The 288,358-nt window shown below is 42.3% G+C and overlaps 2 protein-coding genes across 2 annotated transcripts; both read left to right on the top strand.

Annotated features, from left to right (window-relative positions):
• Positions 1–62,043: 62,043 nt before the first annotated feature.
• PTGFRN (prostaglandin F2 receptor inhibitor) lies at positions 62,044–174,713 on the top strand. Its single transcript, XM_016189308.2, has 9 exons — positions 62,044–62,521; positions 112,150–112,518; positions 117,145–117,558; positions 124,985–125,365; positions 140,356–140,781; positions 145,925–146,344; positions 162,854–162,961; positions 168,789–169,094; positions 171,192–174,713. Exons 1-9 carry the CDS (start codon positions 62,473–62,475, stop codon positions 171,356–171,358), a joined length of 2,640 nt encoding a protein of 879 aa, XP_016044794.1. The 5' UTR covers positions 62,044–62,472; the 3' UTR covers positions 171,359–174,713.
• An 11,837-nt stretch (positions 174,714–186,550) lies between these two features.
• CD101 (CD101 molecule) lies at positions 186,551–255,505 on the top strand. The gene is made up of 9 exons (XM_060201817.1): positions 186,551–186,657; positions 199,607–199,987; positions 203,346–203,762; positions 207,440–207,826; positions 215,074–215,457; positions 216,514–216,918; positions 223,502–223,912; positions 228,017–228,403; positions 254,227–255,505. The coding sequence occupies exons 1-9, from the start codon at positions 186,615–186,617 to the stop codon at positions 254,460–254,462; spliced, it is 3,051 nt and encodes a 1,016-aa protein (XP_060057800.1). The 5' UTR covers positions 186,551–186,614; the 3' UTR covers positions 254,463–255,505.
• The last annotated feature ends 32,853 nt before the right edge of the window (positions 255,506–288,358 follow it).

Raw genomic sequence — 288,358 nt, 5'->3', positions numbered from 1 at the left:
TCCCTTCCCTTCCCTTCCCTTCCCTTCCATTTCCTTTCATTTTCTTTTTCTCTTCCTATAATGTTATTAGCTTCTCTATAGCCAAGGATGGAACATTGTTTTAAAGTTTATCTGCCTTGTTCCATGAAGAATTTCATAAAAGCCATCTCATACTTAGTTGCATAAACATAACAGTGCTGGATTCATTGTTCTGTAAAAGGGCAACTCAACACTAAAGCAGAGAGTCCTTGCTCAGTGACAAGTCACATAAATGTATGACAAGTAGGACTTTGTCCTGGGAATAGGTGTTAGGAACTGTTTCCTCCTCTCCTCTCCTCCTCCTATTCGTCGTCTTCCTCCTTGTCCTCTTCCTAATGTTCCTCTTCTTTCTCTTCTTCCATGTCTCAGTCTTTTCCTATTCCTCAGTAAAATCCTTCCTTCCTCATTCTTTCATATGTGGATTTAGAAGTGAAAGACTTGCTGAAGGGATTAAGGTTCAAGTCCCTGATCCCTGAGGTTCAAAATTAGGTCAATATTGCATGATGGCATGATGCAAGGGGTAAGTAGTTAAGTTCCCATGAAACTAGATGGCTACTGGCTAGCAAGTATTATCAGTGGGTGGGCCCTCATTACATAGATGGGTCAACCAGGTGGCCAAGGCTGGTGCCAGTGCTGAGCCCAGGAAGTCAGACCAGTCTGACATCAGCCTAGTGTCAATGTGCATGTAAACAAAAGTCTTGCCTGCTAGGAGCTGTCAACCAGAGGTGTTCTAAAACTAGCTTATGCTAGTTTCCAAGATCTGACTGGTAACTTCACAAGCCAGTGACTAAGTATAGCTAGTATTAAATCATGTCAGCTTTTGATTAAATTATGATATTCAAAACAAAGGTGGGCTGGAGAGATAGCATAATGGTTAAGCAAAAGACTCTCATTCCTAAGGATCTGAGGTCCCCAGGTTCAATCCCCAGAACCACCATAACTTAGAGCTGATCAGTGCTCTGGTCTCTCTCTGTATCTTTCCACATCTCTCATTAAATTTAAATAAATAAAATACATGTAAAAATTAAAAATAAAAGCAAAGGTACTCAAAGCTCATTAGTTACTGCTTTACAATATTTTACTTTTAATTAACAGTAAATACATAATTCATGAATTATATATTGAATATCTGTTGTAGCTATACAGTGAAATGTTATATTTAATGGTGAGTTACTCTGCATCTTTAACTCTGCCTTCACAATGATGAGGACCATCCCTTCTTCTGAGCCATGCCAATTGGCTGAGGATACCCATCACTATTTGAGATGCTGGCAATTGGGCTGGGAAGCTACTACTCCAAAGCAAGGCATGCTTTCTCAGTATAAGCAGCTACTATAAGAGGAGAATGCATTGTACAACTTCCACATTTTTAAAAATTATTATTATTATTATTATTATTATTATTCTTTTACCACAGCACTGCTCAGCTCTGGCTTATAGTAAACCTGGGACCTCCATCTTCAGGCATGAGAGTCTGTTTGCATATCCATGATGCTTTCTCCCCCACCATCTCCAACTTCCACATTTTACACACAACTCTTATTGGACAAGTTCTTACCACTAGCCAGCATCTCTCTGCCTAGTGAGCACATTGAGAGGGTCAAGTGACTCTGGACACTTGGACACACTGGGGAACCCCTGGACATAAAATGGCAACTCTAGATTTGGAGCCAGGAAGGCTGGCTTCCCTCTGGGCTTCTTTGGACCACTATATGGGTCCTGAGTGATTAATTCTGGGAATTAATTGGACATATTATCATCAATTTAGACCGGGTAGAAAGACATTCCTTTGGAAGGAAAGAAGGAAGGAAGGAAGGAAGGAAGGAAGGAAGGAAGGAAAGAAGGAAGGAAAGAAGGAAGGAAGGGAGGGAGGGAGGGAGGGAGGGAGGGAGGGAGGAAGGAAGGAAAGAAGGAAGGAAGGAAGGAAGGAAGGAAGGAAGGAAGGAAGGAAGGAAGGAAGGAAGGACACATATTAGTAAATTAGGAAGAAGTACCAAACATCTTTCCCCAGACTTTCACAGGGTTCTCTGCCTCTCTGACTAGAGTCTTCATTTCCCAGTGCCTCAGATTTTCTGGCATCTTTGATTCCTCTCTTTCCCAACCTAAATAAAGTACACTGTCATCTATGTGTTCTTGTTATTGCCGTAGCTGGGATTTCACTACTCATAGTCTGCTTTTATTCAGATAGAGAGACAAAGACAGATAGAGAAAAAGAAAGACAATACAGTGTCTAAGCTTCTTCCAGTGTGGTGGGGACAGGTTTGAACCTGGCTCATTCTTATATACAACAAAACAGATGCCCTATCCAGGTGAGCCCTCTTGCTAGTTCTATCACCTATACTTTCTTTTTTCTTTTCTCTTCTTATTCATCTTCTTCTTCCTTTCCTCCTCCTCCCCCCTCCCCCCCTCTGCCCCCTTCTTCCTCCTGCTCTTCCTTCTTCTTTGCCATATTTAATTTGTGATTTATAGTGGTTTTACAAGATCATAAGGACAGCTTCACATTACACCCACCACCAAAGTTCTGTGTCTCCCACCCTCACCCTCACACACACCCACACTCACCTACACTTTCTAAATAAATCCAGAATGGCAGATGGGAAAATAGCTTTATTGGTAGAGCACAGGACTTACTTACCAGAGGAACTCCTTTTGGTCCCCAACACCACCACATATATTGGAGTAGTGGGATGGCCTCTCTCTCTCTCTCTCTCTCTCTCTCTCTCTCTCTCTCTCTCTTTCAAAGTAAATTTTAAAAACTTTTACTAAGTTGAAAAGACACCAAATTCCACCTCTTCCTCCCCAACCCCCATGCCCCCACTGTGGCTGAAGCTGCTATCACCTTTCTCCTGGGCTTTCCACAAAAGCTCCTGGCAGATTCCTACTTCTGCTTCTGTTGCCACTGCTGTTTGCAACACAGCAGCCAAAGGGATTGTGATATCTTATCATTCCTCAGTTCAAAGTCTCCCAGAGGCTTCCATCTCCTCCAGGATAAAGAGCAAAGTCCTTCTTCTACCTTGTAACATCTGCAGGCAACACCTTCCTCCTCTTGCCTGTTGTCAGTGGCTTTGTTTTCATTGAGTTACTCTTGCCCTTGCTAATCTTTCTCACTATCTTCCCTGAGCCTTGCCCAAGTACAATTTCAGCACTCCAAGCTTCTTTTTTTATTAAGGTACAGAGACATTGCTGTAGCACTAGAGCTCTCTCTAGTGCCATAACATCTTCTATGTAGTATCAGGACTCAAACCTAAGGCATTTACTCTACCCGTGAGCTATCTCTCAGACCCATGCTTCTGCTGTTCCTGACTTGTCCATTCCAGCTCCTGTTTCAGGGCTTTGCAGTGACATTTTGCACCCCTGGGACTCTCTCCTCTGGTACCCATATAACTTATACCCCACTGTTCTTTGTGCTAACTCAAACATCATGTCAGTGAGTCTCCCCTGGTCACCAAAACTTCCCCAACCCCCCTCCCCCCACAATCATCTTTCATACTCCCTTGTTCTGCTTTATTCTCTCTCCTTGGCTCTCGTTAACATGTGTATTTGTCACTTTCTTTTTAATGTTTTATTTATTTTAACAAGAGTTACAAAAGAAAAGATACAGAAAGGAAGACCAGAGTACTGCTCAGCTCTGGCTGAAAGTGGTGTTGAGGACTGAACCTATAATCTTAGAGCCTCAGATGAAATGAAAGTCTTTTTGCATAACCATTATGCTAACTCCTCAGCCCTATATTTTTCCCCTTCTTCTTCTTCTTCTTCTACTCCTCCTTCTCCTTCTTCTCCTTCTCCTTCTCCTTCTCCTCCTCCTCCTCCTCCTCCTCCTCCTCCTCCTCCTCCTCCTCCTCCTCCTCCTCCTCCTTCTTCTTCTTCTTCTTCTTCTTCTTCTCCTTCTTTTTGTTATTTCTGTCTATCTCTCCACCATCATGGAAGTCCATGAGGGGATACAGACTTCTACCTGTTGCATTCATCCTAGGACAGCCTGGCTTACAGTAAATGTTTGTCTCAAGTGTCTATTGTGGCATCATATGTCATGTAAAAATATAACAACTTAAAGCAACACTTCACTATATGCTCACAATCTTGTGATTTGACGGGACTTAGGTGGTTCTTCATTAGGTAACTTTCAGTTTTTTAGTATTTTATTTTATTTTATTTTATTTTATTTTATTTTATTTTATTTATTACAGACTGAGAGAAATTGAGAGAGAAGGGATAGAGCTGGAGAGAGAGATACCTGAAACACTGCCTCATCACTGGTGAAGCTTCCCCCTTGCAAGTGGGGATCAGGGCTTGAACTCAGGTCCTTGCACTCAAGCAGGTGCACCATTGCCCAGCCCTATTAAGTATCTCTCATGTGGCTGCAGTCTAATGGCAGCTGGGGCCAGAATCACAGCAGGATGTGACAGTTGCACTGTTCTGGTTCCTGGCCGGTCTTACTGGGTTCATGATCTGAAACGCTTGCCTGTGATCTTTCCAAGTTTATTGGCAAATGCCATCTTTGGGTATTAGCCACTGCAGGATTCAAATAGTATTTGTGGATGAAAGAAAGGCAGGAAGGGAGGAGAGGGGATGGGAAGGGGGGCTTGGACAAATCAGAAAAGAAAATTTTAGGGAGGAAAGGGAGGATTAAGAGAGCATTGGAACTCAATGTCCACTCTGCATATGAGAGTAGTATGACAGTCCTGGAATAAAAACCACCCTTTTCCTGCCTACCTCTCCTCCCTTCAAGTTGCACAACAACCTGGCTTGGAAGTTGAAATTCATCTCAGCCTGCATATCAGAACTGCAGGACATTTGGCAGAATCTTTGACAATTTATACCCCAAGTTCAAATTTGAGCCAGGGAATATTTCCAAGGGAAGAACAACACAGCACTTTATCTTGATGGAGCCCTTTCCCTTTTTGTCATTTCAAAGCAGTTTTATAAACAAGTGTTATCATTGTCCAAGAGAGGAAACGGAAGGGAACTAGTAATATTTAGGTAACCCATCACAAAATCATGGGACCAGTGCTAGGCTGAGGTGAATACGTAATAGTGTGGAATATGAGTGGTAGGCTTCAGCTGCATCAAATGAATAAAATATAATCTTGAAGAAACAAGGCTGAGAAATTTACACAGGAAAACTGTGGGCACTGGGATTATCATGAGTTAAAAAGTAAAAATAGACTTACATCAAACCAGATGGAACAAAATTTAAACGGTTGTTAGTATATTAAGGACGGATCCACTTTTAAAACAGTTTGGAAGAGTTTAGTCATTTTCCAGAGCAACAGATTCTGTGCCATTTGAGCAACTTTTCCAAAACCAACCTGGCAGACAGTTGTCTAATGAGGGGGCTTGCAGACAAACTCCTTGGCTAGTGCCCAGAGAATTGAGGTTTCCGAAGTGTCTCAATACAGAAAGATCAATGTTGATGGTTTCTGGAGAGACTGGCAATGATATATACTGTGGTCTAACACAAAGTCAACCCCCTGACCCTGAACTTCTCCTCTGACTGTCATAGGAACAGATGACATCATAGTTGGTTCAATCTATGATCTCTCTGAATGACTTGTGGTCTTCGGTCTCCAAAATAAGCTCACTTTAGGGAAATTGGGATAACTCTAGAAAGTAGGTTCTTGTGTATTAGGATTGGGTTTAACAGTAGGAGGTTGAATTCACTTTACCCCTTTGGTGTATGTTGGGCTAGGGATCAAACTTGGGACCTCAGGCACTTTACCTGCTATTCTATCTCCCAGGCTGCCCATTTTTCTTGCTTTTACACCTTGCATGGTCTCCAGTTCCCAAATCACCTCATGGTCCAAAATGACTGCATTAGCTACAGCCAAGAAGAATAAAAATATATAAATAAAATAGAGCCCCTGTCCCTTTAAGAAGATTCACTAGAAATTATACTACTAGTTCATACTACTAGTTATATCAATTTAACCATACCTTACTCAAGCAACCTTACTGAGTATATGGAAGGAATCAATCAGACTAGGAAGTGGAGTCCTTTCAGCAGCATATAACTGACTTACTATTAAGATGTTAATGCTATCAAGAGGGAAACGCATATCTTGGAACAGTTAAACAGTTTTATCCCCTTGATATCCTCAAAACAAATGTGCACCCTCCTTTCTTGTACAGGAGGTATGATTTTCCCAAAGGAAGAAGCCCCGACATCTTATTAAGAGACTACCTCCAGTTCACAATTAAAATCTGGGGTCCAGCAAAATAGCTCACCCAGATTGTGCACCTGTTTTGTCATGCACACGACCCAAGTTGGGGCCCAGTCCCTACGACATTGAAAGCATCTCTGTTGCTATGGTATCTTTCCCTCTCTCCCTCTGTCACTGTATTTCTATCTGGAAAAAAAATCATCCCAGAGTAGTGAAGCCCTAGTGATGACAAGGACAGAAAAGAAAAGAAGAGGAGAAAAGAAAGGAAAAGCAAAAAGAAAAGGGGGCCAGGCAGTGGCACTCCTGGTTAAGTGCACATAGTACTAAGCACAAGAACCTGCACAAGGATCTGGGTTCCAGCTCCTTGCTCCTCACCTGCAAGGAGGACCCTTCACAGGTGGTGACGTGGATCTGCAGGTATCTTTCTCCCTCCCTCCCTATCTCCCCTGCCTCTCTCAGTATCTCTCTGTTCTATCCAATCAAATGGGAAAAAGAGATGGCCACCAGGAGCAATGGATGTATGGTTCCAGCACTGAGCCCAGTGATAACTCTTCGAGAGAGAGAGAGAGAGAGAGACTTGAGACTTGAGTGGTGTTTGTTCACCCTATCCAAGTTTAGATGCAGTGTTACCAGAACTTGCAGATCACAAACTGAAAGAGTAGTAGAAGGCATCCTACCCTGTAACACACACAGTGATGGCATAAGAGCAGATAAACCACAATTAAATGGATGATTTGGACAATTGGAACCACTCCTCCAAAGTCTATCTATTATTCAATTATTCAATACCCCCACCCCTGAGCAGGAATGGAGGAAACTATCTTCTCAAAAGAAGTCAGCCAACTGACTCTGTGTCCCCCATCCTCTATGGCCAGGAATGGAATGGGGTGCAGGCATTTGCCCTTTGGGGGGGCTGCAGTGTCACCACCCATTTCCTACTGATGTGTGTTGGGAGGCATCAAGGTTGCTTTTGACATGAAATAGACACAGATTTTGAAAGTTAGGCATCTGATTTCTTTGGTAATCCAATTTCTTCAAAAACTTGTGCCTTTTCTTAATTTCATTCACAAGTAACAAGTCTACAAATAGCTTTTCAATGTGAAGAATGTGTGTGTGTGAGGTCACTTAGAGACCTTTGTCCTGTGGCCACCTCTCCCTCAGCAATTTATTTAATGACAACTAGTTGAAACTCTGAAACAATAAATCTTGCAAGAAGACAATGTCTTTTTGTAGCTATCAGCAGCTACACTGTCACCCATTGTCTATCAGAGAGCTTTTAATGGCACTGCCATTAAAGTGAACGGAATTTATTGCAGCCTTTGGGCCACTGCCTATAAATTGATCTTTTGGAAGGTTGGAACAGTGTCTTTTTCACTTTCCAGTTCCCCTGTTGCCCAGCTACTAGTTGATTTAGACAAGTCAGAAGCAAAGAGCCTATTCTCTACTTTCTTAACATCCTAAAAACTAGTTGGGTTTGGTTTTAGTTTCCCACTCTTATTGCTGCCCAGAAATTGCAGGAGTTTGTTATAATAACCACCTACCCACCAAATCCTAGTACCAATTAATGCTTTAGCTAAAATATGCAAAATTGCTACCCAAAAAGCCCTATTCTAAACTCTGACATCTTCCCAGGCAATATTTTTAGTCCACCTGCATGTTAACTATCTGACTCAGGCAAAAATTATTAAAGTCATGGGTCCCTTTGAACATATCTAAAATAGATTTACAAGGTTCTCCCCACCCGAAGACCCTTAATTTCATCAGCTCTATTCCTACCTTTGAGTTCCTGCTTAGTAACCAATTTGTCCTACCTTACTGTCTTTCAGCCACCAAGTTGCAGACATACTATGATTCCATCCTGACTTCCCTGGGCAGATGACCTCACCAGTTAGTCCAGAAATCTCACCTCCCCAGAGACCTAACCCACTACAGAAAGAAATTGGGGGTGGGTGGGTGGTAAATGCACATAGTACAAAGCAAAAGAACCCATGCAAGGATCCTTACCTGCCAGGGGTTGCTTCACAAGTGATGAAGCAGGTCTACAGGTGTCTTTCTCTCTCCCTCTCTGTCTCCCCTCCTCTTTCAATTTCTCTCTGTCCTATCCAATAAAATGGAAAAAAAATAGCCACCAGGAGCAGTGGATTTGTAGTGAAGGCACTGACAGCGATAACCCTGGTGATCAAAAAAAAAAAAAAAAAAAAGATAGAAATGGGCTGGGAGTATGGATCAACCTGCCAATGCTCATGTCCAGCAGAGAAACTATTACAGAAGCCAGAACTCCCACCTCCTGTACCCAAGAAAGATTTTTGGTCTATACTCCCAGAGAGGGATTAAAAAAAAGGGGGAAGGGGAGTTTCCAATGGAGGAGATGAGATACAGAACTCTGGTGATGAGAGCTATATATAGGAATTGTACTCCTATAACTTACAATTTTGCTAATCATTATTAAATCACTAATAAAAATTTTGAAACAAAAAAACATTGAACAATTCTATCACATCTATGGAAATAAATGTTTTTTTTTTTTCTTTCTACCTAGATTAGCTGTTCCAGACACTCAGGGGGCCAGGCCCACTGGGGTAAAGTATTAAAAAACAAAGCCTTCATCCTAATGATTAGCCTAACTAAGGGTCTCTATACTAGATGTTGCCTTTGAAGAGGTATTGATGGCAATTACCAGCACTCTACCCAACAAAGTTAATCTCACTAGGTACTCAAAACTCAGAATTTTCAACTACCAGAGTTGTAAGTATGCAAATGTGTATGTGGGGGGGGGGTATAGGTATAATAAGGCAGCTGTACTAGAAAATGTCTATTTTCTGAGGAAGAAGTTGGTTTTCTTCAAACCCCTTAAGCCCCCTAGTCTGAGTGGCAGCCACAGTAGCTGCCAAACCTGGATCCAAAGATTCCCTACTCCTGTTATTTACTTATTTACTACCTATGTGACCTTAGGTAAAATACTTAACCTTTCTGAACCTCAGTCTTCATATTTACAGAATACAGATTAAAGAACAAGCATTCCTATGTGAAGATATCATATGTATACATCTCTGGACAGGCAGATGTGGCAGTATTTGGCATTTTTGTATGTATTAAATAAATGGCTCCAATTATTAGAGAAGCATGTGGCCAGAAAGCTAGAGCTTAGGTCTTAATTAAGACAGACCTGTGTTTAATCCTCATTCTGCTCCTCACCTGTTGTGTGAACAAGGCCAGCTTTCTCTTTGTCAGTTTCTTCATTAGTTAAAAAAGAATAATATTCTCAACCAAATCAATGCAACCAATGCCACCTAGACATGTTTCACTTCTTAGGGGCCAGGCGGTGGCATATCTGCTTAAGTGCGTACACTACAACATGTTTCACTTCAGACTGTGTCCAGAGACACCAGGCCTGGGATGTCAACTTGCCAGCTCCTTTACTCTGTCTCCAAGTTGCAAATGCTACCATGACACCAGCCTGACTTCCCTGGACAGATGACCTCACCAGTGTGTCCTGGAGCACCACCTCCCCAGAGCCCTGTTCCACTAGGGAAAGGTAGGAACAAATTGGGGATATGAATTGACCCGTCACCAGCCATGTCCGGTGGAGAAGCAATTACAGAAGCCAAACCTTCCACCTTCTGCACCCTATAAAAATCTTCGGTCCATACTCCCAGAGGGATAAAGAATAGGGAAACTTCCAGTGAAGGGGATGGAACAGAACTCTGCTTGTGGGAATTATACCCCTCTTATCCCACATTTATATGAAAAATAGTTAATAATTATCTTGTAGATCATTATTAAATCACTAGTAAGAAAAATAAAAAAGGGATCATGCATACTATCAGAGTGTGAACTATATACAAATAGGACAATAACACAGAATACTCACTCAATATGGGGTTTTTCATTTTATTTTATTTTAACTTGATATTCAACTAAGTTTGGAAAACACACACACAAAAAAAATAATAGTGAGAAAGGAGAAAATGAAACATAAGCTGAGCTCCCACTATCCAGGGCTGCACTATCAGTGTTCTGTCTCAGTGACTTCATCTTGATCTTCCTTGTTCTATTAGGCTGTAATTTTTAAGGCTGTGAAGCAAGGTGTAGGCTTTGATTCTACACACAGGCATCGCCCCACTCTGGGTTATGAAAGGGAAGCCAGAAGTCTTTATCAGTACAAAAAGAACCCCCAAGTTTGAAACAAAAAGACCCACTTAGTATGTACCTAGTTTCAAGGGAAGAGAGGCTAAGCACTCTGAAATGAGTCTAGACCCCCCCCCAAAAAAAACAGGAGACACTGGGATGATCCAGGGAGTGAAAAGAGTCTGGGACTCAGGAACTGGCTAGGCCAATGAAGAATTTTGCCTCTAGCAAGTTCTGCAGAGCTAAGTCCAGTGCTCACTGCAGTCAATAGGGTATTCTATTCACAGAGAGCCAGTGAGAATTGGCCAAGAGCACAAAGCAAGGCTCGCAGACTGAGACACTTAAAAAGGCCAACTCCGTGCAGGGCAGAAATAAAACCCCCCAAGTCTAGATTCACATATTCTGACATAGCCTGTGGAACAAAGATCATAAATTTAAATTGGACAGCTAATAGGACTAATTTCTTCCCCAGTGGGCTGTGTAAAATTGGTACTTGGGGACTATTTTTATAATAATCAGTAATCATCTGATAACAGAGTAACAGGCCAGTTTGTCATTTTTAATTTCTTTTTAAAAATTTTTTATTGTAAAAAAATTTTATTGTAGTTATTATTGTTGTTATTGATGTCATTGTTGGATAGGACAGAGAGAAATGGAGAGAGGAGGAGATGATAGAGAGGGGGAGAGAAAGATAGACACCTGCAGACCTGCTTCATTGCTTGTGAAGCGATTCTACTGCAGGGGGGGGTTCGGGGGCTCTAACTGGCATCCATATGCCAGTCCTTGTGCTTTGCGCCACCTGCTCTTAACCGGCTGTGTTACTGCCTGACTCCCATCATTTTTAATTTCTACACCTCCCCTTACTGTGATCACTGTCTCGATATTCTGCATTCGTCTTTAAAATGTAAATGTACCTGCAGCTATTCATTCTGCCTGTTCTAATGCCTGTCAAATCAAGATGAAAGAAAACTGTATTGAGGCGAGCCTGAGATCTTTCGTCTCAATCAGTACAATCTTCCTTGGAACCTTGCACTACTCAAGCAAGGCAGATCTGAGCTCTTGATAGGGCCAGGAAATGTGACCTACTTTAAAACCCAGCAGTGTGCATGTGTGTCTGTGTGATGAAATGAAAGTGAATTGTTTTGCTGAAATCTGACACTAAAAATAGGGCACTGGATCCTTCCCCTGCTGGAAAAGAAGAGAGAGAGAGAGAGAGAGAGAGAGAGAGAGAGAGAGAGAGAGAGAGAGAGAGAGAGAGAGAGAGAGGAGCATTAAAATGAGTGTGTGTCTGTATGTCTGGGAATATGTCTCCATGGCAACCATTGTCCCACCTCCCTGATCAACAGCATTACCCCTCGCTACAGAAAGAGGTCATATGAACGCCTTTCCCAGCACCCTCCCAATCCGTTACTCCATGAAATCTAATTAAAGAGTGAAATGAATTTTAGTAATGGTTCTAGAGACTGAGAGAAGCCCAAGGTTGAAGATAGGGTGGAGAGGCAATTCAGACTGGAGGAAGATGTTTGGGGTTGGGGGGGTAGGCTGGAGGGGGGGCACAGGGACTTCCCCTTCCACATTGGAAATGCAGCTGGAAACTGTTCTCAGTTAAAAAAAAAAAAAAAAAAAGAGCCAGAGCTCCCAGCTGAGGAGCTGCAAGGGAGTGATAAACCCGCCATGCAGCGCTGTTATTACTTTAATGGATACCGGACTGGTGAAGCACTTTATTTCCACCAGGACTTTTTACATTGTAGCATCTTTCCTTTACACAGCATCCAGTTTTCCTCCACCCCTGCCCCTCCCAACCTCCTCTCTTTATTAAGGAGTCTTGTCCCTATTTCTGATCTCACTCCTGTGAGAAGAAATTACTTGAGATAATAGGCCTGTCTCTAGAATGAGGTGTGGTGAGATAGTCACTCTTCTGAACCCCCACCCCCAACCCAACCCAAACACCCTTTTCCCCCCCATAGAGATTGGAGAAGAGAAAGAAAGGGGTTGGGGATGGGACTGTGAGGGGAGGGTGAGGAGGCTGAAGGAGAGTTTCTAGGAGAGGTTCAAGCTGATTTGTACAAATTTGAAAGTCAGGTTTTGGACTGACTTTTTTTTTTTTCAATCTGTTGGGATCCTGCCTTCTTTTTCACAGCTGTCTCCCCCCTCCCCCCCCCCCGCTCTCTCCACCAACGGTGTCCAGTCAGCAGCTGCCATAGGCAGCCCCCTCCCTCCATTCTGTCCACTCCTCCCATACACACCCCTCCCCAGACTGTGTGGGCATCTGGTCCTCATGACAAGAGCTGGTCTAATTGGTTGGGTCTTGCACTGCATGGGGTCCTTCTGCAGCAGATTTGTCCTCACGTGAGGATCTAGTCAGATCTGGGCTGGTCCCACTGAGCTGTGGGAGGCAAATGGCAAGAAGGCCCATGGAACCTTCTAGAAAAGTTTTAGTCACACAGTTTTTAACTTGAACACTGGCTCAGAGGTGAGAAGAAGGACAACACAACTCCTAATGAATGGGAGCAGACAGCACACCTGTGACAAGTGAAAGCGGGGCTGTCCCCAGGACAGGGTACAGGTGGGCATGGACTTTGGACATGTGACACTGGACATCCACATGAGATGGCACTCATTTTGGCATCTGTAGCAGTTACCAGCTCCACTGCCAGCAGTGCAGCTCAGTAGTAGATGCCCCTGTCGTTGGAAGGGTTAAATAGCTTCTCCATTGTGGGCAGGGAACCAGCTGTCTTAAACTGTAACCAGTCTTTTTAAATATTGTATTTATTTAGTGTAGTGAGAGCAAAAGAGAGGAATAAAAGGAAGGAGAGAGAGAGAGAGAGAGAATACCAGAGCACTGCTCAGCTCTTGCTTATGGTGGTATGATGGGGATTGAACCAGGGACCTTAGAAATGCATTCTCAGCTCAGCCATGTGTTTCTGGTCATCTGTTACCTGCCCGTGAAGCCAGCCCAGAGAAAACGACACTTAGGCATGAGAGTCTTTTTGCATAAGCTTTGTGCTAGCTCTGCAGCTCCCGTATCCAGTTTTATTTGAGTCTTTCCATAAGTAATCACTATATCTCAGGCAGAACATGGGCAGAGAACAGTTAACAGTATATAACAACTCTCAGATTCTCCACCAGCATAGACAAGTCAGAGAGCCACTGTAGAACCCAGAGCAATCTTCACCTCATGCTCTGGACAGGCAGGGCCCAGAGCAAGGCTGACATTTCCCAGTTAGCATGTTGTTTAAATAGCTTTCAGAAGCCAATCCCTGACATCCAGGAAATGAACTGAATATGAGGGAACCATCCACCAGAAGACACCTCTACACACACACACAAACACACACGCGCACACACACACGCACACACATGCACACATTCATAGGCTTTTGAGAGCAGTGGGCAGCCATCTCAGTAGTAACATGGGCACTCCATATCACTTGACACTCTGTTTGCAGCTGAGCAGACCTCTAGGCTAAAGGGAGTCAAGTCTATGCTGGTGGTGGGGAAGGAGAAGAGGACCTGAGGACTAAGTGTAACTTTTTCACACCAGAATGCATCTATAGTGGCTGGTTTGTGTCCACTTCAAGGCACCCCAGCTTCTGAGAGCTAAGGGGAAAGCACTCAGAGCTAGAGGAGAATGGTGCTTTCCCAGGAAAACCCAGAGATGCTATATAATGATATGTATCCTTCCCCAAATCACAGCACTAAGGTCTGTGTGCTAACAACATAATTTAAAGAAGGTAAAATGGGATGGAAATAGTTTGTCCTGTAGAATGCACACTCTACCATGCATGAAGATTTCAGAGTTAACAACTTCTTTTATTGCTACCGGCATTACTACTGGGGTTTGGTGCCAGCACTACAAATCCATTGCTCCTGGTGGCATTTTTTTTTTCTGTTTTATCAAGTAGGACAGAGAGAAATTGAGGGAGGGAGAGAAAGATAGACACCTGCTTTGTCACTCATGAAACATTCCCTCTCCAGGTGGAGAGCAAGAGCTTCAAGCTGACTCTTTGTGCATGGTTAATGGATGCTCAACAGGTATGACACCACTTGGTGTCCATGTTAACAACTTAAAGCTCTTCTTGGCCACATACATATGGTTACAGACTCTATTCTCTTGCAAAAAGTACATAATCATCAGTCCTCGTGATTAGAATGACTGAGCAATTGTATGCTTGATGGTTTCTTAAAACATTTGCCTTTAGCCCTGTTCATAAGGTCCTGGCCCCATTTATATAAGAAAGATAGTGTAGTCTCTATTACCTGTTTCCATTCGAATCATCACTGCACTTATACAAACTTTTTCACACCCAATTCCCCTGAAACCCTGTGGAATAACTTAGGGAATCCGTGAAAGAATGGCTCACTGTCAAACCAGAGAGATTTCTAGGACCAGGCTTTTGTCCAGGCTAATGAAACTGCAACCAGGTTTCATCTATGTCATAATCACAAAAACTAATACTTGCTGAGTGTTCCCTCTGACCAGCAATTTTTCTGAGCATTAAATATATCCCTTGGATTTGCAATCACTTATTAAATAGATTCCATTATTCAAAATATGGAGCGCTTTGTGAATTGGTGTTTCATTCTTGCATGGTGGCTGTGGTGGGGGCATGCTAATATTCTCTGGCTTATGCACATGATTTTAGTAGGTGGGCTGCCAAAGCCAGCACGAGATCCCATTCTTAATCTCGCTGGACACATTAGATAAGAATGTGCTCAAGGTCATGTAACTTGAAAATGGCAGAGTCAGGGTCTCAACTGGAGGATTAGCCACCACAGTCTTTCAGTGAGAGTTGCATATTCACCAGACAACACACACCACCATTCTCATTGGATCATCCTCACTGACATCTGAGAGCTCAGGAATTCTTTGAACACCAAAATCATTATATAAATAGCATGATTAAAATCATGTTTGCAGAGAGAAACAAAAGAAATTGTGGATTTCAACACCCAGTGCAACCAATTTTATGTATGTGTGTTTCCCTGTACAATCACATTTCACAATAGTGTACATTTAATTTAGCATTTATGGTGTCTTTTAGTGTAACAAATGATGCTATTGAATATTTTCTGAAGCCCGTTTTTTTATTTATTTACTTTAATTGCTGTACAGGCTGTCAAGTTCATGTAGAATAATTGACTTAGCTAGATCCTGATTTTATACATTCAGGTTGTTGTGAGTTTGCCACCATTTTTTTTTTTTTAAAAGACTCCACAAATGTCTTTTCCCCCTTTACTTCACTTTTCTTTCTTTCTTTTTTTTTTTTCTTGTTTTGCTTTGCTTCAGTTCGGTTTTGTTTTGTTTTGTTTTGTTTTGTTTTGTTTTGTTTTGTTGTTACCACCAGGATTACTGCTGGAGCTTGATGCCTGCACTATGAATCCACCACTTCTGGTGGCATTTCTTTCTTTTTTATTTATTAGGAAAGAGAGCTATTGAGATGGTAAGTAGAGACATAGAGAGAGAGGTAACTGCAGCAATGCTTCATCACTTGTGAAACCTCCCCCCTCCAGGAGGGGATCGGGAAGTTGAACTCAGGTCTTTGAGTATGGTAATGCATGTGCTCTGCCAGGTGCACCACCTTCTGGCCTGTCTTTTTTCTCTTTTTTCTTTTTTTTAGCCTCCAGGATTATTGCTGGGGCTGAGTGCCTACACCATGAATCCACTGTTCCTGGAGACCATCCTTTCCTCCCATTTTGTTGCCCTTCTTGTTGTAGCCTTTTTGTGTTTATTATTGTTGTTGTTGTTCTCGTTAGTTGTTGGATAGGACAGAGAGAAATGGAGAGAGGAGGGGAAGACAGAGAGGGGGAGAGAAAGAAAGACACCTGCAGACCTGCTTCACCGCCTGTGAAGCCACTCCCCTACAGGTGGGGAGCCAGGGGCTCGAACCAAGATCCTTCCTTCAGCCCTTGTACTTAGTGCCACGTGCGCTTAACCCACTGCGCTACCGCCTGACCCCCATTTTTTCCCTTTTATTGCATGCTTCAACTGTGCCCAGACAGAGACAAACTGTTTAACCTGTGCAATTGGAACTATTTTGATAACCTTTGGCCTACACTCAGGGTTTACTTAATAGCCAAGTATGAGAGCTGCAAGAATTTCATTAGGTGATGTTTTATATTGGAAAAACTTGGAAGGAATGAAAGTGTAAGTGGAATTATACTCAAAACATTTCTGCCAGCCTGCTAGAAATGGTGTGTGTGACAGACGCAGAGCAGGCTGAGCAGGAGAGGTAACATTTTTAACTTGGTAACAGATGGTGACTAGTCAGAATTCAAAAGGCCAGGGCTCCTGAAACCAACAGGGCACAGGCATATGCTTCAAATTCTTCCTTGAGAGTAAGAACTGCCACTGTCCACTTGTCAGGTGGATATGTAAGAAACAGGATTGAATCCTTCTCCCTAGCTTCTACTATTTCATTTTCTTTCTTTTTTTTTTTTTAATTGCTTCTAGGGTTATTGCTGGGGCTCAGTGCCTGCACTATGAGTCCACGGCTCCTGGAGGCTATTTTTCCCATTTTGTTGCCCTTGTTACTGTTTTACTGTTGTTGTTATTATTGTTGTTGTTGGATAGGACAGAGAGAAATGGTGAGAGGAGGGGAAGACAGGGGGTAGGGGTAGGATATAGGCACCTGCAGAACTGCTTCACCACTTGTGAAGTGACCCCCCCACACCTCCGCCCAGGTAGGGAGCCAGGGGCTAGAACGGGGGATCCTTACTCTGTTCCTTTCACTTCACCCCATGTGTGCTTAACTCACCCTACAGATTTACCGCCCAACCCCCTGCTATTTCATTTTCTAATGCTCCTTTAGAGATTTCCCAAACTCAAGTGGGGGTAGATGACATAGTGGTTATGCAAACAGATTCTGATGCCCGAGGCTCTGAAGTCCCAAATTCAATCCCTTGCACCACTATAAACCAGAGCTAATCAGTGTTCTTCCAAAACTCTTAGGTCATCTGCATTTCCATCTTTTTCTGTGCTCAGACCCTCTGGACTAACTGAAAACTCTTATAATATGGTGTATGCTTAGAGGATGGGGTGTAGCTTAATACCTAGTAAAAAAAAAAAAAAAGGCCCATCTTAAGCCATCTGGGAAGGGACCTGTTTTGTCCTGTGCAAGATTCATGTTCAAGCCTCCAACCCCCATAGCCCTGGGGAACCCAGATTCTCATGAGTAGCAGATAAAAACACAAGCAGACAAAAACCAGCAACATTGACTAAAAGAGAACAGTGATGGAAGGAAACCAGCTGCCAGCCTTTCCATGAGTTTGAAAAAGTAAACGCTTCTTCTCCAGCCCAAATTCATTGATGAACAAGGAACTCAGATCCCCTAAACCATAATCAGGGCACATACAGTCCTGGCACTTGGGTTCTCACACCCATTGAGAGGATTAACATTTAACAGCTGTGCCTTTTCACATTGTTGACTGCCTATCATACAATCACACAATGGTATCAGACATCCTCCCCACTCAGAGCAGCAATGTTGACCCACTTGGTGATTCACAAGGTTCCAACACAAGCCACCAGAGAAAGAGAGCTATGGAAATTCTGCTCTTGAGAGAAACTGTAGCACATATATTAACAAAAGAACATGGTCTGAAGAGCTTTTCCAGCTGGATCAAGAGAAACCTCTGACAGAATGAGACATGGTTTACTTTTATTTGAAGTGATGCTGGTCTACAGATCTTGGAGCAATTTGTTGAGCAAGTGGAACAGTGCAACAAGCACTCCCATCCTGCAAAGCTGGGAAAGGAGGGAGATGGGAAAATCAAGAGGTGGGGGAGACAGGTGAGTTCAAGCTTAAAGAATAGATTCTCATGGTAACAAAAGCAAAGGGAGGGCTCAGCCAGTCCAGGTCTGGAGATAATAAGTATCTCTTTCTTGACTCTCCATCAGCCTATTTTTCTACATGACTGTTGTGAGAACAAGACTCTTCAAAGTCATCCTACTGTTTGAATCAGTGCCCTTCAGCATGGGGTAGATGTGTGCAGAAAACAAAATAGAATTATATATAGTTAATTTTTTTTAATTTCTTTACTGTGGGATTAATGTTTTAGTAAATACGATAGTTTGTACATACATAACATTTCTCAGTTTTCCACATAACAATACAATTACCACTAGGTCCTCTGTCATCCTTTTTGGACCTGTACTCTAAAAATTATTATGTGTATTTATATTTATATAATTAATATGTATATTTAATTTTTTATCAGTGGTTTAGTCTCCCCATCCTCCTCCAGCAGAAACTGCCATAGTTCAAGTTCATATACATGGTTTGAAGTATAAATATATATATATATATATATATATATATATATAATTTTTTTACCCATTTTGTTTACTTCTATATCCCTGCCTTCACTTCCTCTCTAAGTCATACCTACACCTATTACTACTTCCAAGTGTCCTGTCTTTTTCCTCTCCACTCTCAGATAAACAAAACAGTGCCTGACTTCTGGTGATTAGCAGATTCCTTCCAGTTATGGTATAAAAATTAAATTGTGGGTGACAAATGTTTTGGGTTTTAGTGGAATTGGGGTGCAGATCCCTCTGGTCATCTTCTGTTAACATTCCCCCACCCTCAAACCAAGATTATGGACCAAAAAAATTTTGTGGTGCAAAAGGCTAAATAGAAAAAAAAAAAAAAGGAAATGGGGGGAGTAGATAACATAATAGTTATGCAAACAAACTCTTGAAACTCCTGAAGCTTGAAAGTCCTAGGATCATTCTCCCATACCACCATAAGCCAGAGCTGCTCTGGTAAAAATAAATAAATAAATTAGAGAATGGAAAGACATATGTAGCATGACTGCCATTAATAAAGCTTTCCATCTAAAGGTAAGGACTAGGGGCTTGAACCCAGGTCCACACACATGGCAATATGTGCGTTCTACCAGGTGAGCCACCACATGATCCCTCTTGAATAAGTTTTGCTTATCTATTCATATATTAAACATCATACATTAGAACAGTCAGGAAAGGACTGGATTAAGTAAGAAGATGAAACTCTTAGCTTGATATTCAAAGTCCACTACAATTCACCTATTGACCTCTCTTCCACTGGTTCATTTTTCAGACCATCTGCTGGGGTCATATAGATCAAGTCAACCAGACTCCTGGGTGGCCTTTGTTTTGTTTCCTTCTACACTTTGCTTTCTCTGGGTCTTCACTGCTAGAAGACCAGCCAATGAACTTTTGTTGAGCTGCATGAAATGGCGAGCTTTCTGCCACTTAATGAGCTGGAATTCTGGGAACTTCTTCTTAAAGAAGTTGTCCAAAAGGAATAACAGGGCTTACACTTCTCAGTGATTTACTGCTTTTTTCTGGGGGAAGTATGACTTGATGGGCAAATACAGCAACCATGCCCTGTTCTCCTAACAGCTGCCCCATTGATTGGTGGGCCAGGAACCATCGGCATCAATGGAATTTGGACAAACTATGAACCTAGCTATACCAGCCTTAATAAGGAGACCCTGACAATGCAAGATAAATAACTCACTTGAATGATGTGTGACGCTGCCATGTGTGTGTGACTTAGGTTCAATATCAACTCCCACTATGTTGAAAGAAGATTCAGTGCCCCTCTGCCTTCTCTGTCTCTATCAAAAACAAAAAAATATCCAGGAGGCAATGAGTGTGTGGGCATCTAGAAAACATTTTTCCTTCCACTTGTAATTTACTGGGTCAGAGGTCTCCCCAAAGCATAACCAGCAGCATATTTGAAAGTTTGCATCCAGCAGCAACCAAACAGGCAACAAGTCATGTCTTCTGTTCGTTCACTACTTTGTCCTAAAACACCTCCAGGCAGTTTGACTCTGTCAAACATGGTAGCCACAATATCTGCCATCCCTCATTCTCTTCTAGTAGTGTGAAAGTGCCACTCTTCCCAGCAATGGTGAAGCCAAAGTCCCTCCCATCAGGGTGTTGCATGCATGATGGTGTGGAATTTCTGGGACTAGGCCATAGAAATGTTATGCACTGCTATAGAGATCTCTCCTAGTACTTCATTATCTGTGGCATCTACCAGAGCATGTGCCCCATAAACTACGTGACCAGTGGACAAATGACACAAGTCATTGTACCCTTCATGTCCTCCTCCACAGAATGGTGCTAAAACTAATGTCTGCCTCATGAGGATTTAATAGAGCAGTGTAAACAAGTGCTGAATTCCATGGCTGGCATACTGTAAACGGTCTGGTAGTAATTATTATTATCACTATGTGGCATATGTTAACTAACCAATTAATAATTGTCCATTGATTAATCAAATTGTGCTGCATACAGATTGAAATGAAGATGAAGTTTCAATCCAAAAATACTAAAGGCTGTGGACCAGGAAGTGGTGCAGTGGATAAAACATCGGACTCTGAAGCATGAGGTCCTGAGTTTAATCCCTGGCAGCACATGTACCAGAGTGATGTCTGGTTCTTTCTCTCTCTCCTCCTATCTTTCTCATAAATAAATAAATAAATTCCTTTAAAAAAAATACTGAAGGCTTTCTGTGTCCTAGCTCCATTAATGTCTTCAGTTTCACTTTTTTTGTATGAGCTCCCCTATGCAAACCACCATATGGTCTCTCCAACTCTACACCCCCTTCCCCATCTTCTTTGCATTTCTCCCTAGACTTCCTATGCTATCTTTGTGAAAAGTTTTATTTAATTTCTTATTCCTCTTTCAACTATTTTTTGTGGATACTTCAGTTCCCAACCTCAGGGACATCACTCTAAAATTTTTATTTGACCTCAAAAGTAAATAAATTGGTGGAGGAGAGAGAGAGAGAGAGAGAGAGAGAGAGAGAACTCACTAGATAGGGTCCATGTCTTATCAAGCATGTGGCCCAGATTCAAGCCCTGGCACCACATTACAATGACACTTGGAGATGCTCTGGTGCTATAGTCTTCTTCTCCCTCTGTCTTTCTTCTGATAAAAGTCAGCCTGAGAGCTGTGAAATCTCATGTACAAGGTCCCACAAATTCCAGCTCAATAAAAATAACAAACTAAAAGAGTGCTGAGTTGGTATAGTGGCTCTGCCTATGGATTCTGAAGAGGCAGACAGGGCTTCAGTTTCAAAGCCTGTCCTCCCATGAAGCCGGTGGTTAACATTGGATTGGGGAAGAAAAAAAAAAGAAGAAAGAAAAGACTTTTGGGAGTTGGGTGGTAGTGCAGCGGGTTACGCACACATGGCTCAAAGCGTAAGGACCAGCATAAGGATCCCAGTTCGAGCCCCCGGCTCCCCACCTGCAGGCGAGTCGCTTCACAGGCGGTGAAGCAGGTCTGCAGGTATCTGTCTTTCTCTCCCCCTCTCTGTCTTCCCCTCCTCTCTCTCATTTCTCTCTGTCCTATCCAACAACGATGACATCAATAACAACAATAACTACAACAAGGGAACCAAAGGGAATAAAGAAACATATAAATAAATAAATAAATAAATAAATAACTCCTTTCTGATTACTCTAGCAAGGTAGCTATTCACCTTATGTCAATTGTATGCTAAATGTTCTGTCTTCCCCATCATCCAAAAGCTCTTGGAGGACTAGACTGAGCTAAGATTTACCACTGTATTCCGAGTAGCTAGAAGTATCTAACCAATAATATTTATGAATACACACTTGCTGAACAAAAGGTTACAAATGAACAGTAACCCCAAAACAGGAAAGGGATGTTATATAAATATATATAAAGTTCAGCACCACAGCTTTAAGAAGAGTTGTGTTCAACCTTTTAAAGATATTTCCACTATAACAGATTCAAATAAAATTTTGGCACTTAATGGAGTTAGCTTCAGTTATCTGAAAAAATACTTTGTTTTCGATGCTTTAATAGAAAATGTTAAACAAATGAGAAAGTTCTCTAATTTTTTTTATTTGGCTTTCAAAGAGAGGCTCTAGGGAGGACAGAGATGAGAAGAAGAGACCATGAAACCCACAGCTCCCTGGATAGAACTTTGAATGCTTAGTTGTATGATGAATATTTGATGACAGACTAGAAATTGAGAGCTGAAAGGGACCTTGATGACTGACTGAAAGCTGATTGAAAACGGAACCAATTTGCACCACGGGGAGTGAATGACAAAGCAGCTGTCACTGACCTGGAAGAGGGAATATTCTTGTTGCTTTGAGGAGCTGGCTCCAGGTGACTATGCTGAATGACTTTCCAGGAACCCCAGTCATCCCTGCCAAGATTGCCTTCTCTGGCCAACTGCTTGGCTTTTCTGTGTGCAAAACAAATGTGTACAATTCTTTGTTTCCAAAGGTGATTTAGTGCTGCATTCCTTCCCAAGGAAAAGATACTCTGACTAGAATGGGGAAATGCCCCAAATTTCCACTGTGATAGGTCCCACCAGGCTGAGACTAATTGTGATTTCTAGCTCAATCGAGGTCACTGTCATTTTCTACCACCCATGGCTCCACTTGGGTTTATGTGGTCAGAGCCTGTTGGGGCACTGCATGCTGTAACCTGTGCTTCAGTGCCTGTCATCTACTATCAAAAGACATAATAACCTTCAGAACACTGCAAGAGTCTCCTCTCTGCTTGGGAAAGTTCTCCTGGAGACAGGATGTGACATGCTACTCCTGGAAGAATGTGGGTTTCTTTTTTTCTGCCACACCTAGAGTAACATGGTAGCTCTGTCTGCTCTCAGACTGTGCCCTGTGTTTCTAAATCTTCCTCATGTTCTTTCCCTGTTAGTGAAGTCTAGCACTGGTCTCCAAATGCGCAATCAAATTTCAATACAATCTCAAAGAGTTTAGGGGCCATAAAAGCCTGAGCTCTGCTGGTGCCCAGCTCTAAGACATACAACCTAGTGTTGGCTTCTCACATCATTTCTTAGTTCTTTTGGCACAAAAATTAAGTCTCTTATATTGAGCTCTTGGGCTTTGACCTTGGGAGTTGACATTTATTCTGGTTGATAATACCTTGCTTCCTTTATAGGAAGTAAAATGCTTTGAAGTACTGTATCTCATGATACTATATCTCATGAGGAAACCAAGATGCAGCCAAGCATTTGGTCCAGTGGGAAACAAAACAAAACAAAAACAAAAAATAGGGATTGGGTGGTGGTATACCTGGTTGAATACACACTTCACTATGCATAAGGGTTTAGGTTCAAGGCCCTTGCCCACACCTGCAGGTTTGTGAAATGGTGCTGCATGTGTCTCTCTCCCTCTGTCCCTCTCTGGCTCCCTTTTCTCTCTCAACGTCTCTGTTTCTCTCTCTTTTTTTCTCCTAACAGCAGGTTTACTGTTATTTCACCAGAATAAATGGTCTCTAGGATAATCATAGAATTATCCTAATAGTGCTACTGCTGGCTCTCTGATCAGCCTGATATCTCTGCTACTTGTTTTTAGGTTTCTCAGCACTCTATAGTGAAAAAAGAATGAGAGACAGCCAGGAACCCACTAGCTCCCACTGTTCTCCCAGAGCATCTGTATAGGGGTACCACTTTATCATGGGGTTACTGAGACATGTAGATGGGCCTGACACTTGGCAATAGCTGTTTTTCTCATTAGTTGACTTCTTCTGTCATGATCCTTGGCTCTTCAAGCATATGGTCTCTTGCTGGTCTGTCCCTTCAATCCTCTACCTATCTAGATGCAAGTGGCTTTTCAGTCAGAGGTTCACTAAGAAGATTTAGTCCATTAACTACCCAGGCTAACCAAATGTCACTATTAAACAGTGGAATAATTGCCACTTAAAGGAGGTTCCTCCCCAAGTTATGGAATATTATTTTCTCTTCCTAAAACATACGGCACCTAAAAGTGATAAACTTTAAAAGGGCACTGCCAGATCAAGGTTCAAGGCCTGGATTACAGTCATATGTGCAATATACATTTTCATGATATAGCCATACCTGAAGCCAGAAGTCACAACTGGGTGAATTCTGAGACTTGAGATTACTTACTAAGTCAGAATAATCTCTTTGCATTTAAACTCTTTCATATTCCTCTCATGAAATTGTCTTGTTTAGAGAATTGTAAAATAAAAACTGAAGTGAGAACAAGAACATCAGAAAAGAGGAAAAATATTTTGCCAAGCTTTTTGGGTCCCCAGACTCTGTTTTGGCCAGTGGGTGTAAATTAACTGAGAATCTGTTTCTGTATGCAAATTTTATTAATGGACAATTAGTTATTCCTGGAGCCACTAAATAAATGCTGGATGATGACTGCAAACAGATCAGCTCACAGGGACAGCAATTCACTAGACTGTCAGGTGCTCACTGTAGTTTGACCTGACTTTGGGGGCAGATTAGCTCAGGTTTCTACAAACTTGCTTGGTTTTGGATTTGCCCTGTTGCAAAACAAAGGGATGAAAGTAGAAGCTTAATAAATGTTTGTTAACTGCATACTTTTAAAACCGTCAGAATCTTTGAAGTTCTTCCTTGAAAGAAGTAGACAGTCGGGAGTTGGGCAGTAGCGCAGCGGGTTAAGTGCACGTGGCACGAAGTGCAAGGACAGGTGTAAGGATCCCGGTTCTTCTTCTTCTAGCATTTGCCCTTCTTCCATAGCCAGTCAACAGCATCAGGTTGAGCCTGATGTAAAGTTTCGAGACCTCCTTTGAATATGGAGAGGTGGCAGTCGTTGACTATGTGGGTCAGTCTGTCTGTAGCCGCAGGGGCAGTTCGGGTTGTCTCTGGCTCCCCAGCGATGGGACATAGCGGCACACCGGCCATGGCCTGTTCGATAGCGATTGAGGAGGGCTCAATCATAACGTGCTAGATCAAAGTCGGGTTGACGCTTGCAGGGGTCTGTGATGAGGTGTTTGTTCTTTACCTCAGCTGACTGCCAACTCTGTTTCCAAGAGTCTGGAACAGAGAAGTTCAGTGTAGGTGTAGGGGACCAGATTGGGTGACGAGACGTCAAGTGTTGAACTGGGTGGGCGAAGATATCCGCGTATATTGGCAGGTCCGGTCGAGCATAGACGTGGGAAATGAACTTAGATGATGCCACATCCCGATGAATATCTGGCGGGGCGATGTTGCTAAGAACTGGCAGCCATGGAACCGGGGTGGAACGGATGGTTCCAGAAATTATCCTCATGGAGGAATATAATTTGGAATCGACCAAGTGGACATGGGGGCTATGGAACCATACTGGGGCACAGTATTCTGCAGTGGAATAGCATAATGCCAGAGATGATGATCGTAGTGTGGAAGCGCTCGTGCCCCATGAGGAGCTGGCCAGTCTTGCAATGATGTTATTCCTCGCACCCACCTTTGCTGCAGTTTTTATGAGATGTTCGTGAAATGACAGAGTGATCGAGAGTAACACCAAGATAGACTGGCTGGGCTTCATGCCGGATTCTCGTATCGCCAAGCTGCACATTAAGCTCACGCAAGGCCGAGGCATGGTGTAGATGGAAAACAGATGATACCGTTTTTTGCAGTGCTAGGGATTAGTCGCCATTTTTTACAGTAATCAGATATCAGAGACATGTCTTTCATGAGTGTTTCCTCGAGGATGTCGAACTTGGATGCCTGAGTTGCACAGCAGATGTCATCGGCGTAGATGAACTTCCTTGAAGAAGTTTCTGGGAGGTCATTGATGTAAATATTAAATAGCATAGGAGCCAGAACAGAGCCCTGGGGGAGGCCACTTGAGACAAGTCTCCATCTTCTAGACTTGTCACCCAGATGTACCCGGAATCTTCTGTTTTGGAGAAGAAACGATATAGTGTTGGCCACCCATGGAGGCAGGCATCTTGAGATCTTGACTAGGAGACCACGGTGCCAGACCGTGTCATAGGCTGCTGTGAGATCAACAAAGACAGCACCCATCTTTAAATTCTTCTGGAATCCATTTTCAATGTAAGTTGAGAGGGCCAGGGCTTGTTCGCAGGTAGATCTTCCTGGGCGGAAACCAGCCTGGGCGGGTGATAGGAATTCCTCTGTAAGACGAGAAATACGTGACAGAAGCAGCCTCTCAAGGAGTTTGTAACACACGGAGAGGAGAGAGATTGGTCTATAGCTGGCGGCCAGTGCTGGGTCTTTCTTTGTTTTCAAAACTGCTATAATCTTCACACGACTCCAAACTTTGGGCATAGACTCAGATTCCAAGATGTGGGACAGGAATGAAGTGAGCCACTTCTTTGCCGCGGGACCCAGGTTAAGAATGAGTTCTGGGGTGATGTTATCATAGCCAGCAGCTGTTCCCGGTTTAACCCTCTTCAAAGCGTCTTCAAGTTCAGTGTAAAGGAAGAGATTTTTGGAGATGGACAAGATAACCGGAAGTGGGATGACCACTCATGGGAAATTTCTCTTTTCCAGACTGGGTTGATCTTAGCACGTCCAACTTGAGTTAGGTGACTGGCCACTGAATTTGGAGATACGGGAGGATGGGAGACGGGAGGGGGTTGGCTACCGGCACCCAGTCTGTGAAGAAGCTTCCAGGTCTTCCTACTTGAGTGGGTGAAGTTCAGACTTTCCGTGAGTTGTTGCCAGTGGGCTTGGCGTGCTGCATCCAGGGAGGCAATGAGATGGTCAGCCACATCTGGGTCGCCCGACTCATCATACTGCTTTAGTAGTTGCTCGCATTCAGCATCAAGTCAAGGCGTATAGTTAGCACGTCTCCCACGATGAATGGCTTGGGAAGCTGCTTTGAAGATGGCTTGGCGGAAGCGCCTGTAGGAATCTTCAGAGGGGATAGAGTTAATTGGAATTGCAGGAATAGATTTGTTGGTAAGATCACTGAACAGACACCAGTTTGCTTTCCGAAAGTTCCATCTTAGTTTCTCCGAGCACAGAATCAGTGGGAGCTGGAGACCAATGTGGATGATAGCTGGGCGGTGATGACTTGCGGGAAGATCTTGAGAACTTGTCTCATAGCAGGAAAGGCTTGGCCGTTGACTGTGCTAATCCAGCACAGGTGGGGTGACGAGTCTTTATTCCATCTAGCACTGTGAAAAGAGCCTGGCTGTTTGGGATCGTATAATAGGGAGAGGTCATTTGCTGAAGCCCAGTCGGCTAAGATAGAGCCGTCAGCACAAGTGAAGGAATATCCCCAGTCTTGGTGATGACTATTAAAGTCTCCAACGTAAACGACTGGGTGATTCGGGCTAGGCAGGACCTCATTATCCCATGAGGCACTGGGAGGTTTATATACGTTGACGAGCTGAATAGTTCCAATAGTAATGGAGTCATAGAAGGTCGAAGAGGCTGTATGGTAAACATCTGCAAGACACGATTTGACGTAGATGGCTCGGCCATGTTTAGGATGGAGATTATAACATATTAAATCGAATCCACTGATGGTGAATCGAGCAGCTTCATCGACTGCTATATGTGTTTCTTGTAGGCAGATAACATCTGCCTGATGCTGAATCGCCAATTGACCAATAAGAATGCGTTTGGCAAAGGACAGCCCCTCAACATTAAGTTGGAGGACTTGAAGAGCAGGACCAACAGCTTGAAAGCTGTCAGGAGCTGCTTGTTGCTGGCTTTGAAAGTGACTGGGATCCATGTGGATTCAGTCGGCTAGGAAGGATCGTCAGTTTCCCCAATGAATGGGTACTCACGAGATGCACCACGGGAAGGTCGATCCAATGCATCCAATGGATCCCGATTAGATCCCCCCAGCTCCCACCTGCAGGGGAGTCACTTCACAGGCAGTGAAGCAGGTCTGCAGGTGTCTATTTTTCTCTCTCCCCTCTGTCTTCCACTCCTCTCTCTATTTCTTTCTGTCCTATCTAACAATGATAATATCAATAACAACAATAATAACTATAACAACAATGAAAATAAGGGCAACAAAAGGGAAAATAAATTTTAAAAAAAAAGTAGACAGTCAGCTGGAGTTTAGAGATGTTCACTGCACAGAGGACTTTGCCATTCCCCTTTTGCTGTGGTAATAGATTTCTCCAGGGAAGGAGCAATAGTTCCAGTGCACTGAAGGGAGTTTCACCTGGCTAGAAGCCTCACTATAACAGCTCATTTTCCTCTCTACTTCCTTTTAAAACTTTCTTTCAATGTTTTTTTAATTTGGGTACTTATTTTGAAAAGAGACAGAGAGAAATTGAAAGGAAAGGAAGAGAAAAAGTGGGAGAGAGAGAGAGAGACCTGCAGCACTGTTTCATTGTTTGTGATGCTTCCCCCTTACAGGTGAGCACTGGGGACTTGGACCCAGGTCCTTGAGCTTGGTAAAGTGTGTATTCCACCAGGTAAACCACCACATAGTCCTCTCTCTACCACTTTTTAACTTTTATTTATAGATTTATTTTGGTCATTACTGGGGTTTCACCTTTCTGGGCTGATTTTTTTTTTCCAGATAGAACAAAAGAGAGAGACAGAGAAAGAGAAGGAAAGATAACAAAACACTACAGCTTTCTCTAACACAGTAAAGTCCAGGTTCAAACCTGGTTTGTGCACATGACAAAGTAGACACACTATCTTGTCTGCTCTCTGTCTATTTCTTATATAAGCCTTATTTAATTATCACTGTGGAGCAAAGTTACAGGCACCACTAGTTCCAGGTTGAAGAGTCAGAGGGGATGCATTTAGAATCTCGCTATTAAGGTTCCTTCTACAAGTACATCTAACCCCCATAAAAAGGTGTGTGTGAATCTACACACATATACCTGCTATCCACCTATATGTGCCTGCAACTCAAGGCTCCTCAAATTGGAACATGAGTCCAAATCCCTTGGGAAGCCCTGAAAAGGCAAATTGTGATGAAACAGATCCAGGTTGGAGTCTGAGAATCTGTATTACTAACCAGCTTCCAGATAACACTGGTTTGCCAGTCCGTGGGCCACACTTTGAATAGTAAAGCTCTTGCACCACATCTCTCACACAAACCCATTATCATGAAACACTAGAGCCTAAGGATAGGGGTGACTTAGGAAGGCTAGAGTCTACAAGACAAGAGAAACATACAGGCCAGCAACTGCATTATAATTTCATTTGCTAATAAATGTGCGCATAAATGGATATAAGCAGAGGGGGAGTAATGGACTAAGTAGAGGGGATCAATACTTGAAAAAGTTAAAAATGACCCCAGCAGTAATACACGGATTTCAGTCTATGGATTCACTTGACAGAGTTTCTGAAGGAAATGAGATTAGTTGAGTGAGATTGCATTTAGCTCCTGAATCAGGACCTTCTTGGGTGCTCTAATATTTTCCATTCACTTTTGTATTCAGTGGCATTTTGTGTTTACCATTGTTATACAACCAACACCAGTATCCAGCTCCAAAATGTTTTCATCTTCCCAAACAGATGGCATTCAGTAATAATTCCCTGCTGCCCCTCTCTCCAATCTACCTTCAACCACCTTTTACTCTGGTTGTTCTATGAAACTAGTGTCTCTTACTTTGGTGTGATACGCCAATTCCATTTCAGGTTCTACTTCTGTTTTCTTTTCTGATTTGTTTTTCAACTTCTGCCTGAGAGTGAGATCATCCCATATTCATCCTTCTGTTTCTGACTTATTTCACTCAACATGATTTTTTCAAGATCCATCCAAGATCAGCTGAAAACAGTGAAGTCACCATTTTTTATAGCTGAGTAGTATTCGATTGTGTATATATACCACAACTTGCTCAGCCACTCATCTGTTGTTGGACACCTGTGTTGCTTCCAGGTTTTGGCTATTACAAAATGTACTGCCAATAAAAAAAGGGGGGGAACAAAAGGGAATAAATAAATAAATATTGCTCATGGATTGGAAGAATAAATATCATCAAAATGAATATTCTCCCCAGAGCCATATACAAATTTAATGCAATACCCATCAAAGTTTCACCAAGCTTCTTTAAGAGAATAGAACAAACACTACAATCATTTATCTGGAACCTAAAAACACCTAGAATTGCCAAAACCATCTTGAGGAAAAGAAACAGAAATGGAGGCATCACACTCCCAGACCTTAAACTATATTATAAAGTCATCATCATCAAAACAGCATGGTACTGGAACAAAAATAGGCACACAGACCAGTGGAACAGAATTGAAAGCCCAGAAATAAATCCCCACACCTATGGACATCTAATCTTTGATAAGGGGCCAAAGGATTAAATGGAAAAAGGAGGCTCTCTTCAATAAATGGTGCTGGGAAAACTGGGTTGAAACATACAGAAGAATGAAATTGAACCACCTTATCTCACCAGAAACAAAAATCAACTCCAAATGGATCAAAGACCTAGATGTCAGAACAGAAACAATCAAATACATAGAGGAAAACATTGGTAAAACACTTTCCCACCTACACCTCAAGGACATCTTTGATGAATCAAACCCAATTGCAAGGAAGACTAAAGCAGAAACAAACCAATGGGACTACATCAAATTGAAAAGCTTCTGCACATCCAAAGAAACTATTAAACAAACAGAGAGACCCCTCACAGAATGGGAGAAGATCTTCACATACCATACATCAGACAAGAAACTAATCACCAAAATATATAAAGAGCTCAGCAAACTTAGCACCAAAAAAGCAAATGACCCCATCCAAAAATGGGCAGAGGATATGAACAAAACATTCACTACAGAGGAGATCCAAAAGGCTAAGAAACATATGAAAAACTGCTCTAGGTCACTGATTGTCAGAGAAATGCAAATTAAGACAACACTAAGATACCACCTCTCTCCTATAAGAATGGCATACATCAAAAAGGACAGCAGCAACAAATGCTGGAGAGGATGTGGGGACAGAGGAACCCTTTTACATTGCTGGTGGGAATGTAAATTGGTACAGCCTCTGTGGAGAGCAGTCTGGAAAACTCTCAGTAGGCTAGACATGGACCTTCCATATGATCCAGTAATTCCTCTCCTGGGGTTATACCCCAAGGACTCCATAACACCCAACCAAAAAGAGGTATGTACTCCTATGTTCATAGCAGCACAATTCATAATAGCTAAAACCTGGAAGCAACCCAGGTGCCCAACAACAGATGAGTGGCTGAGAAAGCTGTGGTATATATACACAATGGAATACTATGCAGCTATCAAGAACAATGAACCTACCTTCTCTGACCCATCTTGGACAGAGCTAGAAGGAATTATGTTAAGTGAACTAAGTCAGAAAGATAAAGATGAGTATGGGATGATCCCACTCATCAACAGAAGTTGAGTAAGAAGATCTGAAAGGGAAACTAAAAGCAGGACCTGATCAAATTGTAAGTAGGGCACCAAAGTAAAAACCCTGTGGTGAGGGGTAGACATGCAGCTTCCTGGGCCAGTGGGGGGTGGGAGTGGGTGGGAGGTATGGGTCACAGTCTTTTTGTGGTGGGAATGGTGTTTATGTACACTCCTAGTAAAATGTAGACATATAAATCACTAGTTAATTTATATGAGGGGGAAAATAGATTGTCTGTCTCAAAGTTTTTCAAAACACAAACTGAATCTTTTTAATATATAGGCTGTGTATTTGATATGCAGACTCTCTCAAAAGCCTAGACCAAGTAGATTAGAAGCATCCAATAGCACAGCTATATACAAGATACTGGGTACTGTACAGCAAACCATAACAAAAGGACTTTCAAAGTTAACCCAATTACCAAATAATGTGATGATAACATTAACTATTGATTGTCTTTTTGAACCCTAAAACAGCAGGAACCTCACATCTCCACTATAGAGCCCCTACTTCCCCCAGTCCTGGAACCCTTGGATAGGGCCCACTTTCCCGTATGCGTCTCCCAATCCATACCAAATAATATTGCATCCGCCGATCACAACCTAACCAACGCAATGATTGCCACCTCAACATGCTTCACCTCAGACTGTGTCCAGAGACTTCACGTGTGGAATGACAACCCTTCAGCTTCATTACTCGGGTGAGACCTTTCCTTTCATAGTACACTCTAATTTCATCTCAGGTGGTTCACTTTCTAACAAAGTCCCAAAACCTAGATATACACCAGTTTCTGTGAGAGAGAGCTTATGTTCACATGTATCCATAAACTACTGCAAAATATATACCTGAAAGCAGAAGTACACTAGAGTTTGCAGTGAGTACCCCCCTAACACTTCCTCTCCACTATTCCAAGCTTTGGGTCCATGATTGCTCAACAATTTGTTTGGCTTCGTATGTTAACTCTCTTTTCAATCACCAGGTTCCAGATGCCACCAGGATGCTGACCAGGATTCCCTGGATTGAAGACCCCACCAATGTGTACTGGAGCTCAGTTTCCCCAGAGACACACCTTACTAGGGAAAGAGAGAGGCAGACTGGGAATATGGACCAACCAGTCAATGCCCATGTTCAGCGGGGAAGCAATTACAGAAGCCAGACCTTCTACCTTCTGCAACCCTCAATGACCCTGGGTCCATGCTCCCAGAGGGATAGAGAATGGGAAAGCTATCAGGGGAGGGAGTAGGATATGGAGATTGGGTGGTGGGAATTGTGTGGAGTTGTACTCCTCCTACCCTATGGTTTTGTTAATTAATCCTTAAATTAAAAAAATGTTTAAAAAAAGGGCAACAAAAGGGAATACATAAATAATTTTTTTTTAAAAAAAAGAAACTAGTGTTTCTAGGTGCCACCTTAACATAGAAACATGCAATATTTGTCATTTTGTGTCTGGCTTATGTCACTGAGCATAATGCCTTTAAAATTTATGCATGTAATAGCCTGTGTCAAAGTTTCCTTTCCCTTCCTCCTAAAAGATTAATTGACAAATCAGTAATTAGTCTACACACACATACATACTTACACACATGCCATATTCTGTCTACCCATCTACTAGTGGATGAATATGTGGGTTGTATTCATCTTTTGGTTATTGTGAATAGTGTTTCTGTGAGAGTGGGTGTACAAATAGCTGTGTGAATATCTGAATATCTGAATATCTGCTTTCAATTATTTGGAATTGCTTGATTCTATGGTAATTTTGCTTAATTTTTGTGGGACCCTCATACCATTTCATTTATACTATTATTATTACTATTTTAAATTAAAACTTAGATGGTTGATAGAGGAGACAAACTAGGTTCTCCTTGTTGGGGGAAAAAAGTGTGTGTGTGGGATGTCCTTCCAATCTGGTGTTTTATAAAGTGCTTTTCCTTGCTGAACCATCAGAGGCCATGAAGGAGGACCTGAGAGGTGAGCTAAATGGCCATTGTTCTACCCATGCTGCTGGCAAAGGAATTGACACATGCTTAACCAACCCACCTAAGCCTATGGCTAAAGAGAAGAGAGGGAACCCCCAAATATGTACTGTCTGGCTTTCCTCCCACAGGGAGGCTGGGGGAAGTGAAGGCGGTAAGATCCCCTGTGCCAAAGGCTGGATGGTTTCTGCAAATGGTTGAGACTGGTAGGAAGATTTTCCAGGGAGCTGAAATAAGGCAGAGGCAGCCAAGTCCAGAGGAGGACACGGACAGGAGGGTGTGTCGGAAGGCTAGAGCTAGGGAGGGGCTGGGCCAGCAGCTGGAGGCCATTAAAATGGGGCAGAGACTCTCTCCTTTGTACTCAGCATCAACTCAAGTGTTACCAGCCCTTGAGGGCAGGGAGTTAGGCTCCTGAAACAGAAGACTCAGGATTGTCTCAACAGGATCCTGAGTCTCAAACTCAGGATGTCAGATTCAAAAGGTTTTTACTGAAGTAACAGACTTCTAAAGAAAAAAAAAAATCATTCACAATCCCACCCTCTTGCTCCCAGCAAATTCACTGTTTTCATTTTTTTAAATGTTATTGTCCATAGAAAATGGTATTTTTATTGCTTTTTATTATTATTATTTGATCTGTCATGGCTAGATTCCTCCTGTCTCCTCCCTCCTTCTGACGTCTCCTCCTAACTTCCACAAATTATTGTCATTTGCAGGTTTCTGGGGTTGGTGAGAGAAGAGTGGACTCCTTCCTTCTCTGTGTTTCTTGTCCTATTTCTTTTCTCCAAACAGCACACACACACACACACACATACACACACACACACACACACACACACACACACACACACTATTTCTTCTCATATGCCTTACTTTCTGCTTTGCATTGTGTTTGCTTTGGTGTTTATCACCCAACTTTGATGACAAAGACACCAGTTAGAAACAGAAAGGAGCATTTTTCACAGCATCCCCAAAGTAGCATAGCCTGCTTCTTGTCCTGACCCTGGGTTCTCCTTTTCTCCCTTTCTACAATTACAACACTCAGAAATATCACCTGAGCAGCTAAGGGAAGAGTTTCCTAAAGGATTTATAGTGTTCACATGCTTCCATGACACATTTCATTTTTCACATCTCTCTAAGTCTTAAAACTCTGGTTTTGGTATTTCTAGTAGAAACAGTAAGATTTAGCTATGTGTCTCTTTGTGGACTGTTTAACCCAGAACTACTCAGTCTCTTTCCCAAAGCAGGACCCTGAAGCAGACATGGGTCTGTCCCCAACAGCTTTTGTATGTTATCTCCCATGTTCTGTTACTAGAGACAAAAGTAGAGTAAGATATGGACATTACAGACACTACATTACATTACATTATATTACATTACATTACATTACATTACATTACATTACATTACATACACTTGGACTTTTGTTTCTTTGATCCTGACTCTGACAAGGAAGAAAAAGGATGGACACCAAAGGAAGCAGTAATTATTACTTTTTAAATTTTTATTTATAATTGGATAGAGACAGAGAAATAGATTGGGAAAGGTAGAGAGGGAGGTTGAGAGGAGTCACCTGTAGTACTGCTTCACCACTTATGAATCTTCCTCCAGTAGATAGGGATCAGGGTCTTGAACCATGTGCACCACTGCCTGTCCCCTCTGGAAGTAGTACTTATTATGGGAAAGATGTAAGCATGGCTAAAAGAGCCCAGCTTTGTCAGCTTTTCACCATTTTGTCCAAATGACCTGATTATGTATATATGTGTGTTTTTGTTTTCCTAAATTAAGCATGCCATGCCTGATCATGTCCCTCAATTCTTTCTGGAGCATACCATGACTGACCAGACAGTATGGGGGAGACACTTAGGTCTCTGGCCTCCTGCAACATTGGATCACACTTGGAAACTTCCATCAGCTCATATGTTTGAGATTGCTCCCTGGACGCTAGTTTCAACCTTGTTACGCATCATCCAAACCCCTTGCTTCTGGGACACCCAACTCTAATACCCAGTTACTCACCTGTGACTTTCTGTGCAGTTTGCCTAGTTGTCATGGAAGTTAAATATTGGCCCAGCATCATAATAAACCAAATATTGTCACACCAGTTTTGCTGGTTTTGTGTGTGTGTGTGTGTGTGTGTGTGTGTCTGTGTGTGTGTGTATTTGTTTGTTTGTCTTTTAATGAGGAAGGTAGAGAGAGTGAAAGAGACTACACCAAAGTTTCCTCCAGTATGGTGAAATCCAGGGAAAATAATTTATAGCCATTTAAACATACATGTAAGCTGGTAGAATGCTTACATCTGTCTCTGTACTTTTCCTTTGAGGGGACGTTTCTCTAAGTTAAGGCAGTGGCGGTGGGGTCTCAGTGGCAAAAGGAAGGAGTCAGAAGCCATCAGATCTTCCCACCTCCTGGATTAGGATGGGCCACCCCTCAAACTCCTTCCTAGAAGGAAGAATAGGTCATAAATTACTCTGTTATTCTAAAAGAGCAGGGGAGCCTGAATAGAGTGGGGTATGTGAGTTGCAGACTTTGTCCTTTTGTTTTCCAAATTCAGATTTAACTCATTAACTGCTCACAGAGCACTGGCAATTATCATCTTAAGTTGGGGCATAATTTGTCAATTTCAGTACAGTTCTTCCCATGAGGGCCAAATCAGAAGACCCTGTCCTTTGGGGAGAGGAGGTCATAGTTTCATTATGATTTTGAGGGGAAATACAGAAAGTTTAATCTTCATCAGTGGGCAAGCTGGACAACTGAGTTGGTGAAATGAAAAATCCACAGACCAAAAAAATGGAGAGAAAATCGCTGCAAGTGGTGTGCTCTCACTTCTGCATCCCAGTGTCCCGAGTGGAAACCTTGATGGACTCTGTTGGCAATCTGCTATCACCATTTGATGCTGTCAGCACCTTGGTAGACTCTATTTGTAACCAATCAGCTTGTGTAGTGCCCAGCTTGAAAAAGATAAAAGGTTGGGTGCTGAGAAAGAAAGTTGATCAGATCTGGAAGCAATCTACCTGAAATCCATTAATGATAAAAAAAAAAAAAAAAAAAACAAACAAACAAACAAAAAACTCCCTGCCCTCCATATAGCCTCGGTCTTGTTCTTTGGCTTCATTTGAGCTGTAGCACTGGAGAGCTGAAACATGAAATTTTTCCATAACAATGGCAAGGCAGAAATTAGAACTTTCTTTTTCCCCTCTTAAGTTAGGGCTAACATTTGGTAGCCTAGATCCCCATCTGGAAAGGTCCTTTTCCCTCACTGATAGATTTTTTTCCTTATTAGTGGCAAGAATGATGGTCGAGAATAAATCAAAGACCTTGGAAATAATATTAGGAAGACAAATTATAGTGTAACTTCGAAGTCAGAGAGGTCTGGGACTGGTTCGTGCCAGTGCCATGGATTAAACTTAATAAACTTGAAGAATATGCTATTGTCTCAGCCTCAAGTTCTGTATCTATAACATAGGGTTAGTACCAAGCACCTCCTAGAAGGTTTTATATGATGTGAAGTAAGATAGTGTACATAAAATTCTCAACACACAATGCTCTATAAATATATTTTTTAACTTTTATTTATTGGATATATAGAGAGAGGAACCAAGGAGGTGGGGGACATATAGAAGGAGTGAGAAAGAGAGACACCTACAGCACTGCTTCACTACTTTCTAAACTTTTGTCCTGCAAGTCGAGTCTGGCGGCTTGAACCAAAGTCCTTGCACATGGTAACATGTGCACTCAACCAGGTTCATCACTGCCTGACCCCTATAGTTGTATCTTTTTAAATCACTTATTGATGGGGTGGCAAGATGGCCAGCCTGAGAAAGTGCCTATTTGGCCATGGATGTGACCCAGGTTTGAGCCTAGCCCCTATTGCACTGGGGGAAGCTTCAATGCTTTGGTATCTCTCCTCTCTCTGTCTCTCTATCTCTGTTTCTCTGGTCCTATCTGAAAAAGTTGGCCCAGAGAGTAAAACTCGAATTATGAGAAAAAGAAAAAAAAGACAATTATTGAACATTTACTATTTTTTATTATAAGATTATAAATTAATAGGAGTATTAACATCATTTCCACCACCTATGGTCTGTGTCCCTATCCCCAACCCCCTCTAGTGAAGCTGAAATTCTACCCGCCCACCCCAAAGTTTTTTTACTTTGGTGCCAATACTCCAAACTCAGTCAAATTCTGCTTTGCATTTCCCTTTCTCGAACATTTATTATTTTATAAATACATAAGTCTGTGTTAGAATGCTCATGATGACAAAATGACAAAAACCCCAACCTAACTGATTTAAAACTTAAGGAAGAAAAATTGCCACACAATAAATCTCTAAACTGAGGGACTCTAGAATTGATCAGTTCAGTAAATCAATAATGTCACCCAAGGACCTCTGTAGTCCCATCCTTGTTCGATGCCATCCATGTCACATTGGTTTTGTCTGCAGTCCAGCTCTCTATATGCCTATAATTTGATTTACATTCAACTAGCATCATAACCAGGTACAGTAGCATCCAAAAAAGAATAGACTGTGCATATGTATAATATTTTGTTTGTTTTGCTTGCATCTGCATCTAAGATAAGAGACTATTTCATTTCTGGCCATAAAGCCACAGTGACCTTGGAATTGCCTTGCTACAATAGGCATCTACAAAGTAGCATAAAATATGTGGAGGGAAAAGTGGTTTTCACAGATTTTTCCCCCCTCATAGATATTATACACAGGCAGGGCAGGGTGACCCCTGAAAGAGGGGGGAGTTTTAGAGGAGCCCTACAATTACCCTGGCTTTCTTCCCAGAGACATTTCTACATCAGAGATAGGGAGGGACCCCAAGAAGAGTGGGGCAACATCTGTGAGCTTGTGAGCAAGGATGGGAGCTTGGAGACACAGAGTTCAAATGGTGAACAGAGCACTGGATGAATGCTTGAACACTCGGAGGTGACTCCAGAAAATGCATACTTTAGTAAAGGCTGTCTGTCTTAACAAAGGCTAAACAGTTCCTCAAATGAATTAAGTTGGAGTTGTTATTAAGTCTCATGGAATGTTTAGGATATACCTGTAGTTAAAAAGAAACATACGTCTTGTCTGAAGTTTATGCTTAAGTGGATGTTCTGTACTTGGTGTTTCTATTTGCTAAGTGTGTCAATTCTAGATACATGTACTCTGGTTCCAGAAGATATTAGTGTCAAAAGAAGCTAGGCAAATTATATATGCTGCAACTCTTCTATAAATCTACAGTCACTTCAAATTTTTTTAAAAAATAGAATTTAGAGCTGGAGAAATATAATGGTTATCCAAAATGGCTTTCATGCCTGAGGCTCTGAGGTCCCAGCACACTATGCCACAGAGCTCAGCCACAGAAAGGAAGGAACTACTGATGCAAATAACATGGATGAATCTTGGAAGCAGTGCTCTGGCAAACAAACAAAACAAGAAGAAAAAAAAAGGATTTCAAGTACATTTAGTTTTATTTGTTTGTTTTTGACCACCAGGATTGTTGTTGGGGCTTGGTGCCAGCACTAGGAATCCACTGCTTCTGGTGGTCTTTTTTTTTTTTAACCCTTATTTTTATTGGATAGGACAGAAAAAAAAAATAGAGAGGAAAGGAAGGAAGAGAGGGAGAGAGAAAGAGAGACACCTGCAGACTTGCTTTGCCACTCATGAAATGTCCCCTCTGTGATGGGGGGGGGAAGGGGTGAGGGGGGCTTGAACCCAGATCCTTAAGCATGGTGATATGTGCACTTAACCAGTTGTGCCAGCACACAACCCCAAAATTCAATTACATTTATAAAGAGTTTTTAATGGCATAAAGAAATGTTACAGGGGTCAGGCAGTAGTGCACCTGGTTAATCACTGACATTACAGTGTGCAAGGACTCAGGTTCAAGCTTCTTTTCCCCACAAGTTCAGGAGTTTGTAATCCTCCCCAAAGAGTAAAAATTATATAATAATGAAAGTAAAATATTAACAATAGCTATCACTGGGTGATTTTATTCTGAGTTGTCTTGTTTTCTTACTAACACTTTTGAGATTTTCTTTTATAAAACAAGCATATATTTCTTCTAATAAAAAGGCATTTTAAGTAGTTTTTGAAAAACAAGATTATTTGCAGGTAACTTAATTGCATGCTTATGAAAAACTTAACTGTATGTCTTTAAAGGAAAATAACAAAATCCAGATACTCAACATGTAATATTCACAGTGCTTTGCATCCAGTAAAGTTACCAGCTATACAAAGAAGAGAAATGTAACCCTTGTACAATAGAAAAACTGGCCCGTAGAAGCAAACTTCAGTGTGACAATCATGGTAGGTCTTTCTTTCTTCATTATAATTTTTTAATTAAAAGATTATAAAATAATAAAGGTATTGTTCCACACCACTATCAAATTTCTGTGCCCCTACCACCCAAGAATAGCCACTATAATTCTCCCAAGGTCTTTTTTCTTTTTCTTTTTTTAAAATTCATTTAATAATGGTCAACAAGAACATAGGATAAGAGGGGTACAATTCCACACAATTTCCACCTCCAGAGTTCCACGTCCTATCCCCTCTATTGGAAGCTTTCCCATTCCTTATCCCTCTGGGAGCATAGACCCAGGATCATTATGAAGAAGAAGTGGAAGGTCTGGCTTCTGTAATTGCTTCTCCATTGGACATGGGTGTTGATGGGTCGATCCATACTCCCAGCCTGTTTCTATCTTTCCCTAGTGGGGCAGGGGTCTGGAGAGGTGGGTTCCAGGACACATTGGTGAGGTTGTCTGCCCAGGTAATTCAGGTTGGCATCATGGTAACATCTGCAACTTGGTGTCTGAAAAGCATTATGATAAAAAGCAGAACAAATAGTTTAATAATCAGGAACCTAAAGTTTCCTGTAAAAATACAGCAAATGAAATTTAGGGTCTCCATTTTGGAAAAAGCTAGTAGGTCTATTTTAGGTATATTCTAGGGGGCCCATGACTTTATTAACTTTTGCATGAGTCTGACAGCTAACATGTGGGCTAAAGGTATAGTCTGGGGAGATGGTGTCAGGGATGGAAGTAGTACTAGAAAGCTAGATCAGGACAGAGAGTAGCTCCCAGATATGGGAAAGGTATATAAATATTGTTAACTATGCATCCCATCGATCTGATTTGGGACCCACATTTAGCACAGGAGTCTCTGTAACCTCTGCATCCCCATAGGTCTGAACTCACATTCTGTGGTCACAATTAGGAACATTCTAGGATGCACTCATTTCATGACTGTCTTCCTTGAGTGGCAGAGTATGTTGACCCAACCTCCCTTCAGAGAATGGGGCAGTTTCTACCATTATTGACTCACAGGTCAGCATCACTAAAAGGGAATTTAAACAGCTAGTGTAAATATGTCCAAGAATGTCATTTTGCACTGTGGAAAAGAGAGAGAGGAGGTCCAGAGCGAATAGGGAACACAAATCTTTATTTGCTCTGGCACCTCAGAGTTGGGTGCTAGAGAAGCAGGTTGGGCCACGTGGAGGTAGCGAAACTGGCTGCCTCACACAGTAACCTTTCCTGTGTCTGAACACTGAAGTGAAGCACTGGCAAGAGAGAGAGTTGCGGGAGAAGAAGGACTTTTATAGGAGTAGATTTCGTGAGAATGGGAAGGGGGAGGAGTAACCATAGCACTCCAGGATAGGATAATAACTCTCGTGAGAATGGGAAGGGGGAGGAGTAACCAAAGCACTTCAACTATGGCAGGGAAATAGACAATGCCCTGAGGGCACAACATGGTGGAACAGGCGCTCTGAGAATGTCCCAACTCTTGCGGGAACTAGCAATAGCCCAGGGGAACAACATGGCAGATGTGACTGCACAATTTCCCAGCACAAGAACTCAAGGCAAAACTGGAAAATAAAGATGGCATCACTGTGAAGCATAAAAATAATAAAATAGTGCTTCTGGAGCTGAAATTCAATATCTGAGATGAAAACAAAACAAAACAGTCACTGAATGGCTTCCATGCATAATCAACAGTGTTGAAAGAAAAATCAATAAATTTTGAAAGTGGAGAAATACAAGCTATAAAAAGTGGAACACAGAAAAATATATTGTCAAACAGTAGTATATTGAAAAGTATATTGTCAAAACTGATCTGATGATAACAAAGTGACTAAAATACATATAATGGAGATCAGACAGAGAACCTGTATGTATATATGAAGAAGCAGCGGCCACATTTTTTGAAATTTGAGGAAAGGTATGAACCACAAGTCTTGAAATTTTAATAAACACAGCATATTCATATACAATGTAAGATTTTATTAATATAATTAATAAAACAAGATGAATATATAAAAGTAACCACAGCAAAAACACATAATAAAATTACTGAAAATTACTTACAAAGAGAAAATTTTAAAAGTAGCGAGAGAAAGAGATGCATGGTATATAGAAAAACCAAGATAAGGACAATGATAGTCTTTTTGCCAAAATCAGTGCAATCCAGAAGACAGTGAAGGGACATCTTTACAGTTCTGTGACATGACAAAACCTTACAACCAAAAAATCTATACCAAGGGTAAACTAGTCTTTAAAAATAAAGACATTTACAGGCAAACAAAAGCTGAGATAATTTATCACCAACAGTTCTACATTATGAGAAATGTTAAAGAAGTTTCAAGTAGAAGGAAAACAATACCAGATGGAATTAGGGAACCACAAAAAAAAAATGTGCTCTGGAAATCTCATCATGTGGACAAATATGAGGATTTTTATTTTTAAATTTCTTTAAAATAAAATTGTCTGAAGCAACAATAGCAACAATGTAGCCTTATATTTATAACATACAAAAACCACTAATGAAAACAATAGTTCAAAGGAGGGATTTAAAAATCTGGAAGTAGAATTTTTTAAAGTTCTTATGCATGTGAGAGACAAGACACAGATCATAAACACAGAAACCCTTCTTAAAAGAATAGCAAGATGGTATCATTAAAAGCTAAAATTAAAAATTTGCATTAAAAATGAAATAAAGTTCAATCCAAACAAAGGTAGAAAAAGAGGAATAGATAAAACAAACAGAAAACAGTTATCAGCATAACTGGATTAAACTCAAGCATACTTGCACTACATGCTAATTTTCCAGACATCTCAATTTTGTCAAAATAAATAAAAAAGAAAAATTCGGTAATGGTAGGGACTACCTCACTCTTCAAAAGGAGGCTGGGTCATCCTGTCCTGCCTTTTGAGGACTGGTCATGAAATGAGTGCAGCCTGGAATGTTCTTAACTGTGACCATTGACTGTAACCTCAGACTGTCAGGGACTCAGAAGTTACACAGGCTCCTGTGATAAATATGAATAGATATGGGCCCTAGGTCTGATCAATGGGGTTTACAGTTTATAGTATTTACATAATTTCCTCATATGTACGGAATTTTAGAAAAGGCAAAATTACAATGATGAAAGCATACACATGACTGCCAGGTTTCCTTTAACTTTTATTCTAGATTGTCTGAAAAAAAAAAAAAAAAACATGACCATCTCTTAGTTCAGTGTTTGACTTTTAAGACTTCTGCCTCAAGTGAGTGTCAGAGAGTACATATGCAAGAATAAGCCAGCCACCAGTTGGGGGCTAGGTGGTGGTTCACCTGGTTGAGCGCACATGCCACTGTGCACAAAGACTGGGATTCAAGTCCACAATCTCCACATGCAGGGCGGAAGTTTTATGAATGGTGAGGCCATGCTACAGGTGTCTTCTATTCCTTTACCCCTCTGTCTTGCCTCTTTTCCCCTTGATTTCTCCCTGCCTCTATAGAAAAGTAGTAACATTATTAAAAAAAAAAAAAAAGCCGCAAAGAGTTCCACCTCAGCATGCTTCACTTCAAACTGTATCCAGAGACTTCAGGTGTGGAATGTCAGCCCTTCAGCTTTATTACTCGGGTGAGACCTTTCCTTTCATAGGATTCTCTAATTCCATTCCAGGTGGTTCACTTCCTAACAAAGTCCCAAAACCTAGATATAGACCAGGTCCCATGAGATAAAGCATATGTTCACATGTATCCATAAACTAGGGCAAAATATATACCTGGAAGCAAAAGTACACGACAGTCTGCAGTGAGTCAGTATAAAGTTCTGAATGAAATAATATCTAATTAGACTTAGATACCCTCCTCACCTACTTCCTATTACAGTTCTCTCACTCACTCCAAAGCTGACCTTAGCAAAGCAAGGACTGCAAAAGCTGAATAAGGGTAAGAGACTGGCATACTTTAATGATGACTCTTTAGTCACTATCAGGCCGCCCCATTAGCTGGGGCCCTATTAGGGGAGTCCTGAGATTCCCAAACAGACATGATGGGCCTAGACCTAGAATAAATCCCTCTCTCCATTGTTACTGGTCACCTCTATCAGGAACAACAAAATAGACCCCTTTGTGGGCCCCCCATAGGACCTTGCCCTCAACTTGGATCAACAACAGTAAAGAATGTTTCATCCTCCAAAGGGAGGATGGACAACATACTCTATGCTATCCCTGAGGAAGATGGATCCTGAAATTGGGGCAGCTTGGAATGTTCCTACTTATGACCACAGAATGTGAGCTCAGATCTACAGGGATGCAAAGGTCACACAGGCTCCTAAGCTGAATATGGGCCCCAAACCAAATCAAATCAGTGGGGTATGTATCAATATGTATATCAATATGTATACCTCTCTACCATATTTGGGAGCTACTTTCTTCCCTGATCCAGATTTCTGTCCCTTTTCCAGCCATGACATCATCTCCCCAATAACTTGGATCCACCTGCATATCAGATTTCAGGCTCAAGGGAAAAAAAAAAACTAGTATAGCCACAAGCCCTTTGGAATATAACTAAAATATGCCTACTAGCTATCTACAAAATGGAGGACCCCCCCCCCCAACTCTTCATCTGTGCTATTCCAGTTTTTGGGTCCATGATTGTTCAACAATTTTGTTTGGCTTTGTATGTTAACTCTCTTTTCAGCTGCCAGGTTCCAGATGCTAGCATGATGCCAACCAGGCTTCCCTAGACAGACTACCCCACAAATGTGTCCTGGATCTCTGCTTCCCCAGAGATCCACCCTACAAGGGAAAGAGAGAGGCAGGCTGGGAGTATGGATCGACCAGTCCAGCAGGGTAGCAATTATAAAATCCAGACCTTCCACCTTCTGCATCCCACAATGACCTTGGGTCCATACTCCCAGAGGGATAAAGAATAGGAAAGCTATCAGGGGAGTTTATGGGATACGGAGATCTGGTGGTGGGAATTGTGTGGAGCTGTACCCCTCTTATCCTATGGTTTTGTCAATGTCTCCTTTTTAAAAAGAAAGAAAGAAAGAAAGAAAGAAAGAAAGAAAGAAAGAAAGAAAGAAAGAAAGAGAGAGAAAAAAAGGAAGGAAGGAAGGAAGGAAGGAAGGAAGGAAGGAAGGAAGGAAGGAAGGAAGGAAGGAAGGAAGGAAGGCAGGCAAGCAAGCAAGCACTAAAAGGGCCAGGAGGTGGCACACCCAGTTGAGCACATTTATTACCTGCATGAGAACATTGGTTTGAGGCCCTGCACCCCATCTGCAAGGGAGGACGCTTCACAAGTGGTGAAGCAGATCTGCAGGTGTCTACCTTTTTCTCTCCCTCTCTATCACTCTCTTGTCTCTCACTTTTTCTCTGTCCAATCTAATAAAATACAAAGAAAAAAAAAGGGACAGCCCCTAGGTAGATTCATAGTGTTGGCACTGAGCGCCAGTAGGCACCAAGCCCTAATGGCAATAATGTAAATAAATAAATAGATAAATAAATAATAATAAAACACACCTCAGAGCCACCAAGTTCTATTTTTTATTGGTATCCTGGACCACAGAATTGCTATACCCACTTCTCTCTCCTAGAGTAATGTTGACCCACGTCTGGACAAACAAGAAAAGTTCAGTACAAGTTTGTCTGTTCAAATAAATGCCACCTGTCTCATTTGGCAGGAAAAACCAGTTCCCAGGACTCACATTACTGCCCCCCCCCATACCAGTAAAGAATTTTTAGTTCATTTTTTTATGTTGGTGTGCAATGAGATTCAGTACCTTTTTTTTTTTTTTTTTAAATAAAGTCGAGAGGAAAGGGAAAAGGCAGAAAGGAGAGACACTGACAGCACTGTGACACTGCTTATGAATCTTCCCCTTTGAGGGTGGGGACTGAGGATTTGAACCTGGGTTATCTCAGGTGGTAATGCACAACGTGTTCCACTGAGAAAGTGGTTACTTGGCCCAGGGAAGGAGTACAACCTTGCTTTTTATTTAGTTTCCATCACAATCCTTGGCTACCCCTAGCATTCTTAAAAAAAAAATCTGGGGCGTCAGTGGGTATAAGCGCAGGTGGCACAAAGCACATGGACCAGTGTAAGGATCCTAGCCCCCGGCTTCCTACCTCAGGGGAGTTGCTTCACAGGTGGTGAAGCAGGTCTGGAGGTGTCTTTCTCTTCTCCTTTCTTTCTTTCCCTCCTCTCTCCATTTCTCCCTGTCCTATCCAAGAACAACGACATCAATAATAACTACACTAATAAAACAACAAGGGCAACAAAAGAGAATAAATAAATATTAAAAAAAAAACAAAAAACAACCACCAGGACCAAGTGGTGATGCACTTGGTTAAGAGCACACACTACAGTGCCTAAGTACCTTGGTTCAAGCCCCTGATCCCCACCCACAGGGAGAAAGCTTTACGGGTGGTGAAACTGGGCTACAGGTGTCCCTCTGTCTCTTTCTTTCTCTATTCCCCCCTTCCTCTCAATTTCTGGATGTCTCTATCCAAAATATTAAAATTAAGATAATAAAATATAAAAAGAAATCCACCAGTGGTCAGGTGGTAGCGCAGTGGGTTAAGCACACATGGCGCAAAGTGCAAGGACTGGAGTAAGAATTCCGGTTTGAGCCCCAGGCTCCCCACCTACAGGGGGCTAGCTTCGAAAGCAATGAAGCAGGCCTGCAGGTGTCTATCTTTCTCTATCCCCCCTCTGTCTTCCCTTTCTCTCTCGATTTCTCTCTGTCCTATCCAACAACAATGACAGCAGCAACAACAACGATAAACAACAAAGACAACAAAAGGGAAAAAATAGCCTCCAGGAGCAGTGGGTTCGTAGTGCAGGCATGGAGCCCCAGCAATAACCTTGGAGGCAAAAAGAAAAAAAAGAAATCCACAAAAAATAATTTTTTATGGATTTACTAAAGAAGAAGAACCAGAAAATCATTCTGATATGTGCAATGCCAGGGAGCAAACTCAGGACCTCATGCTTCCATTTTGGGTACTCTACCCATTGCACCTTCTCCCACACTGCATCCTTGAGGCACTCTCTCACACATGTGCCCAAGACCATAGCAGAAAAGAATTGTAGAGGTAGAAAGGAACCACAGAAAAGTGTGTGGGTGGGGAGTGTTGGGGGTAAGAGGCAGAGAGTATAAGGTAGTAAGTAATATCATTCATCATTCATTTTTCATTTGTTATTATAATAAAAAGTATCACTCTCCCAGGCTGCTAAATGAGTTAATTCCGATTCAAAGCCCTTGGCATATGACTTCAAAATGTGTTTACAGAGGATGGATTCTTCCGAAAAGAGAGAACTTCAATCAAGCCATTCACCTTTGTAATCAGTGCACTGATTATTTTACTACAATTTTCTGCTAGAAATCCAGCACAGAGGTGGTCATACTTTCCAAAGAAATGTTAACAAATCATGTTTTGACTTCAGTTGGCTCCCTTGTCTGCATCAGGTATCCTTTCTGGAATCATTCTAATGTTCCACAATCACCTTAGTATGCTGTGTAGTAGTGGGCCAGTTACTTAGGAGCTCTGTATCTCAGATACCCCATAGGGAAAATGAGAGAACTGAAGTTAATGAATTGTTTTTGGATAACTTTTTAAAATAACTTTTATTAATAATTTAATAATGATTAACAAGATTGTAAGATAATAGGGGTACAATTCCACACAGTTCCCACCACTAGAGTTTCATGTTCCATCCCTTCCAATCCAAGGTTCTCTACTCTTTATCTCTCTGGGAGTATGGACCAAAACTTCTTTAGAGGATGCAGAAGGTGGAAGATCTGGTTTTTGTAATTGCTTCTCTGCTGGACATGGATGTTGCCAGGACTATCCAATACCCCCAGCCTGTTTCTTCTTTTATTTTTTTAATTGCAATATGTTTTAAAATTTTATTTATAAAATGGAGATATACTGACAAGACCATAGGATAAGAAGGGTACGATTCCACACAATTTCCACCACCAGAACTCCCTATACCTTCCTCCCCCAAAAAAGCATTCCTATTCTTATCCTTCTGGGAATATGGACCCAGGATCATTATGGGGTGCAGAAAGTGGAAGGTCTGGCTTCTGAAATTGCTTCCCCTCTGAACATGAGCATTGGCAGGTCCATCTATACTCCCAGCCTATCTCTTTCTTTCCCTAGTGGGGCAGGGCTCTGGGGAGGCGGGGTTCCAGGACATATTGGTGGAGTCGTCTGCCCAGGGAAGTCAGGTTGGCATCATAGTAGCATCTGGTACCTGTTGGCTGAAAAAGAGGTAAGATATAAAGCAGAAATTGTTGACTAATCATGAACCTGAAAGCAAGAATATTGCAGATGAAGATTGTGTGTCTCTGTTTTAGAAAAAAGTTAGTAGATCTATTTGGGTATATTCCAAGGCACCCGTGGCTTTACTAGTTTTTGTCTGAGGCTGACAGTTAATATGCAGGTGAACCCAAGGTATTGTCCCCCAGCCTGTTTCTATCTTTCCTTAATGGGGCTCTGGAGTGGTATGGTTCCAGGACACACTGGTGAGATCCTCTGCCTGGGGAGGTCAGGAAGTTGTCATGGTAGTTTCTGTGACTTGGTGGCTAAAAGGCACTAAGACATAAAGAAAATTGTTTAACAAACAGGAACTCAAAGGTAGGAATTGAGCAAATGAAACTAGGGTTCTTCATGTGGGAAGAAGCTATGAAGTCTATTTTAGGTATGTTTCATGCATCCCATGGTTTTAGTAATTTTTGCCTGAGCCTAATAGCTAATATGCAGGTGGAATAAAAGTATTGTCTGGGAAGATGGTGTCAGAATTGAGAATAAGGCTAGAAAGCTGGATTAGGGCTGAGAGTAGCTCCCAAATATAAGGAAAGTATATAAATACCACTAACTGCTAACCCCTTTGGATTTTTTGGACTATTTTTTTAAACTTTCTTTTTTTTAACTTTATTTATTGGATAAGGACAGCCAGAAATAAATAGGGAATGGGGGTGATAGAGAGGGAGAGAGACAGGGAGACATCTGCAGCACTGCTTCACCACTAGCAAAGCTTCCCCCCTGCAGGTGGGGACTGGAGGCTCAAACCTGCATCCTTGCACATTGTAATACATGCACTCAATCAGGTGCACCACCACCCGGCCCCTTTTTAGACTATTTTTTCCTCAATATATATTTTTCTTTTTACCAACAGTGTTACCACTGGGGTTTGTCACCTGCCTGAATCCTCTGCTCCTGGCAGATATTTTTTGTCTTTTTTAAGATTGTACAGTCCCTTTCTTTCTTTCTTCTTTTCTTTCTTTCTTTCTTTCTTTCTTTCTTCCTTTTTCCATTTCTTTTGTCAGAGACAAAATGGGGAAAAAAGAAAGAGAAAGTGTGAGAGAGAATGAGAGAGAGAGAAAGAGAAGAGACATCAGAGTATAGCATCACCACTCCTGAAACTTTCCCCCTGACTGGGTTTCCATATGATGGCCAGAGACACAAAACCCAGGTCTATGAGCATAGTTAAGTGTGTACTCTCCCTCCCAAGCTCTCAAATAAAATTGTATGTGATATTTCACTATATAAGAAAGTTAAACCTGTACTCCTTGACAGCCTGGAAGATGGCACAGAAATATTAGACTCTCAAGCATGGAGTCCAAGTTTGATCCCTGCCTCTCATGTGCTAGAGTGATGCTCTGGTCCTCTCTTCCAAATACATAAATAAGTAAATCTTTAAAAAATCTATTTACAAACTGCACTAGTCAGAACTGTAGCATTGATTGGGTAGACCTACCACATACAGGGTGCATTCTGTGCTGTGTGTTGACATGCAAAGCTGAGTGGAATACAGCCTCTACTTTCGTTCTAGTAAGGGGGAGGGAGAGGCACTTAAATGGAGAATTTCATAGTCACATGGCTCCCACTAAACACAGAGCTAAAGAAATACTGAGCACAAGAAGTCACCACAACCTTTGGAGTGAAAAGCAGCTGTAGCAGGTGCATTGAGTTGCATTACTTGGTTCTTCCTTCCCAGGACTTTAATGCCACAGTGGGAATAGCTCAGTACATGCTACCAACGACAAACTTGCAACATACCTGAATCTTGTCATTTGTTTGCATCAGGGCTGTGGGATTACAGGTGCAGGTCAGGGGTAGAGGAGGTGATGTGGCTGAGACCAACCTCAGCTCAGAGAGTAGATGCACTGCTGCACATTCTTTAAGGTTGACCCATAACACTTCTTTAAGGTTGACCCCCTCTTCTCCATAACATGTGCTTGTTTCAATGCTCAGCTCTGGTTTATGGTGGTGCTGAGGATTGACTGAACTGGAACCTTAGAACCTTCAGCATGAAGGTCATTTCCATGGCTATTATGCTGTCTCTCCAGCCTTTTCACAGCACACGCTTAATTCATTAACAATTCTCTCTCTTCCCTGACTTGCTTCCCTTGACTACTTATCTCTGCATTCTGAAATCTCTTTCTAAAGAAATGATTCATACCCATGTTGGCATGTCAAGTTTTGTTCTACTGGAAACCCAATCTGAAGGTGCAATCAAGTGAAAAAATGTAAAAGACATGTCAGAGTTCAGCAAGATAACTCTGTTGGATTATGCACATGCCATGCTGTGCACAAAACCCAGGTTCAAGTCTAGCGTCCACCACACTAGGAAGCTTTAGTGTTGTAGTGTGCTATTTCTGTCTTTCTATCTGAAAACGTTAGTCTAGAGGGATGAAGCCCCAGTGACATAATAATAATAATAAATAATAATAATGATAAAATAATAATAATGACAATACAATTACAATACAATACAAGATAAAAGGAAAGACATCTCAGAAAGGACCCACGGAAAGAGCCAATGCCCCAAAGTGAAAAGTAGCAGAGATATCTGGTGCTGGATGGAATTTACCACTGAGCTATTGACTGCAAAGAATATGAGGGAAATTACCATCCAGTCACCCAGGCATTCTCAGATCACTCCATCCTTCCAACCATTGTGTGCTTAGAGAAAGCAAAGTAATTCTAATATTTGCTAAGCCAGTGCAGACTGATGAGAAGTGCACTTTTCTAGGGTTTGGGGAGGGGAGGAGAGGCAGCTGCCTGCTGCTCTTGGAAAACTATGTCCTTTCTCAAGAGCACCTGTGACTCTGAGGGGCTGCACTGCCTTCCCTACCATCACACCAGCCTCAGGCTCAAGGGCAGCTGACACCACCTAATCACATTCCAGTCTTTCCCGGGGAAGCAGAGTTCACTCTGATCATTACCTCATTGTATTTAATCTGCAAATGAGGAGTTTGAATTTAAAATGGCTCTTGAAGGGCAGGAGGTGTGAAATAGAATTATACAGTAGGGAGGAGAGGAAAATGGTCCCTACATTATGCAACTTCATGAATGGAATACAGCAAGAAATAAAATAAAATAAAGTAAAGTAAAATAAAGAACCAACTAGAAATTAGGTTATTCAGAATGCACTTTTAAAAAATAATTTTAGGAGTGGGGGAGATAGTGTAATGTTTATGCGAACAGACTCTTATGCCTGAGATTCCCCAGGTCATAAACACAATCACCTGTACCACCATAAAAGCTAGAGCTGAGCAGTGCCCTGACTAAAATAAATAAATAAATAAATAAATAAATAAATAAATAAATAAATATTCATTAGTGAAAGATTAAGAGGGAACCAGAGAGATACTAGAGAAATGGTACTGGGACTCAAGATCAGGGCTTCATGTTTGCAAGTCCTGTACTCTTATGCTGCACAAAACCTAGGTTTTTAAATACAATTCATTTGCTGGCACAAAGATTGAACCATAAGTTTTTTAACCAGTACCATGAAAAGCAGTGTGCCACTAGTTATACTTCTAGTGTCCATAATGTAAAAAATAAAGCCACTAAGGAAAAGAGTGACTATTTGTGGTGCTGAGACAAGGTGAATATTCTCCACAGAACCTGAATGGAAAGGCTGCAACCCAACATAATGAAGCATATCTGTAAAGCTGTCCTTCTAGAAAGCACCATGGCAGCATGTGTATGTGCATGAGGCTGCTTTGTAGCCATCATCTAATTGGTGCTTATTTCAGGTGCTAGGTAAGAACTAGAATGTCTGTTCTAAAAGCCCTTCGGTGGTAGCCTCTTGTGACCATCCTAGAGTCACAACAGCAGACTGTCCCTTTCCAGAAGTAGATCAACCACCACCACCCCCAGCTTTTCTGAGCAGAGTACACATGATTGTCCTCCCAGAATGTAGCTTGGCACTCACTCTTCCTAACTCAGAGGTAAATGAGAACAGAGGATCAAGACCCCCACAAGCTCCATGTCACAAAAAGCAGATACAAAAAGCAGATACAATATTCAGCTCTCTCACTCTCTCTCTCTCTCTCTCTGTGTGTGTGTGTGTGTGTGTGTGTGTGTGTGTGTGTGTGTGTGTGTGCAGGTGCAATAGACCATTGTCCACCATCAGGGAAGAAAAGTCATTCAACAAAGTATCTGCATAGTGACTGACTGGCAAAATGCCACTTCCTGTGCTCATCTGAAGATAAACAACACTGTGAAACCTTCCCTCTGCTAAGTGACTTGCTGAGAGGAATTATGAAGTCTGTCTATCCCAAATAATGATTTGGTTTTAGAATAATCATCTGTAATTCCTCTCTAGTAGAGAGTAGGGAGGTGTCTGGAGTTTTTCATACACTTCACAAAAGTTTTTCACTCTATAGACCAACCAATTAGACTAAAACAGCTGAAGTTTGCTCTACAGGTTGATATCACTCACAGATGGGATGTCAGAAACAAAGCAGTGGGCAATACAGGGAGAAACCTCAATAGACTGTGGTCCATCACGGCAGTTCTGTGGACTCACAAGTTGGAAGCACTAATGGTAAACTGGGGATCTAATTCCCTAAGGAAGAGCAAGATGACAATTCGGTGGAGAGTGAGATGTCTTGTCACCTATCTTGGAAGAAGTGTGGAAATGTACCCTCATGACAATAGTCCTATAAATCAACATTTCCTCAATATTCATACTGAAGTTGAAAAAAAAAAGATTTAATTCTGGAAGTGGGGCTATGAGAGAGTAGGTTAGATTTAGAAACGTTAGATAAACTTTAAAAAAAATCTATTTTATTTTGGATAGAGACAAAGAGATACTGAGAGGAAAGGGGGATATATCTGTCTATCTACCTACCTACCTATCTATCTATCTATCTATCTATAGAAAGATAGATATAGAGCGATGCAACAGTTTTACCACTTATGAACCTGTGTCTTCAAATATTATAATGTTGTGCTCAACCAGGTGTACCTGACTCCCAGACAATCTTTAGGTTAGAGAGGATTTCCTTCAAGTTCAATTTGTCCAGGACTTGACCTTCTGAAGTTTCCTATATGGGTCCCTTTCCAGGTAGTTTTTAACCCCTTGCTGAGTGTTTTATAGAGAGGAGAGAATACCACCCAATTCCTTTTATCATTGCATGAACTAACTCTGGTAATGATAATCTAGGCCAATTCTGTCATTTGATAATTTTTATATAGCTATTCAACATAATAGCTTGAATTTGGCCTACTCATCCTCTGAAATGCAAAAGTTTTAAATAATCTGAAATAAACTACCTAGAGCTTCCTGTCACCTTCTCTAAGCATCTTGGAAGGCAGCTATGCTCGCCACTATACCACCAACACACTCTCTAATCAATTTTGAAAAATCTACTTCAATAAAAAATAATTCCTCTTTGGAGGAGTGTTGTCAGATACCTTAAAAAACATTTAAAAATTTTTTTTCATTGAAGTAACATTGCAGTGCACATTATGTTTAAAGTGTACATCACTATAAATCAATGAATATGGTTGAGGAAATCTCATGGTGGTTATGCAAAGAAACTCTCATGCCTGAGACTCCAAAGTCTCAGGTTCAACCCCTTACACCATCATAAGCCAGAGGTGATCAGTGCTCTGGTAAAAATAAAATAAAATAAAATAAAATGAAATAAATAAAATAAAATAATGGGCCCTGACCTCTAACAGGTCCCTCTCTCCACAATCACTGGTCATCTCCATCAGGAACAACATTATAAATCCTCTTGTGGGCCTCTACAAGACCTTGCCTTCAATGAAGAATGACAGTGGTAGAAACTGTCCCATTCTCCGAAGAAAGGCTAGGTGAACATACTCTGCCACTCGAGGTAGACTGGTCCTGAAATGAGTGCAGCCTAGAATGTTCCTCACTATGACCATGGAGCGAGAGTCCAAACTGACAGGGATGGAGAGGTTACACAGACTCCTGTGCTAAATATGAACAGACATAGGCCTTAGGTCAGATTGATAGGGCTTACACTTAATGGCATTTATATACTTTTCCTATATTTGGGAGCTACTCTCTGCCCTGATTCCCTTTTCTAGTTCTATTCTCAACTCTGACACCATCTTCACAAACAATACTTTGATGCAAAAATTAGTAAAGTTTTGGACCCCTTGGAATATACCTTAAGTAGACTTCCTAGCTTTGTCCAACATGAAGGCCCCAAATTTCATCTGCTGTACTTTTACCTTTAGGTTCCCGATTATTAAACAAATTGTTATGCTTTATATAATTGTTTAATTATTTTATTTATTATATGATAGAGACAGAAAGAACTCTAGAGGAAAGGAGAGATAGATAGGTAGAGAGAGAGAGAGAGGGAGAGAGAGAGAGAGAGAGATAGATAGACAGAGACACCTGTAGCCCTGATCCACCATTGGTGAAGCTTTCCCCCGACAGGTGGGGACTGGGGGCTGGAACATGGGTCCTTGAGCATTGTAATGTATGCATTTAATCAGGTGCACCACCACACAGACCCCTTGCCTTATATCTTAATGTTTTTCAGCTACCATAATGCCAACCTGACTTCCCTGGGCAGAAGACCTCATCAATGTATCCTGGAACCCCGCCTCCTCAGAGTCCTACACCACTAGAGAAAGATAAAAAAGGCTGGGGGTATGGCTACATCTCTCAATGCCCATGTTCAGTGGAGAAGTTATTACAGAAGCCAGACCTCCCAACTTCTGCTCCTCATAAAAATCTTTGGTCCATACTTCCAGAGGAATAAAGAATAGGGAAACTTCCAATAGAGGGGAGGGAATGTGGAACTCTGGTGGTGGAAATTGCATGGAATTGTACCCCTCTTATCCCACAATCTTATCAGTCATTATTAAATCACTAATAAAATTTAAAAAATTTTAAAAATCTGTATATACTATAAATTTAATTCTATCCTTCAGTATACAACTGACCTCTCTAATTCAGTTGATCCCTCCCTCCCTATCTCCCCCCATCCTCCATGCTCCTTTCCTTTTGGTGGCCACTAATTTGTTCTAAGAATCTGAAATTTCATTTTCTTTTTTAAATTAAAAATAATTATCTTTATTTACTTACTGAATAGAGACAGCCTAAAATTGAGAGGGAAGGGGGTGATAGGGAAAAAGACAGAGAGACACCGCAACACTGCTTCACTACCTGCAAAGCTTTCCCCCCTGCAGGTGGGGACTGGGGGCTCGAAACCAAGTCCTTGTGCATTGTAACATGTGCACTCAACCATGTGTGCCACCATCTGGCTTCTGAAAATTGATTTTCATCTTATTTTGATCATTTGTTTAGTTTTTCTATATGCTACATAGAAGTGAAATTATACAGTATTTATTTCCCTGTCTTTTTTCACTTGGCATAATACTCTGGATCCATATATGCTGTTGTAAGCAGTAGGATTTTTATCTCTTTATATAGCTGAGTAGTATTCCATTGTATATATATATATATATCCCAGAAATATATATATATATATATATATATATATATATATATATATATCCCAGAAAAAAAAAGGAAACTGTATCTATTGAGCCCACCTACTTGTATAGAAGCATACAAAGAACAAAATAGCTCCCTAGTTAAACATGCCCATATAGCAGTGATGTTTTCATATTCATAGTGAGAAGCTAATGATCTTGACACAACACAAATGTGTGTGCCATCCCATGGGTGAGTCCTTATAAACCCAACTTGATTTATCTTCAGTATCTCTTCTTGGCCCTGTACCTGATCTTATTGTTGGTTTTATTTTTCATCTGAAGTAATTGAGAATAGGATAGGTCTGCATTTGTTTCTTGGCCAGGGAACACTTGATCCTAAAATTCTTGTGAGAAGATGTTGAGGGGAAAATGGGTAAATAGCACATAACAGATAACAGAGGAAAAGAAGCATATACCACATGCTTATCCAGTCATTTGTGGCAATGGGTACAGTGACTATGCTCAGTTCTTGGCTATTGTAATCATGTTGCAGAGGGGTGTCAGATTTCACAAATATAAATTTAGTATACTTAGTTGTTCAAACATCTGATAAATAAGGAATCTTTTTTTTTAAGTATAAGTGTGTTCCATGTGACATTTGGAACATACTCAATAAGTATTCCTTATTTTATCTGAAATTTAAATTTAACCGGGCAGCCTGGATTTGAGCAAGCCAACTCGATGCATTTTTCTTTTGCAAATGTTATGCTTAGAATTTAATACTCCAAGTGAGCCTAGGAGTGGAGCTCAAATAGGGTGAGAAAGGCCTGTTAGGCAGGTGGAAGGAAGAGGATAACATTTTATTATTTTCACAGCCCCATGCAGTTGTGTGAAGATAAGGGTGAAGTGTCTTCTTTCAAACACCAGTTCTGGCAGGATGGGGAACCTTTTGGTGTCACTCCACCACAGTATTTCTAATCTCTGTGATCTCACAACTCTTCTTTCTCATATCACTCTTCTGCCCCTGTTTATTGTCAAGAGTATGTTCAACCCAAGTAATGGGAGATCTACAAAATTCTATACACAATGGTTCCTGACTTTCTTATCTACTTAACAATCTCCTTTACTCTTGGAGTACCAAGCTTCTCCCCCTTCCTTTGAAGGTCATAGTTCTTTTGAGACATTAACCAAGATTATAAATTCCTCAAGGAAGAACCTTGAATACTCTTAATAGTAATAATGTCTCACTCTCATGGAGAGTTTTTTTTTTTTTTCCTCCAGAAATTTTAACTCACTATTTTCTTATTTCCTGGTCACTCTGTTCCCTTGCAGGAGGATATTTCTAGTCTGGTTATAGTGAAATAGGGGCAGCTCTAGTCATTTCAGGACACTTTCTCCAGTTTAACCTTCCATTTCAGTCTTTTAGACCTGAGGTCATTTTATACAGCCCAGTGAGGCCACTCACTGTTTTTGAAACTTGTCAGGTCAGCATTCCACAACCAGCACTAAATGACTCCCACTTTATCAGGAAATAAAGGCTTCTTCTCCCCCACCCCTCCGTTTTTAACTCTTAATTTTATTCTCTAATGAATGAAATAAATTCTTCAAGTTCTTCTTGATTGGTAATTTCTTGCTTAACTTTAATAGGGGAAATGTAGACCTGGAAACAAAGCAAATGATTTTAATGAAAAATGATTAGTGGAACAAAATGTCATAGAACACACTCCCTCCCCTCTCCCCCGCCATGTTGCTGCAGTAGGACTGGGGTAATTTGGAGTGGTAGTGGGAGGGGGAAGGACTGTAGAGTGGGGAAGTTGGTGGAGGTAACCTGATGCCTAATCTGGATGGATTTTAAAGCAACCAACAAATTTATTCATTGCAATCTTTTTCTTTTCTCTCCCCAGAATGAACCTGGGATCTTTTAGGCATGGAAGTCTTTTTGCATAACCATTACGCTATCTATTCAGCTTCAATGAAATCTTTTTAACATTTCCTTTCTCAACTTGAGATAGTAAGGTAATTTTATAGACCTCAACAATAAAACCAGTTTGGAGAATATGAAGACACTTGTGGAATTTTGAGAGACAAGAGATACATATTCAAGATGTAAAAAAAAAAAAAACCAAAACAAAAAACCTGCCTCTTGTGACAAGAGACTGAGTGTCACTAGGATAGCAAAGGAAAGCCAGGACAGGATTCATCTGCTGTGTGTTAGGTGTGGGCCCAGATTTCTGATCCAGGCAAGCCCTTAGACTGAGTACAACTGGGACAAAAGCTTTACCTATATCTGTGGTTAGTCACTTCCACCAAATAAATAGCTTTCATAACAGAAGTAGCTTCAGATTCAGACCTTGCATGTTTGCTGAGGGTGCTGTGTCTCTTTAGAAATGCATGTTCCCTTGGGGTAGTTAGGGGGCCAGGGGTGTGGTGGTTCTGACCAAATGGAGTTATGAATTGATGCTTATTTTTGCTATAAAACTGACTGATTCTCCTGACACAGTTGACTTCCCACCGCCACCAGGCTGTCCACATCAGCCCTCATTCGATTTCACTTGCCTGGGTAGTCTTATTTATTCTTTCCATTTCAACTACAAAGTGCTGTTATTCCTTCAACTGTAGGATGCACCATAAATTTAATAATACCTGAGGGAAGGGGGAGAGAAACATCTCTGCCACATCAGAGGCACAACATCCATTGCAAGCTCCTCACTATGCCTCATGGCTGAAGCATTATTGATTCATTTCACACTCATCCCCCTCCCTGCCCTCCACACTGCTACTCTTCCCCCCTGCTCTTTCTGATAACCTTCTCAGGACTAGGCACTCTCTATGCCTTAGCCATGATGTCACTTTCACTCAGTCATGATGCACCTCAGACACCTCAAGGACAGAGTCTGTTTGATTCACCTCTGTGCTCCCAGGGTCCAGCCTTCTATCTGATGTTCACTCAGGCTAGACATACTTATTGAAGACTTATCATATGTCAGACACATTCTCAGGTGTGCACTTGCAACCTCAAGTTTGTAGCAGATATGGGCTCTGCCTGCAATCAGTAGGGGTTTGGGAAACGATCTTTGAGGCTCTTTATGACATAGAGACGGGAACTGTCCATGCGCTGGGTTCTTCTTTTCTCAAATTTAACATCTGAGAGTTTCACAAGACACACACAGAGAAGTCAGAGAATTGCTGTGGTACACTTTGTAATAGGGATTAAACTGAGAACTTCAGGCATGCAGGTCTGATGCTCTGCCAGTCTGCCAGTCGAGCTATTTCCCCAGTCTCTTTTTCCAAATTTAAACTAAGTAATTAACTAACTAATTAATTACTTCAACCACAGCACTCCTCAGTTCTGGCTTATAGTTATGCTGGGGATTGAACCTGGAACCTCTGAGACTCAGATATGAAAGTCTGTTGTTCAAACCACTGTTTTATCTGCCCAGTCCTTCCTTTCAATTTTTAAAAATATTTATTTACTCTAATTTCTTTATTGGGGGATTAATGGTTTACAGTCAACAGTAAAATACAGTAGTTTGTACATGTGTAAGATTTTTCAGTTTTCCACATAACAATTCAACCTCCACTAGGTCTTCCTCTGTCATCCTGCTCCAGGACCTGAATCCTTCCCCCATAAAAGTGTCTTTTACTTTGGTGCAATATACCAACTCCAGTCCAAGTCTGCTTTGTGTTTTCCCTTCTGTTCTTATTTTTTGACTTCTGTCTATGAGTGAGGTCATCCCATATTTGTCCTTCTCTTTCTGGCTGATAACACTTAACATGATTCCTTCAAGCTCCATCCACGATGAGGTGAAAAATATTAATTTTTTTAATGAGAGAGATACAGGGGCAGGTGGTGTTGCACCTGATTGAGCACAGGCTTTACCAGGATAAGGACCTGGGTTTGAATCCCCACTCCCCACCTGCAAGGGTAAGTTTCATGAGTGGTGAAATAGGCCTGCAGGTGTCTAGCTTTCTCTCTCCCTCTATATTTCTCCCTCCCTGTTGGGGTGCCCCATGTTGGGTGCCAGATGTTGGGGTTTCATGGGGAGGGGGAATGAGGCAAGAGCCAGTTCACTAAAGGGGTCTCCTGAGACATCATAGCAGCGGACGATACGCAAACCTCTTTAGGGTCCCGTTGCAAGGAACAGAACAACTGTATTGATGCAGTTACAAATTTATAAAGGGGTAGTTGTGCAGGGGAAGTAGCCAATTGGCCAATGAGGTCAATATCTCCTTATAAGGGAAAAGAGAGCAAAGCAATGAGAGGGTATGGATGGTGATGCAGGAACAGGGAAATAGAAATATAGGGAAGGTGAAGCCCACCCGAAAGGGGGAAGGGGTGGTTGATGAGACTGATAGGAAGGTTGAATTCCCCTGCGTACTCTTGCCACATCTCGCTGGACCACAAGGCTGGCATGCCAAGGGGAGACTGACAGGCGAACTTGAGGTGGGGGGTCAGCCATCTGTGCTCAAGCACATATCAGACCCACACCTCCCCTCTCAACTTCTCTCTGTCCTATCAAATAGAATAGAAAAAAAAGTAGAGAGACACAAAAAGAAAGGTACAGAGAGAGCACTACTTACCTCTAGCTTATGGTGGTCACGCTGGTGATTGAACCTGGAATCTTAGAGTCTCAGGCATAAAAGTCTTCATAAGAATTATGCTAACTTTCCAGCACATTCCCTCAACTAAAAAAATACTACAGAGAGAGGGAGAGAGAGAGAGAGTGAGAGAGAGAGAGAGAGAATGCACTCAGTGTACTGCTTAGTGAGTCACCACCCTGATTCATAAGCTGTTTTAGTCAGTTTGGGCTACTATAACAAATAACATAGACTAAAGGAGATTGAACAACAAATATTCACTTCTCATAGTTTTAGAAGCTGAGAAGTTCAAGATAAAGGTGCTCCTTCAGTTCCTGGTGAGAACCCTTTCTTGTTTGCAGACAGCTGCCTTCTTGCTCTATCCTCAACTTGCTGGAGAGATCATCAGTCTTCCATCTCTTCTTGTGAAGAGGCTAATCCCTCCTGAGCCCTAATTACCTCCCAAAGGCTTTACCTCCCAGTACCAATGTGAATTAGATATTCAACATATGAAGAGGGAGGCACAAACATTTAGTCCACAGCTTGTACTGAACTGAATGTGATCCAGTGTCAAAATGTTAATTCAGACATTAAACACTGTGGGCCAGTCAGAAAGGGGGTAAGCTGGATCGGATCTAAGTTTCTAGGAAGGAGGCCCATACCTTACTCTGTGTTTCCACTATCTTCCAAGGTCCAATATTGAGTTTGTTTTCAAGATTCATGAGACAAATAGAAAACCAAAACAAACTACTTGAGAAGTACTAGAGAAGGATTGGTACAAGAAATAGAAAGGGATCACATGGATGTATGAACCACATGAAGAAAGTTTTGCTTGGTGGCAAGAATAATTTTTTAAATATTGTTTTAAAATATGTGTAACTATAATTGGTGAAGCAGAGTCACAGGTCTCCCTCTCTCCCTCGTCTCTCAATTTTTCTGTCCTATTAAATTAAAAAATAAATATAAAAATTAAAAATATATTAACTGAAACACCTTAAGTATTTTTGAAAAATAATTTTTAAGTTTTATTTATTCATTTATGAAAGTTGAGAAAGGAGAGAGAACTACTGTATCACTCTGACACATGTGATAGTGGGCATCAAACTTGAGGCCTCATGCTTGAGAGTCCAAGGCTTTATCCACTGCTCTACCTCTCTGGTGACTGAACTATTGTGCGGTGTGCTCTTAAGAGTGACATCAGGTAATTTACTGACATGGAGTAAATCACCAGAGGTGAATTTTAAGTCTCCCTCAGGAGTGTTCATACCTGGCTAATCACACTTACTAGTGGAGGCAATGACCCATCTAAGTAAAAACCATCTTCCAGTCTCTGATTTGGACAGTTTACCCATTAACATCTGGGATTTGTTTTGCAGATATTTCTAAAAGGCTGTGGTGATGGGTGGGGGTAGGGCTACTCATATGTCTGTACTTGTGAAGTCTTAAACACTGAAGACTAATTTATCCTCCATTACTGGTCTTTTGTATTCAAATTTAAAAATATATTGTGGAGGGGAAAGAAAGAGTCTGCTGGCAACCACTTGTGTCCACTTAGAGCAAGAATTACAAAGAGGTAAGAGCCATTCCATAGGAAGTACTGCAGCTATTAATACACTCCCCCTTCCACGTGGGTGTCTGTGGGAAGTGTTCTAATCAGTGCCACTGGCACTCTGAAGAGGGAAGGAGGTGGGCCAGGGATGAGGACAGCACCCAGCCTCAGGGTCTGGGGCAGAACCCCCCAAATCCAGTGTTTGGCAGGTCACCCAAACACTTTAAGGCCTTTGTACCATGAAGAGGTTGGAATACATGACCTTTAAGCCCTTTAAATCTTGTCTTTTTAGGTCCATCTAAATGAATCTTTACTAGGGCCTAAGGTTAGCTGGTGGGGTTCTTAGCTCAGCAGAGGGGTGAATGAGGGGAGTGGGCTGAGTTTAGCGCGGGTGGGGGTGGGGGTTGTTCCCAGAGTGGTGGGAGGCTGGGTGTCACGGAATGAAGTGAAGTGATGGCTTTTCCAGAGGGGCCTCTCCAAAGCCAACTTTTAAAGGTCGGAGGAAAGTTGGCCTGGGAGTGGGGGTGGAAGCTGGGTGGGGGGTGGCAGGAGGGGGTTGCAGGGTAGGCCCTGACACCTCCTCCTTTAAGCGGGTGGCCCAGGCGCTCGCCCCGTTACCTGGAGCGGGGAGGGGCTTGGGAAAGTTTGTGTTTGTAGCTGGCAGAGCGCCGGATGGGAGGCGCGGGCGGGCGGGCGGGCGGGCGGCGCTGCGGTTCTTCCCTTTTGCTGTCGGGAAGCGGTCGGGGCTGCGCGCTCGGCTGGGCTGGCGGCTCGCGGCGCGCGGGTCCCGGTGCCCGGCGGCTGCGGGAGGGCGGGGGCGGCGGCGGCGGGCAGCGGGCGGGGGCCGGGCTCGGGCGCGGCGGCCCCAGCGCTGGGATTTGTCGGCTCGCGAGGAGAGCGGAGCAGGCGCGCGGCCCAGCGGAGGAGCGCGGACTCTGGAGCAGCCGGAGCTGGAGGAGGAGGAGCGGCGGCGGGAAGGAGGAGGAGGGGGAGAGTCGCTCCCGCCCGGCGGGCGAGCATGGGACGCCTGGCGCCGAGGCCGCTGCTGCTGGCGCTCCTGTCGCTGGGTGAGTGCGCGCGGGGTGCGGGGACCGGCGGGCCCGGGGGACCGGCTTCTGCGGGGCGCGGCAGCCGCGCGTGACTGGGGGGCGCCCGGGGCTCTGGAGAAGCGGGGGGCCGCTCCTGGAGGGAGACCCAGCCTGCGCGGCCCGGCGGGGAGCGGCTGCGGGGTGGCCGGTAGCCGGGCGCGAACCCGGCCCTGCCGGACGCCGGGTGCGAGTGGCTGCTGCTTCAGGCCGAGCGCGCACCCTCCCCCCCCCCCACACACACATGTGCCGGGGGGAGTGGCCCGCCGCGGGCTGCCCCCAGCCTTCCCTACCTGTTGGCCGCCGGGAACCGAGCTCACCTTGAACTCCCGGCCCGGAAGGTGCCCGCGGCCCCCGGCCCTCGCCCCCGCCTCCGTGCGCCCCGCCATAGCCGCGCCGGGCCCGGCGGGTCACACGCGGCAGCCCACGCCGCGCTGCCCCCCTGGAAAGCCAGGGAGCCCCCAACTTCCCTCCACGAAGGTCACGGGCTGGCCCAGCGCGTTACAATGGGAATCGGTGTGCCAGTCCCTGTCGTGCTAGTTGTGAGGATCCTGCCTTTTTTCCCTCAGCTCTTCTTGAAGCCACCTCGCAGCATTTTTACACACAAAGACCTGGGAGCCTCGGCTTGGCTTCTCCAACTTTTCCTACCTGTTACTTTCGTCCCTTCAGCCCCCCTGCCTTTCACCTTCCCCAAACCCTGGACACCTTTTGATAATTTTACTCAACACCCTCCTCCAATCCCAGGGATTTTCTGGCTTGCTCCCCCCTACTTTATTTCCTTCTCCATTTTCCATTCGCCCCATACACGCAGATAGCAGACATGACCGTCTTCAAGTAGGTACACATTATTATCTTAATATGGTAAGCAGCCCCAGAAATGACTCCGCTTATAAGTGCCCATCACACTACCGCAGGGCTGGCCCTTAAGTCTTTGATCTTTTTGAGTCAGCTCAACCAGATCAGAAGGAATCCTGCAACCTAACCACTGGTTTGCTTCTAAGCCCCTAGAGAAGGTAGAACAGAATCTTTTCCAGAGCACATGGTGTGTGGTGTCTGTCCCAGCCAAGTCTCAGCTGCACACAGGGTAAATGACCACTCTGCACTTATGCGCAGAGGGTCCCAGTGGAGGCCTTAAGTAGCTATTCCTGTCCTGCTGGCATCAGGGTCCACACTGTTCCAGACCCCTTGACTCCTACTGCTGGTGGGTCAGCCTTTCTAGCTGCCACTGTGTTTTCTTGAAAGAAAGAAAGAAAGAAAGAAAGAAAGAAAGAAAGAAAGAAAGAAAATATCAGAGAGAGAACTAGAGCATCACTCTGGCATATACAATGCCAGAGATGGAATTCTGGACTTCATGCTTTTAAGTTTAAAGCTTTAACCACTGTGTTTTCTTGCTTCATGTTTGTCGGTGCCCCCCAACCCCACCCTACCTCATCTCCAGGACCTGGTATAAGAAAGCACATTGTGTTTTATCTGTCTTTTGCCCATGAGCAGAACGCTTCTAGCTATTTAACCTAATTCGATGCTTTCTCTTCTATAGTCTCAGCCCCTGGTGTGGTTAGTCTTTCCCTTTCACCATGGAACCCTTGCCACTTCTCTGATGGTGACAGTTCACACCCATGAAGTAGTGTGTCTGGATCAAGCAGAACAGTGCTTGTGGTTGCACAGGTTGTATATTGGACAACTCTTGGAGCTTCTGTACACTCTGTTGGAATTATACACACTCACAACCCATGAGCTAGTTAAAAGTGATGGGGTGAGGAAGAAGTTTGAAAAGAGTAACTGTGCAACTACTCAGGTAACTTGGTTAAGTAAATACAGTAAGGGAGAAAAGGGGGCAAAGAGAGGCTGGCAAAAGCACAGTAGAATTGGGGGGAAACAAATAGTATTTTCTATCTCATATTCACTGTACACAGGGAATTTCTGTGATGTAGCCACCCAGTAGCTTTTCCCCCTAACAATTCTTTGAACTTGAGGCTCCACCTGATCACTCTGCTCCTGCAGAACCTCACTTGGGATAACTTTAGTCTGACCTCTGGGAAAGTGACCCCTTTCTATACTGATTCCTGACATTTAATATGTTGATACGCTAGATCATCTTTCCTCTTGTATTGCAACCTGGGTGTAATCTTGCAGTCACTGCTCACTTTGGCCTCAGCATTCATATTATCCCTTCACTTGCTGTCTCTATCTCAGCAGCATTCTCTTGACCTTGCATCCTTCCTATTTCTCTAACAACTCTCATTGCCTGGGTTCTGATAGTTCCCGGTACTGATAAGCTTCTGCTATCTTCCTAGCTGACTTTTCCCTTCAGTTTCCCTTCTTAGTTCATCATTGTTTGAATGGATCACCTTTGGGGGTTCCAATCTATATTGGTTCTTTACAAGGATATCCAGCCACTTGCATTCTCTTCTCTCCAGTCATTCTGATTCATATGCTTCTTTCTAAGTAATGAGTTTGCTGTGCTGTACAAAAAAATGTATGTGAGCCTTTTGGCTTTTCCATTTCTCATGCCATTGGAATGTGCCACCTGTGTCTCCTTTTGCTTATTTCCTTTCCTGACCACAGATTTCTTCTTCCATGAAGCTTTTCTAGCTAAGTACCTATCACAGTCACATCAGAACCCACTTAACTTCATAGAACAGGTTTTCACTTCTGTGTCTAAACTGTCTTGTCCATCTTTTGATTGTCAGCATGACTTGATATCATCATTACCTTTCTATGGGTCGGGACCCAGCTGTGGTGCACTTGGTAAAGCCCAAGGATCTGGCTCCCAGCCCCCAGCCCCCAGCCCTTGCCTGCAGGGGGGGTGTGGGGGGGTGTTTAGTAGTGGTGAAACAGTGCTGCAGACGTGGCATTTCTTAAATGCCCATAAGGAGTGTGTGTCCCAAACAGATGCCTTACTGAGTGACTGCTGAGAATAAGTTAGATACATAGTGAAGCAGTTAAGTATAAGACAGAATGAAATACCTGACAGAAATCAAGTGGTGGTACAAAGTAAGGTAGAGGATTTTGACTTTGGGGTCGGGGTTGATTTTGATGAAGGGGTGACATATGAGCTTAGCCTTGAGAATAATTAAATCTTGAAAGGAAAAATGAAGAGCATCCCAGGCTCTGGGGAAAAGACCTCACGTGAGGAGTGAAAACCCGTGGCTCATTCAGAAATGGCATGTGAGTCCCATGTAACTGGTGGGAGGAGGAATATCTAGTGGGAGAGCAAGGGGGGAGGGTGGGTTTGGGGTGGATCCTGAAGGCTTCTTATGTTAGGCTAAGAAGTCTAGACCATGAATAGGGTGGGTTTGCTGTCAGGCAGCCTGCACTTCTCCCATCATATTTATTTTGGTGTCTAGAATTTTCTGTTCTTGGTCTCCATCCCCACCCTGGTTGTATTTCTGGGATCAGTACTTCATAGATTTTGTTCACTCATTACTAATAGGATGCTTGACACAAGTAGGAGTGTGAGACAGACATTGGCTGACTGGATAAACACATGTCTGTATCTTTTTATTTGTGGGTAATGGGGTAACCATTGCAAATTCACAGGACAAGATTAATATCACACAGTGGTGTGTTTGAGGGAGGTACGCATGTGGCATGAATTTGAGAAAGGAAGGAATAAAGATTGTGGGATGGGATTAAGACATTCTCATTGGTTTCATCTTTTAAAAAATATTTGCAGATCAACTGAACTAATTTTGAAATGGCAAAGGCACAGCATCTACACTTTCAAATTCAAATCACTTGCAGTGTATTAATGGAGTAAGCTAAACTCCTCCAACAGACTGAAGGCACAAGTGGTTCAAACAGTAGCAGTGGCCCTGCTTACAGTCCTAAAGGGATATTTCATATGGCAAGGTTGGGTGGGTTCCCTGTTTCACACAGTCATTCTGGTTCCCAGGCTGAGGTTGTTTCATTGTCTTCAGCCTATTGTTTTAAAGACCCTTTGGGTATCATCACTGCCTTTCTTTTTCTTTCTTCTCTTCCTCCTCCTTCTCTTCAACTTATCTAAATTTGATTTTATTAATTTATTTTTAAAATATGTTCTCTTATTTTTATTTTTGTATTATATTTATTTATTGGATAGAGACAGCAAAATATTGAGAGGGTAGGGGTAGATAGATAGGAAGAAAGACACTGTTTCATCACTGGCAAAGCTTCCTCCCTGCAGGTGGGGACTGGGGGCTCAAACCTGTGTCCTTGTGCATAGTCACATCTGTGCTCAACCAGGTGCACCACTACGTAGCCCCTGTGTTTTGATTCTTTATGTTCCACTTATGAGTGAAATCATCCTGTAGTTGTCTTTCACTTCCTTCCTTACTTTACCTAACCATAATCATTACCAGTCTCATCCCTTTAGTCCCAAAGGACACATTATAATCTTTTGTTTTAAATTGCTCCATGGAGTATATGTTCCATGACTTTTATTTATTTTATTTATTTTTATTTATAAGACTCAAATGAGTAACCTCTCTATGTAAGTATTCTTCATAAGGATCTCCCCACCTCTCACACTGATCTTTTAAACCTTTAATAAGGAAAATGAAGAGGCACACACCAGAGAAGCATGTGGGCCATTTGTGAAAAGTTGGCTGACCCCATGTGGAAGCTGATATTTTTATTCACTTATAAAGCCTTGCCTTTACTTCTCTTCTAAGCCACACTTGCACCTATTATAATTTCTGGAAGTCCTTCCTCCCCCCCCCCCCCCCCCCCCGATAAAGGAAACAGTGCCTGACTTCCTTGGGTGTTCTCCAGATTCTCTTCTTTCAGCAGTGGGTCAAAATAAATAAATAAATAAATAAAAAAGGTTCCTGGTCACAAAAGTTCCAGGTCCCAGTGGAACTGAGTTTCAGAATCTTCTGCTCATCTTCCCCTGACAATTCTCCCTCTGGGAGTATGGGCCAAAATTCTTTTAGAGGTACGGAAGGAAGTTCTGGTTTCTGTAATTGCTTCTCTGCTGGACATGGACAATGGCCAGCTGATCCATACCCCCAGCCTGCCTCTGTATTTCCCTAGTAGGGTAGGGCTCTGGGGAGGTGAGGTTCTAGGGCAGACATGTTGGTGAGGTCATCTGCTTAGAGAAGTCAGGATGGGATCATAATAGCATCTGAAACTTGGTGACTGAAAGGCAGTGAGATATAAAGCAGGGCAAAATGTTTAATAAACAAAGACTAAAGAGTAGGAATAGAGCCAATGAGAATAGGGACCCTAGGGGAGAAAGAGGCTAGGATATCCATTTTGGGTATGCTCTGAGGAGCCCAAGACTTTAGTAGCTTTTTCCTTGAGCTTTATAGCTAACATGAAGGTGGACTAGAAATATCTGGGTGGATGGTGTAAGAGTGGAGAATAGAACTTGAAAAGCTGGATTAGGACAGAGACTAGCTCCCAAACTTGAAGGAAGTATCTAAGTACAATTAACTGTTTACTACTTCTATCTAACCCAGAGCCCACGTACATTCATATTTAGCACAGGAGTCTATATAACCTTGGGGTCTTTGTCAGTCTGAGCTCACAGTCCATAGTCACAGCTGGGAACATTCTAGGCTGCATGCATTTCAAGACCAGTCTTCCTTGAGTAGCAGAATAGGATAACCCAGCTTCCCTTTGGAGAGTGGGGCAGCCACTCTCCAAAAACCACTGCTAGTTTGTAATGAGGGTAAGACCCTAGAGAGACCCACAAAGGGCTAATGAGGACATTCCTCATGGAAGCCACCAGTGTTGGTAAAGAGGAATCTGTTAGAGGATCAGGCCCAGAGTATCTGTGAAGGAATACAGTATGTATCCAGAATATCTCTTGGCCAGTTGTATACAGTGTCCATAGGCCTTACCCTATATCTAGGGTCAGTAACTTTGTTGGAAAACACACATGCCTCAATGGACTTGGGTAGTCTCTTGTGCTAGGGAAGATCTCACTGGGCAAAAGAAGTTGGGACGTTGGCATCTCTGAATTGGCATTTCTGGAGACAATCCGTAGCAAAAAGGCAGTAGCAGCATGACTTGAAAGCATCATTAAGTTTCTGTGAGGGTCCAGTTGTGGTGCACCTGGTAAAGTCCAAGGATCTGGCTTCCATCCCCCAGCACTCAGCTGTAGTGGGGAAGCTCCATTAGTGGTGAAACAGTGCTCCAGATATCTCTCTCTCTCCCCCTTTCATCCCATTCTGTCTCAGTTTCTGTCTCTATCCAAAGTAAATAAAATACTTTAAAAAAAAGGGTTGGGGGCGGGTCATGGAAAAGATTATGTGGTGGCATCATGGGCCAGGCTTAGAAATGACCCACATCACTTCTGCACCTGTTCCATGGGAGAGAATCTAGCCCATGCCACACTGGTTTCAAGAGATGCTGAGTGCAGAGTAGCCTGGTAGCTGTGTGCCAAACACAATGACAGAACATAGGTGGAATGGAGGAGGTGTAAGATTGTGGACTTTGTGCCAGTCCCATAGGTTATAGTTTTTATTTATTTATAAAATGGAAACACTGACAAGACCATAGGTTAAGAGGGGTACAATTCCCACTACCAGAGCTCTGTATCCCATCCCCTCCCCTAATAGCTTTCCTATTCTTTTTTAAAAATATATTTATTTATTTCCTTTTTGTTGCCCTTGCTTTTTTTATTGTTGTAGTTATTGTTGTTGTTATTAATGTCGTCGTTTTTGTATAGGACAGAGAGAAATGAAGAGAGGAGGGGAAGACAAATGGGGAGAGAAAGAGAGACAACTGGGAGTAGGGCAGTAACACAGTGGGTTAAGCACACGTGGTGCAAAGCGCAAGGACTGGCATAAGGATCCCGGTTCGAGCATCTGGCTCCGTACCTGCAGGGGAGTGACTTCACAGGTGGTAAAGCAGGTCTGCAGGTGTCTGTCTTTCTCTCCCCCTCTGTCTTCCCCTCCTCTCTTCGTCTCTCTGTGTCCTATCTAATAACAACGACATTAACAACAATAATAACTACAACAACAATAAAAAACAAGGCAACAAAAGGGAAAATAAATATAAATAAATATAAAAAAATTTAAAAAAAGAGAGAGAGACAACTGCAGACCTGGTTCACTGCCTGTGAAGCTTGTAAAGTGACTCGCCTGCAGGTGGGGAGCCAGGGGCTAGAACCAGGATCCTTACACTGGTCCTTGCACTTTGTACCACCTGCACTTAACCCGCTGTGCTACTGCCAGACTCCCAGCTTTCCTAGTCTTTAACCCTCTGGAAGTATGGACCCAGGGTCATTATGGGATGCAGAAGGTGGAAGGTCTGGCTTCTGTAATTGCTTCCCCACTGAACATGGGCATTGACAGGTGGATCCATACTCCCAGCCTGCCTCTCTCTTTCCCTAGTGGGGTAGGGCTCTGGGGAATTGGAGCTCCAGGACACATTGGTGGGGTTGTCTGCCCAGGGAAGTCCAGTTGGCATCATGGTAGCATCTGGAACCTGGTGGCTGAAAAAAGTTAACATATAAACCCAAACAACTTGTTGACTAATCATGAACCTAGAGGCTGGAATATTGCAGATTAAGATTTGGGATCTCCATTTTGGAAATAGCTAGTAGGTCTATTTTAGGCATATTCCAAAGGGCCCATGACTTTATTAGTTTTTTGCCTGAGCCTAACATCTGATATGCAGGTGGACCCAGGTTACTATCTGGGGAGATGATGTCATGGCTGGAAAAAGGGGTAGAAAGCTGGATCAGGGAAGAGAATAACTCCCAAATATGGGAAAAGTGTATAAATATTGTTGACTGTAAACCCCATCAATTTGATCTGGGAAGTTTGTTTTTTTTTTTTTAAAGAAGTGACCACCCTTCTACCTCCTAGCTATAGTCACCTGTACATAATGTACATGTATCTGTACATTGAATATTCTGTTCTTTCTTTTTATAGTGTCTAGATAGACCTCTGCACCCAGGAGATGCAGAGCAATAACAGCTGCTATCTATAGAGTACATGTTAAGTATTAGGCTTTTGTGTATATTCTCTTAATTAATACAACCCTGGAGGAAGTACCATTATTCCCCCCCATATTATGGATGAGGAAACTCCCCAGGAAGGGGAAAATAATCTGTCTATAATCATACAGCCACTTCACAGAAATCCATTCTACCTCAAAGGAAAGGTTAGTTGGTGTCTCTCATAAAAATCCTATGCTTTGGAAGTTGGGCAGTAGCGTCGTGGGCTAAGCACACATGGCGCAAAGCGCAAAGACTGGCGTAAGGATCCCAATCCAGGCTCCAGGACCAGGCTCTCCACCTGTAGGGGAGTCGCTTCACAGGTGGTGAAGCAGGTCTGCAGGTGTTTTGTCTTTCTTTCCCCGTCTCTGTCTTCCCCTCCTCTCTCCATTTCTCTCTATCCTAACAATGACACATCAGTAACAACAACAACTACAACAACAATAAAAACAAGGGCAACAAAAAGGAAATAACTAAATAAACAAATATTTTAAAAAACAATCCTATGCTTTGCATTACTTGAGATGAGTTTAGGTGGGGGGAAAGTGACTATGGTTTGAAAGCAAAGGTATAATTCAAAATAGTGGGGATGATACTGGGGAGAGAGCTAGTGGTTTATGCAAAAGACTTTCATGCCTGAGGCTCTGAGGTCCCAAATTTAATCTCTAGCACCACCATAAGCCCAGTCTAAGCAATGCTTTAGTCTTGGTGTCTCTCTCTCTCCCCCTCTCTCTCCTTCCCTCCCTCCCTCCATGTCTTTCATTAAGTAAATAAATAAGCCAAACAAACAAATAATGATAGTTATAATCATAATAAACCAGTGAGGGCAGGGGTAAGGTCAGCCAGGGAAATACTCAGCTGGTAGAACATAGGACTTGCACACCTGAGATTCCTGGCTTGATTCCCAAGTGCCGCTGGTGCTGGAGTGATGTTCTGCCTTCTCACATATGATTTAAATAATACAATACACTTTTTTAAAAAAAGAATTTATTTTATTTATTCATGAGAAAGATAGGAGGAGAGAAAGAACAGACATCACTCTGGTACATGTGCTGCTGGGGATCGAACTCAGGACCTTACGCTTGAGAATCCAATGCTTTATCCACTGTGCCACCTCCCGGACCACACAATACACTTTTTTAAAAATGCCAGGGGAAAGGAGTCTGGCATAGCCTAGGCACAGTTCTTGAAAGGACAGATAGTGCCAAGGTGCCCCACACAGAGATGGCAACTGAAAAAACCATTCCTAGCAAGTTCCCATGGCAGCTCTGAGTGCAGGACAGGATCGATGCTTAACTCCTGAAAGCACAGAGGAGGAGGAAAACATCGGCAGGAGGAACCCTGGTGAATCCATCCAACTTAACGGTCTTTGAAGTGCTCTGGCCTTCAGGATTCCTTGGCACTCATTTTAGCCTTGTTAACAGAATTCCTGTATCTGCCAAATTGATTAATGCCTGCTCTGACTATAATTATTCTTATTAGCGTGCTGAATAGGAACTCGAGTTGTCAGTGATCATTCCTTACAAGGCAGCCGGGCTAGTCGGCATTTATATGGCTATTTTGTTTCAGTGACAAGCCGCAGAGCTGCTCTCTACCCAATAGATCGAATGAATGTACCTTTTCTTATTGACGCTGTATCTGGCAGTTAAATAAGGTGTGTGCTTGTCTGTCAGTATGTGTCTACATCTCACTTTATCAAATGAAGTGGGGAGGAGGGGGTGAGCTGTCAGGGCAGTTCACAGTGAATCTGTTTAATTGCATTGGTTTCTTAAAAGTAAGGAGGCCATTTGATTCTCTGCTTTGGGAAAAATCACTTGACCTGGCAAAATTTTTTTCCATAATTTATCTTCTGGAAAAGGCAAAGTGCTGCAGTTGGCATAGCCGGTGGTTTTTCAGATCTTGGGATACCCCCTCTGCCCTCTCCCCCCTCTAGCAACACACAGACAGACACACCAACTGCATACAAAGCAGTAGAATGAGACACAGTATTTAATATTGTCGAGGACCGGCGATGTGATTTCCAAAGAGATAATGGCACTGTGGACATTTGTGTTCTTCGAGTGCTGATTTCTCTGCAACACTCCCTAAGTATTTGTGCTAGATTATGGAGTCTCTAAGCAGTGTGAGTTAAGTTTAAGTATGATGATCTGGGACCTTAATTACATCTTGCTTCACACCTTTATAAGCAGCTGGAACATGAAAGCATTTCCATCACTTGGGATTTTTCAGGGGGATGGATGGAGAAACACAGTTTGACTACTGTTGCTCTGCCTCGGGTGAATTTGGCTGAGAATTGTGAAGAATGGAATTGTGTTTCAGGGTTCAGGGCACAGAATGGAGGCTACCTCTGAATTTTTTTTTAAAAAATACTTTATTTATTTATGAGAAAGGAGGAGAGAGAAAGAACCAGACATCACTCTGGCACATGTGCTGCCTGGGATCAAACTGAGCACTTCATGCTTGAGAGTCCAAAACTTTACCACTGTGCCACCTCCTGGACCACTGAATTCTTACTCTGTAGAGGCAGTGTGCAGACTGGTGGCTAACTTCTCAGATCTTATATGGGACAGCAAGCCAAGGATGTCATGGTAATCACTTTCCCGGTTCTTATTTAGAGCTTGACCGAGCCAGAACTTATGGTTTCTGGGCCATAGCAAGGGACCCACCTGACATTCAGGTGTGTCCTGACTTTGATGCTCTCAGTCTCTAGAACATACAGGTCAGAGCTACCTTTACAACTCAGTTGAGAGTCATAAGGAGAGTGACCATTTCCAGTATGTCTGTGATGTGATGGAAGTTGGCATTTTTCTCTTTTACCTGGAGAACCTCAGCTTGGCCTTGGAATAAGTGGTTTGAAGATGAAGGGTGAGAAACTGTGAGGTTTAGAGAATATTGGGAGATAGTGCTGAGTACTCCAGCCCAGGCAGTGACATATGTGCTGGGGATTCCACAGTGAACAGAGTACACTCAAATCTGTTCTCCAAGGGAGTGTCATCTGAAAGTACAGTGCCACCACCTGGGTGATAGAATTAAGGGTCAAGAGCCCATTTTGGGCAATGGTTGGAGTGAAGGGACAGGAAATAGAAGGAAGAGTTCTAGGAGAAGTTAGAAAGATAGCAGGATAACTAGGAAGAGAAGTTGTTGAAGGTCAAGCAGAGATGGATGTGAGTAGATTTGCTAAAGTAAAAAAAAATGCTGCTGAAAATCCAGGAAGGTAACCATATAGAGAAGCCTGGGATCTAGAGAATGCAAGGTTTGTTTGAACAATGACAGGGAAAGAGAATTTACAGGAGTCAAGGAGTGAGTGGTCAAGAACTCCAAGGCAGAGGCTGTAGCCCACCCTTTCAAGTGTTCCCAGGTGGAAGACTGCCACAGAGCTCCGCGCTTACTGTACAATAGGGTCAGACTGGCTTGAGCAGGATCTTGGGAATCCCAGCTGAAGAGGGATATGCAGGATAAGACCTACAGTCCGAAGAGGGATAGTAAGGATTATTGCTGTCCACCCTTCAGATTCCAGAGAAAATTCAGTGGTGGGACAGATAGAGTCCCTGACCTGCAGGTCCAAGTGTTAAGCCCTCTAGAACTGAGAAGGGAGTGATAGAGGAGGGGCTGGTATGTGAGTGTGGGAGCACTGTGGTGTGAGGACACAGTCTCTGCAGTCCTCTCAGCTAGCACATCTGGGCCATCAAGTCCCAGCTGCGCCAGCCAGAGGGTATCTGTATGCTCCCTTTCATTTTCTTTCTTTCTTTTTAAAAAATACTTGTGTGATCTGGGTGGTGGTGCAGTGGATAAAGCATTAGACTCTCAAGAATGAGGTCCTGAGTTCAATCCCCAGCAGCACATGCACCAGAATGATGTCTGATTCTTTCTCTGTCTCCACCTATCTTTCTAATTAATAATAAATAAAATATTACAAAATACTTGCTTATTTTTTACCTGATAGAACAGAGACATTGAGAGGTGTGAGACAGAGAGAATGAAATACCTGTAGCACTCGTGAAGCTTCCATCCCTACAAGTGGGGATCAGGGGCTTGAACCTGGGTCCTTGAGCATGGTAATATGTGTGCTGGGCCAGGTACACCACCACTTGACCCCCTGTTCTCTTGCATTCCCTTTCATTTTCTGCACAAACTTAAAAGTTTCCCTCCTGTTACGCTGGCTGTCTTCTTTCATTGATTGGTAGAATTAATCTGTTCTCTGACAGTTGCTTTTAGGCGGACTCTTCAGCAAGACAAATTTTGTGGCCATTTTATAATTCATCTGTCTCTCACCTTCATCAACTAGGATATTGATAGTTGATATTCCAAGCAGACACAAAACAAAATATGCTTCTAAACAATTTCTGCTCTTGAAAACCACTTATGTAGAGAAAAAATGGAACAAGTCCTGCATTTATATTTGCCCTTCAGCAGTATGAACCTTGGGCACCTTTATATATATATATATATATATATATATATATATATATATATATATATATATATATAACTTATTTGAACCTCAATTACTACATCTATGAAATAGGAACAGTTACTTACAGGTTTGTCATGCAGACCAAAAACCATGACTCTATCTGGAGTCAGGAGGTGGCTCACCTAGCAGAGTATACAATTTTTCATGTATGAGGGCCTGTGTTCAAGCCCATGAGCACTATATGGGACCAACTGCACTGTTGGGGGAACCAGGGAGCTTCACTAGTGGTGGGTTGGGTAGTACTCTAGTGTTTCTCTTCTTCCGCTTTCAATCCTAAATAATAATAATAATAAATCTAACTACATATGTAAATCTCTAGAACTTTGCACTCGAAATTCTCTTTTGTGCTCTGTCCATGACACTGAACATGTCTGCATTTTAAGCTGATCCTCAGGGTTCAGATATACATGGACACCTGAGAAGCACTTTTCTGGAAGAATGTCTGGCACACATGTCATTTGGTGACCTGAGCTTCCTAGGTGAACTCCAAGGCACTGGTCATGGGCACTTGTAGCTATAGGAATGTGGCAGGCTTTCAGGATGGGCAAGTGTGCAGGCACTTGATCGTCTTACTTTACCACTTTAGTTGGGCAGTTGGGGGAGGGGGGGTGGTGGTAAGAAAGGGAAGGCACAGAGAGCCCTGACTGAATCTCAGAGAAGGTTGGCAGTGATTCCAGGCTGAGCAGGTTGGTGAGCAAGGCTGGAAGACCCAGTGAGTCATAAGTTGGGGAACTAGAAGACACAAGGAGGGTGTAAAAGTAGACACAGGGGAGTGTGTGGGCCAGGAAATCAGGAGGTGAGGTTTGAAAAAGGGACCTTCTAAATGCAGTATTGTAGAAGTGTACTTTTTAATTTTTTTTTTATTATTGTTGTGTAGAGACAGAAATTGGGAGGCAGGAGGAGATAGGGAAAGAGACAGAGAGATACCTGCAGCCCTACTTCACCACTTGTGAAGCTTTCCTCCTGCAGGTGGGGACCAGGGACTTGAACACAGGTCCTTGTGCACTGTAATGTGGTGCTTAACCAGGTGCACTACTGCTTGGCCTCCAGAAGTGGACTCCTAAGTGGAAGGAGTGTGGGGGAGGGGGCGGGACACAGTGGGTCAGGGTGTTCAGTAGCCAGAAATACCACCTTTCTAGAGATTTCACCCCTCCTCTCATTTGGGCCTACTTTCCTTTGATATCTTGCGTTGGTTGGGCATGGTTTGGAGACAGCTTTTTAGAAGCCTTAGTTCTAGGCATCATAGGAAAAACTACAAAAACTGGTGACTGAGGTGAATTGGAGGTTTGGAAGCAAAATACTGGGAGGAATTCATGTGTGGCTTTATTTCATTCCGAAGAAATTCTGTCCAGCCATTTTTTAAAATCTATTACATATGAGGGAGAAAATTTTACTTGAGGCAGAGGAAAAGAGGGACAAGCCAGAGCACCACTCTGGGATGTGAGGTGTTGGAGGTCAAACTGGGAACCTCAGGCATGTAAGATTGATGTACTACCACCTGAACCATCTCCCCAGCCACCCTGCCTTTCTATAGTCCTTTGTGCCAGCCAATACACTTTTCATAGGGTAGCTTTTTAGGCCCATAAAACAAATGGTACTACTATCCCATTTGACAGATGGGGAAACTGAGTCCGAAAGGTGCAGTAACTTGAACTCGAGGTCACACTTACGTGGCAGAGCTGGCTCTAGAGAATGAGCTCATAACTCCAGTGCACTGTTTTTCCTCTCTGTGCTAGTCCAGACACTGCCAAAGCCATCTGAAAACTTCAAAAGAAGGCGATGTAATTAGCCAAAGCATGATCACATTTACCCCTTGACTTTAAAAACTGGAGGCTTAGATTCTCACCCTTGATCTGCTCACTGATTTTGGGACCTTGGGAAAGTTGCTGAATAGCTCTTCATTTAAAAAAAAATTTTTTTTAAATATTTATTTTATTTATTTATTCCCTTTTGTTGCCCTTGTTGTTTTATTGTTGTAGTTATTATTGTTGTTGTCGTTGTTGGATAGGACAGAGAGAAATGGAGAGAGGAGGGGAAGACAGAGAGGGGGAGAGAAAGATAGACACCTGCAGACCTGCTTCACTGCCTGTGAAGCGACTCCCCTGCAGGTGGGGAGCCGGGGTTCGAACCGGGATCCTTATGCCGGTCCTTGTGCTTTGCGCCACCTGCGCTTAACCCACTGCGCTACAGCCCGACTCCCCATTTAAAATATTTAAAAAAATATTCATTTATTATTTATTTTCCCTTTTGTTTCCCTTGTTGTTGTAGTTGTTGTTATTGATGTCGTTGTTGTTAGGACAGAAAGAAATGGAGAGAGGAGGGGAAGACAGAGAGGGGGAGAGAAAGATAGACACCTGTAGACCTACTTCACCGCCTGTGAAGCGACTCCCCTGCAGGTGGGGAGCTGGGGACTTGAACCAGGATCCTTACGCTGTTCCTTGCACTTTGCTCCATGTGCGCTTAACCTGCTGCACAACTCCCAGCTCTTCATTTTTATAAAGAAGGGACTGGACTGCTGATCCTGAAGGCCTGCCTTCCATCTCCAGGATTCTCAGAGTCCACAGTAACCCCTGCTGCTGGCCATATGGCCAGCCCTGGTTGGCCGGGCTTCTCATCCACCTTTCCCTGCCCTCCTCTTGGCTGCTGCCTATGCCTCTTATCTCACTTGGGTGGCCCCTCTTCACATCTGGGTGGGGCCTTGGACAGCTGTCAGCTGATCAGCAACTACTTCCTCCTACAATCCTGGATCTCTTGCTTTAGGATTCTCTCTCTGTGTTGGGGGCTGGGGTTGTCACTACCACCAGATTGACAGCAATGAGTCAAACTTTTGGGAAAAGTCAGGAAATAGTAATATCAAGAAGGCATATCTCGGCTGGTTTGAGCCTCTGCTCCCTATCTGCAAGGGGGGAGGAACTTCATGAGCTGTGAAGCAGGTCTGCAGATGTCTTTCTCTCTCCTCTTATCTCCCCTCCCCTCTCAAATTTTCCCTGTCCTGTTAAATAAAAATAAAAAGGGAAATTTTAAAAAAGGAAAAAATGGCTCCTGGGGAGAAGTGGATTCATAGTACCAACACAGAGCTCCAGTGATAACCCTGGTGGCAATAAATAAATAAAAATCATAATAATAAAAGGCTCAAACTTAGAGGCATGTCACTGCTTTTATTATCAGTTTTGTTGTTGTATATATTATTATTATTTTATCTCCAGTGTTATAGCTGGAACTTGGTGCCTGCATCACGAATCCACTGCTTCTGGAAGCTATTTTTTTCCCTTTTATTGCCCTTGTTGTTGTTTATCATTGTTGTTGTTATTGCTGTCATTGTTGGATAGGACAGAGAGAAATGGGGAGAGGAGGGGAAGACAGAGAGGGGGAGAGAAAGATAGACACCTGCAGACCTGCTTCACTACTTGTGAAGCAACCCCCCTGGAGGTGGGGAGCCGGGAGCTAGAACTGGGATCCTTACACTGGTCCTTGTGCTTTGCACCATGTGTGTTTAACCTGCTGTGCTACTGCCTGGGCCCCAATATCATTGTTCAGGAATCAGCTATGAGTAATTTGGGTTGGAATAATGTAGTCTCAGCCTCAGCAGTGCAATTTCTGTTTTCTTCTGCATTTATACATCAAGTCAGGGCAGGGTGATGGTGGGGGTGACAGCTCAGACTCACAGACTGACCTTTAGCTGATAGTCTCCAGACCCCCAGCAAGAAGGGGCATGGACATTTTTCCATGTATTCAAAAGCTGATAGTGCTTTGAATTTTCCACCTTCCTGATGGATAGGAGAGTAGACTGAACCTTAGTTTGGTTTAGTGATATCTTTTTTCTTTCTCTTTCACCAGGCTTATCTCTCATTGCCTGCATGACACACCCACCAATCATGGCAGCCAATTTATTTTTTCCTTTTTGAATAGACACAGAAAGAAATTGAGAGGAAACAAGGAGGTAAAGAGGGAGAAAAAAAGAGGTACCTGTAGCACTACTTAACCACTCATGAGTCTTTCCCCTGGCAAGTGGAGACTGGAGTTTGAACCTGAGTCCTTGAGCCAGGTAAATGTGTGCACTCTACCCCGCACACCACTGCCCAGCCCCTGAAAGAAAATATTCTAACTCACGTGGTGGTCAAGGGAATAAATTCAGAATACTGGGTTGCAGCATCCGCATTGCATGCATCCATAATACAAGCCTCCATATTGTTGGAGGGAGCTGCATTGCCAACCTCAGTTCACACTGTGCGCCAGCTGTTGCCCAACCCTCAGGGGTGCTTTGAGGATCATGCCCCTTGTGCTGCTGATGATCCAGAGATAGTCTCCATTTTTGTTTGCAACTTGTCGTGAGACCTCTAGCAGTACATTTTCCAGTGTGTTTGAAGTGACTTGCAGTCTTTGGATGTCTGGGAGGTGAAAGGATAGATAATACTTTATAAATTCACTGCCCCAGGGGTAGGGAGAGAACATAGTGTGCTACGCAGAAGTCTTTCATTCCTGAGGCTTCCAGGTCCCAGGTTCAATCCCCAGCACCACTGTAAGCCAGAGCTGAGCAGTGCTTTAGCAAAAGAATAAAAAACATAAATGCACTGCCACCTAGAACAGAATGTTAGCTGAGCTGGTCTCAGTTCAGTGTGCTGCTGCTGCTTTTCTTAAGATGCAGGAAGGACTTTAAAACAAAACAGAACAAAACCAAACCTCTTTTGGCACCGCTATTCATTTTCCCATTTTCTTTTTTTAATATTTATTTATTTCCTTTTGTTGCCCTTGTTTTATTGTTGTTGTAGTTATTACTGTTGTTATTGATGTCATCGTTGTTGGATAGGACAGAGAGAAATTGAGAGAGATGGGGAAGACAGAGAGGGGGAGAGAAAGATAGACACCTGCAGACCTGCTTCACCGCTTGTGAAGCGACTCCCCTGCAGGTGGGGAGCCAGGGGCTCGAACCAGTATCCTTAACGCTGGTCTTTGTGCTTTGCGCCACGTGCGCTTAACTCGCTGCGCTACCGCTCGACTCCCCATTTTCCCATTTTCTGAAGGCTGGCACATCCAAATGCTTGCTTATTTATTAGAAGGTATTATAGTCCATCATCTTTGAGTGAGAAACCAGGCAGTAAACTCCGCTGCTATTGTGCCTAGTCCTGAGCCTGGCACCTGCTAGTGCTGAGTCATGCTGGTCAAAGTGAACCCTGTAATGAATGAACACTTTGTGTCTGACTGGTGCCCTCCCCTGCAATATAAAGGCACTCCTGCTCCTCCTCATCTTATGTCATAGTATGTCAGCAGCATTTAGGGAACACCTACCATACTTCTCACACTGTGGGAGATGACAAAGGAACTAGGAAATGAAGTCTGAAGGGGAAACTGGTTATAACTGAGCAGCAGAATGGACCGTGGGTGCTTTTGAAACACCTGAGTGGAATAATTACTAGATTTCTGTGTATATGGGGTTATTGAGACAGTGGGGATAAAACAGAAGCCAGAAGAACTGTGACTCTAATATAATATAAACAAGTGAGTCTGGAAAATGACTTGAGCCAGGGGCAGGGAAAACACACAAGTGTGAAAATGGCCGGTGTGGTTTCTGAGAGGTGGGATCAGATCAATGCGTGCAGGTCGATGTCCCATTTGAGGATTAGCTGACTTAACCTAAGCAAGAGAGAACTCAGGGGTGTCGATATTAACCTCTAGGCAGGAGAGGTTGGCCAAGAAAAAGAACATGAGCAGAGTCACTCTGAAAGTTGTTGGCAACATCATCAGCACCCCCAGAACAGCTAAAGAGCCTGTATGTATGAGGCTGGTGAGGTCTGCTGGGGCTAGCAGGAAGCTAGCAGCTAAATTAAGGTGATAAGTCAGGCCATAATCCTATTTGGGGTTGTTTCTCACAAGGAAAATAGCTCACAAAACAATTACTGATATCCCCCTCAGGTAGTTTATCAGGACATTTCTTCACAGGACTATCACCCACTAAGAGACATGGGTAAGTTTTAGAGGAAGGATGGGGAATCTTAGATGATTTCCTATGGAAATGAGGTTTGTGCAGCCTTGTGGTCTGTTCATCAGAGTCCCACTTTAATAACAATTTATTTCACAAACAGGCTTCATCTGAACATCGAGTGAGTCCCAGAAAGCTCAGCAGTGTGACTGGCTTGTAAGTGACTTGGGAAGATGCCTCGGTCACAGTGCCTCTAAAGTGTCACAGAGGCAGCAAAATGGTAGGCAGTTACCTAGAGTCCACATAAATGAACTAACTGGTAGTTGTCTTTCACCTTTTTACTTATTTCATTTTGCATAATCACCTCCAGTTCCATTCATCCTATTTCAAGTGATACAGATGAACCTGCTAAAAAAATAAAATAGCCACCAATCTGTCTCTTGACTGTGAGAACCACAGTGGTTACTGGTGAAAAGGGGAGGGAGCCCATGAGCTTTGATGATGAGTGCAATGAGTGGAACACACACACACACACACACACACACACACACCTGTGAAGTTATACCCTTGAAACCGTACCATTTTGTAAGCTAATTTTATTTTATTTTTTTAAATATTTTATTTTATTTATTTATTCCCTTTTGTTGCCCTTGTTTTTTTTTTTTATTATTGTTGTCATCACTGTTGGATAGGACAGAGAGAAGTGGAGAGAGGAGGGGAAGACAGAGAGGAGGAGAGAAAGATAGACACCTGCAGACCTGCTTCACCGCCTGTGAAGTGACTCCCCTGCAGGTGGGGAGCCGGGGTTCGAACCGGGACCTTATGCTGGTACTTGTGCTTTGCGCCACTTGTGCTTAACCCGCTGCGCTACAGCCCGACTCCCACTAATTTTATTTTTAATATATATATTTTATTTTGTTTGAAAAGACAGAAATTGTGAGGGGAGGGAGAGAGAGAGAGAGACCTGCAGCACTCATGAAGCTTCTTCCCTGCAAGGAGGGGGGATTGGAAGTTTGAACCTGGGGCCTCGAACATGGTAACATGCACTCTACCAGGTGTGCCACCACCCTGAACCCCCTATAAACTAATTTTAAATCTGTAACAATAAAAAAAGAAAAAATGATAAGGGAATTGAGACTAGTGAAAAAGTTCACTTGGATAGTCCACTTCTTTGCTGTGAGTACAACTCAGGTTCAAGCCCAGCTTTAATCACACTAAAGGAAGCTTTGCCAGTATGATCTCTTCATTCTTTCTGTGTCATCTCTGTCTCTATCTGCAAGCAAAAAAAAAAAAAAACTGATAAGAAGAAAACTGTATCAAGGGGGTAGGGTGGTAGCCCACTGGGTTAAATGCACTTGGTGAAATGCGCAAGGACCAGCATAAGGATCCCGGTTTGAGCCACCGGCTCCCCACCTACAGGGGATCACTTCACAAGCAGTGAAGCAGGTCTGCAGGAGTCTAGCTTTCTCTCCCTCTCTCTGTCTCCCTTCCTTTCTCAATTTCTCTCTGTCCTATCCAACAACAACATAAATGGCAACAATAACAAAAACAACGAAGGCAACAAAATGGGAAAAAACGGCCTCAAGGAGCAGTGGGTTTGTGGTGCAGGCACTGAGCCCCAGCAATAACCCTGGAAGCAAAAAAAAAAAAAAATGTATCTAGAATATATAAAGGTTTCTTAAAATTCAAAAAAACAAGTAAGAAGGATGGTATTACTGCTCCCTGGCACTGTAGGGACCCACTGACCTAAGTAGACTTCACATGCAACAGCTTGTATAACACCAGACGTTGAGACAGGCTCTGTATTCTGTCCCATGTGCCCTTTAAAGGGTTCTGGGCCTGAAAGCAAAGAAGTATTAAAACTGAGCACACAGTCAGTTTTCGTGACTCTGAAGTATTTCCCTTATTCCACACCTGGAGCAACAGCTGTATCCCCTGTGCACTCATCACCTCTCATTGATTTGTATAGTGCCTTGGAATTCTTTTCATGTGTAGTTTTTTGAAGGGCAAGTTAAACCTGGGTGCCTGCTAGTAGGGAAGACAGTATGGAAGGGACCAGGAGCAGCCTGCAACAGTCCTACAGACTCTAACCAAGGCATGTTCCTTCCCAGCACAGTCAGTCACTCACTCATCTGTTAAAAGGATGGATACTGTCTCACTGCACAGTGTATATGCACCATGAGAGTGGGACCCTGGCTGCATGCCTTTATGTGAGTATTTCTTTGTCTGATTAAATTACGTGTTGCGAAAGCATTTATGGAGCTGGCAAGATTATATACCTGGACAGTGTGCCTGCTTTGTCCCGCACGTGGTGCAGGCTTGAATCCAGCCTTAGTCAATTTGTAGGAAGCATTGTTGCTGTAGTGTCTTCCCTGTTCTCCCTTTATCTCTGATTTTTCTATCTGAAAAAGTTGGCCTGGAGTAGTAGTCTTGGAGATAGTAATAAACAGAAAACCTCTCTCCGCTTCACTCTCCTTCACTCCCCCCTCTCTTTTACCACAAGGGTTATTTTAAAGAAATATTTATTTATTTATTTACTCCCTTTTTGTTGCCCTTGTTTCTTTTTGTTGTTGTAGTTACTATTATTGTCATTATTATTGGATAGGACAGAAAGCAGTGGAGGGGAAGACGGGGGAGAAAGATAGACACCTGCAGACCTGCTTCACTGCTTGTGAAGCTACTCCTTTGCAGGTGGGGAGCCAGAGGCTCGAACTGGGATCCTTCCACAGGTCCTTGCACTTTGCGCCACCTGTATTTAACCCGCTGCACTACTGCCTGACTCCCCAGGGTTATTTTTAAGGCTTGTTGCTTGCACGATAATTCCATTGTTCCTAGTGGCTTTTTTCCCCTTTTTATTTTTCTTATAGAAAAAAAAATAGGGAAAGAGAGAGAGGGAGACTGACCTGGAGTACTACTTCACTATTCATGAAGCTTCCTTCCCTGCAGGTGGGGACCTTGAATTTGAACCTGGGTCTTTGTGCATAATAATATATACTCCACTGGGTGCGCCAGTGTCCAGTCCCTATATACCATGCATATATATATGTATATATATATATTTATAATATACTACATATGGCTTTTACATATGTGAAAGTCTATATAAACCTGTACTGTGAGGCACCAGGGAGGTGACTCAATGGTAAAGTATACCTGAAAGATAGAAGCAGAAAATCATAGATGGGGGAGTACTGCCCTGCTCTCTCAAGCTCTCTTGAAAATAACTGTCTTATGGCATAAAGGGGCACAGAAGTCGTCTATCTGCCTGTAGTGTCTTCTGCATGTGTGATTACTGTGTATGTCTTTGCCTTCCATATTCCAAAAGGATTGCTTGGGACTTCATTTCTAAATGAGAGGTTATGGGGTTGAGTAAGAAATAAATGGACTCCACACATGTAAAAGAATCAATACTCTTGTGATTTTTTTTCCCCTTACTTTTCCTTTGTCAGCTGGTGTAGAAGACTCAGGAGTGTTTTGTTTGTTTGTTTGTTTGTTTATTTATTTATTTACTTATTTATTGGATAGGGTCAGTCAGAAATCAAGAGGGAAGGGGGGAGAGAGAGAGAGAGAGAGGGACACACACACACACACACACACACACACACACACACACACACACACACACACCTATAGCACTGTTTCCCCACTCGCAAAGTTTTTCCCCTGCAGGTGGGGACAGGGCCTTGAAACCGGGTCCTTGCACACTGTAACATGTGTGTTCAATCAGGTGCACCACCACTCAGCCCCTCATGAGTTCTCATTCTAGTCTTCCTGCTCCCTTCCTTCCAGGCCATCCTTCTTTGGTGAGGTTGACACAGTCTCTCTCATCCCATGCTGGAATCTGTCCCCTTGCTGGTGGAGAAGCAGACTTTTCCAATACCAGTGTGTGTTTCAAGTGCCTCATGACTGGGTTGGTCTGAACCACAGAGTATCTCTTTGTCAGCATGGTTCTAGAATGCCACGTTGGAGGGAAGAGGCTGTGGTGCTGTAGCCTGCAGCGTGTGCCACGTCTCCTTGCCTGCCAGCATCCTGACCACTAGTTGCTCTCTTCTCTGTGCCAGACATTATACTTGCACTCTGCAAATAAGGACATAGACAGAAGTTCTTGACTCTCTTAGCTGCCAGTCTAAATGGCATGTGCATAGGAAAAGAGGTGATATCGAAGTGTCCAAGAGCTGTTAGAGACAGAAAAAAAAATGCTGGAAAAAAAAAGTATAGTGAAAATGGAGAGCATTAGTTTAGATGGAGGAGGTATTGGTAACTGGTATAATCTTTTACTCTTGTTTGTGGCTTTACCAGTGCTCTCTTTTAGGCTTAGGAAATGGGAGGGAACCTTTTGTAAGGATGTGAAACATAGATAGGTAGTGGCTTCCATGGCTCCAGAGAGGAGTGATAATAAAGCTAGCATTGAGGGGCTGGGTTAAGTGCATGTGTTACCATGTACCAGGAACCGGGCCCAAATCCCCTGTGAAGCAGGGCTGCAGGTCTCTCTCTCTCTCTCTCTCTCTCTCTCTCTCTCTCTCTCTCTCCCCCTTCTTAGATTCTCCGTCCTATCAAATAAAATAAAGTTACAAAATTATTATTATTTTGCCAACAGGGTAATTGCTGGGGCTTGGTGCTGGCACTATAAATCCACTGCTCCTGGAAGCCATTTTTCCCTTTCTATTTTATTTGATAGGACAGAGAGAAATTGAGAATGGAGAGGGAGATAGGGAGAGAGAAAGACACCTGCAGACCTGCTTCACTGCTTCTGAATTTTCCCCCTTGTAGGTGGGGAGCCCAAGCTCAAACCCTGATCCTTGTGCATGGTAATATATGCATTCAGCCAAGTGAGCCACTGCCCAGCCCCCTAAAAAGTATTTTGTTTGTTTGTTTGTTTTTTATAAAGCTGGAGTATTTGGAATTGTGAGGTCCTGTCTCTTCTAGAGACACTGAGAACTGGTCAGTTGACTGAAGCTGTGTGCTACAGTTGCTTTAGCCATCTGGTCTCAACTTTCTATGCTGAGCTTAGGGGAGAGCTATTTGAAAATTCATTAATGAAGGGTCATTGCTGATATAAATGAGATTAAGTAACTTCTGTTAACCTGCCTCGATAACAATCCACAGATCAATTCTGGCTCTAAAACACCAGTTTGCAGAAGCTAATTGAGAATGAGCCCAGGCATCTTGCTGAGCCTGGGCTATGGGGATGACCAGGGAGCAGTCTGTCCCTTTTTGCAGAGTGCCCAGTCCAGCAAAGGCCACAGGTGAGTCAGTAAACCCAGGGTAACTATAGTGACCATGCTGAGTGGACCCCCAACATGCACATTCTGAACTCTGCTGCGGAAGGAAAACATTAAAAAAGAATTATCCACCAAAAGGGGTACATGTGAGGGTGAGCTCAGAAATCCATCGAGCTGATCAGTAGGTTTCTTTCTGACCATGAAGGGGGGGGGCTGTTTCATTTAGGCAAAGTGGAGAGCGAGGGTAACCAAATAAACCGATTTATAAAATATCCTGGTTGTCACTGAAGAAAACGTCTATTTCTTTCAGTCACTGGAGTGGAGGGCCAGTGGCAGGGTTTCTAGAAGGAAGGGGTTGAGACTGGAGTGAAATGTTTAAGATCATAAAGAGTAGGGTTGGCAAAAATAGCTCGCTTGCATAGTGTGCCTGCTCAGCAGGTAACTCAGGTTTGAGCCCAGCATCCAACACACTGGAAGAAACTTCATGTTGTGATGTCTGTCCCCTCTTCCTCTCTCCTTCTCCCTCTGTCTGTCTTCTATCTGAAAAAGTCAGCTTGGAGTAGTGATGAAAAAAGAAACACCCCTCTCTCTCTCTCCCTCTCTTTCTCTCTCTCTCTCTCTCTCTCTCTCTCTCTCTCTCTCTATATATATATATATATATATATATACACACACACACATATATATATATACTTAACATAAATATATATATATATATGTGTGTGTATGCTATGTTAAATAGTCTTATTTATTCCCCTGAAGTAGTATAAACCTGAAGTTGTGAATGAATTTATCTGTTTTTATTTTCCTAGTTCTGCATTCCCTAGAATGTGTTAAGTCTCATGTGTCTGTATTTACTAGACATATAGAAAGTGTGTTGGTGTTAGAGGATCCATTTTCCTAGCTTTTCCCAGAAGCCCCCACACTGTTCCCTCTCCCAACTCTGCTGCCAGTGTGAGTGCTGGTTCACCAGCATACCTGATGATACAGTTATACGCACAGTGGCTGTGCAGTAAGGACTGTAGAATGAAGGAATGAGATAGTACATTGGTGGAGTAAAGACTTTTCCTTAAGGTTTGGCAAAATAGCCTACCTGGATAGTGTGTGTTGGAGGAAACTTTGATACTGTGCTCTCTTTCTATGTAGAAAAAGCAGCCCAGAGCAGTGAAGCCCTGGTGTTAATAAATAAATAAATTCCTCAAAGGAATGGAATTTCAGTGTTTTCCTGTTTTATTCCTTGCACTCTTTATAGACTGCTCTGGAAAACTGGGTACATGTCTGCCAATGTCAAGAGCAGTCTTCAGCCCTTGTTGAGGAGGAGGAACAAACATGACAAAGGAAGAACAAAAAGTGGGTGTAGGAGACAGTGAACTGAGGGAGAGAGGGAAAGCTGAGGAGAACTGGACTAACAGTTAGCTCAAGTGCCCCTTACTCTAAGTCTATTCACTCATTTAAACACAATATAAATCCTCCATTTTCTTTCAACTAGAAACTAACAGGAGGACCAGGTGTTCCTGCAGAACTTGGCAGGCTGTGTTGGCTGTTTCCCGCATGGAGAAGATGGAAAATGGCTGAGTGGTGAGGGTTGTTGGGCAGTGCTTAGGCCTCGAGCAGCTGTTAATTTTAGAGAAAAGTCTCAAATAATCCTTGTGGCTGGATCTTGCTTCGCCTGGATCTTGTTTTGTCCCTGTGGTACTTGGTACTTGAGACCTGTTTCAATCATTTTGTGTTCAACAAGTTATTTTGGTTTCTCATCAGTGCAGATTGCCATGAAGTGGTTTCTGCATTTCTCTTTTATTGTTGTTGTTGCTCACCTAAATTCTCAGAACCTCAGTTTCCTTATTTAAAGCCTCTCAAGGTTGAGTATTAAATCATGGGAACAGGATTTTCAGACTGTAAAGCTGTGCTATAAATGTGAGGTGGTTTTGGTCAATTAGTGAGTCCTTGAGGGAAGAACTGTCATCTCAGTTCTTGGCTGGCTGTGTCAGGGTTTCATTAGAGAAACAGAGCCAATGCAAATATTGAGCTATCTGAGAAGTTATGACGTCTGAGTTATGAGCTATCTGAGAAGTTTTTCTGGTTTTCTGTGTTTAAGTGAGTCATGCCTTTTCCGACAACTCAATATTATGGAAGTAGGTGTTTACAAAAGGACTCAGGTGTTGTACGTTTTGGAAGTAGAGACAGAGGATTAAGAAAAGCCCCTAGTCAGCCTGGTGGGATTGGACAGAGGACCCGAGGAAATGGGCAGAGTGGAAAGCTCAGGGTGCATGTGTAGGCATCGGGAGGGTGGTGGGTGCTTCTTCTTCTATTTACAAAAAGGAAACACTGATAAAAACTATAGGATCAGAGGAGTACAACTCCATACAATTCCCACCACCAGATCTCCATATCCCATCCCCTCCCCTGATAGCTTTCCTATTCTTTAACCCTCTGGGAGAATGGACCCAGGGTTGTTATGGGGTTGCAGAAGGTGGAAGGTCTGGCTTCTGTAATTGCTTCCCCACTGAACATGGGCATTGCCAGGTTGATCCATACTCCCAGCCTGCCTCTCTCTTTCCCTAGTGGGGCACGGTTCTGAGGAAGTGGGTCTCCAGGACACATTGGCAGGGTTGTCTGTCCAGGGAAGTCTGGTTGGCATCATGTTAGCATCTGGAACCTGGTGGTTTAAAAAAAAGGTTAACATATGGAGCCAAACAAATTGTTGACTAATCATGAATCTAAAGGCTGGAAAAGTTCATATGAAGAGTTGGGGGGGGGTCTCCATTTTGTAGATAGTTATTAGGCCTATTTTAGTTATATTCCAAAGAGCCCATGACTATACTAGTTTTTGTTGTTGTTGTTTTCTGAGCCTGACATCTGATATGCAGGTGGATCTAAGTTATTGTCTGGGCAGATGATGTCATGGCTAGAAAAAGGACCAGAAAGCTGGATCAGGGATGAGAGTAGTTCCCAAATATGGGAAAGATGTATAATATTGTTGACTGTAAACCCCATCGATTTGATCTGATCTGGGGCCCATATTCAGCTTAGGAGCCTATGTGACCTCTGCATCCCTGTAGATCTGAGCTCACATTCTGTGGTCATGAGTAGGAACATTCCAAGCTGCTCAATTTCAGGACCCATCTTCCTCAGGTGTAGCATAGAGTATGTTGTTCATCCTCCCTTTGGAGGATGGAACATTCTCTACCATTGTTGATCCATGTTGAGGGCAAGGTCCTTTGGGTACCCACAGAGGGGTCTATTGTGTTGTTCCTGATAGAGATGACCAGTAACAATGGAGAGAGCGATATATTCAAGATCTAGGCCCATCATGTCTGTTTGGGAATCTCAGGACTTCCCAGTTAGGGCCCTAGATAATGGGGGTGGCCTGATAGTGACTGAAGAGTCATCATTAAAGTATGCCAGTCTCTTGCCCTTATTTGGCTTTTGTGGTCCTTACTTTGATAAGGTTTAGTTTTGGAGTGACTGAGGGAAGTCTAATAGGAAGTAGGTGAGAATGGTATCTAAGTCTAAGTAGATACTGTTTCATTAGGAACTTTATGGTGTTTTTTTAGGTCTTTCTACTTGCTACATATACTGACTCAATGCAGACTATTGTGCATTTTTGCTTTCAGGTATATATTTTGCCCTAATTTATGGATACATGTGAACATATGCCCCATCTCATGGGACCTGGTCTATATCTAGGTTTTGGGACTTTGCTAGGAAGTGAACCACCTGAAATGGAATTAGAGAATTCTATGAAAGGAAAGGTCTCACCTGAGTTATGAGGCTGAAGTGTTGACATTCCACACCTGAAGTCTCTGGACACAGTCTGAAGTGAAGCATGCTGAGGTCGTACTCATTGCGTAGATTAGGTTGAGATCAGCAGATGCGATATCATTTGGTATGAATTGAGAGAGACATGCAGGAAAGTGAGCCTTGGTAGGTGCTTCTTTGCAGCTACCACCTCAATGAAAGCCAGGCACCTGGTGGTTGGGAGCTCATTTGTTTACTTAGAAGCCTGGAGCAAAAAGAACAGGAAAGACAAATTGGTACCTGCTGGCACCAACACTCCTGTCTGTCTGTCTGTCTCTCTCTCTCTCTCTCACTCTCTCTCATCACTAGGACATTATGGCTGCTGCTTGTCTTCTACCTACCAGATCTCACTTGTACTTCAGGTTTGCCCACCTTGAATCCAGAACTGCACCGGCAAAAGGATTCTGGGAAATGTAGTTCTCGTTCAGCCAAGTTGCTGCAGTACAAACACTGAGTTTCATAATGTAAAATTGAAGATATGGGGTGACTGTGACCTCTGAGCATCTCAAGAGCCAGTGATCTAAAGGTGATGTCCTGGTTGGTATGAGCCAGAGCTTCATGGTAAGAGCACAGTGAGTCAGTGATCTTGCTTTTAAGAGTGGCCTGTGGTGTTCTTCAGTTGCTTGTGGCATTGTCTTTCTTCCTAACTTCATTATTTTTTAATATTTATTTATTTTACTTTTGCTAACAGGGTTATTGCTGGGGCTTTATTCTTATATGATTTTTCTGTTCCTGGCAAAATTTTGAGAGAGGGGTTGAGAGTGACAGAGAGAAAGAGAAACACTGTAGCACTGCTCCACTGCTTATGAAGCTTCCTCCACAAAGGTGCTTCCCTGTGGTGGCCCAGAACTCAAATCCAGGTCTTTTCACATTTTAAAATGTACACTCTAATGCATGAACCACTGTCTAGCCTTCTTTATTATTATTATTTTTCTTTTTTATTTAAGAAAGGATTAATTAACAAAACCATAGGGTAGGAGGGGTACAACTCCAGACAGTTCCCACCACCCAATCTCCATATCCCACCCCCTCCCCTGATAGCTTTCCCATTCTCTATCCCTCTGGTCATTGTGGGTTGCAGAAGGTAGAAGGTCTGGGTTCTGTAATTGCTTCCCCGCTGAACATGGGCGTTGACTGGTTGGTCCATACTCCCAGTCTGCCTCTCTCTTTCTCTAGTAGGGTGGGTCTCTGGGGAAGCGGAGCTCCAGGACACATTGGTGGGGTCTTCAATCCAGGGAAGCCTGGCCGGCATCCTGATGACATCTGGAACCTGGTGACTGAAAAGAGAGTTAACATACGAAGCCAAACAAATTGTTGAGTAATCATGGACCCAAAGCTTGGAATAGTGGAGAGGAAGTGTTAGGGGGTACTCACTGCAAACTCTAGTGTACTTCTGCTTTCAGGTATATATTTTGCAGTAGTTTACGGGTACATGTGAACATATGCTCTCTCCCACAGAAACTGGTGTATATCTAGATTTTGGGACTTTGTTAGAAGGTGAACCACCTGAGATGAAATTAGAGTGTACTATGAAAGGAAAGGTCTCACCCGAGTAATGAAGCTGAAGGGTTGTCATTCTACACGTGAAGTCTCTGGACACAGTCTGAGGTGAAGCATGTTGAGGTGGCAATTGTTGTGTTGGTTAGGTTGTGATCGGCAGATACAATATTATTTGATATGGATTGGGAGAGGCATACGGGAAAGTGGGCCCTATCCAAGGGTTCCAGGACTGAGGGAAATATAGGTTCTATAGTGGAGATGTGAGGTTCCTGCTGTTTTAGGGTTCAAAAAGACAATCGATAGTTAATGTTATCACCACATTAATTGGTAATTGGGTTAACTTTGAAAAGTCCTTTTGTTAGGGTTTGCTGTATAGTACCCAGTATCTTGTATATAGATGTGCTATTGGTTGCTTCTGATCTACTTGGTCTAGGCTTTTGAGAGAGTCTGCATATCAATTACACAGCCTATATATTAAAAAGATTCAGTTTGTGTTTTAAAAAACTTTGAGACATACAATTAATTTTCCCCCTCTCATATTAATTAACTAGTGATTTATATGACTACATTTTACTAGGAGTGTACATAAACACCATTCCCACCACCAAAAGACTGTGACCCATCCCTCCCACCCACTCCCACCCCCCACTGAGCCATCTTGGACAGAGCTCAAAGGAATTATGTTAAGTGAGCTAAGTCAGAAAGATAAAGATGAGTATGGGGTGATCCCACTCATCAACAGAAGTTGAGTAAGAAGATCTGAAAGGGAAACTAAAAGCAGGACCTGACCAATTTGTAAGTAGGGCACCAAAGTAAAAACCCTGTGGTGAGGGGTAGACATGCAGCTTTATTATTTTTTTAAAGAGATATATTTATCAATAAAAAAGAGAAAGAATGAAAGGGGAGAGAGAGGAAGAGAGAGAGAAAGAGAAACACCAGAGTATCACTGAGGCACATGCAATACCAGAGATTGAATTCAGGACCTCATCCTTGGAAATCCAACACTTTAACACCATACCACAGGCAGCACTTGCCCTTCTTTACTGAAGTGTTGACAGTGATAGTTTTTTTAGTAGCAGAAGCTAAGCCAAACTGAATTATCCCAAAAGAGCCTGTTGACTCCTTTATCACTGTTTACCTCCGTCTCACTCCCTTGCAAAGTGAGAACAAATTTTAGCTCTCAGTCGCCCTTCTTTACTCTCTTAGTCTGTTAGTCACACCACCTTTCCTTGTGTCTCTGCAGCCAGCCTGAATTCACAGGACTCATGGAGTGCCTTCTGGGGTAACCTCAGTCCCTGGAGAAAGAAAGCACTTAGCCATACCTGGACCTTGTCATCTCTCAGAATTTTTTCTCCTTTTGATTGTCAACTTTGATAGTTCACTCTATTACTGTATCCTCTTCTTTTTTTTTTTTTTCCGTTCCAAATCCCTTTTGTGTATTGAAGCGATTTTTCTTCCTCACTGTGTGTTTTGTTTTTTATTTTAGCTAGTGGAAAAAAGGTAGAGAGAGTGAAATAGACCAAACCACAGCACTGAAGCTTCCTTCCGTGCATTGAGGGCCAAGCTTGAACCTGGCTGTGCACATGACAAAGCAGCACACTATCCAAGGAAGCTGTTTCACCAGCCCTCTTCCTCACTGTGATCTTCCAGACATTCCTGCTTTTTGCAGTCCTCCATCCCTTCCTATCTTATTCTCCTGGGCTGTCATCCAGGGCAGACCCTGGGGGTCAGCAGTTTAGCCCTGAGCATGTCACCACCCTGGACCTCCTCCATATGTTTCTGCCATCCTCTTGCAGTGTTTGAGTAATCCACACCAATCGATCTCTGAGTCTCAGCGCTGTTCCTTTGCTGGGAAAATTTCAGCCTGGACACTGAATTTCCCACAAAATCATCATGTCTTTACTGCCAATCAGCTTTCATTTGTTTTCATTTTTTTTTGTGTGATGATTTCCTGTTATATTTCTTTGTTTTGTTTGTTTTACCATGTATATGCATATGCATGCCAGAGAGAGAGAGAGAGAGAGAGAGAGCATAATACTGCTGTGCCACCTCCTGTGCTGGGGATCCATTCCAGGGCGTCACACATACAAGGCACATGCTCCACTGTTGAGCTACCTCCCCTTCTCCTCCTCCTGTTGTGTTCCTTCTCATGCTTGTTCTAAACTTTGCCCACAGACTCTGAAACTTAAATCCCTTCTACTTTACTGAAACACTGGAGATCAGCCTAAGGGTCTTCAAATCTTATCTCAAAAAATGTCACCCTAAATTCTGCAAAGGGGCTCTATCTTTATTTCCTTTTCCCACTCCACATGTAGTCTCCCTATGTAACCACACATAAACCGTTGCTTTATTACCATTATTTTTTGTGGAGCTACGGTCTTGAGTTTGCATAATTTCACTGCTTGCAGGGGGCCTTTCTCATTCAGATGGAGGGAGAGAGAGAGAGAGACAACAGTACTGGAGCTTTCTCCAGTGCCATAGTACCTCCTGCGTGGTGCTGGGGATTTAACTTGGAGTGCACACAGGGCAAGGCATGCTGCCTACCCATGGCTTTCTGGCCCTGAATTTTTTTTAGAGGTGCATTTATTTTATTTTATTTTATTTTGTTTTGTTTTGTTTTATTTTATTTTATTTATTATTATTATTTTTTGGTTCCAGGGTTATCTCTGGGGATCAGTTCCTGCACCATGAATCCGTTGCTCCTGGAGTCCATTTTTTCCCCACTTTGTTGCCCTTGTTGTTTTTGTTATTATTGTTGCCACTGATGTTGTTGTTGTTAGATAGGGCAGAGAGAAATTGAGAGAGATAGGGAGACAGAGAGGGGGAGAGAAAGATAGACACCTGCAGACCTACTTCACCACTTGCAAAGCCACCCCCTGCAGGTGGGGAGCTAGGGGCTCGAACCAGGATCCTTGAGCTGGTCCTTGCGCTTCGCACCATGTGTGCTTAACCTGCTCGCTGCAGTACTGCCTGACCCCCGTGCATTTATTTTATAAGAGAGAAAGACAGAGAGAAGGAAAGAAGAGAGGGGGGAGAGAGAGATGGGTCATGTAGAGCACTGATCAGCTCTGCCATGTAAGGTGCTGGGATGGAACTTTGGACCTCCTACTTGCAAGCCCTGTGTTCCACCACTGAGCTATCTTCCTGGTTTAACTTCTTCCTTTAAACCCCACCCTTGTGCTGATGGCCCTGCAATGAGTATCTCAGTTTAGACTCCCCCTTTGAACTCCAGACATGTATGTCTAACTGCCTGCTTTACTGCACCCCTACTTGCATATCTACAGTGCATCAGACTTGCAGTGGATACAGGCAAGAGGACAGCAGCTTTGCCAGGTACAGATTTTGTTTCCTCCGTCTGTTGGGTTGTCAGAAAAAGTCATGATGCATTTTTGCATAGTAAAACACATCATGACTTTTCTGACAGCCCACTACTTCCTCAGCTTGTAAATAAATGGTTTCTTCATGTATCCAGAGACTTGAGCCAGAGCCTGGATCATCCTGATGCTTTTCTTCCTTGCTCTATATCCACAAAATGACAGGGCGTCTTTTCATTTTACATACAGGCTGTATCATATGCCCAGCTACTCCCAAGAGTCAATACCACTGCAGTCCAAGGCCAAGTATTCCCTGTCATCTTCTACTTGGTCTCTACCATAATTTCCATATTTTGGTGTCTTTGTTTTCAAATTGTCTGCCTGCTGTGCATCTTTTCACACAGCCAACTGGGTGAGCTGGCTACAGACAAAGCAGACTCTTTCCATCTGTGGTTAATGTGCTTCCCATTCAAACAGAACCCAAGGCCCCCGGCCCCCTCATTCATTTTAATTCAGTCACACAGACCTGTTTTTCTATCCTTTGAACAGATCAAGCCTGCTCTGTCTGGGTGCTTTCAAACTTGCTGTTCTCTCTGCCTAGGGCAGTTTTGTCCCAGAACTCTTCCTTCCCATTCTGACCCAAATGCAGGCACGGCTGTCTCAGAGGGGCCTTTCCTAAGCATACTGGCTAAAAGCAGTCTCATCCCTAACAAGGTCTCACTGCCATGTTGTATCCTGACTGCATTCATTGGGTTTCTTGCCCCTGCTTCTTCCTTTCTGGAAAGCAAGCTGCTTGCAAGCAAAGAATGTTTGCCCTGTTGCTCCAGTGCCTTGAAGCTTCTTAGAGGTTTGGCTGACTGGCTTTCCAGAATATACTTCTTTTGTGTGTCTTTTATTTTCTCTTGTTTGTTTGGGGGTGGGAGGATCTTTCTTATAGTTATGCCCACTCTCCCTTACACTGTGCTTGTCCCTTTCTCCTGACTGTCCCTCTCCAGATCCTCACACCACTGACAATGCTTCTGTGGAGGCTGCCAGTGATTACTTGGCCATCACTCACAGTCTTCTCAGACCTCATCCACCTGGAATTTTCTGTAGGTTTGACATTGTTCTTTTGTTTTTTATTTTAATTAATTTATTTATGAAACAGAGAGCCAGGGTGTGACTCTGACACATGTGCTAACAGAGATTACACTCAAGACTTCATACATGGAAGTCAAAAGCTTTACCTACTGTGCTATCTCCTAGGCTTCTCTCTCTCTCTCTCTCTCTTCTTCTGCACTAAAACATATATAGGAGTCTGCTTCAGCACTTGCTTGGGATGCAGAGGTGACTAGAAACAAATCCTGTCCTGGATCTTGTCGCCCCCCAGGAGCAAGCAGACAGGTGTGTCCATATTTATAGCAGGGAGTGTCAACTCCTAACCCTTCCCTCTCCAGATTCTTGCATCCCTTGCCTGCTAGGACATAGCTCTCTTCCAGTTTTCTTTCCAACTGGTCATTATTTCTTTTTCCTTTGCTAACTCCTTTCCTTACCCCACCCCTCTTGCATTTGCATGTCTTTCTTTCATCTGCCCTCTATCTATGTACCACAACTTTCTTAGCTATTCATCTGTTGTTGGACACCTAGGTTGCTTCCAGGTTTGGGCTATTACAAATTGTACTGTAATGCATATAGGTATACACAGATCTTTTTGGTGGGTGTGTTTGATTCCTTAGGGTATATCCACAGGAGATGAATTGCTGAATCATAGGATAGGTCCATTTCTTGCCTTCTGAGAATTCTCCAGAATGCTCTCAACAGGGATTGGACCAATTTACATTCTCACCAGCAGTGCAGAAGGGATTCCTTATCCCTCTATCTCTTCAGCATTTTTTGTTTGTTTCTATCCTTTCTGATGTATGACACTCTCATAGGAGTGAAATTGTTATCTCATTGTTGTCTTTATTTGCATTTCTCTGAAAATCAATGACTTGGAGCATTTTTTTACATGTCTGTTGGCCTTTTGGACCTCTTCTTTGGTAAGCAGGTTTATATCCTCTTCCTACTTTTGGATGGTGTGATTTGTTTATTTTTGTTGCTGAGTTTGGTGAGCTCCTTATATATTTTGGTTATTAGTCTCTAGTGTGATGTATGGCATTTAAAGATCTCTCATTCTGGAAAGAGTCTTTTTGTTTGGGTGTTGGTTTCTTTTGCTGTGTAGAAGCTTTTCAATTTGATTTAGTCCCATGAGTTTGTTTTTGTTTTTAGCTTCCTTGCAAGTGGACTTGTGTCATTGAAGATGCCTATAAAATGAAGAAGGAACAGTGTTCTGCCAATATTTTCTTCTAAGTATTTAATAGTTCCTGGCCTAACATACAAGTCTTTGACCCCTTTAGAATTTACTCATATGTGTGATGAAATGTGGTTCAGTTTCATTCTTCTGCACGTTGCAGCCCCATTTCCCCCAACAACTTTTGTTGAAGACACTCTCTCCGTTTAATAGTTTGTCCCCCTTGTCAAAAATTAGTTGTCCGTAGCCTTATTTCTGGGCTCTCAATTCTATTTCCCCAGTCAGTATGTCTATTTTTGTTCAATACCAGGCAGTTTTGATAACAGTGACCCTATAATATAGTTTGAAATCTGGGAGTGTGATGCCTCCAGTTCTATTCTCTTAAAAACTTTGGTGAGATCTCGGTAGGGATTACATTAAATTTGTACATGGCTCTGGACAGAAGAGTCATTTTGATGATACTGATTCTTTCAGTTCATGAGCATGGAATATCTTTCCATAGCTTTGTATCTTTTTATTTCCTTGAATAGTGACTCATAATTTGCAGTATACAAATCTTTCACCTCTTTTGCTATGTCTATTCCTAGCTATTTTATTGTTTTTGCTGCTTCAATAAATGGGATTGATTTCTGGATTTCCTCTTCTGAATTAGTGTTTACATAGAAATGCCACTGATTTTTATATGTTAATTTGGAGCCTGACACCTAACTATAATGCTTGATAATTGTTAGGAGCTTCCTGCTGAATCCTTTAGGTTTTTCTATCATATTGTCTATAAATAGTGACAGTTTTACTTCTTCCAATCTGTATCCCTTTATTTCCTTTCTCTTGCCTAATTTCTATGGCAGGAACTTCCAACACTATGTTGAATAGTAACAGTGATAGTATGCTCCTCCCTTTAATTCTAGTCACCTTTGTCCTCAGTGTCCTGTGTCCAGTCCCCCACCCTACCCCATTTTGAAAGTCCAATTCAAATGCTGGCACTGCCTCAAGCTTTCCACTAATCCCTTTGAACATACACACCCTCACTTTGAACCCTATGGCATTTGTTCAGCTCTTTAGTTACACATATCCTTCCTTACGTTAACAACTTTCATGCACACCTGATTCCTAGCAACTCATGCATAAGTTCCTTAAAGGATCCAGAGACTGGTTGACCTTTCTCTGTCAGAGACCATCTAGCACCTGGTCTTCTTAATGTGTGATTGTGGATTGGATGAATGACACTGTCTCTGATATATTTCAGTGACAGCTTAACTGAACTTACTATAGTTATTTTTCCTTTCAGTGATTGTAAGGTCTAGTCTGGTAGAACCTTATTTGCATGTGGATGGGATTTTGAAGTTCTGCCATATGTGACTTCATTAAACAGCCACTGCTGGCTGAGGCTTGTTTAACGTGTACATTGCTGCATTTTCTTCACTTAGGGACCATCTAGATGAAAGCTGGCAGGCTCCCATCCAGCCAGACCGTTCAGTGGCTACTTTGTTGAGCCAGATACTCCATTAAACACTTGGAGAGAATTTGCCAGTTTGACCTTCTGCATGTTCTATCCTAGCTCACATGTGGGCTGGGAGTTCCATGTGGAAAGCCATAGGCTCCCTACCTGTCTCAAAACAACAACAAAAACACTTTGGGTAGGTTAAGGAAGGCATATTTGGGTGTCCTTTTTACAGTGCAAACAAAACTACCATAAGCTCTTTAGTTGCAGTATGTTCTCTCTACCTGCACCACTGGAATCAATAACTGCCAATACTGAGCTTGCAAATGACTCAGATTAAGAAGCCAGATTGTTTGCTTCTAGGCAGCTTAGTAAAATGATAAAATGTGAGCAATAATATAAACAATTGCAAAAAAAAAAAAAACTTTACAGGTAGGCGGTACTCTGCAGGGACTGATTTATTATAATAATGTTGATGATAACACAAGAAGTAAAACCTGTTTCCCATGGATATCAGGACAGGATGAAAGAGAAGAGACAAATAAGTCTTCATTAGCTCATTCTCTTGGCAATTCTTTGTGGTTGTCAATAGTGCTTATTGGAAAAGACATCGTGGAGATAGTTTACTTTGAAAGACTTGCCTGGCTTTTGCTGCCTCTCCTCATATGTCCTACATGGGAGAAGAAAGTTGACAGCATTTAATTAGTTTCTTAAGTGCTTCAAAAGTAGAGAAATGGTTATCTGGAAACAATTACCTCTTGGTTGTTAATTATCTGAAATTCTGAAAAGTCTGAGCAGGAGATTTCTAAGTAAGAGCTGGAGACTTCCAAGTTCTGTGATTTTAGAGTAAGATCCTCTTCACCTTTTTGGAATCTTACCATGTGAGATGTTAGAGTCAGTGTAAATTAAAATAACAAGGGTTGTGGGGCTGGGCAGTGACACACCTGGTTAAGTGCACACGTGACCATATGTAAGGACCCAGGTTCAAACTCCTGGTGCCCATTTGCAGGAGGAAAGCTTCATGAATAGTGAAACAATCTATGTGTCTCTTGTCTTCCCCTCTAAATCTCTTCTTCCCTCTCAATTTTTGTCTGCCCTACCAAATAAAAGAAAGAAGACCAAAGGAGGGGAAAATCTATTGGGGGCAGTAGATTAGTTGTACAGACACTGAACTCTAGTGATAAAATAATTGTAAATAAATTATATAATATATATATAAACAAAGGTTGCTTGTCAGGAAACATTTCCAGGAAACTTGTAGTCATTTTTATTATTTTACTTGGCAACAAACTCCACTAATCTTTGCTTCAAACTTTATTCCCAGGCAGCTTCAACTTAATCAGCTTCAAAAAATGAAGTGTATATAAGTACAACTGAAAAGAGCTGTCACATCTAAGGGCCTAGAGCTTAAACAATATTAGGGCATCTTGATGTTATCAGATCCATGAACACAATTTTTAGAAGCAATCATATTATGAAGTAGCAGCTCCCAGTTACTTCTTCAAGTTTTACCTTCCTCAGAAATTGACTCAAGGACCAGAAGTTAGCTGACAACAGGCAAGGTATGTGTCTTGAGATGCATCCAGGTCCAGGTTCAAGCCCTGGTACCGCATGGGAAAACCATAGCACCACAGTAAGCTCCAGTACTCCTTTCTCTGTCTGAATGGAAAAATGAGCCAACAAGCCCCCAAATCATGAGTACTTGAGGCCCCCCAGATTAGTAAAAAATGAATTAATAGATAACAAGAAAATTTCTTTCAGCCTGAGAGCATTTCTTTCAGCTACTTTGTCTCATCTTGGCATTTAGTGGTAAGAACTACCTTCTTCGAGCAGTTCCCTCGATGTAAGCATGCAGATACCTCATTTCCAGAAAATTGAATCAAAAAAATATTCTCGGGAACAACTCCAAGATTTCAGCCCACCAGTTCCCACTTGTGCCTGCACTTTGGTGAGTTTCTTCTGGTTCATGGTGTCTTTCATCTGAGGCTCCTGTCCTGGATTCTGTGGAGGCAGAGGAAGAGACAATGTTTCTTCATCCCTAGAGCAGCTGCTCAACCTCCCCTCCTTGCTACTTTCTTGGAAATTGTTTTAAACAATGTAATTTCTCTGTTTCTCCCTTCTGGATCTTCACACTAAGGAATATAGAACACTTGTTCTCTTAGTAGCTCATTTCTATTATTGTGCTTTCTGTCTGGCTTTCATTGCAGTTGAAGAGTTTGAATTTTTTTTTTTTTTTTTTTTTTTTTGCTTCTGAGGTTATCGCTTGGGCTGGGTGCCTGCACTACGAATCCACTGCTCCTGCAGGTCATTTTTTCCCATTTCTTTGCCCTTCTTGTTGTTATTGATGTCATCACTGTTGTTGGATAGGACAGAGAGAAATTGAAAGAGGAGGGGAAGACAGAGGAGGTATAGAAAGATAGACACGTGCAGACCTGCTTCACCACTAGTGAAGTGATTCCCCCCACACACAGGTGGGGAGCCAGGGCTTGAACCTGGGTCCTTGCAGCTGGTCCTTGGCTTTGTGCCATGTGCCCTTAACCTGTTGTGCTACTGCCAGACTCTATTTGAAATGTTTTGTAGGAAATTTCAAGCTGTTTCTTCTTACCCAAAGCAGAGATGAAATCAACAGAAGGTGATGGTATCAATAATGCAGTTGAAGACAAGCCTACCCAGCCCACCTCTAGTGTAATGGTACTGAGCATAGGCCAGATAAGGCTTCACTTGAGCTCCTCACTTAGCAGCACAAGTGACCTTCAAGTTAGGTAACTTCTCTGAATCTCTGCTTCCTTGGTATCTTCATGCCATGACTCCACTGCTTCTGGTGGCCTTTTTTTCCCCCCTTTCCTCTAGATAGAGGTTAAGAGTCAGAGAGAGAGAGAGGGAGAGGGGTTGGGAGAGGGAAAGAGAGAGACTGCAGCATTGCTCCACTGCTTATGAAGCTTCCCCCTTCAGGTGCTCCCATATGGTAATGAGATCTTCATACTTGTACACTTTACTGGGTAAGCCACCTGCCAGTCTCCTGTAGGATGTTTTTACTATCTTCTTTACTCTCTCCCTACCAAGAGATATTTGATGATGAATCAAAGGGAACACATTAAAAGCAAATAATTTCAACAATGCTTATATGATTTTAGCTGAAATTATGGATTCTTTATTTACTCAAGAATTGGAGGGAAGGGGTTAGATAGGATGTGACCCAGTGGATAGAAGACATGCCTTTCTTGAGTGAGAACTTGGGTTCAACCCCTTTTGTTACATGAGAGCATCACAGACAGAAACAGGTGGAGCTTCATGTATGGTGAAGTGATACTTTGGTGTGTGTGTGTGTCTGTCTCCATATAAACTGGGCCAGGAAAGTTGTCTTGGTGGTATCATGCATGTGTGAGGCCCTGGCTTCATTCCCTGGCACTGCATGTAAAGTTTTCAAAGAAATGTTTTTATTATTTACCTCATCATTCTGTTATTCATTCTTTCATTTGTTACTTCCTTCTGAGATCAGAACATACATTGAAGACTTTGTGTCTACCATTGGTTTTTTTATGACTTCTAGGATAATGTAAGACCTTAGAACATATGAGCTCTATTTATTCTACTCATTTCATCTTCTTTTTCTATTGATATTACATGTAATATGTTTTAATTATGCATGTATTTTAAGTTCCTGAAGATAATGATATTTTATGATAGAGTAACTACTTAGATTTACTTATTTAGCTACCTTTTTTGTTGAACTTAAAAAAAGAAAAAATTAATTAATTTTACCAACCAGAGCACTACTAAGCTATGGCATAGGTTGCTGCTGGGAATTGAACAAGGGGCCTTTGGTGCTTCAGGCATAAAAGTATTTTTTCCAATATTTTATTTATTTTGGATAGAGACAGAAATCAAGAAGGGAGGAGGAGATAAAGAGGAAGGGAAAGGAGGGAGGGAGGGAGGGAGGCAGAGGGGGAGAGGGTGAGAGAGAGAGAGACCTGCAACACCCTGCAACATCACTTCACTGAACCTGGGTCCTTGAACATTGTGATGTATGTGTTCTTTTTTTTTTTTAATTTTTTATTTATAAAAAGGAAACATTGACAAAACCATAGGATAAGAGGGGTACAACTTCACACAATTCCCACCACCAGACCTCTGTATCCCATCCCCTCCCCTGATAGCTTTCCTATTCTTTAACCCTCTGGGAGTATGGACCCAAGATCATTGTGGGATGCAGAAGGTGGAAGGTCTGCCTTCTGTAATTCCTTCCCCGCTGAACAAGGACGTTTGCAGGTTGATCCATACTCCCAGCCCCTCTCTCTTTTTTCCTAGTGGGGAAGGGCTCTGGGGAAGCAGAGCTCTAGGACACATTGGTGAGGTTGTCTGTCCAGGGAAGTCTGGTCACATCCTGCTAGCATCTGGAACCTGGTGGCTGAAAAGAGAGTTAACATACAAAGCCAAACAAACTGTTAAACAATCATGGAACTAAAGGCTGGAATAGTGCAGATGAAGTGTTGGAGGGTCCTCCATTTTGTAGATAGCTAGTAGGCATATTACAGTTATTATATTTCAAAGGTCCTGTAGCTATATTAGTAGGTTTTTTTTTTTTCCATGAGGCTGAAATCTGATATGCAGGTGGACCTGAGTTATTGTCTGGGGAGATGATGTCATGGCTGGGAAAAGAACCAGAAATCTGCATCAGGGAAGAGAGTAGCTCCCTAATATGGGAAAGGGGTATAAATATTATTGACTGTAAATCCCAACATTTGATTTGATGTGATCTGGGGCCCATAATTAGCTTAGGAGCCTGTGTGACCTCTGCATCCCTCTAGATCTGAGCTCACATTCTGTGGTTATGAGTAGGAACATTCCAAGCTGCCCCAGTATCGACCCATCTTCCTCAGGTGTAGCATAGAGTTTGTTGTCCATCCTCCTTTGAGAGGATGGAGTATTCTCTACCATTGTTGATCCAGATGTATGTGTTCTCTTAGGAATGCCATCACCTGGCCCCAGAAATCAAAGTCTTTTTGCATAACCTGTCTGCTATCTACCTAGCTCTTTTTATAGTTAGTTACCTTTTGTTAACTTTTTATGTCTATAATTTCATCTTAGCCAATTTTTCTTCTGTTTGAAAAACTTCCTCTAGTATTTTCATTTTTTTTAAAGTGGGGGAGTTGCTGATTTCCTGTGTGTAAGAGAGGCCAGAGCATTGGTCAGTAATAGTCTTTGCTGGGGATTAAATTGGGGGCTTCATGCATGCAAGTCCTGTACTCTACTTGCTGACCTACTTTCCTAGCTGCTGATAGTTCTTTTCATTCTGTTTCTTGTAGAGTATTGGTTGTAAGCGCACTTAGTTTACACTTCTTTTTAACTAGAATTCCTGGTTGGTAGTTCTTCCCTTTCATCATTGTAAAGATCTCATTCCATTATCTTAGGAGTACTGTTTTCTGTTGAAAATCAGCTTCTATCAGATTTATTGTTCTTCTTTCTCTGTTTTTTAGCAGTTTTACTTACCACAGTGTACCTAGCTATGGATTTTGTTTTCCTGCTTATGATGCAGTTTGCCTTGCAGCTGTAGAATTACATTTTTATATGTTTAAGAAACATCGCAGCTATTGTCTGTTCCAAAATTCATTCTGCGTGATTGTACCGCATTCTTTTTTCTCCTCCTGTGACAGTCTCACACATAATGTTAACCTTTGTACTATCTCCTATTTGCCTTGTGGACTGGTTTGGGTAATCTTCATCCCCTTACACCCTGGACTTCAGTTTGGATAAGTTACACTGGTTTTTATTGCATCTTATCCACTATCAATCCTATTCACTGACCTCTTAGCTTCACACATATACATATGTGTATATATATTTGGTTCTACAATTTCTGTTTATTTAATGGATTTCAGGTAAGAGGTACAATCTTACTGGCTCTTTATTTGATAAAGTCATCATAGTTCTTTTAAATTCCATATCTACTGATACTAATATATTGGTCCCTGGGGATGATGGCTGGCTGGCTTTCTTTCCTGCCACCAGAGTTATTGCTGGGGCTCAGGTCCTATACCACAAATTACTACTCCCTGTGCTCCTTTTTTCCTCTCCTTTTCCTTTTCCTTTTCCTTTTCCTTTTCCTTTTCCTTTTCCTTTTCCCTTTCCCTTTCCTTTCCTTTCCTCCCCTCCCCTCCCCTCCCCTCCCCTCCCCTCCCCTCCCCTCCCCTCCCCTCCCCTTCCCTTCCCTTTCCTTCCCTTTCTTTTTTATAGAAACAGAAATTGAGAGGAAAGGGGACACTGAGATAGAGAGAGAGACACCTGTAGCACAGCTCACCACACTCCTTCCTTGTGAATTATAACATGTGCTCTCAGTTGGGTGCACCACCACTGGCTCAGAGGCTCCATTTCTACTGTATGCTTTCTCCTTAGTTTTCTGTTACTTGTTTTTGTCACCTGGAAGAACTGGTAAGTTTTGATTAAATACTTTTCCTCTCTGTGTGATGCTCTCTTCTTCCAAGAAGATAACTATTTTGGGGGACAGGCCAATAGAATAAGAGACATTCTATTCATTCTGTGGACCTAGTAAGTAATTGAGATGGTTTGAGACTGGATTTTCTGTTTGATAGGAGCTCATTGTTATTTCAGCTTTGCTCCTACTCCAGGGCATGGCCCTCCTGGGTTGTAACAGAAAGTCTGGGGGTGTTTACTATAGTCTGCTTTACTTTGTGTACTCAGAATTCCAAATTTTGTTTCCCCAAATACTGTGAGATGGCCAAAACTTTGTTTAACCTTTCAGCCTCCTAGTATTTACTTTTGCTTAGCTTCACAGCCACTTATTCTCCCACTGTCCCAGCTCTAAGCTCCAAGCCCACTTTCATGTCATTTGCCTTCAGGGGAAAAGCAGTGCTGTGTGTCTGGCTGCTTCTGGCTGTTGCCATTTTTCTAAGAATCTTGGCTCTTCAAACTATGACTTTTTGACATCCCTGGCTTGGAAGTTGGCTTCTTAGCCCCATGAGGTGCTAGAAACACTAAACTACTAGCTTCTACTTAGTGTCTGGCCTCCACCACTTAAAAACTGCCAAACTTCTGGGAAGGCTATCAGGGAAGGGGATGGGATATGGAGATCGGGTTATGGGAATTGTGTGGAATTGTACCCCTCTTATTCTATGGTTTTGTTAATGTCTCCTTTCTTAAATAATAAAAAAAAAAAACTGCCAAACTTCTTATGAAAAAGCAGTGGACACCAAGTAGACATACTCAGGGTGTTTCTGTGGTATTGTCACCTTGATCTGGAATATACTGAATATTCACTAGTGTATTCAATGAGCTGTTTCTTGTATCGTATCCATTTTATGTTGTTGTTCTGTTACGTGTGTAATGATCTGATACAGACTATTCCCTTATGCAGATAGCTATATGTGGAAATCTCAATTATTAGTATTTTGATATGTATACCATATTTACCTCCTTATTTCCCAGAAAAGAATTTGAGGAAACTTGCCATGAAATTCACATATATTAATTAAAACCTTAAAATAGGGTTAAATAGTCAGAAGTACCAGGATAGCAGGGAAAGCAGGGGAAGGTATAGAGAAAGGGGGGTGGGAGGAGGAGACATTTACTAGCTGTTTAAACTGAATGATTTTCTTAGTTGACTATCATATTTAATACCAGATTTCCTTGAAGATGAGGTATAAAAAGACATGTGGGGAGATGGGTGGTAGCGCAGCAGGTTAAGCGCATGTTTTTGCGAAGCATAAGGACCAGCTTAAGGATCTTGGTTCGAGCCCCGGGTCTCCCACCTGCAGGGGAGTCACTTCACAAGCGGTGAAGCAGGTCTGCAGGTGTCTGTCTTTCTCTCCTCCTCTCTGTCTTCCCCTCCTCTCTCCATTTCTTCTGTCCTATTCAACGACGACAACATCAGTAACAACAACAATAATAACTACAACAGTAAAACAAGGGCAGCAAAAGGCGATAAATAAAAAATATTTTTTAAAAAAGACATGTGGATTTTTGTTTATGTTGGAAAAACAGGACTTGGAAATTGGGATCAAGAAAAGAGATAAAGTTAGCAGTAATAGTTGTATTAGATTTTTCTTTTATATAGACTTAGGCTTGTATTTATTTATTTTCCTATTAATCATGCGTGAGAGAATGAAAGGAGGGACAGAGAGAACTAAACCACTGTTTAGCTGTGGTGAAAGGAAGTGCTGGGGATTGAACTATATTGTCCTCTAGAGCAACAAGTATGCAAGTTGTTGCTCTAACAAGCTGAGCTGTCTCCCAGGCTAAAAAGAAATTCTTTTTGGAAGCTAGGAGATGGTAGAGCATTCTGAGAAATCTTAAGAACATCTAATATAATGAAGGCATTACAAAGTAGTGCTGGATTAGTAATTAAGGTTGCTAGTGCTTTGGCATTAATGTGGTATTAAAGTGTCCTTATTTTGCCTCAAGTATTAAAGATATTCCGGGGGCATATATCAATAACTGATTTGAATGGTAGGATATACCTATATAGTTCTTGTTTCTGGCTAAAGAATGTGACTCATCAATAGATATTTGTTTTTCTGCTTCTAAATTTTATGGGGATTTTGTCACATGGATTCTTATGTCATTGAATCATTTGCACAAGTAAATACTATTATTCAATAGTATCCTCAAAAGTAATTTTAAGGCTGAAAAATAAATACTTTTTATATGAAGCTTTCTTATATTGACTGCTGAAAACTAATGAAACCATCATTTAAACTCTTTACTCAGTAAAGACATTTTTATGGGTAGTTAAACTAATAAAGTTCAGAGACCAGGGTGCTTAGGACTCTTCATTTGAAATGCTTGTAGCATTTGGAAAATCTTGTTCCTTTTTCCTTCTGTTATCAGCTGTTGCAAGAGGTTTCCACAAAAATTGGCAATGTGTGTCTATGTAGATAATTCTTTTTTGATTTGAAAAGTGCCATATGCTTAATTTTTTTACAAGTTATATTTATTTTTAAGTGATATTGTTATTTAACAATATTAAAGGGAATCTGTGCTAAATACCAGATTGCTGCTAGAAGCTGAAATTCTGTTACCAGAATTTTAAATCTTGGTTTGCATGGGTTAGGGGCCACTCTAGTTCTGCATACAAGGCACAGCTTAGGAATTTTTTTTTTTTAAAGCTTTTTGGATTAGCATTTGATCTTCCAAGCATATGTTCATATCTGCTTTACTTCTCCCAGTGGTGCTATAACATCACTAGCATTGATGGTACTTTTTAGCAGGATGAGTTGGAACACAGGCAGGAGTACCCAGCTCTTCCCCAGAGAGATGGAGGGAGGCTTCACAGAGGAGGGGTGCTGGGGCTGCTTCTAGCAAGATGGTTGGGAGTTGCTAGAAGGGCATTTCTAGAAGTAGGGGCTGTGAGACTTGAGAAAGTATGACATTTCCAAAGCATGTTGGGTCATTGGTTTAGTTGGAGTGTTAGCATCATGTGCTGGGGGAATGGCCAGAGATTAAGCTGGAATGGTAGCTATGGGCGGGACCATGACTGATCTTGTATGTGTTGTATTCATTCATTCATTAAGCCAATATTTACTGAACAATTACTATGTGCCAAATAATGCTCTAGGCATTATCATTCAGCAGGGAAGAAAATTGGTAATAATAACACTGCTCATCTAGAACATTCTAGTGGTAAGAAACAGGAAATCACTAATGGTCAAAGTATGTGATAAGAAACCTCATCAAGAGTAAGAGTGGGACTGACATACAATGCTAGGGTAGTCTGGAAAGACCTCACTAAAGAGGTGACATTAGAGTGGAGGTCTGAAGCCAGCAAAAGAGCCTTGCCAAAAGTGTCTTCAAGAGCTCCTGAGGGGATATGCAAAGATCCTGAGTTTGGAGGAAGTCTGACTTATCCAAGAAACTTTAGGATGAAAGCACAACAAAAGTACAGTGGAGGGAGCCAGTGTGAGGTTTGAGAAACAAAGAGGGTTAGATTCTATGAGTCTTGATGGCCTCTGTGGACATTTTGGCTTTTATATGACTAAAATAGGGAGTAGAAAACTTTTCTAATCTCGAGTAGTGGCATCATTCAGTTGAAAGGTGTTTTATTCTTTCTTTCATTTTTACTAAAGTGCTGCTTAGCTCTGGATTTTGGTAGCCCTAGGGATTGATCCTGGGACCGTGAAGCCTCAAGCATGGAAAATTTTTTGTATAAAAATTATACAAAATTATGCTGTCACTCCCTCCACCACCCCCAAAGTTTTTTTTTTTAATTTTTATTTATAAAAAGGAAACACTGACAAAAAAACAAACAAACATATGTTAAGAGGGCTACAACTCCACACAGTTCCCACCACCAGAACTCCATATCTTGATAGCTTTCCTATTCTTTATGGGAATATGGACCCAGGATCATTGTGGGATGCAGAAAGTGGAAGGTCTGGCTTCTGTAATTGCTTCCTCGCTGAAGATGGGCATTGACAGGTCGATCCATACTCCCAGCCTGTCTCTCTTTCCCTGGTGGGGTGGTGCTCTGGGAAAGCAGAGCTCCAGGACACAATGGTGGGGTTGTCTTCCCAAGGAAGTCCGATTGGCATCATGTTAGCATCTGGAACCTGGTGGCTGAAAAAAGAGTTAACATATAGAGCCAAACAAATTGTTGACTAATCATGAATCTAAAGGCTGGAATATTGCAGTTGGGGGGGTCTCCATTTTGTAGATAGTTATTGGGCCTATTTTAGTTATATTCCAAAGAGTCATGACTATACTTGTTTTGTTTGTTTCCCTGAGCCTGACATCTAATATGCAGGTGGATCCAAGTTATTGTCTGGAGAGATGATGTCATGGCTAGAAAAAGGACCAGAAAGCTGGATCAGGGAAGAAAGTAGCTCCCAAATATGGGAAAGGTGTATAAATATTCTTGACTGTAAACCCCATCGATTTGATCTGATCTGGGGCTCATATTCAGCTTAGGAGCCTATGTGACCTCTGCATCCCTATAGATCTGAGCTCACATTCTGTGGTTATGAGTAGGAACATTCCAAGCTGCCTCAATATCAGGACCCATCTTTCTCAGGTGGAACATAGAGTATGTTGTCCATCCTCCCTTCGGAGGATAGAACATTCTCTGTCATTGTTGATCCGCATTGAGGGCAAGGTCCTATCACCCCTAAAGTTTTTAATGATTTCTTTGACTGTTGTACTGAGAGCAGAGCGCCAACATGGATTCCAGGTTTCCGGTTCGGAGACTATTGCAATAATTCAGGGGAAAGAGATGGTGACCTGAGCCAGGTTGATAGCAGTAGAAGTGTCTGAAAGATAGATCATGTCTTCTAGGAGATCAGAAGCCATTAAAGACTTTTGGCCAGTGAAGTGATATGTGGTTTGTATAGTGAAAGTAAAAATTGGGAAACACATGGGAGAAGGATTAAAGGGCCAAGACCAGGAGCTGGATCAGTTTCCTAGACACTACTCACTGAGCACAAGATAGAGACTTGACTGAGGATGTAACTTCTGCCTGAGGACCCTGTTGTTGGCAGATTGGTTGAATCATTATTGTTATCATCATCATCATCATCATCATCATCATCATCATCATTATGTGTACCAGTACTTCACATTTGCATGATTCCTTCCCTGTCCCCTTCTTTTTAATTTATGATGGAGTTAGAGAGGGGGAGAGAGAGATGAGACTTAACACAGCACTTATCATGCCTGGTGCTCCCATGTGGTGCCAAGAACTGGAACCTGAGTCCTTGTCTGTGGCAAAGTGTGCACTCTACTGGGTGAGCTGTTAACCTTTTTGATAAAGGCTAGGAATGGAGAAGAGTCTGTGTTTAAAAAAAAAAAATCCCTTCCTAAGCCTGGCCAAGGAAGTAGAGTGGATGATTGTGATCAGTTTGTCCTAGAGGAGGTCTGCAAGCCAATATGTGCTGACCAGGGAAGTAGTGGCTACCTGGAGCTTGAAAAAAATGAAGGAAACCATTTCCCACCCCAGTAGCAGTGGTGTCTGAGGTTGCAAGGGCTGTTGGGACAAAGTACCAGTAGTTGCAAGACTTCCACAGCAGAGATGTGTCTTCTGTCATTTCTGGAGATGAGCTATCTGGAGATGGCAGGGAGAAGTTGTCCCTCGCCTCACCACTAACCTCTGGGAGTCTGTTGGTGACCCTTGTCACTCCCAACTTGTAGACACATTGCCTACCCCCTCTTTCTTTGCATTCAGACAGTGTCTTCTCAGTGTGCTTCTACGCGTCCAGCTTTCCCTTTTGGAAGGACAGCATTGCTTGGATGAGGAGCTTACCCTATGCCAATGTTGCTTCATTAATTCAGCTACTTCCCTAAATCAGGTCACATTCTGAGGCCCTATGGGCTAGAGTTTCAGCATATACATTTTGGGGGCATAGTGAAGGGGCACAATTCAACCCCTAATAAGTGATAAAATTGAAAGTAAGTAATACAAGTGCCTGTTGTATTGAACTGCTATGACACAGCTGACCCTTGGCATGGAATTCTATTTCAGCGTCTCAGTGAGCCTTTCTTGACCTGTTTTATAGTTGAGGAAGCCAAAGCTAAGGGAGGTGCATCTCTTAGATTTATGGATTTACTTTTAAAGATTTATTTGTGTGTGTGTGTGTGTGTGTGTGTGTGTGTGTGTGTGTGTGTGTGTGTGTAAAAGAGAGAGAGAAGGAATAATAACCAGAGCATCACTCTAGCACATGTGATGTTAAGGATCAAATTTGGGACCTCATGCATGCTGTGTCTACTGCACCACCTTCCAAGCTGTAAGTCTTTCAAATTTAAGCCTGAGTTCCTTGACTTCAGAGCATATGCTTTGCCCTACATCCCTTAGAGTTTCTTGACTTCGGAGCGTATGCTTTGCCTTACATCCCTTTGCCCTACATCCCTTACACCTGTTCTTAGACTGTCAAGAAGAGGTTATACACATTCATTTGATCCAGGCTGGAAATAAGCACAGACAATAAATGTGCTGCAAAAGCGTGAAGTTCACTGCAATGAAGACATCTTACAGATTTGAAAGTGATGGTCCTAGAACTCCTGCCAGAGGCCTGTGCTCTTAGGGCAGAAAATGCCAGTGAACTCTTGGCTTTGCCCACTGGACAAGAGTTACTGCATTCCTGGCAATGCCCAGCAACCAGCCAGAGGCCTCTTTCTCTCTGCCTCCCTGCTCTCATTCTGAACATAGATTAGAGACAGAGTGGAGAGAAGGAAATGAGCCAGAAAATAGAAAATTAATAATTGGTAGAGTCATGATATTTTCAAATTAATTTATAGGCAACACCAGATAACCAGGGTAAAATCATTTTATTAGCCGGCTGCTCGAGGATCTGCAAGTTGGCATCCATCCTCATAGCTCAGGTCTGGGGACCCCCTGGGAATGGTCTCTTGGGAAGAGGGAGTGTGGATACAGACTGGGCAGAAGTGTAAATACTTGGTTAGCTTTGCCCTTTCTTGCACATGAAACCTCCTGCGTTATTTCAACAGCACTTTTGAGTGATGGTGGGATATTACATAGAAACGGGAGGGAAGGAGCTGTTCAAATGGATGTTCAACCTGCTTTTTTAAAGTACTTACCTTCCTCGATGACTCTCATGGGAAACAGTTGTGTGAGGACATCCTTGTTTCTGGGGTGTACTCCTGTGTCTAGGGAGGAGATTAACTCCTTCTGCCAGCCATTCCCCCCATGGACTTTGATGCCACATATCTGCTGCATGCCCAGAAGCACACCTGAGCTTGTCACCTGTGTGATTAAAGCCCTATCTCTCTTCTTTCCTTTGAAGCTGTCTGCCGAGGGCGTGTGGTGAGAGTCCCCACAGGGACCCTGGTGCGGGTAGTGGGCACCGAACTGGTGATCCCCTGCAATGTCAGTGACTATGACGGCCCCAGTGAGCAAAACTTCGACTGGAGCTTCTCGCCTTTGGGGAGCAGCTATGTGGAGCTGGCCAGTACATGGGAGGCGGGCTTCCCTGCGCCACAGTACCGGGAACGCCTGCAGAGGGGTGAGATCCTGCTGCGGAGAACTTCCAATGATGCTGTGGAGCTGCACATCCAAAACGTGCAGCCCTCCGACCAAGGCTACTACAAATGTTCCACCCCCAGCACAGACGCCACCGTTCAGGGCAACTATGAGGATACAGTGCAGATTAAAGGTAGCTACATCCAAATGAATTGTGTATGTATGGGGGTGGGGAAAGGATCTGTACATTGTGCTAGGAGGTCAGACTTTTTTTCTTTTAATTTGAAATATTTATTTATCGGACAGAGACAGGAGTTGAGAGGGAGCTGGCAGATAGTGAGACAGAGAGAAATTGAGAGAGAAGGGGGAGTTAGGGAAAAAGAGACCTGCAATATGGCTTCACCACTCATGAAGTCCCCCTCACCCTGGCAGGTGGGGACCGCAGGCTTGAACTCAGATCCTTGTGCATGTATGCTCAAGCAGGTGCACTACTACCTGGCCCAAGGAGTCGGACTTTCTTCTGCCACTTAACTCTGGGTGTTCCAGGTCTCTGAACCCTCCATTGTCCAATAGGATAAAAACATCTTCACCTGATTAAAGGGAGGAGACAGGCTGTGCGGTCCCACTCAGTTATGAGTTGGATTCATGGGAGAATGATGGAGTGTCAGCATAGGCCAAGTTATTTGTGCCTAATGAGTCCAGTTCCTGGCTGTATCACATGTCAGCTCTGGGAACGTTTCATAGCTCAGCCATTTCCATGCAAAGCAGCAACAGCCTTAGGGTCCATGTTTCCCACTGGACTGGCTCTGGGCTTAATCTCTCATAGAACCCAAAACACGTGTCTCCCTTAAAGGTTGTGAGGCCGGATGAGCTTTTATATGGAAAGTCTCAGGAGAGTGCCAGGTTAAGCCCTCTCTGAATGTGATGGTGATGATAATATTGCCCAGGTTTATAGGAATAACTTCCAACACTCAAATCTGTCTGAGTGGTTCCAGTGGTTCCAGTGAAGTGTCTGTTCTATATTCAAATCTGTCTGAGTGGTTCCAGTGGTTCCAGTGAAGTGTCTGTTTCAGACACTTCACTGGAACCACTCAGACGGATTTGAGTGTTGAAGTTATTCCTATAAACCTGACATGTGATAGAGCCAGGAACTGGACTCATTAGGCACAAATAACTTGGCCCATGGTGAGACTCCATCATTGTCCCATGAATCCAACTCATAGCTGAGTGGGACCGCACAGCCTGTCTCCTCCCTTTAATCAGGTGAAGAAGTTTTTATCCTATTGGACAAAGGAGGGATCAGAGAAGCAATGATATGCACCATGTCAATTTGTTGTCCTGGCTATGTAAACAATCATACCTTTAATGTTTGGCTATTTGTTTTTGGGGTTTTTTTTTGCCTCCAGGGTTATTGCTGGGGCTCAGTGCCTGCACCACGAATCCACTGCTCCTGAAAGCCAGTTTTTTCCCTTTTGTTGCCCTTGTTGTTCAACATTGTTGTGGTTATTATTATTATTGTTACTATTGTCATTGTTGTTGGATAGGACAGAGAGAAATGGAGAGGAGGGGAAGACAGAGAGGGGGAGAGAAAGATAGACATCTGCAGACCTGCTTCACCGCTTGTGAAGCGACTCCCCTGCAGGTGGGGAGCCAGGGGCTTACGCCAGTCCTTGCGCTTCACGCCATGTGCACTCAACCCCCCTAGTTGAGGTTTTATTTTGAGTTATTTATTTTTTCTATTTCCTGTTTCTATTTGATTTACACACACTTTATTTGAACCTGATGGAGAAGAAAGGGCAGGATATTTCTCTAATTTACACATGAGAAAGTAGAGGAACGTAGGTTAATTACTTGCCTAAAATTGTACTGCTAATTAGTAAATGAACAAGAATAAACCATTTTAATTTGGGGCTGGCAAAATAGAAACATTATTATTGTTATGACTTAATTATGCATTTATTTGCAACCTGCTGTATTCCAAAAAGAATTTACATCATGGCAAGAGTGTACTCAATGATCAGGAAAACAGAAGGTATACATGAGAACAGAAAAAGGGGATTCATGCATGCATTGATTCCATATGGATTCGTAGATCTTATCAGATCTCAGGGACTGTGTCCCCATTCGACTCATAAAGGGCTTAAATAGCCATGTCCATATGTAGATATTAAAACATCTCATCTGCCTCTCTCATTACCTCTTATTCCTACAGAAAAGGTAAATATGTCCATTTAGAGAAAAGCAAAACAAAACTAAACTTTGGTAAGTCATGTTCCACCTCCATAGGTCAGATGCATACTTGTCTTCCTGGTATTCTCAAATCCAGGAGTTGGAGACAGAATACCCCTGCCCCAGCCCTTGTGCTATACTGTTTCTTCTCCAGTTTTTTTTTTTTTAGAAACTTTATTTTTTCCCCTATTGTTGACTTTGTTTATAGTCGTTGTTATTGTTATTGCTGTTATTGTTGCTGGATAGGACAGAGAGAAATGGAGAGAGGAGGGGAAGACAGGGGAGAGAAAGATAGACACCTGCAGACCTGCTTCACCACCTGTGAAGCGACTCCCCTGCAGGTGGGGAGCCAGGGGCTTGAACCGTGATCCTTATGCCAGTCCTTGAGCTTCACACTATGTGCGCTTAACCCACTGCACCACCGCCCGGCTCCCTTCTCCAGTCTTTTGAAGGCAGGAGTGGAAAGAGGCACTCCTTGGTCAGGAAAGCAAATGGATGACCATGAAGAGACTTGGCGTGCTACCCAGATAGGGCCTGTCACAGCTGTTCTGCAAATCCATGGTCTCTCTGACCTTCAACTTAAGGAGTCTTCAAACTCTTCCTCTGTGCCCTGAGAGACTGCTGGCTTTGAAAACCAAGTCATAGTAGCCCAGCTCACAGACTGATATATAAATTCTTTTTTTTTAAGTTTTTACTATTTATTTATTTTTCCCCTTTTGTTGCCCTTGTTTTTTGTTGTTGTTGTGGTTATTGTTGTTGTTATTGATGTCATTGTTGTTAGATAGGACAGAGAGGAATCGAGAGAGGAGGGGAAGACAGAAAAGGGGAGAGAAAAATAGACACCTGCAGACTTGCTTCAAAGCTTGTGAAGCAACCTCCCTGCAGATGGGAAGCTGGAGACTTGAACCAGGATGCTAATGCCAGTCCTTGTACTTTGTGCCATGTGCGCTTATCCTGCTGAGCTACAACCCAACCCCCTGATATATACATTCTGTCAATGGATTGTCCTATTCATTTTGTAGTGGAAATTGGTCTTTGAGTTGTGTCCTTGTAAAGATATGGGGCTGGACAGTGGTGCACTGACTTGAAAGCACACATTATAGTGCGCCAGAACCTGGGCTCAAGCCCCAAATGTACTCCCTACATGGCACTCACCAGCACTTCCTTAATCCCTGCCCAATTCTTTCTAATGGAAGAGCCTACTTACCCTTTTCCAAGGTGACCTTAATAGAATAAATAGCCAAGAGTCAAGATGTCTTGCCCAGTTCCTAGACTGCAGGTAATTGGGGATATTTCCTGGGCACTGTATCCAGAGATCTCGAGCCATGTTTCTGCCTCCCGAGGAGTCCTAGAAGATTCCTTGGGCTCTCTACTCTAGCCCTGTGTCCTAACTAGGTGGCTGTTTGACAGTGTTCACCAGTTGTTATCACAATTGCTGAAAGCCTGTCCTGGCCTGGGACCAGCTCATTTCCAACTTGTTGAACCATCTGTTTCCTTTGGCTGAATCCAGCTGTCACCTCTTTTTCAGAGATGAGGAAACCGAAAACACAAGAGTGGTATACAGTGCTTTGCTTAAGAATGACAAATGTGGGGCTAGATAGTAGCATATCTGGTTAAGTACACACATTACAGTGTGTAAGGACCCAGGTTCAAGTCCCTGGTCTCCATCTGGGGGGAAAGCTTCACAAGTGGTGAAGCAAGGTTGCAAGTGTCTCTCTATCTCTTTCCCTCTTTATCTTCTCCACTCCTCTTAATTTCTCTGTGTCTCTATGTCATAATAAATAAAAAAACATTTTTTAAAGAGTTCTTATAAAAAAAAAAAGAAGAATGACAAGTTCATCCCCTAGTCATCAATCCCCAAGGGAAGTAGTCAATGCTTAGTTTTAAAATGGGGTCTTATCAAGGTCTCTTCCCTTTAAAAAATTTTTTATTAGTGATTTATTAATGATTGACAATACTGTTGGATAGGAGGGGTACAATTCCTTATAGTCTCCACCACCAGAGTTCTGTATCCTGTCCCTTCTATTGGAAGGTTCCCTATTCTTTATCCCTCTAGGAGTATGAACCAAAAATTTTTTATGGGTTGCAGAAAATGGGAGATTTGACTTCTGTAATTGCCTCTCTTTTGGACATGGGCAGTGACAACTGCATCCATACCCCCAGACTGTTTCTATCTTTTCCTAGTGGGACAGGGCTCTGGAGAGGTGGGGTTCCAGATTAGTGAAGTCATCTGCCCCGGGAAGTCAGGTTGGCATCATGGTAGCATCTGTAACTTAGTGGCTGAAAAGCATTAAAATATAAAGCAGAACAAATTGTTTAATGATCAGGAGTCTAAAGGTAAGACTAGCAGATGAGATTTGAGATTTTCATGTTGTAAGAAGGCGTCCTCCTTTTTCCAGTGTCAAATCAGCTCAGAGCTTAGATGTGTTGTAGTGAGAAAGCATGCCTATGTGAAGATTAGGACCGAGCTGGGAAGGAGATAGTTGTCTCTGGTTCTGCTCATGACTCAAGACCAGAAGGGCCTCCTAGTGAGCTCTGGGATGGTTTGGGTGCCAGGAAACCTGCTAATGTTATGTTTTCTCCCTCATAGTGTTGGCGGATGCCTTGCATCTGGGCGCCAGCCCACAGTCCTCCCGGAGCTTGAGCCTGCGCGAGGGTGAGCCCTTCGAGCTTCGCTGCTCAGCATCCACTGCCTCCCCGTTGCACACGCACCTGGCGCTGCTGTGGGAGCTGCAGCGTGGCCCTTCTCGGCGCAGTGTGCTCTCCCTGACCCATGAGGGCAAATTCCATGCAGGTCCAGGCTACGAGCAGCGCTACCACTCTGGAGACGTGCGCCTGGACACTGTGGGCAGCAACGGCTACCTGCTTTCTGTGTCCCGCGCACTGTCCGCCGACCAGGGTTCCTACAGGTGTGTGGTCAGCGAGTGGATCGGGGAGCGGGGCATCTGGCAAGAAATTCAGGAGAAAGCTGTGGAGGTGGCCACTGTGGTGATCCAGCCTACAGGTAAGTGAGCTGTGGACAGTGTGGATTGTAAACTGTGTCTTTTTTTTTTTTTTATTGACCAGACATGTAAAGAACTAGGCAAGAGTCTGGCCCTTACCTGACAAGACTTGTGCTTTTTTGCTGGGGCTTAGTGTCTACAAATCCACTGTTCCTGGAGGCCATTTTGCCATTTTGTTGCCCTTGTTGTCATTGCTGTTGTTACTGTTGCCATTGCACCCGCTTCATTACCTGTGAAGCTACCCTCCTGCAGGAGGGGAGTTGGGTGTTCGAACTGCTATCCTTATGCTGGTCCTTGTACTTCCTGCCATGTGTGTTTAACCTACTGTGCTACTGCCTGGCCTCTAAGATTCGTACTTCTTTCTTTTTTCTTTTCTTTTCTTTTCTTTTCTTTTCTTTTCTTTTCTTTTCTTTTTTCTTTTCTTTTCTCTCCTCTCCTCTCCTCTCCTCTTCTTTTCCTTTTCCTTTTCCTTTTTTTTTTTTTGCCTCCTGGGTTATTTTTGGGACTCCATGCCTGTACCATGAATCCTCTGCTCCTGGAGGCCATTTTTCCCAATTTTGTTGCCTTTATTGTTGCATTTGTTGTTGTTGTTGTTATTGTTGTTGGATAGGACAGAGAGAAATCGAGAGAGGAAGGGAAGACAGAGAAGGGGAGAGACAGATAGATATCTGCAGACCTGCTTCACCTCTTGTGAAGCCCCCCTCCTGCAGGTGGGGAACCGTGGGCTCAAACCAGGATCCTTATGCCAATCAGGATCCTTACTACCTGGTCCCCGACTTGTGCTTCTTAACTGAGTCCTGGGTAAAGTGGTGAGGGTCAGGGTGGTCCTGATTGTTTGGGGAGGTGCATTTTTTATACTATGTACCTATAGCTCTACACTGTGGGGCTGTAAAATTATAGCATATTATAAATTATACAAATCAGATAAATTAGATGATTATATAAATTATTTTATAAATCCCCCAAAATTCTGTTTTTGCTCTAAATTCAGACAGTGATACAGATAACATGCAATTCCAAACTGCCCCCCACCTCAAAGATTAAGTCCTTCTGCTGGAATAGAGGTCCAGGCTGATGTTCAGAGGGTATTTGGGTGTAGCTATCCCTCTGCTCTTCAACCGTGGCTTGACTTTGGCATCCTTGGAATCTCTGCCTTTGTCTTTGCTAGCTAGCTGATTTTGGAGATAAACATCTGGCTCATCCCAACTCAAGTTTCTCCTTGCACTTGGATGCTGCAAACATGCCTTTTACCACCATTCATGCCTCCACCATTCCCTCTTGGGCACAGAGGCCTCTCGACGGGGCTTTCTTGTTTGCTGTGTGATGCATCCCACTCCTTTGGGACAGCTAGCTCTACAAGAAGCCCCTGCCTTGTCATCTGCAAGCTAGCCATTTACTAATTAATTAATTAATTTTTAAAGATGTATTTATTAACTTGAAAGGTAAAGATGAGAGAGAGAACAGGGAGGACCATAGCATCACTCTGGCACATGCGGTGCTGGTTTCCAAACTTATGACCTCATGCTTTTAGATCCAATATTCTAGTCACTGTGCTACCTGCTGGGCTGCTAATATTTTGTGGTTTAACCAGAGAACTATTCAGCTTTGACTTTTGGTGGTGCTAGGGATTAAATCTAGCACCTTTCACATCCAAATCCTATGCACTACCACTGTGCTACCTATCCAGTCCTGAACCAGCCTTTTTAAATGAACAAAAAAACCTCTCCCTTCTCCTACGACGGAAAAATTTAAGAAAATACAGTTTAATCTGTGCATTTTTAGAAAAACCGTAACAATCAAAGAGAAACATATGTGGAAGAAGAACCAACTATTATTAACTCTGTGCTCTTAAAGCATCCTCAGAGAGCCTATCAAGTCCCCAGCTCATGCAGGTCCAGAAATCAGAAGTGCTTGAGGGCCATTACAGGCCCTGTGGAGTTTCTGACTTCCACAGAAACAGAGCATCAAGAGACTGTCACAGTGCAGTGTCATCACTGTGGATGACCAGGTGTACCTGGCTTTCTGGGTCTGACATCCCAAGATCACAGAGTACTTCACTACTGTTGTGGCTGTCTCCTCTTTTGTGAAAGGGGAACACCTGGACTCATTTCTTGAGCATAGTCATGGGTGTGCTGCTGCTCCAGCTGAGATGAGAAGGCAGGCAGGAAACCACACACATGGGATGTATTCTTTCCACTGCAAGTGATACCATCCTGAGCATTTTACTCTGATGTTGCATCATCATGAAAAAACTAGATTTTGCTAAAAGTGGGTGGCAAAAGCAGAACTTCAATGCTTCAATCTCTGTGAAAATTCTTGTGACAGGGGCTACCTGTCACACTCAGTCTTGTCCCCCTGGCTGCATAAGTTGCATATGGGGCTGGGGAGACAGCATAATGGCTATGCGAAAAGACTTTCATACCTGAGCCACCAATGATTTCAGGTTCAATCCCCAACACCACCATAAGCCAGGACTGAGCAATGCTTTGCAGTGGGGTAAGAAGGAAAGGGAGGAGAGGGGAGGGGAGGGGAGGGAAGGGAGTGAGCAAATGAAATAACTCTCTTGGATAATGTGCTACTTTACCATGTGTGTGACCCAGGTTCAAGCCCAGCCCTTACCACATTGAAGGAAACTTCTGTGCTTTGGTCTCTTTCACATTCTCTCTGTCTTCTCTGTCAAGAAAGACAGAGAGAGAGAGAGAGAGAGAGAGATGAGCTTGGTGGTGGCACACCCAGTTAAGTACACATAGTACCATGCATAAGGATCCATACAAGAACCAAGGTTCTTGCAGCCTGGATGCCTCATGAGTGGTAAAACAGGTCTGCAGGTGTCTGTCTTTCTCTCTTCTCCTCTCTCTCCCCCCTCCCTTCTCAAGTTCATTCTGTCTTAGCAAATAAAATGGGGGAAAAAATGGAAAAGAAAAAAAAAAGGCCACTGGGAGTGGTGGACTTGTAGTGCCAGTACCAAGCCCCAGCAATAACCCTGAAGGAAAATAAAGAAAGAGAAAAGAAAATTGCATATGGACTGTCTATATGGACTCAGGCCACTTTCCTTTATAGAAAGAATTTCTCTGGTTTCTGTCCTAAGAAACCCCTGGTAGTAAGCTCACATCAGATAACTGTACTCGTTGTTGGGCAGGGGGATTGAGAGTTACAGACTTCCAGCAAGTCAACCTTTTTAGACTGGGATTTAAATCCTAAAGATACTGTTTATTTCAGAGGAGCCACAAAATCCATTTGTAAGACTGTACCCTGCACTAGTCAGTAGGTAATAGCATCTGACTCATACCTGAGACTGGAGGTTCATTATCTTTCAGTGTCATGGGCATCTTTGACGACTTACAGACCCTTTCTCAGAATTAATACATTTTTATTTATATAATGCATGGGATGACAAAGGAAGGCAATTATGCTGAAACAGTAATCAAAATATTTTTAAAACAAATTAGTTACATAGTCATATTGTGCTTTATTAAAGCATTAAATAATAAGATATAGTGGCAGGCCTAACAACAAATATAATTTCCAAGTGGTGATGAATGTAAATAATATTTCAAGATATTTGCAACATTTGTAAATCACTAATAAATAAATTAAAAATATCTGCAACAATCATAATATGATATGAAAGCATCTGACTTCTATTGGGGTCAGAGTCCCAGGATTAGAAAAAATTTTAAAAGGAAGAAAGAAGCTGGAGAGGCATGGTGGCTTACCTGGTTGAGTGCGCACGTTACAGTGTGCAAGGAACCAGGTTCAAGCCCCTGATCCCCACTTGCAGGGGGCAAGCTTTGCCAAGTGGTGAAGCAGGGCTGCAGGTGTTTCTCTTTCTATCTCCCCCCTACTTTCTCGATTTCTGGCTGTTTCTATCCAGTGCATAATGATAATAAATTTTAAAAAAAGGAAAGAAGCCAACTATTTTATTTGATAGAACAAAGAGAAATTGAGAGGTAAAGAGGACATAGGGAGAGAGAGGGGCTGATCAGTGGTGCACCTGGTTAAGTGCACATTGCACGATGAGCAAGAACCTGGGTTTGAGCCCCTGCTCCCCACCTGCAGCAGAGATGATTCACCAAGCAGTGAAAAAAAGATCTACAGGTGTCTCTCTTTCACCCTCTCTACCTCCCCTTCCCTTCTCAGTTTCTCTTTGTCCTATCAAATAAAAGAGGGGGGGGGGGGGAAAAAGGAAAAGAGGAAAAAATGGCCACCAGGAGCAGTGGATTCATAGTGCTGTCACCAAGCCCCAAAGACAACCCTCATGGCAATAAAAACAAGAACAAAACAAAAAAGAGAGGGAAAGAGAAAGAAAGGCTTCACCATTTGTGAAGCTTACACCCTACAGGTAGGGACTGAGGGACTGAGGACTTGAACCTGAATCACTGAGCATAATCTTGTGTGTACTCAGCAGGTGTGACACTGCCCAGCCCCAATAGCTGGTTTCTTAACTATCCTCACTGCATTAGAAGCAGCACAAAGCAGCCAAAGTGGTGAAGCTGTGTAACCTACATGGCAGTACCCCCAGATGGAAGTGGTCTGCTTAGTATAGGTCTTGGTGTTTAACTCTGGATCTAGTAGAAGGTTTAGTGCCCCACAGGTGTTGTCTGAGATCTCTCTTAAAAGCACTGGTTCTTATACCTCTGTTTCTCCTTCAGTTCTTTCCATCCTTTCCTCCCATAGTGAACCCTCCTAGTTGAAAATGTGTGAGAACTCTGGCTAATGACATGACAGAATTGCAGAGAGAAAAATGACAGAGTAACACACTAGTTTTTTTTTTTCTACCACAGAATGGATAGTTTAAAGTTTATTATTCAATATATTTTTTAACCAGAATATTGCTCAACTCAGGCTTATGATGGTACCATGGAAGAAACCAGGACCCTCAGGCACGAAAGTCTGCTACTACATAAACACTATGCTGTCTGTCTCCTCAGCTCCAAGAGTTAACTGTCTGCATGCACTTGGTCACAGTGCATTGCCTACCTCTTCAGTTCTCCTTCCTGATACCTTTAGATTACTTTTGGTCTCTTTAAAAGGGGTGAAGGAAGAAAAATTCGGAGGATGAGTGGAGGCGAAAAATTAGATGTTGAAATTCCTGTTTTTTAAGAAAATGCTTACCTGTACCTTTGTTTTCCGTCTTCACCAAGGTGGATCTTAAAGTTTGGCTGTATGTTTGAAACATCAGCAGACTTTGGAAGTAGTCTTATGAAAGTAGTGTGCCCAAATCTCCTGGACTTTGGGGTTGGGCCATTTCTGAGCTGTATATCCGCTGTATACTGAGCAATTTTGGGTGGCAATGGTCAATGCTAAGTGGCTCCCGTGAAACCAGTACAGTGTCTCTACTCCAATCTTTGGGGGTACTGGCTTTATTTCCTCTTAAGTAGTTCCCAGAGCATTACAAGTTGAATGTTTTTCTGCCCTGAATACAGATGTTTAACTCCTTTTAAAAAATTCTCTGCATAAAGAAAAATGTTTCTGTGTAAAAAGCATTGACAGGAGAATGCATTGCTGAAACCAGATCTGCCCAGAGACTGTGACACCAAATACTTCAGTGCTACATCTAAATATAGTTACCTTCTCATTATCCGCAAGACTGAGAGAGGGCAATGGCATGGATAATCTGAAAATCATTGCATCTGGGCTTTAGACTGTGTGCATAATGCTTGACTTGAAGGTGGGTATATCTAACGATGCTGAGGAGAGGAGACTGCATTGTGAAGACTTGACTCACGGGCTGGTCTTTCCTGCTCCTTTTGTTTAGGATTTTCCCTTCTTTGCCCAAGAAGTTGGTTTCACCCTCCAGCACATATTCCCCCAGTGGCTGTATGTGCCAGTTATAACTGAATTGGCCTTTCTCTGTAACAATACACAAGTCTTATCATGCCCATGGAAAAAGTGTGATTTCACTTTTGCCCATGCTCAACAGATTTTTTTTTTTTTTTTAACAATAGTGTGACAGTTCAGAGCAAACTTCCTTCAGGTAGATAGCCTGGATATGAATCCTGGCTCTGCCACATATTAGCTGTGTGATCTTGGATAAGTTACTTAGTTTCTCTGGGCTTCGGTTTTCAAGTCAGTAGAATGGAGCTAATAATAATACCTACCTCATAGGGTGTTTTGAAGATTTGTATTTAAAAAGCACACAGAACAGTGTGTGGCATATATATGTGTGTGTGTATAAAAAACATTTGCTATTATTATTGTTTTTTAACTTTCTTTTTTTATTGGATAGAGACAGAGAAATTGGAGGAATATGAGAGATAAAGAGGGAGAGAGACACCTGCACCACTGCTTCACTAATCACAAAGCTTTCCACCTGCAGGTGGGGACCAGGGGCTTAAACCCAGGTTTAAGCTCTGTAGAGTGTGTGCTTAACCAGGTGTGCTACCATCTGGCCCCTAAACCATCGTTTCTTTAACTCAGACCTGGAAGTGGTGCTCCTCAGCTGCCAGTCTGGTGCCAGCTGTCCCTGAATACAGCCTTTTAGACCCACAATTGCTCCCTCACCCTCTTCCTGTACATGAGCCATACAAATCTGTACTTAGCTGTGGCTTACTGAGTTTGAAAGGATCGTGGTCATATTTTGATGAGTTTTCAGGTGATTTTCTTGGTTTTTCCTAGTTGATCTGGGAGAGCAAAAATGCGACAGCTGCTACTTCATAACCATGTCTCCAGAAGTTCTCTATTACTATTTTTGTTGTTTGTTTTCCCATCAGGGTTAAAGCCTGCTCAGTTCTACTGCTGTCAACATTATATATATATATATATATATATATATAGAGAGAGAGAGAGAGAGAGAGAGAGAGAGAGAGAGAGAGAGGGGGGGGGGGGGAGAGAGAGAGAGAGGGGATACTTACATTCGGTATAAGAGAAGAGACCCTGCAGTCCTGCTCTACTACTTGTTAAGCTTCTCCCATGCAGGTGCTCCGATTTTGTGACCAGGGGCTTGAACCTGGGTTTGCACTTGGTAAAGTGTATGCTTCACAGAGTGACTCTTCTTCTGTCCCCACAGCTCTCTTATTTTTGATGAAATGGAAAGAAGACATTTGCTATGCTTCATTGATTTGTTCAATAAATTTCACAAGCACTTAAACTAAAACTATGCAAAGCATTTTTTCTTATTTCTTTTTTTAAATTTAATTTAATTGAGAGGACAAAGAGAAATTGAAAGGGGAGAGGGAGAGAGGGAGAGAGAGAGAGACAGACAGACAGACACCGAGAGACCTACAGCACTGCTTCACTGCTTTTAAAACTTCCCCCTGCCGGTGGGGACCAGAGACTTGAATATAGTAGCATGAGCTCTCTACCACAAAGCCTTTTCACTCTGATGCTGTCAGTAGCATCTAAGAGAAAATGATCTAATGAGAACAGAGGGCTGGAAGTGGTAAGCATCTTCCAGATCATCTCACACATTGGTTTTTCATTTCCAAGCTCTCCGTGCTGCCGTGTCCAGGAATCTGTCTGTGGCTGAAGGAAAGGAACTAGACCTGCCCTGCAACATCACAACAGACCGAGCAGATGACTTGCAAGTGGAGGTGACGTGGTACTTCAGCAGGATACCTGACAGCACCTTGCCTGGTGCCCACATGCTGGCCCGACTGGACCGAAACTCCCTGGTGCACAGCTCGGCTCATGTTGCTCTGAGCCACCCTGACGCACGCTCCTACCATCTGCTGCTCCGAGATGCTAGCAAAGAGAACTCTGGCTACTATTACTGCCACGTGGCACTCTGGGTACCCGGGCACAACAGGAGCTGGCACAAGGTGGCAGAGACCACATCTGTCCCAACCAGAGTAGATGTGGCCAGGCTGGGTGAGTGAGTCATTGAAAGGGTGGCACTTGGCCTCCCTGGGCCATCTGGAGGGATAGAGGTGCTCTGTGGTTTGCATTATTTCAGCTTTCTCTCATACCCAAGCAGGCATACTTGAGCCTGGACAGATCCCAATCTGAGCTTGGAAGTTGGAAGTAAAATTGGCTGAAATAGAATCTCGCAAGCACAGGAAATGTTTAGATAACGTGGCCTCAGTTGTCTCAATATACTCATTGGAGAGGATATAGTTTCCTTTTGTTGTCAAGATTTACAGGGTCAGGGCAGTTCTGAATGGTTCTTTCAGATAGATCTGTGTTGGAGGGTAATATTCCATTCTTCCTTTCCTTTTCCTGGATTCCTAGGTGCTCTCTGGGAAGAGCTGCCTCTCTAGATCATGGAGCAGAAAGAGAATTCCTTCAGTTAATGGAATGTGTTTGTTTGTTTTTCATTAAATGCCCAGGAACTCCAAAATGATTTTTTGTAAATGTCATTTTATTTTATTTTATTTTTTTTGCTACCAAGGTTATCACTAGGACTTGGTCCTTGCACAGCTCCAGTGTTCCTGATAGCCTTTTTATTTTTCATTGTAGAGCCTGAGATGGAGAGGGAGAGAGAAAGAAAAAAAAATAGAGGCACCTTCAGCATTTCTTCACCATTCTTGAAGCTACCCCCCCACCCCATAGGTGAGAATAGGGGGCTTGAACCTGCATCATTGCTCATGGTGCTATGAGTACCACCACCCAGTCCTTGCAAGTGTTACTTTGTTTTGTTTTTTTCCTTTTTGCCACAAGGGTTATAGCTGAGGCTTGGTGCCAATACAATGAATCTGTTGCTCCAGCAACCATTTTTTCCTTTCTTCTTTCCTTCCTTCCCTCCCTCCCTCCCTCTCTTCTTTCCTTCCTTCTTTCCTTCTTCCCATCCTTCGTTCCTTCCTTTCTTTCGACTTAATTATTTTCAATTTGTAGGACAGAGAGAAGTTGAGAAGGAAGGGGGAGAGAGAGAGGGAGAAAGACAGAGACACCTGCAGTACTTGCTTGACTGCTTGTGAAGCTTCTCCCCAGCAGGTGGAGAATGAGGTTCAAACCTGGGTCCTTGCACATGGTAATGTGTGTGCTTAACCACACACACGACTGCCTGGCCCCCACAGATATCGTTTTAGTGCAGGAACCTTCCTGCTTCCCTTGGATTTTCTGGTGGACTTTTTCACCCAGATACCTTCCTCAGTGGCGGCACAAGTGGGTCTCCATTATTATTCATTTTCCTTATGTTCCTGCCCTCTAGGACAGATCCTTTAGACTTTTTTGTCATTGTCTCACAATTAATTCTTGTTAAGCTTAGGATGGGGTTAAGTGGCATGTTCCTACCTCCATTATTGCAAAGACAGTTCCAGGCCAGCCAGGCAAATGCTTCTTTGTTTCAACCCTGGTCTCTACGATTCCACAGCTTGTTCTGAGCCTGGATGAAGGCATTTGGCATGGCTCTGATTATCAGAGGGTAAAACATCTTCAAAGGCCAGGAAATCATTGCCTCCTTTGTCTGATGCCAAACATCCTCCTGCCGTGACCTCTACCCAAACTTAGCTCTACATAAAAATCTTCTCTTGCATTCGCAGTGTGGGTGTTCTCTTCTCAGCTTTTCCCTAGCAGGGCTTTATTTGGCAAAGATGGGAAGTTGGCAGGAGGGCACAGAGGGGAGGGGGCACGGAGAATAGTAACAAGAACTTAAGCAGAAGATGCATCCAATTCAGAGTGAGACTAGGAGACATATTAGCCATCTCTGGTAGCAAAGTGATATCTCACAAGTGAAAGGGGCAGGATTTGTCTGGCGAGCTTTTATCTCCCCTACTGCCTGAGCCCCATGCAAGGGACCAGATCTGAAGTACTGAACTGGAACAGTGTTGGCCCAGCTAGAGCTCTCCTTAGCAACCTTCAAAATAAAACAGATGTTGTCAGCCCCCAAAGAAGATTTCTCATCTCTGGAGTTGCATTTGTCTCGTGGCTCTGCTCCTTGGTGCTTTCTGTGGGGCTGTCAACTCTCCCTCCCTCCTCTGACTTAGAATTGCAGCTCAAGGGACTCTTCTTTCTTTCTTTTTTTTCCCCCTGCCAGAAAGTGCTGCCTGCACTCCAATCTGAGGGCCCCTTTGAAATCCTCTACACTGATCCCAGCATGCCCAGGGGCAGACACCGGGACTGTCAGAAAGCAGGAAGGGAGCTCTCCAGAGAGAGAAAGAGAGGAGGAATAAAAGAGATCTCACAGTGGAAACAGGTTTCTTATGATCCCAAGGATTCAGGTTTTTCTTGTTTGTTTTCTGATGCAGTGTTGGCTCCACCGTTCAAATCGTCAGCTTTCTTTCCTTTTCTCTGACCAATGCTAGGGTGCCAAAGCCTTGTGCCACACACAGCTTTGTAGTGAGAGGGTGGGCACTTGACAGACATTGGAGAGTGGGATAGGGAAGTCAGTACTAGCACTGGGTGTTCACATACAGGCAGCCAGGGAGATGGTAGAGTAGTAGAGCACAGGGCTTGTGTGAAGTACCTGGTTTGATTTCCCTGGACCATATATGCTAGAATGGTGCTCTGGCCTCCCTCAGTCTCTCTCCCATTACAGATATTAGTAAGTCCAGTGACCCAGAAGGTGACTCAGTAGTAGAATTCTGGAATTGCAAGCATAAGGTCCCAAATTTGATCCCTCTGCATTATATGTACCAAAGTGATGCTCATGAAATAAATAAAATAAATCTTAAAAAAAAAAAAAAAGAGCACACTTGGATAGTGTGCCGCCTTGCATGTGCATGACTCAGGTTTGAGTCCAGCCTCCACTTCATTAAAGGAGGCTTTGGTGCTGTGGACCATTTCACTGTCTCTCTATGCCTCTCTGTCTCTATCTGAAAAGAATAACACAGAAGAGAAATAAGTAGATGTTTTGAAAATGTGGATAGAAAAATAAGAATTGCAAAAAAAAAAAAAAAACGCAATTCAGAGACATTTGTATGAGGGTAAGCCTCTGAGGAGTGCAAATGGTATAAACACAAACTACATTCTTTTCCTTCTTCTTAAATCTCCTCTTCCTGCCCTGTGCTTAGGCCTTACATCATCGCAGCTGCTTAGACACTTGTCAGGAGGTAAGTTGTGTGTGGGTACAGCATAAATATTTCTCTGCAGCCTTTGCCTAGAAACTAACTCAGACCTAGCCTGACACTCTGTGACAGTTTCTGAATATGCAGTGTGTGTGTGTGTGTGTGTGTGTGTGTGTGTGTGTGTGTGTGTGTGTGTGTGTGTGTCTTGTGTCATGGGTCCCTTGGGGCTGGTTGGAATTTCCTTAGGAATGGTCAAAAAATACAGAACAACAGGTGACTTGCCAAAAGTTCAGCATTTATGGGTCATCTTCCCCTATGTGACAATGAAGTGCTGTGATCAGAGTTCTTGAGAAGGCTGGGCCCCTCTGCAGGTATTATATAAGACTCAACTTTGCTATGTTGCAGATTGAAAACAAAAAATGACCATTTATTGAACATGTACTGTGTGCCAAGCACTGGGATAAGTGCATTGTACGCATTAAATATTTAATCCCACAGCAACTCTGTGAGACAAGTACTGCCTCCTTTCCCCCTCTGCAAACCAGTTCTTTTCTTTTTGCTTGTGGTTTTGAGATGAATGAGAAAGACTCAGTGGAGTTAGTCTCTAGGTACATGTGACAGCTGGGGTGGCCAGGGCTGGGGAATCCCTTGCCAGATGGCTTTTTCATGCACATATCAGCATGATCCTGGGCTGCTCTCTCTGTCCCCACATGATGTCTAGTCCTCCAGACCATCTCCAAGTAGCGTGTGATCCACACAGCACCAGTTTCTGTCTCTCCATCTCTCCATCTCTCCATCAAGGTTATCAGTGCCTGCATAAAGAATCCACCACTCCTGGTAGCAGTTTTTTCTCTCTTCCTTTCTACTTTTCCTTTTGATAGAGACAGAGAGAACTTGAGATGAAAGGGGAGATAGAGAGACATCTAGAGCACGGCTTCACCACTTGTGAAGCTTCCCTTGGCAGGTGGGGAGCTTGAACTTGGCTCCTTGCACTGGGTGCACCACTGCCAGATCCCAGCACCAGTTTTGAAGACAATGACAGTACTTTCATGGCTCCTAACTTCTAAGAGTCAAGAGGTAAAAGAACTTAATCAGCTAAAAGTGACACGTGGAGCCAGCACAGTGTCACTTCCTCTTATTTACTGGTTAAAGATAATACCCAGTCTCTCCACGTTCAAGTGGTTAGAGAAAGAGATCTGATCTCTTATTTTGCTTTGTTTTCTTGTTGGTCATCTGGGACTTCAGCTCCAGACCAGCTTTTCCAGAGAGAAAGAAAGAGAGACAGTTAAGAGATACCACCACATCAAAGCTTCTTCCCTGAGGTCTTATGAAGGGGCTCGAACCTAGGTTGCATGTGTAACAAAGTAGGCACCCCCAGGTGAGCTGTCTTGCTAGACTGAGACCTTCTAAATGGGAGAATAATGAGATTACATTGCAGAATGGCACTTGGGCAGGAAGTATGACTGTAAGTCATCTCTGAAAAAATGGAATCCATGACAGTAGTTAATGCTTCTGCCACTTCTCCTCTTCCTCCTCCTTCTCTTCCTCCTTCTTTTTAATTACCACTAGGGTTATCACTAGGGCTCAGTGCCTACACTATGAATCCACCACCCACAGGCCATTTCTCCCTCCTTCCCTTTTTTATTTTGATAGGACAGAAAGAGTGGGAGAGATAGGGAGAGAGAGATACTTGGAGCACTGCTTCACCACTCATGGAGCTTTACCCCTGCAGATGAGGACAAGGGACAAAAACCCAGGTCCTTGCACATGATAACATGAGCACTCATACTAGGTGTACCGCTGCCCAAATAATGTTTCTCTTATTTTCAAAAGGTTAGCTTAGGCTGACTTAGAAACAACTGTGGAGAGGGTCAAGTCTGTCCCAACATGGCCTTCTTATGCAGAAGCCTTTTGCCTTTGGGAATTACCTTTGCTGCAGAGACCTTAGAGCCAAGAGTTCCCAAGGCTGGGCCATCCTGTCTTTATGTGCTGGGGGTACATACACTGAGTTAATATGGATGTGGAGCAGATGAGGCCTCCTTGTGTTCCATTGTATTCATCACACTAGAAGATACTGTGGAAGAGTATGGCAAATCCAGGGTCATTTGTAGCTTCTGGAAAGACCATGTTTTTTGTTTGTTTGTTTTGTTTTTCAAGAGGACAGGAAAACTCTTTTACTTAGAATGTATGCCCTACTTTTGAAGAGGGGAAAAAACGAGATGTAAGTTGGAATATGAAATAAAACAAATTAAAATAGAAGACATAAAAATAAAGTCAGGATCAAAAAGGGGTATAGAAAAAATATAATCAAAGAAAATAGACACAGCAAGGTGCTGAGGATGAATTATTTACTATATCTGAACTGAACTTGCCCCTGAAGTCTTAATGCTAGCATGATGCCAACCAGACTTCGCTGGACAGATGACCCCACCAGTGTGTCCTAGAGCTCTGCTTCCCCAGAGCCCCAACCTACTAGGGAGGGAGAGAGGCAGGCTGGGAGTATGGATCGACCTGTCAATGCCCATGTTCAGTGGGGAAGCAATTACAGAAGTCAGACCCTCCACCTTCTGCATTCCACGATGACCTTGGGTCCATACTCCCAGAGGGATAAAGAATAGGAAAGCTATCAGGGGAGGGGATGGGATACGGAGATCTGGTGGTGGGAATTGTGTGGAGTTGTACCCCTCTTTTTTTAAAAATTTTTTTAATATTTATTCCCTTTTGTTGCCCTTGTTTTTTATTGTTGTAGTTATTATTGTTATTGATGTCGTCACTGCTGGATAGGACAGAGAGAAATAGAGAGAGGAGGGGAGGACAGGGGGAGAGAAAGACAAACACCTGCAGACCTGCTTCACCACCTGTGAAGTGACTCCCCTGCAGGTGGGGAGCCAGGGGCTCAAACTGGGATCCTTCTGCCGGTCCTTGCACTTTGCGCCATGTGTGCTTAACCTGCTGCACTACCACCCAACCCCCAGTGGTACCCCTCTTATCCTACAGTTTTGTTAATTTTTTCTTTTTTAAATAAATTTTAAAAATTTTTTTTTAAGTTGAAACAAAAAGAGATGTGATTATACAGTTTTCCTCCGATGATAGAAAACAAACTCTTCCAGAGAGAGAAACTTTTCCTTGGCACTGGATTTACCCTTTGCTTTTTTTTTTTTTTCTTCTTCTTCTATAAAGGGCATTGGATAAGGTAATGGACAGTTGCTTTTGACTCTTCTTTTACATAAGGCTCTAAGTGATTGTTTAAATGGATCTTTCTCTCTGCGGAAGCTGAGGGCATAAATCTTAAGTGTGTGAAGGAGTGTCTTTAAGAAGCTATGTTATTCTGGGGGACAAATGTGGCTTTGTACAGATCCAATTTAGTTCATGACTTAAACTGGAGAGAATCTGGAGGAATGGCTAGTTAATCTACATAGTAACCATCTCTCTCTGCTATCAGATGGCTGAAATCAGCCTTTGGCAAGAGTTGGATACTAATTGGTTCGTGGTTGAGCTCTCTGCTGGAAGTCTCAGACTTGTGTGGTGTTAATTGGAAAGGGTCCCACACAGCCCTTGGGTTCAGGAGCTGGGAGAACTGAGCTCTGCCTTCAGGCTGGGAAGCCTGATTTGCATTCTTCTCCACCAGAGCCCATTCATCCCCTCTTCCTACAGCGTGCCAGCATGCCAGCCAGTAAGGTAATTATTTTTCTTTAAAAGGATCTGTTAATCTGCTAAGTGCTTGGTAGAGACTTCTGAGTTCTGTGCCATATAGTGGAGCTAAGATTTAGATCTGCAGAATTTTACCGACAACTCATATCAGCTGTAATTGTCTCCCGTGGTAGGCTGGCAAGTGGGCAGCTCTAGCATCCTGCCCCATCACCTTGGAGGTGTGTTACTCAAGGAATTAAGCTTTGAGACCCCTGATTTCATGACATAATGCATACAAGTTGCTTAATATAGAGTCTGAATGCTGAGTACATTTTCCCCACATACCAGAATAATACTCAGCTCTGGTTTCTGGTGTTGCTGGGGATTGAACCTGGGATCTTTGGTGACTCGTGCATGAAAGTCTTTTTCCATAAACATTATACTAGTTCTCCAGCCTTTCATACATTTTCATGGTGATGATGACTTACTGGATTTTGGAAGGGTCAGTGTATAAATATTCTTCCCTGCCTTGCTCTTGTAAAAAAATTTACTGAAGGGAGTCGGGCGGTAGTGCAGTGGGTTAAGCGCACATGGCACAAAATGCGAGGACCAGTGTAAGGATCCCAGTTCGAGCCCCCGGCTCTCGACCTGCAGGGGAGTCACTTCACAGGTGGTGAAGCAGGTCTGCAGGTGTCTGTCTTTCTCTCCCCCTCTCTGTCTACCCCTCCTCTCTCCATTTCTCTCTGCCCTAACAATGATGACATCAACAATAATAATAACTACAACAATAGAAAACAACAAAGGCAATAAAAAGGGAAAAATAAATATAAATAATTTTTTTTTAAATCTACTGAAATAACATTGGTTTGCACATGTCTGTGGTATATAGCATGTAATTTGACTTCCCTACTAAGGAAACCCTAGGTGTCTTCCTAGGGATATAGGGGTAGCAGCTGTTTCCCATAAAGAAGGGGGTCAAGCTGACCACACCCAGTTTCTTTCCTCTTCTAGCCCCCCAAAGCTGGTAATTCCCTCAGCCCTCACTGGGAGGAGTGAGAATGAAGAGAGGAGCTGTGTGAGTGTTGCTCTGGCTGTGGGTCATGGGAATCCCAGCCAAGTGAAGTTACCTCCATTCCTCTGAAATGGTTAAGTACCAGCGTGTAATATAGTTGTACTAAAACGAGGTGGTGTCCCACCCCCAAAACAACAACAACTCAGCAATTTTTTTTTTTCTAACCTTCTCTGTTTAAATTTCAAAGGGTATTTAGCTGTTGTGCAAATGTTGATATGGCAGTTCTGACAATTAGTCAGCTTATTCAGCTGCTGCAAATGCCTGCCCAGTCCAAGGGGATAAAACCTTCATCAGCTAAGAAAGAAAGGGGTGCCTTCTCCTGCTCCTTGCTCCCTCAAAATTGTGCAGACAGCCTATTCATACAATGATCTATACCAAGATAGCTCAGCTAAAGACGTAGGAATCCATGGCCCTCCCATACACAGTTTAGGATTAGTACCTCAGCTGTTGCCCTTCCTCTGGTCTTCTGGGATGTGACAGGCTTTGAGAAAACACTTATAACTGGTCATGTAACAAGGTTCCTTTTAGTGGGTGCCAGGTTGTAGATTGAAACCCTTTCCTTTAATTCTTCTCACATACTCTGCAAGGCCTTGGTCCTTGCATGGAATTCCTCTGGTCATTGGATTGTGTTTTGTTTTGTTTTGTTTTAGTCTGTTTGTTTGGGGGAAAACATACATGAAAATTAAATAGAAATGCAAAGATAGGATCTAGCAAAGTACCTGGCATTTAGAAAGTACTTGATAGGAGCCAGGAGGTGCACCCCTGGCTGAACACACATGTTACATGCTATTGTAAAGTGGAGCTAATGTTACTTTCTTATTTAAATTATTATCTTTATTTTTTATTGGATAGATACAGCCAGCAATCGAGAGGGAGATAGAGATAGGGAAAGAGACAGAGAGACACCTGCAACCCTGCTTCACCACTTGCAAAGCTTCCCCCCTACAGGTGAGGACTGGGGACTCCAACATGGGTCCTTATGCTTTGTAATATGTGCATTCAACCAGGTGCGCCTCCACCCAGCCCTGAGCTAATGGCACTTTCCTTTCACAATGGCTGTGAGAGTACATGGGGCTCATGATTTGAAAACCTCCAAATTTCACAAGTCCCTACAAATTGTGGGCACAGAAATCTGATTTTTGCAGATGATTCTGAAATCTTACAGTGATTCTGAAATCTTACAGTGATTCTGAAGCTCTTCATTGTTTTGAAAGTAGTAACAATTTCATTTGATAACCCATATTCGAAAAAGCAATGTTTTTCTTTCGGGGGAGGCTGCACTATGGAAGGCTGTCATTTCAGAAGCTGAATCTAAAAGGAAGGCTAGGGAGTAGATTCTTGCCTCTCAGAATGTCAGCAACAGGAGCCTAGATTCACTGGCTTTAGTATTCTGCAAAAGGGCTTGCTATGAAGGGGGGGGGGGCTTGCTTTGTAGATGGGTTCTTTGTTTTTTAACCAGAAATTTCTCAAAATCAGAAATAACCACCAGCTCTAAAAATTATCAGTGCTTTGCTGATATTATTTTATTCCCCTCATGCCTCCCTCCCCCCCCCCAGAAACACACACAATCTCTCCCAATTCTGGAGGAATTTAAAGCACATTCTAGACATCATGTAATTTTGCCATTAAACACTTTCATGTGCATCTAACTGATAAGCATTTTTAAAACAACCAGCACTGCATTCCTCGCTGATTTCTTGATGAGATCAAGCAGAATATAGCAGTAATCAGCAGAATGCTTATGCCCAAAATGAGTATTTTTTATGCAAAATACTAAATTTAGTTCAATTCAGCAAGTGTGTTCATATCTTTTATGCACAAGGCACTGCATGCTTAGCACATGTAAATGGATAAAGTAGGTAGTCCCTGATCCTGGAAAGGTTCAGAAAACGTGCTGCCATGCCTGAAGTTCAAGGCAATATGCAAGTAAGATCCTTAGAGTACAGGGAGCCTGGAGGGTGGTAGGGTTTCTGTGAATGTCTGTTGAATAAGAAGTGGTAGTGTGAGTTCAAAGAAGCCATTCTCTATTAAGGAGAATCTACACGAAACATTCATATACATGATGGACCTTGAGAAGCAGCCACAATCTCTTATGATTATTTTTTAAAGACCAGCATTTAAGGGGTGTTTCTAGACATGCACCAAATGAAAAGTAAAATAAGAATCTACCAACACTCCTGCCATTCTGAGGTAGCAGGAGTCCAGCCATATGTAGGAACACAAGTCTTATTCAACCTACAAGGCTTGTGTACAGTTCCAGTGCCTTTTGACTATCCTTTGAATCCATTTGCTTTGTCTGAATGAAGGTTTATCAAGGAACAGGGCATAAGATTTCACCTTAGTAGAAAATAAGGGGACCTTTAAGTCAGTGAAGAGATTTTGTTCTCCTGCCAGCTAGAATGGCTGTAACTAGATGCAAACATGTCTCAACTCCCTTGTCCTCTTCCTTTCTCTGTGTTTGGATATAGATGATGTCAACAGATGCATGGGTGGGGGTAGGATGGGAGAATCTGTTTAGTCAATTACCCCCCACCTCGATGAGCAGATAGATGTCCCAGGTGTGAGGTAGTGGGAGCAGCAGCAAGCCTGGAAGATCTGGAGGTGGTGAGAGACTAGTGAGTGGTATCTGAGTGAACAGAGTTGAGAAGAGATGGCAGAAGGCAGTGGGGCCAAATAGGTAGGTTGGACTCACACTGTGAGAACCTTGAATGTCAGGCTAGGCGATGGTGGTCAGAATGTTTTTAACTCACCAGGCAGGACTGGAGGTTCATGGGACAGATAACCTGGTAGTTGTGTCACTCCAGTGCTTGGTTGGAAGATTACAGTCATCTTGACTGAAAGCGAGGAGGGCCAGCATGAGAGTGGTGGTCTGGAGCTTTTCAGGCTTTTTCACAAAGACATATGGACCACCTACTTACTATGTGTCAAACCTGGGTTGGGGGAAATGAGGTATTCACTGAAGAGAGAGAGGTGTGAGACTTAAGCATCCTCAGAACAGAGGCAACTTGGAGAATGGATGGCAGGAGTGTGGGGGCAGGAGCAGTCAGCCACTGGAGCATGAGGAGCAGCTGGCTGTGTTGGTTTGGAATGTAGTTTTAGCTATATGTTTCTGTGAGGAGTGCTTGTTGTATGAAGGCTTGGATGTATATGTCTTTGTGTGTGGGTGTATTTGCACATGTGCATGCTTATGTGGGTATAGTGTATATCCATGTCATATATATGTGTCTTTGTATGTGTGTGTTTGAATATGTTTGCATCTGTGTCTCTGTATATTGGAAGAGGTGGGTGGTGTGTGAGGTGAACTGGGTGTTGAATGACGTGTTCTGAAGAGGCCACTGCGATGAACTTTGTGCTTGTGCCCAGGTTTGGAGCCTGAGGAAAAATTGAGACTAGAGCAGGGGATTTGCTGAGCACCAGCATCTGAGTGAGTGTGTTAGATGGATTTGGGTGTTTGAGGCCAGGGGCTGGGGGGGGGGGGGGGCTTATTGGGTGACCAGTGCATCTGTCTCCTGGCTGTGACCTCCCTGTGTTCCATGGAGTGCCCACTGTGTTCAGTTGAGTCGCTGCTCTCTATCACCTATCATGGCAACCTTAACTTTTGTTTTCAAAGCAACGCTCTGAAACACTAGCTCAGAGGGTGGGTGTAAGCTAGAAGGACTGAGGGATGAGGATTGAAGTTGGTAAGGAGACAGATGGGAAGTCTCTGAGACTGCATCGGTCAGGGAGACTGGGTCTGATTTCCTGTGGCAATGACTCGGCAGTGGTATGTCAGTCCTAGTGGTCAGTATTTCTAAAAGTCACTATTTCTTACTGCAGTGCTTAAAAAACACTAAATGTAGACTCAGGGAGTTTATCTGATAGATGAGATTATGTTTGAAAGGTGGTAGAAAGGACACAGACCTGCCACTTTGTTGTGGAGTTGTGGAGTGATTTCATTTGACTCTGGTGATGTTATTGACCTCTCTGATGGCACCATTAGCCTCTATAGCAATGCTATTTGCCTCTTTAGTGATGTCACTTGCCTCTATTTGATGTCACTGGTCCCTTTAGTGATGTCATTAGCCTCTGTGGGGATATCATTGACCTCTACAGTGATGATATTAACATCTCTAGCAGTGTCCTTGGCTGCTATAGTGAGATCATTAACCTCCACAGTGATACCCCTGACCTCTATAGTGATGTCATTGACCACTTTAAAGCTCTGCTTCCTCAGCTATGAAATGAAAATCAGGACTAATGGCTTACAAACATAGATGTATGTATATGTGTGTGCAAGCACATGCATGGACCAAGCACCAGTTTAAGTATTTTTATGTATATTTTAATTCTTAGTCTTCCCAACAACATTATGGGGTAGCTGCAGTGATTAGCTCCATTTTTACAGATGAAGTAGCCTGCCCAAGGCTACACAGCTAGCAAAAGTCTGGGCCAGGATTTAAACACAGACTCCTGACTCCTCACCACTGCTCCTCACTACTCTACAGTTGGTTGTTCAGGCCAACTTTGTAGCATGCATGAAGGATCTTAGATACTTTGTTCAGTTAGCTTTGGGGCCCCACCAGTGACAGCAGCCCCCATGTGCATGAGGACTCTTAATACTCTGTGTGGGCACTGTCAGGGCTGAAACAGAAAACACACCCATCCCTGGCAAGTCAGTCCTCTCTACACGTATGAGCTTGTCCTGGTCTACACCCAGTGACTCTGTCAGAACCCAGTGTGAAAAAAAGATCAGAAAGCTTAGAGGTAGGGCTAAACCTTTGAAAATGCTCTGTATTGTGCTCACAGTGGTAGAAATACACTTGGTGGGTTATCTGCACTGCCAGGTCCTTGCTAGAGGGGGGAGGTAGCATGTTGGTTCTCATACCAGCAGGGCCACTCGAGCAGCTCCTCCCCAGAGGGGGTGTCCTAGCAGCCCCTGGGGGGGTGCTGTCTTTCACTGCAGTGTTCACTTGCCAGCAGGGCTTGCTTCTTGGGCAGGTGGGGCTGCACTGGCTTAGCTTTCAAGCCATCCCAGAGGTCAGCTTTATTCACAAACCCTCGTGAAGAAGATATTTGGGGGAATGTGGATTTTGAGTTCTTTCCATTTCCTGGCCCACTGAATCACTCTTGGAAAAGCCATGATGTTACACATTTCATTGGAAGTGTAAATCACAGAGGAACAGTTCTTTGACCTCAGTGGTTTATAATCTGGATGAGTCATAAATAAAAAGCTACATTAACTAAAACTAAGCTGCTGGATGGAGGCAGCATGAATAAAGATGTTGTCGAAATGGAAAGTTATTTCTCTTCTAGAAGTAAAAGTGTTATTAACAGTAAAACATAGCATTTTATAAAAGCTTTGCATTAAGGCAGCAAACATATATTGAAATACAGAGCTATGTATTTGAAATTGGACATGAGACCTTCAAGCAAGGAGCAGCAGCAGTGGAATTGCTGCCATCCGAGAGCATGTGTGAGGGCTGGCGAAACGGCTCACTTGGCTCGTGCCCAGCCATGCCATGTGCGGGACCCAGACTCAAACCCGGCCCCCACTGCTTTGAAGGAAGCTTTGGTGCTGCTGTTTCACTTTCTCTCTCTACCTCTCTGCTTTTCTATCTCTAACTAAAGAAAAAGCCAACAAACAAAATAGAGTAGGTATAAGGGTTATGGAAGCATAGAAAAATGGTGTTGCATTCAGGGGCCCTGGAAGAAGGCACAGAGGAGATGGCATTGGATGGGTGAAAGGGCCGTCTTGAGCAGAGCATCACAATGGCAGGAGACCAGGGTGAGCAGAGCACTTCCTGTCACTGTCATCAGGTGTGTCACATGCGAAGGAAAGCAGGTGACAAGGGGATCCCCATTCCTGTTACTGGCAAGTGGGAAGATCAACCTGTAGGACACTAAAGATAGTAGTATGGACCTGCAGAAATGAATTAAATTGAGTTGATTTACATCAGAGGAAGAAGGAGGCTTTATACAAGTGGAAAATGGTAGTCCTGTGACAGTGGCAGGGGGATGCTAGGAGACACTGGCTTTCCCCCTACCCCCTGTCAGAATCTATGTCAGGCATCAGCCTAGGGTGGTCATAAATGAGCTTCCTTGGCAGGAGTCAAATTCTCAACTGACTTCAAGACTGGCAGAAATATCTCGCTTAGGGAGTTCAAGGATGATATGGGGGGGGGGGGGCGGGATGCTGTTTATGTTCCATGGGGGGGGGGGGGCATAAGGAACAGTAAAGTGAGACTAAGAAAGCACAGGAGGAATATGACCAAAAGGCTGTAACTTGGGCACCAAGGATGGCAGAAACACAGGCCACAGTAGTGTGTGGACTTCAAGTGCTGGAACATTCTCTGGGATAATGTTCTCCACTGCTGCTCCAGAGGGGCACTTTGGAGATCTGTGGGCACAGTTTGGGATTCCAAAGGAAATCCTGGTAAAAGGTGGATATCAAGTTTCCCAGGAAATCCCTCTCAGGAAACTCTGCCCTCCTAAGAAACACTCACAGATCTCAACTCTGTGTAGGGAGCAAAATTGAGATGAGTCATTTCATTGCTGGCAGGGGTGGGGTGGGGTGGGGGGGTTAGGAATCTGTTAAGGAGACATAGGAAGTGATTATTTTTACAGGTTTTGCAATGATAGACTCATAACAGGTCCTTCCCATCCAAATCCAAATACTTTTCTGTCCCTGCAGTTAGTAGGATAAGCACAGTTACGTGAGATCCAGAGTAGTGCTCATCTAGTTTCTTTTGCTAAATGTTGATATATTGTTCTATCTGATTTTTTAAAAGATTTTTTTATTTTTTAAAAACTTATTTATTTACGTGAGAGGACTAGAACATCACTCTGGCACATGTGATACCAGAGATTGAAATTAGGACCTCATGCTGGTGAGTTGGATGCTTTGTCCGTTACACAACTTCTCAGGTCTCTACTTATTAGATTAAAAGGAAGAGAAGAGAACCAGGGCATCACTGTGGCTCATGTGATACCAGGGATTAAACTCGGCACCCTATGCTTCCAAGTTTGATGCATTATCTGTTTTACCCCTCCCAGGCCACTGTTTATTTATTAGTATGAGAGACACACATGGTGAGAGAACCAGAGCATCATTCTGGCATATACAATGCCAGTAGTCAAACCAGGGACCCCAAACTTGCAAATTTGACAGTCTGCCCACTGCACTACCTTCGGGGCTGCCTATGTGATTTTTTTAACCCCCCCCCTTTCTTGTTTAGAACCAGACTATCAGGTGTACCTGAATGCTTCTAAGGTGCCTGAGTTTTCCGATGACCTTACAGAGCTGGAGTGTCGGGTTGTCAATGCCAGGAACACAGAGGCAGGTGTCCGCTTCACAGTGTCCTGGTATTATCGCATGAACCGGCACAGTGACGACGTGGTGGTCAATGAGCTGCTCGCGGTCATGAATGGGGACTGGACGCTGAAGTACGGCGAGAAGAGCAAGCAGCGCGCCCAGGATGGAGACTTCATTTTCTCTAAGGAGCACACGGACACATTCAGTTTCCGAATCCAAAGGACTACGGAGGAAGACCGGGGCAATTATTACTGTGAGGTGTCGGCATGGACCAAACAGCGGAACAATAGCTGGGTGAAGAGCAAGGACGTATTCTCCAAACCTGTTACTATATTCTGGGCATCAGAAGGTAGGCATTTCCTTCTTGTTCACCAGCAGTTTTGCTTTATCTTGTCTTTAGGTCACTGTGCATTTTCAGAGGCTCAGTTTTCCTACAGATTTCCATTTACTAAGAATCCAAAGAACACACTCACAGGATTTGTTTTTTGCCACCAGGGTTGTCACGGGGCTCAGTGCCTATATAAGGAATCCACCTTTCCCAGCGGCCTTCTGTTTGTTTTTTTAATAGGAGAGAAATTGAGTGGGAAGGAGGGGTGGCGAGGGAAAGAGACACCTGCAGCATTGCATCACCACTCATAAAGTTTCCTGCCTGCAGGTGGGGAGCAAGGGCTTGAACCTAGATCCTTGCACACGGTAACACTCCACTGGGTGCACCACCACCTGCCCCCTTAAGTGTCTATTCTTATCTTCACCGTGAAGGCTTTTAAGATGATGATGCTGGAGAAGCCTCTGTACTCTGAGAGCTGGGGTTTGATGTCAGGACTAGAAGGTTGTCTTGTAGAAGTTTACAGTGTGCATGGGATAAGCCACTTGCTCCCCTGGGTGATATTAGGAAAATCTTCACCCAGACTTTTTGGGACATATCTCTGTGCATGAGTTCCCAGTGGTGCTAGAAATTAAATGGGCAGCCATAGGCCCTTGCTCTGGCCTCCAAGGGGACAGTCATCCATTCAGTGAGATTATTGCTGAGACAGGTGACAAGACTAAGGGAAGCAGGTTCTTTGATGCCTTTCCTCCCAAATGTTCAGACCTAAGACATCAAACTCAAGTCTTCTGTTTCTGTCCCTGCCCCTTACCATAGAAAGCCCAGAACACAGCAGTATGCTTTGGGCCCTGGGTCTTCAATACCACATGTCCCTCTGCATTTCTCTCTAGTAATTGATTCATTATCAGCTTCCTGTAGCCCAGCCCCAAACAAAGCTCTGTAGAACTCAGTGAAATTCTCTGCTTCCAGACCTCACGTCTAAACATGGCTTGCTCGTCACCAGCTTTGCTTTCCCCAGAGCCCTCCCTTGGGAACATTGCTTTCCCACACTCCTTAGGAACTAGAAGGCTTGTCACCTGATGAAGCCTCTCAAGAACCACCCCCTCCCTTAAGAGCATCTCACTGTGATTCCAGCAAGATAGCTTACCTGCTCAGGTGCCTCCTTTGCCACGTGCTTTGCCCAGAGGTGAGCTCCTGGCATAGGACATGAGATTGCTATGGCATTTGGGGAAACTTTAGAGCTAGAGTGTTTTCCTTTCTCTCTAGCTCTTTGTCTGCATATTTATATCTGAAAAAGTTGAACTGGAGTGATGAAATCATGCATGTGCAAGTCCCCAGAGATGAACAACAACAACAAAAAGCATCCAATTTCAAGTTTTGTGTCATCAGATCATAGTGGCTTCTCTCATTGCCATCAATTCCTAGGTCCTTCTCTTCCATTCTTGACCATGTTGTCTTCTGTCTTGCAGCTACTCTCTCCGGTACTGCTCCTGTCTGGCTAGTTTCTCTGCCTATGTAGAACAGTAGGCAACAACATGGCTGCACATCAGAGAACTTTGAGAAAAAATTCTGACTAGGAAGAGGAGATAGCATGGTTATGCAAAGAGAATCTCATGCCTGTGCCTCTGTAAACCATAGCTGAGCAGTGTTGGGGGCTGGGGGTGGGGAGAGTAGAATAAAGACAATTTAGAAAAGATCATGCTTTTTTAAATCATGCTTCTTTAAAAGTTCATGTCCATGCTCATACCCTACACTGGATTATCTCAGTGCCTACTTTCAGTCTCTGGGTAAACTGAAGAGGATGCTATTCAGGATGACTCAGAACAAGAGGCGCAGACAGAACTGTCCTGGGCGCATGGTCTCCCTCTGGGAGAGAGGACTGCAGGCACATGGGAATGAAGGGCAACACAACTATATTTTTTTGCCCATTTTTTTAAAGATTTTTTTATTCCCTTTTTGTTGCCCTTGTTGTTTCATTGTTGTAGTTATTATTGTTGTTGTTGTTGGATAGGATAGAGAGAAATGGAGAGAGAGGGGCAGAAAAAGATAGACACCTGCATACCTGCTTCACCGCTTGTGAAGTGACTCCCCTGCGGGTGGGGAGCCAGGGGCTCGAACTGGGTTCTTTACGCTGGTCCTTGCGCTTTGCGCCACCTGTGCTTAACCTGCTGCGCTACTGTGAGACACCCTTTTTTGCCCATTTTTCTATGGTTCCTGCCTTCACATCCTTTCTAAGTCACACCTACAACTATTACTACTTCCAAGTCCCCCCCCCACACACACACACACTTTTTTTTTGTCTTCTCTTTCAAATAAGCAAAACAGTGACTGACGACTTCTGGTATTTTCCAGATTTGCCTCCTCTTTCTGGTATAAATACAAGGGCTTGGTGGTGGTGTACCTGGTTGATTGCACATATTAAAATGTACAAGTACCCCAAAGCCTCCAGTCCTCACCTGTAGAGGGAAAGCTTTTGCGATGGTGAAACAGTACTGCAAATGTCTCTCTCTTTCCCTTTCTGTCTCCCCTACCCTCTTGATTTCTGGTTGTCTCTGTCCAATAAACAAAGACTTAAAAAAAATAAAGAAAATAAAAATAAGATTCCTGGTTACAGATGCTCTGGTTCCTGGTGGAATTGGACTTCAGAGCCCTCTTGTCATATTCCCCATCATTTCCCTCTCTGGGAGTATGGACCAAAGTTCTTTATGTCATCCATTATTCTTTATTTTCTTTAATAGCCAAAGTATTTATTTGACTTGCCTGTAGGGTCTACCCATAAACAACATGGACTTGAACTTCAAGTTCCTCTTATATTTGATTTTCTCCTATCTGCATTCTCTTCAACCATCCTCGAGTATCAGTTAATTGAATCCATGGGTAGAGAACCTGAGTGTATGGAGAGCTGACTATAACGTCCCTAAGTATCATGGGAATTAGTGGTGTATCCTAAAACCAACTGTTTTCAGCTGCCAGGATACCACAGTGAAGTTTTAAACAAAACAGAAGCTCTATTTGGATTTTCAACTATATGGAGCTAGTTCCCCAGTTACTCAAGGGTCAGCTATACTGGGTCTCTTCCCTTTGTACCTGGCATCCATTTTCATCGAGACCCCTCACCCCCACTAATGATTCACAAGTTGCAATATCCAGCTGTTACATTACTTAACAACAAGTTATTACAAGTGACAATTCCCTCTTCCTGAAATTACCCTGGCTTTTCCTTGGCTATGAGACACCAACTCCTCTGGATTTCCTTCCAACTTCATAAATCTTCCTTCACCACCTCCTTTGCTGGTTCCTCCTCTCTGCCTTTCAAATCACTAGATTCCTTTTCTAGTGATTTCCCCATTTCAGTGATCTCTTCTAATCACCAGAATTTTAATGCCACCTATATGCCAGCAACTCCCACATTTGCATTTCTATCCCCTGGTGTTTTTCCAGAACATTAGAGTCAGTATTATGTTGCCTTCCTGATTCCTTCACTTGGGCATCTCAATCTTCTCCTCAAAATAATCTTCTGGATTTCCTCAGCCTTGTCCAGCACTGTTGTTCTAGTAGATCCAACCCTTCCTCCTTAATTCTCTATTCTCCAACATTGATTAGAATTGGACCCCTCTTTGATTCTACTGTTGCCAACCTCCCTTTCCCCTTGCCTGAATTATATTCCTAATCTCCTAACTGGTCTCCTTGCTTCTGGCCATGCACATAACAGCTATTAATCCTAAACCATACCATGAAACTTCTCTGCTCTCAACGTTCAAAGTCTCCCCATCTCAAAGCAAAAACCAGAGTGCTTTCTGCAGCCTTGGAGGACTTATAACAACAGGGTCCTTTACTACCTGACCTCTCCTACCACTTTTTCCCCATGCCTGCTCTGCTCCATCATTCTGCCTTTTCCATGGTTCCTCAAATACACAGACTTGCCTGTGTCTTGTGGCTTGCTGCTTACTCTTCCCCAGATGGATGCTGGGTTCATTTCCTCACCATCTCAGTCTCAGAAATTCTTTTTCAATGAGACTGCTTGCTGAAATCATGAACCCCCACCCTGTACACTTCTTTCCCTACTTGACTTAACCTCTTAAAACACATACCACCATCTAGCCTTACCACAGATGTTATTCATTTTTTTCTATTAGTGTAGAAAGGGAGGAATGCCTGTATGTTTTGTTGTTGTTGCAGCTCCATTCCTAGATTTTAGAGAGCTCTCACTAAGTACTTGTTTAATTAATGATAGAAGGACTGTAAAGATAGCATAATGGCTATGCAAAAAGACTTCCATGCCTGAGGCTCCAAAGGTCCCAGGTTCAATCCTCAGCACTACCAGAGGCCACAGCTGAGCTCTATTCTAATGGGAAAAAATAAATAACTGGATTAGCTAATGCCCAGGAGAGTCAGGAAAGAATGCAGTGGCTCAGTAGAACTTCAGGAATTAGTCATACTAGAGAGACATTATAACATACAAATTCTGCTAATAAATTTGATAGAATAGAATAAGTCTTCAAAAAAAAAAGGCCTACATAAAAATCTCATCTATAATTGAACAGATTATAAAACTAATAATCTTATTAAAGGATTAAACAAAATATGCTTAATTCATGTACTCATCCATTCAGCAAATATTTAAGTATCTTCCAAGTGCCTGACATTGAACTATTATATATAGACGAGTTCTAGTGTGTGCAGCAATCTCGTCTTATCAGTGATTTCAGTTACCTATGGCCAACTACAGTTTGAAAATATGTAACTGAGGCCAGGCAGTGGTGCACCTAGTGGAACACACATGTTACAATGTGCAAGCCTCTGACCCCCACCTGCAGGGAGAAAGCTTCACTAGCAGTGGAGCAGTGCAGCAGGTGTCTCTTTGTCCCTCTCTACCTCTCCCTTCTCTTATCAATTTCTATATATAGTTTATAAATAAATAAATTACTAAAAAAAAACACATCAAAATTGTATCTAAGCCTTCAAAATACATTACAGGGGTTGGGTGCTTGTTGTTCTATTTGTACAGCCCAGGTTTCAGTCTCAGTCTTGGAGGACATTTTGATGCTGTGGTGTCTTTCCCTCTCTTGTCTCTATCTATATGAGGAAAAAAAAAAAGCCATCCCAAGCAGTGAAAATCATCATCTTTCTCTCTCTCTCTCTCTCTCTTTCTGATACTTCATTCCAGATTCAGTGCTTGTGGTGAAGGCCAGGCAGCCAAAGCCTTTCTTTGCTGCAGGAAATACCTTCGAGATGACTTGTAAAGTATCTTCTAAGAATATCAAGTCACCACGGTACTCTGTGCTCATCACAGCCGAGAAGCCTGTGGGGGACCTCTCGAGTGCCAACGAGACCAAGTATATCATTTCCTTGGACCAGGATTCAGTGGTGAAGCTGGAGAACTGGACCGATGCATCACGAGTGGACGGCGTAGTGTTAGAGAAAGTACAGGAAGATGAGTTTCGTTACCGGATGTACCAAACTCAGGTCTCAGATGCAGGGCTGTACCGCTGCATGGTGACAGCCTGGTCTCCTGTCAGAGGGAGCCTGTGGCGAGAAGCTGCGACCAGCCTCTCCAATCCTATTGAGATTGACTTCCAAACCTCAGGTGAGCAAGGAACCCTGGGGAAACACTGATTAAACTGCTGGAGACCCTGGGGTTTTGATCCAGTGGCTTCATTTGTTTCTTCACAGCATTACTGAGAAGTGATTCACATGCCACACAGTTTACCCATTTAGAGTGCATAATCTTCGGGTGAGGAAGGGCAGTGATACACCTGGTTGAGTGCAGACATTTCCATGCACAAGGACCCAGGTTCAAGCCTCCATGTGCAGGGGTTGGGAAGAGGGCACTTTACAAAAAAAAAAAAAGCAGTACTACAGGTGTCTCTCTTCCTCTTTCCCTCTCTTTCCTCACCTATCTTCTCAGTTTCTCTCTGTCCTGTCAAAGAAAAGGAATAATAATATTAATATTAATATTAAAAGTTAAAGTGTATAGCCTGGGGACTGGGGTACATCTAGTAAAACGTGCATTTTCCTGAGCAAGGACCCAGGTTACAACCTCTGGTCCTCACTTTTGGGGTTAGAGTCAGGGAGCTTCATGAATAGTAGAGAAGTGCAATAGGTACCTTTTCCTTCTCCCCCACCCCCACCCCACTCTTGCTCTCACTCCTTCTCGCTCACCCTCTATCAAAAAGAAAGGGAAAAAGTCCACTGGGAATGGTGGAGCTGTGAAGGCACTAAGACCTAGCAATAACTCTGGTGGCAAAAGACAAAAAGTAAAAAATAAATGGAGTATATGACCTAATGGCTTTCAATATATTCCCAGAGTTGAGCAGCCATGAGTACAATCAATTATAGAACATTATCATTACACCCACGGTACAGTGTCTGTGCCCGGCAGCTGAAAGCCCTCAGTCCTCCACCCCACTCTTCTTGCTAACTTTTTATCCCCTTGAAGTCACTAATTATGCTGTCTGTCTCTATATAGTTGCCTATTCTGGGCATTTCACATAAGTGGAATATCATGAATGGCCCTTGTGTCTGAGTCCTTTCACTTTAGCACAGTGTTTTCAAGGGCCATCCTTGCTGTAGCATATACTAGTACTTTATTTTTTTAGCCAAAGAATATTCCATCATGAACATTTGTTGATTTGTCTAACAACTAACGGATATTTGGGTGTTTGCAGTTCTTGACTATCATGAATCATTCAAATTTAGACATCTGTGTATGAACTTTTGTGGGGAATGCTCTCCCTTCAGCCATAATTTTTTCCCTAGTTGATATATTACAACTCACCAAGGAGGGCACTGAACCTCCACAAAGATCAAATGGCTTTCCAGAAGTGGGAAATTCAGAGTTAAGAACCCAGACCAACTAGATCATAGCCTTCACTCTTAGAGTTTCCTTATAACTGAAGGAAACTGGCCCAGCTTGTCAGAGTGGTACTTTGCAGACAGGGAATGAGTGTCCCATCTCCATATTTTTCTGTGACTTTTAATTGGAAAAAAATTTCCTGTCAGCTAGTCATGTCACCAGAGAGCCAGTGGTATAAATGACTATCTGTCTGCCTGATTTGTTAAGAATAACTTTTGGTGGTATTCATCTATAGGAAGGTTAATTAAGTAAGGTCATTTTAGTGCCAATTCTGAATTGATTTTATGCTACAAGGTGACAGCTTTTTAAATGACATAGATACATATTGTACAATAAGTCTTCCATATCCATCTCATTAGGCTTCTTGGCTTCTTTGACAGAATCCATTGTGTGTGTGTGTGTGTGTGTGTGTGTGTGTGTGTGTGTGTGTGTGTGTGTGTGTGTGTGTGTGGTGTGTGGTATGGTGTGGTATGGTGTGGTGTGTGTGTTTTGGCAGTTAGATGCCTAAAAACTTTTTGATCCTAAAAACTTTTTGATCCCTAGTCTTAGACTATCAGTATGAAGGGTCATCATATGTGATGCAAAGGTAAATGTTTTTGCTAAATCTACCTTGGGTTCCAGTTAGAGACTCATACTCATTTATAAAATTCAGGAATTAATCAAATTGATACAGTGAATTTTTACTGAATTAAATATGACTTTTAGTTATTTATTTCTTTTTGATGGAGCCAGGGTCTCATGTGTATGTGATTTCACCTCTCTGGGGCCTATTTTTCATTCAGAAGGAGTGGCAGAGAAAGAAAGGGAGAGAGAGAGAGAGAGAGAGAGAGAGAGAGGGAGAGAGAAAGAGACCAACAGCACCTGAACTTGCTCTGATGCCATTATACCTCCCATGTGATGCTGGGGCTCAAACCTAGGTTACACATATGACAAGGCATGTGCCCTATCCAGTGAACCATCTTTCTGGCCCCACTATTTTATTTTTTAAAGTAAACTAGAGCCTATAAAGTTATTTTTCTTTTCTTTTCTTTTTTTTTTTTTTTTTTTTGCCTCCAGGGTTATCGTTGGGCTCGGTGCCTGCACTATGAATCCACTGATCCTGGAGGCCATTTTTCCAATTTTGTTGCCTTTGTTGTAATTGTTATTGTTATTGTTGTCATAGCTGTTGTTGTTGTTGTATAGGACAGAGAGAAATCAAGAGAGGAGGAGGGAAAGGTAAACACCTGCAGACCTGCTTCACCACTTACGAGGCGATCCCCTACAGGTGGGGAGCTGGACTCTTGAACCAGGATCCTTAAGCTGGCACTTGCCCTTTGCGCCATGCGTGCTTAATCCGCTGCGCTACCACCCAGCTCCCTAAAGTTATTTTTCTACTAGTATCATTGTTATAACCTTGATAGTGGCATCTTTTTTGATCTCTTAACTTTTAGATCAATGAGGAATAAATACCAATTTAAACCCTTTGAAAAGAGCAGAGAAAACACAGGCCTCTTTCATTGTATACCTATACATTTGTCTTTCAGTAACAACTTTATTTTTTTTTTGCTAAGTAATAACTTTATTAAGATAAAGTTAATATACCATTAGACTCATCCAGCTATAGAGTACAATTAAGTGAATGGGGAGGTTCTGCAGTGGGTAGGGCACATATCCTCTGGTTTTTCTCATTAATGGATTCACTAGAAAAAGCAAAGCATGCAATTTAGTGGTTTCTAGAATACTCGCAGAATTGTGTAGCCATCACCACTAGTTCAAGTGCTTTGATATCACTCCAAAAAAAGATCCTCTATATCTATTAGTGGTACTCCCATCTCCGACTTCCAGTCCCTGGCAAGCACAAATCTACTTCCTATCTCTGTAGATTTGATTATTCCAAGCATTCCTTATAAGTAGAGCCATACAGTATGTGTAAGAGCCACATAATATGTGGACTTTTGTGACTAGCTTATTTCACTTAGCACAAGGTTTCTCTCGCTTAGCAAAGTCCATGCTATGTTATCTCATCTGTGAGTACTGTTAGGCATGCTTAACATTAGGGACACATTCTGAGAAGGGCATTAGGTGATTCCATTGTGCCAATATCACAGAGTATCTTATACACAATCAGATGGCATAGCTTTCTACTAGACTATAGGTAGGGACCACTGTCCTATATACTGTCCATCATTGACTGAAACTTTGATATGTGGTCTAGGAGTATACTTCATTCCTTTTTATGACCAAATGAATAGTTTTCCACTGTACACATGTACATACTGCTTATTCATCCATCCACTGATCGACATTTAGGTTTTGTCTACCTCTTTGGCTACTTCAAATAGTGTTGACATAAATATTGGTGTGCAAGGTTTGGTGTGGACAGACATTTTTATTTCTCACATACCTGTAGGAGTAATACTGAGTCATATGGTGACTCTGCTTGACTCTTCGAAGAACTTCAAGTTTTCCAAAGCAGCTACTCCCATTTTTCATTCCCACTAGCAATGTAATTTCTGATTTGTCCACATCGTCATTGACCATTAGCCAACCTACTGGATATAAAGTAGTGTTTCATTTTGATTTTAATTTGCATTGCCCTAATGATTTAAGATTTTGATCATTTTTTTCTTGTGGTTACTGGTCATATGTATCTCTTAAGAGAAGCATCTATTCAAGTCATTTGCTTGTTTTTTAATTGAGTTATTGTCTTTTTATTGTTGACTGGTAGTGTTTCGTAGTGTCTGCATACAAGTAGCATAAGAGATAAATGATTTGAAATCATTTTCTCCGATTCTGAGTATTTCTCATTTTCTTAAAGTGAGCCTTGAAACAACCAAACTTTTTATTGTAGCATGTGCGCTCAACTAGGTACGCCACCACCCCAAACTTTTTATTTTTTATGAAGTTCAGCTTTTATTGCTTGTGTTTTGGGCTTCATATTTAAGAAGTCATTGTGTAATTCAGGGTTGTGACAATTTACACCTGTGTTTCTTGTGAGGTTTTTGTAGTTTTAACTTCTGTATTTAGGACTATAGTCCATTTTGAATAGTCTTGTGTTTATTGGTGTAAAGAAGGGTCTAAATTTCATTCCTTTATATATGAATACTCAATTCTCCTAGCACCATTTGTTGAAAAGCTTCTTCTTTCCCAAATCATTTGTTTTGGCAAGTTTATCAAAAATCATTTAGTCATGTTGGATAGTGGCTCCCCAGGTTGAGTCCATATACTACAATACATAAGGATCTGGGTTCAAGCCTCCAGCCCCCACCTGCAGGGGGAAAGCTTCACAAGTAGTGATGAAACAGTGCTCCAGGTATCTCTCTGTCTTCCTTCTCTTTCTCTCCCTCTTTCTTCAATTTCTCTCCATCCTATCAAATAAAAAAATTAATAGCATTTTTTAAAAATGACTTAGTCACAAATCTAAAAATTTATTTTTTGATTCTCAGTCTCTTCTATTGGTCTTATACCACTACCATATCAGTGCTAATGGTTTTATATCAAGGTTTAAAAACAAAAGTATGGAAGCAACATTTTTCTTTTTTTATGTTTGATTATTTGGGGTTCCTTGCATTTTCATATGAATTTCAGAACAGTGCAATAAGACTTTTTAAAAAGATAGCTAAGGTTATCTTTGAATCTATGAGAATTCAGTATCTTTCCATTTATTCAGGTCATTAATGTTTGGCAATTATGTTTTGCAGTTTTCAGTGTATGTATCTTGAATTTGATTTTTATTAAATCTAACCAAATATTTTATTCTTTTTGGTGCTATTGTAAATAGAATTGCTTTATTCATTTCCATGTAAGCTTATTCACTGCATGTGTGTGAAGCACAACTGATTTTTACATTGGTATTGTATTCTACACCCTTAGTGGACTTAACTTATTTGCCCTAATAGCTGTTTTGTTGTTATTGAGTCCTTGGTATCTTTTTTTTAACATAAGAATATGTGATCTACAAATACAAGTACTTTTATTTCCAAATCAAATGCCCCTTCCTCCGTCTTCTCCCTTCTTCTCCTCTCCCTCTTCCTCCTTTTTCTCCTCCTCCCTTTTCTTCTCCTCCTCCTCTTCCTCTTTCTTCATGTAGTGCTGAGAAATTTACCAAGGCCTTCTATTTTTTTTCTTTCCTAATCTCCCTTGCCAGAGCTTCCAGTACCATGTTAAATAGCAAGGGCACAAGGAGACACTCTTCTTTTTCCTGATGCAAGGGCAGAAGTGAAAATTCTTTTACCATGTAAATAATGTGTTAACTATTGGGTTTTCATCGATGCCTTTTATTGAGCTGAGGAAGTTCATATTATCCAGTTTATTGTTTTTATTATAGAAGGTTTTTGTTATTTTCAACTTTTTTTTTTCTGTTTCTGTTGAGATCAAATGATTATGTGGCTTTTGTCTTTAGTGTATCTGTTTTTGCTATCTGTGGGAGTTTATTCTATCTTGTTTTATGTTTGTTATTGGATGTTTCTTTAAAACTGTTATGAGGAAGAAGGGAGACATAAAGTCTTTTAAATGTATTTCTGAGTGAGGAATGAGTACTGAATCCAGTTCTCAGTTCTTTAAATCTCAGCACAACTGATAAAATTGCTGTAGCCTCCAGGCTGAACAGACTGAATGCCTAAGGTTTTTTATTTTATTTAATCTATGGAGTTGTCATGAGCAGTTCATGGTTTAATTAAGAGAAGCGGCTATCAAATCTAGCACCAACACAATGCCATAGCCCTGAGTAGTTCCCAGCAAGCACTGATTAGTACTGAACATACCTTCACTTCTTAAGAATCATCTATAAAGAGAGGTCCTTTCTGGCTGCTTTGTGTCTCCTGGGCTCAGAGTACTTGCCCTTGGTATCAAATCACTACTTAAGGGGCATTATTAAATCAATTTTTATTGGCTCCAAGTTTCAAGGGGGAAGATATAGTCTAAAAGGGATGGTGCTAAAAAATCATGGTGTTTTAAAAAGGATAATAATAGGAACTGGGAATTTCACAGTAATTATGTACAGGACTTGAATGTGAAAGATCCCAGGTTCAATCTCCAACGTTGCCAGTAGCCAGAGTTGACTGGTGCTGTGGTAGAAACAAAGGGAGAGAGAAAGAAAGAGAGAGAGAGAGAGAGAGAGAAGAAAACATTTTTGTTCTTAATAGAGCAAAATGGAAAATGCAGTAAAAAAAGGAAAGAAGGAAAAAATGAATCACCCATACTGCTAATTTAAGGTAGCTATTTTGTATTTTTTCTTTTTTATTGAGAGGATTAATGGTTTCCAGTTGGCAGTAAATCTGGATCTTTTTGCATTGTAACAGGTGCACTCAACCAGGTGTGCCACCATCCAGCTTTGAATTCATTATTCTTAAAAGCTGAATAATATTCCACTGTGTGTATATACCACAACTTACTCAGGTACTTATCTGTTATTGGACATCTAGGTTGCCTTCAGGTTTCGGCTATTAGAAATTGTACTGCTATGAACATAGGGGTAGATAGGTGAGGAGTTGCAGGGCCATCGTGTAGGTCCATTTCTTTTTTTTTTAATGTTTTTTTATATTTATTTTCCCTTTTGTTGCCCTTGTTTAACGTTGTGGTTATTGTTGTTACTGACGTCATTGTTGTTGGATAGGACAGAGAGAAATGGAGAGAGGAAGACAGGGGGAGAGAAAGATAGGCACCTGCAGACCTGCTTCACCACCTGTAAAGCGACTCCCCTGCAGGTGGGGAGCCAGGGGCTCGAACCAGATCCTTAAGCCGGTCCTTGCGCTTTGTGCCATGCACGCTTAACCTGCTGCGCCACCACCCAACTTCCTGTACATCCATTTCTAGCCTTCTGAGAGTTCACCAGACTGCTCTCCCAGAGATTGGACCAACTGACATTCTTACCAGCAGTACAGGAAGGTTCCTTTGTCCTCACAACCTCTCCAGCATTTGCTATTGCTGCTCTTTCTGATGTATGACATTCTCACAGAGTGAAGTGGTATCTCGTCTTTATTTGCATTTGTCTGACAGTCAGTGACTTGAAGCATTTTTCATATGTCTGTTGGCCTTTTGGATCTCTGGTGAATATTCTTTTCATATTCTCTCACCATTTTTGGATGGAGAATTTGGTTTTTGTTGAGTCTGGTATCTTAGTTACTAGTCTTTTGTCTGATGTATAACATATAAAGATCTTCTCCCACTCTATAAGGAGTCTTTTTGTTTGGAAGCTTGTTTCTTTTGCCGTTCAGAAGCTTTTAAACTTCATGTAGTCCCATTAGTTTTTTTTTTGTTTGTTTTAGTCTTACTAGACTTTTAAAACTCTTCCAAAATATAGAAGACATAGAAATACTCCCTTCCACCTTCTATGAAGCCAGTGTCACACTGATACTAAAAGTGGACAGGAACACAATAAAAAAAGAAAACTACAGACCAGTATCTCTGATGAAAATGGATGCTAAAATGCTGAACAAAATTCTACCCATCTAAATACAGCAGTATATTAAAAAGACTGTTCATCATGACCAAATGCAAGGCTGATTCAGTATACGTAAATCAATAAATGTGATCCACCACATCAATAAAAGAAAAGCCAAATACTACATGTTTATTTCAGTAGATGCAGATAAAGTCTTTGACAAAAATCCAACTTACTTCCATGATTAAAACACTACAAAAAAGGGGGGGGTAGGTGGAAAATTACTTACCATAGTGGAGTCCATATACAGCAAACCTTCAGCCAACATCATATTCAGTAACAATCATCCTTGAAGGTTTTGTAGAATTTGTTTTTAAAACCATCTGGTCCTGGACTTTTATTGTTGGGAAGGTTCTTGATAACTGCTTCAATTTTTTTTTTTTTGCTGTGACTAGCCTGTTCATGTTTTCTAGTTCCTCTTGCTTCAGTTTGGAAGGGTATATGTTTCTATGAAGTCTACCATTTCTTCCAGGTTCTCTAGCTTGGTGGTATATAGTTATTCATAGAAGACTCACATGATATCAATTTCTGTGGGGTCTGTTGTGATATCTCCTCTTCATTTACAATTCTATTTATTTGAGTCTTGTTCATTTTTGGGGTTTTTTTTTTGTCTTTTTTTTTAAGTCTGGCCAAAGGTTTATCAATTTCAAAGAACCAGCATTTAGAGTCATTAATCTTTTATATGGCTCTCTTATTTTCAGTGAATTTGTGGTTTTCATCCTAAATTCTTTCCCCTGGCACATTTTTTATTATTTATTTATTTACTGCATAGAGACAGAAAGGGGAGGTTGAATGGAAGAGAAAGAGACACAGTTCTGCTTTGACTCTTGTGAAGCCTACCCTTCCCCATCAGATGGGGCCAGGGGCTTGAATCTGGGTCCTCAGGTATTGTAGCATGTATACTCAGTGTGGTATAAGCCAGGCCCCTCCCCTGGCATGTCTTCATGACTAGTTGAGCAGGCTATACAGGCAATGATATGCCTCTCCACTCCATGATATTAGATAGGTATTTTTCATAGATAACAAATTATACAGACATGCCATTTTTAAAACTATATTGTTGCTTTTAAGTAATAATAATTTAGATAATAGTGATTCAGAAGATTATAAGATAATAGAGGCATAATTCCACACCACTCTCTACTACTAAAGTTCTGTATCCCATCCCCTAACAGTAACCACTATAGTTCTATAAAAAAATCATAGTTATGAATTACTGTGTATATATTTTTTCTTTTTTTCAAGTCCATGTATTTCAGTTGTTTATATTCCACTTGTGAATGAAATCAGTCTCTTCCCCCTCAGTGACAGTGCAAAAACAAAGGTTCCTTGTCACAAAAGTTCCAGGTCCCAGTGGAACTGGGGTTCAGAGCCCTCTGGTCATCTTCCCCTAATATTTGCCCCTCTGAGAGTATGGACCAGAATTCTCTTTGGGCTACAGAAGAAAGCGAGTTCTGGTTTCTGTAATTGCTTTTCCACTGGACATGTACATTGGCAGGTCAATCTTTATTCCCAGCCTGTCTCTATTTTTACCTAGTGGGGTTGGGCTCTAGAAGTGAGGTTCTGGGACATGTTGTAGGTCATCTGTGTAGGGAGATCAGAATGGAATCATGGTAGCATCTGGAACTTGGTGACTGACAGGCAGTAAGATATAAAGTAGGACAAAATATTTAATAAACAGGAACCAAGGAATAGGGATAGAGCCAATGAAAATAGGTGGTCCTAGGATGGAAAGAGGCTAGGTTATCTATTTTGGGTATATTCCTAGGAGCCCAGCACTTCAGTAATCTTTGCTTGAGCTTGATAGCTAACATGGAGGTGGGCTAGAAATATTGTCTGGGAGGATGGTATCAGAGTTGAGAATAGAACTTGAAAAAGCCAGGTTAGGGAAGAGAGAGGCTCCCAAACTTGAAAAGATATATAGGTACAATTAACTAATGCCATCTTTTTGTGTAGTTGTATGGAACCATAGCCTTATGCTTCTGAAGTTTCACTATTCCTGGCCAAACTTTTTCATTCAAATAGAGAGAGAGAAACTGAGCCTTAACAAAAGGAGAGAGACCACAGTACCAAAGTGTCCTCTGTTCCATAGCTTCACCTATATGGTGCCTGAGGTCAAGCTGGGGTCACACACATGGCATAGCAGATTCCCTATCCAGTGGGCTATCTCTCCAGCCTAATAAATGCCATGTTTAATAACCGCACGACCTAGGATTCGGTTACCCCATTAGCTCCTCGATGGTCTGCTATTGTAGCATTCACAAAAAGCCTACTGTTACCATTTTCCTTTTCTTCTTTTTTTAGGGGTTGGGAGTAGAACATAGTATGTGTCAACATTTGTATTTAAAAGCTAACAGTCTCTGTAGACTGGGCATCAGAGGGTATTGGGTGACTCTTATGGGTCCCTTAAATTCTCTGTCATACTCTGTCACCTGTGAAGCAAACCAGACAAACCGCCTCATAAAATCAGCACAATTATAGAAATTGACCAGAATGAAAATATTTCTGAGCCTAGGGTAAGAACCTGCATGAACAGTGAGTTGTTGATTTCATTACAAGGAAACCACCGCTGTGAATAGTTCACAATGAAAGCCTTTTCCCTGGTCCTTCTCCACATGGTGAGCTGTGGTACAAGTGCCCCGTTGTTCTCACAGCTGTGGCCGGTAGGGACATGAGAACTCTTAACTTGTGACCTAGCAGGCATTTGGGGGTCTCTGTAGAATGATAGAGAAGATAAAGCAAAATTTTTCCAAATCAAATAAATCTGTTTGCTGTATTAAATTAAGTAACTCAGAACCTAAACCCACGATGAGGTTGTCTTTGTGTTTTGTTATTTTCAGCTCTCTTAAATGGGTCCTGAAGCCCCTCAGTGTAGCTCTGCTTAGTATATGACAAGCTCCCCATTGCCCACCATGGTTGTATTAACCTTTGCCCACAGACTGGTCACATAAAACATGACTTTCCTAGATATCACCACCATGCCAGCTCAGAGCAACTGCAGTTAGATGGTAAGACCTAGAGGAGCCATGGCGAAGAGCTGAGCTAGGAAAAGTACACAGGTCCAGTGGCTGGGCGCTGGGGCACACACATTATCATGCACACAGACCTGGAGTCAAGTCCCTGGTCCTGCAGAGGGGAAGCTTCATAAGCAGTGAAGCAGTGCTTTAAGTGTCTCTCCCTATCTCTCCCTTTCTTCTCAGTTTCTCTGTCTCTGTCAAGTATGTATATATGTATCAATAGAAAAAAATTAAAAAGCAAAAAAAGGCACCTGGGAGCAGTGGATTTGTTGTGAAAGCACCAAGACCTGGCGATACCCCAGGTAACAAATAAGTAAATAAATAACATCCAGACTTAGATGTATTTTCCTGTTCCTCTTCGCTTTCAGGCATTCCCCATAGACTGGGACAGCCTGTCTGCCTGTACTCCTCCCCAATGTTAATTACCTTCCTGCTCTTTTCTAACTAATCTGAACTCTCAGCCAAACTTGCCCAGGACTTCCTATCCCCTCAAGTCTCTTCTATACTTTTTATATTTGTTTAATTCTTTTTTTTAACTTTATTTATTATTGGATAGAGACAGAGAGAAATTGAGGGGAAGGGAAGATAGAGATGGAAAGAGACAGAGAGACACCTGCAGCCCTACTTCACCACTCATGAAGCTTTCCCCTTGCAGGTGGGGACCAGGGGCTTGAACCTGGGTCCTTGCATACTATAGTGTGTGCACTTAACCAAGTGCACCACCACCTGGCCGCTCTTCTGCTATACTATTATTGTTATTGTTGTTATTATTATTTTATCAGAGTACTGGTCAGCTCTGGCTTATGGTAGTGTGGGGGACTGAACCTGGGACTTTGGAGCCTCAAGCATGACAGTATGTTTGCATAACCATTATGCTATCTACCCCCCATGTTTCTTCTTTTTTTTAAATTTCCTTATTGGGGGATTCATGGTTTACAGTCAGCAGTAAAATACAATAGTTTGTATATGCATAACATTTCCATATAACAATGCAACTCCCACTAGGTCCTCCTCTGCAATCATGTTTCAGGACCTGAACCCCCCCTCCCCACCCAGAGTCTTTTACTTAGGTGTAGTACACCAACTCCACTCCAAGTTCTGCTTAGAGTTTTCCCTTCTGATCTTGATTTTCAACTTCTGTCTGAGTGAGATTATCCCATATTCATCCTTTTGTTTCTGACTTACCTCACTCAACATGAAGTCTTCAAGCTCCATCCAAGATGGAGTTAAGAAGGTGAATTCACCATGAACCTGAGATTTTGGAGCCTCAGGAATAAGAGGCTGTACATAAACATTATGCCTTGTACCCCTGTTCACGTTTCTCAGTTTTCCACATAGCAATTCAGCCTCCCTCTAGGTCCTCCTCTGCCATCATTTTTCAGGACCTGAACCCTTCCTTCCACCCCAGAGCCCTTTACTTTGGTGTGATATACTAGAAGCAGTCCAAGTTCTACTTTGTGTTTATTGTTCAACTGTGTGTGTGTGTGTGTGTGTTTTGTAATTGGATTCATTTCATTGAAGATGCCTTTAAAATTTAGATGGAGAGGTCAGGTGGTGGCGCACCTGGTTAAGCATACACATTACAGTGCACAAGGACCTAGGTTCAAGCACCTGGTCCTCACTTGCAAGGGAAAAGCTTCACAAGTGGTGAAGTAGGACTGCAGGTCTCTCTGTCTCTGGGAGTCAGGTGGTAGTGCAGCAGGTTAAGCATAGGATGTGCAAAGCACAAGGACTGGCATAAGGATCAGCAGCTCCCCACCTGCAGGGGAGTCGCTTCACAAGCAGTGAAGCAGGTCTGCAGGTGTCTATCTTTTTCTCCCCTCCTCTCTCCATTTCTGTCTGTCCTATCCAAGAACAATGACATCAATAACAACAATAATAACTACAACAATAAAAACAAGAGCAACAAAAGGAAATAAATAAATATTAAAAAATAATATAAATGAATAAACAAAATACAAATGAATGAATAAATAAATAAATAAATAAATATTTTTTAAAAATTTAGATGGAGAAGTGTTCTGCCAGCATTTTCCTCTTAAGTATTTGATAGTTTTTGGTCTAATTTCCAATGGGTGTTGAAATCCCCTACTATTACTGTGTTGTTGTTAACATATTGGTGTAACTCTTTCAGTAAATGTTTGATGTATTTAGATTGCCTCACATTGAATGTAGAGATGTTAGTAATTGTTATTTCCTCTTGATTGAATCATCCTCTGAGCATTAAGTAATGTCCATTCCTATCTTTTAAATTTTTATTTCTTTTAAAGTCTGTTTGTTAACCTATTCTGATAACTGTATTAGCTTATTCAGCTAGTTGTGCTCTCAGCTCAGCTATTTCAGCTTTCAGCTCTCTAATCACCTTGAAATAGTATTTTCTTTCAGAGTCTCATTTGCTGTTTCCCCATTTGTTGATGATATTACTTTCAAACTCTTTCCTCATTCCTAGAACTAATACCTCAGTTAGTTGCTTGGAGCTTGTCTTCATTCTTATGTGTTTCTACCTTTGGGGAGGTTTTTTGTTTGTATGTTTTTTGTTTTTTTCCAACAGGGTTATTGCTGGGGCTCAGTGCCTGTATTATGAATCCACTACTCCTGGAGGCCATTTTTCCCATTTTGTTGCCCTTGTTGTTACGATTGTTGTTGTTGTTATTATTGTTGTCATTGCTGTTGGTGTTGGATAGAACAGAAATTGAGAGGGATGACAGAGGGGAAGAAAAAGATAGACACCTGCAGACCTGCTTCACTGCTTGTGAAGCAACCCCCCCTGCAGGTAGGGAGCTGAGGACTCGAACCGGGATCCTTATGCCGGTCCTTGTTTCTCATACCATGTGTGCTTAACCTTCTGCGCTACTGCCTGACCCCCATTTGGTGAGCTTTTATCTGGGCTTTTGTCCTGGTTCATTTCTCCAATGTTTCTTCTTGCTTTAACTGGTGTATATGGTACGTTATGAGGTACCTATCTCAGTACTATTCAGTCCATAAGTCACACTTGCCTGGATTGACTTGTGTCTAAGTAAGGTACTTAAAGAGTTAACAGTTAAGGAAATTAACTGTTGTTTCAATGTTGTCTCAGTCCTTGAGGTGAAACATAGTGCCTGTTAAATTCTCTTTTGTTCTTTATCTTCCCTTTTAGGCTATGGGAGCCTATAGGTTTTTTAACTGTAAGTAGATTTTTTAGCTTAATTACTCACTCCTAACCTAGAGATAAAACAGAGTGGGGAAGAGATAGCACAGTGGTGATGTAAAGAGACTTTCACACCCCAAGGGTCCAAAACCTCAGGCCCAATTAAGTGTTTCGGACAGCAGTCAGAGCCAAGAAGGGCAGCAGTCCTTGGCCCCGTGAGTTTCTAAACAAATCCTGTGGGTTCTAAGGCAATTATTCAATGTGTCTCTGAATTCCTTAAGAGAACAATGTGGAAAGGCTACCCCTATATAACCCCACTTCCAGACTGCTGGGAGTGTATGTCTTCTCCTGAGTTGCCCGATCACATCTCTTCCCCCAGTGTCAACGCAGGGCTTCCCTGCTGCTGCTGCAACCTCCAGAACAGTAGCAGTAGAGACTCACAGTTGTATTTGGTGAGCCTTAGGGGATCCTCTCCTCCTGTAAGCAGTTTATTTGTTGAAAAAACTCAGACCAGAGGTGGTGCCTCAACTGGCAATCTGCCAGACTATTACCAGTCGCTCCTGAGTAGCTACGGACTTTCAGCCTCAGGAATCTCTCCTGAGGCCCCTCTCTGTCCACGAGCCACATGTGTTTGCACTCACCCATGACTTGGTGGGTTCCCAAAGTATTCCAAATCTTGTCTTGTGTACTCTGGTGATTTTCTTTCTACCCTCATGTTTCTTTATCATACTACTCACCTTCACCTGTTTTCCAACAAAGCCCAGATGACTCGTCTCCTGGTGCTATGAAAGCAATCTGATGAATCCATCTTACTGTTCATGTCAAAATTAAATATGGTCTTTTCATTTTTTTGCACCCTGAGTTCATATGACCTTTAACTGAACTGTTTTTCACAGTTGTTTTTTTTTTAATTGAATTTGTTTTCCCTTTCTAGTAATCCTATTTAAAATGAAGTATCACCTGGATCCTTAGCTTCTTGTGAATTTCACAATCAGTATCCAAATCTGTCTATTCCCAGGAAACTCGAGGAAAGTCCCATGATATTGGTGGTCTGGAACCACTTTTAGGCTGACCAATTCCTAGAGGTTAAGAATTAGGATAAAGTTAATATTGGGCTCTTAGTTTCAGATTGATGTGAACTATCTCTTACTTAAAAGTGAACCACAATAAGGATCCCAGTTCGAGCCCCTGGCTCCCCACCTGCAGGGGAGTCACTTCACAGGTGGTGAAGCAGGTCTGCAGGTGCTTCTCTTTCTCTCCCCTCTCTGTCTTCCCCTCCTCTTTCCATTTCTCTCTGTCCTATCTAAGAATGACAACATCAATAACAACAACAATAATAAATACAACAACAATAAAGAACAACAAGGGCAACAAAAGGGAAAATAAATAAATATTTAAAAAAAACAAAACAACAAAAAAATGAACCACAAAAAAATCTTTAAAAAATGTGTCACCTACCCCCTCTCAGCCTTAGGAAGAGAAGAGCCACAGATTCTTTCCATGTAAGGTACAGATACTTTTAAAAGCTTTCTGAGTCATTTGGTTGAATAATTAAAAGCCATACTAATAGTTATGTCTCTAGTCAAATGCATCCAGCTATGGTAAAATTTATTAAATTTTCTTTATGTGTTAAACTGTTATTCTTAAACAAGGTTATCAGTGGGGCTCAGCGTCCGCATGACTGCACCATTCCCGACAGCCAGTTTTTTTTTCCCTTTTTATTTCTGTTTGATAGAGAAGGGAGGAAGGGGGTGGGAAAAGAGGGGAGAGGAGAGAAGAGAAACCTACAGCACTGCTCCACTGCTCATGAAGCTTCCCTCTGCAGGTAGGGACCAGATACTTGAACCTGGGTTCTCCTGCATAACATGTAATCCATGTTCAACCTTTGTACATGGCACATTTTGCCACTCATGTATGCTCATTACTTTACAACTCAGAAACAGAGAGGGAGTACCTCTGCTTTGCAGTAAGTTGCTGGTACTGTACGGAGTCAGCATGGCTAGAATAGAAGCATCTTCTGGTCTTTAGAAGCTGGAAAAAGGATCTTTTATAAAATGTAAACTAGACATTGATGGACTGTGTGCAGGGAGATGTATGAGACAGATCCTTTCTGGGTACTTTTTAAAGGAATATCCGTGCTGCCTTAAGTACTACCCCCAGCAGACTAGAAACAGGTCTTCAGTGGCCATTGCTGTCCTAGCTGTCTCCTTATCCAATTTTAATGTCATTGTGAGGGTTCCTGTCCCAAGCACCCAGCACAGTCAGAACTCTCACTCCCTCAAGGCCAAAAGAATCCTTGGTTCAGTTTCAGTCCCTCTAGCCTCTGAGCCTCCTGTCCTGGACATGAACCATGCAGAACCAGAACCATGCAGTATCAGGGTGGAGGACATGGGGGTGACTTTGAAATGAGACCAGGGTCATCATTGGAGATGTAAAGGGAAAAACCAGAAAGAAAAGAACTTTTTAGAAAGAATTCTGTATTGGTTATAACCCTAAGACAAAGCTCATTTGGATGTGTCCAATTTGTGTCCCTCTATGAATCAAAGAAAAACAACCTTTAACACCTTCTACTGTATAAACTTCTAGCCCAGTTCTTGGCTAACAGTAGAGCATCAGTACTGTAATTGAAATAGAAACATAAAAGAAAATAATAAGGCAGCATTTCTTTCTTCTAGGTCCTGTGTTTAATGCCTCTGTGCACTCAGACACGCCATCGGTCATCCGGGGAGATCTTATCAAGCTTTTCTGTATCATCACTGTGGACGGGGCAGCCTTGGATCCAGGTACCTCTCCCTCCTCTTCCCCCACATTCTTTTGTTTTGGTTCTCACATCATCTTCTCCCTCTGTGTTATACATGTGCAGAGCCCAGAGATTGAACTGTGTGTTTATTCCCAACCTCTCTAGCTTTGTACTTTATACTCAGAAGGCATCTAATAAGTAGTTGCTGTCTTCAGTTAGCTGATTGAGAAACACCCAATTACATGAATCTGAGTTATCAAGACAAGCATTGGGTCATTTCTGTGGAGCTGAGACAAGAGCTCCATCTGTGTATGAACGCTATTACAAATGCTAGGAGAAGAGGAGTGAGTGAAATCCTTCAAGTTTGTCTTCACACAGTGTATGACTTAGTCAAGGAGACAGACAGGACAGAAATCACATATTATCAGAGAACACTGAACACTAGAAGAAATACAGAACAGAATAAAGGAAAAGCAAATGACATTGGGGAGGTGCTAGTGTCCTTTGGCTTCTTAGTAAGCATGTAACTCTTCTTTGTGCAGAGAATATTAGCCTTACCAACAGAATACCTAACACTATGGGCTGCTGATGCCCCCCCCCCCCCTTAAATGTTATTGCCACCAGGGTTTTTGTTGGAGCTCAGTGTCTGTGTGATGAATCCTCTGTACCTGGTGACCATTTTTCCTCCTCCCACCCACCCTTTCTTTTTCATTTGGTAAGACAGAGAATTTAAGGGGGGGTTTGTAGGAGGAAGGGGAGAGAAACACTTGTATCAGTGCTTTACCCCTTGTGAAGCTTTACCCCTACAGGTGGGGACTAGGAGCTCGAACCCAAGTCCTTATACATGACAATGTATGTATTCTCAGTTGGGTATGCCACTGCCCAGCCCCAGGCTGCCATTCTTAGACATTCTGTCTTTGGCCTTCTTCAGTGATCAGATGATGTCCAGGCCTGCCAGGCTAGAAAGGTCATGAAATGCACCTGAGGTGCCTGTGTTGCTGAGCAGGATTGTGTGCCCACCTTTGCCTTCTCCTGAAGACCCCACAGAGAGCCTGACTGGCTGCCTGGAGGCTGCTGTCTCTGCTCTCTGTGCTCTGACCCAGGTATCTTTAACTGCCCATCCCTCACAAGCCAAGCGATGACTTCTCACAGATATGCACTCAATGAAAAGGCCAGATTTGGGATACCACAGTGGTACACCCATTAGCTCACACATATTACGGTAGGCAAGGGCCCCACCTGCAGGGAGGAAGCTTCAAGATCAATGAGGCAGTGCTGCAGATGTCTCTTGTTCTCTGTCCCTCTTTATTTGCTCCTTCCCTCTTGGTTTCTCTCTATCTAAAAATGAAATAAAAATTTTAAAAATAAAAAAAAAAGATCAAATTGTTTGGGGTTGAAGACTTCCTGCACTGAAGTCACTGTGTGTATAGTCCAGCAGTGGGAACTGGAAGCAGGCATGCAAGGCAAGGTATAAGCAAAGCATGGGTGGCTCATCCCACAGCCTGTGTGAACACTGTAAGCCCGTCACCAGCAGAGCTAGTGCTGAGGAGCAGAGGCCTGTGCAGCCGCTACTCCAGGGTCAGCAAACATACTCTGCAGTGAACTCAGCTAGGAAGTGTTTCTGGCTCTGTGGTCCAGATAGCCTCTGTGGCACATATGAGAGTATTTTCAAACAAAGGCCAATGTAGAGATTGCAATGTAAACAAATGGATAGAACCATGTTCCAGTGAAACTGTATTTGCACATACAGGTGGTGGCCTGGGGTTGTGGCACAGGCTGAAATTTACTGCCTTCCCCTCACCCCACCACCACCAGACTCTTCCATTGGTGCTAACCTCAGGGTCTCTTTAGGAGCCCAAAGATGAATGAGCTTCAAAGTTTAGGGGAAAAAAAGTAAAGAATTTGTTGGCCAATGAAAGGTAAAGAAACCCATGCAAAGCTAAAGAATGGCTTGTTCCATCCAGAAGTAAGGTCTAAGGAGCACAGGTCTCAGATGAGTGATAACTACTCTGTCTGAGGTGCAAAGGATTGAAGACATAAAAAGACCTGATGCCAGGAGAAAGGGAGGGAAGTCCTTTCCTAAAGTCTAAACTAATAGCAGTTGGGGCACGAAGAGAGGAAAAGACCTAGGCTGGGGAAGAGAATGTCTTACAGACACACCTACCTCAAGGAGATGAGAGGTTGTGCCTATGTTACAGTATAACAGTTATCCTGTAAACCATTAGTCCCCCAGTGAAATTAGGGGAGAGAGGAAGAGGGGAAATAATCCATCAGTTTTACCTGTTAAGTCTCAATAGACAAACCTAAATCTCTTTATGTGATCTTTCTAAGTAAATTAACGGATTGCCAACCATGCCCTCAATACATCTGCCTCAAGGGTTAGTGCCAAAGCTCTTGGTAGCTGTTGTCTTATGGATCATAATATTCTAAAACTTTGTGCTCTTGGGCTATGTGGGTGGAAGATGCTGAATAACTAAACACAGGCTATAACTTGGCTTTTCCTCATGCCTTGTATGGGCGGTGAAGGTATCCCTTTCTGGAATAAAAATTGTCTATGCTGCATAGGTGGCCAGAGAGCTGAGACATTACTGTCCCAAGGTGCAGGGGGATCAGGGAAGGTCACTGTGCTTAGGAGCTGGCATCTGAAATCCGGTCTTCTAGAAGCAAGACCCACATGGTTAATGAAGGCTGTACTCTCAGGAGAACATGACAAGAGAATGATGCAATCAAAGTAGAGCAGGACATGAAACCAGACTGAAAGGTGAGCTCAAAATGAGTCTCAGTCTCCACAGAGTGGCCACCATGAAGTAAGGGGATGAGCTTTTTGATGCCATTGGTCAGTCATACCCCACAGACTCCCACTAGGCTGGGAGGCAGTGGTGTTTCTCACCCCCAGGAGGCACTGCTCATGGTGGCTTTCATCAGTGACAGCCCAGCCTCTGAGAAAGAATTACCACCTGACACCTGGTAGCTGAGCACACCCTATAGGGTGAACAGGACACCAGGAGCACCTGCCACAGGGGTGCATGCCCAGCCTGCTCCAGTAACTGCTGCTCAGCCTCACACAGCCTGGTGGGAGCTGCACAGGCCCACAGACACACGGATTTTACTGTTTTGTTTTGGCTTTTGATTCCCCCTCCATTCTAAATTCACTGAGTAAAGCAGCAGAAGATGATTCTTGATTGAATCAGTGGCTATGGGGCCCCTCCAGTAAGGAGGTCCACTTGCAGAACTTGAGTGCTGCAGATTTCAGTGTCCTTATAAGTCTTGAATCCTGTCCTCTCCAGTTGCCAAGGCATGACTGTACAGCTTGGGGAATGTCAGTATCTGAATGCACAGTCTTAACTGTGTGGGGCCCGTACTGCCATTGCTTGAGGGTCAGCTATATTTGTAGGGCTGTATTTGTAGAGCTAAGCTGTGGGGTTCAGGGTGCTTTTGGCATGCTCCCTGAGCACACACACTGTGTGCCTAGTGCTGTTCTAAAGAGGATCCATCCAAATTGGGTGCTGTTGCCATTCTGTTCTACAGATGAGGAAAGTAAGAAACTAAATCACAGTGACTCCCTCAGTTCACATGCCTGGCAAAGGTCTACCCCTAGAATTCTCACCACTGTCCTGACAGTCACAGGGTTAGGGTCTGCGCATAAAGGTTAGGGTCTGCGCATATGGGAGTCAGGCTGTAGCTTAGCGGGTTAAATGCAGGTGGCACAAAGCACAAGGACCGGCATAAGGATCCCGGTTCGAGCCCCCGGCTCCCCACCTGCAGGGGAGTCACTTCACAGGCAGTGAAGCAGGTCTGCAGGTGTCTGTCTTTCTCTCCCCCTGTCTGTCTCCCCTCTTCTCTCCATTTCTCTCTGTCCTATCCAACAATGATGACATCAGTAGCTACAACAATAAAACAACAAGGGCAACAAAAGGAAATAAATAAATATTAAAAGAAAAAAAAAGAGCTGGGATATGGTTGTGCCTCTTTGCCTTCATAACCACCTGGGGCCTGGAGCTGGCAGCAGCACTGAGCTGGGGTCTCCCTGAGCTCATGAGTGCCCTTCACACACCCTCTGCCCCAGCTCTGTGACAGTGTAAACTTGCTGACAGCATACCCTCTTCCCCCATACCCCCTTCAGTAGTTGGTCTTCCTGACTAGAGATGACCTACATGCTGGGAACAATCAGATTTTCCACTCAAGTGCCACTGTGGGTCAATAGGGAAAAGAAAGAAGTTATTTTGAGTAACAGAGTGGAGCGCTGTCATGGAGATCTGCCTCTGGCCCTGGGCATTTTTGGATTGAGTTGAGAAGGAATTATCATGGGCTGGGGTGATGGCATAATGGTTAGGCAAAAGACTGTCATGCCTAAAGCTCCCAGATTCCAGGTTCAATTCTTGGCACCACTATAAACCAGTACTGAGCAGTGCTCTCATCTCTCTCTGTCACTCTGTCTCAGTCTCTCTTTCTCATTAAAATAGAATAAATACAATATTTAAAATAATAATAATAATAAAAGGAATTGTTAGGCAAGGGAGCAAGCATAGTGCTTATGCAGAAAGACTTTTATTCCTGAGGCTCTAAAGTCTCAGGGTCAGCCCCCACACCACCATAAGCCAGAATTGAGCAGTGCTATAGTGTCTTATCTATCTGTATGTCTCTCTCATTAAAATGAAACAAATAATATTATATATGTATATAGATAATTAATTTTTATTTATCAAATAGTGACAGAGACATTGAGGGGGAAGGGAAGATATAGAGGGAGAGAGAAAGATACCTGCAGCACTGCTTTACCACTTGTGAAGTTTTCCCCCTGCAGGTGGAGATTGGGGACTTGAACAGAAGTCCTTGCACATGCTAACATGTGTACTAACCAGATGCGTCACCACCCAACCCCAATAAAATACACTTTAAAGAGAGAGAGAGAGAGGGAGAATCATCATTTGGGCAGTTTTGAAGAAAAATCTCAATTTTGGTTATGCTTATGTTCATTTTTTAACAGGTATGCATCAGTATAATTTATCTGCCTCCTGTTATGTTTTTGAAGTTATTAGTGCCTTGTCACTAAATGGACAAGTCTGACTTTTTGTTGAGCACAAGGTGTGTTGTTTCAACACTGACAGGGACAGCTTTGCCTGGTGAGTTTAGGATGAAGCCATGTTTCTGTCCTTGCAGCCCTTTCTTGCCTGCTGAGCACAGTTGGTGTCCATCAATGGCTGTCAGGCAAAGAGGTCAGGGACCCTTGATGTGCGCTGCTTCCACATTCTGGGAGAATCCCCACTTGTGCCAAGTCCTTTTTCTCTCACACCCACATTAATTTATTGGATGTTGCTGGAACCTTAATTCTGCAGAGTGCTTTATGAGGCTGCAGTTCAGCTCTCTGGGACTATTTAACTGTGTTCTGTTTTTCTCTTGTTTTTTACTTTTGCACTTCTGGGAGGTAGGGGGCACGGGGAGAAAAAATGCAATGAGCAATAAAATTTAAACTAGTTTACCACTCATGGCTATAGTCTTCCCTCCTTGGCCTCTGAGATGCCAGAAGTCCTGTTGTCTTTGGGAGACAGCATGCCATGTCACCTCTTGCTAGCTTACCATCCTGTGTCCTCTGTGGGAGACAATTTTCGGCTCTTACACCTCATCCTGTGGCCCTTACGTTGGTGTTGATATACAGTGGCTCAGAAGGTAGACTGTGGGGCTGGACTCTTAGGTAAAGTCACACTCCCCCTTCCTGGCTGTATGACCTTGAACAAGACCTTCAATTCCTTCTTTGAGTGGGGAGAGTGATGATACCATTGCGGGGTTTCTGGGGGTGCCATCACATGCCAGCTAGCAAGGCATTTCTGTCCATGACACTGACCACCTGGTTTTGTCTTGATTCTCCTCAGACGACATGGCTTTTGACGTGTCCTGGTTTGCAGTACACTCCTTTGGCCTGGACAAGGCTCCCGTGTTCCTGTCTTCATTGGATCAGAAGGGGATTGTGAACACAGCTCGGAGGGACTGGAAGAGCGACCTGAGCCTGGAGCGTGTGAGCGCACTGGAATTCCTGCTGCGGGTACACGGCTCTCAGGACCAGGACTTTGGCAACTACTACTGCACCGTGACTCCTTGGGTGAAGGCCCCCACAGGCTCCTGGCAAAAGGAGGCAGAGATTCACTCCAAGCCTGTCTTTATAACTGTGAAGATGGATGGTAAGCATGGCACACATGTCTCTGGGTGCAGCTTGAGGGTGGCTGCTCTCTGTGCTATGTCGCCCCCCACACACACACACACATCTGTTGATGATGCCATGCATGTCCTCCTTTCTCTCTAACCCTAGCAGGAGTGGACCCAGATAAGGAGGCATGGGCAGCCCTCTCTCTTTTCTAAGCTCTGGTGTCATGTGCTAGAGGGAGCTGATGTTTTAAACTTATTGGGAGTCTTGGCAGTGCTTTACCTTGGCTGTAAATTCTAAACAAACCCATGAAGGTTGGCATAGAGTCTGCCAGGCAAAAACAAAGACAGCAATGAGAGAACAGGATTCAGGTCTCCAGGGGGAACACCCCCCCCCCACACACACACACACACACACATACATTCTTTCTCTCTCTGTTTGTTTGATTTGTTTTTGCCACCAGGGTTGGGGCTCAGTGCCTGCACAGGGACTCTACCACTCTGAATGACCTTTTTTTCCCCTTTTTTCTTATGGAAGCAGAGAGAAATAGATGAGAGAGAGAGAGAGATGCCAGCAGCTCTGCTCCATCACTGATGAAGCTTCCCCCCCCCCATCAGGGACTTGAACTCGGGTCCTTGCACATGGTAACATGTGTGCTCTAATGGGTGTTCCACTGACCATCCCTGCAATTTCCCTCTTATTGGTTTTGTTTCTCGGAGAGGGAGGCTACTCCTGAAGTCACTGGCACAGAGAGGGCTCTTCATGAAGTGCCCAAATGGGAGGGTGAGTCCAGACCTCAATGAATCACAATGACCATAAAAGTCAACCTAACCAGGTGGTCTCAGGGCCCTGTCCCTTTTTTTTTAAATTTATTTTTGGTAATTATTATTTTTTTAGAGAGACAGAACTAGAGAGGAAAAGGAGAGATGGGGAGAGAGAGGGAGAGACCTGCAGCACTGCTCCACCACTTAAGAAGTTTCTCACCCTGCAGATGGGGACTGAGGGCTTGAACCTGGGTCCTTCTTGCACAGCGTAATGTGTGTTCTACTGTGTACACCACCTGAGGGTCCTGTTCCTGTCCCTCTGTTTCCTGAGCATGAAGGGAGGGGCCCAGCACATGGGCAGGACAACTATCCCTTAGTTAACAAGAAATATGTCTTCTCAACCAAAACCTTTGGAATGAATATTAATTGAAAAAAACAAACAAGCAACTCCATGGGGAGAATTAAAGTTCAGAAGCCTCTGAGGATTAATTGCTGCTCTTGAGTATATTTGTCTAATGATCTGTCAGTTGGAGGTGGGGAGAGACGAATCAGGACCCTTGTTCTTCCACATGACTTAGTCTTTCTGTTCTTTCACGTCCCCTGTTGTAATAACAGAATGATAATCTCATGTGTGTGTATGTGGGGGGGTTGTAAATAAAGGCAGATTCTCTGTCAGGCACCTGCCAGTGTGCCAGCATCCACCCAGGTGAATAGGTACATCGAGGGAAAGCAGCCATGGGATTTGCAGGTCTGGAATCAAAACATGTTTATGCATTTCTAAAATCTAGTAATTTTTACCAGATTTGCATGTTAGAAACTCCTTGCTTGAAGTGACTCCATATGAGAACCCAGATTTCCTAACAAGTGAAGGAGTGATTATTCACTTTGCTTGATCATTTACTATAGTGTTACTTAAAATAGCTCCCGTTGTGCACTCCAGCTATTTGATGCACAGAATTTGATTCACGCACCATTCTTCAAAGGGTGCATCTGCTGTCGAGCGCGCAGTGCCCTTAAACTGACTTTTAAAAATCAATCTCCTGCCAAATCCCTAAAAAGCAGGTTGACATTCAAAGACGCCGAATGAGATCTTTTTTCTTTTTTGGCTTTTTTATTTTTCCTTCCCACAAAGAGCTGGGTGGGGAGACAGGTGCTCACTTGGGGATCCAACATGGCAGGGCTGCTCCTGTCTTGAGTGCCTGGGACAGGACAGACAGGACAAGTGACAGTTGTTCTGGCAAAGGGAGCTTGGCCTCTGGGGAGGACTCCACTCTGGGAAGGGAGGAGGGAAAGGGAAGGTCGGTGGTCTTGCCTAAGGTCATCTCTCTATCACTAATCTGGCTTCATCTGCCCCCTACTCTCACCCCCAGTTTTGAACGCCTTCAAGTACCCGCTGTTGATCGGTGTGGGCCTGTCCACCATCATCGGCCTCCTGTCCTGCCTCATCGGGTACTGCAGCTCCCACTGGTGCTGCAAGAAAGCGGTACAGGAGACCAGGCGTGAACGCCGCCGGCTCATGTCCATGGAGATGGACTAGGCCGAGCTGCTTGGGCGGCGAGGACAGAGGGACAGTCTAGGAGCGATGAGGGCAAGAAGAGGATGGTGACCCTTCAGCAGGGCACACACGTGACACTAAACTCCAGTCCTCTCTAATCTCAGGTGGGACGTGGCGCTCTCTCTGTTCTGCATGGCAAGTCCCGAGCGTGGACCTGTTTACCAGCACACGGCTCTTCCTCCCACGGCACTTTCCCTTATGGCCACCGTGCACGAGTGCGGGGTCTCCCGGCTGCGGCTTTTTAATGGTTCACCTTGGTCTAATTTTTTTCTCCTACTGGTTTCTAGATCCTCTGACTTGTAGTGTGCTTCTGTCTTTTATTCTGAGGGGTTGCGGGGAGGAAGTGTTGATGATGCTCAGAGTTCTTTGTCTTGGGGGACAATGTCCGAGCTCAGGGGAGGTGAGACCTCCGCCCAGGCCTGAGGCAGCACAGACCTGTGCCATGGCCAGCGCCTGGCTTCCATGACCCTGCCCCACCCCCTGTCTTCAGGGGCTTAGATGACATTTGAAATCTCTACTTGCAGCATATAACTTCTTATCGAGCCCAACTGCTTTTTTTTGCTTCCCCCCCCCCCGACTTTACCACCTTTCCTGTATTTGCTTTGTGTGCGAGTGCTGGAATGATGGCCCTGGAATCTAGAATTTGGCTCTCCACCAAGCACCTTATCTTTGCCACCTTAGCCTTAAGAATGAAGATGAAGAAAAATACACAGCCACCTCTGTCCAGGGCGGTGAGAAGGTCTGCAGAGGCAGAGGAGGTTGGGGACAAGGAAAGGAAGAGCTGCTCCCATAGTTCCCAGGCTCCTGTGCCCCAGGGGTCTAGGGGGGTGGACCGGGGAGCAGGAGAAGGATCCGAGAAATAGATTTCTGCAGCTCACGCCAGGACTGTGTCAGGCGAAGATGTCACCTCCACTCCACTCTTCTGCCTGTCACAGGAGAAAAGTCTTTGGCCACTGTGTGACTGCCGGGCAAGAGAGCAGGGCATAGGCACCCTGTGTCCTTCATGGGCTGCTTGGGTTCCTTAACATGAAGGCAAATTGCTGCTTGTACAACTGTGACTGACTTCACAGCATCAGAAATTGCCAAGAAGAGCCGTGCATTTGCTGTGACCTTTCCAGTCCTTCAAGTCTTGTTCAGCTCCCCTGCAGGGGAGGTAGTGATAAAAGGTGTGTGTTGCAGTGTGTTTGCTTTCCCATTAGGAGCACGGAGGAAACCTAGCAATTTCTTGCCATGTGAGCAGCCTACAGAGTAGAGCAGGGAGCGGTCTGTCTTGCTCAATTGCACTACCAGGAGGAGGACAGTGGACCCAGAGAGACCCGCTCCCAGGGGACTCCTCTCCCCCTGCGGAGCAGCACCTGACTTTTGGAAGCACCCAGCAGGGGGTTCAGAGGCTCCCAGGTGACTCTACACGGCAGCCCTCTGTGCTTTCATCCTGGCTCTGAAGAATCCAACAGGGCTTTGTCCAGTGAAAAGAGAGGGAAAAAAAAAAGATGTGTTTGTTTTGAGCAATAAAGTGATACAAAATGATGGCCACCCATGGTGCAACTCTGTCACAACAGGGCCAGATGAGCCATCCTGGCTCTAAATCTGCCCCTCTGCTTGCCTCACCCTTCTGCCAACAGTTAGCTCTACACCGATCCCTGAAGCTCCCCGGGCAAGCAGAGCTCCACCAGCTCTCCCCTTTTTCTGTCTAGCCCTCGAGGAAACCACTCATATGTTTCTTAGGAACTAGATATGGTGCTGACTATAATGGCACAGGCTTCTGCAGGCTCAATGTGTGTGAGGTAAAGATGGGCATTTGGCATCCTCCATGAGGTATACATGACTAGAGAAAGCAGCCTTGAGGGTACTGGACTGGGGTCTTTCCACATTCATTTCCTATCTGCTTTTTCTAAAGAGGCAGGTTACAGACACTTGTACAAATGGAAATGAATGGGAAATCACCTAGAAACAGATGCTGTGCTAGGAATGGCCCTTTGAAACTTTGTAGGTGTTAAGCTGAGTAAGAGAAGTTGCAGGATGATTATAACGCAGGTCCTTGTTGAACACAAGGGGGCTCTGCAGTGGGTGTCCCCAAGTGTGTGTAAAACTACAGATGAATCACAACAGACCCTGTGGTGACAACTGGCTCACCCTCTGTGACTTATCATTTTATACTGCTGCGGCAGCTGTTGAGAGATTAAACCCAGCCCCACCCTCTGTCATTGAGCTGGCCAAATTCGGGCCACCCAAGGACTGACACAAAGAGGACAGGAGTCTCCCAGAGCACTAAGCTGAGGACTTCATTCCTTCCAGGGATGTAGGTGGGCCTGGAACGTGTGTCCTTTTGAAAGTATGAGGTGCACTCTTTTCTTGTACCAAATAGCCTCCCCACAAAGTGCTCTTTGGGAAGAGGCTCTTGCCAGGGTGCACTCTTGTGAACGAGAGAAAAACCGAGCCATGATTCAATGAATGAAATTGCACTCTTCTGAGCAAAACAAAACAAAACAAAATAGAAAAAAGAAACTTGATTAAAAGTTTGGGCTCCCCCCCAACTCATAAAAATGTCTTCAGAAAAGAGCCTGAGTGACATTCAGATAGAAATCTCAAAATTACTTTTAAAACTGTTTACGTTTGTGATGTTTACATACACTTTTCACTTTTTAAGAAAAATACCAACTCTTGACTTTTTAACAACTTTTCAGACCCCCCCCCCCCATGGGACAGTGGGACTCTGACTCACCAACTGGATTTAAATCTTGATTTAGAAATCTATTTATTTGTGTGCTAACACTCCCCACTCTGCTCCCCGCACCACCCCCTCACCCCCCAATGTGGGTTTCCCTCAGACACTAGTCCAGGAGGTCCCTCCTGCCCAGACCCTTGTCTCTCTCCCAGGTGGCTCTTGCTTCTTGCTTTGCAGCCATGATTTTTTTCACTGACATCTGTGAGCCAAAGACTGAGCCTTTTTGGCAGGAATAATAAGCAATACTATACAACTTGCTACTTTCAAAAAACTTTTTTTTTTAAGCTTCACCGATGACAACAGAGGAAGAAGAGAACCGGGATTTGGCTAAGTTCTCCTCCACTGTTTGACCAAATTCTCAGTGATAAATATTGTGCGCAGGTCACTAGGAGAAAAAAGTTAACTTCCTTTCTTTCTTAGCGTGGCACATACAGGATCTGTCAGATTTTCCGTAGACAAAGAAAGGGTCTTGTGTATTTTTTGTCTATATCCGATGTTATATGAACTAATTGTATTGTTTTATACTGTGACCACGAATATTATGCAATGCACCATTTTTTTTATTTCATTAAAGGAAGTTTAATTTAAATTGAAGTTGTATGAAGCACTTGACATTGGCCTCTGTTGTCCTTTCATCTCTTCTGCATGGGGGCTTTTGACTGGATTTTGATTGCAGCTTGTACGCCTTCTGAGCCCTTTGAGCCCTAGAGATGCATTTTAGATTTTCACAAAAGCTAAAAGAAGGAATAGGCTTCCCAAGATTGGAGTTGAGCTGCCCACCCAGCTAAAGGGTGGCGGCTGGGACACTGTTGCTCATGCAAGGGCTCCTGGACTTTGGTGAATTCTCATGACCTCCTGGGTCCCCTGTCAGGAAAGAGAGAAGTGAAGTGTTGTTCCTCTCTGCGGATGTGGAAATAAACACCCGAGCTCTGTAACCATACCGTGACTAGAACAGAATGGCTTTTCGGATTCACACCCCCATCTGGAATCAGGCCAGTCCAGAGGGTAGCAGCCCCTGTTGTTTAAAAACAAAATTCTCCCACAAGGTACTGACTTCTGGGACCTGGAAAAGAGAGAGCCCCCTTGGCTAGACAACCCCACTGAATCACCTGTGTCCTGTACAGGGGCTACCTCTTATCAGGATATCATCAGGAGCTGAGTCTGTGTCCTGGCTGCTAACCTTGCCCAGGGGTTGGCATGACTTCAGGCCTGTGGAAGGTATTAGCAGCTCATAAACATGCAGTGAACACTCTGCTATGGGAAATGGTCCATCACTGATGCTCCTCGGTGAAACAGGAAAGTTCTGCTCCTGTCAAAATGCTGACGTGATCAGAGCTGGTCTTTAGCAATCCCTTACCCATGACTAAACCATTTCTGCCTACATTTCAATGAAATAACAAAACGGAAGCTTGCTTGTGTGCTGGCTACTGTGTAGCTTGACACATAATGTGTGCCTGCCTAGAAATTACTTGCACCTGTCTAATGTGTATTACTCCTTCAGGGCCCAGGAAGGCTTCCCTGGCCCTCAAGAGATTCTGATAGTCTGAAGTGGCATGAGGGCAAGGAGTTTTCACCACTGTGGCCCTGTGGCCCAGTTGTGACAACCACCAACCCTGGTTTTCTGAGGGTGTGTCATGCCTGAGATATGAGCCTCAGGTCACCCCAAGGTGGGCTGTAGCAGAACCTCTGTAACCTGCTTCCCATGTAACTGAAACTTCCAAATAACAACCACTGTGTCCTCTAGCCACAGAGTAATGTGTGTGACACACTGTTGTACCATTATGTGGGTATAGCAGGGCTGACAGGACAGGGATGGCTTCCATTAGAAAGATAGCCTGTGAGACCCAGCCCCCAGCAGGAGGAAGCACCCTGTGCTGTTCCACATGGTGTGTGTGGGGCGGGAGGGGGGAGCACATGGAAACAATGAAGATGTTGTCAAGATGCTCAGGGAGAAACTTAGGCAGCTATCTTGTGATTTTTCACAAGAAGAAAGAAGCTGTCAAGGTAAATCGACTCACGAGTGACTAGTCTGGGTCATTCTGATGGGCTCTAGGATCTAGGTGTTGTCCCTGGTTATCTGGTTCCTGAGCCTGGGATGTTTAAAGCAGGGGCAATGGTCAGAGCTGAGGATGAGAGGAGTATTGGTTTGTATGTGAAAGGTGTGCTCACAGATGTTCTTTGTCTAGGAACCTTCTAGTCCTGGGAGGGGCAGTTATCTCCAGAATCAACAAAGCCCTAGGTATCAAAATATCAAAATCAGATACAGTGACGTGACTCTTCCACTTGCTACTTGGAATTTGTAGATTGCACAGGTTCACCTGCAATGCTGCTTATTCTCTAGCCTTTGGTGCCAGTAATCCTGGTTATTATGATTTCATAAATTCTTCCAGTGGTATGTAAATCAATGAAACATGAGTGCCAAAGACAGTTCAGTCATGTGGTAAAGTGCACACCTTGCTGATCATAAGGCCCTGAGTTCAAGCTCTGACACAGGCCTATGCACGCACACTCTCACTCTTTTTTTTCCCCCTCATTAAGAATGAAAACCTTGGGGCTGGGTATGGTGCACCTGGTTGAGCGCATACATTACAATGTGCAAGGACACAGGTTCGAGCCCCCAGTCCCCACCTGCAGGGGGGAAGCTTCAGGAGTGGTGAAGCAGTGTTGCAGGTGTCTCTCTCTCTCTCCCTATCTCCCCCTTCCTCTTGATATCTGGTTATCCCTATCCAATAAATAAATAAAAATTAAAAGAAAATTTTTTTAAAAAAAATGAAAACCTTGGCTGGAGGACGTCCCTCAGTTGAGGTGTTAAGTGTTTTCAAGGCCCTGTGTTCCTTACCTGGTGCCACACCTTAAAAAGAACGTCAGAGTAGGTCTGTGCAAAACAGCTTTAAAAGACTGCAGGGAGGAAAGCACAAAACTAGGAGATATTCTGTTAGTTACACAAATGGTTTTTCAGTGCTTAGTCCATTTTAAAGAATTGAAACCTGAAATTTATAGGGAAGACATTAGGGGTTTTCTTGATGTAAGAAAGGGATGGTTGACCTCAGGCACCAGACTTGTGGGCTGAGGAGATAACCTAATGGTTGTGCAAAAAAATTTCCATGTCTGAGGCTCTGGAGGCCCCAGGTTCAATCTCCTGTACCACCTTAAGCTAGAACTGAGCAGTCAATGTTCTTATCTTTGTCTATTTTTCTTTCTGTTCTTTTTCTCATTAGGAAATATATATGCCTCTGTGTCAGTGGATTTAGATGTGTGTATAGTTTAAGCAAAGATGAAATGTTTTAGGCTTACAGGAGTCTTTCTGTGAATTTCTACTTCCCCTGACATGTTCTGTTAATTGACCTGCTAACACTTCTTTTTGTGCCAGATAATGGAATATCTCTACTGTTACTGTCCCTGTTCTTATCAGTTAGGAAACTGAGACCTATAGACAGATTTGTTCAAGATGTAAACCCAGATCTTTACAAGTCTGTGCATGTTCTAAATCAGTGCACCACTCCCAATACCTGACTATTTTAGGCATTCATTCAGTGTTGAACAGATAACTGAGAACTAGACCCTGCCCTTATGAAATGCATGCTCCTCTATGAGAGGGCATCATGTAAGCTCTTCATTTCATTACCATGTAGTAAGTGAAATTATGAACATTCACTGACATAGCACCGAGGTGAAATCTAGCCAAGGCATGAGAGAAGTTTCACACAGGAGATCCTAAACCTAGACTTGAAATGAATAATCCTTTCCCAGGTACCAACAAGGCAGAGTTTTATGTAGAGAGAGCGCATTTTACAGAGTTAACAGGGATGCAGATGTTACACAGGCTCCTTTGCTAAATATGAATAGACAAAGGCCCAAAGTCACATCAGTGGGGTTTACAGTGAATTTTATATATATATATATATTTTTTTTTCCCATATTTGGGAGCTACTCTCTGCCCTGATCCAGCTTTCTAGTCCTATTCCCAGCTCTGACACCATCTTCCCAGATGATATGCTTAGTCCACCTGTCAGGCTCAGAAAACATTATTAAAGTCATGGGCCCCTTGGAATATACCTAAAATAGACTTCCTAGCTTCTTCCAACATGAAGATTCCAAATCCCATCTGCTCTGTTATTACCTTTAGGTTCCTGATTATTAAACAATTTGCTCAGCATTGTATCTTAATGCTTTTCAGCCACCAAGTTGCAGTTGCTATCATGACACCAACCTGACTTCCCTGGGAAGACAGTCTCACCAGTGTGTCCTGAAACCCCACCTCTCCAGAGCCCTGTCCCACTAGGGAAAGATAGAAACAGTCTGGGAGTATGGATCAATCTTCCAATCCCTTGTCCAGCAGAGAAGCAATTACAGAACCCAGTCCTACCACCTGCACCCCATAAAAATCTTTGGTTCATACTCCTAGAGGGATAAAGAACAGGGAAGCTTCCAATGGAGGGGATGAGATAAAGAACTCTTGTGGTGGGAATTGTAATGAATTGTACCCCTCTTTTTAATTTATTTTTTATTTAAGAAAGGGTAAATTAACAAAACCATAGGGTAGGAGGGGTACAACTCCACACAATTCCCACCACCCAATCTCCATATCCCATCCCCTCCCCTGATAGCTTTCCCATTCTCTATCCCTCCGGGAGCATGGACCCAGGATCGTTGTGGGTTGCAGAAGGTAGAAGGTCTGGCTTCTGTAATTGCTTCCCTGCTGAACATGGACGTTGTCTGGTCAGTCCTACTCCCAGTCTGCCTCTCTCTTTCCCTAGTAGGGTGGGTCTCTGGGGAAGCAGAGCTCCAGGACACATTGGTGGGGTCTTCAATCCAGGGAAGCCTGGCCGGCATCCTGATGGCATCTGGAACCTGGTGGCTGAAAAGAGTTAACATACAAAGCCAAACAAATTGTTAAGCAATCATGGACCCAAAGGTTGGAATAGTGGAGAGGAAGTGTTAGGGGGTGTACCCCTCTTATCCCACAATCTTTTTACTTTTTTACTTATTTATTTCCTTTTGTTACCCTTGTTGTTTTATAGTTGTAGTTATTATTGTTGTTGTTGATGTCGTCGTTGTTGGATAGGACAGAGAGAAACGGAGAGAGGAGGGGAAGACGGGGGGAGAGAAAGACAGACACCTACAAACCTGCTTCACCGCCTGTGAAGCGACACCCCTGCAGGTGGGGAGCCGGGGGCTCAAACCAGGATCCTTACGCAGGTCCTTGTGCTTCACGCCATGTGCGCTTAACCCTCTGCACTACCTACCACCCAGCTCCCTTATCCCACAATCTTGTCAATCATTATTAAATCATGAAAGAGAGACAGAGAGAAGCATACATGCAGAGAAGTACAAGTGTTTCTTTGTCTAAGTGAAAGTTGAAGGACAAGGTTATAGGAGAGCTCCCTACAGAAATCCAGAAAGATCATGTCAAGAAGTGTGAACATGATCCCCTTGAAATGTCTGTGAAACAAACCACTGAAAAGTTTTCAAGACCAGCAAGGTATCTCACTTAGATAGAGTGCTGCTGTACCATGTGTACAACCCCTGTTTCAACCTGGCCCACACTGCATTGGGGGAAGCTTTGATGCTGTGATTGCCTTCCCTCTCCCCGTCTCTGTCTCTATCTTGAACTCAAACTTTAATCAGGAGAATGCATGGCTGTTTGCATTTTAGAGACAGACTGACACAGGAGGTAGGAGTGCAGGCAAGACTAAAAGATGAACTTGACTGCTTTAAACCAGGTGGAAAATGGAGGGTATCAATTATGACAGCAATGGGTAGGATGAATTCATGGCATTTTAGGAAGAATTGATAGGGCTTTATAGCTGAATGTGGACTACAGAGGCCAACAGTGGGTGGTTATTGTTGTATTGGTTATTCGTCAATCACAATCAACAATCCCAATGAAAGATTAACAGTGATGTCAGCATTAAAGTTTGAGTTTTCTAATGAAACTCCAAATGGTCATGTTCAATACCAGCAGCTAAATAACTGCTCTGAAGGTTAAACAGGGAGTTGAGATATGTATTTGTGATTGTCAGTATACACAAAGAATTAGAGGCAAAAGTTGGAGATCAGAGGGCTAGCAGCAGAAGCTCAGAGAAGACCACCATGCCAAGAGTGGGCTGGTATAGAGAACTCAATGAGAAGGAACTTCCAGTGGAGTTAAGGAAAATCCTGAGAGTGAGTGTTCAATCAGAGGAGGAAGGGCAGAATTCCAAGCAGGTTTGCCAATGGCTGATCACACCTGATGCCACAACAAGGTCACACCTGGAAGAACTGAGCAGTGTCCACATTTGGAGGAGCCAAATCACAGCAATGTGGGCTGAGGTGCCAGCCAGCAAGGAAATCAATACAGAACACAGGGAAACTGCAATAGTTTGAAGAGAAAACAGAAAAAGGCCACGGCTGTTGAGCAGATAGGAGATACCTGAACTGTAGGGACCAGATGAGCATTGATTGGGCACCTGTATTAAGGGGTTAGGAGGGGCTTAAACCCTGCCATATGGAGCAAACCTCCTGTCCTCCCTCTTTGATTCCTATCCTGAGCCCCTATCTATTTCTTAATCTTTTTTTTTAAGAGGGAGACAGGCAAAAAGAGTGAAAGAGATAAAAATACTGAAGTTTCCTTCAATGCAGTGAGGGTCAGGCTCAAACCACCTGGACTGCAAACATGGCAAAGCACCACATTATCTGAGTAAGCTATTTTGCTGTCCCTCCAGTCTATTTCTCTTTCTCTTCTGCTGCCATCTTAGATTCCTACGCGCGCGCGCGCGCACACACACACACACACACACACACACACACACACACACACCCATCCTACCCCAACTCCTACACGACCAGTGCTCTGACCTTTGCCTCTCTCCATGGAAATATAATTTAAGCTTTTTCCCACAGATGGGAGGGATTGCCATCCACCCTGAGCAGCTCTCCATCCTCCATTAAGTCATCATTAGCTTGGGAAGAGTGGAGAGACTGCGTGCTGAAACCTGAGCATCCTTTCCCATCACAGGAGCCTCATTATAATGGGATAATGGGGTGCACTTGGCCTCTCAGTCTATTCTGTCCTCAGAGGCAGTTGACTAAAATCACTGGGTTCCAAGGGCCAAGTAGTAACACACATTGTGCTAGGACCAGGATTCAAGTCCTCAGTCCTCAACTGGGCCTGGGGAGTGGGAGATAAGCTTCAGAAGCAATGAAGCAGTGCTGTAGGTATCTCCTCTCTGTATATCTCTCCCTTTCTATCTCTGTCTCTTACCCTGTAGTAAAAATATGGCCACCAGAGGGGGTGGAGCAACTGCACCCAGCCCTAGTGATAATCCTGGTGGCAAAGAAACCACTGGGATCTCTTCCTGTGGCATCTTGGTACCTGGTGGTTCATATATGTAGAGAAAGGCACAGTGCCAGGGTTCCCCATACACCTGGAGTCACAAATTTACAACCTAAATGGGAAGAGCTCAAGATAGTGTACACTAATGATCAGCTTCCTGCTGATCTTGTGGGCACTTTATTTTCCAGTCTTCTATCACTCACTACCTTGCATGACTGCTTTGTGAAAGTCATGAATGGCAACCAGGAAAGTGTAATAACAAGGCCACTGAAGCAAACTTCAGAAGGCAGCCTTTGCATGGAGACATTTTTCAGTCCTACACTTTGGGACATATGAGTTGGTTTCAGAGTCTCAGTTCTCTCAACTGTAAAATGGGATTTGCAATGTTCATCAGTAATGATGTGCATTATTCCATACAATTGAGTATGTGAAAAATATTTGGCACCAACAAAATTAGTTAAAATAAACTGCTTTCTATGGAGCTTGATATGTAAAAATTTCTGGTTTAGGACTAGGGAGGTAGCCTGAGGCTCCCAGGTCCCAGATTCAATTCCCACCACCACTATAAGCCAGAGTTACACAATGCTCTTGTATCTATCTTTCTCTCTCATTAAAATAAATAATAAATGAAAGTATCTGACTTACTCTGCATCTTAGACCTAAAAGCTTTAGAGACTGCACAGTGCCCACAGTTGTTATAATTACATAGAATGAATATTTGAACATGTGACACCTAAAACAAATACATTTATTTTCATTGATCTTCCAGGAGCTAGCACAGGATTTTTCCTTAATATATTCCTGTGTTGCTTTTTCCAGTACTGACCCGTTTCATCTGCATCAAGAATTCTGTTTTCACATTCCTTTCAGCTGATACAAATGCAAGGCAGTGATTCCCAAGGTAATAGAAACCTCTCTCTGGCTCTATTTTTTTTCTTTCATTCTTCTTATGTTTTTTCCTTGACAACAGAAATTCTTTATTTCCCCTCCAGAAAGGTGACATCAACCTGTCATTGTTAAATTCTGGCATTCATGAAGCCACTAAAATGATAGGGGGCGGGGTAGTCGGCAACAACAGGGAATGAGAAGTTGCATAGCAATTACTTGGTTGTATATAGTTCAGGAATACAGAGTATGCAGCATTATTGACAGTGTTTGTCTTAGTGGCTAGTGCCTATTTCTAAAATAATTCTCTTTTCAGTGCATACAACAGACTATTTAGATCAATGTTCCTCATTCTTTACTGTTCTTGTTGCCCTGTCTTTTGTAGAGAGCTCTCTTTGCAGGTCTTCCCTATTCCCTAAAGAGACCTTCTATTACTCCATCTCTTGAACTGGGACTTGGCTGTGTGACTTGCTTTGTCCTGAGGAATGTCAGCAGTGATGATACAAATTGAAGCCTTAAAAAGTGCTGTTATAAACTCAGACCTACAGGGATGCAGAGGTTACATAGGCTCCTGTGCTGAATATGGGCCCCAGATCAAATTGATGGGGTTTTCAGTTAACAATATTTATACACTTTTTTCTAACTATGACACCATCTTCCCAGACAATACCTTGGGTCCACTCCACCTGCAAATTAGATGTCAGACTCGGGCACAAAAATAGTAAAATTATAGGCCCCTTGGAATATACCCAAAATAGACCTACTAGCTTTTTCCAAAATAGAGACCCCCCCCAAATCTTCATCTGCAATATCCTTGCCTTTAGGTTCATGATTAGTCAACAATTTGTTCTGCTTTATATGTTAACTCTTTTTCAGCCACCAGGTTCCAGATGCTATCATGTTGCCAACCTGACTTCCCTGGGCAGATGGCCCCACCAATGTGTCATGGAGACCTGCCTCCCTAGAGCCCTGCCCCACTAGGGAAAGAGTGAGACAGGCTGGGAGTATGGATTGACCTGTCGATGCCCATGTTCAGCAGGGAAGCAATTACAGAAGCCAGACCTCCCACCTTCTGCACACCATAATGACCCTGGGTCCATACTCCCAGAGGGATAAAGAATAGGAATGCTTTCAAGGGAGGGGATTGGATACAGAGTTCTGGTGGTGGGAATTGTGTGGAGTTGTACCCCTCTTATCCTATGATCTTGTCAATATTTCTGTTTTATAAATAAATTTTTTTTAAAAAAACTGCTACTGTGTTTCCATCAGTTCTCTAGGACTATTCATATAACTAACGTAGGCACCAAGAAGGATGGGAGAGATACAGAAAAGACAGAAAGACCCAAATCCATACCTTCCTGGACCTGCTGACTGCAGGTGACTGAGCAAACACATCATGTTAGCACAACCACCCAGTGGACCACAGGCTTGTAAACAGAGATAAGCCACTAAAATGCCATGGTTGCTTGTTACACAGCTATAACTGATGGATACAGTCAGTGCATTTACTGCACATGCTGATACCTATACGTGACCTGTGACTTCCCCAGCTGAAATGACAAACAGTCCTGTGCTTAATGTCCCACTGATCTCACAGTGAGCCACCTGGAGAGGTGATTTAGAATTTCCATTGTCGGCCTAGGGCCTTTAATTTTTCCCCCTAGATATGACCACCTTTGTATATTTTTATCCTCCCTCTTGGAATGCCTGTCCCTCTCCCCTCTGCTTCCTAGAGACACAGCAGACCTACAAGGGCATGTTTAAAGCCTTTACTGAATGACTTATAACTGCCTCCATTCTGTAAATTCTTGAGCCATTTCACTCCTGGGCTACAAAATTGAGATCAAACAGATGCTAGTTTATAAGGCTATAGTTCGCTTATTGAGTTGTTTACTAAACTAGTTCCTAGTAGAGAAGGGTCTAACTTCTACCTTTCTTCTTCTCCAGCCTTCTTTCTTCTCCTTCTTCTATTTCTCATTCTCCTCCTCCTCCTTCTCTTTTTCTTCTCCTCCTTCTCTTCTCCTTCTCCTCCTTCTCTTTTTCTTCTCCAGCCTTCTTTCTTCTCCTCCTATTTCTCGTTCTTCTCCTTCTCCTCCTCCTTCTCTTTTTCTTCTCCTCCTCCTCCTTCTCTTCTCCTTCTTCCCCTCCTCCTTCTCCTTCTCCTTCTCTTTCTCCCCCATACCTTGCATAGTACATTAACAAGGGAATTATAGGAGGTTGGTATGTGGGAGGGATCTAATTCTTAGGTGCCATTGCTGAGGAATGAAACCAGAGGGGAAGGGAAAAAATGTTTTAATGGGTAGAAGTCAGAGGCTTCCAGACAAAAATTTGTTAAATGTTACCCTGCTCTAATATAACTGTCACTAAGAAAAAAAAAATCCAGTCTTAAACAAAAAACAAAACAAAACAAAAGCCTTTCCCCTGAAGGTTTTACTGCTCTCTTGTCCTTACGTTAACATGCTCTCTTTCTTCTTCAGCTTTGTGTGTATCTTTTGCAGGGAGGGTCTCACTTAATTTACCTTGTGTGATAGACAGCCAGTCCTGTTATTTCTCTCACCATTGTCCACCATCAGGAATTCCTGACAGCCAAGGCTATGCCCTATGGAATCAGAAGCATATCTGATACTTGGATTATTTGAATGCAGGTGCTCTGTAAGTATTGGGTGACTTCTACAACTGTCCCTCCTCTGTCTTCCTGTTAAGTGCCCTGATTCAGGCTCTCATTCTTGTTCATACAGAAAGCTGCAAAAATCTTGTAATGAGCTCTTCTGCTTTTTAGCCCTGTCTCTTTCCCTCATCTGTCAACCAATCGGCAGTATACTATATAAAGACCAATTTAAAAGGAAAATCCAACCAGGCTGTTCTGCAACAAATAAATAAATAAATACATAAATATAAAAACTTCTAGAAAATGTTCCCCTTTTCTACAAAGTCCGGCTCTTTATCACAAGATCTTCCCCAGCCCTCCTCTGAAGCCTTCCCTCCTTGCCTCCTTCCCTCCTTCCACACCAGCTCCAAACTTACTACTACACCAGGGACAGCTGGTTCATCATCAGTGTCCACATCAGACTGTTTCCTGGTTCAAATCTGGTGCCCTTTCTTCCTGCTTACTCATCTCATGTGGCCCAGACCAGCCTGACATTTCCTCCCTCCCACCTGCTTCCCCCACACCTTTTTTTTTTGGGGGGTGGGGGCATTTTGATGTTGTGAAAATTGTCTTGTTACTATCTGGTGTCTGTCTCCTGAGAAGGAACAGTGGGATTGTTTTGTAGTTTTCTATGTGGACAACCTACCACCGTGCTCAGAGCTCTGATGTCCCAGAGCCTTTGGGGGTGGATGGGGCAGGACTGTGCTTGAAACTGTGAGCTGAAGTCCATCCTTTCAATACTGACTAGTCGACATCCAGGCTTAACCTGGAGAAGTAGTGTCTTCAGGAAGCTCAACCCTTCTTTCATGATCAGATCTCCAAGGGCCAGAGCAGGATGAGATTGGCCTGGCTTCATTACCATCTGTTAGATGTAGGCCTTTCCCCTCTCTGTGTGGTGCCCAGGTCCACATAGGGTCCATATAAAGTCCACATATGGTAGATGGAGACTCACTTGAGTGTCTCTGGCCAGTGGTGAAGGCAGCTGCACTTCCTTGAACACATACTATGTACCAGATGTGTTGTATGTGCTCTGAATAAGTGACTTCATTCACCTCACACTGCAGTCTTAGTAGGTGCATGCTGTCAGGCTCCTCGTTTTATAGATGAGGGTTAGCAAAGGTTAATTAGATTTTCTAAGATAGCACATATATATTCAATCTATTTGTTAAAAAAAGAGTAAGAAAAGAAGCAGACCTTGCAAAAAAAGCCTAGGAAGCCTGTGGGCATCACCCCTTCCTGTCCACACAGACCAGTGTCTTCCAGGGGCCCTTCTCTCATTGCTCAGTCTTTCCTAAGATGGAGCAGAGGCTGTCTGGGCCAAAAGAAGGAAATTTACAGTCAGTTATTTTAATGCATTCAGTTTATTCAAATCTCCTCTAGATTATTTCATGTTCCAGATTCAGCCTGGAAGAAGTCCATCTTTTCTTATTTTTACTGATGTTGACTTACCCTCAAAGAGGCCCTTTTTTTCACACCCTGATTGGAAGATTAGCCAAGAATGCTCTAATGCAACTAAGTTTTCTTCTTGCAAGCCATCTCTGTTTCTCAGTAGACTGAAAACCACACCACTGCTTCCTCTTTACCTCTCTAGCGAGAGTAGAGCCATTGTCACTCAGAGCCTGACCAGCTTCAGCGACACTGCCAAGAAAGGTCTAAGCCAGTCCAAATGGCACACACCTCATGTGTGGCATCTCTATTTCTTTTTCTGAGTAAGTGGCATGAATCTGCATGTATTTCTTGTCATGGGAGCTATTCAACTGGAAGTTGCTGGGTGGTGGAGCAGGAACTTTGGTTTCTACAGAAAAATCATGCCATATAGTGTTTGTGCTCATCTTTGACTTATGGAGGATGGCTCTTGGCTTTCCCTTGACATCCTGGAGTTCCAAGGAGGTATAATGTTTATCTGAGTCCCATGAACCTGATCTCACTGTTTTTACATTGATCTCTGTTGTCAGATGTACCCATCTTGCTGATCTTGCCTTTTTCTTATTTTCCTGGTCTAACCCATTTTTACAGCTTAGGAGACTAAGCTTCCCAAACTGAGAGGTGACATTAAGACTAACCTGATGTTATACTGTAACTAAGTGTCCTTTGGGGGGTATAACTGGATGAAAAGATAAGCCATGAAAGCACTCAGTACTTTCAAGCTAAGTTCAAAGAAGGTTCTAGAGTTATGAGCTGCCTTCTGAGAGTGAAAGGGGCAGGAAAACTAACATAATTTGCTAAGGGGCAGAAGGGGAGACCTTAGCTAGCCCAGGGACATTTAGATATGTTAGAAGAGTAGAGGAACAGGAGGCTTGGAGATGGCTGGGAAAAGAAATCAACTGGGCAGGAGGTTAAATAACTCTTTCCATAGTTCCGGAGCAAATACAACAGGTAGCAGTTATCATTTGGGTTCTGTGTACCATGGGCCCCATATGTTCCAGGTAGCAGTTATCTTTTGTACTATGGATTCTGTTAGCATATAGACACAGCTTAGAATAGTTTTTTTTTAATGCATAGTATTATGGGGGGAAAATAATCATAGTGAGCTACAGTTATCAATAGTATTTTTAATAAATTGTAATAATGTGTTTGCTTTTTTACTCACTATATGGTAAGATAGAGAAGGTCTATTTAACCACTATACTTCAAATTAGCAACGAGTAGGAATAGTATTTCAGATATCTGCAATAACTGATATGGTGTAGAAAAAAAAAAACCTGTTTTTTTTTTTTATCTACATACATCACTGAAAGAAATACCAGATTTCCATTAAGATCAGTGACAGTAAAGATTAGGGTTTTTGTTAGTTTGTTTTGTTTTTTAATCTTTTCACCCAGGTTTATGGGTCCTTAAATCCTCTCCATGGATCAAGGTTAAGAACTCTGCTTTAGAGAGATGAAGTGAGTTACTACAAAATGAACTTGGAGTTAGTTTAACTGGACCTGTGGTTGACACATGGAAACGGTGCACTGCTCAGCACAAAATGTACTTAGTAAACCTTAAGTTGAGTGAGGTCCATGGATGGTGTGAGGTAAGAATCAGGTTTGGGGCCTCATGAGTGAGAAACCAATCGATAGAGAGAGCCATTGAGGAAGACCATTTACTGGATGGCTGGAGTCTGTTAGACTGACTTGGCAGGTGCTGGTGAACTAGCTGAGCTGGGGAATCTTTAAGGGGCCCTTGCCTGGTGTGTGTTGGTCCTGTTTAAATTTTATGGTGTGGTTCTCAAGTGCACCTGTTTTGTGTATTTGCACTGTGTTTAGCTTATGTGAAGAGAAAAGCCAGACTCAACACTATGCAGTGTCAGACTTCTCTTTCTGGGCAAACAGCTGGAGGGGGAAGGGTAGAGAGAAATGTGTTTAGCAAGATTTGAAAAGGGGAAGCAGAATTCTTTCTCTTTTCCTCAAGTCTATTCAGACAACCACAAAACTGGGTTATGGATGTATTTCTTCTGAATTACTCATAGGCATTTTATAGAGAGCTACCATTTTCAAGCAGTTCTGTCTATACTGATCAGGAAGCAACTAAAAAAGCTGTAGGTGCCTGCTATTGGTCAATGCTAATACTGTAAGTGAGGGCAATGAAGTGCTCATCAGTTGATCCATTACGTTATTTAGCAAATGTATATTTTGTTCTAATACATTTAAAAAATAAATAAATGTAAGGACTGGCCAACACTGTCAAAATGTGGTGCTAGGTGAGGTTCATTCCATGGATAAATGAGCTATTAGGCTTAGCAGTTAGCTTTACCCTGCCCGGTTACCCTACAAATAAGACTCAAAAACATCCAAGTGTCCTTTTCAACCTCCAAGCATATAAGGTTTTTGTAGTTATAATGAAAGAGAAGCTGCATCTAGGTGAGTAGGGTTCAAGACTTGCTTGTATGAGGACCCTGGTTCAATCCCCAGCACTACATAAGACTGAGGGGCTCTCTTCTCTCTCTCTCTCTCTCTGTCTGTCTCAGAAATAATAATAGTTGTACATGAAGTTTCCTAGGTAGGCTCTGTACTAGGTGCAAACATTTAAAACTGCCCTTAAACTACGTTAAAATCATCAAGATAATACCAAGATAGGGAGCCAGGCTGTGGCACATCTGGTAGAGTGCACATACTACAACATGCAAAGGACCCCAGTTCAAGCCCCTAGTCCTGACCTGCAGGGGGAACTTGGTGAGGCAACTATTTACCATGTTCTCATCAGGAGAACAATGTGGAAAGTCTACCACTATATAGCCCCACTGCTGGGCCACCGAGGTGTAGCTCTTCTCCTGAGTTTACTGGTCAGTTCTCTATTCCCAGATGTCAGCACAGGGCCTGCGCCTTGCTGCTCCAGCCTCTAACTGCAGTAGCAATGGAGACTCACAGTTGCATTTAGTGAAACTTAGTGGAGTCCTCTCCTCCCTTCAGCATTCTTTTTGTAGGTAAAGACTGGAGGTAATGTCTCAACTTGTAAACTGCTGGACTGTTACTAGCCACTCAATCTCTCCTTAGGCTCCTCGCTGTCCATGAGCCACAGGTTTTTCACTTACCAGTGATTTGGTGGGCTCCTGAAGTCGTTCTAGTCCTGCCTTGCTGCGGTCCCAGGTGGTCTCCTTTGGTATTCCTAGTTGACCAGGCAGAGGATAGGAGAGAAACACAGCTGCTGCTGCTCTGTAGCCCCACCTCCCAATAGAGACATAATTCTATACAGTTCCCATCAACAGAGTTCTGTGTCCCAGCCCCTGCATTGGAAACTGCAATAGTTCTCCCAATGTCACCAATATGGGCTGAATATATATTTCCCCCATTTTTTTTTTCTGTGTCCAGTTGCTGGGGCTCATGCCAGCCCTATGAATCCACTGCGTCTGGCATTCTTTTTTTTTTTTTCATTTTCATTTGATAGGATAGAGAGAAATTGATGGGGGAAGAGGAGATAGAAAAAGAACAGGATAAATTCTTTCCGACCTGCTTCACCAGTCATAAAGCTTCCTTGCTGCAGGTGTGGAGCGGGTGCTTGAACCTAGGTCCTTGCTCATATCCTTGCAAGTGGAACTATGTGCATTTAGCTGTCTGTGCCACCACCCAGCCTCTTATTTTCCCTATTTTTTCAATGCTCCTGCCTTCACTTCCTTTCTATTTACATACTATAGAAATTATCCCTGAAAATATGGTATTTTCACTTCCTTTCTAGTTCACCCCTACACGTATTACTACTTCCAAGTGTCTTTCCTTTTTTTTCTCTTCTGTCTCAGATAAGCTAACCCAACCCTGCCTGGTTCCCTGTGGTGTTTTCCAGATTCAATTCCCTTTCATTACTGGTGCAACTGAGGTTTGTACTCTTTAAGAGGAGGAGAGATATATACAACACAGCCCACAGATTAGTCACTGATTCTCTATATGATCCTAGTGCAGGGTCTTTTGTTTTTGTTTTCTTTTTTAAAAAAATTTTTTTTAATATTTATTTTATTTATTCCCTTTTGTTGCCCTTGTTGTTTTATTGTTATAGTTATTATTGTTGTTGTCGTTGTTGGATAGCACAGAGAGAAATGGAGAGAGGAGGGGAAGACAGAGAGGAGGAGAGAAAGATAGACACCTGCAGACCTGCTTCACCGCCTGTGAAGGGACTCCCCTGCAGGTGGGGAGCCGGGGTTCGAACCGGGATCCTTATGCCAGTCCTTGTGCTTTGCGCCACCTGCGCTTAACCCGCTGCGCTACAGCCCGTCTCCCGTGCAGGGTCTTTTGAGCAGACCTTCCAGCCTCAAAAATACTTAGGAAAACCCACACACTTTTTCTTTTTTTTTAATTAATTTTTTAAATTTATTTGTGATTAATAGTAGGTCACAATATTGTAAGATTACAGTGTATAGTTTCACATCACATCCAGCACCAGAGTTCTGTCCCCACCCACCCATATCCCAAAGATAACACTATAGTTCTCACAAATCTTAGGAACAATTTTCTTGCTTCTAGTTTTTTTTTTTTCAAGCTCATATGTATTCTCTAGAGTGAAATAATCTGGTAGTTGTCTTTCATCTCTTTACTTATTTTGCTAAGCATAATCACCTCTAGTTCTACCCATTTTGTCACAAAGGACACAATATCATCTTTTTGATTGCAGAGAAGTATTCCTTGGAATACATATCACATAACATTTTTATTCAGTCATCTGTTGATGGGCATTTAGGCTGCTTCCACTCTTTGGCTATTGTGAATAATGCAGCTATGAACTGCACAGGCTCAGTGTTTCAGTGTCCTTTGGATAAATACCTAAGTGGTATCACTGGATCATAAGGTAATTCCATTTTCATTTCTTTAAGGACTCTCCATTCAGTCTTCCAAAGTGGTTGCGCCAGTTTGTATTCCTACTAGCAGTGTAGCAGGGTTACTTTTTCTCCACAACTTCTTCAACACCTGTCATTTCCTGGTTTCTTGATGTAAGTCATTCTCTCAGGTGTGAGACAGAATCTCAGTGTAGTTTTAATTTGCATTTCTCTAATGAGAAATGAAGTGGAACTTTTTTTCATGCATCTATGGGCCATGTCTCTTTTTTTTTAATTAAAACTTTAAAAAATATTTATTTCCTTTTGTTGCCCTTGTTGTTTTATTATTGTAGTTATTATTGTTGTTATTGATGTCATCATTGTTGGATAGAACAGAGAGAAATGGAAAGATGAGGGGAAGATAAAGACAGACACCTACAGACCTGCTTCACCGCCTGTGAAGTGATTCCCCTGCAGGTGGGGAGCCGGGGGCTCGAACCGGTATCCTTACATAGGTCCTTGTGCTTTGCACCACGTACACTTAACTCACTCCACTACCGCCCGACTCCCAGCCATGTCTCTTCTATAGAAAATTGTTGATGGCTGGGTGGTGGTGCGCTGGGTTAAGTATGGGGCATAAGGACTTATGCAAGGATCCCGGTTCGAACCCTCCACTCTCCACCTGCAGGGGAAAGGAGGTCACTTTACAAGTGGTAAAGCAGGTCTGCATGTGTCTGTCTTTCTCTCTTCCTTTCTGTCTTCACCTCCTCTCTTAATTATTCTCTGTCCTATAAAAAAAAAAAAGAAAAGCCACAGGAGAGTGGATTCACAGTACAAACACTAAGCCCCAGTAACAACCCTGGAGGCAAAAAAAAAAAAAGTGTCTGTTTAATTATTTGGCCCACTTTTTTATTGAGTTATTTTTACTTCTTTTGTAGATCTGTACCAATTCTATATAGATGTTGATATCAGTTGCTTGTGTGATGTGCAAATACTTTCTCCCATTTACTGAATTGCCTGGTTTTTCTTGTGTAGTTTGCTTTTGATGTGTAGAAGCTTTTTAGTTTCATGTAATCCCATTTATTTACTCTTGTTTTCATTTCCTATGCCTAGGAGGTTGAGTCTTCAAATACATCTTTGATGTGAAGGTCCTGCAAAGTTTCACCGATATTTTTTTCTATAAATTTTAGAGCTAGTGGTCTAATATCTGGATTTTTAATCCATTTTGATTTGACATTGGTGTATGGTGTTAGGTCGTGGTCTAGTTTCACTTTTCTACATGTGGCTATCCAGTTTTCCCAGCACCATCTGTTAAAAGAGAACTGCTTTCCCCATTGAATGGTTTTGGCCCCTTTGTGATATATTAAGTAGTTGTATATGCAGGGGCTCATTTTTGGATTTTCAGTTCTGTTCCATTGATACAAGTGTCCATTTTTATTCCAGTACCATGTTATTTTGATTACTAACTATTGCCTCATAGTGTAAACTGAAGTTGGAGAAAATGGCACCTCCATATTTTCCCTTTTTTTCCTCAGAAGTGCTTTGGCAACTCAGGACCTTCTGTGGTGCCACATAAATTTTTAAACAAGTTGTTCAATTTGCTTTAAAAATGCCTTTGGGGTCTTGATATTGATTGCATTTGAACTGTATACTGCTTTTGGTAGAAGAGCCATCTTAATAGTGTTTATTATTTTACTCCAGGAATAAGGAGTGCTCTTCTACTTCCATATGTCCTTCTCTATCTCTTTTAACAATGTCTTACAGTTTTTATTGTAAATGCTCTTCAGCTCCTTCATGAGATTCACCCCAAGGTATTTTATCTTTTTGAGTTTGATTGTAAATTGGATTGAGTATTTTATTTATCTTCCTCTGACTACTTGTTTGTATACAGAAATGGCACAAATTCATGTGTATTGATTTTGCATCCTGCTACTCTACTTTGAACTTATTAGTTATTTCCATTTTTTAGTGGAGACTTTGGGTTCCCTAGGTATATTAGCATATCATCAGCAAATAGTGTTACTTTGATTTCTTACTTTCCAATCTGTATAGCTTTGATATCTCTTATGTGATTGTAGTGGACTATGTTGAATAATAGTGGAGACAGTGGATATCTTTGTCTGGTTCCTAAGATTGTTAGCTGTGGATTTGTTATAAATGGTCTTTATTATGTTTAATAATTATCCTTCTATTCCAAGTTTCTTGAATGTCTATCATAAATAGGCATTAGATCTTGCCAAATGCCTTTTCTGCATCAACTGATTTATGACCACGTTATTTTTTAATTTTTTTATTTATAAAAAGGGAACACTGACAAAACCATAGGATAAGAGGGGTACAACTTTACACAATTCCCACCACCAGACCTCTGTATCCCATCCCATCCCCTGATAGCTTTCCTATTCTTTAACCCTCTGGGAGTATGGACCCAAGATCATTGTGGGATGCAGAAGGTGGAAGGTCTGGCTTCTATTATTGCTTCCCCACTGAACATGGGTGTTAACAGGTCAATCCATACTCCCACCCTGTCTCTCTCTTTCCCTAGTGGGGAAGGTCTCTGGGGAAGCAGAGCTCCAAGGCACATTGGTGGGGTTGTCTGTACAGGGAAGTCTGGTCACATCCTGCTACCATCTGGAACCTGGTGGCTGAAAAGAGAGTTAACATACAAAGCCAAACAAACTGTTGAACAATCATGGACTTAAAGGCTGGAATAGTGCTGATGAAGTGTTGGGCGGGTCCTCCATTTTGTAGATAGCTAGTAGGACTATTTCAGTTATTATATTTCAAAGGGCCTGTAGCTATACTAGTGTTGTGTTTTGGTTTTTTGCCTAAGCCTGAAAATTGATATGGAGGTGGATCCAAGTTATTGTCTGGGGAGATGATGTCATGGCTGGGAAAAGGACCAGAAAGCTGGATCAGGGAAGAGAGTAGCTCCCTAATATGGGAAAAGGGGTATAAATATTGTTGACTGTAAACCCCATAGATTTGATGTGATCTGGGGCCCATACAGGCTTAGGAGCATGTGTGATCTCTACATCCCTGTAGATCTGAGCTCACATTCTGTGGTCATGCATAGGAGCATTCCAAGCTGCTCCAGTATCGACCCATCTTCCTCAGGTGTAGCATAGAGTTTGTTGTTCATCCTCCCTTCAGAGGATGAAACATTCTCTACCATTGTTGATCCAAGTTGAGGGCAAGGGCCTATGGGGGCCCACAAAGGGGTCTATTTTGTTATTTCTGATAGAAATGACTGATATTAATGGAGAGACGGATTTATTCTAGTTCTATGCCCATCACGTCTGTTTGGGAATCTCAAGATTCCCTGATTAGGGCCCCAGCTAGTGGAATGACCTGATAGTGACTAAAGAGTCATCATTAAAGTATGCCAGTCTCTTGCCCTTATTCAGCTTTTGCAGTCCTTGCTTTGATAAGGTTAGTTTTCGAGTGACAGAACTGTAATAGGAAGTAGGTGAGGAGGGTATCTAAGTCTAAGTGGATACTATTTCATTATGAACTTGATACTGACTCACTAAAGACATTGTGTATTTTTGCTTTCAGGTATATATTTTGCCCTAGTTTATGGATACATGTGAACATATGCTCTATCTAACAGGACTTGGCCTATATCTAGGTTTTGGGACTATATTAGGAAGTGAACCTCCTGGAATGGAATTAGAGAATGCCATGAAAGGAAAGGTTTCACCCAAGTGTTAAGGCTGAATGGTTGGCATTGCATGCCTAACATCTCTGTACACAGTCTGAGGTGAAACATGCTGAGATGGTTAGGCATATAGCTGTGCCACCAGTTGCTTTTGTTCTCCCTGGACTAAGCTTTTAAGAGAGTCAACATATCAAAGATTCAGCCTATGTATTAAAAAGACTCAGTCTGTGCTTTAAAAAGTTTGAGACATTCAATCAGTTTTTCCCCTCTCATATTACTTAGTAATTTATATGACTACAAATTAATAGGAGTGTACATAAACACCATTCCCACCACCAAAAGACTGTGTCCCATCCGGTCCCTCTTACCCCCCAACCCCCTGCCCCATGAAGCTGAACATCCACCCTCACCCTCCACCCAGGGTTTTTACTTTGGTGTTCTACTCCAAATTTAGTCAGATCCTGCTTCGAATTTCCCTTTCTGTTATTCTTTCTCAACTTCTGTTGATGAGTGGGATCATCCCATACTCATCTTTATCTTTCTGACATAGCTCACTTAACATAATTCCTTCTAGCTCCATCCAAATGGGATGGAGAATGGGATGGAGATGGGTCAGAGAAGGTGGGTTCATTGTTCTTAATAGCTGCGTAGTATTCCATTGTGCATATATACCACAGCTTTCTCAGCCACTCATCTGTTGTTGGGCACCTGGGTTACTTCCAGGTTTTAGCTATTATGAATTGTGCTGCTATGAACATAGGTGTACACATACCTTTTTGCTTGGGAGTTATGGAGTCCTTGGGGTGTATCGCTAGGAGAGGAATTACTGAGTCATATGGAAGGATAATGTCTAGCCTTGTGAGAGTTCTCCAGACTGCTCTCCACAGAAGCTGGACCAATTTACATTCCCACCAGCAGTGCAAAAGGGTTCCTCCGTCCTCATAGCGTCTCCAGCATTTGTTTCTGCTGTCCTTTTTGATTTATGCCATTCTCACAGGAGTGAGGTGGTATATCAATGTTGTCTTTATTTCCATTTCTCTGACAATTAGTGACCTGGATGTATCTAATCACTACCCATGTCAAGAGAGAGAGAACATTGTGAGGCCCCTTGAAGCAACCACCCTAACACATGCCTCATCCAGATCACAGCCCACCCCCACATGCAATAGCTTCCTGATAACCACTTTCTAACTCTTCTTTCTTTTTTTTAAAGGTTTCACCCCTTATGTTAAGATCACTGAACAACACACTGTGGTTTTATCTGTTCTGAGTACAAGCCATGCTATACTAAATACCTTTATGACAAATGCAGTCACCAACCTTAGAAATTACAATAGTAACTGAAGCAACGATTGAAGCAGTTTAACCAGTACCAGTTAGCTAAACAATGCCTCCAGTCCAAGAAAAATAGCAACCAAATCCAAATGAAAAAGAGACAGGGAAAAAGGGATAGCAAGAATAGACAATTATGCAAATCTACTGTCCACTGTAAATTCTAGGGATAGCAAGAGGAGTAATGGAAGTAGAGAAGAGACACACACTGAGAGTCCACACTGAGTCAGATTTCTTCCCCAAAATCATTCACAAACAAGTATCAGTGAATTCAGAAAGCAAAAGAAGGAGGAAGGAAGAAAAGAAGATAAGAATGAGAAAAAAAGAAAAGAACAAAATAGCAGTGAAAGGAAAGAGGTTTTTTTTTTTTTAATTATCTAAGAGGAGGGAGAAGGGGGAGAGTGGATAGGGGAGGTAGATAGAGTGAAACAAGTTTCTCTCCCAGTGGATAGGACACCCAGTCACTTAGCAATGGAAAATACACTAAAAGTTAATTTTGGTCAACCTGAAGGAGGGGAGGGGGAAAGGACACGTGTATATATAATAGTAATAATAAAATAAAACAGAGTAAAAAATCCTAACAGTCAGCCTGCAGCTTGGACAGTTCCCGATTGGCTCAGGCAGCCTGAACAAAGACAGCCAATTGTTAAAAAAAATAAATAAATAAAACAAAAACAAACAAACAAAAAAACCTCCAGGTAGTCTTTCCCAGGTGGGGTGAGGCTCTGATTGATCAGATATATTGTCACTCCAATTGAGCTTGAATGAAAAAAAATGAGCAAAGGGAATCAGAAAGGAAAAGAATTGGAATTGCACCCCTGGTGAGCCAGGAATCTTGGTAAACAAAAATCTCAGCAGGGAGCCTGCTAGTAGCTGATCTCCAGCCCCTGGGGTCTGGTTACAGGGTGGGGGAGAGGGGTGTGCTTCAGAAATAATAAAAAAAATTCCTTTCTTTTTTCTCTGTTTTCTAACCCAAATTGAGCTATAGTCACATTCTTGGTGTCACACTTAGGACCCCTTATTCACTGTCCTGCTGATGGCCAGGTATCCTACCCTTTCCATCAGTTGTTGGAACTCAGACCAGCAGCTGCCTCCAAGTCACCATCTTGGCCTCCCCCCCCCCCCCTGTTTTATCTGTTTTTAGACTTAAATATAACTATTCTGTATATAACAAAAAAGAATCCAAAACATTTTGCCTCTTTCATTAAAAATAATTGTTCACATTATTATTCATGACTGTGAAATATTTCACTTTATAAATATACCATAATTTGTCAATTCTACTATTGATGGCCATTTTGGCTGGCTCTAGGTTGGAACAGTAGTAAAAATGGCTGCTAGCCAGTCTTTCACATGTAGTCTGGCACATGGTTCATGCATCTTTCTAATATATATGGTTAAGGCCGGCTGATATTGCTAGAACTGTTTTAAGTTGCCTGCATACTATGATGTTTTGTTAAGTATTTAATATTTTTCTCAGATCATCTAGTTTCTGCCCTTAATCACAAAGAATATAATATACAATATGACATAAACTGGGATGTATCAGTACACTGATATGTTTCAAAGTATGACTGGATGCATGTGTGATTGATTGATTGGTTTAAGGCTTGTTTTTGTTTTTTAGTAAGCATTTATACAGGCTCAAATTTCAGTTGACTATTTTAGGTGAACAGTTACTACCTTTTCTGTTCATTTTTCTGGTAGCTTCCCTCTGAACAAATTATTTTCATTCCAAAATTCCTATGCTCAGCTTAATCATGGTGTATGTAATGTCATTTTCCCTTTTTCTCATATTTCCCAATTCTAATAATTTATTGATTTATTTACCATCGTTGTTATAAATTGGGATCAATACCTCATGACTCCTCCACATCTGGTTGCCATTTTTCTGTCTTTTAAAGAGAAAGACCACTCATGAAACGCCCCCCCCACCCCCCAAAGATCTCCTATGTGGTGACCCAGAGCTTGAACCTGGGTCTTTGTGTATGGTAACATGTGCACTCTACCAGGTGAGCTGCCTACTGCTATCTGCATTCTAGTCTCCATTACTCTTTGTCTTATGAATTCATACAGTAGACGTTCTACTTATAAACTCCATTCTAAACTCCATTATAAACTCAATTCCTTGATCGCAGCAATCTCTCCCTGTTGGCCTCTTTGCTTGTCTTTCTGCCCTACCTTCCCAGTCCATTGAGCCCCAAGATCCCTGGTGGATGATTTAGCTTATCCTCATTGTATATTAGTTATTTGTTCTTTATTCTTGCAGCAACACAAAATAAACTAGCCTTTATTAACATAATAAATAAAAGCAGAGTTTAACTTCTTTAAGAGGCTTGATTTTGAAAATGTGTATATCAAAGGAAATATCACAATTCAATAATGTTTTCTCCTGTAAACCTAATCCTTAAAATGGGCCCCAACTGAAAAGTTTGGCTAAGAAAAGAACTAAATAGATTTCCCTCCTAGATTCTACTGGACTTGACAGTTGTTCTTATGAAACTATTTAATAAAGTTCTTTTAAAAATTCCAAAATAGGGATGGTGAAATAGCTCACTTAGCTAGTATACTGCTTTGCTGTGTGCATGACCCAGGTTCCAGACTGGGCCCCACTATATAGAAGGGAGCTTCAATATTGTAGTGTCTCTCTCTCTCTCTCTCTCTCTCTCTCTCCCTATCTATCTATCTATCTATCTATCTCTCTGTCTAAAAAATATTACAAATTGAAAAACCACAGTATAGAAAGAAAATGCTGCAATCTCCTCAGATGCTAATTGTAGCAAGCCTTGCATCAGACCAGGCCAGGAACTATAAATTGTTCCATCCCACAGCAAGAAAAAAATCAAGTGCTTCAGATAGTGATGTAGACAGCAGGCTTCACCTCTCTAGTCATAAATCCCATGAGAGCACGTTCCCAGGAATTTGGGGACTGAGGACATATGTGCTGATTTTTTCCCAAAAAATCGTTAAAAAAAAAAAAAAGGCACACACACACACACACAAACACAACACTCACAACTGACTTTTATTTCAAAGTGAAAACAACGTATGATGAGTTACTTTTCACATACCTTCTAGTTTCAAATTCCTCTGGACATGCTCCCATGGAAATATTAGTAATAAAAAAAAAAAGAGCATTTAGGCAAGGATCACTTAGCCATGGACAGAGCCCTCTTCCATTGATGAAGCCACATTTTTTCTTTTGAGCAACTAGAGATTACTATGTAAGTTCAAGCTCATAAAAGGAAAATTATCTTATCAAGTTGTTCACACCACTGATCCTCAGCCTGAAGAAAATGTTGAGCATTTGAGTTGATGCTAGCTAATAACCTATGAGCTCATTTGCCAGAATTGTAATACAGGGAGCTACAGAATGGTATGAATGGGCACTGCAGTCCTCACTCATCTATTTTTATTCCCCTCACTTTCTCTTGCCTGCAAGCTCAGCTCAGTATTGGTCAAAGACAAGTCACAGTGCAAAAGGGACCGCTGTTCCGGACTGAGGGCTACCCGATCAGCATTGGTTGCAATGTCACTGGCTACAAGGGACCATTCGAGCAGCACTTCCAGTGGTCTATTTACCTCCCAGACTCCCCGACCAATGAAATCCAGATCATCAGCACCTCTGACCCTGCCTTCACATATGCGCTGTATGGCCAGCGTGTACGCAGCCAGGACATCTATGTGGAGAGGCTCCAGGGCAACTCAGTTTTGCTGCACATCTCTAAGCTCCAGATGAAAGATTCAGGAGAGTATGAGTGTCACACGCCAAACACTGATGGCAAATACTTTGGGAGTTACAGTGCAAAGACTACTCTCAACGGTAAGTTGTATGCCCTTCTCTACTCACCAATGCTGAGCCAGCTTCACAGCGCCTTGCAGTCAAACCTAAAATGACACCACCATTGTTGTTGTTGTTGTTTTAAGATTTTATTTATTTATGAGAAAGATAGGAGGAGAGAGAAAGAACCAAACATCACTCTGGCACATGTGCTGTCGGGGATTGAACTTGGGACCTCATGCTTGAGAGTCCAAAGATTTACTACTGCGCCACCTCCCAGACAACTATTGTTCTTTTTTTTTTTTTTTTTAAGCAAAGAGCCCACATACTTGCCTGAATATTTTGGAGAGTGTCACAAATAAGAGTTTCATATTCTATAAAACAGCTAGTTTCCCCCCATCAACTTTTGCACAAGTTTAGACAGTGCATAGTCTCCCCAAGCCACAGTATCAGATACCCGTGGTACATCTCTTCTTAGCAATAAAGCATTAACTTCATATGAGAGCTGGTGGAAGAAGTCATTAACTTGGGAATGACCATTCTCAAACTACCATTCTTCCACATATTTTTTTCTGTGAGATGATTATAGTTATTGAAATTATTATTTGGTCCCATTTGCCTATAATATCCATCCTCCCTTTCCAGGATAGCACACTCCAACATATACTTCACAACCCAAACTAAATAGCTTTTCTTCTCTGTAAACTGTCTGGACCACTTCAGACAGCATTCCCATCTTTCTTCCCCCTCCCAATGCTCTCAGTCAAGGCAGTAGTCTTAATACTCACCCAGTTTATGTGGCAGCTGGATACTTGACTTTCTTCCACCTCAGACAGAGCTCCAAGAGAAGAGAATATTTAGCTCAGTGGCTAGCACTAACTAGACGTTCAATAAACAGTCAAGGATTGAGTCTAATTGTAGGATAGTAGGAAGGCTAAACGCTTTGGTAAGGACTTTTTATGATAGTTTTGACTTTGAGTACTAGCCTTTTGTTTTTGTTTTTTTTATTTCTTTTTTTTTGGACTCCCTCACTTTATGCAGGGTAGGTAAACTGAGGCTGCGGTGGGGGGGGGTGAGCCTGGCTCCAAGAGACTCCTTTCTTCCTGAAGTCACCTGATTCTGGAAGCCAACGTCTGGGGTCCTTGTCGAAAGGTGGGGTTCAGGGGAATCGGTGAGGTTACAGGCATTGGTGGATGTGAACACAGGACAGACTGAACCCATTAGTGTTTGAAGCAATGAGGTCACATGAGAGTCAGGAGTTCAGGGACAGCTGTACCCTGCAGCTCAGGGCCTAGCAGTCCTTGCCAGTGTGGGAGAGAGGCCTGTCTGGTAAAGCAAGCACCTCAGGCTGAGCCAAACAGGCCAAGTTCCTTAAGCTGAGAGAGCGAGGCTTATTCAGTGCAAGGTTGGCCACTGCTTCCTCTGTGTACTGGTTCTAGGGTACTTGGAGCTCAGCTCTCTCTGGAAGCCTCTGAGCCCACAGCATCAGCAAGATACTGGACTAAGAGCAGGAGACTTCTGGGCCAACTGAGCAGAGAAGACTCCTTTCTCTTTCTCCAAACTGGCTCTGCCAGCTCAGGGTCTGAGGGGCCCTGGGGCCGCCTCCCCCTCTTCCTGCTGCTAGAACTCTCATGGGCACAATCCAGGGCCTCAAGTACCTCCAGCATGTGGGCAGCTGCTTCTCTCTGCCCGGCGGAGGCAGTAGGACTGACCCCTTCTGGGGTACCAGAGTCGCCCCCTGGGTCTGCCTCCTGAGCTGCAATGGGGCTGAGGTCCTCCAAGAACTTCATCCTGATCTGGTCCAGGCCCAGGAGCAGCTGTCGGTACACTGTCTGGACCTCTGCATCTGGGTCCAAGGGGTCACTCCAGTCCCCCAGGGTGACAGCAGAATGTGTGCAGCTGCAGCTGGGAGCTGGGGGTGGGGGGATGACACCACAGCCTTTTGGTTTTGAATGGTAGTTTATAGCATTTTATTTATATTATATTTACATTTATTTTATAAAAGATCGGGAAGACCCAAGGAAGTGAAGTAACATGCTGCAGTTCAGAGAATCAATTCCAGATTAGAATCCAGGTCTTCTAGCTGGCACTTTTCCTCTTGAAATACTGAGTCTCAGTAGCTAATCTGGTTGAAGCTTATGTTACAAAAATAAAGTCAGGATCAATTCATGAGTGAGCTATTAGCCTTACCAAGTCCCATAGGCTGCATGCATATAGATGCCAGTGTTCCCTCTGGAAGTATGGGAGGCATATGGGCAGAAAGCCTATTTGAAAACTGGTGTCTGGGAGGTGGTGCACTCAGTTGAGCAAGCACATGACCATGTGTAAGGACCCATGAGCCTCCACTTCTCATGTGCAGAGGGGGGAGGCTTCACAAACGGTGAAGCAGTGCTGTAGGTGTTCCTCTTTGTCTATTGCTCTCTATCTCTCCCTCCCCTGTCAATTTCTCTCTGTCCTATTGAATAAGAAGAAAGGAAAGAAAGGAAAGGGAAGGAAAAGGAAGGGAAGGGAAGGGAAGGGAAGGGAAGGGGAGGGGAGGGGAGGGGAGGGGAGGGGAGGGGAGGGAAGGGAAGGGAAGGGAAGGGAAGGGAAGGGAAGGGAAGGGAAGGAAAAAAAGGAAGGGAAGGAAAGAAAAGGGAAGGAAAGGGAAGGAAAGGAAAAGAAAGGAAGGGAAGGGAAGAAAAGGGAAGGAAGGGAAGGGAAGGAAAAGAAAGGAAGGAAAAGAAAGGAAGGGAAGGAAGGGAAGGGAAGGGAAGGGAAGGGAAGGGAAGGGAAGGGAAGGGGAGGAAGGGAAGGGGAGGAAGGGAAGGGAAAGAAAGGAAGGGAAGGGAAGGGAAGGGAAGGGAAGGGAAGGAAGGGAAAGAAAGGAAGGGAAGGGAAGGGAAGGGAAGGGAAGGGAAGGGAAGGGAAGGGAAGGGAAGGGAAGGGAAGGGAAGGGAAGGGAAGGGAAGGGAAGGGAAGGGAAGGGAAAGGAAGGGAAGGGAAGGGAAGGGAAGGGAAGGGAAGGGAAGGGAAGGGAAGGAAAGGAAAGGAAAGGAAAGGAAAGGAAAGGAAAGGAAAGGAAAGGAAAGGAAAGGAAAGGAAAGGAAAGGAAAGGAAAGGAAAGGAAAGGAAAGGAAAAGAAGAGGGGGGAAAATTCCCACCACGAGTGATGGATTTGTAATGCCAGCATCAAGCCCCAGTGAGAACCCTGGTGGCAATAAAAAGAATGGGGCGGAGGAGGAGAGAGAGGGAGAGAGAGAGAGAATAAAATAAAGGAAAACAAACTGAAAGAAAAAAGAAAACCAACTCAAAGTATGTGCCTTACAGAGGGTGGATCAGAGCACCATTCCTACCTAAAGAAGCTAGTCTGGCAGGTACTGGGCTGGTCAGTCAGTGATCAGCATTCTTTTGCTCTTAGTGATTCCAGATACCCTCTCTGCTGCCATGCACTCCCAGACGTTCAGCAAGGAGGAAGGTGAGTCACTAGAACTCACCTGCCAGGCTTCCAAAGCCACAGCCCAGCATACCCACCTCTCAGTTACCTGGTACCTGATGCAGGGTACAGAAAGAACTCAAGCCACCGAGATAATTTCCCTCTCCAAAGACTTTCAGTTGCTTCCTGGGCCCTTGTATACAGAGAGATTTCTGGATGGTCATGTGGGACTCAACAAGGTTGACAAGGAAACCTTCAGGCTGTCTATAGATCAACTCCAGTCCTCAGATCAAGGTCGGCTGTTCTGTGAGGCAACTGAATGGATCCAGGATCCGGATGAAACCTGGGCTCCCATCACTAAGAAGCAGACAGATGAGACAACTCTTAGCATACAGCCTGCAGGTGCGTACATTCTTGGGAAACGTCAATGTACTGGTGTTTGTGGGGGATCTTTTTGCTTTTTATCTGACATTTTGTTGGTGCTTAACAACTATTTAGAAAATTCCAGCCGATATTCTTTTTTAAAATTATTTTTTAAATCATACCAATGATTTTATAACTTTTTAAATTAAAAAAAATTACTTAATAAAATAGAGAAAAGTTGAGAAGGATGGAGACAGAGAGATACCTGCAGCAGTTTCACCACTCATGAAACTTCCTCTCTGCAGATGGAAACTAAGGGGCTTGAACTGGTATCCTTGCACATGGTAACATGTGTAGTCTACCAAGTATGCCATTGCCTCGCCCCTCTGGTTGATTTTCTTCTTGTTGGGAAAGTGTAAGTAGAAAGAACATTCAGTTTGAGTTCTGTCCACAGGACATTTTTCAGGGGAAGAGCTTTCATTTATTTATTTTTAATTTGTGACTTGATACTGTCTTCCAAAATTATAAGATTTCAGGGGTATAGTTTCATAGCACAGACAGCACCAAAGTTCTGTACCTCAACACCCTTAACTGATGTAATTATCACAAAGTCTGGAAGCCAATTTGACTGCCTTTTTTTCTTTACAAGTTCATATTTTTATCTATAGTCCACTTATAAGTAAAGTCATCCAGTAGTTTCCTTTCACCTCTTGACTTACTTCACTAAGCGTAAGTATAGAAAGAAACCATACAGCTCAACAGCAACAATAAAAAAGGAACCCAGGGCCCAGGTGGTGGTGCAGGCAGTAGAGCACACATTAAGCCCTCAGTCTGCACTTAGAGGGTATCGCTCATAATCAGTGCTGTAGTATCTTTGTCTCTCACCCTCTCTACAACCCCCTCCCTCTCATTTTCTCTCTGTCTTATCAAATAAAAGGAAAAAAGGGGAACATTTTAAAGCAACCCAATAAAAAGTGGACAAAAGATTTGAATAGGGAAAGATCTGAACAGGATATCATCTGTTGAACAGTGAGATCCCCTCCACTAGTCTCACGTAGTAGTTTTGTTAACACACCTGCCAGAGTCTGTGTTAAGTGCTTATCTGCATCATCTAGACTTAGACCTAAGTCCATGAGACAAGCAGTTGGTGCTGAGTATTTCAAACAGGAAGCCTGAGCTTCAGACATTCTAAATGCTCTGCTGAAGCTCACCCAGCTGGTAAGAGGTGGAGCTGGTGCTTGAAGACAGCTGCATCACCACAACCCACTCACACGGAAACCCAGGGCTCAGGGGAGCTTCAGTTTCCAACCTGAAACCTCATCTTTGCCAGTGCTGGGATTTCCTCCCACCTGACCCCCCCCTTTTTTTTTTTACTTGGAACGGTGACACACTTCCATGATCCACTGGCATTTTTCATCAAAGGAACCAGAAAGCCTCAGCTGTGAGCCCTGGTCTCCCCCCATAGGCTTTGATCCAAGGAGGTTGCTAAGCCGTATATCTTTTCTGCTAAAATCAAAGCAGCCGGGGTGGATCATGGAAGTTTTCTGTCTATTTTTAGGATGAGTGTGATTCTTTCCTATTTAAAATGGTGAGTCCTATGGGAATACATCATCTGTACTTAATTTATTTTTTCTCCCTAAAACCAATTTTTACTGCATGTAAGACAGTCTATTTTTAATACATGAAAACTGTGTATATTTAAGGAATTCATCCTGTTTTGAGACATGCACACACTGAAATGAAGACCACAATCCACCTAATTGACTCATCTACCTCTATTGCTAAAGAAACTGTGTTATCCCAATTGTGTGATCAGTTAACCAGACATGCATGGGGCTTGTTTCTAGACTGTATTATGTCCTACTGATTTCTAGGCCTCTACCTACCATGCTACTTTGATTATTGTAATTTTGTAATATATTTTGAAATCAAGATATATGATAACTACACTCTATTCTTGTTCAGAACTGCTTTGGCCACTTGGCTACTCATACCTTTGTGGTTCCATATAAATTTTAGGATATGTTTTATTAAAAAATAAAATAACATTAAGATTATGGCAAGGATTGGGAGTTGGGTGGTAGTGCAGCGGGTTAAGCGCACGTGGCACAAAATGCAAGGACTGGCGTAAGGATCCCGGTTCAAGCCCCCGCTCCCTACCTGCAGGGGAGTCACTTCACAAGTGGTGAAGCAGATCTGCAGGTGTCTTATCTTTCTCTCCCCCTCTCTGTCTTCCCCTCCTCTCTCCATTTCTTCTGTCCTAAAAAAAAAATTATGGCAAGGATTTCATTGAATTTATAAATAGGGTTGGATGGTATGAACATTTTGAGAATATTAATTGTTCTAATCCATGAACATGGGGTATATTTTCACTTATTTGTGTTTCCTATTTTTTATCGACATTTTATAGTTACCACTGTACAGACAAATCTTTTACCTTCTTGCTTACATTTATTCCTAAGCATATAGTTTTTTTTAAAGCTATTGTCAACAGGGTTGTTTTTGTTCACTTTTCCTAGTAGCTTGTTGTTAGTGTACAGAAATGCAACTGTTTTCTATCTTTCGCAACTTTACTGAAATTGTTGATTTGTTCTAATGGCACTTTTGGTAATGTTTTTGGGGTTTCTAGATTTAAGATTCTGTCATTTGCAAGAATATAATTTTATTTTTTTACAACTTTTAATAAATAATTGATTTATTTTAACGAGAGAGAGAAATACAGTGGGAAAAGGAAAAAGAAAGAGAGAGAAGGGTGGGGAGGAGGGGAGAGACCAGAGGACTACTTAGATCTGGCTTAAAGTGGTACTGGGGATTGAACCTGGAACCTCATTATGCTGTCTCCTCAACTCTTTCCCCTCAGTTTTATCTTTTATTTCTTGTTCTGAGTAATTGCTCTGAGTAGAATTTCTTTTTTTTAATTTTTTTTTATTTAGATTTTTAATTTAAGAAAGGATTAGTGAACAAAAGCATAAGGTAGGAGGGTACAACTCCACACAATTCCCACCACCCAATCCCCATAACCCACCCTCTCCCATGATAGCCTTCCCATTCTCTAGCCCTCTGGGAGCATGGACCCAGGGTCGTTGAGGGTTGCAGAAGGTAGAGGGTCTGGCTTCTGTAATTGCTTCCCCGCTGAACATGGGCGTTGACTGGTCGGTCCATACTCCCAGTCTGCCTCTCTCTTTCCCTAGTAAGGTGTGTCTCTGGGGAAGCTGAGTAGAATTTCTAACCCTAAGCTAAATAGAAGTGAAAAGACTGAGCATCCCTACCTGGTTCCTGATACTGTAGAGAAAACTTTCAGCTTTTCATCACAAACTGTATTAGCTGTACACTTGCTATATATCACCTGTACTTTTAACCTGAAAAGTATCACTGGTTATTCTCCCAAAAGAGAACAAGGAACCAGAATCTAACATAGTATAAAATATATTCTACATCTTTTTAAAGATACATTACTGAGGACTTCCTGAATCTGTCCTTGCAAAGTGTTTCATAAGATTGAATTGGAAGAACCATATGTTCTGTCTTCTGGTTGATTTGTGGAATCATCGGAGATAGTTTTTGTCTGAGGCACTTCTTTGGCTTACCTACTTCTTTAGAATGGAATTGGCATCTGAAATTCAGCCCCAGTGCTGTCCTAACAGGGACTGTCATCTCTCTCCAGTTCTGAAGGGACAGATGCTTCTCTAAATGCCTTCCTTGCTTTTATCTTCTAGTGAGAGATTTTCAAGTCACCATTAAGACTGAGAGCACATTTATGGAAGGGAAGGCCTTGGAACTGCTTTGCCAGGTGGTAGGCAGCAACCATGACCCACAGCTTCAGGGCACTTGGTTCTTCAATGGAGCTAAAATTGCCCGAGTTGGTCCTGGTGGAGTTCTGGACTTGAAGGAAGACTACAGAGAGCGAGCAAGTCAAGGACTGTTCCAGGTTATGAAGTTAAGCCCCAAGAATTTATCACTGAAGATCTTCTCTGCGGGCCCAGAGGATGAAGGCATATACCGATGTGAAGTGGCAGAGATAGCAAGAACTCAGATGGGCTCCTGGAAAGTGCTTCAGACACAGCAGTCACCAGACAGCCGCATGTACCTGAGGAAGCCAGCAGGTACGTGAAAGCTGGGCCAGGCATGGTAAACTGTTTTCAGGGACTGGAATATAGCTCACAGGGTAGAGTACATACCTTGCTAAGTATGCAACACCAACACCACGTGGAAGACATCATAACTATACCAGGCAAACTCTAGTGCTTTGGTATCTCTTCCTTTTTCTCCATCTCTCTTTGAAACCAAAAGAATGAAAAAGTTGATCCCGCAATGCTGAAATTCTATATATGTGAGGCCCAACTGCCACCTAAAGAAGGGGGAGAAGGATATTTCTAATTCCCCTCCTGCATCAGAATAGTGCAATCATTCTCACAGCAGAGGTCTCTTGAAATATCATCTGTCAATCACATTACTATGGAGTAGAGTAAGCCAAACTAGCTGAAGACCTGAGTTCAATTTCTGAGACATCAAATGGGACATGAACACATCACTATGCTTTTTTTTTTTTAATTTAAGCTTCCTTGACTATAAAAACATACAGTCATTTTACAAAGTAATAGCATAAGTTAGAAGGTCCTTAATTCTCCCTCCCACTTATTTTTGTCGTTTCTCAAGAAGATTATTTTTTATTTCATTTTTTCAAATCAATGTATGTTTGGGGCCAGGTTATGGCTCACTTAGTAGAGTACATGTGTTACTATGCTCAAATACCTGGGTTCAAGTCCCCAGTTCCTATGTGCAGGTGAGAAGCTTCACAAGCCATGGAGCAGTGCTACAAGTGCCTCCTCCCCTTCTTTATCCATCTCTATCTCTACCTCTCACTTTATATCAAAGAAAAAAAGTTGTCCCCAGGAATGGTGGAATCACCATTTCAGGCACTGGGTCCCCAGAAACAACCCTGGTGGCAAAAAAAAAAAAAAATGTTTATCACAGAAAGAAGTAGAAAACTGAGTAAGAGGGAACAAGAAAAGAAGCCTTTGCTGAAAACATGAGAAGTGATAGTAGTTTGTGGGATCTTCCACATAATTTTATGCCCATATACTGCATACAGATAAGTTCAACATATCTATATGTGTACATACAGAAAACAAAACAAACACACACACTTTTGCTAGCTACTTCATATAACACATCTCTTTTTGTTGAAGAAGTGTCTTACAAGACCATTGTTTCTGGGGTGCAATCTCACACCTTCTCAAAATTCATGTCAGCACACCTCACCATCATCAAAGCCCCATCTTTCCTGCACCATGGGGCCTTCTCTCCCTGCTTTCCCTTGAGAACCTTAGAGCTACAGGCATAAACCATGGTCTAGCTGTGCTTCACCCTGTATCATTGAGTTATTAACTCCTTTCTTTCTATCTTCCATTCCTTCACTCTGTTTGCTCTTGGTTCTGATTTTTATATTTGGGGTATTTTCCTGAAGCAGAGAACACCCATATTAGTGAAACTTTCTGTCTTTGCTTGTGTATTTGATATGAATAGGTTAAGAAGAAAGAGCTACCCTTTATCTCCTTCTTGAAAGATAAACACCTACATTACACTTCTACCTCCCACAGCTTTCAGTTTGCCTTTTTGTCAATTTTCTGTCATCTTAATCTGTTACAGAAAGATGCTAAGCCTTGCTTCTTCATTAAAATATGACTGAGAGTAAGAAGCACAGAGTCAAACTATAGGGTGCTTGTTCTCTGTTCTGCATATTGCTGCAATGTAGAGAGAACTCTGTCAAATGAGGCTGAGTATGTTCAGGCATGAGACCAAAAAGGTCACTCAGCTCCTGTTCAGTTTATAAAAAATGGGTGACCTTCTAAATATTTAAATAATCAGTGCTTTTGTGTATGTAGAAAGGACAATCTACAGCTATCATTGGGATTTTCTGAGTCAGGTGTTAAGTTCAAAGAGTTAGAAAGATCCATTGCCCCAAAGCAAAAAAATGGAAAGCTAACATTATCCTTGCTACCCAAGACAGAGGAGGTCTTCCCAAAGGCTGATAAACTCCCCTGCTTGTCCTTCTTCACCGTCCTATTTGCTAGAAACAAGTATATACAGGCATTGACCTAGAGTGGCAAGGCAGGAAGTGTGTAGGTGTTAGTTTTCACATTTGGTCTGAATTTCTAAGATTCAGGAGAACTGTGTAGGCAGGTTTATATATTGACACTTGGCTAAATATCTGCTTCATGCTTCACAGCCAGTCCTGGGAATTATCTCAATCAACCTATTTATTTTTCTTTTATGATTTTATTGGGAGGTTAATGGTCTACAGTTCAGTTGTTGACACGAGTATAATTTCTTATCTCCCCATGGTGGGTATCTGCAAAAATACTCTTACCCCCAACTTAGATCCTTTTCACCATCATGTTCCAGTACTCCAACGCACCCTCCCTGCTCTCCTTCCCAGAGTCATTTGCTTTGATGCTATACACTAAACCCAGTTCAAGTTTTACTTTGTATTTTCCCTTCCTGTCTTTGTTTCCTTAGTTCTAACCATAAGTGAAATTATCCAGCATTCATTTTTCTCTTTTTGGCTTATCTCACTTAATATGATTCCTTCAAGCTCTAGCCAAGATGAGATGAAGGAGATGACTTCCTTAAATACAAGCAAATCTGTGCCAAGAGGATCTAGTGGTATGCTTCATGGCGCTTAACTCATATGCCTCTCCATCGGGTGGTCTTTTGTAGCTAAACACAAGTCTTTTGTGCAGACTGCAGTCTAAACTGGCTCGATGATGTAAAGCTAAACAAGCTAAACATCTAATTCAGTTTTGAAAATGATGCTGTGATTTAAAGTAGGGGTCATGTATCATTCTATAACTGTTTGTCTTATTTTAGCTATAGTTTATTAGTAATTTAACAGCATTTTGTAAAATAATAAGATTTCAGGAGTATATTCATACCCACACATGATGTGTTCAAGTCACTACACCACATACTTCGTCAAAGTTCTATGTCGTTCCCCCATGCACCCTTAACCACCTTATTTCTCACAAAATCCAAGAGACATTTTGGTTACCTTTGTTTGTAAGTTCATTTACTTTTTTTTCTTTAATTTCTTTATTGGGGCATTAATGGTTTACAGTTGCCAGTAAAATACAATAGTTTGTATATGCATAACATTTCCACATAACAATACAACTCTCACTAGGTCCTCCTCTGCCATCATGTTCCAGGACCTGAACCGCCCCCCCCCCCCACACACCGAGTCTTTTACTTTTGTGCAAAACACCACTCCAGTCCAAGTTCTGCTTAGTGTTTCCCCCTTCTGATCTTGTTTTTAACTTCTGTCTATGAGTGAGATCATCCCATGTTCATCCTTTTGTTTCTGATTTATCTCACTTAACATTTTATCTTTTTTTTTTTTTAACCAGAGCACTGTTCAGCTCTGGCTTATGGTGGTGCGGGGGATTGAACCTGGGACTCTGGAGCCTCAGGGATAAGAGTGTTTGCATAACCATTATGCTATCTACCCACCGCCCTCTTAACATATCTTTAAGCTCCATCCAAAATGGGGTAAAGAAGGTGAATTGACCATTTTTAATAGCTGAGTAGTATTTCATGGTGTATATATTACCACATCTAAGTTCATTTACTTTAATCATATATATTCCACAAATGAGAGAAACCATCTGGCAGGTTTCCTTCACCTCTTGTTGCATCATTTGGAACAAAATGGAGGGAGCTTGAGGTGATTATGATGATTTTAAATAGAAAAGGGTGGTTAGGACTGGGGAGATAGCATAATGGTTATGCAAAAAGCCTTTCATGCCTGAGGCACGAAAGGTCCCAGGGTCAGTTCCCAGCACCACCATAAGCTGGAGCTGAGCAGTGCTCTGGTAAAAAAAAAAAAAAAAAAAAAAAGCAAAAAGCAAAAAAAACAGCAGCTTATTACCACTGTGAATATGTAATTTATATACAACAAGCTTATTTTTTCTTTATATATTTTTTATAATTTTTTTACTAGTGAGTTCATAATGATTGACAAGATTGTGGTATAAGAGGGGTACAATTCCCATGACCAAGTTTGTTGTTGGCAGTAATGACCATTACGAAGTAAGAAAACTTTCTTAAAATTGTTTTATTAGGGAAATAATGAGAAACTTCACTTTAAAAAAGACCATGCTAGTGGAAATTAATCATAATGGTTATGCTGGAGTGGTGAGATTATGACTAAACTTTCCCTTGTAATTTCTAAAATTCGGTTATGACTAAATTTTTGTTGTTGTCACTGGGGATTCACCACTGAGCCAGCTTTTTCAGATAGAAAAAAGTTGTTAGAATCAGAAGGAAAGCACCAAAACTTCCTGCAGCTGGGTGGGAGCCAGGCTCAAACCTGGGTAATATACATGGCAAAGCAGGCGCATTATCAAGTGAAATATTTTGCAGGCTCATTAAAAATTTGTAAATATAACTCTGCCTACAATGCCCCAAATTTGAAGGGAGTTTTCATATAGATACATATTTATATACCTTTTACTTATATGCAGACATTAACTTTATGCCTTTGTAAGTTATCATACATGTATTCATAAAAGAGTAGAAGATTGGGGCTGGGTGGTAGTGCAGAGGGTTAAGCACACATAGCGCAAAGTGCAAGGACTAGTGTTAGGATCCTGGTTGGAGCCCCCAGCTCCCCACTTGCAGGGCGGTTGCTTTGCAAGCGGTGAAGCAGTTCTGCAGCTGTCTTTCTCTCCTCCTCTCTGTCTTCCCATTCTGTCTTGATTTCTCTCTGTCCTATCCAACAACAACAGGTATAACAACCACAATAAGGGCAACAAAATGGAAAAAGAACCTCCAGGAGCAGTGGATTCCTAGTACTGGCACCGAGCCCCAGTGATAGATAACCCTAGAGGCAAAAAAAAAAAAAAAAGAGTAGAAGATTGTATACTCTCAGCAGAGAAGAATGACTTGTAGATTCATTTAGAACCTATTTAGATTTCCAGCACCAGCTGTTTTGTTTTTATTTTTTGCAACTTTTGACTTTGCCTCTCTTGATTTCACTAAGTGCTTATCCATGGTTACCTTTGCTGGGTCAATTCCAACTGACAAGAATAATATTATAACTTCAACAGTACCATAAAGCAGGTGCTGTTATTATCCCAACATTTACAGTCAAAAACACTGAGGCTGAGAGAGGGAAACTATACTGCCCAAGATAATTCTGACTCAAGGAACCCTGACCTGAAGCATGAGGCTGGGCTGGCTGAGGACACATGAGCTCCTGAGGAATCTGCATTGGCTGCAAAGTACACAGGACAAAGCCATGCCTGGGAAGTGTTCGTTGGATTGATGTCTACATTTATACACATTTTAAATTTCCTTCTGCAAGACAGATCTGCATAACATCTACCATCAGCTGAGGCACAAAGGACCTACCTTCAACCAATACCCATATATGAAAATATGTGCACACACATATGTGTGCACATGTTTACATGTGTGTATATGTATACATATGTGTATATGTGTACATATGTATTTGTAGATATGTCCATATATAATATAACCCAAGTAATTATTTTGAACAGTTCTTCTTCTTATAGCGTTTGCCCTTCTTCCGTAACCAGTCAACAGCATCAGGTTGAGCCTGATGTAAAGTTTCGAGACCTCCTTTGAATCTGGAGAGGTGGCAGTCGTTGACTATGTGGGTCATAGTCTGTCTGGAGCCGCAGGGGCAGTTTGGGTCGTCTCTGGCTCCCCAGCGATGGAACATAGCGGCGCACCGGCCATGGCCTGTTCGATAGCGATTGAGGAGGGCCCAGTCATAAGGTGCTAGGTCAAAGCCGGGTTGACGCTTGCAGGGGTCTGTGATGAGGTGTTTGTTCTTTACCTCAGCTGACTGCCAACTCTGTTTCCAAGAGTCTGGAACAGAGAAGTTCAGTGTAGGCATAGGGGACCAGATTGGGTGACGAGACGTCAAGCATTGGACAGGGTGGGCGAAGATATCCACATATATTGGCAGGTCCAGTCAAGCGTAGACGTGGGAAATGAACTTAGATGATGCCGCATCCCGATGAATATCTGGCGGGGCGATGTTGCTAAGAACTGGCAGCCATGGAACCGGGGTGGAACGGATGGTTCCAGAAATTATCCTCATGGAGGAATATAATTTGGAATCGACCAGGTGGACATGGGGGCTACGGAACCATACTGGTTGAACAGTAGTATTGTGAACAGAGATCTAATTAGCACAGTTCCAAGCACATACGAATTATGGGGAAACCAGCAGGGGAGTGTAGTCACTTGAATTGTCAAATAGTTGACTAGAAACAACACTCCCTATGATCTGGAAGACTGAATTTAAAAAAAAAAGAAATAAATGCCGGCCATGCTTCCCTGGACTGAAGACCCCACCAATATGTCCTGGAGCTCCGCTTCCCCAGAGACACACCCTACTAGAGAAAGAGAGAGGCAGACTGAGAGTATGGACCGACCAGTCAACGCCCATGTTCAGCGGGGAAGCAATTACAGAAGCCAGACCTTCTACCTTCTGCAACCCTCAACGACCCTGGGTCCATGCTCCCAGAGGGCTAGAGAATGGGAAAGCTATCAGGGGAGGGGGTGGGATATGGAGATCGGGTGGTGGGAATTGTGTGGATACCCCTCCTACCTTATGGTTTTGTTAATTAATCCTTTCTTAAATAAAAAAGAAAAAAAGAGAGAAATAAAACACTGAAGATTCAAATAACTTCATTGTTTTCAGGCTCAAACACACACTCTCAATTATCTAACAAAATATTAACAGATGTTTTCCCAACTAGATGCACTTAAAAAAGGGCCAACTTCACAAGTTGCTAAAAAAAAAAAAAAATCAGGGCAAATGATGAACTGCTTAAGTGTGAACAGATTATCTCTCCTGCTATTTTTCTGCTGTTTCTTTTTTTTTTTCTTTATTTTTTTAAATTTTTATTTATTGGATAGAGGCAGCCAGAAATCTAGAGGGGAGGGGTAAGATAGGGAGAGAGGCAAAGAGACACCTGCAGCACTGCTTCACCACTTACAAAGTTTCCCCGTATAGGTGGGGACTGGGGGCTTGAACCACGGTCCTTGTACATTGTAACACATATGCTTAACCAGGGGCGCCACCACCTGGCCCCCTGTTATCTCTTTCCCACTGCTGAAGTGTTCAGCCGGTCTTTTTTTATTTTATTTTTTTCTTTTTCTGGAAGTGCTATAGGAGTCCACAGCCAGATTGGATTCATCATGAATCAGTCAAATCCTAAATAAGGAAAGGTCACTATGTTTTAGGAAAAAATCATTTTCTTGAAATGGTCTTTTCTTCCAAATAAATGCCTTCTCCAATCTGGAACCACAGCTCGGAGTGTGGCCGTGTACACCAAGGACCAGCTGCAAACAGTGTGGGAAGGAGAACCACTGGCACTGCTCTGCAAAGCAGATGGAGCTCAGGGTCAGCTGTCTGTGAAGTGGTGGCACATCCCACAGGACCAGATACAGAAGAAGTTCGTGGCTGGCATGGAGAAGGATGGCACTGTGCAGTGGGGTACCTCCTATGGGGCCCCCAATACTTCCAGTAAAGCCAGACTTGAGAAAATGGACTGGGCCACCTTCCAGTTGGAGCTCAGCTCTGTGGCTGTAACAGATAGTGGTACATATGTGTGCAGAGTGACGGAACAGATCCGAGACCAGGCCAGTGACCTTGGCTGGTCTCAGAAGGTGACAGTAACCATCCAGCCTCTGGGTAAGTATCACAGATCTTGCTCTGAACACGCATGTCAGGAATACCTCCTTGTGTCACAGAAGGCAGTGGAATGTGGTTGTGTGTTATCCAGGACACAGAGATTTGTCTCTACCTACCAAATCTTAAATAATCACTGAAGTGTAAAGCTCAGAGTGTGGTTTGTAAGTTGCAACTTGTAGGTCAAAATTAAGAAAGAAAAGCCCAAGCCAGCAAAATAGCTCACTTGCATGTCCCAGGTTTAAGCTCCAGTCCCTACCACACTGAAGGAAGCTTTAGTGCTCTGATATCTCTCTCTCTCTTTCTGTCTCTAACATAGCAAAAAGAAAAAAGAGGGGGAGAGAGAGAGAGAGAAGAGGGATAGAAGGAAACTCCATCAGCAAAGTTTACTTATCTTTATTTTTTAATATTTTATTTGTGTATTCACTTATTTAGAAACAGAAATTGAGAGGGAAAGAAGAACAGAGAGGGAAAGAGAGGGACACCTGTAGCACTGCTTCACTTCATTCCTGAAGCTTCCCTCCTTGCAGGTGTGGACTGGGGCCTTGAACCTGGGTCTTCACACATGTGAGCTCAACCAGGTGTGTCACCACCTACCCCACAGGAGTTGACTTGTAGAGAGAGATGCCAACTGCAGTCAAGCAATACACATTTGGGATTTTGACAGCTATAACCCTGGGATTGCAGTCTTCTCTAACACAAATGAAAGTGATATTTCCCCCAGGAACTGGGGTGAGGGGAGGAGGGGAGCCATTGCAGCTGGAGAGTGCCCCACCCATTCAGTAATAGCTGTCAAAGCAGCCAGTTGGAGGCAACACTCCCTATTTGCTGTTACTGCTGAGAACAGCCATGGAAGAGGAGGGACACTTAGAGAAAACTGAGTTTAGAATTCAGGACAGGTTGTACTGCAAATCAACTCCTATCCCCAAATCTGTGATACTTCCAGTGCACAAATGCATGAATCAATGTGAAATTGGAGGTGACTAGGAAAAGTTGACAGTGTCATACTTTGGTGTGGTAAACCATATTTGAAACTGTACTTTGCTTTTCTGCCCACAGAGTCAAGTTTACAAGTTAGTCTGAATAGCCGTCAGCCTCAGGTGAAGCTGACCAACACCTTTGACCTGTCTTGCTTAGTAAAGGCTGATTACTCAGACCTCAAGATTCCACTCGATGTGACATGGCAGTTCCAGCCAGCCTGGTCTCCAGTCTTTCATCAGTTCCTTCAGATCTCCCACAATGGCATTATTGCATGGGGGGACTCGATTGCCTGGTTCCAGAAGAAGACAAAGATTTCACAGTCTCCATTTTGTTCTCAGCTCCTCATCCATGATACCACCAAGGAGGAGGAAGGAGTCTATCAGTGCAGAGTAGACATCTATGATAGGGCTTCCCTCCAAACAGGTGGCCGTGCAAGAGCTTCTGCTCTCTCTCACCCCTTGAGAATAGCTGTCACTTTACCAGGTAAGCACCACTTGCAATTAAAAACAAAACAAACAAACAAAAAATAAAACATCCCTCTTATGTGGAGTAAGCTATAAAGCATAAGATATTGTCTCCCCATGTTCGTACTTTTTAAGTAATCATCATTGTTATGTGACATCCAGGCTAACGTAAAGTTAGTATGTGTGGGATGGTCCTACTGGTTGTTAAAAAAACACTGAAATATTTGCATACTACTAACAACTATTGCTCCATGTCTGTTCCTTATCTTGGCATAAATCTCCACCACCAACAAGCAAATATGGTTTACAGGTGAATTAGTTATAGAACATAGAGGCTAAAGTAAGATATGACCTAGGTGGTAGTACAGTGGATAAAGTGTTGGATTCTCAAGCCTGAGGGTCCCAGGTTTGATTCCCAACACTGCATTTGCCAGACTCCAAAGTAAACTAGCTTATATTGAATATTCTGAGTTCTATTCACATTTATTACTGTACCAGGTAAAGTGTATTTTCACCTTTCTTGTCTATTCATATGATAAACTCCACCTAAAATTTTACTTGCCTTCATTCTACCTGTAAAATATTATATACTCACCTTTCAAGTCTCATCAAAAAATTTAAGGATCTATTATATTCCTTGAGGCAACTTGCTAGCTAGATGTTGGGGTGGCTAGGGATGAAATGGGGCTGGCATTTCTTGATACTTTTTTTTCTTTCAGAATTCTTTTTTTTTTAATTTTTTTTACCAAAGCACTGTTCAGCTCTTTTATGGTAATGTTAATGCTGGGATTGAACCTAAGACTTAAGAGCCTCAGGCATGAAAGTATGCTGTCTCCCTGGCCCACTGATGTGTACATTCTTAATTCTCTTGACTGCTTATTTTTACTTTAAATTTAGTATCACTCTGTAGCACTTAAGTGCTAGGCCCCATTCTAAAGAATTATAAATAGGGGTCAGGTGGTGGCTCATCCAGTATGTGCATATGTTACATTGCACAAGGATCTGGGTTCAAGCCCTCCAGCCTCTACCTCTCGGGGGAAGCTTTGCAAATGATGAAGAAGTGCTACAGGTTTCTCTCTCACCACCCTCAATTTCTCTATCTCTATCCAAAAACAAAATATTTAAAATAATTACAAAAAAAAAAAAAGATAATGGCCTGGGCAAAGCTTTATTGTGTTGTGCATTTTCTTCTATGACTTCCATTTTCTTAGGGAAGGATGTTTGAGACCCATTGGAGTCATTTAGATTTGACAGCCTCTGGATAATGGCATAGCTTTGGACAAGTCACATAATCTATCTAAGCCTAGTTACCTCCTGCAAGAATATCTCCCTTTGGCTCTGAACCACCCTTCTGTAAATTGTTGATATACAATTTAAAAGTGGTGGCATATGTAATTTGTTTAGTATAGAATCTGACACACCAAGATGCTCAGGATTGGTAGATGTCTTTTTTTCTCTTCTGCTGAGAAGTATTTTTGGTAGTAGTAATGATTTTCTTACTGGTTGACTTATGCCTTAATTTGTTGGTTCTTTCTGGAATATTTGAAATTGTTAATCCAATCCTTTCTTCTTAAAAAAAAAAATCCCTCACAACACAAGGTATTTTTGTTTTTTTTGCTATTACTCTGACAATTCCTTCTCATTCTCTTTTGCAAATTCTCCTCTACTGATACATACCTTTGGGTTTCATTCTTAGCTTGTTGTTTTTCTACTCCACATGCTTTATGCTTTACTGAAATAGGCTCATTCCTTCCCTTGGATTCAATCTCTGTGTTGACAATTCCCAAATCCATTATCTCCAAAGACTTCCTTTCTGATTTCCAGAAGCATCTATGCAACTGTCTCCCAAAGAAATATACATTTGAAATGTCAAAACATAAATGCAGCATTCTTAGCACACCTACAAGATTTCTCTGTTATCATTCAACACTAACCCAGGCTTAGAAGCCTGAGTCATCCACAGGTCCTTTCTGTAATCCCATATGGTACAGATTTCAAGGTCCTTTTTTAAAAAAGAAAATTTAATAAAATGAATTTATTTAAAAAGACTATAAAATTTGACATTGAGAGTTAAAAAAAGACCCACAGGATTTAAATAGATAAATACAAAAAAGTGATCGGCTATAAACAATTTAAACTGCATTTCCCTTTCCCCAAGTATAACATAATTTAAGTATAGGAATTATAAAACTTTTATACTGTAAGTGCATTCCTCTTCTAATTTTAGAACCATTCTTAGCAGTTTATTTCTGTAAAATATAACAAAATAATTTCCCCTAGCTTTTAATAAATTATTTTAAATTTGAATCTACTGAGTTTCCTTTTTTTCTGTATATAAGCAGTGATTTTTGATCCCATGTTCTTTTTTTTTTTCTTTTTTATTTAAGAAAGGATTAATTAACAAAACCATAGGGTAGGAGGGGTACAACCCCACACAATTCCCACTGCCCAATCTCCATATCCCACCCCCTCCCCCGATAGCTTTCCCATTCTCTATCCCTCTGGGAGCATGGACCCAGGGTCATTGTGGGTTGCAGAAGGTAGAAGGTCTGGCTTCTGTAATTGCTTCCCCGCTGAACATGGGCGTTGACTGGTCGGTCCATACTCCCAGTCTGCCTCTCTCTTTCCCTAGTAGGGTGGGTCTCTGGGGAAGCTGAGCTCCAGGACACATTGGTGGGGTCTTCAATCCAGGGAAGTCTGGCCGGCATCCTGATGACACCTGGAACCTGGTGACTGAAAAGAGAGTTAACATACAAAGCCAAACAAATTGTTGAGCAATCATGGACCCAAAGCTTGGAAAAGTGGAGAGGAAGTATTAGGGAGGTACTCACTGCAAACTCTAGTGTACTTCTGCTTTCTTACTTTGGTGCCATACTCCAAACTCAGTCAATTTCTGCTTTGCGTTTCTACTTCTTTTTTTTTTTTTTTTTTACATGCATAACATTCCCCAGATTCCCATTTAACAATACAACCCCCACTATTTCATTCATCATTTTTCATGGACCTGTATTCTCCCCACCCACCCACCCACCCCAGAGTCTTTTATGACAATGGCCCTATAATACAGTTTGAGATCTGGCAGTGTGATGCCTCCGGTTCTATTCTTTTTTCTCAAGATCGTTTTGGCAATTCTAGGTCTTTTCTGGTTTCAGATAAACATTTGTAGCATTTTTTCTATTCTCCTAAAAAATGTGCTTGGGATCTTGATGGGGATAGCATTAAATTTGTAGATGGCTCTGGGTAATATATTCATTTTGATGATGTTAATTCTTCCAACCCATGAACATGGAATATCTTTCCACTTCATTGTGTCTTTTTCAATTTCTTTGAGTAGTGACTCATAATTTTCAGTATACAAGTCTTTCACTTCTTTGGTTAGGTTTATTCCTAGATATTTTATTGTTTTTGTTGCTATAGAAAAAGGAACTGATTTCTGGATTTCAATTTCTTCTAACTTAGTGTTTGCATAGAGGAATGCCACTGACTTTTGAATGTTAATTTTATAACCTGACACATTACTGTATTGCCTGATGATTTCCAAAAGCTTCTTGCTAGATTCCTTAGGTTTTTCCATGTATACTATCATGTCATCTGCAAATAAGGAGAGTTTGACTTCTTCTCTTCCAATCTGTATTCCTTTAATTCCTTGCTCCTGCCTGATTGCTATGGCAAGAACTTCCAACACTATGTTGAATAGTAATGGTGATAGTGGGCAGCCCTGTCTAGTACCTGATCTGAGGGGAAATGCTTCCAGTTTTTCACCATTGAGTATGATGTTGGCTGTAGGTTTGCTATATATAGACTCCACTATCTTCAGGAATTTTCCATCTATTCCTATTTTTTGTAGTGTTTTGATCATAAAGGGATGTTGTATTTTGTCAAAGGCTTTCTCTGCATCTATTGATATGACCATGTGGTTTTTGGTCTTGCTTTTGTTGATGTGGTGGATCACATTGATTGATTCACGTATATTAAACCAACCTTGCATGCCTGGGATAAACCCCACTTGGTCATGATGAACAATCTTTTTGATATACTGCTGTATCCGGTTGGCTAGAATTTTGTTCAATATTTTCGCATCCATGTTCTTAAACTATTTATCACAATGGCCTTCTAATGTCTTCTGGAATAGAAGGGTAAGGCTAATTAGTCACAGGCCCCCATGAAAAAAATAATGTGAAGAAAGGTTCTAAAGAAACCAGTGAGTAGATTAGTTTCTGAAAAGGAGAGGAATAAATGATCACCTAAGAGGCCCACTTCTGCACCACGGAAACAAATGGAAGTGAAACCTCAACAAACTCAGGTTAGAGCCACATGTTGTATGTGTGAGCTCAACCAAGGACATAGCCATCAGATTCAACTAAGTCCAACACATGAATAGGGACCTTGAGATAGTCCAGATGGTTTGCTGTGATTCTAAGAAGGATCTAGATGATATTTAAAATGACAATGATATATTTTACTTTGGCATAAAAATCTAGACTGTGTGTACCACCATATACCAGTTGTCTCTGAACCAGCTTTTTGTTTTTATTCTTTAAACTTTTTGTCTTTATTCTTCTTGGATACGAGACTTGGTCTTTTCCTCTTCTTTTTGATGGCACACACAGTACAAACAGTAACCATGATTGGCTTCATTATCTCTCAAGTATAGTGATGGCATCACCACTAGCATCCATATTTTGACACTAGTGGGCATAGTACCAAGTCAGTAAGATAAATAGACATGTGATCTTTATGATCCATCCCATTTATGGCCTTCTAGTATCATTTTCCACTTTCCATCTTGGATTTGAGCTCTAATCATAATAATCTACTTGCTTTTACTCAATTGCTCTCTAATTGCCCCCACCTCCAAAGTACTTGTTCAAGCTGTTTCTTTAAGTGAATTCCTTTCCCCCTTCTTCATGATACTGGTTTGTATCAACTCTTGAGACTTAGTTCAGGGTTATTACCTCCAGAAAGTCCTTTTTGCTTCTATAATTGGGCTAAGTGGTCTTGCTCTATACCCTGATAATTACTGTTCTTCACTGGTGATACATTACTATGATCTCTCATTTTCTGTCTATTTACTATCTATTTACTCCCTCTGAACTGTGAAGCCACTGAGAGGAAGTACTCACAGAGTCTGCAATAGCCTGGTACATAACATAGCATGTTTTCTGTTTTTTAGTTTTTATTTATAAAAAGGAAACACTGACAAAACCATAGGATACAAGGGGTACTCCACACAATTCCCACAACAGAACTCCATATCCCATCCCCTCCCTTGATAGCTTTCCTATTCTTTGTCCCTCTGGGAGTATGGACCCAGGGTCATTGTGGGATGCAGAAGGTGGAAGGTCTGGCTTCTGTAATTGTTTCCCCGCTGAACATGGGCGTTGATAGGTTGATCAATACTCCCAGCCTCTTTCCCTAGTGAGGCAGAGCTCTGGGGAAGCAGGGCTCCAGGACACATTGGTGCAGTCATCTGCCCAGGGAAGTCTGGTTGGCATCATGGTAGCATCTCAAACCTGGTGGCTGAAAGAAGAGTTAACATATAAAGCCAAACAACTTGTTGACTAATCATGAACCTAAAGGCTAGAATATTGCAGATGAAGATTTGGGGATGTACATTTTGTAGATAGTTAGTAGGCCAATTTTAGTTATATCCCTATCATGTGTTTAATAAATGTTTGTTGAAAGAAAAGTAAAGAGACCCACTGGTAACATTAATAAGAGGTTACAAAAGGAGAGACAAAGACATCAGCAAGAAGCAGACTAAGATTTGGAAGCAAAGTTTTATCATACTTCTTTCTCACAAAGCAAAAATACATCTGGGAACAAAGAACAGTTGACTCTGTGTCTTTATTATCTTCACAGAGTTGAATAGTTGCAAAGAGACATACAATGTTAATAATCCATATACATCTTTTTGCTTTTCCATGTTTTAATGGGCAAATTGTGTATCGAAGAGTTCTTGGGAGAGTAAATACACAGACAAAACACTAACAGTGTCAATTTCTCTTGCTTGATTTATAAAATTGTACAGGAACTATGTCTGTGCTTAAACACAGAAGTATTGTCCTGTAGAAGAAACTAGGTATTTCTGTATGACACCTCCTTCCTACTTCATCCTCTATATCCCTCCCCTGCTCCAGAAGCAAAAGTAGAACTAGGATCGGTGGCTGGAAGTTACAGAAAGAAACTTGAACTTATTATCAGGAAGACTCTTTATTGGCAGAACTGTTTAAAGATGGAATGGGTTGCTTTGTCTTAGAGCAATCTGTTTGAAGGATGAATGAACAGTGAGTGAGTTGTGGTGCTGGAGAGGGAGTTGACACATCTGATGGATGTGTGAGATTTTTGTCTTTATGAGCTTATGTCCCTTCTACCTTGAAATCCTATTGTCTAGCATCCCAGGAGGGGGCACAGTGGGTATAAAAGTCTTAAAAGCATGAACTCCTGAGTTAGGTTCCCAGCATTGTTTGTTCTAGAATGGCGCTATTTCCCACTCTCTCTTCTTCTCTCTTCTGTTAGTAAATAAAGAACTTTTTTTTTAAAAAAAAATCCCATTGAGTATCAAAGTAATAAAAGTAACAGTTTCTATTCTCCTGATGCAGACAGCCAGCTAGAAGTGAATCCAGGCAGTCAAGTCCAAGAGATCTCCATCAGCTCTAACACTGACATAGAATGCAGAATCTTGTCCTGGTCCACTGGAAACCTTCAGTTCACCATTACTTGGTACTTTTCTCCCATTTCCATGAATGCAACCTGGCTGAAGATCCTGGAAATGAACCAAATCAATGTTGTAAAATATGGAGATGAATTTCACAGCCCACGGAGAAAACTGAAGTTTCATACCCAAAGAGTTTCCCAGGACTTGTTTCAGCTACACATTCTTAATGTGGAGAACAGTGATCAGGGCAAGTATCACTGCGTTGTGGAGGAATGGCTCTTGTCTGCAAATGGCTCATGGAACAAGCTTGGAAGGAAGCAATCTGGTTTAACAGAATTGAAACTCAAAGCTACAGGTAAACTTTGTGAGTATGTTGTGACGTTGTCCATAAGATTGTCAGTCTCTTGGTCAGCTGTCCTATGGAGAGGAAAATAGGATGAGGAATCACAGAGTGATGCCCACATGCACAGTAGCTACAGGAGGTGGTAACCCATCAAAAACACAGAGTTCACCTAAGGTAAATCAGAGGTTTCCAGGAGCTGGAATGGAGCAAGATCCACTGAATCGGTTTGCTTATCTGCCTGGCCTCCTGGAGTGTGCAGTTACCCTGGGTATTGTATCTCCAGATCTCATAATAACAAGCTGTGTCATTCCGGTGGGGGCTCTGTTGTAATTTGGCAGGGAAAGAGTAATCTGAAGCATATTTCTCCCACTGTGAACAGAAACTGTACAACTCTATAGGGATGTATGGAGAAATTGCTTTCCAACATTTGACTGCCTAAACATAAGGCAAATAAGAGTAGTTAACGATTGGAATGACTTGCTGAGGGAGTCTCCACTTCCTCAGGAGATCTGTAAAAATGCAATAGAAGCTTCATCTATTTGTACCGGTCTGAGAGTGTGGCAGTCTAAACGTGGCCAGCATCAACTGGATCTCTTAGCATCTGCTGGGTCAAGAGCAGTGTTGATTAAAATTAAATGAGTGTTGGGAGTCAAGCAGTAGTGCAGCAGGTTAAGCACATGTTTTTGCAAAGTGCAAGGACTGGCTTAAGGATCCTGGTTCAAGCCCCCGGATCCCCACCTGCAGGGGAGTCGCTTCACAGGTGGTAAAGCAGCTCTGCAGGTGTCTATCTTTCTCTCCCCCTCTCTGTCTTCCCCTCCTCTCTCCATTTCTCTCTGTCCTATCCAATAAGGACGACATCAATAACAACAATAATAACTATAATAATAAAACAACAAGGGCAACAAAAGAGAATAAACAAATAAATATTAAAAACAATTAAATGAGTGTCATGGCTAATGTTTGGGAACTGGCTGAGATCTAAACACACCATGCAAATAAGTAAACTGAGTTTGGGGCTTAAAATTCTATTTTAATTCTATTTTCTTTCTCTTTTTTATATTTATTTTATTTATTTATTCCCTTTTGTTGCCCTTGTTGTTTTATTGTTGTAGTTATTGTTGTTGTTGTTGGATAGGACAGAGAGAAATGGAGAGAGGGAGGGGAAGACAGAGAGGAGGAGAGAAAGATAGACACCTGCAGACCTGCTTCACCGCCTGTGAAGTGACTCCCCTGCAGGTGGGGAGCCGGGGTTCGAACCGGGATCCTTATGCCGGTCCTTGTGCTTTGCGCCACCTGCACTTAGCCCGCTGCACTACAGCCCGACTCCCTTCTTTCTCTTTTTTATATTTCTTTATTGGGGAATTAATGTTTTACATTCCACAGTAAATACAATAGTTTGCACATGCATAACATTTCCCAGTTTTCCATATAGTAATACAACCCCCACTATGTCCTCTGCCATCCGTTTTGGACCTGTATTCTTCCCCTAACCCACCCAGAGTCTTTTACTTTGGTGCAATACACCAATTCCACTTCAGGTTCTACTTGTGTTTGCTCTTCTGATCTTTTTTTTCAACTTCTGTCTGAGAGTGAGATCATCCCATATTCATCCTTGTCTTTTTGACTTATCTCACTTAACATGAATTTTCAAGGTCCATCCAAGATCGGCTAGAAATGGTGAAGTCACCATTTTTTATAGCTGAGTAGTGTTCCATTGTCTATATATACCATAACTTGCTCAGCCACTCATCTGTTGTTGGACACCTGAGTTGCTTCCAGGTTTTGGCTATTAAAAATTGTGCTGCCAAGAACATCTGTGTACACAGGTCTTTTTGGATGCGTGTGTTGGGTTCTTTAGGATATATCCCCAGGAGAGGAATTTCATGTATGTCAAAATTCTATTTTCAATACAAGATCAGAAAGTAAGATCGTAATGAACATTATTGTATGTTATGTTCATGGGAATACAAAGATAAATAAAACACAGCTCTTACTTTAAGGAACTCCCCTCTATTGGGGCATTGAGTTTATAACAATGATTTAATGAAAGGATCTTCCTTTCTAACTCTGACTCCCTTCTCTGTATTCCTCAGACCCTACTTTTTCCTACTAAATGTTGGTAGTTTTTCCCCAGGATATATTCCAGGCTTTTTTTTTTTTCTGTTGCTATTGCTATTGCTGTTGTTGCTGCTGCTGCTTTTTCTCCTTCTCCTCCTCTTCCTTCTCTTCCTCTTCCCTCCTCCTCCTCTTTCTTCTCCTCCTCTTCCCTCCTCCTCCTCTTCCTCCTTCAATTTATTTATTTTGGATAGAGACAGAGACATTGAAAGGGAAGGAGAAGGGAGAGAGGGAGAGAGAAAGGGAGATGTCTGCAGTATTGCTTCACTGTTTGTGAATCTTTCTTCCTGCAGTTAGGAACACAGGACTTGAACTGGATCCTTGTGCATTGTAACATGTGTGCTCAACCAGCTTTTTTTGCCACCACTCAGTCCCCCTTTTCACTTGTTTTATGTTCTCTCTAGAGCTTCTTGGACATTGCCTTGGTTTCAGCTACTGTCTTCAAAATAATAGGTCTGAGCTCCTGGCCCTTCTACCCAACTGCCTACTCTACCTCACTGTTCGGATACCCCAAGCACCCCAACACTCAGCATCTCCCAAAATGCATTTACTATCTCTGTCAGCCCAGAAGACTCAGCTACTTCTGCATTCTCCATCTGCATGGTTGGCACCATTTTCTCTCAGTTGTCCAAGCACATCCTGATGGCATGTGCAAGCTTCTTCAGAGAAGCAGACACATTTTAGCTCAAACCTGTGCTCTCCAATGAGAATGTGGGCTTAGTGTTGTCTGATTTTTTTTATATACTCAGACTATAATTGGTTTGAGGTCACATCTCTCACTTTGAGAGGCTTCACTTAAAAAATCTAGATTATTTAGAAATACTGAGGGAAGTATCTTAGTGGTATCATGAAGATATGAAGCCATGGGCTCATTTCTCAGAACCACATAAGAATACAATAAAATAGGAAACCTTGAAAAAAATTAGTTAATCTCTCAGGAAGCCTCCCCGTTTCTGTCTCTGAGATTCTACCTGGGTATATGTGAGGAAGAGGAATGACTAAGAATGAAGACTAGCAGTAGAGTTTGGGACCCATGTGTGTAGGGTCACACTGGAAGTGATAGAGAGAGCTGACCAGGGAGAACTAAAAACATCAGGACACAGGACCCATAGCAGCTGGAAACTATTCCAGTTTCATGATACATCAGCCAGAGGTAGGGATAAGGAAGGGGGAAGAGGTTAACTTAACTCCTAGCCGAGAATGTCCTAGCAAATGAAGCACAGAGGTCAAATAAGTATTTAAGATTAGTATTTAAGTATTTAAGATTAAAGGCCAATTATCAAAAGTGTAGATAATTAAGTCTCCTTAAAAAGCACTAAATTTTAGGGTGAGGACACAGCATAATGGTTATGTAGAAAGACTTTCATTCTTGAGGCTCCGAGGCCCCAGGTTCAATCCCTAATATCACCATAAGCCAGAGCTGAGCAGTGCTCTGGTTTTTCATGGTCTCTTTATTTTCCTGTATTGCCTTATTAAAACAAACAAAATATTTTATAAATGAGTTATGTAAGTAGTGTGTCAATTTGAAAAATATGAAGAACTTAAGTATTTGGTGTATTAAGATGGACAGGGACCTAACCTGGGGAGTGTTTTGCAGGGCCAGGTGGCGGTGCACCTGGTTGAGTGCACATGTTACAATATGCAAGGACCAGGGTTCAAGCCCCTTGCCTCCACCTGCAGAGGGAAAGCTTTGCGAGTGGTGAAGCAGTGTTGCAGGTGTCTGTCTGTCTCTTTCCCTCTGTATCACACCCCATCCCTCTCAATTTCTAGCTGTTTCTATCCAATAAATAAAGATAATAAAAAAATAAATCAAGAGTGTTTTACAGACTCATATCACAAATACTTGAGAGATTATATGCATGTACAACTATAATGCAAATCATAAACCTTCCACCCCATCAAAAAAAATGATTTAAAGGAGGAAAAACTAGACATTTTCAGAGGCGGTGTTGAAGCTCAAAGCCCTGGCTCTTCTCTAATTCACTGCCAATTTTTTCTCAGGAAGTAAGGTGCGTGTTTCCCAAGTGCACATGACAGAAAACGCGACAGAGCACACAGAGGTGGTGGTCTGCTGCAGCCTCGAGAGTGCTGGCAGCTCGGCCTCCCTGTTCTCAGTGAGGTGGTTCTGGAATGGAGCACTGCTAGTGCATCTGCAGCATGACGGTGTGCTGGAATATGGTGACCAGGGACACCGCAGGCTGAGGCGCATGCACTGTCACAGGCCAACCCCCACAGACTTTGTCCTGACACTGCAGCAGGTGGAGATGGAGGATGCTGGCACGTACTGGTGCAAAGTGGCTGAGTGGCAGCTACACGGAAACCCCAGCAAGTGGGTCAACCAGGCTTCTGATGAGTCATGGCACGTGCAGCTCACAGTGCTGCCCGCAGGTAAGGAGGGCTCTGGTGACCTGAGACTGGCTGATGGTCAGGAAAATGGTGGCCTCTCTTCACATGCTCCCCCTTTTGATTCTGCTTTGCCCCTTCTTTAGACCCAGGCATAAAACAAACTTCCTCAAGAAAATGCATCTGGGGTGAGGGACATAGCATACTGCTTATTCAAAGAGTCTCACATGCCTAAGGCTCTGAAGTCCCAGGTTCAATCCCCATACCACCATAAGCCAGAGCCAAGAAGTGCTCTGGTAATATATATATATATGGATCGAGAGAGAGAAACAGAGAAAGAGAAAGACTTTGCCATTTATTTTCAGTGGTAACATTTGTGCCTTGTCTGGACAGGTTGACATAAGGTTCAGGCTTAGGTACTTAAATATCAAGAGCATCTGATCTGCTCCCCTCTTCCCTTCCAGAATAAACAGACAAAAACAAATTCATCAAAGTTGTAGCTCTTTAATTTTTTTATTAAATAGAATCAGAGAGGCAGGGAGAGAATGACAGAGATCATAGCACTGAAGCTTCCTCCAGTATGGTGGGGGCCAGCTTGAACCTGGGTCATATACATGGCAAAACATCACCCTATCCAAGCAAGCTATTTCACTGGCCCTTGTATTCCTTTAGACACTCCATTAAGACTTGAAACAAACACCTTTACTACTTTTTTTTTTTAACTTCTTCATTGGGGAATTAATGTTTTACACTCCACAGTAAATACAATAGTTTATACATGCATAACATTTCCCAGTTTTCCATATAGCAATACAACCCCCTCAGGTCCTCTGTCATCCTTCTTGGATCTGTATTATCCCCCACCACCCACCCCTAAGTCTTTTACTTTGGTGCAATACGCCAGTTCCAGTTCAGGTTCTACTTGTGTTTGCTCTTCTGATCTTGTTTTTCAACTTCTGCCTGAGAGTGAGATCATCCCATATTCATCCTTCTCTTTTTGACTTATCTCACTTAACATGAATTTTTCATGGTCCATTCAAGATGGGCTGAAAATAGTAAAGTCACCATTTTTAATAGCTGAGTAGTATTCCACTGTGTACATATACCACAACTTGCTCAGCCACTCATCTGTTGTTGGACACCTGGGTTGCTTCCAGGTTTTGGCTATTACAAATTGTGCTGCCAAGAACATATGTGTACACAGATTTTTTTTGGATGGGTGTGTTGGGTTCCTTAGGATATATCCCCAGAAGAGGAATTGTAGGATCATAGGGTAGGTCCATTTCTAGCCTTCTGAAAGTTCTCCAGACTGCTCTCCACATAGGTTGGACCAATTGACATTCCCAACAGCAATGCAGGAAGGTTCCTTTGACCCCACACCCTCTCCAGCATTTGCTGCTGTTACCGTTTCTGATGTATGACATTCTCACAGGAGTGAAGTGATATCTCATTGTTGTCTTTATTTGTATTTCTCTGACAATCAGAGACTTGGAGCATTTTTTCATATGTTTCTCAGCCTTTTGGATTTATTCTGTGATGAATATTCTGTCCATGTCCTCCTCCCATTTTTGGATGGGGTTATTTGTTTTCTTGTTGTTCAGATTGGCAAACTCTTTATATATTCTGGTTATTAGCCTCTTGTCTGATGTATGGCATTTGAAGATCTCCCATTCTGTGAGGGGTCTCTTGGTTTGGGTAGTGGTTTCTTTTGCTGTGAAGAAGCTTTTTAATTTGATGTAGTCCCATAGGTTTATGCTTGCCTCAGTCTTCTTTGTAATTGGAATCCTTTCATTGAAGATGTCTTTAAAATTTTTTTAAATTTATTTCTTTATTGGGGAATTAATGTTTTACATTCAACAGTAAATACAATAGTTTGTACATGCATAACATTCCCAGTTTCCCATTTAACAATACAACCCACACTATGTCATTTATCATCCTTCATGGACCTGTATTCTCCCCACCCATCCACCCCAGAGTCTTTTACTTTGGTGCGATATGCAAATTACATTTCAGATTCTACTTGTGTTTTCATTTCTGAATTGTTTTTCAACTTCTTCCTGAGAGTGAGATCATCCCATATTCATCCTGCTGTTTCTGACTTATTTCACATAACATGATTTTTTTCAAGGTCCATCTAAAATCGGCTGAAAACGGTGAAGTCACCATTTTTTACAGCTGAGTAGTATTCCATTGTGTATATATACCACATCTTGCTCAGCCACTCATATGTTGATGGACACCTGGGTTGCTTCCAGATTTTGGATATTGCAAATTGTGCTGACAGAACATATGTGTATACAGATCTTTTTGGATGGATGTGTTGGGTTCCTTAGGATACATGCCCAGGAGAGGAATTGCAGGATCATAGGGTAGGTCCATTTCTAGCCTTCTGAGAGTTCTCCAGACTGTTCTCCACAGAGGGTGGACCAATTTACATTCCCACCAGCAGTGCAGGAGGGTTCCTTTGACCCCACACCCTCTCCAGCATTTGCTGCTGTTACCTTTTCTGATGTATGACATTCTCACAGGAGTGAAGTGATATCTCATTGTTGTCTTTATTTGTATTTCTCTGACAATCAGAGACTTGGAGCATTTTTTCATGTGTTTCTCGGCCTTTTGGATCTCTTCTGTGGTGAATATTCTGTCCATGTCCTCCCCCCATTTTTGGATGGTTGTATTTGTTGTCTTGTTGTTGAGTCTGACAAGCTCTTTATATATGTTGGTTATTAAACTCTTATCTGATGTATGGCATGTAAAGATCTTCTCCCATTCTGTGAGGGGTCTTTGGTTTGGGTAGTAGTTTCTTTTGCTGTACAGAAGCTTTTTAATTTGATGTAGTCCCATAGGTTTATACTTGCCTTAGTCTTCTTTATAATTGGATTCGTTTCATTGAAAATGTCTTTAAAATTTATGCGGAAAAAAGTTCTGCCAATATTTTCCTCTAAGTATCTGATAGTTTCTGGTCTAATATCCAAGTCCTTGATCCACTTGGAATTTACTTTTGTATTTGGTGAAATACAGTGATTCAGTTTCATTGTTCTGCATGTTTCAACCCATTGTTCCCAACACCATTTGTTGAAGAGACTCTGATTTCCCCATTTAATAGCCTGGGCACCTTTGTCGAAGATTAGATGTCCATAAGTGTGGGGACTCATTTCTGGGCTCTCAATTCTATTCCACTGGTCAATATGTCTATTCATGTTCCAGTACCAAGCAGTTTGGATGACAATGGCCCTATAATACAGTTTGAAATCTGGGAGTGTGATGCCTCCAGTTCTGTTCTTTTTTCTCAAGATTGTTTTGGCAATTCTAGTTCTTTTCTGGTTCCAGATAAACATTTGTAGCATTTTTTCTATTCTCCTAAAAAATGTGCTTGGGATCTTGATGGGGATAGCATTAAATTTGTAGATGGCTCTGGGTAATATATTCATTTTGATGATGTTAATTCTTCCAACCCATGAACAAGGACTATCTTTCCACTTCTTTGTGTCTTTTTCAATTTCTTTGAGTAGTGACTCATAATTTTCAGTATACAAGTCTTTCACTTCTTTGCTTAGATTTACTCCTAGATATTTTATTGTTGTTCTTGCTATAGTAAAAGGAACTGATTTCTGGGTTTCAATTTCTTCTAACTTAGTGTTTGCATAGAGGAATGCCACTGACTTTTGAATGTTAATTTTATAGCCTGACACCTTACTGTATTGCCTAATGATTTCCAAAAGCTTCTTGCTGGATTCCTTAGGTTTTTCCATGTATACTATCATGTCACCTGCAAATAAAGAGAGTTTGACTTCTTCTCTTCCAAACTGTATCCCTTTAATTCCTTGCTCCTGCCTGATTGCTACAGCAAAAACTTCCAACACTATGTTGAATAGTAATGATGATAGTGGGCAGCCCTGTCTAGTACCTGATCTGAGGGGAAATGCTTCCAGTTTTTCACCATTGAGTATGATGTTGGCTGTAGGTTTGCTATATATAGACTCCACTATCTTCAGGAATTTTCCATCTATTCCCATTTTTCGTAGTGTTTTGATCATAAAGGGATGTATTTTGTCAAAGGCATTCTCTGCATCTATTGATATGACCATGTGGTTTTTGGTCTTGCTTTTGTTGATGTGGTGGATCACATTGATTGATTTACATATATTAAACCAACCTTGCATGCCTGGGATAAACCCCACTTGGTCATGATGAACAATCTTTTTGATATACTGCTGTATCCAGTTGGCTAGAATTTTGTTCAATATTTTCTCATCTATGTTCATCAGAGATATTGGTCTGTTCATCAGAGATATTGGTCTATCAGAGATATTGGTCTATGTTCATCAGAGATATTAGAATTTTGTTCAATATTTTCGCATCTATGTTCATCAGAGATATTTCGCATCTATGTTCATCAGAGATATTCGCATCTATGTTCATCAGAGATATCGCATCTATGTTCATCAGAGATATTGGTCTGTAGTTTTCTTTCTTGGTTGTGTCCCTGTCTGCTTTTGGTATCAGAGTGATGTTGGCTTCATAGAAGCTGGAAGGGAGTATTCCAGTGTCTTCAATCTTCTGGAAGACTATTAAAAGTAGAGGCATTAGTTCTTCTTTGAAGGTTTTGTAGAATTCATTTGTAAAACCATCTAGTCCAGGACTTTGACTTTTGGGGAGATTTTTGATAACTTTTCAATTTCATTAGCTGTGATGGGCCTGTTCATGTTATCCACTTCCTCTTTACTTAGTTTTGGAAGTTGGTAGGTATCTAGGAAATCGTCCATTTCTTCCAGGTTCTCTAGCTTGGTGGCATATAGTTGTTCATAGAAGCCTCACATGATATGTTGAATTTCTGCGGTGTCTGTTGTGATATCTCCTCTTTCATTTACTATCTAGTTTATTTGGGTCTTCTCCCTTTTTTGTTTTGTGAGTCTGGCTAAAGGTTTGTCAATATTATTCACTCTTTTGAAGAACCAAGATTTACTTTCGTTGATCTTTTGTATGGTTTTCTTATTCTCAATATTATTGATTTCTGCCCTAACTTTAGTGATTTCTGTCCTTCTGGTTGCTCTAGGGTTCCTTTGTTGTTCTTCTTCTAGTACTTTTAAGATGTGCAATCAGGCTATTTATTTGTGCTTTTTCTTGTTTCCTTGTATATCTATGAACTTCTATGTGTGCTTGTATACCTATGAACTTCCCACTTAGTACTGCTTTAGCTGTGTCCCAAATATTTTTATAGCTTGTGTCTTCATTTTCATTGAACTCTCGAAACATTTTGATTTCTTCCTTGATTTCCTCTTTGACCCAGAAGTTGTTAAGAAGTGTACTGTTGAGCTTCCACATTTTGGGACTGTTACTAATCTTTTGTTGATTGTTAAGTGTTAGTTTAATTCCACTGTAGTCTGAGAAGATTCTTGGGATGATTTCAATGGTCTTGAATTTGCTGATGCTGTCTTTGTGGCCTAATATATGGTCTATCCTTGAGAATGACCCATGTGGATTTGAGTAAAATGTGTATTCCAGTTTCTTGGGATGAATGACTCTGAAAATGTCCAATAGTTCTAGTTTATCTATCCATTTAGTTCCCTTATATTTTTATTGATTTTCTTCCTGGATGATCTGTCAAGTTGAGAGAGTAGGGTGTTGAAGTCCCCTACTATTATTGTGTTGCTGTTAATATATTGCTATAGGTCTTTCAGTAGCAGTTTGATGTATTTAGATGGCTTCTCATTGGGTGCATAGATGTTAATAATTGTTAAGTCCTCTTGATTGATCCTCTGAGCATTAAGTAGTGTCCATCCCTATCTTTTTTCATCTTATCTATTTTTAAAGTCTATCGTGTCAGATATGAGCATAGATGTTCCTACCCTTTTTTTGTGGGCCATTGGCTTGTATAATATTTTTCCATCCTTTCACTTTAAGTCTGTGTTTGTCTTGCTGAATTAGGTGGGTTTCCTGTAGACAGCATATTGTTGGGTTGTGTTTTCTGATCCATCTTCCTACTCTGTGTCTTTTAATAGGTGAATTCAGGCCATTGACATTTATTGACATCATAGATTGAAGATATTTTAATGCCATTCATGTACAGCTTTAGAGTGTTCTGATATATGGACTATTTATGGTGGTCTGATTGTTTATAGGAGACCTTTCTGAACTTCTTTCAGGGCAGGCTTGGTGATAGTTGATTCTTCCAACTGTTGCTTGTCTAAGAAGGTTTTGATGCCTCCATCTAGTGTGAATGACAGTCTAGCAGGATATAGTATTCTTGGTTGAAAGCCTTTCTCATTGAGTACTCAATATCTTGCCATTCTCTTCTATCCTGTAGTGTTTGTATGGAGAAGTCTTCTGCTAATCTTATGGGCTTTCCTTTGTAGGTGACTCTTTGTTTTTCTCTTGAAGCCTTCAGGATCCTTTCTTTATCCTTATTCCTTTCCATTCTAAGTATAATATGTCTTGGTGTCTTTAGGTCTGGGTTAATTCTGTTTGGGACCCTCTGGGCTTCTTGAATCTTTATGTCTTTGATGTTGTCTAGACTAGAGAAGTTTTCAGCTATTATGGCCTGGAAAATGCTTTCTTCCTCTCCTTCTCTTTCTTCCTCTGGTATGACAATAATGCGTATATTGTTTCTTTTGAAGTCATCCCATAGGACTCTGTTGTTGTTTTCAGCATCTCTTAATCTCTTTTTGAGATCTCTTACTTCTTTTTTAGTTGTCTCTAATTCATCCTCAAACTTGCTAATTCTGTCTTCAACCTCATTGATTCTATTCTCTCTGCCCTCTACTGTTTTCTGGAGTTCATCTATTTTGTTTCCCTGTTCTGATAATGTTTTAGCTTGTTCAACTAGTTGCGTTCTTAGCTCAGCGATTTCAGCTTTCAGCTCTCTAATAACCATGAGATAATTAGTATTTTCTTCCATAGTCTCATTTGTTGTTCCTGTATTTCTGATTACAATTTTTTCAAATTGTTTACTCACTCCTGTTATTATTTCCTTAGCTAATGTTTGGATGTTGAACTTTTTATTTTGTGCTTCACCCTCTGGAGGATTTTTAGCTGGACTCTTGTCCTGGTTCGATTCTCCAATATTTCTTGTTGTTGTTTTAACCATTTTATATATTATGTTATGAGTTCCCTTTATCAGTACTTTTCAAATTATTGATCACTATTGCCTGGATTGACTTGTGTCTAAGTAAGTTAATTAAAGGGTTCACAGTGGTGGAAGTTAACAGTTGTTTCAATAGTATTTTAATCCCTGAGTTGAGCTCAGTGGTTTAAAAGCCTCTTTTTTTTTCCTTCCCTGTAGGCTATGGGAGCCTGAGGGCTTTTAAACTATCAATAGGCTTCAGCTTAATCACTGACTCCTGACCAAGAGATAAAGCAGGGTGTGGCAGAGATAATCCAGTGGTTATGCAAAGAGACTTTCACAGTCACTCAGCTATGCCACTGAGGTATAGGTCTTCTCCTAAATTTCCTGGTTAGATCTCTGTCCCCTGGTGTCCCTCCCTGTCGCAGCTCCAGATTCTGAGGGTAGTTTCAATGGAGACTCAGAGTTGCACTTGGTGAGTCTCTGGGGAGTCCTCCTCCCTTCAGCTGTCCCCTTGTTGGTGGAGCAGACTGGAGGTGGTGTCTCAACTGATAAACTGCTGGACTGTTAGCAGTCACTTAATCTCTCCTTATGCTCCTCTCTCCTCTCTTTCACCAGCCACACATGTTTATACTCACTGGTGATTTAGTGGGTTCCTGTGGTCATTCTAGTCCTGTCTTGTTTCGGTCCCAGGTGGTCTCCTTTGGTATCCCTAGTTGATCTGGGAGAGGAGAGGAGAGGAGAGGAGAGGAGAGGAGAGAAAGCGATCTGCTGCTCTATGTCTTTAAAATTTATGCAGAAAAGAGTTCTGCAAATATTTTCCTCTAAGTAGCTGATAGTTTCTGGTTTAGCATCCAAGTCCTTGATCCACTTGGAATTTACTTTTGTATTTGGTGAAATATAGTGGTTCAGTTTCATTCTTCTTGTTTCAACCCATTTTTTTCCAACATCATTTCTTGAAGAGACTCTCCTGTCCCTATTTAATACTCTGGGCACCTTTGTCAAAGATTAGATGTCCATAGGCGTGAGATTTTACTTCTGGGCTCTCAATTCTATTTCACTGGTTAATGTGTCTATTCATGTTCCAGTACCAAGCAGTTTTGATGACAATGGCCCTATAATACTACTTGAGATCTGGGAGTGTGATGTCTCTAGTTCTGTTCTTTCTTCTCAAGATTATTTTGGCAATTCTAGGTTTTTTCTGGTTCCAGATAAACATTTGTAGCATTTGTTCTATTCTCTAAAAAAAAAAAAAAAAAGTGATTGGGATCTTGAAAGGGATAGCATTAAATTTGTAGATGGCTCTGGGTTGTATATTCATTTTGATGATGTTAATTCTTCTAAGCCATGAACATGAAATATCTTTACACTTCTTTGTGTCTTTTCAATTTCCTTGAGTAGTGACTCATAATTTTCAGTATACAAGTCTTTTACTTCTTTCATTACATTTATTCCCAGATATTTTATTGTTTTTGTTGCTACTATAAAAGGAATTGATTTCTGGATTTCAACTTCTTCTAACGTAGTGTTTGCATAAAGGAATGCCACTGACCTTGGAATGTTAATTTTGTAGCCTGACACTTTACTGTATTGCCTAATGATTTTCAAAAGCTCTTGCTGGATTCCTTAGGTTTTTCTATGTATACTAGCATGTTATCTGCAAATAGGGAGAGTTTGACTTCTCTGCCAATCTGTATCCCTTTAACTCCTTGCTCCTGCCTGATTGCTATGGCAAGAACTTCCAGCACTATGTTGAATCGTCATGGTGATAGTAAGCAGCCCTGTCTATTACCTGATCTGAGGAGAAATGCTTCCAGTTTTTCACCATTGAGTATGATATTGGCTGTAGGTTTGCTATATACAGACTCCACAATCTTCAGGACTTTTCCATCTATTCCCATTTTTTGTAGTGTTTTGATTATAAAGGGATATTGTATTTTATCAAAGGCTTTCTCTGCATCTATTGATATGACCATGTGGTTTTTGGTCATGCTCTTGTTGATGTGGTGGATCACATTGATTGATTTACGTATATTAAACCAACCTTGCATGCCTGGGATAAACCCCACTTGGTCATGATGAACAATCTTTTTAATATACTTCTGTATCTGTTGGCTAGAATTTTGTTCAGTGTTTTAGCATCTATGTTCATCAGAGATATTGATCTGTAGTTTTCTTTTTTGGCTGTGTTCCTGTCTGCTTTTGATATCACAGTGATGTTGGCTTCATAGAAGCTGGAAGGGAGTATTCTAGTGTCTTCAATCTTCTGGAAGACTTTTAAAAGTAGAGGTAAGGGAGTCAGACAGTAGTGCAGCGGGTTAAGCGAAAGGTGGTGCAAATGCAAGGACTGGCGTAAGGATCCAGGTTCGAGCCCCTGGCTCCCTACCAGCAGGGGAATCACTTCACAGGAGGTGAAGCAGGTCTGCAGGCATCTTATCTTTCTATCTCGCTCTCTGTTTTCCCCTCCTCTCTCTGTTTCTCTCTGTCCTATCTAACAACAGTGACATCAACAACAATAATAACTACAACAATAAAACAACAAGGGCAACAAAAAGGAATAAATAAATAAATATTAAAAAATAAAATAAAAGTAGAGGTATTAGTTCTTCTTTGAAGGTTTTGAAGAATTCATTTGTAAAACCATCTGATTCAGGACTTTTATTTTTGGGAAGAATTTTGATAACTGTTTCAATTTCATTAGTTGTGACAGGCCTGTTCATGTTTCCTACTTCCTCTTTACTTAGTTTGGGAAGTTCGTAGGTTATCTAGGAAATCATCCATTTCTTCAAGGTTCTCTAGTTTGGTGGCATATACTTGTTCATAGCATTCTCGTAAGATATGTTAAATTTCCGAGATGTCTGCTATGATATCTCCTCTTTCATTTACTATCTGGTTTATTTGGGTCTTCTTCCTTTTTTGTTTAGTGAGTCTGGCTAAAGGTTTGTCGATTTTGTTCACTCTTTCAAAGAACCAACATTTACTTTCATTGATCTTTTGTATGGTTTTCCTATTTTCAATGTTATTTATTTCTGCCCTAACTTTAGTGATTTCTGTCCTTCTGGTTGCTTTAGGGTTGCTTTGTTCTTCTTCTTCTAGATCTTTAAGATGTGCAATCAGGCTATTTATTTGTGTTTTTTCTTGTTTCCTAATGTGTGCTTTTATGGCTATGAACTTCCCTCTCAGTACTGCCTTAGCTGTGTCCCAAATATTCTGATAGCTTGTGTCTTCATTTTCATTGAACTTTCGAAACATTTTGATTTCTTCCTTCATTTCCTCTTTGACCCAGTAGTTGTTAAGGAGTGTACTGTTGAACTTCCACATTTTGGGACTGTTACTAATCTTTTGTTGATTGTTAAATGTTAGTTTAACTCCACTATGTTCTGAGTAGATGCTTGGGATGATTTCAATGCTCTTGAATTTGATGATGCTGTCTTTGTGGCCTAACATATGGTCTGTCCTTGAGAATGACCCATGTGGATTTGAGTAAAATGTGTATTCCAATTTCTTGGGATGAATGACTCTGAAAATGTCCAATAGAATGTGTATTCCAGTTTCTTAGGATGAATGACTCTGAAAATGTCCGATAGTTCTAGTTAATCTATCCCACATGTCTTTATTGATTTTCTGCCTGGATGATCTTCAAGTTGAGAAAGTGGGTTGTCGAAGTCCCCTACTATGACTGTGTTGCTGTTAATATATTGCTATAGCTCTTTCAGTAGATGTTTGATGTATTTAGATGGCTTCTCATTGGGTGCATAGATGTTAGTAATTGTTATGTCCTCTTATTGATTGATCCTCTGAGCATTAAGTAGTGTCCATCCCTATCTTTCTTCATCTTATCTATTTTTAAAGTCTATCATGTCAGATATGAGAATAGATGTTCCTGCCCTTTTTTTGTGGGCCATTGGCTTGTATGATATTTTTCCATCCTTTCACTTTAGGTCTGTGTTTGTCTTGTTGAGTTAGGTGGGTTTCCTGTAGTCATCAGATTGTTGGGTTGTGTTTTCTGATCCATCTTCTTAGTCTGTGCCTTTTCGTAGGCAAATTCAGGCCACTGACATTTATTGACATCATAGATTGAAGATATTTTAATGCCATTCATGTACAGCTTTAGAGTGTTCTGATATATGGACTATTTATGGTGGTCTGATTGTTTATAGGAGACCTTTCTGAACTTCTTTCAGGGAAGGCTTGGTGATAGTTGATTCTTTCAACTGTTGCTTGTCTGAGAAGGTTTGTATGCCTCCATCTAGTCTGAATTACAGGCTAGCAGGATACAGTATTCTTGGCTGAAAGCTTTTCTCATTGAGTACTCGATAGATATCTTGCCATTCTCTTCTATCCTGTAGTGTTTTTGTGGAGATGTCTGCTGCTAATCTTATGGGTTTTCCTCTGTAGGTGACTCTTTGTTTTTCTCTTGCAGCCTTCAGGATCCTTTATTTATCCTTATTCCTTTCCATTCTAAATAGGATGTGTCTTGGTGTCTTTAAGTCTGGGTTAATTCTGTTTGGGACCTTCTGGGCTTCTTGAACCTTTATATCTTTGATGTTGTCTAGACTAGAGAAGTTTTCAGCTATTATAGCCTGAAGATTGCTTTCTTCCCCTCCCACTCTTTCTTCCTCTGGCAAGCCAATAATTCATATATTATTTCTTTTGAAGTCATCCCACAGGTCTCTGTTGTTGTTTTCTGTATCTCTTAATCTCCTTTTGAAATCTCTTACTTCTTTTTTGTTGTCTCTAATTCATCCTCAATCTTGCTAACTCTGTCTTCAGCCTCATTTATTCTATTCTCTCTCTCCCCTCTACTGTTTTCTGGAGTTCATCTATTTTGTTACCCTGTTCTGATACTGTTTTAGCTGTTCAACTAGTTGTGTTCTTAGCTCAGCTATTTCAGCTTTCAGCTTTCTAATAACCTTGAGAGGAGAGGAGAGAAACACAGCTGCTGCTACTTTGTATCCCCACCTCTGTAACTCAGTAGTCACATCCTTACTTCTTGACTGACCCTCTAATCTGGAAATTTTGATATGCACTGGGGATGGGTGAGCATAGTGGGAAGGGGAACCTAGTGACTTTATATTTTTCTCAGGTTGAATCAAAACTAATGACTTCCAGACAGTTCCTGGGTCAACACAACAAAACAGTGAAGGACACCTTCCTCAGTGAATAAGTTCAAGCTTCTTATCTCTGTCCTCAACACACTGCCAGGTCTTTGATAAGAATGATTGTCTTATGTGCCACTTGTGTACCTTGAGAGACATCAGAGGAAGGAAACATGCACTTAGCACTTACTCACAGGGACTGGTGGTTATGTAGTCAGTAGACCACACATACAACCATGTACAGGACCTGTGTTCAAGACCCCAGGCCCCATCTACAGGGAAGAAGCACCATGATTGTTGGAGCTGTGCTGCAAGTGTTTCTCTTTCTCTCTTTCTCTCACCCTCTATTAAAAGAAAGAAAAAAATGGCTAACAGGAGAAGTGAAGTTGTTGTCTGCAAGAGCCCCAGAAATAACCCTGGTCAAAAAAAAATAAATCATTGTTTACAGGTTCCACCAAGAAGGGAAGCTACTTGAAGATTAGCAGGTGGCCTTTCTGTATGTAAGAAGGCCACCCTACTCAGTTGAGCACACAGCTTCAGAAGGGATAAGAGGCTGTGAAGAAGGCAAGGAAACATTTCCAGCCCAGTACATTTCCAAGCATGTAATAGTCATTCATTAAGCAGTGGTTAATGAAAGCAAATATTTGTCCAGTCAGCCTATCCAACCTTCCTGGTAGTCAGTGAACTAACAGATGTTGGAGCCACTTCTTCTTGGTAAGGGGTAGGGATAAGGTGATAGCTGAGTAATCATCTAAACTTGAGGTGTGGGGGTGGGGTCAGAGAGTCATTGGGAAGGCAGTGATGTGGTCTTTGTGCTCCAGATGCAGAAGCACAAATGGAAATGACCAATAAACATTACCTTCCTAAAATACTGCCAGCTGTGGCTGGTGGCAACTTTTCAAAGGTAGGGTGAATTGTAGTCCAGCTATAGCAAAGGTTCAAGAATGGAAACCCAAGTTATCCAATATATTTCCATCTTCCTCTTCCCCAGTCTGTTCTTACCAAGCAGAATTTTCCTTCCTAACAGCTTTTTTCTCCACCACTCCCAGAAAGACTCTTTTTTTTTTTTTTTCCTTTAGAGAATGAGAGGCAGAGCAATAGAGAAAAGTAGAGAGGGAGAGGGAGAGAGGAGCAATGTTCCACCACTCCCTCACTACCATTCCAATATGGTGGGCTGGCGATATGGTAACATATGCTCTACTCAGAGAGCCACCTGCCAACCCCCTTATTAACAACAGCTTTCATCCCAAGAGCTCTAGGAAATCCCATGCCCTGAGCACAATATATACATTAGAATCAGCCATTATGCAGAAGAATAAATAGATAGTAATTATAAAGAAGCACATATTCTGTAACTAAAAAACATCTCCTCTGAGACAGATGGGAGCCCTCACTGTGTATATCTAGCTATGGTTAATCTTTGTGAAATCCTTGTAAAGCAGGTGTGCAGTTTTTTTTTTCCTCCAGGGTTATTGCTGGGCTCAATGCCTGCTCCATGAATCCACTGCTCCTGGAGGCCATTTTCCCCCCTTTTGTTGCCCTTGTTGTTGTAGCCTCGTTGTGGTTATTATTATTGCCATTGTTGATGATGTTCATTGTTGGATAGGACAGAGAGAAATGGAGAGAGGAGGGGAAGACAGAGAGGGGGAGAGAAATATAGATACCTGCAGACCTGCTTCACCCCTTGTGAAGTGACTCCCCTGCAGGTGGGGAGCCAGGGGCTCGAACCAGGATCCTTATGCCAGTCCTTGCACTTTGCGCAACATGCGCTTAATCTACTGTGCCAATGCCCGACCCCCAAGTTTCAAGTTCTATCTATTGAGATGAACTCTGTAAAGAAGATGTTAAAACTTGAGTAGTCTTTGTATTCTTCACAATTAAAGAAACTTGAAAACCTGTGCTGTGACAGCCCGAGAGATTTCGTAAGAAGCACAATGAAGGGTTCCCCTGTAAATCCTTGTAATATAGCATTTGGCATGCTCTACCTGGATGATCCCTTTAGATCCTTTTAGATCCTTTTAGTTAGAGAGTTAGCATGGGAGTGATGAAAAACCCCTGGGTAGATAAGCGTAGGCCCAAATCACAGTTTTACCACCCACCTACTAACTGAAATCATACCCTTATTACTTAACTTCACTATCCTTGGGTTTCTCACAAAACGAGGATCATAATATTAATGTGTGTGGAGGGCCTGGAAGATATCCCAGGGAAGTATCCCTGGGATACTGTCAAATGTTTACTCAGCAAACATTCCATTCATTCCATTCCCCCCTTATGCCTCTAAAACATGCTGCAGGTGCACATATACCTGCATGCACATGGACACATTTAAATATTCATCCATTGGACAAAAGAATGTGTTAGTCTGTTCAATGCATGAGTACATGAGGCTGTGAGCATCTAGGAGCATGTATGGCACAATCTGTTGTCACATAACAGAACTGAGTCAGTGAGAGCAGTGAAATTCTGTGCTAGGTATCATCAAGGAATTCTAGGGTGCTACAGAAGAAGCAGACACAGGGCTGGGGCAAAAGGGTTGGTGGGCAATCTCAGAAGTCTCCCCAAAGCCTAGCAGTGTGTGACAAGGAAAAACATCTCTGAAGAAAAGGAAAGTGGAAACAAGTGGATCATAGCAATTATGATATTATGGCAAGAGGTGAGGCCGGTGACAGAGGAGGCTGTAGATTTTGAATGTGTATTGTGCACAAGCCTAAGAAGGAAGAACTTACCATGAAAGTTATGGCATATCATTGAACACATTTAAGCAGGGAAGTGGCATCATCAGATTTACATTCTAGCAAGCAACCCCTGGGGACAGTGGTCAAGATGAACTGGAAAGGGAGAAATTCTTTGAAACAAAACAGAGAGAATTCTTTGAAACTTCAGGTACCCAGGTGAGTCCAAATGAAGATCCAGATTAAGGGAGTGCCCATGAAGACTGAGAGAAGGTTCAGGATGCTAGGAGATGTACTCTTAAGGACTTAGAGGCAGATTAGATGGGTGTGGAGGTGAGAACATAGAAAGAGGTGAATATGCAGTTTCCGGTGTAGATCACCAGTGGAGATAGTCACCGCTTTGAGTACTACAGGAGAAATGTTTGAAGGGAGAAATTAGTTCCATTTTGAGTAAGTCAGGATAGAAGTGAATTTGGAACATCTGTGAGTTATCCAGAAAGAAGAATACAATAGGTAGTCGAGCGTTAGCATAGCAGGTTAAGCATCCGTGCTGCAAAGCACAAGGACCAGTATAAGGATCCTGGTTCAAGTCCCCAGCTCCCCAGCTGCAGGGTGAAGAAGGTCTGCAGGTTTCTCTCTTTCTCTCCCCTTCTCTGTCTTCCCCTCCTCTCTCCATTTCTCTCTGTCCTATCCAACAACGATGATATCAACAACAACAATAACTAAAACAACAATAAAACACTAAGGGAAACAAAAGGGAAAATAAATAATAATAAAAACAATTTTTTAAAAAGAAGTATCCAATAGGTCCTGGGATGTCCCAATGAAATCTTTGCTACAGACTAGAAACATCAACTCATAGTGATACTAAAGAATGGATCTCTGAGACCAGCACCATTTATTATCAGGAGAGTGAAGAAAAAGAGCCTATGAAGGAGAATGAAAGAAGTAGCAAAGTATAAGAAACTGGAGTAAAATGTTAACATGGAAACCCAAGGTATAGAAGGTTGGAAGAGGAAGGGAGAACTCAGAAGACTCAACTATTGCAAGAAGCCAGTTAAAATAAGAATGGGAAAGGACTGCAGGGAAGGGTCAGGGTCCTGGTACATGATGGTGGTGGAGGACCTAGGCTGGAGGAGAGATTGTTTTGTAGAAAACTGAGAAAATTTACACATGTACCAACAACTGTATTTACTATAAAATATTAATCCCCCCAATAAAAAATTATCCTAACAAATATAAGAATGAGAAAGTATCCATTGCCTTTGACAATAGAGGGCAACTCCAGAGAAGCAAGCAGAGAAGTCAGACTACAGTGAGAGAGTGGACACATTGGAGACTGATAATGCTCCTAAGAGCTTTGGCATAAAGGGAAAGAAAGAAGACAATACTATCTAGTGAGAGGTGTCAGTGAACTCTTGCTTTCTACTGGTTTGAAATGGTGGGCATGGAGCACATTATGATTCTGGAAGGGAAAAGCCAATGGAGGGGGAAAAGATGCAAAGCAGAAAAAGTAGGCATGTTTGATAGACCAACATCCTTCATCAGCAGATACAACCTCCTAACTAGGTTCTTTTCCAGGGTATCTTTCCCTGACCAATATCCACTTGTCCTTTACCTACCAACTTAACCGCCACTTTCTTACTGATTGACTTTATTTCCTGGGTCACCATAGCTATGTAGCATTTGTTGTCACCACTAGACTGTACAGTGACTGAGCAGTGGCTATCTCATTCCAAGCACTGGCAGAGTGATTATTCTGCTTATGAATACATATATAATCCAGGTCAAATATAATATGCTACCAGTTGTTGCTCTTCAGATGGTTTCCCGCTACCTCCCTTGGTTATTTCAGGCTGGGATGGTTCTAGACTGCATGGCAGGACTATCATTAGACTCAAGTGAAAACAGAAAAGTTAACAGGCATTTCCCTAGAGGATGGGTCTTGCATTGTCTCCTGTATCTGACCTTACTTGTGACAAAATTGAGGCAGGGACTGAGTTTCTCTGTGATTAATCAACAAGGACAATATTGTTCTACTGGAGAAGTCATGATGTGTTTTTTTATGTTTTTCTATGCAAAAACATGTCATTAATTTTCCAAAATCCAATATAAGAAAGGTAAAGGACAAGGTGTCATGCTTGAGCCTCCAAGGTTCCAGTTTTAATCCCCACCACTACTGTAAGTCAGAACTGAGCAGTGCTTACTGAAAAAAAAAAAAAATGGTAGTCAGGTTGTAGCGCAGCGGGTTAAGCGCAGGTGGCGCAAAGCACAAGGACTGGCATAAGGATCCCAGTTCGAGCCCTCAGCTCCCCACCTGCAGGGGAGTCGCTTCACAAGTATTGAAGCAGGTCTGCAGGTGTCTATCTTTCTTTCCCCTTCTCTGTCTTCCCCTCCTCTCTCCATTTATCTCTGTCTTATCTAACAATGACGACATCAATAACAACAACAATAATAATAACAATAAAACAACAAGGGCAACAAAAGGGAATAAATAAATAAGTATTTTTTTAAATCTTTTTAAAAACTGGAAAAAAAAAAACCCAGCAATTTTTCTTTTTTAAAAAATATTTATTTCCTTTTGTTGCCATGGTTGTTTTATTGTTGTAGTTATTATTGTTGTTGTTGGATAAATCAGAGAGAAATGGAGAGAAGAGAGGAAGACAGGAGGAGAGAAAGATAGACACCTGCAGACCTGCTTCACTGCCTGTGAAGTGACTCCCCTGCAGGTGGGGAGCCGGGGGCTCAAACCGGATCCTTCAGCTGGTCCTTGCACTTTACACCACATGCTCTTAACCCGATGTGCTACCACCTGACTCCCAGCCCAGCAATTTCTAAGACTTTGAAGGAACTGGGTTGTTGGTAGAAGAATGCAATTTGTTGCTATTTTCCAGTATATAAATTTGCAGGCTCCCTGCTCTGGGTCTCCTGCCCCCCTGGCCACTGGTGGTGAGGGTCAGAGCAGCCCCCTGGGAGTCTTAGGGTAGCTCCATGTGTTGAGGGCAAATGCTCAGAGAGACAAGCAGTCACCTCTGGGAGAGCCTCAGTGGGGCAACTCGTTTATTGAGAGAGAAAGCAAGCAGATATACCCATTGCACAGGGAGAAGATTGAGGTAATCAATAACCCAAACACAAAGCAACACAGTGCATAGTCACATTTTGACCTACAAACTATTTGATCACAAGTGAAAAGTTACCATACAAGGTTTGATCACAAGCTTCACAATGCATATTTCCTGGGGGTAAATTACAGGCACCTCAGGGTGAAGGGAAGGGGGGGGTGAGTAACAGGAGTTTGTGGTGGTTTTTCAAGTTTGGCCAAACACAATGTACATTCATGACCTTTGTTTTAAGGGGAGAGGAGGAGCATGTGCAGAAATAGCTCCCATTCTGGAGTAGCCATCCATCATTAGTTTATGAGGTCAGGGGAACCTGCACTTGTCTTTACCCGGAGGGAAAGCTTGGGGTCAACCCACTCAGACCTTATGGAAACAATGGCCTGGACTTTACAGGACAGTGGGCCCACCCTCCAATATATATATATGATATGGATCTGTTTTAAAAAGTTGGTCCATCAAAGAAGATAGTTATTCTCAGGCTGGCAAAATAGCTCACCTGAATAGTGCACTTGCTTTGTCATGCACATGACCAATGTTCAAGCATGGTTTCAAGCATGGAGGAAGCATCTGTGGGAAGCTACAGTGTAAGTCCAGCCCCTACAAGGGTCTGAAGGAGGAGAGGAAAATGAAAACACTCTGGAGCAAAGAACTATTGGAACTATGGAATGCTGAACACATTTATTGGAACATACATCATAGTTTGGCAAACATCCCCATGAATTTGGATTCACCCGATTATGTAATTATTTGTCTTAAAGATTTGAGACATTCTCTCACTCTCTGTTCTGGTCTGGGAGGAGGTCAGAGACAGTGATGTCCTTTAATGCATGTTCCTCAGAGAACTGCTTTTCAGCACATATCACATGGAGGTTTTGCCTCAGAAACTGTCTGACAGCACATGGCACAGAGGTTTTCCTCTGATAGTTGTAAAGCATGTTACACTGAGGTTTGTGTCAGAAACAGTTTTGCACTCTGTCTCTCCTGACCTGGTCTCCTACAAGCATCAGCACTGTGGTGTCTTTCCTCTGTCTCTCTGTCCCTGTCTCCCTTTCTTTATCTGAAAAAAATCATATCCAGAGTAGTGAAGTCATGGGAAAGAAAAAGGAAAGAAAGAAAGAAAGAAAGAGAGAAAGAAAGAAAGAAAGAAAGAAAGAAAGAAGGGAAGGCAGGAAGGAAGGAAAGAAGGAAAGAAGGAAGGAAGGAAAAGGAGAAAGGAAGAGAGAGAGAAGAGAAAGAGGAGAAGGGGGCCTGTCAGGTGGTGGTGCACCTGATTAATTGCACACATTATAGTGCACAAGGACCCAGGATCAAGCCCCTGGTCCCCACCTGCAGGGAGACAGCTTCATTAGGGGTGAAATTGGGCTGAAGATATCTCTCTGTGTCTTTCCCTCTATATATCCCCCTCTGTTCTCAAGTTCTCTCTGTCCTTATCCAATAATAAATAAATAAATAAACATATATTTTTCTAAAAAGGAAAAGGAACAAAAAGAAGAGGAAATTTGTCTCTACTTCCAGTGAACTTTATGGAGAGAACTTGCTTCATTTATGCTTCCCTAGTGCCTCCAGTGAGGCCTGGCCAGTGCACTCAGCAAAGTTGCTATGAAAAAGTGAACAAATGAATCTCCAACTGGGTTCAAACAGGATGCTTACAGGGGTGCACTCATTCTGAGTTCACTTGCTCCATGCTACATTACCCTATTTCCTAGCAGGAATGAACACTTTTGCATAGACACAAGGGTATATAGTCAGTTGCCCAAGTTTTGATTGAAATAGAAGAGGAAGCAATAGCTCCCTTCTTAGTCTACGCATCCCTTCCTCTGAAGTCAGGGTTCCAAAGTTAAGTATCCACAAGGCTTGATCCTTGGAATGTGTTTGGTTGTGGGTTGCAGTAAATGATAACTAAGCCTGCTGGTGGCCTGCTCTCATCACATATTTGCTTCTGCCTTGCAGGCCTTATACTCTGAGCACTGGGCTTCCTTCCATTTGGATTAATTTAAAATGCTACCCCTTAAAGGTTTTGAATATCACTGATTCTTGTTCAGATGAGGGTGAGAGGCAGATGGTGGTAAATGGTGATTGTGGGATACAAAGCAAGCGGTGCCTTCCCAGCCTCCCGGGTTCAGGAGCTCTGGAGCAGACAGCTGATAGCTGTTAGCCAGCTGAGCACTGGGAAGAGTTGAACTTTGCCACCTTTGAAGGGAGTTCACTGGCAGCAGTGCCTCTTCCTCCCCATTAAGCTAGCCAGCTCCTGTGGCAATCCCTTGACAAGGAAGCCTGAACTCTCATATGCTAAGTGTCAGGTTTCTTCCTACTAGTCTCACCCCCCACCTCCATCATCACAGCATCATCCTGGAAGCAGTACTACACGCACATCAGAGACACTCTCCCCCAGTTCTCTACCTCCCATGACTGAAAAAGTCTCTTAAGTAATCAAGTGACCCTCATCTGAATGTCACTTCATTGTGGGACAGAGGAATCAGAGACTTCAGAGACGGGGACCCTGGAAGGACATGGGCAATCTGTGCACGTTGAGTAAGAAATTAATAGCTCTGGCCTAGTCATTGTCCAGTCTCTTGCCAGGATTTTATCTTCCTCAGGAGGATTCTAGATAATATTAATTAAAAAAATATTTATTAGGGGCTAGGCAATGGTGCACCTGGTGAAGAACATCCAGATTCAAAACCCTGGTCCCCACTTGCAGGGGAAAATCTTCACGAATGATCAGTCAGGGCTACAAGTGCTTATCTTTTCCCCTCTCTCTGTCTCCCCTCTCCTCTCAGTTTCTCTCTGTCTGTATCCAGTAATAAATAAATAAAAATAATTTCCAATTTTTTAAAAAAATTATTTATTTACTGCCACTAGAGTTATTGCTGGGACTTAGTCCCTGCATGACAAATCCACCACTCCCAGCAATCTGCTTTGTTTTTCTTTATCTGGAAGATTAATGGTTTACAGTCAACAGTAAAATACAGTAGTTTATACATGTGTAACATTTCTCAGTTTTCCACATAACAATCTACCCACCCCACATGTCCTCCTCTGCCATCATGTTCCAAGACCTGAACACTCTCCCTCACCCCAGAGTCTTTTACTTTGGTGAAATACACCATTTCCTTTCTTTTTTATTTTATAGGACAGAAAGAAATTGAAATGAAAGGGGAGATAGAGAAGGAGGAGTGTCGTATGCTTTATATTGGTTTGTTCTAGCCCTCCCCCGCCAAGAGAATTGGATCAGTCCAGTTAATTTCACGGCCCGCTTGGCCCCGCCCCAAGGAACCCCGAGAGAGGGTTCCTGAGTTCGAGAGTGCCTGAGTTCGAGAGTTCCTGAGTTACAGAGTAAGAAAGAGTGCTTGCGCCGCCGCAAAGAGACAGCAGAGTTCTGTTTGGTGATTAGTTTGTCTTAGTTTATGAATCGTTGTTCTTGAATAAAGAAATACAGCTTCCCTGCCCAGCCATTGTCTCCGCGTCTCTGTTACCCGCCCGTGAAGCTAGACCCGCCCGGCAAGAGCCTTCCAAAATTTTAACAACAGAGGAGAGAAAGAGCAAGTGAGAGAGACCTGCAGCACTGCTTCACCACTCATAAAGCTCCCCTCCAGCACCATCTCCTCTTGTGGAGGTGGGGAGCAGGTGGCTTTATCTCAGGTCCATGCACATGATAATTTGTGTGCTTAAACAGGTGAACCACCATCCAGACCTTCCTATTATTAATTTCTTACTGGCTCAACAAACACAGTTGGCATTATGCGAAATGCTGTATCCTGCATTATCTCATCCCCACTTGGTTGAGGAAGTGCAAAACCAGAATATGAGCCTAACTCTCCTTGATTTGTTTGCTTGTATGTTTTTTGCCACCAGAGTTATTGTTAAGGTTCAGTATCTTCATGATAAGTCCACTGTTTCTAGCAATCTTTTATTTTTATTTTTATTTTGTTAGAGGGAAAGACAAAAAGAAATAGAGGCAGGTAGAGACAGAGAGGAGGAGAAATACCTGCAGCACTGCTCCACCACTTGTGAAGTTTCTCCGCTGGCCTTGAACCTGGGTCCTCACACACGGCAATATGTGTGCTTTACTGGGTGTGCCACCACCTAGCCCCTCAACTCTTTGACTTGCAATGAGTACTGAGTCCCTAGTCTGTCCCAGAGTGGTGTGAATTATCAAGGTCAATGCAGTTAGCCACTAATTTCTCTAGCCCCGTTCTCTTTTCACTATTATTATCATTATTTATTAGTGATTTAATATTGAAAAATTTCAATTCAACAGGGATATAATTCCACACTGTTCTTACCACCAGAGTTCTGAATCCCAAGTCCCTCCTTTGCAAACGACTGAAGTTCTCCCAAGGTTGTAGACATGGGTTAACTATCATCTCTACAACTATCTCTATATTTGAACATAATTGCCCCTTTTTTCTTCCAGGTCCATTCCTCTTTTTCCCTCCAAGCCACTCATGACCCTATTATGACATCCAAATGTCCGTTCCTTCTGCTCTCTCCAGGTGCTGATGGAACTGGAGTTCAGAGCCCTCTTATTCTCTTCCTCCTATCAATTCTCCCCCACTGGGAATACGTATCAAAATAGTTTTGGGGCTGCAGAAGGTAGGAGTTCTGGCTTCCATAATTGCTACTCTGCTGGACTTGAATGTTTCTAGCTCCATTCTCTCTCAGCATTGCAATCCATAGTTCCTCTTAAACACATGCCTTCAAACATATTCAAGCAAGACCTGGGAAAATTATTGTCATCAAGCAGAGCCTTGAAGATGTGGAAAGGGGGTGAAGTAAATTCAAATTCTACCTTTACTGTCCTTTTAAATGCAGTTTTAGGGTGACAAATGTAAATGAGACCATTAGAAAATCCAGGCCTCCCCCCTGCAGCTCCATGCTTACTAGTTTCTAGGGACTGGCCTGTTTGGGGACGATATTCATTTTTTATATATAATGTGATGGCAGACACTTTCAGGTCCCTGTATGCTGAATTCACATGAGATTATTGTTTCACTCACCAGTTTCCATTGAAGACTGATCAGCAAAATGCTGCACAAAATCAAAACACTTAAGACTCAGACCATGTCCTCCAGGGCCTCACGATGCAGGAGCTGAACAAATGCTTCAAATTCTTTCTTGATCTCCATCAAAGAGACATTCTTCAAGGTGCAAAATGCATCAGCAATGCTAGAAATAGAAGCCGTGTAGCATGAGGCTGGTGGAAATGACCTCTAAACCTGTTTTCATCTCTAAAAGCCTATAATCCCTGAGCTTAACCTTTGAAGGAGAAATTACTTATGTCATTACAATTTTCCAATAAAAAACACAGTGACTATTAGCATCTGATATTTTCAGAGCAGTCTTGACTTCTAGTGCCCTGTAATTTTTTTTTTAAATGAAGTTGAGGGCTGGGGAGGAAGTATACTGGTTATATGAAAAACAAAGACTTTCATATCTGAGGCTTTAAGGTTCAGTCCCCAAATACTATCATAAACTAGAGCTGAGTAGTGCTCTGCTATCTGTTTCTATTTCCATTTCTCTTTCTCTTTCATTAAATAAAAAAATTAATTAAAATTTTTATTGATTTATTATTGGATGGAGACAGAGGGATTTAGAAGAGAGAGGGAGATAGAGAGGAAAAGAGACAGAGAGACACTTGTAGCTCTGCTTCACCACTTACGAAGCTTTCCCCCTGCAGGTGGGGACCGAGGGCTTGAACCTGGGTCCTTGCACATTTTAATGTGTGCACTTAACCGGGTGTGCCACTGCCTGGCCTATAAATAAATATATATTTTTTAAAAAAATGAAATTTAAAGCTGGCAAGATCACTCATCTAGATGGTGTGCCTGCTCTGCCAATCACATGACCCAGATTCTAGCCGGACCCTCACCACATTGAAGGAAGCTTTGATGCTGTGGTGCCTTTTTCTTTTCCATCTCTCTCTCCTCTTCCCCTCTGAAAGATTCAGCCCAGAGCAGTGAAGTCCCTATAACAACAAAATGGATGGATGAATGGGTGGATGGATGGATGGATGGATGGATGGATGGATGGATGGATGGATGGATGGATGGGCAGACAGACAGGCAGGCAGACAGATATTTGGAAGACTATATTTAGTGGCTGGCATCTCTTTAAGGCTGTGTTCTTCTGTATCAAGAACCTCAAATCTGGACTCTTGACTAGTGAGTAGCTCAGGCTGCTATTTCCTGGAGCTGGTGTTGTGTGCAGCCTCTCACCTCTGCATCCTGACTGTGGGGGCCACTCTGGGCTTCTTGCATGCACATCATGTGTCTGTGCTGATCATGCTCCCCTTGGACTGCAGCTGCCCCAGCCATGTCCTCTAATGTGCCTTTATATAGCTGCTTCTTACCCGTGTGGCTGTAGTTAATCCAGCTGCACTCAAGTCAGCAGAAGTCTTCAAGTGTGTGTACTAAGAAACACAGCACTCTCCCTGACCTGCACTGACAATATGAGGAGGCAGAGGGGATGGTGACAGAGATGTGCCCCCAAGACAACACAGCCTTGCAAAGTGACATGTCCTTGATTTAAAAAAAATTAATGAAATTAAGTAACAATAATAAAATTCTGTGAGAGCATAAAAGAAAACTGTGCTGGAGAGGAAGGAGGAAGGCCTGAGGCAGAGCCTGTGAGGGACCATAAGATGGGCTAGGCCAGAAGGATCCAAAGGCATATGGGCCACCCAGCAGGGAGGGTGAAGATGGCAGTAGAAGTATTTATTTGCTTGTTTGTTTGGTTGGTTGTTTTTAGATAAAGACAGAGAAGGCAAAGAGTCAGAGATTGAAAGGGACCACAACACTGAAGCTTCCTTCAAGCAGTGAGGGCTGGGCTGGAAACTAGGTTCTTCATATGGCAAAGCAGAGCACTAAGTGAACTATTTCACTGGTCCTGGAAGTAGAGCAGTGAGGCCTAGTGAAAGATAGTTGGGGATGAGAAACCAATTTAGAGATAGGAAGGGAAGGTACATCTCAACATAGGTGCTATTATGTATTTATTTTAATTTTTGTCTTCTCTGGGGCTTCACCACGCTGTACTGACATTTTTAGAGACATAGAGAGAGATAGAGGGGCAAGGCAGTGGCACACCTGGTTAAGTGCTCACATTACAGTGCACAAGGACACAGGTTCAAGCCCTTGGTACCCACCCGTAGGGGGAAAGTTTCTCAAGTGATGAAGCAGGGTTGCAAGTGTCTCTCGGTCTCTCTCCCTCTCTATCTCAATTTCTCTCTATCTCTAATAATAAATAAATTAACTAAAAGAGACAGAGGGGAAAAAGGAGGGGGGAAGAATATCACAGCACAGAAGCTTCCTCCAAGGTGGTGGGAGCTGGACTTGAACTTGGGTCCTGTGCATGGCAAAGCAGTGCACTATTCAGGTGAGCCACCTTTGCCAACCCAGAGCTCTGCTACTTAATAAGAACAGTGCAGTGGATGAGAGTATATGTGCATATGTGTGTGCGCGTTCACGTGTATGTGCATGTGTGGGAATGTGCACAAGCACATGCTTAAGCAGTCATTTTGAGAATAACTCTGTTAAAAATTCAGGACCGGCAACAGAGTTGTGAAAGGGGGTTGAATTATAGATATCTTTTCTGAGGAGTCAAGATAAAAGGAGAGGTTTTCTTTTTTGTTTTGTTTTTCTTGCTGGCTGTTAGCTTTAAGTAGGCCATTGGAACCTCAGGCTGTTGGAAATTGCTAGGCGGGTGGGAGCTGGGTTGGAATAGCAGTGTCCTGGAGTCCTCTTCTCCCAACTCTTTCCTTTGCTCCTCACAAATGATTTAAGGAACCAGCTGCTATTTGGCCCCATTATTTCTGCAAAGACCTGCCAGTGACAATAAATGCAGGAAGTGTTTCTAAATGGTCAGTGTAAATGAACTGAAAACTCACTGTTCTTTCTCCTTATTGTTGCAGAGCCCACTTTTCCTTCGAGGATCTGTTCATCTGCATCTTTACTCTACTTCCTGGTCATCTGCCCCTTGGTTCTGTTTGTTCTTCTGCTCATTTCCCTACTCTGTTTAGCCTGGAAGGCCAGGAGACTTTCCATGCTGAGCCAAAATGCACAGAAGAAAGAGGCTCTCTGGGTGCCCATGACAGGGACTGAAGGCAACACAGTGACCAGGAGGGAAGAAGAAGAGGAAGACAACTGACCCTTAAGAGCATCTGTCACCCTAGGATGAGTGGGAACTTTGGAATTAGACTGACAGGGATGGGACTGGATCCTGGTTCCCTTATCTGAGTCTGTGGTCTTGGGAAAATTAGCTAGGAACTACTTAGTTACCCTAGGTGTGCTCTCTTGTACCAGCACTGTTAAGTGTTTCTTTGTGTAATACCTCTTCTATCGCCTCACACTCACCCATGCGCCATCATCCCACTTCACACCTGCCACACATTAGAGGGTTTCAGTTTCCCCGTCTTCAAGGAGAAAAGCATTTCTCCCATGTAGCTTCTAGGGATCAACCACGATTCAAAGGTAAAACCCAAGTTGAGTCTGCCTTCTGTTCCTTGTGATTTCCTGGAAACACTCAGAGCTTTCCAGTCACTCTGGTGCTAGGTAATCATTTTCTTTCTGATGAGGTGAGTATCTGAAGTCAACAGGACAGAAAAGAAAAGAAAAGAAAAGAAAAGAAAAGAAAAGAAAAGAAAAGAAAAGAAAAGAAGAGAAAGAAAAAAAAAGAAAAGAAAAAGTTGGGAATAAACCTTTCCTTTACATCACATGGTCCCCCCAATACAGCAAGACTCTGGCTCCCAGGCAGAAGGCCCATTTTCTTCCTCTATCCCATTTCTAAATACCACTCAAGAATGAGTAGGTGCTTAATTAGTAGTGGGCTTTTTATACAGTGAGAAAACATTTGTAACCTTGAGTTTCTTCTCTCTCTCTCTCTCTCTCTCTCTCTCTCTCTGTTATAAGATGTATTAAGTCACAACTAAAGGAAAAATCTGTTTCAGATTTTAGGCAACAGTCAGTTCCCCCTTCCCCAACACTGTACATCTCCCCTTCCCTTCCACTAGGTCCACACCTGGTCCTCAGTCAGCTCCTCTTCCTCCTCCTGCTTCTCCTCTTTCTTATAGTCTTTCCTTTTAAAATTTATTTATTTATAAAATAAAAACTACCAGGGGATCGGGCAGTAGCATGGCGGGTTAAGTGCACACAAAGCAAAGTGCAAGAACTGGAGTAAGGATACTGGTTTGAGCCCCCAGCTCCCCATCTGCAGGAGGGTCTCTTCACAAGTGGTGAAGCAGGTCTACGGGTGTCTATCTTTCTCTCCCCTTCTCTGTCTTCCCCTCCTCTCTCCATTTCTCTCTGTCCTAGCCAACAACAATGACATCAATGACAAGAATAATAATAACCACAACAATGATAAAACAACAAGGGCAAGAGAAAGGGGGAAAATGGCCTCCAGGAACAGTGGATTCGTGGTGCGGGCACTGAGCTCCAGCAATAATCCTGGAGGCAAAAACAAACAAAAAAACAAAAGATTTTTTTTTAATTTAAAATATTGACAGGACCACAGGATAAGAAGGATGAAATTATATACAGCTCTTACCACCAGAGTTCTGCATCCCACCCTCTCCCTTGAAATCTTTCCTATTCTTTATCCCTCTGGGAGCATGGACCCAGGGTCATTATAGGATGCAGAAGGTGGAAGGTCTGGTTTCTCTGCTGAACATGGGTATTGGCAGGTCGATCCATACTCCTGTCCCTATCTTTCCCTAGTGAGGCAGGCCTCAGGAGAGGTGGGGGTCCAGGTGAGGACCATTGGTGAGGTCTTCTGTCTGGGGAAGTCAAGTTGGCATTATGGTAGCATCTATGACTTGGTGGCTGATTGTAAAATTACAATGTATAGTACCATACCACATCCACCCCCAAAGTTCTATATCCCCACCTTCTCACCTTACAGAGATAACCACCATAGTTCCCACTAGTCTTACAAGCAGTTTTTTTTTTTTTTTTGCTTCTATTTTGTTTGGATTTTTTGGAGGGGTAGAGAGTTAATGTAAATCAGATATCTAGATTCCACATATGAATGAAACCATCTGGTAGTTGTCTTTCATCTCTTTACTTATTTTCCTAAGTATAATCCATCAATTTTGTCCCAAAAGACACAATATCATCTTTTTTATTACAGAGTAGTATTCCATAGAATATATATATCCCATAAGTTCTTTAGCCAGTTATCTGATGGTGGGCATTTAGGCTGCTTCCAAACTTTGACTATTGCGAATAATGCTACTATGAACATAGAGGTACATGTGTCCCTTCTAACTAGTGTTTTAATATTCACTGGATAAATGCCTAAGATAGGTATTTCAGCACCTTTTTTTCTTTGATGTGACAACTGGGTGCTGGGAAAGGATATTAAACAATTGTAAAAGAAAGTGACAGCTTCTCTTCCAGCTCTAGCTGAAGCTGGATGTGCAGGGGGATGTTCAGGTCAGGTTTGGCTCTGCTGGACTCCTTAGTTTCAACCAGGAGAAGCCAGGCATGTGGAGTAACATGGCTTCTGTCAGCTGTTCCCAGGAGATATAAACCACCCCTCTGGGCCGGAAGTCCCCTCACCTTTGTTTGGAAAGCTGTGGTAGCCAGGATTGGAAATTAATCAGTGCCACATAATAAGACTTGAGAAAATACATCTATTTATTGTCCCTGTGACCAACAGTGTGGCTTTAATACTCACTAATTTGCATTTCCAAGGAGAGCAATTTATTTTTAATTATTCTATCAGGCACACGTGTCCTCTCCAAACATAATTAGTTCCTTTGCAAGGGGATTATTGCTGCTATGAGAACTCCCACTGTAGACCTATCGGCTCCTTAAATTCATCTCCCTTTATAGCCTCATTTGAAAAGCTCCAAATGTTTCCTTAAACATGTCAACACATTTGCTTCTTCTCTCTTAGCTAAGGAAGTATCTTTTTCTGAAGGCTTAACTGAGTTTAGACATCTTAGAAAGTATGATACCCCCCTTCTTATTACACAAAGCTGAAATGTAGCTTATTTAATCTATTTAGAGACTAAACCTTTATCATCCCACCTTTATTTGAGAAAAAGATACTTAGAGATGACTGGAGGATGGCACCGGACTTGCAAGTATGAGGTTCTGAGTTCGATCTCAGATATCATGTGTCATGGTGGAGCTCTTGTTTCCCTCTCTTCCTCTCTTTCATTAGTAAATAAATCTCAGGGCTGGTGAATTAACTTACTTGGATAGTGTGCTGACTTGACACATTTGTGGCCAAGATTAAAGCCTGGCCAACATAGCACTTAAAGAAGCTTTTGCTGCTGTGGTCTCTCCCTCTCTCTCCTTCTCTCTCTCTCTCTCTCTTTCTCTCTCTCTCTCTCTCTACTTCTGCCTCTGTGGAAGAAAGAAAGAAATCATTTTTTATAAAAAGGAAAAGCATACTTAGAACCAATAAATACACCAATAATCCTAAAAAGGATAACATTTTCAGTCATTTCCAAATAAAAAAATTTAAACATGACACTTTTTTCTTTTTTAAAATTTTAAAAATTATATTTATTTATTGGATATAGATAGCCAGAAATCAAGAGGGTAGGGGGAGATAGAGAGGGAGAAAGACACCTGCAGCACTGCTTCACCACTTGTAAAGCTTTCCCCCTGCAGGTGGGGACCAGGAGCTGGTACCCAGGTTCTTGTGCATTGTAACACATATGCTCAACCAAATGTGCCACCACCCAACCCCCAAATTAAAAAATTAGAAATATATTTTAATCAACTTTAATATTACCATTTCTGAAGTTTACCTAAAGTATGCTTATTGGTGGAAGTCAGGAGACACAACATTAGAAACTGGTATTTTAATTGGAATCTTGAAAGTAGAGAGTAGAATTGGATCTTGCCAGATAATCAGCAGATTCTGGGGCTTCCCCTGCTGGAGGGCTCTTTGTTCCATCTCTCCACCTCATCACAACATCCCTCCTTTTAGCTCAAAACTCAAACACTTCTGCGTCCTACATAGTTACTGTACAGAACCAACCACTCCTGCCATGTAGAATATGGGAATGATTCCTTCCCAGGGAAGACTTCTTTTGTGCTCAGCAACTGGCGTGAAAGTGGGGATCCTAAATACAAGTAGACACATCCCACTTCCGGTTATCTTGTCCATCTCCAAAACTCTCTCCCTTTACACTGTCTGAACTGGAAGACGCTTTGAAGAGGGTTAAACCGGGAACAGCTGCTGGCTATGATAACATCACCCCAGAACTCATTCTTAACCTGGGCCCCGCAGCAAAGAAGTGGCTCGCTTCGTTCCTGTCCCACATCTTGGAATCTGAGTCTATGCCCAAAGTTTGGCGTCATGCGAAGATTATAGCGGTTTTGAAACCAAAGAAAGACCCAACACTGGCCGCCAGCTATAGACCAATTTCTTTCCTCTCTGTGTGTTACAAACTCCTTGAGAGGCTGCTTCTGTGATGTATTTCTCATCTTACAGAGGAATTCCTATCACCCGCCCAGGCTGGTTTCCGCCCAGGAAGATCTACCTGCGAACAAGCCCTGGCCCTCTCAACTTACATTGAAAATGGATTCCAGAAGAATTTAAAGACGGGTGCTGTCTTTGTTGATCTCACAGCAGCCTATGACATGGTCTGGCACCGCGGTCTCCTAGTCAAGATCTCAAGATGCCTGCCTCCATGGGTGGCCAACACTATATCGTTTCTTCTCCAAAACAGAAGATTCCAGGTGCATCTGGGTGACAAGTCTAGCAGATGGAGACTTATCTCAAGTGGCCTCCCCCAGGGCTTTGTTCTGGCTCCTACGCTATTTAATATTTACATCAATGACCTCCCAGAAACTTCTTCAAGGAAGTTCATCTACGCCGATGACATCTGCTGTGCAACTCAGGCATCCAAGTTCGACATCCTCGAGGAAACACTCACGAAAGACATGTCTCTGATATCTGATTACTATAAAAAATGGCGACTAATCCCTAGCACTGCAAAAACGGTATCATCTGTTTTCCATCTACACCATGCCTCGGCCTTGCGTGAGCTTAATGTGCAGCTTGGCGATACGAGAATCCGGCATGAAGCCCAGCCAGTCTATCTTGGCATTACTCTCGATCGCACTCTGTCATTTCACGAACATCTCATAAAAACTGCAGCAAAGGTGGGCGCGAGGAATAACATCATTGCAAGACTGGCCAGCTCCTCATGGGGCGTGAGTGCTTCCACACTACGATCATCATCTCTGGCATTATGCTATTCCACTGCAGAATACTGTGCCCCAGTATGATTCCGTAGCCCCCATGTCCACTTGGTCGATTCCAAATTATATTCCTCCATGAGGATAATTTCTGGAACCATCCGTTCCACCCCGGTTCCATGGCTGCCAGTTCTTAGCAACATCGCCCCGCCAGATATTCATCGGGATGCGGCATCATCTAAGTTCATTTCCCACGTCTACGCTTGACCGGACCTGCCAATATATGCGGATATCTTCGCCCACCCTGTCCAACGCTTGACGTCTCGTCACCCAATCTGGTCTCCTATGCCTACACTGAACTTCTCTGTTCCAGACTCTTGGAAACAGAGTTGGTAGTCAGCTGAGGTAAAGAACAAACACCTCATCACAGACCCCTGCAAGCATCAACCCGGCTTTGACCTAGCACCTTATGACTGGGCCCTCCTCAATCGCTATCGAACAGGCCATGGCCGGTGTGCCGCTATGTTCCATCGCTGGGGAGCCAGAGACGACCCGAACTGCCCCTGCGGCTCCAGACAGACTATGACCCACATAGTCAACGACTGCCACCTCTCCAGATTCAAAGGAGGTCTCGAAACTTTACATCAGGCTCAATCTGATGCTGTTGACTGGCTATGGAAGAAGGGCAAACGCTAGAAGAAGAAGAAAACAGCCTTGTGCCCTGGGTGTCCTATTAATAAAGTGGAAATATTGACAAGACCATAGGATAAGAGGGGTACAATTCCACATGATTCCTACCACCAGAACTCCACATTCCATCCTCTCCCTTGAAAGCTTTCCTATTCTTCATCCCTCTGGGAGCGTGGACCCAGAATCATTATGGGATGGGGTGCAGAAGGTGGAAGGTCTGGCTTCTGTAATTGCTTCTCTGCTGAACATGGGAGTTGACAGGCCAATCCATGCTCCCAGATGGTCTCTTTCTTTCTCTAGTGGGGCAGGGATCAGGAGAGGTAGGGTTCCAGGACACATTGGTGAGGTTGTCTGCCCAAGGAAGTCAGGTTGGTGTCATGGTAGTATGTGCAACTTGATGTCTGAAAAAGCAGTAAGATAGAAAGCAGAACAAATTGTTAAATAACCAGGAACCTAAAGTCCAGAATAGAGCAGATGGGATTTGGGGTCTCCATTTTGGAAAAAAGCTAGTAGTTCTATTTAAGGTATATTCCAAGGGACCCATGACTTTGCTAATTTTTGCCTGAGCCCAACAGCTAACATGCAAGTGGACCAAAGATATTGTCTGGGGAGATGGTGTCAGAGTTGGGAAAAAGACAAGAACGCTATAGAAATAGAGTAACCCCCAAATATAAGAAAAGTGTATATTGTTAACTGTAAATTCCATCAATTTGATCTGGGACCCATATTCATCACAGGAGCCTGTGTAATATCTGCATCTCTGTAGGACTGAACTTGCATTCTGTGGTCATTGCTAGGAACATTCTAGGCTGAACTAGAAAGTTCTGTGGTAGAGCATGTTGGCCCAACCTCCCTTCGGAGAACGGGGCTGTCCGTACCACTGTTGATCCTCCTAGGAGGCAAGGTCCTATAGGGGCCCACAAAGAGCTATACTACATTGTTCCTGATGGAGGTGACCAGTGACAGTGGAGACAGGAGTCTGTTAGACATCTAGGGGCCTAGATTTTCTAAAGTGTCACACTGTATAGCCCACAGAGAGTTTCAAGCAGTAAAAACCCCATACCATTTATTTATCTTTTCCTTTAACTTCTAGGATAAATTTCCTTCTTATCGATTCAGCTGACATTATACATGAAACTTCTTTCCCAGTTAAGTGTTTATTTTAGGTTTTAGAACTTTACTTCCATTCATTGATTTCAATTTTTATATTCTCTGTCACCACCTGGTTTCACTTGCAGCTCCTTGTTTATAAATCCGCCTTGGCAACAGCACAGACCTCTAAAAATCGGCAATCTGTGGCCCAGAGGCCAAATGCAATCAAGTGTAACCCACCACTTGTTTTATATATGCATACATGTATAATTTTTTGGAATCCAGTCATTCCTTTTGCCTACATACTGTCAAACTGCTGTTACAATAAAATGATAATGCTGAGTTGTTGCTACCAAGATTCTGTAAGATGTAGTTGAAAGTATCTGCTTATCTAGACTTTCACAAAAATTCATCTGCCAATCCCTGCTCTCTGAGGGCTTAATGTTCTGTCTGTCTTGGCCATGTATCATTCCCAATAGACTTCAGTTGACCTGTTATGTCTATATTTATGTATATAACCAATAAAGAATTTTAGGCTTCCTGAATTGTTTGTTTTTGTTTGTTTTTTTTTTTACAAATACTCTTTTTCCCTTTATTTTCAAGATAGAAACTGAGGGAGGTAAAAAAAAAAAAAAAGGGAAGCACTGTTTCATAGCTTGTGAGGTTTCTCCTTGCAGGTGGGGACCTGGGGCTTAAACCTGGGTCCTTGCACATGGTAATGTGTGCACTCAACCAGATGTGCCACCAACTGTCCCCCATCAGCTAGAGAGTTTAAGCAGTTCTGGAGTTTGAATCAAGCCTCTGCCACATTCCCACTGGTGATAGGAAACTCATCATCCCTGAAGGATCCCACATGTCCAACCAGATACCTACTTTTCAGGCTGCGGTGACACAAAGATGAGTAAGGCATGATTAATGCTCCCTTCATTCTTTGTAGTCTATTAAGACATATCTAGGAAGAGCTGACTTATGGCAGAAGATGAATGCAATGGTAGGAAATCATGTACCATCAAGATTTCTTACCACAGTACAGGAGTTGTTCATCATTGCAGGGTTTCATGGCCTCCGCATGCAAAAGGGATTATTACTGCTGTCTGCAGGTAAGATATGGAAACTCAGAGAGAATGGCATTTATTCAGGACTGTGCAGCCACATGCAGAAGAATGACATCACTGATATGGGCATGCTGACAGCAAGTCCTGGACTCTCTCCATAATAAATGCTCAGTTCAAATCTGTTGCTAGAAAGAAAAATCTGGTGGCAATAATATCCACCTACCATAGTTGTTATGATGATCAAATTCAGATATTTATATGATATTCCTCAAGGGAGTCAGGCTGTAGCGCAGCGGGTTAAGTGCAGGTGGCGCAAAGCACAAGGACCGGCATAAGGATCCCGGTTCGAACCCCGGCTCCCCACCTGCAGGGGAGTCGCTTTACAGGCGGTGAAGCAGGTCTGCAGGTGTCTATCTTTCTATCCTCCTTTCTGTCTTCCCCTCCTCTCTCCATTTCTCTCTGTCCTATCCAACAACGACAACAACAATAATAACTACAACAATAAAACAACAAGGGCAACAAAAGGGAATAAATTTTTTTTAAATTTAAAAAAATATTCCTCAAGTATTTGGGGGATTATCCTGGATTCTGGTAATTCATATGAGCTCACAAACAAGTCTACTCCGCAGTGGTATCCTCCTGCTCTATTGAGCTCTGTGGATTCCTGCTGCAGCTGGGATGTTGGAGCACATGGCATGTCAAACTGGATGGTGTTCAGTGGTAAAGAGAGATAGGCACTGGATTCTCTTTCTGTCTTTGACTTACTCTCAGTCTTGCAAATGATTTCAAGATTGTGGATACCTCCAAGTCACTAAAGTTTCTTTTCTTTCTTTCTTTCTTTCTCTTTTTAAAAAGATTTTGTTTGTTAATGAGAAGATAGGAGGAGAGAGAGAAAGAACCAGACATCACGCTGGTACGTGTGCTGCTGGGGACTGAGCCAGGGGCCTTATGCTTGAGAGTCCAATGTCTTATCCACTGTACCACTTCCCAGACCACCCATTAAAGATTCCTTTTTATTATTATTATTTATAAAAAGGAAACACTGACAAAAACCTTATGATAAGAGGAGTACAACTCCACATAGTTCCCATCACCAGAACTCCGTATCCCATCCCTTCCCCTGATAGCTTTCCTATACTTTAACCCTCTGGGAGTATGGACCCAAGGTCACTGTGGGATGCAGAAGGTGGAAGGTCTGGCTTCGGTAATTGCTTCCCCGCTGCACATGAGTATTGACAAGTCGATCCATACTCCCAGCCTGTCTCTCTCTTTCCCTAGTGGGGTGGGGTTCTGGGGAATCAAAGCTCCAGAACACATTGGTGGGGTTGTCTGTCCAGGGAAGTCTGGTTGGCATCATGCTAGCATCTGGAACCTGGTGGCTGAAAAGAGAGTTAACATATAAAGCCAAACAACTTGTTGACTAATTATGAACCTAAAGGCTGGATTAGTGCAGATTAAGAGTTGTGGGGGGGTCTTTATTTTGTAGATAGCTAGTAGGCATATCTTAGTTATATTCCAAAGGACCTGTGGCTATTCTAGTTGTTTTTTTTTTTTTTTCCCTGAGACTGAAATCTGATGTGCAGGTGAATCCAAGTTATTGTCTGGGGAGATGATGTCATGACTGGAAAAAGGACCAGAAAGCTGGATTAGGGAAGAGAGTAGCTCCCAAGTATGGGAAAGGTGTATAAATATTGTTGACTGTAAACCCTATTGATTTGATGCGATCTGGGGCCCATATTCAGCTTAGAAGCCTATGTGACCTCTGCATCCCTGTAGATCCGAGCTCACATTCTGTGATCACCAGTAGAAACGTTCCAACCTGCCCCAATATCAGGACCCATCTTCCTCAGGTGTAACATAGATTATGTTGTCCAGCCTCCCTTCAGAGGATGGAACATTCTTTGCCGTTGTTGATCCATATTGAGGGCAAGGTCCTATGGGGGCCCACAAGGGGGTCTGTTTTGTTGATCCTGATAGAGATGACCAGTAACAATGGAGAGAGGGATTTATTCGAGGTCTAGGCCTATATTGTCTGTTTGGGACTCTCAGGACTCCCCAACTACAGCCCCAGCTGATAGGGTGGCCTGATAGTGACTAAAGAGTCATCATTAAAGTATGCCAGTCTCTTGCCCTTATTCAGATTTTGTAGTCCTTGCTTTGATAAGGATAGCTTGGGAGTGAGTGAGGGAAGTATAATAGGAAATAGGTGAAGAGGGTAGCTAAGTCTAAGTAGACACTATTTCATTATGAACTTCATACTGACTCACTGTAGACTATTGTGTGCTTTTGCTTTCAGGTATATATTTTGCCCAAATTTATGGATACATGTGAACATATGCCCTATCTCATGGGACCTGGTCTATATCTAGGTGTTGGGACTTGGTTAGGAAGTGAACCACCTGGAATGGAATTAGAGAATCCTATGAAAGGAAAGGTCTCACCTGAGTAATGAGGCTGAAGGGTTGACATTCCATGCCTGTTATCTTTGGACACAGTCTGAAGTGAGTACCGAGGTGGTACTCACTGTGTTGATTAGGTTGGGATCAGCAGATGTCATATCATTTGGTATGAATTGAGAGAAGCATGCAGGAAAGTGAGCCCCACTCTAGAGGTTCCAGGACTGGGAAAATAGAGGCTCTATAGAGGAAGTGGGAAGTTCCTGCTATCTTGGGGTTTAAGAAGGCAATAGATAAAATAAATAAATAAATAAATAATTTTTTAAAAAGGCAATAGATAGTTATTACTATAATTAAATTATTTGGCAATTGGGTTAACTTTGAAAAATCCATTTGTTAAGATTTTCTGTATCAAACACAACATCACCATAATTTATGTCCTTTGATATTATTTATATATAGCTGTGCACTAGCTGCTTCTGTTCTCCCTAGTCTAAGCTTTTAAGAGAGTCAACAAATCAAAGACTCAGCCTATGGTCTGTGCATTAAAAAGTTTGAGACACTCAATCAATTTTTCCCTTCTCATATTAATTAAATAGTGATTTATATAACTACCAATTAATTGGAGTGTACATAAACACCATTCCCACCACCAAAAGACTATGTCCCATACCACACCCCCACCCCTTCCACCCCTGCCCCATGAAGTTGAATATACACCCTCACCCTCAACCCAGGGTTTTTACTTTGGTGCCCTACTCCAACCACTAAAGATTCTTTCATGAAAACCAATTCCTTTAGCTTTTGTCTAATATAACCTAGGGTCCTGACACCAGCAAGTGTAGGGCCAGTCTGTGCTTTCAATTTCCCATTCTCAGCTTCTGGGAAAGTTGTGTGCCTTCATAACAGGCCCCTCTCTTTCCTGACAACATTGCTTGTGAGAAGGTTCCTCATTCATCACAAACATGTGCACAAGTTTCATTTACTACAGACTGAGCTGGGATTTTTTTTTTTAGACTGGCCACTAATATTGCTGCCTAATGTAGTAAGTTGATGTAGAAACCAAGCCCGAGACAATTTCACAAAGGAGACATTTGAACTGAGCTTCAAAAAGTCAAGAGATATTGACAGGTGAACTTAGGGTAAATAATAGCCTGGGGTCAAATGGTGTCATGCACAAGAAGAGAAGAGTTTGGTTCAATGTAAACATCAGAACTGTGAAGGGCAGCAATGGGAGATAAACATTTATGTGACATTGATTGCATTCCAAAAGGACTTCAGCAAATTTTGAAATAAAGATGGAGGGACCTCAAACCTAGTGGTTTGAATTTTTAAAATTTCTTTATTGGGGGGTTAATGTTTTATCTTCAACAGTAAATATAATAGCTTATACATGCATAACATTTTTCAGTTTTCCACATAACAATACAACCCCGACTAGGTCCTCTGTCATCCTTTTTGCACCTATACTCTCTGGGGAAGAATTTTTTATCTCCTGTGATTTATCTGCTGTGAGACAACTGACCTTATGGAAAGATAGAGCAAAAGTCTAGGGGTGGGGAAAGGCAGGAGAACAGATCTTAAACATGCATAAGAACTTGGACTTGACTTGGCAAACAGTGATGAGCCATTCCATTGTTTAACAGGAAAAGAGAATATACCCTTTAGGAAAACTAAACAAAACAGTGAAAAACAGCAATATAGATAATGGATGGGAGGTGAGGAAGGCCTGTGATAGCACTAAGGCAAAGCAAGGCAGCCAAACTTAGAAAGCTCTCTACTTGCCTCATTTACTTAATAGATATGATGCCAATTTTGTGAGTGTTTGGAGGACTGAACAAAATGATCAGAAACTTTAAAGTTTCATACCAGATGCACAGAAGTAGTTAACACAGTTAAATATAACAGCACATATAATGAGATGGTACTTCTACTTAATAATTTTCTTATTTAGGTGTTGTGGTTTTAACCTTTTAATCAATTAAGGAAATTGATTAAGAGGTTAAAAACTGTTGATTTGCAGTATTGTTGTTGTCACAGGGGTATATTTTCCTGTCTCCTAAGACAAATGTTAACACATCTCAATATAAAAAATATTATATTAATATTAATTTTATAAAATATAAAATGTTAATTTTATAACAATAAGTATAAAGATAAGAAAGAGTTGTATTTGTTCACTGGCTTACCATTTATCTTATCTTCTTGATGCATGCTTTTGAATTTAATTTACTTGTTTTTAATTTATACTTTATACCGTGTTATCTCTGAATCCATGATATCTATAGCAATTCTGGCTAACTATGGAGGTGTTTTGGTTAGAAGCATAATTATCACATTAAAACTGCTTGCCAAGCTAGGACACAGCATTGGATAATGGGCAGTTAATGAATAAGTTAATATGTATTAAATAACTAGTAAAGAATAAAATTAAAATTACTTGATCATCACAACAAATGCAGAGAAGCATCTAAAACATGCAACACTCATTCATGAAAAAAATTCTCAGTAAATGAGCAATAGAAGGAAATTTTCTCAGTTTGGTAAAGAATATCATACCCAAAAGCAAAATAGTGAGTGCCTCCCGGTGAAGTTGGAGATAAAACGAAAAATGTCAACTATCACTATGTCTACTAACAATTATACTTAAAGTCTTAGCCAGTGCAATATCATAGTAAGAAATCAAGGTGAAAAAGCTGAAACAGAATTAAACCATCTTTATTTGCAAATGGCATGATTACATTTGTTGGAAATCTAAAAATATGTACAAACAAGTTTCCTGGAACAAGATCAAAATACAAAATGAATTATATTCAATGGTTTTATATATTAAAATAAGCAGTTGTAAACTGAAATTTTAAAATCATTATTCATAATAGCATAAAATGTCAAATGTCTCAGAATTAATTTAACAAAAAGTGAGTAAGAATTTGCTACTGAAAATTGAAAGTCACAGCTGAGATAAATAGCAACTAGGTAGAGAGAGAGAATCTATTTTCATGGATTGAAAGCTCAGTCTTATTAATATGTGGTGGTTTTCAAATTGATCTACAGATTTTATGTAGTAGTTCTCAATGGCAGAGAGGAGGAATAGTAATTTTTCTCCTCAGGGAACACTTGGCATTTTATGAAGACAATTTTTGGTTTCTGGCATCTAGTGAACAGAGGTCAGGAGTGCCATTAAACTTTCTAAGATGTGCAGGGCATCTACCTTCCCCCAACAAACAACTGTCTGGTCTAAAATTTCAATGGTCTTGAGATTGAGAAATCCTGGTTTGAGAAGTTGACTAACTTGTTCTAATAAATAAAAATAAAATAGTGTTGATGAGATAATAGAGAAGAAAAAAGAACAGTTGATCAAAGAACAATGCTTAAAGTAGTATAAAGGGCCAGTGAAATAGCTCACTTTGATAATATGCTGCTTTGCCCTGTGTGATACCCACTGCACTGAAGGAGACTTTAATCTCTCTAACACTATCACCTTCTCTCTCTATCTAAAAATAAAACAGAACAACAACAAAAAAAAAGCCAACCAGCATAGAATATGTGCAAACATAAGCAAAGAACCAACGGTGGGGCTGTTAAATGTACATAATACAAAGCAAGAGGACAGTCACAAGGATCCCAGTTCCAGCCCCTGACTCTACACCTGCAAGGGAGTCACTTCACAAGTGAAGCAGGTCCGCAGGTGTCTATCTTTCTGTCCCCCTCCTCTCTCAATTTCTATCTGTCCTATCCAACAACAGCAATGGGGAAAAGATGGCCACCAGGAGCAGTGGATTCAGTAGTACAGGCACAGAGCCCCAGCAATAACCCTGTAGGGAAAAAAAAAAAAAAAAAAAGACACCAATGGCGCTAGATAAAGCCCAGACATACCCACACACATGCATTTACCTAATGCCTTTCATAGGTGCTACTAGTGGGGAAATAAAGTGCTTTTTAACTAATGATGCTGAACAATTAAATGACCACTTAAAAATCAAGCTTAAGGTGGGTGTGGGGGAGATAGCATAATGGTTATGCAAAACAAATTCTTATGCCTGAGATTCCAAGGTCCCAGGTTCAATCCTCTATGCCACCATTAAGCCAGTGCTCTGGTAAAATTAATTAATTAATTAATTAATTAATTAAAAATCAAGCTCGGCATCTCTCTCATTTTATAAATAAAGGGGCCTGGTAGTGGTGCACTCAGTTAAGCACACACGTTATTATGTGTGGCTTCCAGCCCTTGCTCCTCATCTACAGGGCAGTGGAGTGGTGAAACAGGTCTGCAGGTGTCTAGCTTTCTCCCTGTAACTCCCTCCCCTATCAATTTCTCTCTGTTCTAGCAAATAAGAAACATAAAGAAAAAAATGGCTGTTGGGAATGATGGATTTGTAGTACCAGCCACAACCTTAGTTATAACCCTGGTAGAAAAAAAAAATGGATAGAAGGAGAGAAAAAAGGAAGGAAGGAAGGAAGGAAGGAAGGAAGGAAGGAAGGAAGGAAGGAAGGAAGGAAGGAAGGAAGGAAGGATGGAAAGAAGATATTAGATATCATTAAAACAAAAGCATTTCTGTTCAAGGGCTAGTGAGGCAGCTCACCTGGAAGGGTCCTAGCACTGTCACCCAGGTTTGAACTTCTGATACAATACCTTGGGTGTACCATGGCACACTAGGGGAGGCTTCTGTGCTGTGATTGGTATCTCTCCATCATTCTCTGTCTCTATATGAAAAAAAAATCAGTCTGGAGCAGTATGACATTCCAATAGTAATAACAAAAAAGTGTTGCTTATAGAAAAGGTCATTAAAAGAATAACTACACAGGAACTGGCAGTAGCACAGCAGGTAAACCGCAGGTGGCGCAAAGAGCAAGGATCTGTGTAAGGATCCCGGTTCAAGCCCTCGGCTCCCCACCTGCAGGGGAGTCGCTTCACAGGCGGTGAAACAGGTCTACAGGTGTCTATCTTTCTCTCCCCCTCTCTGTCTTCCCCTCCTCTCTCCATTTCTCTCTTTCCTATCCACCAACGACGACATCAATAATAACAACAATAATAACTACAACAATAAAACAAGGGCAACAATAAAGGTAATAAATAAATAATAATAATAATAATAAAGAGTAACTACACAAACTATGGGTAGGTGAAAAGATATTCATTGGGGACTGGGTGGTGGTGTATCCAGTTGAATACATATGTTATCATGCTCGAGGATCCAGGTTCAAACCCCCAGTCCCCACCTGCAGGAGGGAAATTTGCAAGCAAGTGGTGAAGTAATGCTGTACTTCTCTCTCCCCCCTTTCTCTCCCTATCTCCCCCTTCCCTATCAATTTACCTCTGTCTGAAAGAAAGAAAGAAAGAAAGAAAGAAAGAAAGAAAAAGGAAGGTAGGAAGAGAGAAAGAAATGATATTCACAGAAAGAACTGACAAAGGTTTATATCCAGAATATGTATGGGATGAAAGGTGGTTGAAGGGGGTCCAAAGGTACAAACATCAGTTATAAATAAGTGCTATAATATACAAAACAGCAACTATAGCTAATAATAATGTAGTGCATATTTGGAAGCTGCTATGAAAATAAAGAAGCAAATATTTTTAAAAATATTTGAGTGCTTTTTCTGTGTAAACTGTCTGATAATATGAACTCAAATACATGATATAAATAAAAGAAAACAATAAATTGCTCAATGACTATAAATAGCTTAAAGTTGATTTTTTAAAAATATTTTATTTACTCACTTATTGGGTAGAGACAGAGAAATTGAGAGGGAAGAGGAAGAGAGACAGAGACATACATGCAGTCCTGCTTCATCGCTCATGAAGCTTTCCCCCTGCAGGTGGGGACTGGGGGCTTGAACTCAGGTCCTTGCACATTGGAACATGAGTGCTCAACCAGGTGCACCACTGCCTAGTCCCCATAAACTGTTTTTTTTTTTTAAGCATCTTTCAAACATTACTTGAGAATCCACTAAATGACTCCAAAGGGAGATTTTAATATACAGAGGAAATTTATAAGATGTATATATTTCATAAGCACACTCTGACATTTTGCATGTGCCAAAATTTATGCCTGAGCCAGGCCTATATAAACAACTGACCTCACTCTGCCTCAAGGAGGAATGGGGGAAGGGATCAGTGTTTGCTTCCCTGAGCAGCCAGCATGTATTGTGGGGAGTGCAGTTTCATGACAATTTGGTGAAGAAGTAGAGGTTAAACCTCAAACCAGGGGGAGTCGGGCGGTAGCGCAGCGAGTTAAGCACAGGTTACACAAACACAAGGACTGGCATAAGGATCCTGGTTCAAGCCCCCGGCTCCCCACCTGCAGGGGAGTCACTTCACAGGCAGTGAAGCAGGTCTGTAGGTGTCTATCTTTCTCTCCCCTTCTCTGTATTCGCCTCCTCTCTCCATTTCTCTCTGTCCTATCCAACAACAATGACATCAACAACAACAATAATAACTACAACAATAAAACAACAAGGGCAACAAAAAGGAATAAATAAATAAACAAATAAACCTCAGACCAGGAAAAAGCAGTTAGGAGCCATGCCTTACACATTAATTATTAGGTAGCATAGCTAGGATACCTAAGATACACCAACTCTGAAAGCAGCACCCTTTTAAAAAAAAAACTATTTTTATTAGTGATTTAATGTTGATTTACAAAATTATGAAATAACAAAGGTATAATTCTGCACCATTCCGACCACCAGAGCTCTGCATCCTCCGTCCCCCCTCCCCCCGCATTGTAAACTGCAGTAGTTCTCTAAAGGCCACAGATATGGGTTGACTATTATTTCTATCTATATTTTTATGTGTTTGCCCGTTTTTTCCTATGGTCCTGTCTTCTCTTCCTAAGTCATACCTACACCTATTACTATTTCTGAATGTCCTTCTTTTTTCCTCTTTTCTCTCTGGATTCTGACAGAATTGGAGTTCAGAGCTCTCTGGTCATCTTCCCCTACATTTCTCCCTTTTCTAGGAGTATGGACAAAATTTATTTTGGGGATGCAGAAGGTTGGAGTTCTGGTTTCTGTAATTGCTTCTCTGCTGGACAGGGGCATTGACAGAAACAGAAAATGAGTGGCCCAAGAGGTGGTTCAACAGACAGAACACTGGACCCTGAAGCATGAGGTCTGAAGTTGCTTATCATGTGTTAGTGATGTGCTGGAATGTTCTCTCTCTCTCTCTCTCATAAATAAGCAAGAATAAATCACCAAAAAAAGAAAAAGGAATTGATAGATGCTTTTTTATCAGATGGTCTCTACCTGTTTGCTCTAAAGAGGGGAGATATATTTGGAATGGGCGAGCAGGGTATCCCTTTGCAGACTTAGCTGTGGACCCTACATATTTCTGTTTAGGCCAAGACATGTTAATTGAATGGTTGTTCTGTGCTGCCTTATGGTGCTGTTCAAACAGAACAGAGAACATGTCATTATTATGATCTACTGTGACTGAAGGCAGATGCTGTAAGTACTCCAGTCTGTCTTTGGGGAATCTCTGTAATGCTTACTGAATACTGGGTACATCTCCACACCATTCTTACCACCAGAGTTCTGAATGCCCAGTCCCTCCATTTTAAGCTACAGCAGTTCTCTTAAGGTTGCAAATATGGATTATTATTTCTACAACTATCTGTCTATATTTGTATATATTTAACTTTTTTTGCCTTCAGGGTTATCGCTAGGTCTTGGTGTACGTACCATGAATCCACTGCTCCTAGAGGTCATTTTCCCCATTTTATTGCCCTTGTTATTGTTACTGTTATCATTGCTGTTGTTGTTGTTGGATAGGACAGAGAGAAGTCGAGAGAGGAAGGGAAGATAGAGAGGAGGAGAGAAAGATAGACACCTGCAGACCTGCTTCACCACCTATGAATTGACCCTCCTGCTGGTGGGGAGCCAGGGGCTCGAACTGAGATCATTGAGCCAGTCCTTGTGCTTAGAACCATGTGTGCTTAACCCGCTGTGCTGCTTACCCAGCCCCTTATTTACCCATTTTTTAAGGTCCTATCTTCTCTTCCTTTCCAAGTCATACATACATCTATTACTACATCCAAATCCCACCCCCACCCCCTTCCCCATCGTTTCCTCCTCTCTCCAGGTCCTGATGGAGTTGGAGTTCAGAGCCCTCTGTTCATCTTTCTCCTATCATTTCTCCCCCACTGGGAATATGGATCAAATTTGTTTTGGTGGTGCAGAAGGTGGGAATTCTGGCTTCTGTAATTGCTTCTCTGCTGAACATGGGTGTTGGCAGTTCAATTCATAGCCCCAGCCTGTTTCTATATTTCCCTAGTGGGGTAGAGCTCTGGAGAAGTGAGGTTCCAGGACACATTGGTTTATATTATCTACCCAGGGACTATAAAGCACACTATCTAAAAGGTACAGAAAGTATAGAATCATGATTATGTCTGTAACTTGGTGTCTAGATGGTAGCAAGACATAAAGCAGGACAAAATGATTAATGAGCAGGAGCCAAAAAGTCGGAACGGAGCAGTTGAGATTAGGGATCTTAGGGTGGAAGGAAGCTAGAAAGTTCATTTTAGGCATGTTTGTAGGGGCCCATGACTATGGTAGTTTTTGTATGAGTTTGATAGCTAACATAAAGTTGGATAAAGATATTGTCTGAGAAGATGGTGTCAGAGTAAAGAAAAGGGCTAGAAAGTTGGATTAGGCCAGGAAGTAGCTCCCATTCTTGAAAAAAAAAATCTATGAATAAAATTAGCTATTGGGTGGGGGTAAATAGCATAATGATTATGCAGCGAGACTCTCATGCCTGAGGCTCCAAAGCTGAGCAGTGCTCTGATAAAAAATTAATTAATTAATTTAATTAATTTAACTGTCTACCCCATCTACCTAATTCAGGGCATATATATATATATATATATAGCACAGGAGTCTGTGTAACCTCTGGGTCCCTATTGGTCTGAGCTCACATTTCATGACCACAGCTGGGAACATTGCAGGCTGCACTTATTTCAGGACTAGTCTTCCTTGAGTGGCAGAGCAGGATAACCCAGCCTCCCTTCAGAGACTAGACCAGTCCCTACCATTGCTACTTTATAGTGAGGGCAAGATCCTGGGAAGACCTGCAAGAGGGCTTATGATGACATTCCTGATAGAAGTGACCAGTGATGGTGAAGAGAGGCATCCATTAGAGGTCTAGGCCCAACATATTTGTGTGGGAATTCAAAGATTCCCTGACTAGTGGGGCCAGATACTTTCTAGCTTTAAAGTTGACAAGCAGGGATGCTGTGTTGGGAAAAAAAAAATTACCACTGAAGCAAAATATTAAGCAATGTTACAGGAGTCTGAAGTGACTAGGCTAGTTTCCATTACTGAATAAGACTTTCTGACTGAGTTTCCCATCAGCTTGTAACACGCACACACATGTCTAAATACCTCCCTTGAAGATTTTCTTGATTGAGAGAAGATATTGTGTAATGTAAGTATGGTTCATTCAAATGCAGTGAGCCAGGAGATTTCCCACCTAGCAACACAATACTAAATGGCAACTCTGATATTTAGAAATAACAACACATAATCCCCTACAAGAAATAAGCTGCAGCAAGATAAAACTGAGATTGGGGGGGGAGATAAAACTAAGATAACTAACAGCTGCCTGTTACAATCTTCTGTTTAGACTTTCTGCTCCTTTTAGACAACGTGCATGATGAAAACTTTTAGAAATTTTAAAGTCACAAAAGTGAGTTCTGGGTTTAGACTTCCCAGGTTCAAATTCAGAAGACATCACTTTCTGGGTGTGTAATCTTTGGCAATGTATCTTCCCTTTTGCCTCATTTTCCTCATCACCAAAGGAGAATTGATGATACCCATTACTCATTGGATTCAGAGTAAGCTTTAAGTGATATATATATGTATATATTTGTAATGTTGGCTGTCACTATTATTATTGACAAGCTGGCCATGTTAAGGAAGGGAAGCAGTTATTTGCATTTTACCTCCTAATTCTTAACCCCATAGTGGGGAAAAAACTGGGAATGGGAGAGAAAGGGGTATAGGAATTAAATACAAGCACAGGCTTTAAAGCAAAATACAATCATTGTTTAGGCTCTCAGCCCATGAGAATAATTTAGAGAATGATAATTGTAAAGCTTTAGAGAAGGATCAGGCTAGCAATGCAATGTGGACAGAGAAGTGTTTGATAAAGCTGTCTGCCTGCTTTACAGTTAGATGAAAAGTCAGGGTAGTTTAGTCCAGGATTTCCAGGTGAAGATGTACAAATATATGAGAAGTATGGGGAATACAGTCACCAGTCATCTTGAGCTACTTTGTACCTGTATTCATTAGCTCATTCAAATTACATGTAGATTTGGGTATAAATGACACATTTGAAAAAAACAAATGTTATAGCAGTTAGCAAATAATTAGCTTGGGAATTTGTATTCATTTGTTTGGCCTGCCATAACTAAATGCTGTAAACCGGGGGGCTTAAGCCACAGAAATGTGTTGCCAGTTCCTGATGCCAATTGAGTGACTAGGGCCATTTTTCCAGTTTATATAAAGTCTCTGTTCACCACCACAAAGCTAGCCCGGCCTGCTGGAGCCCCCGAAACCTTAACAACAAATGGCGCCCACGTGGACCTGACCTGCGCATCTCTCAGATAAGTGAAGACAATTTGGCTACCTATGTACTATGGCCATCTCTTCTGCTTGTGAAGAGATCTCCAAAGGCCTCTGCCCTTTCTTCACGAGACTGTTTTGCTGTTTCTGGAACATTTATCTCTGGACCACTCTGTGGCTTCCGCTCAATGCCAGCCTGCGAGACCCCAACGCCAGCCCGCATGATCTGGCTTTCCACCTCATGGCGCAGGACATTGGGAGTGGGCTCCCCCCACGCTGCTCGGCCGCTGGGAACAGGGCAGCAGACATGGCGGTCCATCATGGCTGCCCTCCTGGGGCACCTCGGCCGGAGGCTTCTGCACAGCTGGCCCACCCACCCTCATGCTATGAAGTCTGGGCAGATCCCGGGCCACCCGGAGACCTCCGGCTCCCTAGCAAAACTGGGCCCCCTGGCCGAGATCCTCAGCTCGGGTCTGAAGGCAGATGAGCTAGAATACGCAGAGATTCGTGCAGAGATTGCAGCCTGCAATTCCTAGAAGTGAAGTTGCCCAAGAGGCCACCGCTGGACAACACACTCCCCAAATGGCTAAGACAGTACAGATCTGAATTCGTGTTTGAAATGACATTTCTTCGTAACAAAAGTTTCTCTCCTTGTGTATTGAAGACCATGTTTATGTGTGTTTTTAAAGTTTGGTAAACAGTAACTTTAAGGTTAAAAATGTAACTTTAAGGCTAAATTCTTACCAGGCAAAGTTAAATGAAAAAGGTTTTCAACGTAATTCTCATAAAGGTAAAATTAACTTACATTTAAAGTCTGAGTTAAAAATTAGTTAAAAATCAATGTATTTTAACTAAGTTAGTCTAAAAAAAAACTGCGCACACCTAGGGTGTGTCTCCATCTTGAATGGGTGTAACAAAAGGTTAAAAAGATGCTGTTGATATGTAAAACTCTCAAATTCCTTCTCAGTTAAAAACGTTAGATTGCGCTATGGTTATGCTAATAATTCTCATGCCTGAGGCCTTTTTTCTTTCTATGGTTCATGTTTGCCTTTCCACATTTTATTGTTTAAACTTTAAACAACCTTAAAATCATTCTAAAAAAGACTTCTAATTGTAATAGAGTTATCAATTGTGATAAACTTCTAACCTGCTACAAGTTTGTTTCATAGTAAGTAAATTGCATCTGTCAAGTTCTCTACAGAAAAGCAGAATTCCGGCAGCGGACCTTCCTCATACAACATTCCACCCCCTGGCATTCTTCTGTGGACATCTGCTTTTGACTGGCACTCCTATAGACTCACTGGTACACCCTTGGACACTTTGCACAAAAGTGCAAAAGTGCTGCTAGGTTTCTCAAAGACTGACTGCAGCCATGCCTTGGGACTCTAGGCCTCACCCTCCCCCCATGCTAGAAAATGCCCGTCGAGGCAAGTACGCCCCCCAGAGGCAGGAAATTTTTTTAAGCTGATAAAGTTTTGCCCAGAGGCAAAAAATGGCCCCTTCAGGCCTACCCTTGGCAGCACACTGGTTATTGTTACTTGCTTACATGTTTCTCCATGTTTGTGCCAGTTTCTTTTTTGAAAATGCCTGTAATATATAGGTTTCTGTTCACCCCACACCCCTGATACTGTGGTCATTTAGTTAAAAACAGAAGGGGGAATTGTTGGTATGTTCCTTTCCCCCCGACCTCTGAGAAGAATTGGTTTGCCCCTTGCTAGTTTCGCGCCCCGCTTTCTCCCCGCCCCCTATGCTAAGGACGGGCAGAGTCCCAGCAGCAGCGGTGGAGAGAGGATGATGGAGAAAAGCACATGGTGTGGTCATTTGCCTGTTCGTGAATAAAGATTAAACTGTGTTCTCAGCCCAGCCGTGTGTCTCTGGTAGTCTCTGTTACCCGCCTGTGAAGCCAGCCCGGATAAAACAACACCAGTCTAATGACCCCATCTACACTCATTTATCTCTCAAAGGCCACATCTTCAAATATCACTGCATCAGAGGTGCTAGCATTTCTACACCAGACTCTTTCTGAAGGAGAGGGGACATACGATTCAGTTTATGGTATAATTGATTTTGTGTTTAACTAATTGAACTATGGTTTGCTCTGTGCCTGTTCTCCTGATGTACTAGTCTGAAGGCTATATATTAGGTATTTTTTATTTTTATTTCTTTATTTGGGGATTAATGTTTTACAGTCAATAGTAAATACAATAGTTTGTTCATGTATAACATTTCCCAGTTTTCCACATAACAATACAACCCCTACTATGTCCTCTGCCATCATATTCCAGATTAGGTGTTTTTGATTATGCATGAACACACTTGGGTAGGTTGTGCAACTAAAAAGCAAAACCATTCAAGTGAACTGAGCAGAATTTCCCCACCTACCACTTAGCCATTGGAGACAGGCAATGACTACAGTAGCAGAAATGGGGTTGCTTAAATTTTCATACAGAAGGGCCAGGTGGTGCCACACCTGGTAAAGCATACATATTATCATCAGCAAGGACCAAGGTTCAAGTCTTCAGTCCCTACCTGCAGGGGACAAGCTTCATTAGCAATGAAGCAGTGCTGCAGGTGTCCCTCCTTCTCTCTCATCCACTGACCCCACTTCCTCCTCCCTTTCTATTTCTATAAAAAACAAACAACCTGTATGCAGAACTATTGATGGAAATGAAGAAGAGTCTGGATAATTCCTACTCTACTGTCAACTTTTAATACTGTGTTTGTCTCCCCTGGAGGAAAGAGAAGTGTTGAAGGTTTGGAGGGAAATAGGGGCAAAAAAGGAATTAGAGAGGAGAAAAGGGCAACTCATATATACAAGTAAGGAAGTCAACCAATCACAGAAAGAAGAACCTCACACTCCCTGTCTAGACTCTTCTGTATGGATCCCAAGGGTCCTTGTGGACCCCCTCACTAGCAATGGTGGAAGCTTGCTACAGAAGAAACCCTCCTGGCAGACATAGGAAGCAGATTCCACAGTATGTGGAGGCCTCACTGTCCTTTGGTACATTGGAAGAACAAGTTCTTCTATGTGTGTGGAAGTAGGTCTGTCAACTTCTTAGAGTGAGGTGGAAGTTCAGTCCAGGAAAAAGGAAGGTGCAAAAGTACTGTAGAGGAACTAAAGAGCAAAGAAGAGCTCAGTCTTTTGAAGGGGAGGTCTCTGCTGCCCAAGGAGGCTATTTCAGATCTTCATCAAAAGAGTTGCTCACTCCTCCTTTTCTCATTGTTAGACCACAGCAAGCTCCTCATTTGAAACTTTTAGCTTTTGTCCAATGCAACTAAATCTCAAGAGAGAACGGAGAGAGAAAAGAGAAGAGAAGAAGGAAGATTAAATAAGAAGTGAGATATGATGGGTTGGTGAGGTGAATCAACAAGGCAGAAGATGATGCAACTGAATGAATCACTAGCCTAGCAAGGTAGGAGCCCTTACCATGGAAAACCACATCCCCCTGTGGCTGGGCTGCTTCCTGTGCTGCTCACCAAGAAAAAAACTACCGAGATTAACCTGACTTCCTTCTCAGCTGTACTTTCCAGTGTGGCTAATCAAAGAGCAGCTACAGTGAGAGCATGCACCATCTGTGAGGAGGCCCTTGAATAAGAAGGAGCAACATGGCGGCTACACGACTCCACACCTGCCCAAATGACCACACCAGAGCATGGCGACATGGGCTATGTATATATCTAGAGGTCTCTCTGGGCTGTATTTTGGCTTTTCTATTTGCAATTTGGGTGAAGGAAAGAAAAATGAACAGGTCTGTCCCGTGTTCAGTGGTCACACACAGTGGATCACATTAGTAAGTTGTTTGACAGGAGCATGATTCAAAGAGATCTAGATGGGCTAGGACAAGGGATGAATACTCACAAGATAGAAATTGAGAATCCAAGCAATTAGCTGCACCAGGTAAAAGAGAAAATTTTGAGTTCATGCATGAAGAATGAAAGCATCGGTTATGGTTGATTGCACACCCCATATAAATTACTAGCATGACATATCAGGGGAGAAAGAGAGAGAGAGAGAAAAAAAAAAGCTCATCTTTGTATTGTCTATCTAAAGGGTCATGAGCAAAATGAAAGAGGTAATTATCCAGTGGTATTATTCACATTGAATTCTATCTGCAATGCCTTAAATTAAGCAAACAGTCATTGAAAAATGCTGGTAAGGAGGCCTGATGGGGAGGGAAGTAATTGAAACAGAATGGTTCTCTGAGGAATGAGAATACATGTGGAGTGTCGGGAAGGTGAGACAGTTGTATTCAAATATTTGAAAGTGACATTGAAAAAGATCAGGATATGTATAATCTCAGATGACAAGCCAATGAAAATTTCAGACAAAAAAACATTTCCACAGCAAGTGTGAAAAAAAAAAAAAAAAACCACCCTATAACCCTCTGCATTCTTCCAAAGCTGGACAAGTAAATAAGCCAGAGACTGAATGATAAGGGAAAAAAATGAAAAAAAGTTATTAACAGTCTAACATTCTTCTCTATATGGGAAAGATCCAGATGATTAACTCCATCTTAAATAGTGTCCCAGTACAGAGGACTTCGCAGAGATAGAGAACCTTTTTTTCCCCCACTGAGAATTATTTGGATATTCATAACATCAACTGCAGGCCATACAAAATTATCAATTTAAAAATGAGCACTTAAGGGCCAGTGAAATAGTTCACTTGGATAGTGCGCTGCTTTGCCATGTGTTCCATTCAGGCTTGAGCCCAGCCTTCAGCACAATGAAAGAAGCTTTGTATTAAGGCAAGCATAAACCTATGGGACTACATCAAATTAAAAATCCTCTGCACAGCAAAAGAAACCACTACCCAAACCAAGAGACTCCTCACAGAATGGGAGAAGATCTTTACATGCCATACATCAGACAAGAGGCCAATAACCAGAATATATAAAGAGCTTGCCAAATTCAACAACAAGAAAACAAAGAACCCCATCCAAAAAAAAGGACATGGACAGAATATTCACCACAGAAGAGATCCCAAAGGCTGAGAAACACATGAAAAAATGCTCCAAGTCTTTGACTGTCAGAGAAATGCAAATAAAGACAACAAGGAGATACCACTTCACTCCTACATACATCAGAATGGCATACATCAGAAAAGGTAACAGCAGCAAATACTGGAGAGGTTGTGGGGTCAAAGGAACCTTCCTGCTTTGCTGGTGGGAATGTCAATTGGTCCAACCTCTGTGGAGAGCAGTCTGGAGAACTCGCAGAAGGCTATAGAAATGGACCTACCCTATGATCCTGCAATTCCTCTCCTGGGGATATATCCTAAAGAACCCAACACACCCATCCAAAAAGATCTGTGTACACATATGTTCTCGGCAGCACAATTTGTAATAGCCAAAACCTGGAAGCAACCCAGGTTTCCAGCAACAGATGAGTGGCTGAGCAAGTTGTGGTATATATACACAATGGAATACTACTCAGCTATTAAAAATGGTAACTTTACTATTTTCAGCCGATTTTGGATGGACCTTGAAGTATTCATGTTAAGTCAGAAACAGAAGGATGAATATGGGATGATCTCACTCTCAGGCGTAAGTTGAAAACCAAGATGAGAAGAGAAAACACAAGTAGAACCTGAAATGGAATTGGCATATTGCACCAAATAAAAAACTCTGGGGTGTGTGTGTGGCGGGGAGAATACTGGTCCAAGAAGGATGACAGAGAACCTAGTGGGGGTTGTATTGTTATATGGAAAACTGGGAAATGTTATGCATGTACAAACTATTGTATTTACTGTTGAATGTAAAACATTAATTCCCCAATAAAGAAATTAAAGAAAGAAAGGAAGAGAGAAAGAAAGAGAGAGAGAGAGAGAGGGAGGGAGGAAGGAATTAAGGAAGGAAGGAAGGAAGGAAGGAAGGAAGGAAGGAAGGAAGGAAGGAAGAAGCTTCAGGAGTTGAGTGGTAGCCAGCAGGTTAAGTGCAGGTGGTGCAAAGCGCAAGGACTAGCATAAGGATCACGGTTCGAGCCCCTGGCAGGGGAGTTGCTTCACAGGTGGTGAAGCAGGTCTGTAGGTGTCTTCTCCCCCTCTCTGCCTTCCCCTCCTCTCTCCATTTCTCTCTGTCCTATCCAACAACAATGATATCAACAACAACAATAATAACTACAACAATAAAACAACAATAAATATAATAATATAAAACAACAATAAATATTTATTTATTCCCAACAAAAGGGAATAAATAAATATTAAAAAAAAGAAAGAAGCTTCAGGACTGTTTTTTTTCTCTCTCTCTCTCCAAAACAAAATAGCACAAGATGTTGCTAAAGGAAATAAACAAACAAAACTCCAGTTGCTTTTGCAGGGCCAGACCAAATGATTTCACAAGCCCACAGGCTGAACATCCATGCTTCACTTTAAAGTGATGCATGTTTTGCTTTTCCCAGAAAGAAGAAAAAGTTCATTTAGAAAGGAGAGTTACCCACAAAAGGATGTGGTAGAAATGCACAATTATTTATTTATTGTAATTGAATTAATAATGATAGATAAGACCATGGGATAAGAGGTGTTCAATTCCACACAAGTCCCACCACCAGAGTTCTGTAAATAAATAAAAAGAAAGAATGTCTTCTTTGCTGAAATAAAAAGTTAAATAAAAATCTTAAATTAAAAAAAGAATGTAGCAATTAAGTTACAGCAGCTTGGGAGCTGGCATTGTATAAAGTGTTGGACTCACAAGCATATGATCCCCAAATTGATCCCCAGCATCACATGAGCCAGTGATGCTCTGTTCTCTCTCTCTCTCTCTCTCTCTCTCTCTCTCATTATTAAATAACTGATCTTTTAAAAATTAAGTACCAAGGGGCCAGATGGTGCCACACCTGTTGAGAGCACATGTTATAATGTACAAGGACCCAAGTTCAAGCACCCAATCTCCACCTGCAGGGGGAAAGCTTTGTGAGTGGTGAAGCAGGGCTGCGGGTATCTCTCTGTCTCTCTTCCTCTCTATCTCTCCCACCCCTCTCAATTTATGACTCTCTATCCAATAAATAAATAAATAAACAAATAAATAAATAAATACCTCCCTGTCTAAAGATGGGATTCTTAGGATCTTTACCTCAAATGTAATCTTCTCTCGGCCTCCAGGGTATCTCCTGTGGAATTAACGTTTTTGCCAGTACTTATTTTGAGATTTTTGCTCCTCTACACTACTATATTACTTTACTTCTACTGCTGCATGACATTAGAATTCACTAACACTTTGAGCTCCATCAGTAGTGTGGAAGAGGCCACAGCATCCAAGCTTCATTCAATGTGGTGGGGGCAAAGTTTAAACCTGGGTCTTGTACATGGCAAAGATGAAGACTACCCAGGTGAGCTTGTGATTTTTCTTTTTAATTTAAAAAAATATTTATTTATTTATATACCTTTTGTTGCCCTCGTTTTTCATTGTTGTTGTAGTTATTATTGTTGTTATTGATGTCGTTGTTGTAAGATAGGACAGAGAGAAACGGAGAGAGGAGGGGAGAACAGAGGGGGAGAGAAAGATAGACACCTGCAGACCTGCTTCACTGCCTGTGAAGCGACACTCGTGCAGGTGAGGAGCCAGGGGTTTAAACCGGGATCCTTATGCCTGTCCTTGTGCTTCGTGCCAGGTGTGCTTAACCCACTGCGCTACGGCCCAAATCCCTGACTTGATTTTTAGTGTGTTGTGTATATAGTGAGAAATGAACAAAATAGATGTAAGTCCCTGCTATCTTTGTATAATATAGTTGTATAATCTAGGGATGAGATACTCAGTCAACAAGTAAACAGACCACTCACTACAAAACTAAGTGCTGTGTCTAAGACAAACAAAAAGTGCTGAAATAGATAACCATAAGAAGGGGCCTCCCAGGCTGGGAGTATGGACCGACCAGTCAATGCCCATGTTCAGCAGGGAAGCAATTACAGAAGCCAGACCTTCCATCTTCTGCATCCCACAAGGACCTTGGGTCCATACTCCCAGAGGGTTGAAAATAGGAAAGCTATCAGGGGAGGGAAGTTGTACCCCTCTTATCCTATGGTTTTGTTAATGTCTCCTTTTTTTAACATAAATAAATAAATAAATAAATAAATAAATAAATAAATAAATAAAAAGAAGGGGCCTCCACTGACAAGTAGTCAGGGAAAGTCTTGCTGAGGTGGCTTCCTTTCTCCTCCTCCTCCTCCTCCTCCTCCTCTTCCTCCTCCTCCTTCTTCTTCTTCTTTTAATAAAAGATGTATTTGTTAATTTATGAGGGGGTACAGAAAGAGAGAGACAGAGAAAGAACCAGAGCATGACTCTGGCACATAAAATGCCAGGGATTTGATGCAGGATCTCATGCTTTTAAATCCAGTGTTCTAGCCACTGTGCCACCTCCCTGGCTGCACTGACTTTAGTTCTGAAACAGAAACATGAAGGCTGAAGTGCTAGACTTTCAATTCTCCCTTCCTTCCTTTCTTCCTTCCTCCCTCCCTCCCTTCCTTCCTTTCTTCCTCCCTCCCTCCCTTCCTTCTTTCCTTCCTTTCTTCCTCCCTCCCTTCCTTACTTCCTTCTTTCTTACCCCTCCTTTCTGCAGAACAAAGGCCTTACACAGAAGTGATTTCATTTCTCTGTGTTAACATTATCATTCAGTTAGAGAGATGAATAGAAAGTGAGAGAGAAGGATAGAAAGGGAGAGAGTTCACGGCACCTCCCATGTGGTCTCAGGCTAGAACCTGGGTCATATGCACAGCAAAGCAGATGCCCTACTCAGTGAGATATCTCTCACATCCCTGTGGGCTAGATTTTTAAAAAAGAATTAAGAAAACATTCCAGACAGAAAGTACAACATAGTATGACAAACTGAGACATACTGAGGGACAGAGAGCAGTCAGGGTGGGTAAAAGATAGCAACTAGAAAGTGAAGGGAAAAAGTAGGCAGGGCAAGTGACAAGGGACCAATGTAAACCACGATGAAGGTCTGAACTTTTTCCTAAGTTGACTAAAACCACTGATGAGTTTTAAATAAGGAGAAACAGAATCTAGTTTATGCTTTTAAAGGTTACTGAGCTTTTTTTTTTTTTTTAAAGATGTTTAAACTTTATTTGATAGGACTGAGAGATATTGAGAGGGAAAGAGGTAGAGGGAGAGAGAGAGAGAGACCCCTCCTTCACCACTTGTGAAGCATCCCTGCTACAGATAGGGACAGAGGTTGAACCAGGTCCTTGCCCATGATAATAGGTGCACTTAACCAGATATGCCACCACCCAGCTCCTGTGAGCTCTTGAAGACCATTTAAGTAGTGTTAAGTTCTTAGACCGTTGACTTTAAATGAAGTAACTTATAACAAAACTAGTTCCCTGGTCACTTCATTTAAAACCAGGAAGGAAATGTTATTCAAGGACCTGATATACTAAAAATAAAATTAAATAAATAAATAAATAAACAAGCAAACAAACCTCAGGGACTAGAGATTATTCTGTACCAGCAATGAAGTTAACTCATAGCATATGTAGGTAAAACTAGTCAGAAATTTACCAGTATCACAGTCCCTAAGATCTCAGCATTGAGGAAGGTTCAAGGCATCATGCAAATCTTCAGAGCCCTAGACAATGTAGTCTTTCTCATTTTAAGAATCTGTAATAGATCTACCCTACCATTTGTTGGCTTCCAGAAATACTTCCAGAGAACAAGTACAAAGCCACTAGAGATCTTTGAGACTCCAGGTTATCTGTAATTAATCAAGTCACAGAATATAGAGAATAGGTAAGAAGTATCCTTACTTTTCATTAATATTTAAAATTAGGGTGGAGGATAAAGTAAGAATTAAGCAAAGTGACTCGTAGATTAAGTGAAAGAGAAAGCTTGTGATAAAATTTGACATTAGAAAATGAAAAAAGAGGTGGGGGGAGTCGGGCTGTAGCGCAGCGGGTTAAGCGCAGGTGGCGCAAAGCACAAGGACCGGCTAAGGATCCCGGTTCGAACCCCGGCTCCCCACCTGCAGGGGAGTCACTTCACAGGTGGTGAAGCAGGTCTGCAGGTGTCTATCTTTCTATCCTCCTCTCTGTCTTCCCCTCCTCTCTCCATTTCTCTCTGTCCTATCCAACAACGACAACAACAATAATAACTACAACAATAAAAAAACAACAAAGGGCAACAAAAGGGAATAAATTAATAAAATAAATATTTTAAAAAAAAGAAAAAAAAAAGAGGTGGGAGGAATAAAGGAAAAAAGGATGAATTAACAGGAAGGTCAGGATAACCAGCTAAAGTTAGAACTAAGTGAGTCTCAGAGGCATTGAGGCAAGGTGTGGAGATGTGGATCCTGCAACTGCTTTACCAGTGACCATGATGAACTTCCAGTAGAAAATTCAGAGAGGGCCAGGGAGACAATCTAATGATTTATACAAAAGGACTTCTCGCCTGAGGCTCTAGGGTCCCAGGTTCAGTCTCCAGCATCACTATAAGCCAGAGCTGAGCAGTTCTCTGGCATCTCTACCTCTGTCATTACAATTAAATAAATAAAAATATTTAAGAAAATGCAAACAAGGGGCCAGGTGGTGGCGCACTTGGTTGAGTGCACATCTTATAATGCACAAGGACCCAGGTTCGAGCCCCTGGTCCCCACCTATAAGGGCGAAAGCTTTGCAAGTGGGAAAGCAGTGCTGCAGGTGTCTCTCTCTCCCTCTATATCACCCTCTTCCCTCTTGATTTCTGACTGTCTCTATCCAATAAATAAATCAAGATTTAAAAAAAATTTTAAAAAGAAAGAAAATACAAACAAGAAAAATGTCGTTAACAATCCTGAACATATATAACAAGCACTGCTATGATTTTGGTGTACTACATTTGTTTTTTCTTCCTGATTATCTGCTTTTAATGCTTTTATTTTATTTTTTTCAATTTTTTTCTTTTATGTGATAGGAAAGAGAGAAACAGAGAGGGAAAAGGAGATAGAGGAGAGAAAGAGTGTGAGAGAGAGACCTGCAGCACTTCTTTTTTGCTGGTGAAGCTTCCACCCCTGCAAGTGAGGACCAGGGGCTTGAACCAAGGTCCTTGTGCATGGTGATGTATCCACTAAACCGAGTCTGCCACTGCTCGACCCCTCAATGTTTTACATTATAAGAACAGTATATGCATGTTGTGGAAAATAAAAACTGATTGGGGAAATAGCTAAATGGTTATGCAAAGAGGCTCTTGTGCCTGAGGCTCCAGGGTCCCAGGTTCAGTTCCCCACACTACCATAAAACCAGAGCTGAGTAGTGCTCTGGTAAATATAAATAAATAAATGAATAAATAAATACTTAAAGAAGATAAATAATAAAATCTATACAAACTATTTAGGATGGAGGTGGATAGCATAATGGTTATGCAAAGATACTCTCATTCCTGAGGCTCCAAAGTCCCAGATTCAATTCCCTGCATCACCATAAGCAAGAGCTAGTCAGTGCTCTGATAAACTTTTAAAAAAGAAAAGAAGGGAGTCAGGTGGTAGCGCAACAGGTTAAGTGCAAGTGGTGTGAAGTGCAAGGACTGGTGTAAGGATCCTGGTTCCCGCTTCCCACCTGCAGGGGGGTCGCTTCACAGGCAGTGAAGCAGGTCTGCAGGTGTCTATCTTTCTCTCCCCCTTTCTGTCTTCCCCTCTTCTCTCCATTTCTCTCTGTCCTATCCAACAACAATAATAACTACAACAACAATAAAAAAAAAAAAAAAAACAAGGGCAACAAAAGGGAAAATAAATAAAATATAAAAAATTCTAAAAAAAAAAAAAGAAAGAAAAGAAAAGAAAACAGAAAATAAAAATTGCTTCTGTCTCCCAAGCTAACCTCTCAGAGGTATATAAATGGAAATGCATTGTCTTCAAGGTCCGTTGCTCTCAGCCTGGGAGGAGGCACAGTGGATAATGGGCTCTCAAGCATGAAGTCCCAAGTTCAACCTCCAGTACTGCATATGCCTGAGTGATGCTCTGGTTCTCTCTCCGTCTCTCATAAACGAATAAATAAATACTAGTTTTCTGTGATTTAAAGTATTATTCACCTGACTGTAATCACAGCATACATGCAATTTTATTACTTAAAATCATACAACTCATTAGCAGTCCTCTGCTTCAAAACCAAACATTTTGCCTAGGCATTAGTTTAAGCTACATACAGATCTTTAAAGGAAAAAGACTTTCAAGATCATTTAAGCAGAGGAGGATGAAGATTAATAAGCACATGAAAAGGAGCACCACAGCAACAGCCATTAGGAAAAGCAAATTAAAACCAAATGAGGCACTCCTTCACAACTACTAGACTGACGCTAATACAAAGATAATAAAAGACGAGACAAAAACAGGTGCTAGTGAGGGTGTGAACTAGGAACCAGCATACATTGCTAGTGGGACAACAAAATGGTACAGACACTGAGGGAAATAATCAGACGATTTCTTCAGAAATTAAATATAAGCTCACCACACAACCCACAGTTTCAATCATGGGTATCTACCCAAGAGGAAAGAAAACAAACCTCAACATAAAGCCTTGCACTTTAATCTGCTTAGTAACAAGAATCCCAACAAACTCAAAGGGAAAACTAGCTGAAAGTCTACACACTAATGAGTGAATGCAGTAGAATATTATTCAGCAATAAACTGAAGTGAAATACTGATTTGTGTTATAATATAGATAAACGCCTAAAGTACTAACAAAATGAGAGAAAACAGAGGCTGTAGATTACACATTGCCTGGCTCCATTTATATGAAATGTCTGAAGAAGGCAAATTTATGAAGATAGAAAGAGTATTAGTGGTTGCCTGGGAGCTAGGAGCATAGGTGATGATTGACAGTGCACAGGTCTGATGCAAGTTTTGTAGGGGTGGAGGGGTGGGGGGATGATGGAAACATTCTAAAACTGAGTTGTGGTGATGGTTGCGCAATTTTGAAAATTTACCAGATAATGTTGAATTGTATACTTACCAAAAAAAATTGCCCCCAATTCTTTATAAATATATTGTTTATACTACTTTAACAAGAGAGACATGGAAAGATAGATAGATAGATGATAGATAGATAGATAGATAGATAGATAGATAGATGATAGATATTTCCCCTGCCACACCCCCCAAAAAATTAAGGGGATGGTGGAGGG

This window comes from Erinaceus europaeus, chromosome 11 (genome assembly GCF_950295315.1).
Source record: "Erinaceus europaeus chromosome 11, mEriEur2.1, whole genome shotgun sequence".
Lineage (NCBI taxonomy): Eukaryota > Metazoa > Chordata > Mammalia > Eulipotyphla > Erinaceidae > Erinaceus > Erinaceus europaeus.
This window is presented reverse-complemented; position numbering and strand designations above follow the sequence as displayed.

Coding starts and splice junctions, on each gene's coding strand:
- PTGFRN (XM_016189308.2), top strand. CDS start 62,473: ATGGGACGCCTGGCGCCGAGGCCGCTGCTGCTGGCGCTCCTGTCGCTG. Junction 125,366..140,355: donor AGTAGATGTGGCCAGGCTGG/GTGAGTGAGTCA, acceptor TTTCTTGTTTAG/AACCAGACTATCAGGTGTAC. Junction 140,782..145,924: donor TATATTCTGGGCATCAGAAG/GTAGGCATTTCC, acceptor ACTTCATTCCAG/ATTCAGTGCTTGTGGTGAAG.
- CD101 (XM_060201817.1), top strand. CDS start 186,615: ATGGCACACACCTCATGTGTGGCATCTCTATTTCTTTTTCTGA. Junction 199,988..203,345: donor TGCAAAGACTACTCTCAACG/GTAAGTTGTATG, acceptor TTTTGCTCTTAG/TGATTCCAGATACCCTCTCT. Junction 223,913..228,016: donor ATTGAAACTCAAAGCTACAG/GTAAACTTTGTG, acceptor ATTTTTTCTCAG/GAAGTAAGGTGCGTGTTTCC.